A 288,358-nucleotide genomic window follows, 5' to 3' on the forward strand; every position below is an offset into this window, starting at 1 on the left:
GCTTTTGAAGAAGAGAAAACTAAAATGTTAATATGTACGCACCTATGAACTGACTCAACTATCTAAATCTGGCAGGTCAAGAATCAAACACAAATTACATTAATCATAAATAGCCTGAGTAATTTACTCCCACACAAACATAGCATGAATAAAAGTCATGATACAATAAATTCAGATAAATTTTGTGTGCTAATTAATTTCAGTTTGTTGAACAAATGTCTAGTAAGTGCTATCTTCCTAGAAGATTGGGAGGTTTGGAAAAAGAACAAAACAAAACCCAAATTAAAGAAACTGGAGTTTCATTTACGGTGATAGAAGTTTTCAGGGGATTTCTGAATTGTACACAGATATGTATGGTAATTAAGCACTGTCACACTCAGTATGGGTCATCCCAGAGATCATGATTTGATTGAGATATTCAAGGCATTGAATCCTAAAGCTATTGGCTCCTTGAAATATACTGGACAAATGTATTATCCACATTTTAGTGAAGGGAGTAGACTAGTTCACACATTGGTTCAGAAGTTGTCATCCATTGTGTGATAATTTTATGTCTCAATTTGGCTGACCCTGTGGTGCCCCCAATTTTTTTTGGCCCAAATTATACATTATTTCTGGGTGTGTCTGTGAATGTGTCCTTGGATAAGATTAGCATTTGAATCAGTAGACTGAGTAAAGCAGATTTCCTTCCTCAACTATGGCAGGCCTTATCCGATCCATTGAGGGCCTGAATATGGCAAAAGTTAGAAACAGGAGAAATTTGCCCCTTTTTTCTGCCTCTCTAATTGAGCTGGGACATCTCATTTCATCTCATCTTCTCCAGCTCTTGAACTGGGGTTTACACTATTGGCTGCCCTGATTCTCAGGTCTTCAGATTCAGATTGAAGTATACCATTGGCTTTCCTGGATCTCCTTCCTGCTCATAATAAATCAATTCCTCACTCATAATAAATTAATCATCTTCTCTCTTCTCTCTCTCTCTCCCCTCCTCTCTCCCTCTCTTTTCTCTCTCTCTATATAAAGATATATAGATTTAGATATAGTTAACATATATAGATGGAGATAGAGAACTTCCACAGGTTCTATTCCTCTCAAGAACACTAATATACATTGTTTATGCTGAACCATATCAGTTGAACCTGGGCTAAAAATTTCATGCTTTCTATCTTCTAAAAGTCCATATTGGACTGTCCTAAATGAACCCCACCTGTAAAGTATTGAAGCTAATATTCATTGTCTTTCCTAATTTACTTAGCTGCTTATTCTTATGGAAACTAAGTAGAATACTATATAGATTTTTTCCTGGGAAGTCCATAAGTGAGAAAAATTCTGTTCAGGCCTCAAACAGTACCTAGTCTAGGGGATCAATACATACATGTTGACTAGACCAATACTTTTTACTTCCCTATCCAAAGCAGGCTCATAGAGGAATTTTGTTAATAAGATTTGGGAATACAATTTCAAGGAATCAGGGTGATAATGATAATGTTACCTACATCCTTGTACTTGTGTCTAAACATTTATTTAATCATGATATGTGATTTCCTCCCTCCCTCCCTTTTTACCTTCTTTCTTCCTTTGTTCCATCCTTTCTGTTGGCTAGAGAGACACTTTCTTCCCTCCCTTGCTATTTTCCCTCCTTCTATCCTTCCTGGATGGGTAAACACTTCATGATTAGTTTTCTGTATAGAATAATAAAAAGGTAGGTCTATTGTAGATTTAAATTCTTGCTCAGTGCCTTGTCATCCTTAAAAATGGCTTGAAGTTTATCACCTCCAGGGTTTTTCTCTGTGAAACATTTTATTTTGGAACCATCACATAAATTACAACTTAAGTATATATTACAATACTCTTTACTTAGAGATGTCACTTCTTCCCTATTCAAAGCAAAATGAGAAAATGTTTGTGCTAGTACCTTGTAAACTGTAAAGTATTATGCTCTCGTCTAGTGAAATTATTTTGTTGTGATTATTTTTATAGCATAGATGCATTAATGGTGAATAAGATACCCCTCAACTAGGTGTTTAAAACAAGATAGACTCCTTATCATTGTTTGCTACACTTAACACCCTATTTTGGGGTGATGTTTTTCTTTGTTAGTTTCCTTGGAAAATAATTCTGGATCATTTGCATTAGGTTATTAAAATAGGGTTGCCAGGGTTTGACAGAGGTTTTGATTGACATGTGTTAGCTAGAGGATGAGGCAGCTACCTGTGTATGAACAAGCACATACCTGGGGTTGGTGTCAGTGTACTCTCACTGCTGAAATGGAACTTTTGTTGGTTCAGGATCACTCAAGGATGCTGTCTCTGAAGTTCTGAGGGAACACCACATACAGAGCCACATTTGTTTCTTGGCCTCACTCTAGCCTCACTGGATATGTTGGTCAAATTTGGGCTTGTGTCTATTCTTCAACTCAAAACAAAACATAGTTATCTAAACATTGATGACTAGGTATACTTGATGACCATTTTTAGATATTTAAGGAACTCAGTGAAGCCAATGCTATTTTAAGAAATATTGTAAAAATTAAATTAAAGGCTTTAAAAGCATTTATTTTTTCACTATGGAAATTTATAAGCACAAGCTGCAGTCCTTTTTGCAAGAAGAAAGATGTGCTCTAGCTGCTTCTTCCTGCTGACAAGAGATAGTTACATTTTCAGGAATTTTATGATCCAGTGGTAAAATAGTTCATAGCTTGAAATTTTTCATGAAAGTAGTATTTTTACCACAGAATCTGGCAAACACCACCAAGCAGGGCTTTCTTTTCTTTCCTTTTTGGTGGGGGAAGGGCTTCCTTTCTTTGGTTTTCTGTTTCCAGAGACTTGATTGTTAAACATTCACCAGAAAACTGCTGGGTTAAAGTCATGTGTTCAGTATTAGTTTCTTGAAATCTAAAATCAAGTTTCTACAAACAGTATTCATTGCATGTCTTCTAAATGGTTGGCCTGACCAATGGTCCTTGATCTCATTCCACTTCTGCATCTCTCTCTATATTTAAAAAGCAAACAAGATGACTTACTTTATAAAATACTTTAATAAAAGAAAAAGGTCAGCTTTCAGGGACAGGGAAAGATAGGAGAGACATTTGTAAGCAAAAGCTGCTGCTTTGAAAGCTGTGTCTCCATCCTGTGTACTGGGAGTAACAATTGCTTTCTGAATCACATGGCTTATATCCCCTATTTTTCAACTTTTAAGGATATTTTGTTATCCTTCTTTCTATTGTTCTTGGTTTTCTAGTTCAATTTATTTTGCCCACAGTAATAGAGAAAATACAACCTATTCCATGCCCCAAGTAAACTCATAATTTATTGGTGACAACAAATACACTCACTATTACATACTTACATGTAGAGATAATGTTTAAAGATATATATGAATGATTTCATGCATGATTATTCTGCCATGTTTTAAAAACTTAGTTAAGATTGCTTAAGGCAGCTTAAGGTATATATTTCACAGCTGAAATACAAATAAAATACTCTAAGGCATAAATTTGTTATTATTATTAGGATGATAAATCACAAAAAGGGCATAAACATTTGTTTCTGGCACTAGATCTATGGAACAGCTAAAGGTCCACGTTCCACAGAGATCCAGGCAACTTTTTTTTTTTCTACTCTATTCTTCCTGACATGTGGTCCTCATTTCATGGCTTACGATGGTTGCTTGAATTCTAAACTTTAGGTTTTTATTCTGCTCAGTTCAAAAGAGAAATGGAAAGGAAAGTGCACATCCCTTTCCTTTTAAGGAAACTTCTCACTAATTCCTCTGTGCACTAGGTCTGTCTAGAAAAAGTCCAGCCATTATCAATGTAATGGGAACAGCTGGCACTGCATCGATGTAACCTGGCAGCGAAGAACAGTGGACTGGAATGTGCATGCATGGACAATGATGACTTCACTCTACTAGTTAGTGGGGATGGTAGTGAGCCTGTGTATTGTATAGCCATCGCATTCAAAATGACTGAGCAAGTAGAGCAACGAATCTGCATCAGTTTATGAGTTGAGCTTCAACATTCCTCTGCAGAAACTATTTGGATGATTCAGAAGGTTATAGTTATGGGTGAATGGTGATTGGCAGCTTCATCACAACAATGTGTCCACTCATGCATCACATCTTGTTCAGAGTTTTTTGGCGATAAATCAAATCACCCAGGTGACTCAGCCCCTCTACAGCCCAGATTTGGCACCCTGCAACTTCTGGCTTTTCCCAAAACTCAAATCACCTTTGAAAGGGAAGAGATTTTAGGCCTCCTATGAGATTCAGGAAAATTTGATGGGACAGATGGTGACAATTCAGAGAACTGTGTTAGGTCCCAAGGTGCCTACTTTGGAGGGGACTAAGGTGTCATTGTCCTATGTACAATGTTTCTTGTATCTTGAATCTTCTTTAATAAATGTCTCTATTTTTTTTATATTACATTGCTGGATACCTTCTGGACAGACTACATATATCTCATTGATCAGAATGTAGTCACGTGCTCACTTAAAAGAAAGTCCAAGAAGTGCAGTACATTAGCTAGCAGCAATGTTTAAAGTGATTAAAAAGTTGTTTCTGTGATGGAAGGAGAAGAGAATGGATAGATAGTGGTTTCGGGGGATTGGCTATCTGTGGGAATGCTGCCATAGGGCCTGCAGGACTGGTTACATGAGGAAATCCAAATGCTGTACCACTTGAAACAGGGATATTTATTCACAGGGTAGGCTTCACCCAAAGGAAATACAAGAAAATATAAAAAATTCAGATCGTATCATTTATATTTTCATTGAATAAAGTGTTAAACAGATAATATGAACTCTAAAGAAGGAATCTGAAAGTTTCCTGATTTTTCCTCAAATAGAAAATCCTGTAAAAAAATCAAATGTCTGGTCTGAATATAAAATCAGTTTTCCATATACTACTGTACTGAAATTCAAAGCACAGGAGAATACACTATGATACTCTATCAGTGATGACCAACCTTTTGGCATCTCTGGGACACACTGAAAGAAGAAGCATTGTCTTGGGCTGGAAATTGAATATACAAACACTAACAAAAACTGATGAGCATAAAAAAAGGTTTTAAGTAAATTGACAATTTTGGGTTGGGCTGCATCCATAGCCACCCGGGCCGCATGCAGCCCCCCGGCTGCTGCGGGTCGGACACCCCTGCTGGGCTAAACAGATATACGTATGCCTAGTGGTTAGCTTTGAGGGGGCTCAGCCCTGAGTTTGAATGCCAACTTTTATATTCACTATCAGTATAATGAGAGACAAGTTGGCTTGTCTTTTCTGTTTCCATGTCTATAAATGATATCTATACTAGTAGTATAAGCATCTATCTGTTTGGTAAATTTGTACAGGGATTCATTCATTTGCTTATTCAGAAATATCTATTAGGGTCCTCCTATTTTCAAGACCCTTCTGGGTTCTGGAGATACCCTAGCAAACAACAGAATATCAAACACCTGCCTCAGTGGAGCCTATTATCTAGGTGGCTATTAGCTGATATAACATGTCTAAACCTCTTAGCATGTTTCCTGAAATATAGTAAACATTCTCTACAAAGAGTAGCTGCCATCTTTTCTGTTATTTATGAAATAATTAGATGACACAGAATGTCACATCTTTAGTCTTACAGTAGTCATAACATTATATTTGCCTTGGACTATTTTCCAGCCACCATAATACTCCTTAATGGAAACATGAGCTACATCTAACTTAATTCACTCAAAGTTCATTATTACTTGACTCTTATTTTTTTTTATTTTTGAGATAAATACATATATGTAGAACATATATTAATTTTTCAGCTGCATGTCATTTTGAAAGGCTTGAGTGACATGTACTTTCCCCATCAGAACTATTTTGTACTAATATTGAACTCGAGTGTCCTACTGCATGATATTGATTAAGGAGCTATTTTCTATTCATGTTTGTATTAGCAGAAATTATATATTTTATTACTTTTAGACTATATTTGTTCAGAATTAGATTGTAAATTATTAAATCAAGTAATTTTATGTCATCTCAATGATCTAAGTATGTAGAATATATTACAATTATACTATATCACATGAGTTACCTTGGATTCTTTGTTTAAAGCAAATATTGCCAATGTTTATTTAATTTCTCTCTTTTGAGACTATTTATTTGCTATGTATATGGTTCCTAAAGTAATATTTATTTGCTATGTATATTGTTCCTATTTTATTTTACATGTTAAAATGATACATCTGGTTTGTAACAGAGTCTTATATCTGGATAAAGCTTCTAGGAGTAAACAAAGAATCGACACAAATAATTTTTTTAAAGATTTTATTTATTTTTAGACAGAGAGGGAGGGAAACATTAATGTGTGGTTGCTCTCACGCACCCCCTACTGGGGATCGCAACCCAGGCATGTGCCCTGACTGAGAATCAAACCAGTGATCCTTTGGTTTACAGGCCGGAGCTCAATCCACTGAGTCACACCAGCCAGGGTATGGACACAGTAATATTTTATGTGCTTTATTTTCTGATGTTAAGGAAAATGTTTCATTAGGAAATAATTGATGATATCTTTGTGTGTAATCACACAAAACAGAATCATAGTAGATAGTTCTCTTGTGTGTGAAAAAGATATAGATGAACTTTCATTGCTTTATACATTGTGGAATTCCTCATAATTAGGATACATCTTACTTTAAATTGAATAGGTAGGTAGCAATAACATTTTATATTAAAAATTTCCAAAATGTTTTATTAAGAAAATTGAAATGAAACTGCCTTTTTCCTCTTAATGTAATAGGCAGCGGACTGGGCCAGTGGCTGGCCTAAAGTGATTAATGCAAGGAAAAGTCACCGCAGTCTGGGCATTGGTGGGTGGGCCCTTTTTTTGGTGGCAGGGGGGCTCTGAAATGCATTGTTTGGGGAGGTGTATGGGGGATAAGTGGTAATGGAAAAATATAAATTAATAAAAATAAAAATTAAAAATAAAATTAATCATTAAAAAGAATGTTTTCACTAAATACAACATGAATAAAATCTAAATTAATCACATACTACAAAATACTAAGTTTCAGTCTCATTTATCCACTATTACTCTTAACTACAGAAATGTTAATAGTTTATGAGCTATTAAATATCAATAGTGTATTGGAGAATCTATTTATTGGCATCCAACAGCATTTGCTATATTTTTTCTTTAGGTGATTTTACACTAAATCCACCTGATGAAATGTTTTATTAGGAAATTAGAAATGAAGGAATTAAATAAGGGAAAATATAGTATATAGTTTAAAGCACTTACTGGTGTATTAAACTTTTTGATAGATGCAAAACTGATTGTTTACAGTTATGTGAGGATATTGTCTAATCACCAATATTGTCTTATGAAGGGATTAGAAATTCATTAGAAACATCAGCAAAGAGAAAGAGAATCAAAGTCTTGGCCTTAGTCCCAAATAGCCTTCTTTAAAATAGTTTTCTACGTTTTATACTTGTCCTTTTCTGTTGAATCACCTTTTTTTCTAGGCAGTTAAATTTCTATGCTAGACAAAAGGATTTTGTTGAAGACTAGTGGCATTTACTTAAGTAATTTAATAATGTAAATGTTTTCTGAATTGTACTACTCTACAATTGTATTTCTGTTGCTCTTATGTCTTTGGCAGCAAATTTTTTCCTGTGTCTCACACGTTTATTCTAACTGCTTTTAGACATCATGACCCATGAATAACCCAAATTTTGGATTTGGGATCTTTGGGAGATTAAATTTGAACTTGGATTTTGTTTTACAATCTTTTAAATCTAGGTGTCTTCTTAAAACATAGTGTTAATAAGAAAATATACCTTAAGGGAAGAGCAATTGTAATACATCTGAGCCAAAGCACATTTTTTTGTTTTGAGTAAGAACAGAAGTCCAAAATCAGAACTTTAATGATAGTAGATGATACTTATAAATACAGGTCAAGAAGTAGCAAGACTTGCTATAGGGAATGCTTATAGCAGAATACTTATAGCAAACGCTAGAACCTTGGAGACAAGTATGCCTAATTTAATATCTCATGGCATAGTGCAGGAGGTTCATTTGGGTTTGCAAGAGATTATTATGCACATCTCTTTTTAACTCCCTGTTCAGTAACCTTACATTTGTTGCCTGAAATCAGCTGTGGTGAGAATATTTATACCACAGAAATCAGTAAATATCTCAAATCAGAACTTTCTTTTCTCTGGATAGCTACTTATTGAATGTATTAGATTTCTGATACTATAAGAAATGAAGATTAGAATGTATAACTTTTAAAGGCACAATTTAATGGAAGTACATAGTTCTTGGTAATATTCCAGTGACTCTGCTTCTGCTTTTATAGTGTTAAAACTGTGGCTGATGACCTTCCTGAGTCCTACTTCCAACTTGCCATCAGTTTGACATTTCCATCTTTTCCAGCCTGATTCCAGGAGGCCCTGGTCACCAGAGCAAGTAAATCCAAGTAATTATTAGCCAGTCAGTCCTATAAGGATCAAAACTCTTAGTAGTGGAAGTACATATTTTCCTGTAATTGCCTCAGATCCTTTTTATTTTTTAATTATATTTTATTGATGATGCTATTACAGTCATCCCAATTTTCCCCCTCTACCACTCCACTCAGTCTCCCCATCTCCCCCAGGCAATCCCCACATTGTTGTCCATGGGTCATGCATATATGTCCTTTGGCTACTCCATTTCCTATACTGTACTTTACATCCTCATGGGTATTCTGTAACTATCAATAATGTCTTCATATTTTTGCCCATCTCCCCGACCCACCTCCTACCAAAACTTTCTCAGTAGCCATTTTAGATAGTTGACTGGATGAGAATCTTAGGAAAATTAAAGGTCTGCTAAAGCATATCATCAAAACAAATCTCCTGGGCCCCTGAGAAGGTTGCCTTTTAACACTGACAATGATGTCAAGCAGATGCAGGCCAGAGATAACTCAGCAGGTTTGGAGTGCTCACTGCACACTGAAGGGTTGGAATTAGATTGTTCAAACACTGTATTCCAAAGAAATGCTTGGCCTTTGATTAGCTCCTGGGAGAGAATCTGTAAACCATTGGACTATCCTGCCTAATAACAGTGTCTTTGTGTACCTGGGCTGCGAGCTAGGCCAAAGAGTTTATATTAACTGTGTCATTTATTGTGGGGGCCTTTGGTTATGCTATATGAATATGATCTCTGGAGAGCCTAGAGATCCAGTAACTCAGGTCAGTCATGCTTCCGTTTCATGCCTACATGACTCATCTGTCCCATCCCTGTGAAAATCTTTCTACACCACAGCCTGGTGGCCTTCCCCCTTTGGCAGTACTCATGCAGGTAGTCACAGATCATTGCTGAAAGAATTAAGCACTGTTCATATGACTTATGTAGGAGAGGACCAGTGAAAACTCCTGGCTGGTCTCCCATGGACTGTGCCTTATTTTCCATTTTTCTTTCTGAATTTAATCTATACCTTTTTATTATAATAAACCATTAACTATGGTTATATGAGTTGTAAAGGTCCTTTTGGTGAATCACTGGATCTGAGGGTGGGCTTGGGGCCTCTGAGGGTGGTGATGTTCAGGAGAGGGCACTGACCTGCAAGTCAGGAGTCCTTGAGTCTACTCTTTCCTCTCCAGGGGTAGAACTCTATGACCTGAGACCATCTGCTCCTTTTGCTAGATTCTAGTTTCTTTATCTATATGTTTAATCTATGTGATTTCTATGTTCATGTCTGATATTCTGTGATTCTAAATATGCAACTCATATATTATGTTTCTGTCTAGGACTTCAAACACAGTAACATGCTCAAGTCCTGGATCTTTGATCAAAAGTATGTGAGAATACTTTAGTGCTAATGGTAGTTTGGTTGATTTGTTTGGTCTTCCTCCTATTGTCTGTTATTCAAAGGTGGCACTACTTAAGAAATCAACAAAATATTTGAAATTTCCTATAAGTAAAAGAATGTGTTAGGCACTGTGGGCAATGGAGATTGTTACATGAAATCATAACTCTATTCTTCATTGTAATTATTGGGAACCATACATTTTAAAATATTGAAGTATTTTCCCTAAACATGAAGATTATAAAACTTTTAAGGGAATGAAAACTATCTTCTAGCAAACTTTTAAAAATCTCAAGAACATATTTATGAGAGTATCTAATGGATACTCTATGACTACTATATGAATAGTAAATAATCTCCTTAAAATATGGTATCTATCCGTTTTCTAGGTTTCTTACAATCTACACTAACATAGGAGCAGGTATTTTCTCATTTAGCCATCATAAGTCTTATTGTTAATAATTATTAACTTTTCATCTACAGAGGCTTTGCAGATTCTAAAATGCAGAACCAGTTTCAATCCCAAGTAGGTAGAAACAATGTAACAACATAGAAGATTAAACAAACACAATTATCTAAATCCTTAAATATAATGTTTTGCAAACTGGTTGTGCTCAAAAAGATTTACTGATGGAGATATGGGGTAAAATACGTTTAGAAACTACTCATTTAAAGCAGATATAGTTACTTTTTAAGTTTTTTAAATTTTTATTGTTGTTCAATTACAGTTGTCCCATATTTTTCCCCCATTACTCTCCTCTTCCCTGCCCCTCCCCACCGACATTCAATCCTCCCACTCCATATTGTTCTTGCCTGTGGGTCCTTTATACATGTTCCTTGACTTGACCCTTTCCTTTCTTTCCCCTGTTATTCCCCTCCCCCCCTCTCTCCTCCCCTCTGGTACCTGTCAGTTTGTTATTTATTTCCATGTGTCTGGTTCTATTTTACTTGCTTATTTGATTTGTTGATTAGGTTCCACTTATAGGTGAGACATATGGAATTTGTCTTCTACTGCCTGACTTATTTCACTTAGCATAATACTCTCCAATTTCATCCATATTGTCATGAAAGGTAGGAGCTCCTTTCTTTCTGCTGCATAGCATTCCATTGTGTAAATGTACCATAGATTTTTGATCCACTCATTTACTGATGGGCACTTAGTTAAATTTTTGAAAAATATTTATATATAAATATAGAAGTTACACTAAGGCTTCCTCAAATCAAAAATACTAAAAATTTTGTAAGAGCAAAATTTAACAAAGTTCAGTTATATGGCTTTATATGCACTTAAAGTGAAATGTACTATATTAACCACATGTATTTCCAGAAGGTATCCTTGGATAGAAATATCAAAAAAATCCGATTTAACCCTAGATTATGATTAGAACTACTCAAAAATATAATGTCCCACTTTGAGATTTTATTTTTACTTTTATAATTTTTTTCTTTTGTTGCTTCATTGTGCATGTTTATGCCTAATCTCTGGGGATACTGTACATGAGCTTTCTCTTTTGTGTGATTCATTAAGCTAGAAAAATTCTGAAGTACCTCCTAAGTCAAATATTCTCTAGAATTAAAATCAGATATAAAATTAAAAATATCACACTAGAGTCAGTTTTGAATAAGCAAAATTTATTAATCTGACTATTTTAAATAGCTTATATAAGTAGAATCATGTAGTATTTGTCTTTCTGTTATTGGCTAATTTCTCTTAGCATGACATCATCAAGTTTTGCCCATGTGGTTGTATTTTGCAGAATTTCCTTTTCTTCCCAAAGTGCTGAATAGTAATCCATTGAATGTATGTGCCAATTTTTTAATCCATTCATCCTTCAATTGATATTTAAGTTGTTTTCACATATTAGATATTGTGAACAATGTTGCAGTGGACATGGGAGTGCAGATTTCTCTTCTAGATCCAAATTTCAATTCTTTTGGATAAATATCCAGAAGTGAGATTGCAGGATCATTTGGTATTTCTATTTTTAATTTATTAAGGAACATCTATACCATTTGCCATGGTGATTATACTACTTTTTATTTGTACCAATAGTGTGAAAGTGTTCCACTTTCTTCACATTCTCTCAACATTTGTTTCTTTTGTATTTTTTTAATAAAATCTATACTGACAGTTGTAATATAGTATCTCATTGTGGTCTTTATTTTCCTTTTCCTGATGATTAGTGATGCTGAGCTTTTTTTAATATATATATTAGTCATTTGTATGTCTTCTTTTGTCAAATATCTACATATGCTGTGAGGCTATTTCAGGTTATAAAATTATTTTTTGAACTACTAAGTTGTACAAATTCCTTATATGTTTGGATATTAACCCCTATTCCAATATGTGGTTAACAGATATTTCTCCTAATCTGTAGGGTGACTTTTCACTCTGCTAACTATTCTCTTTGCTGTGCACCATTTTAGTTTCATGTAGTCTCATTTGTCTATATTTGTTTTCATCACCTGTGCTTTTAGTGTCATATCCATCAAATCTCTAGAAGTTTTATAGTTACAGCTCTTATGTTTTAAGACTTTATCCATTTGACTTGTTTTTGTGTAAATTGTAAGGGTTGAATTTCTTTCTTTACATGTGGATATACAGTTTTCCCAGCACCATTTACTAAAGACTGTCGTTTCCCCATTATACTCTATTACACCCAGGCTGTTAGGAGTTTTATCATGAAAGGATGTTGAATTTTGTCAATGTGTTTTATGTATTTAATCAAATGATCATCTGATTCTTATCCTTCATTTTGTTAATGTGGTATATCACACTGATTTGCAGATGTTAAATCATTCTTGCATTCCTAGAATACGTCCATCCCATTTAACCATGATGCATAATCCATATCATGTACTGTTATAATCTGTTTTCTAATATATGATTGAGAATTTTTACATCATTGTTTATTTGAGATAGTGACATTAATTTTATTTTCTTATAGTACCCTTCTCTGGTTTTGGTACCAGGATAATGCTGGTCTTGTAAAATGGGTTTGAAAGTGTTCCCTCTTCTATTTCTTGAAAGAGTTTGAGAAGAATTAGTATTTATTCTTTAAATGTTGGTAGAATTCACCAATGAAGCCATGGGGTACTGCACCTTTCTCTGTGTCAAGTTTTTCATTACTGAGTCAACATCCTTACTAGTAATTGATCTTTCAGGGTCTCTATTTTTTCATGATTTAGTCTTGGTAGGATGAATATTTTTAGGAAATTTTCTATTTATTCTTGGTTGTCCAATTTGTTGGTATATAATTGTACATAGTGGTTTCATGATCCTTTGTTTATCTGTGGTATATGTTGCAATGTCTTTTGTTTATTATTTTATTTATTTGAGTTCTCTCTTTTTTTGGTGAGTCTGTATAAAGGTTTGGATATTCTGGTTTTTTTAAAAACTCTTAATTACATTAATCTTTTCTATTGTCTTTAGTCTCCATTTCATTTATTTCTGCTCTGATCTTTGTTATTTTCTTCCTTACACTAACTTTATGCTTAGTGTGTTCTTCTTTTTCTAGTTTCTTTTAGTGTCAAGTTAGGTTGGTTGAGATCACTTTTTAAAAAATTTTGTTATACTTGTTTCATTACCATTTATCCCCCTAATCCTCTTACCTTCTGCAATCACCACATTGTTGTCCATGACCATGAATCCTTTTTCTTTTTTGTTTGATCCCCTCACTCCTAAACTTACCCCCCCAGAGCTGTCAGCCTGCTCACAGCTCTGTCTTTGCTTTGCTTGCTGGCTCAGTTTGTTCATTAGATTCCACATATGAGTGAAAACATATGGTATTCATCTTTCTATGACTGGCTTATTTCACTTAGCATCATGTTCTCCAGGTCTGTCCATGCTGTCACAAATGGTAAAATTTTCTTTTTCACAGGCAAGTACTATTCCATTGTGTAAATGTCCCATAGTTGTTTTATTCACTCACCTACTGATGGAAACTTTGGCTGCTTCCATATCTTGGTGATTGCAAACAAGGCTGCAAAGGACATAGAGATATTTATTTTCTTTCAAAGTAGTGTTTCAGGTTTCTTCAAATAAATTCCCAAAAGTAGAATCACTGGGTCAAAAGGCAGTTCCATTTTTAGCTTTCTGAGGAAATTCCACACTGCTTTCCACAATGACTGCACCAGTCTCCATTCCCACCAACAATGCCAAAGTGTTCCCCTTTCTCCACATCCTCGCCAGCACTGTTGTTTGTTGATTTACTGAAGATAGCCATTCTGACTGGCTGTGCAGTGTTATCTTATTGTAGTTTGAATTTCTCTGGTGATTATTGACTTGAGCTTCTTTACATATGTCTATTGGCCATCTGTATGTCTTGTTTGGAGAAGTGTCAATTCAGGTCCTTTATCCATTTTTTAATTGGATTTTTTTGGTGTTGACTTTTAGAAGTTCTTTATAAATTTTGGATATTAACCCTTTATCAGATATATTGGCAAATATGTTCTCCCATTTCATGGGTTGTCTTCTTATTTTGCTGATGGTTTCCTTTCCTATACAAAAGATTTTTAGTTTGATGCAGTCCCAGTTGTTTATTTCTTCTGTATCACTTGCCTGAGGAGATATCAGAAAAAAAATAATGCTATGAGCAGGACCAAGATCTTACTGCCAATGTTTTCTTCTAGGAATTTTATGGTTTTGGGCCTAACTTTTAAGTCTTGAATCCACTTTGAATTTTTCTTGCGTGTAGTATAAGTTGGAGGTCTACTTTCATTTTTTTGCATGTATCTATGCAATTTTCCCATTTATTGAATAAACTATCCTTAAAACCATTTACTGAATAAACTATCCTTAGTCCATTGTATGTACCTGATACCTCTGTCAAATATTAATTGACCATAAAAGTATGGGTTTATTTCTGGGCTCTCTATTCTGTTCCATTAATGTATGTGTCTGTATTTATAGCAATACCAAGCAAGCTGTTTTGATTACTATGGCCTGAGAGTATAGTGTGATTTATTAGGTAGTGTGATCTATTCAAATTTATTCTTCTTTCTCAAGATCACAGTTCCTATTTGGGACCTTTTGTGGTTCCATATAAATTTTTAAATATTTGGGCTAGTTATGTGAAATGTCATTGGTATCTTGATAGAAATTTCATTGAACCTATAGACTGCTTTTGTTAGCATAGACATTTTAATGATGTTGATTCTTTCTATCCATGAACATGGTATGTGCCTCCATTTATTGTATTTGCTTCAGTTTCTTTCTTCAGTGTCTTATATTTTTCCAAGTATACGTCTTTTACATCCTTGGTTAGATTTATTCCAGGATATTTTATTTTTTTAAAACAATTGTGAATGGGATGGTTTTCTTAATTTTTTCTTTCTGATAGTTCATTATTGGCATATAAAAGTGAATTTGATTTCTGGATATTAATTTTACTTTACTAAATTCATTTATCAATTCTAGTAGTTTCTTGGTAGAATTTTTAGGGTTTTCTGTGGATAGTATCATGTCATCTGCAAATAAAGACTTTACTCCTTCCTTCCCAACTTGGATGCCTTTTATTTCTTCTCATCTGATTGCTATGGCTAGGACTTCCGGTAATATGCTGAATAAGAGAGGTGAAAGCATGCATTCCTATCTTGTTCCTGATCTTAAGGGGAACACTTATAGGTTTTTCCTGTTGAATATGATACTGGCAGTGGGTTTGTCATATATGGCCTTTATTATATTTAGGTATGTTCTATTTCCACTTTGCTGGGAGTTTTTATCATAAATGAGTGCTGGATTTTATCAAATGCTTTTTCTGCATCTATTGATGTGATCATGTAGTTTTTATCCTTCATTTTATGTGGTGAATCACATTTATTGGTTTGCAGATGTTGTACCAATCTTTCATTTCCAGAATAAATCTCACTTGATCATGATCTTTTCGATGCATTTCTGTATTCAGTTTGCTAATATTTTGTTGAGGATTTTAGCATCTATGTTCATCAGGGATATTGACCTATAATTTTCTTTTTTTGTAGTGCCTTCTTCTAGTTTTGGAATTAGGATAATGCTGGTCTCATAAAATGAGATTGAGAGTCTTCCCTCTTCTTGATTTTGTTTTTCTGAAATAGTTTGAGAAGGAGAGGTATTATTTCTTCTCAGAATGTCTTATACAATTCACATGTGAAGCCATCTGGTCCAGGGCTTTTATTTGTTGGGAGTTTTTGCTTCAATTTCACTAGGTGTACTCTGTCTGTTCAGATTCTCTGATTCTTCTGATTTAGTTTTGAAAGATTCTGTGTTTCCAGGAATTTATCCATTTCATCCTGTTTGTCCAGTTTGTTGGCATATAGTTGTTCATAATATTTTTTACTATACTTTGTTCAATGTTTTTTTGTTGTCAGTTGTCATTTCTCCTATTTCATTTCTGATTTTATTTATTCAGGTCCTCTCTCTTTTTTTCCTTATTGAGTCAGGTTAAAGGTTTGTCAATCTTGTTTATCTTTTCAAAGAACCTGCTCTTGAGTTCACTGATCTTTTGTGGGGTATTTTTTAGACCCTATTTTATTTATTTCTGCTCTGATCTTTATTATTTCATTCCTTCGACCTACTTTGAACTTTGTTGTTCTTTTTCAGTTTCCTGTAAGTGTATAATTAGATTGTTTATTTGAACTTTTTCTTGTTTCTTGAGATGGCCTGTAATATTATAAATGTCCCTGTTAGGATTGCTTTCCCTGTGTCTCACAGATTTGGGTTTGTTTTATTCTCATTTTCATTTGTTTCAAAGTATCTTTCGAGTTCTTCCTTGATTTCTTTGTCAACCCACTCATTGTTTAATACCATGTTATTTAGCCTTTATGTCTTTGTGTATTTTTCAGTTTTATTTTTGTGATTTATTTCTAGTTTCATATTGTTGCAGTCAAAGAAAATGCTTGATGTGATTTCAGTCTTCTTAGATTTATTGAGACTTGTATTTTGTCCTGATATGTGCTCTATTCAAGAAACATTCCATGTGCACTTGGAAAAACTTATAGTCTGAGCTTTAGGATGTAATGCTCTGTAGAGTCAATTAAATCCATTTGATCTAGTATGTCATTTAGGGCCTCTCTCTCTTTGCTGGTTTTCTGTCTGGAAGATCTATCCACTGAAGCCAATAGGGTGTTAAAATCTCCTACTAAGACTGTATTTCTGTCAATCTCTCCTTTTATGTCCATCAAGATTTGCTTTACATTTTTAGGTACACCTATGTTGGGTGCATAAATGTTTAATAAGGTTATGTCCTCTTAAGTTTGGTTTGGTTGATGTGAAGATGAAACAATACTTGGTTGATATATTCAAAGGTCATGTAAAACAAAAGTAATGCTTATTTGGGTGTGTGCATTAGAGTTACCCAAAGAAACAGTACTGCTCGTATGTATGTGTGTGTGTGTGTGTGTCTAGTGTGTAGTGTGTGGAGAGACAGAGACAGAGACAGAGACAGAGAGGCTGAGAGGGAAGGAGCACAAAGAGGTTGGAAGAAATTAATTGATTGACTTTAAGTATTAGCTGGCAGGCTGAAGACTCAGGGAAGGGCTTACGTTGCAGTTCCACTCCAAACACTGTCTGCTGCCAGAATTCCCTTTTGCTAAGAGAAAGTCAGTCTTCTTTCTCTCCAGCCCTTCAAGTATTTGGATGAGGCCCACTCACAGTATGAAGGACCATTTGCTTTACTCAAAGTCCACTAATTTAAATGTTAATCTTATTCAAAACATCCTTCCAGAAAGATCCAGAATAAAGTTTGAGCACACATCTGGACACTGTGGCCCTGCCAAGTTGACTTAATATTAACCATCAAGTGTGGTGCAGATGTTATGTTGTACTCTCTGCATCCTATTAAACTGAAATTTCAAAATGATTAACAGCAGTTAAGATTCATTTTACTACATCTAGATCTATATCCATCTCCTGTGCTCTGAATTTCATTGTGTAAAAAAGGCAAGATTTTAAATATTTTATGTAGTCCAAATTTTTACATTTAGAAGGAAAACTGGCTCAAATACTTACTGATAATATGTAATTAGAAGTGACAAAATTAGAATATGTCTTTAGAACTTAAGTTGTAATGTATATACAAAACATTACTGGTTAAATTTTTTTAAATGTACTCACACTATTTTGAAATACTTCAGTAATAGAGAATATATCTTAAAATTGTGTTTATATAGCATAGGGGAAATAAGAAAAAATTCTAAATGAATACCCAGCAAGTCCCATATCTTAATTACGGTATTCCCTATATCCATACCTCAGTATTTCAGTGTGTTGATTCAAATCAATACAAATCAAATGTAGATTGTAATATAAATTAGCTGAATATAATATATGTATAAAATATCCAACTAATATATATTATACATATTTATTATGTATACTTATATATATATGTTTATGTATTAATATGTATATAAAATGTTCATCCATACAGAAAGAGAAAGTCATGTGCTGCTTAATGATGGTGATATGTTCTGAGAAACACATCATCAGGTGATTTCATTGTTGTGCAAACATGGAGTGCACTTACAAAATCCTAGACGGTATAGCCTATTAGACACCTAAGCTATATGATGCAGCCTATTCTCATAGACTATAAACTAGTATATATGTTACTGTGATAAATACTGTAGGCAATTATAGCATAATGGTATTTATGTATCTGAACATACCTAAACATAGAATAGCTACAGCAAAAATATAGTATAAAATATAAAAATGGTACATCTGTATAGGGCACTTACTGTGTGAATGGAGCTTGCAGAGCTGGAAGTTGGTCTGGGTGAGTCAGCAAGTGAGTGGTGAATGAATATGAAGGCATGGGTAGTCTCCTACCTTCTTGGCACTGGGGACCAGTTTTGTGGAAGGCAATTCTTCTATGGACCTGGGTAGGGGATGGTTTTGGGATGACTCAAGTGCACCACATTCAAGCTCACTTCCTGCTCTGTGGCCTGGTTCCTAACAGGCCTGGACCGGTACTGATCCATGGCCTGGAGGTTGGGGACATCTGCTAGGGACTAGAGCATTATTGTACACTACTGTTGACTTCATAAACACTCTACACTTAGATTAAACTAAATTTGTAAAAGTTTTTTCTTTGTTCAATTATAAATTAACTTTGACTTACCGTATATAACATTTTTATTTGATAAACTTTTTACTTTTTTAAAACTTTTCAACTCTTGTAATTACATTTCACTTAAAACGCACATTGTATAACTCTACAAAATATTTTCTTTATATCCTTATTCTATCAACTTTTTTGTACTTTTAAATTTATTAACTTTTATTTTTTTTACTTTTTAAACTTTTTTTGTTAAAAACTAAGACACAAAACACAAGGTCAAGATCATCAATATCACTGTCTTCCCCTCCACTTCATGTCCCACTGGAAGAGGTCCAGAGGCAATAACACACATGGAGTTGTGATCACCTGGGATAGCAACTCCTTCTTCCAGAACACCTCCTGAAGGAGCTGCCTCAGGCTCTTTTTCAGAAGTTGTCACTCTTTTCAGAAATATGTCACTCTTTTCAGAAATATGTCCATGGTGGTTTGTTCAGTTTGTTTCCTTTTTTCATCTTAGATTTGGTTCTAATCAGATAATGCACCATGAACATTCCTCTCTATTAAAGAAAACTTTTTAGTATTAGCGATCCATGTTTCCAAACTTTTTAAGAAGTTTACTGAGGTCTGCAAAAGTTTCTACTAAATCATTCACTGTAAATTTGGTGGTGGGCAGTGGTTGTCTCCTTTTTTTCCTCCTGTTTCCTTTTCTCTTTCTTATTCTTCAACTATACATTCCTAATCCAAGTCCAACAACTCCTCATAAGTCAGTTCCTCAGAAACTGCCTCTAGGAGCTCTGCAAAGTCATCTTTTCCATGCCCATGTTAAATTTGTTTGCCTTCTCAACCACTGCTTTGTTAAGTTTTGCAACCTTTGCACTACAATGTTATGACATCTATGGGAACACCATCTTATATGCAGTCTATTGTTTACTCAAAATATTGTTATAAATACATATTCATTCCTTTAAAATAAATTCTGAAGTTCCAAAAAGATAACATTTTAGAACTATAAATATCAAGGTTTTTTTCTAATTTTCTTGGGAAATATTCAATATTTTTCTGAATTAATTTAACACAAAGATGAAACTATTTTAATGATTTGAAGAGTCAAATATTTGCCAGATGTGAGTGAGAACTAGCAAAGATTGTTCTTTGCTCACTCTATTCTCATGAAAACTGAATGGGAATTTGATATATCTCAGTTATAAAATATTGTTTTAACATGTTGTTATAGAATGAAGTAAGCATGAATTTAAAGTAAATTTTGCTAAGTGTGAAAAATTCACTGCAACGGGCCTATTTCTTTAATAGTTTTTCACAATAACCTCTCTCAAAATTATTATTTTTGCTTTTTGTTTGTTCTTCCCAAACCTCACTGGAAGAAGAGCCTCTTAGAGGTTCAAGATTCCATTATATTTTCCCAAAATATTACAAAAAAGAAAGAAAACTTTATAGCATTTTAAAGGGTAAAGAGGAAAAATTATATTTAAAATAAAAATTCATGCAGTTCACTTTATTTTTTGGAAGAAAAAAAGAACAATTGTTCATACAGAATACCATTTTAAAAATCTTTAATAGACTTTACTTATGTATATAGAGAGTTAGATACTGAGTGCCTTTGATTTTTTTCCTTTCAAGTTCTTTCTGGGTAGGAAGTTTGGGTGGGAAGAAACTACCTTCTCACTAGTATTACCCAATGGGAAATTAGAACACTAGCCATTTAATGGGACATGAACAGAGCAAGTAATTATATACTTGGTTCCTGCTTTTCATTAAAATCTCTCTCAAATGTGAAAAGCACAGAAGAGTCCATTTATGGCTATTATTTTCTGTACATAGAAGGCCTACATATAGAATAAGTTATAAAATTTAGAATGCAATTAGATTCAAAATACTTCTTCACCAAAATATAATGTATGCTGAGCATATAATTATGAGATTAAGGTAAATTTATAATATTGGCATATGGGTAAAATTCCTTCATTGAAGTGATAAATCCCATGTGACAGATAATTCAGAATTTTATTGTTGATTTTAATGAGTGTGTCTGATATTTTACATTTATCCTATACTTAACCATCTCCTTCCTTTCCTATCTACTTCCCTTTTATTAAAAAAAAATATTTTCCCCCAAATCATGGGACCTCTACTCAAGGGTTGCTATACAAAGTCTGATCATTTTTTCCTTTTGTGTGGAACAGATAAACATGGTTAGAAGCAATGTGGTTTTCAAACAGTGAATACCCAAGGTGGTAAATAATATTTCCAATGACATGGTAGATAACTCTTGAGAGAGGAAACAAAACAGAACAATAACCAGACAACAGTAACTGCTTTGCATGAATTTTATCTGCCTTACTCAACATAAATGAGGATATCCACATTTTTAGGTTTTCCATGAATGCTGGTTTATATTCTGCAAGAAAATTAATTTTGATTTTAGAGGAAAGTAAATAAAACAGGAGGAAATATTTAGAATGTTAGAAGTATTTCCCTAGTTAAATTTTACACATTAAATAAAAGAATCTACCACCTGAGTTAGGTTGCTGTAATATGCTACATTTTGTCATTGTTAAATTGACTACTGTTGTTGGCTATTGTTTGTTTTATATTTTTTTGCTACTTTTAGTCTATTACATGAATGATACAATCAAAAAGAATCATCTGTGCTTCTTAATTAGATCATGCCAATTGCTTTTTGAATTCTAGTTAAATATTTAAACAGTTAAGCATTATTATATAAAATGTTTGTAAAGACATGTTTATAAAGGCAAATTGGGTATTTTAAAAGAAAAACAAACTTTGATATAGGCAACTATTTTAGTCAGTTCATACTGCCATAATAAATTACCATAGACTGGGTCACTGAAACAGTAACTGTGCGGTAGGAAGTTCAAGGCTCTGGCATATCTGGTTTCTGGTGTGTACACTCTTCTTGATTTGTAGACAGCTCCCTTCTCATTGTATGCTCACATCAGAGAATGGGCAGGGGAAGAGAGAAAGAGAAAAAGAGAGATACACTTCTGGTCACTTCCCATTCATGAGGGCTCCAACCTCATAACCTAATTGCCTCCCAAAGGCCCCACCTCCCAATACAATGATACTGGCTGTTAGAATTGCAACATATGAATTTTAGGAAACACAAACTTTCGGTCTATATCAGGTACTATACTAATGGGTGGCTGAGACCAAATATAACTGACTGCAAATACAATTCAACCTCTAAAAGAAATCTGCCCATAGTTTGCATAACAAATATATCCCTATACTTAAAAATCTTAATAATCTATGTGTTATATATTATATTGATAAATTAATATACATTAGGTTTTAAATTCAAATAAAAATGTTTCTATTATATACCTATTGCTTCTCATGATTTGCCGCTTTTGCTTTTAAATGAACTGGCCAACAGAATTTATATTGTCTCTATATGTTTTACTTCATAACTAAGTATATAAATAATGCCTTCATGTATACAGAAGATAAATTTAATAAATGTAGCTAGAAGCCTATGTTTTATACAATATATTCCTATCATTTTTACTTTACTAAACTGCAAAACTCTCATAGGCATAATTTTTCAGACATTCATCAAATGGGTACTAGAATTACCAAAAAAATTCACTTTTCGACCACAGAAGTATATTCTAGCCTTCTTAATTAACTAAATAGTCTATTTCCCTTTTCATTATCAATTCAAATAATAATAATAACAAGAATAAACTGTTTTTATTTGGTCCATTTACCTAGAAATGTATTTTCAATTTTCTCAAATAGCATTAGCAGTCAACCTTCTTAGAGCATGTCCTCTAATAATATAGTTTATATCATTATTATTTCATTATAACATTGATGAGATGCCTTAGGAACTTGACTCTCATTTATATCAATTAGCCTATGTAGTAAAATTGGTTTTGTTATACATTTAATAGGACCTATTGACATTAAGTACTTATTATATAAGAAATTAAATTCAATGATAGGCAAGGGCTTTTCTCCTACAGTCATGTAGTACTAATCAGATGCTGGACCTTCGTCAGGTGAAATGAAAGTTTTGTCTACATTCTACCTGCAGTAGCAATGGAAATACTTCACCACGGTCAGGAATCAGGCTGCATGGCTTGTTCCCAGCAGAGGGGTGCTGGGCTGGGGGGGGCTGTTGCAGAACCGTGCCCTTGGTGCTGGGCTGAGCCTGCTCCAAGGAAGGAAAGTTTGAGTTTTTTATTTGTTTGTTTTTTTCATTTTCACAAAGTATTTTAATGCCAAAAAGGGGACTGATGAGTTAGCAGTGTCCTTACAGGAGGCAATGATTCCATTATTTCTTGGAGACTGGAAACCTATTTGGACTACTTATAATTATAATCATCTTAGTAGTATCATCGTCAGTGAAATGCGAGTCCTTGGGGTTCTTCTTCATCCATGTGCCTTCTGCAATATATTGTTCACATGCCCTTGTACAACAATATCTTTTAGAATTGTATTTCTCAAGTAAATGCAATTTTGAATTCTAGAAGAAAAATGCAATTGTTTATTTTTCATTTCATTTATTCTTCTAAGCTTTTATATTGAAGTCCTCTTTCAGTTAGAATTTGGATTAACGGCTTGCAAACAGGACCGCATCTCAGCATTTGCCCTCGCATTGTTCAATTGTCTAGAAAGATATCTTCTGGGTATGGCTATACTTAACCAACAGATCGTATAGTTAGTTATACTGTACAATATATAGTATATAGTATACTATACTAGTATAGTATAGTATATAGTATAGTATATTATATAGTAGTATATATACTAGTGTAAATATTTACAAGATCTAATTCTCAACTTTTTCTGAATTGGGAATACATCAGGTGAGCAGATTACTTTAGCAATCTTTTTCACCTTCTCAAAACCTATATCTTTTGTTTATTTGGATTCTTATTTATTGTTTTACTGTGTACAATTCTGATCTGTGCTCGAAACCCTTGGTTCCCAATTGCCTTTATTTTCAAGTCGCATACAAACAAAAAAATAACAATCGCACTAGAGTGGCAAAATTCTGCAAGGGTCATAAGGCAGAATATATTTCTCTCGAAAGGAAAGTGGAATATGTGTTCAGAAGATGCATTGCTGATGATTTGTTTGGCCAGGATCTGGTTTATTGTATGTTCCTCAGAAGGCCAGTTTCTCCTTCCTCTTTTACCTCTCTGATTTTCATTTTCACTTTGTAGTCCTTCAAAGTTTCCAAAATTTTTACTTTATGGCTCCTAATCTCTTGATATATCAACTGACCAGGTTTATAAAGAAAGATTAAAATCCACACATACACACAAATTCAAGCGACCCACTGGGAAGGTGTTGCTTGCACAATGTATATTTACCTTTGCTTCAGCAAGATTTTTTGTCAGAGTCCACACGGAATAACAGCACTGGCATCTCTATAGTCTTCCCACATCAGCCTAGATCGAAGCAGAGAATGTAACTGAGCAAGCAGCAAGTCTCTCAAATAATTATACCACTCATTGGTGCTAGAAGCTTTGAAATTCAGTTATCTTGTCACTGGGAGTATGAGGCCTATTATTAGTCCAGTAATAAGTAACATCTTCTTTTATATTGACTCTTTTAGACCTTTTTTATTATTGTTGTATTTTCTAATGACTTTCTATTGTGGAGTACTGTCTACTTTAAATCACTCTTCCACCAATGATTTTGTAAGACACTTGGTTTTCTGGTTGTCATTTTTTAAGGATTTTGTGGGCTTCCCTTTCTATATACAAAGTATACAAAGAATTTGGGTTCTGGTTCTAGAAAAGTATCAATTAGAAAACAGTGAACAAATAGACCTTTTGTTTTCAATAATCCTATGTAACAGTGATTCTGTTGAAGATGTTTGGTGTTTTTACCACCTTCAGAGTTATATATTCAATACACTGGAGGTTTAGTCTTCTTCAGAGAAGACAGAAAGTCTAAGAAACTTAATTCCTTTATCTAGTAAGTGTTTACTGAGTACCTACTCTGCATTTACTGTGAAAACACTGGAAAAACAATGGGGAGCAAACTCTGAGTTGTTCCCTTTATGAGGCTGCAATCCAGTGGGAGACTTACACGTTAATCAGCACTTGCAATGTCTAATCATTGACTTGATGAAGTAAATGATTTCCATGGAGAGGAGAATGCTGATTAGTCTAAGGTCAAGAAAGACTTTAAAAGGAATTAGGAGGAGAAGAAATGTACAGCTGTGGGATGAGAGGACCATTCTAGGCCAAGGGAAGAGCATATGCCAAGGTTCTAATATGAGAAGAATGTGACCTCTTGTGAGAAAGAAAAAAATAAAATAATATAATCCAAAAGTTACCCAAATAATATTTTTTTTCTGACTCCAACACCAAGTTGGAAGAAACTAAGTATTAAAAAAAGAGAGGAAAAACCTTGTTAATTTTCATACACTTTCAGTTTTATGATCAGATAGATATCCAATCTTTTTTTTAAATTTTTTCTCAAACTTTAATTCTTTTTAATTATCTTGGATTCAGTCTATTTCCACAGAACATTAAGATACTTGTGATACAGTATTTTTCAAAGAATCCACAAAAGAAATAAAATCCATTGGTATTGGGCTCTTTTTTACAGCTCTTTTGAAGTATAAATGCTATACAGCAAACTGGATATTTAAAGTGTACAGTTTAGCAAGTTTTAGCATATACATAGATATCCAATCTTAAAGAGCCTTGCAAATTTTGATTTGTTCAAATGCTGTATCATCTTGATTTAGTGAACTTTATTTCAACAGACTTTGTTGCTTTGACTTCCCTAATTGTTAAAGTGCATTTCAACTCCCACATTTAGTAATTTGAAATTGTCATTCTTAACAGCTTATACAATTCAGTCTATGACAAACTAAAAGCTAAATCAATTTATTTGTTCAAGAATTTATCATCAAAATAAAGTGGGAAATTTCTGTCTCCATATCCTCTCATGTTTTATTTCCTTCTCTTTCATTATCTTCTATTAAGTATTCTCATCTAAACTCTTAAACATTGCCTCCAGTGACATTTCTACTAGTGACTCTTTACTTTGTTGAGTCTGCTACTTACTTATGACTATGTTCTATTAGCATCTCACATCATCCTCTCACATCATCCTGGAGGAAAAGGATGTTTCTAACTCACTTTGTTGTCCCTGCTGCTTAGCACATTGCCTGGAAAATATTAGATGTTTAATAATACAAGTATTTTTTCCAGAAATGTTAATGAGAATTCTTCCTATTTTCTTTTGAAAGAGGTATTTAAAGGAGGCTCCATGAAGGCAGGGATGTTTTTGTTTATTTTAGTTCCTGCATTATACTTACTCAGACTAGTATGTGGCATATAGTAGGCATTAAATAAATATCCATTGGCTTAATTAATGATTTAATTAATTTAATGTTTATATTTTCTAAAACATTATACATACGTTCAAAACCTTGAATAGTGATAGTAAGGCAATAAACATATCAAAAATTTAAGGTAAAAGCTAAATGACATGCAGTTTACTTTCAAATACTTTCCTATAATTTAGCAAACTCTATATACTGTGTAACTTCCCAGTATTGCTATGCAAATCTTATATAATGGAAGTTACTTTTGAGTCATTAAAGTATACCTGAATGAATAATATTCTAATTCAAGATTAGGCTGGTATGAGATCTTTAAGTGACTACATTTACTGATGATGTGGGCTATGGTCCAAATGCAAAATATCAGAGTGATTAAATGTACTTAGCATTTAATCTGCTAATTATTGTTTAAAGAAAAAGTCCTTGACATTTCAAGAGCTATTTTCAATCATTGATGTCACCATGTGCTACACTTCTTTTCCTTGCCATAAATAAATAAATAAATAAATAAATAAATATATCACAATGTTATGACAGCAGAAATTGAATAAATATTATCATTTAAATGGAATGACTTCTTATGAAATAGCAGCCCATGCTGATAAAAAGGCAACTCAGAATCCTTGTGTCATGAGACTCACTATTACCTTGTATAAAGGGTTCTGCACTCTTAAAGGTATTGCAGTCAGGACAACCACCATGATCTATAAGGAACAGATTGATTAGTAAGAAGCTCTAGGCTATTCAAGCTCTCATTTACAAACCAGTGAAGAATGATTCCTTGCAGAACTCCTACTCTTATATCTTAATTTTCTAGCTTTAGAAATGTAACATGTAGCAACAAAAAAATACTCCTAAGACAATATTGGTCAACTGCAAATCCAAAGAATTTTATTTATTTTATCAAGTAAAAAATACTATAAAAATAAGACAACTGGGACAATGTAAATACTGAGTAGATTTGTATGATATTAAGAAAGTATTGTTTTCTTTAAATAAATGTGATAACATTCTTGCTATGTTTTCAAAATGGTTTATTTAGTAATTCACACTGACATATTAACAAATAAAATCATATGATATTTGAGATTTGTTTCACAATGATCCAGTAAGGGAATGGGGGGAGTATGTATTGGTATGAATGAAACACGATCAATGTTGAGGCAATAATCATTAAAATTAGGTGATGGGTCCATGAAGTTCATTATAGTATCTTTTCTTCTTTTGTATGTGTTTTACTTCTCTATAATAATGATTAAAAAAACAGAAGCAACATTCTCTTATGTATGAAAGAAAAGGCTAAGGAGAAAATTATGTCCTTCACTGTAAAGGTAAAGAAAAATTAAATGAACCTACATAGAGCTTTCTCTTCTTCTCAACCTATGTTACATGTAGTAAGAAAACTACCACTTTGTACCAAATATTTTTATATTTCTTATGTAATTTCTTTTGCCAAACTGTATTTTCTGTTCATTGAAAGAAACTACTTTCTCTTAAAATGCCTTCTACCCTCTACAATATGTAAAAGCCAAAACCACATACTTAGTATTGAAAATGTACTTTTAGTTTATTAATTTTTAACTAGATAAAGTGAAATAAAGAGTCCTGTCTTCTGTAACCATAGCATTCAAATTAAAACGCAGGACAATGTTAATGGATGAATACATTTAACAGACAATAACTCGGGAAGGATTTTAAAAAACTCCCCCAAATCAGAAAGTGGTAAACAGAACAGACATCTTAAAAAGAAGGGTAGTTGCTCCAAGAAAGAAATGTAAACAGAGTAAGAGAAAATTAAGTGGAAAACATGAAGAGATGATGACAAAATAAAATTGGAGAAATGGAGAAAGAATATTTATTTAAATCCTACCATATGCCAGGCATTATTATAAAAAATAGGTCTAAAGGAGCAAATAAAATAAAATTGTTGTCATCATGAAACCTCTTCTTTTTAGCTTTATTGAGACATAATTGACAAAGTTGTAAGATATTTTAAAAATACAACATGAAGATTTAATATGTGTATACATTGTAAAAGCTTCGAGCTATCGTGTTAACACACCCATCACATCACATATTTACCTATTTTGCCCCTTGATGGGAACAATTAAGTTCACTCTCTTAACAAGTTTCCATTATACAATATGATGTTATCAACCATGGTCACAATGTTATGCATTACATCCTCAGACCTCATTCACCTTATAACTGAAAGTCTGCACCCTTTTATAACCTCTCCCTATTTCCCCCACCCTCTGGTAACCATTATTCTACTTTCAGTTTCTGTAAGTTTGACTTTTTAAAATATTCCATATATAAGACAAAAAATGGAATTTATTTATTCAAAATTGTGTATTTATTCTTACATGTTTAAACTTTAGTCACCTTCAAAGTACTCTCCATTTGATGCAGTACACCTATCCAGATGTTTTTTTCCACTGCTCAAAAGTTCTAGTTTTAGAACTTGGTGATTTTGATGCCCTTTAGAGCTTCTGCTGTTTTTTGTTTCACCTCTTCCACATAGGCAAAATGTTTCTCTTTGAGGACTTCCTTCATCCAGGGAAACAAAAAAACATGTTGTTTGGGGGTCAGATCAAGTGAATAGGGATGATGGGCATGGGGGTCATGCCATTTTTTTTTGTAAAAAACTGCTGAACCCTCAGGGCGATGTGTGAAGGTGCCCTCCTAAATCACCCATCATGAAATAGGCAAACACATTGAAAGAGTCTTAAAAAAAATTCACTGAAGGCAAACGCAGTCTCTCACAACAATGCCAGCTGGTACACTTATACCGATGGGTTCCTAGAACCCTCACCTAGTGCAGGAAGCCTCTACTACAAGCAGCCGACCCTCCAGAAGATAATTCCAGGTGTTTTTTGAGTCCTTCCTCTTATGTGATACCATGCAGTTTCTGTCTTTGTCTGGCTTATTTTACTCAGCATAATACCCTCAAGTACATCCATGCTACTTCAAATGACAAAATTTACTTATTTTTAAGAGCTATATTATTTTTAATATTTCTCTGTGTATATGTGGATACACACATAAATAATCACATCTTCTGGATCCATTCAGCCATTGATGGACATTTTAGGTTGTTTCCTTGGCTATTATGAATAATGCTGCCATGAACATGGGAATACAGATCTCTCTTTGAGGTAATGTGTTCACTTCCTTTGATAAATACCAAGTGGTATTGATAGATCATATAATAGTTTTATTTTTAGTTTCTTAAACTCCCATATTGTTTTTCATAATGGCTGTATATTAGTTTGTATTCCAATCAACAGTGTCCAAATAGTTCCATTTTCCCCATATTCTCACTGGTATTTGTTATCCCTTGTCTTTTACTAAGAGCCATCCTAATAGGAATAAGGTGATATACCCTATAGTGATTTGGGCTTGCTTTTCTTTGATGATTAGTGGTGTGAAGCACCTTTACATGTATGTGTTGTCTATGTTTATGTCTTCTGTGGACAATTATCAATTCAGGTCCTTTAATATCTTTAATTGTTTTTTATTATTAAGCATATTAGTTCCTTATACATTTTAAATATTAACCCCTCATTGTATATGTACTCCAAAACTATTTTCTTCCATTCCATATGTTGTCTTTTCTTTTTATTAATGATTTCATCTCCTGAGGATATTGTCATACCTGTTTATTTTTATTTTTGCTTTTTTTTTTTTTGCCTTTGCTTTTGGTGTCAAGTCAAAAAAATAAAAAAATATTGCCAAGACCAATGTCAAGGAGCTTATCCATTTTCTTCTAGGACTTTTATAGTTTCAGGTCCTACATTTAAGTCTTTAATCTACTTGTAGTTAATTTGTATGTATAGTGTAAGATAAAAGTCAATTTTTATTCTCATGTGTCTGGCCAGATGGCCCACCATAATTTATCAAAAAGATGATTCTTAACCCATCATTTGGGGTCTGTCCAGAAAACATCCAGCCATGTACTATGAAAAATAGAGATATTGACTGAAAAAGATACAAGAAGCATTGTATATAGAACAATGACAACTCAGTCCCCTTCAAAGTAGACACCTTAGGACCTCACACAGCATTCCCAGTTACCATCAGGGACCCATCATATTTTCCTGAATCTCGTAGAAGGCCTGAAATCTCTTCCATTTCAAAGGCGATTTTAATTTGGGGAAAAGCCATAAGTCACAGGGCACCAAATCTGGCCTGTAGGGCACTGAGTCACCTTGGAGATTTTGCCAAAAAGCTCTGCATGAGATGTGATGCATGAATGGGTGTGTTGTCATGATGAAGCTACCAATCACTGATTTCCTATAGCTACAGCTTTCCGAATCATCCCAATAGTTTCCGTGGAAGAATGTTCAAGCTTAACACAAAATTAGATGCAGATTCATTGCTCTACTCACTCAATCATTTTGCATGCAGTGGCCATACAGTACACATGCTCACTCAATGGTATCTACTGCCCCCACTGACCAGTAGAGTGAAGGCATCATTGTTCAGGCATGTGCATTACAGACAGCTCTCCTTGGCTGCCAGGTTATATCAATGTCACGTAAACCATTCCTGTTACATTAGCAATGGTTGGACTCTTCCCAGACAGACCTCCTGTATCTTGGTCTTTGTCAAAAATTAATTTATGATATATGTGTGGGTAAATATCTGGACTCTCCATTGTGTTCCATTGAACTGTGTGTCTGTTTTTAAGTCAATACAGCACTATTTTGATTATTGTAGATTTGTATTACAGTTTAAAATCAGGAAGGATGAGGCCTCTAGGTTTTTGTTTTTTTTCTTTATTTCTCAAGATTGCTTACCTGTTAAATGTCATGTAACTAATAGGTGTAGGAGTGAGAATCAATATTGTATCCTTAATACCAGTGTTATTCTCTTTTCTCTTTTGAGATTTATTTTTTTTGAAGTTGCCTCATTTGTCCATCTGCTATGTGTTAACATGTGCAAATGGTTTGTCTTCCTTTCTTCTGTGTGAGCCTTCAGTAAGAGAGGCAAGAGAGGCAAAACTGAAAAGTAAATCCAGCCATAGAGGGCCACACAAGCAAAAACATTTGTCAATAATGGTGGTTCTACTTGGTACTTCATTATTGGTGGAAGCATTCTGATTCAGCTATAAAACCCTGGCCCATTCATTGTACCTTTCTGTTTGCTTATCCATAAGATGCATGACCTTCTAGCTTTAGATTTCATGAATCTGTACTCTTTCTCACAACCCCCTGTGTTAGACCTTTTCAGGTCATTTTTTAAAATTAATTTATTTATTTTTCCAAATACATTTGTCTCTGCCTTCCCCTCACCACTTTCCCCTGCCCCCTCCCCCCTCTCTCTCCCTGAATCCTTCCCCACTTTGGTTTTGTCCATGAGTCCTTTTAATATGTGTTTGTTCTATCAGATTTCGCAAAGTAGAGATAAGTCATAGAGTTGTGATAATGATAACTCCAACATATTACAAGATAAACTACATTGAGTTTCCTTCTGAAGATAGACCTCCTGATGGGAAGCATATACTAGTATATGAAATGGGGGTAAAAAGTAGTTCTTTGTGGTAATAGTATATATATACTTTCTCCTGGCCTGGCTAATACAAATTTGATAGCATGTGAAATCAGTGAGATACATCAGATAACCTCTTTGCCTCTCTTTGAGAAATAACTGGTATATCTCTGTAGTGCCTAAAGAAATTGGTCAACTTATTGGGGAGAAGGATGGTAATGAAAAAGAAAAAGAGGGTGAAAGACAAAATGATTTTTGAAACTGCAGAACTTGACTATACTTCAGAGTCAACTAAATAGCTTTAAAAACCTTGATGCCCTGGGACTACCCCACATCAATTATATGAGTTTCTTACTGTGGAACTCTGACATATTGCCCATTCAAGTCTGAGAACAAACAACATAGAGCAAATAGACCCATTCATTAACAGGTCTTTTTACTTCTCAGTAAGCTTTAAGTAGTGTGCATGGATCAACTAAAATACTACCCTTCTTATTTGTTCTCTTCCCACAACTTAGAGTCTATGTTAAGTTAGCCAATTTATCTCTCCATGCTGAGCATTAGTTTTCCAATCTAGAAGCTTGAGACGATGCCATATTTCCGCACGGTAGCTTTGAACATCAAATGAGTTAATGTGCACATTGTGCATATCATATTATCCAGAACATATTAATCACTAATAAGTAGAAACTAATGAATTAACTTCTATGCATGTAGAATTGTCCAAATTGTACCTTAGGAATATTGAGAAAATGGTCATTCTAATAATTTTTTTTGTATTTAATATTCAGCTAATGAATTCCTGTTGAGAAGTGCTACTGTTACAGATAATTTTTCCAGGCATTGAAATAAGAAAGTCCTAGATTTAAACTGACTCACCCATTTACTAGTTTTGTATCCTTGAAAGAGTTCTTTTATGTTTCTGAGCTTTAGTTAGTTCAACTATAAACTGGAGATAATAAGACTCGAGGGGTTGTTATAAGAAATAAATGTATGACAAATACATAACATAGTACATAACATGTAGCAATTTCTGATGAAATAACTGTTATTATTTTATAATTATTACTGTATATTGTTAGGATTTGGGGGCCAACCAATTAAGTTAGTGTTAAAGTATTGAAAGAAGGTTTGGCAAAAGCATAATAGGTATATAAGAAGAAGGAAATAGTACAAGTTGTGGCTTTGTCTTTATTTTTTAACACTCAATATCTTGCTTTTTCTATAATTTTAGTGTTTGAATTATGAGAGTAACAAAATAGACAAAAATATCTAACACTATTAGAAATATTGGGACATACACATCATTAAAGACATTACTACCCCATAATATCAGTGAGTACATAATCCCAAATACTAAATTTGTAGAACTGACATGTATATAGATATGAAAATATTCTTAGTAGATATAGAAATTGTTAATTTTTATAACTTACTGAGACATTTCCCTTTCTGAACACTAAAGCTTTGTCTCTTCCATTGAAGCTCAATCTAGTTATTTTGAACATAAAAGGGTTGATTGCAAGCTATTAAGGACTTCTCTGATTTTGTTATGGTTCATGTCTTATATATTATAATTTGTTATATTAAGGGGGAAGCAAAGGGGGAAAAGGCAGGGTAACTGTAACTGAACAATAATAAACTATGAAAAAGAAGCATTGCATTAACAATAACTAAAACAAAAATAAGAAGTTAGTAGATTTCATATTAAAATTTTATACTAGATTTTTATATTTTCAATATGTTGGCATGCATTTCTTTTTATTTTGGATGAATTATAGAGGAATTTATTTACATCTTGGAAAAAATATGCACATTTATGTGTACAATACATATACTTACAAGTATATAGAAAAAAATCTCAATTATTTAACCACTAGATACCAAGATTTTGTAAATTAGAATTTGAAAACCCCCAGAGTTGAAATCTATTTAGCAAAAAAAAAGAAATTATTATTATTATTAAGTCAGATGTTTTATTTCATGGTCTATAGACAACAATGTATTATGAATCTCAGTAAAAAGTAGGAACCTGTTTTCTTACATTGCATGTTCTCTAATAGCTTTCTTTGTAAAAATCTCTGTATGCAAGTAACATGTGAAATTAAAGAACAAAAATATGGGTTAAAAGAAAAAGAATGACTTACAATTTGTTTGATTTTAGAAAAAACAGATTTGCTGAATTTGCTAAGTATTTATTGCACAATACATTATTTCCAAATTTGTAAATCAAATATGATAATAAGTTCTAATTTATGGAAATTTATTTGCATCTTGATTTGTCACAAGATTGAGTAAAATGTTTCCTGATATAGAGTGCTAGGAGCTAAGAGTTATATTGTTCAGAAACATTCTATTAATTGTACTTTAAAATATTTTTTCCTTTAATTTTTCCATTACAGTGGACAAACAATATTAGATTTAGGTGTACAACATAGTGATTAGACATTTATATACTTTATGAAATGATCACCCTGGTAAGTCTAGTACCCACCTGACATCATGCATAATTATGATAGTATTACTGACTATGGTCCCTCTGCTGTTCCTTACACACCTATGACTATTATAATAACTGACAATTTGTACTTTTTAATCCCTTTCACCTTTTTCACCCATCCCTCCTTCCATCCAACCATTAATTTGTTCTCATTTCAGTTTTCTTTATTTTGTTTTTTAAATTTCATATTTAAGTAAATTCATATGGTGTTTGTCTTTCTTTCTGACCTATTTCATATCGTGTACCTTCAATGTCCATCCATGTTGTCACAAATGACAAGATGTCATTCTTTTTATGGCTAAGTAATATTCCATTATATGTATGTATCTTACAGCTGCCCCCAAATTTGTAGTTTTAAATGTTGCCAATCTAGATCAAGATGGCAGAGCAGTGAGTGAAAGTCACACTGACTTACTCCCAGGACCAATCTGGAATTACAACTAAATTGTGGAGAAATCACCTGGAACAAACAACTGAAAAATAGTGAAAGAGGAGCCTTATAACCTCAAAGACAGAAGAATCAACTTTAGCACAACCTAACTGGTAAGGAGTGAGGTAAAGACTAGAGAAGGCGGGCAGGGCGCCCACGGGAGGCAGCACCGGAAGCATATTGAAAGGGCCAGTTGGATCCCGCTGAGATGAGTGGGGTCTAAACCAAAAGCAGGGGTCTCCAGCCTACAGTACCAGAGCCCAAAAAGTACACAGAAAACAGCCAGCTGCAAATAGCGGCAGAGTATCTCTCTGCCAGAGACAGGTGGCTGGAGATGAAAGAGCCATATAAAGGGCCAATGCATAAATTTTTATTTGCAGCCACTTACCCTGGTTTTCACCAAAGACAGGAGAAGAGTGAGCTGGAGACGCCTGAGGAGAGACTGGGGAAGGAGGCTTTGGGGAGAGAACTGAGAGAGTGGCCAGCAGGATCTGGGTGCTGACTCATCACCCATACAGCAGCAGCCATCTTACTCAGGTAGACCACTCCCCTGAGCAGCAGCTGCATCAGAGGACTCAATTGCTCTGCCCCTAGATGGGATTCTGCCCTGCCCTGTGCTGTCTAAACTACCTGCTGAGTGCAGCGTGGTAGCCACAGATAGTAGGTCCCTGGCTAAATGGAACACAGAGTGGTCTGCAGACACTTGAAGAGAGACTGGAATGCTTATGGACACTTTAGGGAGAGAACAGAGAGAGTAGCTGGCAGGATCACAGTGCTGACTCCTCACATACAGCAGCGGCAATCTGGCTCAGGCAGAGACCACTCCCCTGAGCAGCAGCAGCATGAGAGAACCCAATAACTCTGCCCCAAGGAGGGAATCCACCCAGCCCTGAGCTGTCAAAGCCAACCTACTGAGTGCAGAGTGACTTGATTATCAGTTGAAAGACACAGCCACAGACAGTAGATTCCTGGAAGACTCAAACAGACTGCCTAAGGTCAGACAGGAGCAGCAAGTGCCATTATCAGAGGAAGATCCAGAAAGTAAAATCAGCAATCTCCTACCATAGAAGTTCACACTACAAAGTCAGGAAATCAAGACAGATCAATTTAAGAAACAGAAGCAAAAAAAAGTCTCACAAATAATGAGAAGACAAAGAAACAGCCCCCAGTTGAAGGGAAATGAGGAAGCCCCAGAAAGAGAAATAAATGAAAGAAAGGAAAGGAAACTATCAGATATTGAGTTCCAAACAATGGCTGTAAGGAAGCTCAATAGCTCAGTGAGCTTAGAGAGAATTACAAAAACTACAGAGAAATTATTAGGAACTTATTTCAAACTATATCAGCATGAAAAAGAACATAGAAACTATCCATAAGAAACAAGAGGAAATGAAGAATACAATTTCTGAATTGAAGAACACAGTAGAAGGAATCAAAAGCAGGTTAGGTGAAGCAGAGATTCAAATCAGTGAGCTGGAGGATAAGGTAGAAAAAAGCTCCCAGAAAGAGCAAGAAAATGAAAAAAGACTCAAAAAGAATGAAGAGGCATCTAGGGAAATGCAGGACAGCCTGAAATGTAATAATATCAGTTCATAGGGATATCAGGAGGAGAAAAAGAGGAGCAAAGGATAGAGAACCTGTTTGAAAAAGTAATGATGGAAAATTTCCCCAATTGGAGGAGGGAAAAAGTCACGCAAGTCCAGAAAGCACAGAGGATTCCATTCAAGATGAACCTGATGAGGCCAACTCCAAGACACATCAGCATTAAAATGGCAAATATCAAAGACAAACAGAGAATCCTAAAAGTAGCAAGGGAGAAACAGGTAGCAACATAGAAGGGAACCCTGATACGGCTAGCAGCTGACTTCTCAACAGAAACACTGCAAGCCAGAAGGGAATGACAAGAAATATTCCAAGTATTAAAAAGCAAAGGCCTGCAACCAAGACTGCTTGGCCCAGCAAGGCTCTCAATTAAAATGGAAGGCGAAATGAGTTTCCCAGACAAAAGAAGGCTAAAAGAATACACCTCCACTGAACCAACACTGCAAAATATGCTAAAGGGACTACTTTAAAATGAAGGAAAAGAGTCTATGAATACCCAATTCCTTTTACAGTTGCCAATACTTGATATTACCAATATTTTGTAATACATACTAATCTGATTGAGACAATGATGTGTTATTTTAATTGTTCCTTTATTATTTGTTGAAACTAAACCTGTTTTTGTATACTTTTTGCCTATTTCTATTATTTTTTTAAATCTTTAAATGACTTTTTGGTATTTTTATCCATTTATTGATTAAAGGTTTTTAGAATATTTTTCCCTAAAAAGACAAACAAAAAAAAATTTAACCCTTTTTTAGATGTATGGCAAATACTTTCCTATTCTATTATTTGTCCTTTTAACTATTTTTATATGTATATTACTGTATAGTCTTAAATGTTTAATGTAATCATATTGTCAATATTTTACTTTATAGCTTCTGGGCTTGAATATGTTACTTCAGGTTAGGAAAAAGATTAGTTTCTATTTTCTACTAAATCTCTATAGACTCTACACATTGATTTTTTTATTCACCTGAATATTTCTTGTATAATGTGTTAAATAGGGCTCTATATTTGTTTTAATTCAAGTAATAATGGTCCATACACCTTATTTGTTGACTAAGCCTTATTTTACTCATTCATTTGAGGTATCAACTTAATCATATGTTATACTGTTAAGCAGATATATACGTTTGCCTCTAGAATGCTCATATTTCATTGATCTACTTGATTATTTCTGTGCTAGTGCCATGTTTTAATTGCTGAAACTTTGTAATGGTTTTAAATTTTTTAATATTTTATAATTGACTTTGACATTTAAAAAAATAAATAAAATCAATCTGCATTTAAAAAAGAAAGAAAGAAAGATGGAACTTCTACCTTTTACAACAACACGGATGGAACTGGAGAATATTATGCTAAGTGAAATAAGCCTGTTGGTAAAAGACAAATATCATATGATCTCACCTACAAGTGGAATCTATTCAACAAAAGAAACTAATGAACAAAATAAACCACAGGCATGGAAACATGGAGCAGACTGAAATTGACCAGATGGGATGGGAAAAGAAGACAATGGTGGAAAGAAGGGGAAGGGACTAGACTAAGAACATGGATGAATGATCCACAGAGATGGACAACAAAGTGGGAACTGAATATAGGAGTTGAGGGTGGGGGTGGGATGGGTGGAGGAGTGTTAAGAGGAAATAAGTGAGACAATTGTAATAGAATGAACATGATTTAAAAATTAAAAAAAAAAGATTCACTCTTTAAATAAATTAATTAATGTTACCAATCTGATTAATGAAAGTAAAAAGAACACTTCTGTTAGGATAATCTCAAATTTTACTTCCCTAGTATAATATTACAGAAATTCAAACTATTTTCAGATATCAAATGTCTAAAATTTAATTTGATATTTAATGAGTGAAATATTTAAAAGCAATATATGCTCATTGTTATATTCTATCTACCCTCCACCTGGGTAGTATTTCATTTCCTCTATGTGGTTTCTTCTTTGGGTTTTGTAATATTGTTTTTACTGTGTGAACATTGTACTCTGTGTTAAACACTCTACCTGGAAATTCATTCTTTTTTTCCATAGAACACTATTAGTGCTATGCTGAGAAAGGCCACCACTTGCGTTTTTGATGTGTTCTTTGAATCATAAACAGCACGTTATCTTGGATCTTTTTTGAGTTTTAGAGTTAATAGGAGAATCAGGACTTTTTCTGCTTGTCACCTATACTCTTTTCTAAATTTTTAAATTACATTTAAAATATGTAATAGTTAACTTTTACTATTTCATTGCTAGTCATTCTGCTAAATTATGTTTATGATCTCATTTAAATCTTTACCATCATTTTATAAAATAATTTATATGTTCAAATATAAACTATTTTTTGAGGATCAGAAAACTTAACATACCCATCTAGGGTCACATAGCTATTAAGAGTCAGAACTGAGATTCCTGCAGAACTCTTTCTGACTTGGGAATGGTTAATGACTGACTATACCATTAAATAGTTTTGTAAATCTACATTTGTTGCTTGGGAGAAGTTAATCCGTTTACAACAGCAATGAACTTCAAGCTAGGTGAAGGCGTACCTTTGTTTTAAAATCACATTGTCAATGACAGTAAACTCTTCAGGGATAAAAAGTCAGTAAAGCTCCAGTTTTGCTTCTTTGAGTGATGGGGGCAAAATGAAATTATAGGAAGTAAAGCCCAAACTAAGAAAGACTCAAAATAATTTCCTAAAACAAAACTATATAATATAGTACTAGGTGAAACTCAAAACAGAGAATTCTTTCTTTTTTCCATACTATGTTATGTTAACCAAATATAATATGTATTTATATTAGGCTTCATATTTATAGACAGATCATTTAAAAATCATAGTGCAAGTATTGTAAGAGAAAAATTATAAACCTTAAGAATAATTTTATTAGGAAATAAATGGCATCTCTGTTACAATAAGATTGCAGTGAAATAAATGTGCCTCTGAATCATCCTCCATGATTAATCCTGCTACTCTTCAATGGAGCCGAAATCAGAGTGGGCTATTTTAATCTTTTACATGGCTATCTTCCCAGGCATGTCAAGTACTCTAAAATTTTAGATTCATCAGTCCAAATCTCTTCTGCAATAGTTGTTCATTTTAGGCCTTATAAGCTAACAGAGATGTGCCTGTCACAAAATATGAATGGATACTACTGTTATTTTTCTTCTATCTCTTTTTTTATTACAGCTGTTATTTCTGAAACCTTGATGCATTCTGGGTATCTATTGCACTGACACACTTCCTACATAAGCTGGTATCAAGCATGAAAAAGCAAAAGGCTTCGTTTAAAATATAAATGGAATGAACTTACAGTAAGTGCTAAATATTTTCTTTATAGATAAAGTATATATACCTGTCTTGAATCTGAAAAAGAAAATCCCTAACTTTCTCATTTTGTCTTTAAACAATACAAATTATCCATGAAACACAACCTCTGGGAGGAAGATGGAATCTCACTTCAATAGAATGAAATTTGAAAAAGAATATTTTATACTGAATTTTGTACCCATCTTGTCACCACAGCCACCTCTTTTGGGTATTTAATTTAAATTTTCATTGTCATTCTTTTAAGCCTCTTTATGTAGAAAATGATAACTTTCCAAATTCTATAATAAGCTATGTATTACTAACATTTATGAAAGAAAGTTCAGAGACTATTCATTCTCAAGTATAATTGAAATTCTGTTATCTAAATATTTAATAGCATAATGTTTATGTGGCCAAGAATCAAATAAATTTGAATTTTCTTAATATCAACAAATACTTACTGAAAATCTACTTATTATAAGGAATGGTAGCATAATGATTTATATATAGGGTGTGGCAAAAGTAAGTTTAAATTGTGAGTATATGGAACGTAGTTTATTCTTGTTTTATTACATACAAAGAACTATACACTTACTTTTTCCCAACCAGTGTTTACTATACACAAATTTATTTTATATAAGTATTGTTTCAGAAACACACACACTCTCCTTGAAGTAATACCTATCCCATTTTAGCCTAGGTAAGCAGAACATAGAGATTTCTGCTTCATAACTGAATAGCTGATGGGCATATTTCCATGAGGTTATGGCTTAGTTAGTGAGTAAAACATTTTATGAGAAGCCACAAGTTAGAAGAAAATATAAAATAAATAGAAGTTCTTATATTTTGTTTCTGTTAGGATACAAATGGAGCATTATTAGCCATTTTGTTGACTCATGCCTGCATTATTTTTAGTCATCTGCTCCTTTTGAGTTCCTATGGTTGTATGTTGTCATTCTTTAGGATTTAACAATGATCAATTTATTTTTCTTTTTTTCACAACAGCGTAAGACTTATTATCTTATGATTCTGGAGATCAGGAGTCTGAAACAGACCTCAATGGGCCAAAATCAAGGTGTCTGCAGGGCTGCATTCCCTCCTGGAGGTTCCAGGGGATTCCTTTGTCTTTTCAGTGCCTAGCGACCCCCTGTGCTATATGTGGGCCCTTCCTCTGTCTTCAAAGCCAGCCCTGCCAGTGAGTCCCTCTCACAAGGCGTAGTCTCTTTCTTGACTAATTTCGACACTTTCATGAAATGTCAGCTGCTAACAGAGAAAAACATGATTGTTTTCAACTCCCCACCCCATAGGCCTCATAGTCAATACCAAAACTGGACAATATTAGGTATTAGTTCACCTGCAGTTCCTTTTAGAAAGTAATTTTATCTAGTTCATTCTTTGAAGCAAATGAAACTTTAAATGGATATTGGTGACATTTTTACGTGTTTGACATTGACCAGTTCTATGAAACTCATTTATCAAAAGTTTATGTATCCCATATATAAAAATGGAATATGTCAATAAATATAAATACATACACATTTATATATAATAGGTACATTATAATATTAATTATAAATGCTTATAGTTTAAAATTTTCTCAATTATTCAACAAATATATAATTGATTCTCTATTGTTTCTAATCTATGATATGTCTTCAACCTTTAGAGTGAGATTAGGGACAAAAAGATAGTTCAAAATGGTAATCTTAATTATATTTTTGTGATAGAAATGCTTGGTTCTACAGTAGCTACACAAAAGATAAGGAAAAGGAATCTAAACATACAACTACAGAAAATCATTAAATCACAAAGAGAAGAAAAGAAGAATAAATAAGCAGAAAAGCTACAAAAAAAAAACCCAAATCACCATTAATAAATGGAAATAAGTATTTACATACCTATCCGTAGTTAATTTCCATGTAAATGTATGAAATTCTTCAATCAAAAGACATAGAGTGGCTGAATTGTTGTGTTTTAAAACACTCACCAAGAAAAAAAGAGACAGGACTCAAAATCACAAATGAAAAAAGACTTTACAATAGATACCAGAGATATACAAAGTACCATAAGAGACTACTAGGAATACTTACACACCACCAAATTGTAAAACTAGAAATGGATAAATTTGTAGAAACATACAACCTACCAAGGCTGAATCTTGAAGTAATAGGAAATCTAAACAGATTGATGACTAGCAAAGAGCTTGAATCAATATTCAAAAAAAACTCCCAACAAACAAAAGTTCAAGACCATATGGTTTTACTGTGACTTCTATTGGAAATTTAAAGGATAATTAATACCAATCCTTCTCAAACTCTTTCAAAAAATAAGAAGATGAAGGAATACATTCAGACCTATTTTACGAGACCAGCATTAGTCTGGTACCTAAACCAGACAAGGAAAACATAAGAAAAGAAAATTACAGGCCGATATTCCTGATAAAATAGGTGCAAAAATCCTCAACCAAATGTTAGGAGACCATGTTCAACAAGATGTTAACAGAAATAAACACCATGATCAGGTGTTATTTTTTTAATATCAAAAAATGGTTTGACATCTGCAAATCAGTCAATGTGATACATGACATTAAGAAAAATGAAGGTAAAATTATATGACCATCTCAATAGATTTATAAAAAGCATTTGGCAAAATTCAACATCCATTTATGATAAAACTGTCACAAATCAGGGTATAGAGGGAACATACCTAACCTAATACTCTTAAAATTAAGTTCTGAGCCTGCTCCTCACTTCTATCTTCCTCCAAACTGCTGGAAATAAAAGCCCTTTCTGTATATAACCCTTTGCTTTTGCAACTTGTATTTTATTTTATTTTTTCTAATATTTTTATTTTTTATACTTTCTGCATACGCAAGAGATAAATTTTTATATTTATAATTAGTTTAAATTTTAATTAATTAATTATTTTTTCCCAAAATATTTTTGTTTCTGCCTTCCCCCCACCACTTTCCCTTGACCCCTCCCTCCCTCCCTCAACCCTTCTCCTTTGGTTTTGTCCATGAGTCCTTGCTATATGTTCCTTGACTTTCCCCTTCCCTTCCTTGTCCCCTGCCCACCCCTCCCTCCTTCCCTCTTGTCTCTGTAAGTTTCCTTTCTTTTAATTGTTGCTGGTCTTATTTTCCTTACATCTTTGTATTGTTGGTTAGGTTCCACTTACCACTTATAGGTGATATCATATGGTATTTGTCTTTCACCCCCTGGCTTATGTCGCTTAGCATAACGCTCTCTAGTTCCATCCATGCTGTCACAAAGTTTAGTAGCTCTTTTTTTCTTTTTGCTGCACAGTATTCCAGGAGGTAAATGTACCATAATTTTTTGATCCAATCGTCTACTGATGGGCATTTAGGTTGCTTCCAACACTTGACTGTTGTAAATTGTGCTGCTATGAACATTGTGGTGCATAGGTTCTTCTGAATTGGCGTTTTGGGATTCTTAGGGTATAGTCCCAGCAGGGGAATCACTGGATCATAAGGCAGTTCCATTTTCAGCTTTTTGAGAAAATTCCACACTGCTTTCCATAGTGGCTGCACCAGTCTGCATCCCCACCAACAGTGCACTAGGGTTCCTTTTTCTTCACAGCCTCACCAGTACCTGTTGTTTGTGGATCTGTTTATGATGGCCATTCTGACTGGTGTGAGATGGTACCTCATGGTGGTTTTGATCTGCATTTCTCTGATGGCTAGTGATGCTGAGCATCCTTTCAAATGTCTCTGGGCCCTCTGCATGTCCTCCTTGGAAAAGCGTTTGCCCAGGTTCTTTGCCCATTTTTTGATTGGATCATTTGTCTTCTTAGAGTGGAGTCGAGTGAGTTCTTTATATATCTGGGAGATCAAACCTCTATCTGATGTATCATTAGCAAATATATTTTCCCATATGGTTGGCTCCCTTTTGATTGTGCTGATGTTTTCTTTACCTGTGCAGAAGCTTCTAATTTTGATGAGGTCCCACTTGTTTATTCTCTCCTTTATGGCCCTTGCTTTAGGAGACATATCGGTGAAAAAATTGCTGCGTGGGATATCTGAGAGTTTCCTGCCAATGTTCTCCTCTAGGACATTTATGGTGTTGTGACTTTTATTTAAGTCTTTTATCCATCTTGAGTTTATTTTCTGTATGATGTCAGCTGATGATCCAATTTCAATTTTTTGCATGTAGCCGTCCAGCTCTCCCAACACCGTTTGTTGAAGAGGCTATTATTGCTCCATTTTATGCTTCTGCCACCTTTGTCAAATATTAGATGCCCATAGAGACCTGGGCTTATTTCTGGGCTTTCTATTCTGTTCCACTGGTCTATGGGTCTGTTCTTGTGCCAGTACCAGATTGTTTGGAGTATAGTGGCTTTGTAGTAGAGTTTGATGTCCGGTATTGTGATCCCTCCTACTTTGTGTTTCTTTCTCAAAATTGCTGAGGCTATTCGGGGTCATTTATGGTTCCATATAAATTTTTTAAATGTCTGTTCTATTTCTGTGAAATATGTCATTGGTATCTTAATAAGGATTGCATTGAATCTATAAATTGCTTTGGGTATTATGGACATTGTGATGATATTAATTCTTCGAAACAAAGGCCCTAAAAGGAGACCCAGAGGGGCACTTCATAATACTTAAAGAAAGAATCTATCAAGAAGACATAAACATTGTAAACTTGTATGCTCCCAATACAGGAGCCCCCAAGTATATAAGGAAACTGTTGGATGACTTCAAAAAAGATATAGACAGCAATGCACTGATAGTAGGGGATTTCAACACCCCATTGTCAAAAATGGACAGATCTTCCAAACAAAACATCAATAAGGGTATTGTGGAGCTGAATGATGCACTGAATCAAATAGACTTCACTGACATATATAGAACCTTACATCCCAAAGAAGAAAAATGCACATTCTTTTCAAATGCTCAGGGAAGCTTTTCAAAGATAGACCACATGACAAGACACAAAGCAAACCTCAGCAAATTCAGGAAAATTGAAGTAATACCAAACATTTTCCTTGGACCACAAGGGCTTGAAACTGGAAATCAACGTCAAAGAGAAACTTCAAACACTTGCAAACTCATGGAGACGGAACAGTTGACTATTAAACAAAGAATGGGTCAATAATGAGATAAGAGAAGAAATCCAAAAATTTCTGGAAACAATTGAAAATGAACAGACAACAGTCCAAAACCTATGGGACACAACAAAGGCAGTCCTGAGAGGGAAGTTCATAGCAATACAGGCTTACCTTAAAAAGATAGAAACATTTCAAATAAAAGACCTAACACTACAACTGCAAGAATTGGAGAAACAACAACAAATAAATCCCAGAGCAAGTAGAAGGAAGGAAATAGTCAAGATTAGAGCAGAACTGAATGACATAGAGACGAAAAGAACAATTCAAAGGATCAACCAATCCAGGAGCTGGTTCTTTGAAAAGATAAATAAATTGACAAGCCTTAAGCAGACTCATCAAGAAAGAAGGGAGAGGACCCAAATTAATAATATCAGAAATGAAAGAGGAGAAATAACAACTGATACCACAGAAATACAAAGGATTGTCAGAAACTACTATGAACAATTATTTGCCAAGAAATTTGAAAACCTTGATGAAATGGACAAATTTTTAGAAAAGTATAATCTTCCAACACTGAAGGAGGAAGAAACAGAAAGCTTGAACAGACCGATAGCTGGGGAAATCGAAGCGGTAATCAAGAAACTCTCTGCACACAAAAGGCCAGGGCCAGATGGTTTCACAGGAGAATTTTACAAAACATTTAAGGAAGAGCTAACCCCTATCCTTCTCAGACTATTCCAAAAAATCCAAGAGGAGGGAAGACTCCCAGACTCTTTTTATGAGGCCAGCATCACGCTAATCCCAAAACCAGATAAAGACTCTACAAAGAAAGAAAACTACAGGCCAATTTCACTGATGAACATAGATGCTAAAATCCTCAAGAGATAATTTTTAATTGCTGTTAAGTTACAGTTGTCCCACATTTTTCCCCATTGCTCTTCCCTACACCGTCCCCCGACTCCCACAGTCAATCCCCCCACATAGTCCATGCCCATGAATTCTCTATTCATGCTCTTTTCTTGCCCCTTCCACTTCTTTCCCCTGTTATTTCCCTCCCCTGTCCCTCTGTAATTGTCAATTTGTTCTTTATTTCCAGGTCTCTGATTCTGTTTTGCTCATTTGTTTGTTTTGTTGCTTATGCTGCCCTTACAGGTGAGATTATATGGTATTTGTCTTTCACCACCTGGCTTCTTTCACTTAGCATAATGTTCTCCAGTTCCATCCATTTTGTCGTGAAGGATATGAGTTCCTTCTTTCTTCCTGCTGTGTAGTATTCCATCGTATAAATGTACCATAGTTTTTTGATCCATTCACTTACTGACGGGCACTTAGGCAGTTTCCAGCACTTGGTTATTTACTATAGAAACAAGAAAAATAAAATACTTATGAATAAACTTAACCAAGGTGGTAAATGATCTGTACTCAGAAAACTGCAACTTGTATTTTAACTGATAAATTAGTCCCAGCTTCCTAAAAAATATTTTTTTCAAAATATCAATTGTGTTTAACAGTAACCTCCTAATTTCATTTTTCTTATAGTTAAAAATTTTATCCATATCTCTTAAAGTTCAGATCTATTTTATCAGCAAAAACATTCTCTTCTACCAGAATACCACTGAAGTTCAACACCTGTGAAGTTTAACAAATGGACTGCTATCTTGTGGAATCCATTTGGCCTTCCCCTACCTCCTATACCAAGGATGGCAGTCCTCACTGTTAGATGGGTGGCAGAAGGTCCAGCTCCAAAATTCCATTGCCATGGCTACTTTCTTGGACCACTCCTGGCACTAACTTGTACAGGTTAGGTTCTTTGGAAACACATACTAAGCTGGAGATTACCATGTAGCAGATTTGTTGAGGAGTGCTCCTGGAATCAACTAAAACTGATCCCCAACCCCCACAAAAAAAGCCTGAGAAAGAAGTGGTCAGAGGAAAAGTATAAATTTAATGCATTCTAAGTATAGTAGCCTATACTTAGGAGAGTTCTGAAAAATGTGATTCTTTGAATCTTTTCCAAGTGGGTTTGAAGAAGCCAGGCATTTAAGTCCCTAAATGGATCTGTGGTTGAATGTACACATCTCCAGGAAGGTCTCTGAAGGAGGCTAGCAACGAAGAGGTACCTGCAGCCCTTTCAGCAGCTGTGGTACTGAATCCTCTTTTCTGAAGAGAAATTTGGGAGGCACATCACAGCATCTATTACAGTATTATATCAGAAACTGATAACACAAGCAATGAACATAATCAGTAAGGATATATATCATTGAAATAACAATTAATACTGTGGGTTTAATTGATATCAATAGATACTGCACCTAACAGCTTCAGAACAAACATTTTTTCCAATTGCTTTTCGAACATTTATCAGTTTTATTTAACTATATTGTTTAAATACTGGGCAATAAGGCACATTTCTACAAATTTTAAATGACTGAAATTATTAACTTTGTTCTCTTGTTACAGTGGAATCAGCTAGAAATTAACAAAACTAGGACCAAAAAAAATGTACATTTGCTAGGCTAATACACATCTAAATAATCCAAGGCTCAAAGAATAGGTTAGATAAAAAGTAAAAATGGATCATATTTTGTACTGAATATAGTGAAAATCTGACCTATCCCAAACACTACGATGCTGTTAAAAATCATTGCTATGGGGAAATATTCCATATCAAATGTAAATATTAGAAAAGCAGTCTGGCAAAAGGCCCAACTAAAGAAGTTTAAAAAAAACAAAACTAGACTTATATTTAGAAATGATAACATTGTGGTTATATTAAAAGTAGCCTTTGTCTTTTAGAGCTATGTATGTAAATATTTGTAAATAAAGAAATGTGATTCCTTGGATTTGCTTTAAAATAACTCTAAGCGACGGGTAGAGTAGTTTTATTAGAAATACACATAGGGAGATATAGATGATACAAGAGAGACCATATTTATTGAGTTGTTTGATAGGTACATGGGATTTATTACACTGTTCTCTATACTATGCTGTGTTTAATATTTTTCATATTATAAAGGTTAAAAATAATACAAATCCAATTATTAGATTTCAATAAGAGAAAGGTAAATATTTATAACCAACTGGCAAAGGGCACAAATATGTAGCTGAATTACAAGGAAGAGTAATGAGCAATAAAAATCATATTTAAGTCAAAATATTTTTACCAGGGCAGGTTATAAATTAAAGGTATTTTGTCAGAAACTAGCTATAAAACAATTTCACTGGAATCAACAGGAACTTGAATAAGTAGCTTATGGTAAACAATATTTTTGCTTTGATTATATGCTCATGGCCACTAAAAGTGATAATGTCAGTGCTTTTTATGGAAATGACATTCTGATGTCATTTTTTATTGTCAATGTTCATGCTTCCCAAGCATGGATTGAAGATCAGTATGTTATATTTGACTCAGGTGCATGCAGGTTTGAAACAAACTAGTCCACCTAATAAAATAGTGTATGTATAATGTCTTTAAATGCTGTACTAGTATTCATATTCAGAACAATAGGTAGAAAAAGTTTAAGAAGTTCCACAGAAGAAGTAAATACATCATTACAGTCATGTACTACATAATAATTTTTTGATCAACAATGGACCACATATATGGAAGTGGTCTCCTAAAATGATAACGGAGCTGAAAAATTTTTATTGCCTATTGATGTTGTAATGTCATAGTGCAACACATTATATGTTCATGATGATTCTGGTTTACAGTGTTTATAAAGTATATAGTAGTGCACAGTAACATCCTAGGCCTTCATGTTCACTCACCACTAACTCACTGACTCAGCCAGAGTGAGAGTCCTGCAAACTCTATTCATGATAAGTGCCCTGTACAGCTATACCATTTTTATCTTTTATATTATATTTTTATGGTACCTATTCCATGTTTCAATACACAAATACCATTGTTTTACAAATACCTACAGTATTTAGTAGAGTTACATGCTTGTAGCCTAGGAGGAACAGCCTACACCATGTAGCCTAGGTGTGTAGCAGGCCATACCATCTAGGTTTGTTTAAGTGCACTTCAGTATGTTCACACATAATAAAATCACCTAATGACACATTTCTCAGAATGTATTCATATCATTAAGTGATGCAAAACTGTGTTGACAAATGACATTTGTGTTCCTAGAGAATCAAAAATTCTTGATAAACTATTACTATTTATCAAGGTCAATGGGCACAGATCCGCATATAAAAGTCAACTGTATTTAAATACAACAAATGAAAATGACAAATTGAAAATTGAAATGAACAACCTTGTATGATATCTCAAAACAATGTTAAAAAATTAAATACCCAGGTAAAAGTCTAATATGACTTGATAGGCCTCTTAACAGAAATTATGAAATATTGAGAGAAATCAAAGCCCATGTGCAGGTTATTAATGAGGTGTAGCCTACAAAGAATGGCTTGGAGATCAGCAAGAGTGGGATTAGAGATACCAGTCATTTAAGTTTAAAGATTATGTGGATTTGGCCTAGTACAAAGATACTTGTGGAGATGGAAAGAAACTAGCCAATTTAAGACACAATTTAGGAAGAGAACATTCATGACCTATTAATGAATTAAATATGAGGGATGGATATGAAGGAAAAGGAGAAATGGGAAAACTAGTCAGCTTTTTAGGCTTAAGGAGATTGAATACTAGAACAATATTATGGTATATTACAAGATAGTTATCAAGATGCTAAATTTCTTTTCCCTGACTTTATTGCACAGATACTTTCCTGACAGTTTAGAGACAATAAAATACAATGTAACTAACAATCAATTATGAATCAGAGGACTTTGGTAATTTACTTGCTTTGCTATACAAGGATTTCTCTCAAACCAAAAAATATAAAAATAACTACCAAATGATTGTGAGAATTAAATAACATAGGCAAAAGTAATCAGTGTCATGTCTAGCACATAATATTTATTTAATAAACATTGGTTAAATGTTAATATAGATACATTCTGATCAAAATAATGAATGATGAAAGATACTCTGGTACCCTTGGGTTACTTTTTTTTATCTCTTTTTCAATCTCAGAGTTAGAGATGAGAAACACTCTATTCTGAAAAATCATATATTTATTTATTATTTTTTCAAGAGGATTTCTTCTTTACATGTCTATCTTGTCATGTTTAATATTGAGTGTATTTAGCTTTTCTTAAAGAGTTTGATTTATAGATGTTACAGTATATTTTAAAAATAAGTCACATACTAAACTATCTAAAGAGGGAAGGATATGAGGAAGGCATTGAATAATCTGACATTGAATTGTTTAAAGCTAAAATTCCATCTCAAGTCTTTATGATTTGTGCAAGTCAATTAAATCTCTCTAAATTGAGGTTTTAATAAGGGTAGCAGACTAGCAGAATTGAAATAGATGATTTTTAAAGCCCTATTTATATCAGACTTCTAGGATTAGATGGATATACTCTATTTCTTGCTAATACTAATTAATTGAATAACAAGTATATATACATAAAAATCTTTTGTCAATATTTAAGTTTTAATTAATATTTTCTGCAAATTTTAATAGAACATTTTTCAGTGTCCCTGACATAGTATTCTTTTATTCTTAAGAATTAACAGTCTAGTTGTAGGTGAACAATCAATAATTCAATCAATGAAGTTATAAATGAATAAAAATACAAGATAATCATTAAGGGCCAGAATGAAATAACAAGAAGATGCAAGAAATGGATAGTAACTTGGACTAAGTGGGTTTAGATGGAATAGGTCCTATTAAGTAAGAGAACATTATTTCAACTGTAAGTTGAAAGATGAAAGGAGTACATTCTTATAATCCAGTGAAAACATAGAATTCCAGGCCCTGTGCAAATAACTCAGTTGGTTAGAGCCTTGTTCCAATACACCAAGGTCATGGAATCCATCACTGGTCAGGACACATAAAACAATCAACCAATGAATGCAGAAATAGGTGAAACAACAAATTGATGTCTCCTTCCCTCTATCTCTTTCTCCCCCCATCCTCTCTCTCTTAAAGAAATAAGTAAAAAAAAAATCAAGGTCCAGAGACAACAGCAAATATCCAAGCTGGGAATAAGCTTAGATTTTTGAAGGAAAATGACAAAGTTAAAGTCGAGAGAGAAGAGGAAGCTAGTGTGAGAATAGGCAGAAGCCAGATCATTCATGACTGCATAGGCTATGGGAAATTTGGATCTTATTTTAGTATCATGGAAAAATGACTAGAAGTACTTAAGCAGTAGAGCTACATATTTCAAAATAAACAATTGGTACAGAGGCAAGGTTATAGACACATGGATTGTTTAGAAGGCTACTAATCATGGAGGTAGTCATCATGGAGAAGGTGAAAGGTAAAGCAATGGGTTGGCCAAAGTGGACATTTAGTTTTTTCCATAAAAAAAGAGACATATTTCTGTTTCTCCAATAACTTTATTGATTTGGGCATTTTGATTATGTTGGTTATCTCCCACATGGTATAATGTTGATTGTTCTCAGTTAATGTCTCAATTTGATCACTATCAACTTCAACTGGTTTACCCGACTATGGCTTTGTTTTTAACAAAGAACTAGGGTTTGTTTTGAAGGGAAAAATAGAAGTGACTAAATAGATTATAAAACAAACTAAGCTGACTATGAGAGAACTATGCTGTAGCTACAGAAGCCCACCAAATCTTTGAGTAGATCACCGACAAGGGATGCAATAACCCAGTGGGAAAAAATGGCTTCTCTGGACAAGAGTAGTTTCATTGATTCCAATAGGAAAAAAAAAAAAGAAGGTACATGACTACAGATACAGATATTCTGATATAATTGTCCAGCAAGAAATATCCAGCATGAAACTTCACAAACCACTTTTGATACACTTGATCAGTCACAACACCTTCCCTATGCACTGCACAAATCTTTTTTATTTTATTTCTTTGCATTTCAGTTGCATTTTTACCTTTCTTGAAATAATAAAGCATAATATGCCAAAAATGTTGTGTGTTTTCTTTCATCTTTAATATTAAAATGGCTATGTAAAATTCAGCAATTTTGGTGTTTTTTCTTAAATGCCTGCTGATAGGACAGCTGTCATAATACAATCTAACAAAATTGTTTTTAATGAAATTAAAGACAACTAAGTGCTACTAGAGCCATCTTACAGAAAAAGAAAATGAACTTCTTGGCCAACTGAATAGTTTGAAAAATATAGTATTGAAAGTAGGGTTCCCATGAATCACTGGTGGATTAGATGCACAGAAAGGGAAGTCAATAGTGACATACATCCAATTTTATAAAAATGCTGTATATATAGTTAGTAACTGGATGAATGATGACATCATTTACTGAAATGTAGAAGGCTGGGACAGGAGCAGTATCATGAGTAGTGAGAGATGGAGCCAACATTGAGAATTCTGTTTAAGATAGATGGAGTTCAGAATATCTTCTACATATCTATATGGAGTTGTTAAAAAGGTAAGATAGGTTAAGCTCCAGGTTAAAGCTGCATATATAAATATGACAGTCATGAAGATAAACAGTGTGAAAAGTCACAGGACTACAATATATAAGAAGAGGTCATGGACATGAAAATACTGCTGAAAATTTCTAAGTTGAGAAACAAGAATTGACTACTGCACTTACCATGATGGATGATAGTGGTTACTTTGTCAAAAGCAATTTCAGTACATTGATGAGCAAAATCTTCAACTGAAATGGATTGAAAAGTGAATATAAGGTGAGAAAAGTAAAAACTGTGACTAGAGCATATGTTTGAAAATGAGGAGAGAAATGGGGTGGGAGCTAGAGGAATATGTAAGAACTAGGGTTTGTTTCTAAGGGAAAAATAGAAGTGACTAAATAGATTATAAAACAAACTAAGCTGACTGTGAGAGAACTATGCTGTAGCTACAGAAGCCCACCAAATCTTTGAGTAGACCACAGACAAGGGATGCAATAATCCAGTGGGAAAAAATGGCTTCTCTGGGCAGAGTAGTTTCATTGATTTCAACAGGAAAAAAAAGAAGGTACATGAATACAGATACAGATAGTAAGTTGATCAATGTCAATTCACAAATATCTCTCTCAACTTACTCCCACTACAAAAATTAGATGAGTATAGTGTAAATGTGTAGGCTATGGAATCGTACTAACTTTGTTCAAACCTTAGCTCTTAGTGTGATCATGAAAAAAGCTGCTTATCTGAGTCTCAACTCCTCATCTGTACAATGCAGATAATAATAGTACCTACCTCATGAGTACTGTTGAGGTAACTCAGATGAATCTTTAAGACCCACAGCTGACAGAGAATACATCATAAAAGTTGTCCTTGTCAATATTTAATGACATTATTATCTTACTACATCCAACTGCCTATTCTAGATGTTTACTTTGATGTCTAGATATCTACCTACAAAGGCACATGGAACACAGCATTTCTAAAACTAAATATGTAATATCCCAATATTGCTGATATAAAGCCAAAAGTACTATAGAACCAGATCCTAGGTTATATTTGTCTGACTTTATTTCCTTTGTGTTTTCTCTTTAATCTTCTCTGAATTACATCAATAAAATATGTATAAAGGACCCATGGACAAAGTCAAGGGGGTCAGGATTGAGGGCAGGAGGTGGGAGTGGGTGGGGTGGGGAGGGTGGTGAGTAGAAAATGAAAACTAAACTTGAACAATAAAAAATAATAATAAATATTTTTACTTCTAAAATATGTTTTACAATTTAAGATATTATTTTTTAAATCTATAAGTTAATGTGTTATAAAAATATAAAGCAGTATCATTCAGAAAACATTTTTTTTCTCTCTTTATTCGCATCCCCATTCAATCCAAACATCATAATAGCTTCTCAACAAACTTGTAGTTATAATAAAACTATCTTTATATTTCATGACTTAGCATGGAAGTCAACTTATGAATTATAAACTTTAAGTTAAAACTTGTCAATGTCATATTCTAATTGATTTTATCAGAAAATTACATAAATATTTGTTGGGAAATGTTCTAAGTTTCTTTTAGCTGTCAGAACACAAATTATTTTTATTTTCCTGCTATTCAAGAAAATAAATTTAAAATGACAATATTCCCAATTGAGGGGGAAAAGACATTTAGTTAAAAAACAATCTACTTTATTAAATAAAAATTTAATTTCAAGTTTCATTGCATGCAGCTATATTAAAGCACTCTTCAGCGTTTATATCAGTTTTCAAGGTATGTACAGAAATACTTCAATTTGTCAGGGATGTCGCATTGTTTTTGTAAAAAGAGTATTCTTAGAAAAATAAATATACTACTAAAATTGTAAAATGTAATACTCCCTTTCAGCAATTAATGACCTAAAACCAAATGGGCATATAAAAGAATAAAACATTATAATGAAATATCCCTTATGGATAATATTAGGATAAAGTACTCATAGTTTACTGACGTCAGTATTTAATTGGGTAGATACTGCTGCACACAAATTTATACTCCTTTTAAAAAACTGCTGAAGAAGTAGTTTCCTGGATTTTAGTCTTTTAGTCAAGCAAGGAAATAGAATCCAACAATTTGTAAACAACAAATATGCTGTATATTGAATCAGTCATTACACATAACCCTAAAACAAAGATTTCACTAATGTTAATTACTAAGTATCATATTGAGTCTTGGAAATTGAAAGTACTTCAAATATGTTTAACCTAGATTATTTCATATATTCAAAACACTAGAAAGTAGCATAAATGTATTCTTTCTCTGATATTGATATAAATCCCCTTTTATATTTGTAATAATCTTTTCAGCAAAAAGCAAAAACAATTAAAAAATACTCATAGATCTAAATATATTTATTATACATATAAATAATATCTAATACCCTTTGTGCAATATGTAAAAAAGAAACCATGTCCTTCACAAAATAAGATTAAAAACAAATATACCAGGTTGAACTGTATGGAACTCCCAAGATTTGATCACTTTTTATTTGCAAAAGTATTTTATACAATTCAACTTCATCTAAGACAAATGATTAGCAAATATATTAATCAGTCTTATATCTTTCAGGTAACAAAAAGTTAATTTTCGAGGTGTGGTTAAGAAGTAGATAGATGAAAAAAACAATCTACTTTTATACCTAATGGATCTAGAAAAAGAAGAACAAACAAAGCCCAAAGTGAGTAGGAAGAAGGAAATAGATATTGAGTAGAAATAAACAACATAGAGGGTTGAAAAAACAATAGAAAAGATTAATGTAAGTAATAGCTGATTATTTGAAAAAATAACCAAAATTGACAAATCTTTTGCCAGACTCATCAACAAAAAAGAGAGAGGGACCAAATAAATAAAATTGGAAATGAAACAAGAGAAGGGACAATTGACACCACAGAATTACAAAGAATTTTAAGAAAATACTATGAACAAATATACATCAACAAACTGGACAACCTGGAAGAAATAGATAAATTCCTAGAGTCACATAATCTTCTAAGCCTGAATAAGACTGAATCAGGAAGAAACAGAAAATCTGAACAGACCAATAACTACTAATGAAATCAAATCAGTAATAAAATAAAACTCCCCAAAAATAAAAAGTCATGGGCCAGATGGCTTCACTGGTAAATTTACCAAACATTCAAAGAATTAATAACTATCCTCCTTAAACTATTCCAAAGAAATGAAGAGGAGGGAAGGCTCCCAAATTCATTTTATGAGATCAGTATTACCCTGATACCAAAACTAGACTAAGATGCTACCAAAAAAAGTCACAGGCCAATAGCTCTGATGAACATCGATGCAAAAATTCTGACAATATATTAGCAAACCAAATTCAACAATAAATTTAAAATATTATAAACTATGATCAGGTGGTATTTATTCTTGTGGTGCAAGGTTGATTTAATATCCACCAATCAATTAAATTGATATACCATATAAACAAAACTGAGACAAAAATTATACAATCTTATCAATAGATTCAGAAAAAGCATTTGCCAGAATCCAATATCAATATATGATGCATACTGTCACCAAAGTACCTCCACATAATAAAGGTAATATATAACAAACTTACAGCTAACATCATACTAAATGGTGAAAATCTGAAAGCTTTTTCTTTAAGATCAGGAACAAGAAAAGGGTGTTCACGTGCATAGTTTTATTCAACATGATATTTATTGGAAGTTCTAGTCACAGCAATCAGACAAAAAAATAAATAAAAGGCATCTATATTAGAAAGAAAGAAGTAAAACTGTCATTATTTACAGATAACATTATACTATAAAGAACCCAAAAGATTTCAACAAAAAAACTATTAGAATTTTTAAAAATATTAGTAAAGCAGCAGGTACAAATTAGTATTCAGAAATCAGGATTTTATACACCCATAACAAACTCTCAAAAGGAGAAAATAAGAACACAATTCTACTTACAATTTCACCACTAAGAATACAATGCCTAGGAATAAAATTTTAACCAGATAAGTAAAATACCTTACTTACTTAATATACTCAGAAAACTATAAGACATTGAAGAAAAAATTGAAGACATAAATAAATGGAAGTATGTAGTATGCTTATGAATAGGAATAATTAACCTTGTTAAAATGCCCACATGCCTATTAAAATTACATTCAATCTACAAATTCAGTGCAATCCTTATCAAAATACCAATGACAGTTTTCACAGTTCTAGAACAAATCACCCTAAAATTTTTATGGAACCACAAGAGACCCCAAATAGCCAAAGCATCTTGAGAAAAAAAGAACAAAACCCTGACTTATCACACTACCTCATATCAAACTATACTACATGGCAATATTAACCAAAACAGCATGGTACTGGCATAAAAATAGACACATAGATAAATGGACTAGAAAACCAAAAATAAACTCATGCTTATGTGGTTAATTAATCTATGACAAAGGAGGTAAGGATATAGAACGGATTAAAGATAGTCTCTTTGATAAATGGTGTTGGGAAAATTGAACAGACACATGCAAAAGAATGAGACTGGATCACTTTCTTAAACCATATACAAAAATAAACTCAGAATGGAATAATAACTTAAATGCTAGACCTGAAACTATAAAACTCCTAGAAGGAAACATAGGAAGTAAACTCTTCCATCTTACTCTTAGCAACATCTTTTTGGTTTTATCTCCTCAAGCATGGGAAACAAAAGAAACACATAAATAAATGGGACTATATCAAACTAAAACGTTTTTACATAATGAAGGAAACTGTCAATAAAATGAAAGGACGCCCTCCTGAATGATAGAAGATATACACCAATAAGGGGTTAATATCCAAAATATATGAACTCATACAAATCAACACCAAGAAACTGAACAATCTGTTTAAAAAATGGGCAGAAGACCTGAATAGCCATTTCTCTCAAAAAAAGCATTAGGGTGGCCAATATTCATATGAAAATATACTCAACATCACAAATCATCAGGAAATGCAAATTAAACCACAATGAAATGCCACCTTACACCTGTCAGAATGTCTATCAAAAAACAAGTGTTGGTGAGGACATGGAGAAAAAGAGAACCCTTGCGCACTGTTGGTGGGATTGCAAATTGGTGCTGCCACTATGGAAAACAGTATGGAGTATCCTCAAAAAATTAAAAATATAACTATCCTATGGCCCAGCAATTTCACTTTTGGATATTTATCTGAAGAAATCCAATATACTCATTCAAAAAGCATATGCTCTATTACATTTGTCCCAACATTACTTACAAAAGCCAAGACATGGAAGCAACCTCAGTGTCCACCCACAGATGAATTGATAAAAAAGATGTGGTGTGGTACATACATACAATGGAATATTAGCCATTAAAAAAGAATGAAATATTGACATTTACAATAACATGAACGGACCTAGAGGATATTATGCTAATTGAAATAAGTCAGACAGAGAAAGACAACTACCATATGATTTCACTTCTATGTGGAATCTAAACAACAAATAAACAAAGAAAACAGAAACAACCTCATAGATAACAGAAAACAAATTGATTTTTCCAGTTGGGAAGAAGGTTGATGGGATAGGTGGAAACAGCTAAAGGGATTAAAAAGTATAAATCACTAGTTGTAAAAAAAAGATTACAGCTATGTAAAGTACAGCATAGGGAGTATAATCAATAATATCATAATAACTATATATGGTGTTGAATGGGTACTAGGCTTACCAGGGTGGTCACTTTGTAAGTTATATAAGTGTCTAATCACTATGTTGTACACCTGAAACTAATGTAATATTGTATACCAACTGTCATTGGAAAATAAATTGTTTAAGTATATATAATAAAAGATTTGTAAATAAGCCTTAAACAGCCATAAATTCCAAATGCATCTAACTTTTAATTTTATAGTTCACTATTAGGAAATAATGTAGAAGAAAGAAATTTTTACGTTAAGATAAAGAAATTGAGATTCAATTTTTGTCTCCTTATTATGTAAGAAACAACAATTTATAACTAAATGTTTTTGTCTATTTTTAAAGGCATTGTTTTTCTACTTTTACCTAACCACATCTTCCGAACTTTCTAAAACCTATTTGTTACCTCAGAAGCTTTATATCCAATGTCAGATAATCTACTTCCTACTACATTGGGTTTTTAGTACAAGTTTGATTAACTTTGATTAGTGAGAACTTTATCTTACAGGAAATGAAATTGTGTGAAAGCTCAGTTCATTATTTTAGAACTACTTCCTAATAAGTCTTTAGTCTCAAGAAACTTATAAAGGAAGCTGTAATCCTACTCCTCGATCACATCTTCTAACCTTTCCCAGCACCCCATCTATGGGAAATGTGAACCTATGTAAAGTGAAACCAGCAATTGTGGATTCAACAAGAATCAGTAAATGGTCAGCAGCTTCAGTCTGACCTTTCTGCTTTTAGATTTGCATGAATTAAATATGGAAGTCTTTTTTTAATTTTTTTTATTGTTGTTCAATTACAGTTGTCCCCATTTGTTCCCAATTAACTCGCCCCTGCCCTCCCCTCCTCCACCCTGTTGCCTTTGTCCTTGGGTCCTTTATACACGTGCCCTGACTTGACGCTTCCCCTTATTTCCCCTGTTATCCTCCATCCCTCTCCCCTGTGGAAGTCTTCACAGATTCAATAATAAGGCTAAGCAGAAAGAAGAGAGTTGGGGACATACTTAGCAAGGCTACCTCCACATATTTCCTATGTGCACATTAGTAGTTTAGGTTGCAGGTCTAATCTATCCTTTACTTATTACACACGCATGGAAAATCCTTGACCTAAAACATATAAGAAACGTGGCAATTTATAAAGAAAGAGTTGTTGTTTGTTCACTATTATTAAATCAGAAAAATCTCTGAAAGTGTAATTCTATTACTAATGTATGTCTGACCTTAAGAGTTTATCATCATCTCAAAGGCAACACAGGGTCCCTTCACAAGCAGGTAATGATTTTCTGTTTATAAAATGTTTTACATGGGATTTTATTTTACCATTAGTAACATTAAGGTATACAAAGTTTCACTTTACTATTGAGGAAAAGGAAACCTAAATGAATTTGGGTAGCCCAAGTTGACATAGCAAGTTAAAGAAATAAAACCAAAATTCTTTTATCTGACTACACACATTTCTTTCATTTGTATTATGAAATATTTTTAAAAGGATATGCTGAAGATACTATGGGATATATAAAGAGATCCTCACTAAAGCTTACACATAATTTGCATTATACTGTCTTTATTGCTTGGCTTCCAAGTCATGGCCACAGTCAATTCCTGTCATTATTTGATGTTTTATCACTTATAGTCATGGTCACTGAAGAATCAATGACATCTCTGAAACTCAGAATATCAATCTAGTAACCCTTAGCTGTATTTAAGTCCTAAGAGAGGAAATGGGAAAGGGCTCTGAGTAGAACAAAACAAAATTAACCAACAAACAAACAAAATATAAAATAAAAATAAGAAAACAAAAAATGAAGCGAATAAAAATTAAAATAACCAGAAGAAAACAAAACAAAATTCTACTCAATTAATCCAGCTTTTGCATACCTATTTGTTTTATATATATATATATTATATATATAAAGATATATATAATATATATATAATAGATATAGAGAGAGATAATATAGATATAATCTCTCTCTCTCTACATCTCTCTTTCTCTCTCTCTCTCTCTCTCTCTATATATATAGAGAGAGAGAGAGAGAGAAATATCTGCATTCTTCTATGCTTCATGCTATTCAAATTAAAAGAGGACTGATTTGGAGGAAAAAATGTAATACCAAGTATAATTATTTTCTTTACATTGTTTTCTTCTACCAATGTAAGAGAATAATTATGTAGCTTTAAAAGTTGTTACAGACTGTGATGGTAATTTAAGAAAAATATATAAAGGTTAAAAATATAAAGACCTTGGATGTTTTGTATTTTCACATAACATTGCTTGCATTCTTGCATACGATGCATGGAAAACTAAGCACTGAAAACAAAATTTTTTGATGATTTCTTTACCAGTATCAGTACTTAATATTCTGTTTAAACATGTTTCAAGAAAACTATTACTATTGATGACTTAGCTAATTTTGCTAAATGTTTTTTGAGTTTTTTTTTAATAGCAATATAATGGTAGCACTAGGAATTCAACGCACTTTTAAATTTTCTTTGGGTAGGAGAAAACAGATGTAAACTACAGTCAAATTGTTGTTCCTCGGTGTGTGTGTGTGTGTGTGTGTGTGTGTGTGTGTGTGTGTGTGTGTATAACAATTATTACCAAATAAAGATATTGGTCTATGAATGGAATAAATCATAGAAGAAATTGGTCAGCTGTAAACTGCGAGGTCAATTAACAGTTTCCTCATTATGAAGACATTTGTAAGCAATTCCAAGAATATTAAAACTTTAGATCTCAGAAAAAAATGTGCTGTTAGAGATGTAAAAGTTGATACTATTGAAACAATGTACCATTTAGCCTCCATGGGGAAGACAAGAATATTGTTGTTCAGTGGGCTGGAGGGAACTTGAATTAGTTCAGTCAATTAAGTCATGATTAATTTATTTTAGATTCTGCTCTCCTGAGTCTATAAAAGCCAAGACTTTAGTTAACTGGCAGTATTTAGTTTAATAAAAGTAAAGTCTTTAAAAATGAATTCTAGAGAGAGGAAAAAAAAACCACAGACACAATCAATAGATAGCAAGATTCCCATTTTAATTTGTGTCAATGGAAGTTAAAATAAATTTGGAAACTAATAAGGAGAGTATCGTTCTCTTCAAATGGATAACCAAATTTCCCAGAAAGTTATTAGCATGGCTTATACAGATACTCTGCCTGGACGTGTGACAAATCGTAAGCTTGCGCAAGAGCAAAGGCTTTCATTGCAGCGATTGCTGCCACTAGTGTTAAGCTCAAGTTCTCCCTGGGTCTAATGAGAAACATTCAATTGCTAGTACCTTCAGTCACAAATGATTCTTCAGAGGCAGTGAGTAGATTTTGATTGTTCTAATTATCCATCTGAATATTATATATGAACTTAATGGGCCTTTGTGTATTTAGAGTATATTGAGAGAGCATGTGATTGTAGAACTAGCTGGGTTTATAAACCACAAAAAAAGTAAGAGACTTATTTGATCTGCTTAAGGGAAAAAGCAAACAAATCTTAAGGAAAATGCCTTAGCTTCATTCACACAGTGAGTGGTTCACGTAGTCTAAAGACAGGAGTAGCACTTGGGCTAAATCTTTCTTTAAAGAAACCAATCAAGGAGGTATGCACCTTTAAGAGTATCTTCTCTGCAGATGAGGAAAAAATATGTAGCTGATTTGATTCACCTTGTTTTTCTGAAATGTGAATAAATTGTGTAACCTGAGTTCTAGAAAAGTCATGAATAATGTCATCATATGGGACTGACTTTCATAGAGCAATTACAATGTATGATGCAGTTAATGTATTCTACAAGCTCAAAATTATGCTCCCAATAATGCTATGCATGGATATTGCTAGACCAAATGGCTAAATGATTAAGAACATAAGATCTGGAATCAGTTTCAGGATCTACCTGGGTTTCAATTCTGATTCTGTTATTTACTACTTGTGCAATCTTGAACAATGTATTTAACTTCTATGACTTCAATTTTTTCATATTATAATAGGGATCATAATAGTCTCTACTACATAGGTTATCATGAGGATAAAATGAAATATGTATAAAATATCCTTAGCACTTTGCCTGGCATGTAGTTAGTAAAAACTCGGGAAATATTAGCTCTAATTGTTATATTATGCTGCTTTAATGTTACTTAACACCTTACTTGCAGAGTTTATGAGGTGAAATCTAGGGGGCTATAATCAGCTACTAGGTTAGAACATACAGTTCCATGGTTCTAAGTCCTTTGTTTGGTTCTTGAAAAGAAAAAAGAGCAGAATGGAATGAATTTGAGCCATCTGTTTACCTAACAAAGAGGCATCTGGTGCTCTATCCTCTCATCCTCTGAGGCACAAGCGGGGGCAAACAACAGCATCTTATGGTGGGGGAATGTGGAGGGAAGTTTGTTAAACAGAGAGGTCTTTCCAATATGCTCATATTTCTCCTGAATTTAAACATTTTTAAATATATCAACATAATGCTATTATATTATATACAATTAAAATCACGGTGTGTTATACAAAATGTGATATTTAACATTTAATTTCCTTTTTTAGTTTTTAATTTTTATTAACATTTATCCCCCTTTTGATTTTTAAACATACGCTTACACAAGAAAAGATCATACTTGAGTTGTTTTTTTAACTAAATATTTTGGATGTGTTTTTAAGAATTCTGGCTAAGAGTATCTGTGTTAGATATGGAGAAGCTGTTCAAAACAATGACTATTTGACAGATTCACTCTCCTTGATTGTAAATACCTAAGTGCCCACATTATCCTTTGTGAACCACAAGCTTCAAGTAGTGATCAAGCACAGCCACCCGTCCTTCTCACAGTGTGGCACAAAGAAGAGTCCCATCTTTGTGACATGTTATGTTTCATTGCCAGCATGAAAGCTGCTTTTTATTGTGTGTGTGTGTGTGTGTGTTTTGCCAAAGTCATTCAGTAGATAATGATATAGTAGCTCAAATGTGTCATTTTTCAGCAGTAACTATCATGGTTTCTATTGGTCTAGAAATCAACAGAGGCTTGTTCATATTGACTGAAGCATTAACAGCACAATGGAATGAAGGCGTTTTGAAAACAATGGAACTTGTATTAAGGTTTTAAAAACAAAACCGAGGGGGAAGGGTATGAAAAGCGTTCTGTTTCTTTCAGTGAATGTGAAGATGCCCTTGTATAATGATAAACTGATGTTTCTGAAAAGGAAAATAAAAAGTGAAACGCTTTCTAGTTCTGATGAAGGATAGATCACTAGAATTAACTTGCACACAATGCAATATAAATATGATATATCATAGAATGGTACACTTACAGCCTATATAATCTTATTAACCAATGTAACACCAATCAATTTAATATTTAAAAAAATATATGACTAAAAAAATTATTACCTGTAACTTTTTCAAAAAGGTGAAGGATACGAGGGATCACACACACACAAAAGAATTGATTAGGCAAAAAATAAAAAATAAAAGGAACATAGATATCTCATATATCATTCAAATACCATATGATCTCACCTATAAGCGGAACCTAACCAACAATACAAAGATGCAAGGAAAATAAGACCAGTGACACTGAAAGGAAAAGAAACCAACAGAGACAAGAGGGAAGGAGGGAGGGGGGCAGGGAAAAGGAAGGGAAGGGGAAAGTCAAGGAACATATAGCAAGGACTCATGGACAAAACCAAAGGGGAAGAGCTGAGGGAGGGAAGAAGGGAGGGGGCAAGGGAAAGTGGTGGGGACAAATGTATTTGAAAAAATAAATTAAAATAAAATAAAATAAAATAAAAAGTTAGGCCCTTTTGAAGATTAGAGAAAATGGTAAAAACAATAATGATCCCATGTGCCTAATTAGCCAAAAACCTTCATTAAAAAATTAACAGATTAATATTCTTATAAAGGAATACCTGTTCATTGTAAGCAGCTTGGAAAATATAGATAAGAAAAAGAGGATCATTAAAATAATCCATTACCCCACTAACTACTTTCAGACCAGCACAGTCCATTCTCTACAGAGCAACTACTTTGATATTTCCTAATTGTCCATCTGCTCAGAGCCCTCTAATGGCTCCCTGCTACACCTAAAACAAAGTCTAAATTACTTTCCACACCTACACAGCCAAAATGACCTGGTCCCTGGCTCTCTCTGTTTCTCCGTAATTCCCCATTGCTCTCCTCCTAGCTCATTCTGGTCCAGCAGAGCATTGAGTTGGAATTTCCCAACCATGTCAAGCACATTCCTACCACAAGGAATACCTAGCTATCCCTTGAATGGAATGTTCTTCACCCAGATAACCACAGCTTCGCTGTGCACTTGGTTTAGTTCTCTGCTCAAATATCACCCCCTCAAAGAGGCCCTCCCTGACAATCCCCCCAATAATAACACCCCTCCCACAGTGCCCCTCCTCTACCCTGCCATTCTTAAAACATTTATCACTATGTAACTTTACATTGTGTTTTCATTTGTCATGTTCATGCCGTATAAACCTATTTCACCATCTTAACAATCAGAATAAGGAAGGCATTATCTTTTTTCCATCTTCTGAATGAGAAAATTGAGGCAAAGGGATGTTAAATAGCTTGCCCAAGAGAGAGTTAAAAAATGATGAAACCAGAATACCAACCCAAACAGTCTGGCCTCAGAGCCAAACTCTTAACCGCAAGTTCATTCCCTGTCCTCTCTTCTTTCTCTCACGCACGCATACACACTCACATGCATACACATTCACATGCATAAATATGTATACATAGTCACACCTAATATAGTGTTTGGGTATATTTTTCACATAATTAAATAATCTTTGACAACATCATTTTATGCCAGCATATTTTACTCTGTGAGTTTGCCAGAGAGATTTTTAAATCATTTTCATAGGATACCATTTATAGATGTTTTTTCTTTTACTTGTATTATAATTAATGTTCATTTTATTTATTTATTTGTTTTTCAAACTGAATTTATTTGAGTGCCACTGGTTAATAAAATTATATAGATTTCAAGTGTACAATTCTCTAATACATCATCTATGTGTTTATCACCTAAAGTCACATCTCCTTCCATCAACATATATCTGATCCACTTTATCCTTTAGTTCCTCCCCCTGCCACACACCTTTCCCTCTGGTAACCAACCTACTGTTGTCTGTGTCTATGAATTTTTGCTTGTTGATAAATAAGATGCATGTTCTCAAGGATCTTTTAAATTTATATTACCAAGTTCTCAAGAAAATTAATAGCTATTAATTTATATGCTTACAAACCTAGGTGTGTGTATGTATGTGTGTGTGTGTGTGTGTTTATTGTCATTTAAGTACAGTTGTCTCCATTTTCCCTCCACTGTTCTCCCCTGCCCCTCCCACCCCAACCTCCTTCCCTCAATGCTACCTCCCTTTGGCTTTGGCCATGGGTCCTTTATACATGTTCCTTGACAACGTTTCCCCTTCTTTCCCTTGTTATCCTTTTCCCCTTTTCCATCTGGTTACTGTTAGTTTGTTCTTTTTTCTTCTTTAAAGATTTTATTTATTTATTTTTAGAGAGAAGGAGAGGGAAGAATAGAGGGAGAGAAACATCAATGTGTGGTTGCATCTCGTGCACCCCCTACTGGGAACCTGGCCCACAACCCAGGCATGTGCCCTGACTGGAAGTCAAACCAGCAACCCTTTGGTTTGCAGGCCGTCATTCAGTCCACTGAACCACACACCAGCCAGGACTGGTTAATGTCAGTTTGTTCTTTATTTCATCATCACTGGTTGTATTTTGCTTGCGTGTTTTATTGATTAGTTTCCACTTACAGAAGAGATCATATGGTATTTGTCTTTCACAGTCTGGCTTATTTCATTTACCATAATATTCTCCAGTACCATCTATGCTGTTGTGAAGGGTAGTAGCTCTTTCCTTCTTTCTGCTGCATAGTATTCCATTATGTAAATGTACCATCGTTTTTGATCCACTCATTTACTGATGGGCACTTAGGTTGCTTCCAACACTTGACTATTGTAAATTGTGCTGCTATGAACATTGGAGTGCATAGGTTCTTTTGAATTGGTGTTTTGAGACTCTTTGGGTATAATCCAAGCAGTGGAATTACTGAGTCAAAAGGTAGTTCCATTTTTAGTTTATTGAGGAAATTTCATATTGTTTACCAAAGTGGCTGCATCAGTCTGCATTCCCACCAACAGAGCACTAGGATTCCCTTTTCTCCACAACTTTACCAGCACTTGTTTGTTGATTTGTTTATGCTGCCCATTATGAGGGGTGTGAGGTGGTATTTCATTGTGGTTTTAATTTGCATTTCTCTGATGTCTAGTGATGATGAACATCCTTTCATATGTCTCTGGGCCCTGTTTATGTCTTCCTTGGAGAAGTGTCTGTTCATGTCGTTTGCCCATTTTTAATTGGATCGGTTGTCTTCCTGGAGTAGGGTTGTGTGAGTTCTTTATGTATTTTGGAGATCAGACCCATGCCTGAGGTATCATTCGCAAATATACTTTCCCATACAGTTGTCTCTCTTTTCATTATGATGATGTTTTCTTTAGGTGCACAGAATCTTTATATTTTGATGAAGTGCCATTTGTTTATTCCTTCCTTTATATCCCTTGCTCTAGGTGATATATCAGTGTGAATGTTGCTATGTAGATATATATTTTTTAAATTTTTGTCATTTTAATAAAAAATTTTTATTTGAATTTTAATTATTATTTAATGTTCATTTTCTAGTGGGGTTGAACATTTTTTATAAAGTTATTCACAAGTTATCAAGTTTATAAAGTTTTTGAACTTCCCTTTTTATTGAATAAAATTAAAAATTTTGTATTAGATAATTCTAATATTCATGTAATAAGAATAGTAATATATTTTGAACTATTTTTCAAGTTATAATTTCCTTGAAATTTTTCTTATGTTGACTTATGCCAAAAACAAACTTTAGCTATACATTTTATGTATAATAATATGTGTATGTGTGTATCTTTTGTTCTCTGGTTGCCAACAAGTTTTATAGATTATTTAACAAATGCTCTAATGTCTACCATATACAAGCCAGTTACTTTCAAGGTATTGGTTTTATTTACATACTCTTTTTCAATAATTTTCATTGTTATTCTATTACTATTGTCCCAATTTTTTCTCCTTTACCCTCCCCTGCCCATCCCACCCCTGCTCCCACAGTCAATTCCCACTCTGTTGTCCATGTCCATGGGTCATTCATGCATGTTCTTTGTCTATTCTCTTGCCCTTCTTTCCTCCCTTTCTCCCTACTCCCCACCCCCCTGGTCACTTTCAGTCTGTTCCATGTTTTCATGCCTGTGGTTCTATTTTGTTCATTATATTCCTCTTACAGATATGATCATGTGGTATTTGTCTTTCATTATAGAATTGAAACCAGGTTTGCAAGTACTATGTTTTGACAAATGTTAATCTGTGATACTAAACCATTTATTGGGCACACCTGGTATTTTCTCCTAAAAGTGAAGAATTAGCCAGAAGGAGGGAAGTAAAAGAGATTAACATTTTGGTCTGCATTTCATTTACCTATTAATCCTTGTCTGTCTGGGGCTACCAGAGGGAAACAAAGATGTAGGTAAAGACATGAGTGTAAAAGACAAAAAATGCCAGTTGTTTTTATGATTTTCCATTTTACCTTTGCCTATTTGATAATTTATTGCAAAACTGTATCAAGTCCCAAAAGAAAAGACGGTTTGTTTTTTGTTTTTTGTTTTCGGTAGTGAGTTGATGGCCCAGTTAGAATTAATTTGTGCCAGGTTCTCTATGATAACTGTTTTTCACTCACACACACCCCACATACATATATTCTATATGTACACAGGTCTTTCATATATGTATATATAGGACATTTTATATATTTTATACATATATATGTGTGTGTGTGTGTGTGTGTGTGTGTATATATATATATATATATATATATCTCAGATATATTGATAGCTTAATTATCCAATTACAAAGCTCTTCTTTCCTTTCTCGTCTAATTTTACAAAGGTTTTCTATATAACCCCTTCCACCTCTGGCAGACACTTTGGTAAGAAGAGTGCACAGACTCTTTTTTTTTAAATGCATTTCACCTGCTAGTAAATAAGAAAACTTAGGAGCAGAAATTCAATTAAAATATTTACAATAGCCAAGGGCTGGTAAAAGCCTTAGCAATGTGGGAAAATTGGGACAACTGTAGTAGAACAGCAATAAAATAAAATATTCTGAAGACTGAACTTTGAGCAACTGTAAGAGCTGCAGAACTCTGCATCCACAGTAATATAATGAAGCCAGCAAGGTATGAATCAATGCAACATTGATTGTCATGGGTCACTAGAGCAGCCTGGAAAGAGACAGAAAATCAGATGACAAAAGAAGAGGATACCTAGACCAGATCAAGGACAGACTCTTCAAGAGCCTTTCCTGAAGATGGGTATCTCCAGTGTCCTAGACAAAAGGGATAGACAAACTAGACATATAATTATAGAAAATATACAGATATGCTGCACTGTGAATTAACATTTTAAAAATAACTTTTTGGTAAAATGCAGGCAATATGTTCCAAAGAGTATCTTTTCTCAATAAACAATAGTTTATTAAGTTCTATGTTAAAAAGAACCACTTTAGGTGCTGAAGCTACTCATCCCAACTGGCACTAGAATAAATCACATTAATTACAGGTTTGTCTAGCACAGCTAGGTTCTAGTCTTTCAGAATGTCTCTGTTACCCTAGCCCAAGCTACCACCATCTCTGACCTAGAACACTGCAGTGGCCTCCTTCCTAATGAGTTTCCCTGAGTCCATGCTTAGTGCTTCTATACTTTACATAGCAGCCAAAGCTTAAGAAGGGCTTCTTTCTATCAAAAAGTGTGATGCTGCTATTTATACAAGTGCCTTTGTAATGAATGATTCAGAAAACTTCAAGGGAAAGAATTCATTACTTTCACAACAAAGTCTAGAAAGAAACACCATCCCTCTTCATGTGTCTCCATGAACCTAGGATATAAGGTCCAGGTACTCAGATCTGCCCTCTGCTTCTGTGAGCAAAGCATTTTTTTCTGTGTCTCAGGAAGAGATTATTATGCCAACCAATGTTAATCACTTGATTTCAGGTTATAATTATTAAATTTGATTTTTCTTATCTCACTGACCAGTGCTAGATTTCATTGATCATTTTTACTTCTTTTCCAAAATTTGGAGTAGTTTTTTCCACCATTCTCTGCTGTTGCATTATGAATTTACATCACAGCTGAACTCACCTAGCCTCATGGCTCTATAGAGCATTTATACACTGTTGAACTGGAAAGGTGTATCTAGAATTGATTTCTTCACTTTATAAATGCAGCCACATTCACATCTCTTTAAATGTTGAATGGACAACTCAAACTTAACAAATCTAAAACAGAACTCTTGAATCACTCCTCTGATCCCTGAAATGTCCCTATTTCAGCAACTGGTGAGCAAAATCCACTCTGTTGCACTGCTCTAGAATGGTAAAGTCATTTTTAACTTGCCTTTCCCTCATCTACTCACCCAGCAACATATCTATTAGCAAATTCTATTCACAGTAAAAAAATAATATCAAAATATAACTCAGAACCCAATTACTTCTCATCACTGCAAGTACCCTGGGCCAAACATCAGCTTCTCTTTCTCCTAACTGGTGTTACCTTCTCCACCCTTGCTCCTCCCACCCTGTTTCACACTGCACCTAGGGTTGTGTGCTCACAGTGCAAATCTGACCACCCCACTCTCCTTCTCAAAGTCACCCCAAATGCATTTAGGATAAAATCAGTTTTACTCTTTTCTTCATGCCCGGGTCTTCACTCTGATCCTTGGCCTTAATCTTGCCACTCCTCTTCACTTGTTCTGCTTGGTTTCTCCAATAAACCAGGAACATTCTCAACTCATAGCTTTTTCTCCTTTTGTTACTATGACTCAGGGGCTCTTTCCCAACTCTCACCACCTTCCTACCCACCTGAAAACTTTCACATGACCTGTTCTCAGTTCATTCAGGCTCCACCAAACCATTAGAAATCTTCACTGTTCACAACCTTGTCCACACCATAGTTTGCAATTATCTCCCATTATTCTAGATTTTTGTATGCTGTTTATCTTCCAAGTCTATTGTATATTGTCTTTTTTTTTTGGCATATTGTCTTTTTTTATTCATTAGAATGTAAACTCCATGAAGTCATGGGTATTGTTGTTTTAGTTCACCACTATATCCCAGGTGTTTAGAATGGTACCCAGCATATAGTAAGTGTTCTATAAGTATTTTATGCTATTAGATAGCATTCAAAACTGTCATTTTACATAGCCTGATTTACAATGGACATGTAAGTGATTTAAATATATGGTAAAACTTATCAAAGCAATCATTTAAAATGAAATTGATAGATATGTAAAGATAGATCTTATACATGTATTTCACTTAAATGAGCTGAAGGAAATGGGAAGAAGTCACTAAATCAAAGTTTTAAACAGATAATATAGTTTGTTAATCCAATATCACCATTCCACCAAAAATATTTTTGTCTATAAAAAATAATTTTTATAGGTTTCTACCATGTTCATGTTATCTGCAAATAAGAATACAGACTACTTACTCCCAACATATTATTGCTTAAACTATATTTTAAATTTTATTTTTGTTTTTGAATTGATACTTTTTGTATTTATTTTTACCGTATAGTACACTGTATTGATTTTTCATACATACATATACCTTTAGCATGTGCTAGGAATTTGCTACTAACTAGCTTATGGTACAGATTTGATTGCAACAAGTCTCCCTCCCTTGGATAAACTTTCTTTATAACAAAGGAAAATTTTAAATATATGTATAGATATTGCATGTAACCTTTTATATATCGTAAATATTTTCTTCAAAAATAATGTTTTTGGGTCACACCAGCATCATGACAAAATGAGATGATCCTTTGGTCTCTTCCCTTCAATCTACTTCTATCAGGATATCCATAATCCAACAGAGGTTCCTCTCATCAGCTCACAGAGGTTCTGAGAGATCCATATATTGGTACATCTGAAGGCAGGCATATTGGAATGCATAAGGGAGACAGAATAAGGGGAAGGACAGGGATGGTCTCAGAAGCCACTGGACACAATAGCAACAGAGGAGTTGAGGGACAGGCCTATACCACAGTCCAGCAACAAGTAACAAGAGCAGCAGTAGTGTCAGAACCTGAGAATCCATCTCCCTCCCTTAGTTGTGGCAATATTTGTACCACTGGAGAAGGCAGAAGCAGCACTGAGCATTTATCTTGGTTGACACAGAACAGCAGTGCCAAGAAACAGTGAACCATGTAGCAGTCCAGCAGGCTCAAGGACCCAGCCCCCTCACCTGCCTCATTTCCCTGCCATGGTGGTGATGCCACACACTTACGTGACCCAGACACAGAGGGGACACTCAGACACCCAGGCAGCAACTTCCACAACCACAGAAGCATCTCCTCACAACAAGGACATCAACAATAACAGGGCATCAGTGACCACGGAGGCACAAATAACACAGGTAAGAGAAAACAAAAATTGTGCTATGCCACCATCTACTGGGAAAAAAGAAAGACTTCTAATTATCAACCTGTTGAATTATTAAACTCAAAGTGATACCTATATTTTTAAAAAGGGTTCACTGCTTCAAATGCACCAGGAAAAGAACACATTAAGTGTCAATGATAGATAACCAAGGTAACATGATATCACAGAAATAAGTAACCATTTTTCAGAAACAAAACTCAAAGTCATGGAAGAATGTGATATAAATGATAGAGAATTCAAAATACCAGTCACAAAGAAATTCAGAGATATAGAAAACTTAGGCAGTTCTGTGAGCTCTGGAATAAAATTAATGAACAGAAAGGGTAATATATCAAAGAGATTGAAAACAACCTAAACAAAATCCTGGAGTTGAATAACTGAATGAATGAGATGAAAAATTCATTTAAAAGCATTTGGAATAGAGCAAACCACATGGAAAAGATAACTGATGAGCTCAAAGATAGAAATCTAGAATTCAAGTAGTAGAGAGAAGTATATTTTTATTTGTAATTTACATATTTTATTGATTAGTTTTAGAGAGGGAAAGGGGGAAGAGAGAGAGAGAGAGAATTTGAGAGAGAGACATCTTTCATTGTTCCATATAGTTATCCATTCACTGTTTGATTCCTGCATGTAACTCAACCAGGGATCAAACCTGCAACCTTGGTGCATTAGCGTGATGCTCTAACCAACAGAGCTACTTGGCAAAGGCTAGAACTAGATTTTTTAAAATGACTTTATAAGAAGTTTCTACTCCATTAGAAAGGGCAACATAAGAATAATGTGTATCCCATAGGGAGAAGAGAGGGAGAAGGGAACAGAATGCCTTTTCAAAGAAATAATAAATGAAAATGGCCCAAACTTGGAGAAGGAACTTGACATACAAATACTAGAAGCTAAAATAACACCTAATTATGTTAATGCATAAAAGACCTTCAACAAGGCACATTATATTAAAACAGTCAAAACTCAATGATAAAGAGAGAATTCTTAAGACTGCTGGTAGAAAAAAAGACAGTAACCTACAAAGGAAACCTATTTAGGCTGTCATCAAATATCTCAGCAGAAACTCTACAGGCCAGGAGAGAATGGAATGATACATTCAGAGTATTGGAAGATGAAAACCACCATCCAAGAATATTCTATTCCACAAGTTAATTTTAGGTATAAAGGAGAAATAAATGTTGTTGTTTTTTTTCACACAAAGCTGAGGGAATTCACTACCGTAATATCTGCATTACAAGAAATGTTAAAAGGAGTTTTTCTCCCATAAACAAAAAACAAAAGTACACAAAAATTTGAGTAAATTGACAGAGAGACAAAAGCAGAAAATTGCAACTCCTTTTCATAATAGGGTGTTAAACCCTTAATTTCAGCATAAAGGTTGAACTGGGGGGAAAGGTGTTAAAAATAACTACTTCAATTTGGTAACAAACACACAACATAAAAAGGGATAACTTGTGACAACAAAAGCAAAAAAGGAGGAGAAAAAAAGGCAGAACCTATATAAGCAGGTGAAGATAAGATGCTATCCAAAAAAAATAAATAAAGACTGTTTTAGCTACCAAACATTATACAAACCTAATGGTACCTACAAAACAGAAATTCAGAGCTGAGACACAAAACATAAAAAAGAGGAAATGGAGAAAAACATCTTAGAGAAGCACCAAATCAAAATAGCAGACAGAAACACAAGAAAAAAGAAACATTGGCGATACAGAGCAATCAGAAAACAAAAGACAGAATGGCAATAGTAATTCCTGATATGTCAATAATCAGCCTAAATGTAAATAGACTGAATTCACCAATCAGTAGGCACTGAATGGATTATAAACAGAATCAACTATATGCTGTCTTCAGGGGACCCAACTCAGCTCCAAAGACAAACATAGGCTCAAAGTGAAGAGACAGAAGATGGTACTCCAAGCAAATGGTATAGAGAAGAAATCAGGGTTAGTTATATTTAGACAAAATAGACTTCAAGCCATAAAAGGTAATATAGCAGTCATTGGCTTATAGATGGTAATAGATATCAACACAATAATAATAGGGTAATTTAACATATCATTTACACAATCTTCCAGACAGAATATCAACAACAAAACATTGGCCTTAAATGACATACTAGAGCAGATGAACCTATAGATATTAATAGAACATTTCATCCAAAAGCAGAAGACTACACATTCTCAAGTGAACATGGAACATTCTCAAGAATAGACCATATGTTGGAACACAAAACAATTCTCAATAAATTTAAGAAGACTGGATTCATACCAAACATCTTTCTGACCACAGCATTATGGAACTAGAATTCAGCTACAAGAAATCTGGAAATGTCACAACATGCTTCTGAACAACTATTGGGTCAATGAAAAACTGGAAAAAAAGGAATTCAAAAGATAGAAACAAATGAAAATTTTTTTGAAATGACATCTTTGGGATGTAGTAAAAGCGGTACTAAGAGGGAAGTGTATAGCCATTCACCTCAAGAAACAACAAAAATCTAAAATAAACAATCTGACCTTACACCTTATGGAACTAGGAAAAAAAAAAAAAAAAAAAACAAAGCCCAAAGTCAGTAAAAGGAAGGAAATGATAAAAAAATCAGAAGAAATAAATAGAATAGAAACTAAAAGATAATAGAAAAGATCAATGAAATGAAGAACTGATTCTTTAAAAATATAAACAAAATTGACAAAACTTTAGTTAGATTTATCGAGGAGAAGAGAAACTAAAATAAAAAGAAATCAGAAATGAAAGAGAAGTAGTTACAACAGATAACACAGAAATACAAAAGATCACAAAAGAATAATTAAAGGCTATACACATCTAAACTGGACAATTTATAAGAAATACAAAATTTTTAGAATTATGCAACCTTCCTAGACTGAATTATGAAGAAAAAGATAATATGAATAGACTGATCAGTAAGAAGGAAATTGAAATAGTAATCAAAAACTTCATCCTCAAAAAAGTCTAGCAGATGGTCTCTAACCAACATTCAGAGATTTAATACTTGTCCTTCTCCCATTCTTCCAAAAACTGAAGGGGAGGGAATGTTTCCTAGTTGCTTTTATGAGGCAAAAATTACCATGATACTAAAAGAAGAAAGAGCAGCACACACATAAAAATTACAGGCCAATATCCCTAATGAACATAGATGCAAAAATCCAAAACAAAATATTAGCAAATGAAATACAACAACATATTACAGAATCATACACCATGATAAAGTGAAATTTATTTCAGAGATGCAAGAATGGTTCAACATCTGTTAATCAAGGTGCCACATACCACATTAACAAAATATAGGATAAAATCATGTTATCATCCCGATACAAAATCATTTGACAAAATTCACCATTATTTCATAATGAAAGCTCTCAACAGTCTATGCATAGAAGGAATCTACTGAAACCTAATAAAGACCATAGATGACTAGCCCACATCTAACATCATGCTCAATGGAGAAAACTAAAAGTTTTTTCCTCTAAAATGAGGAATAAGACAAGGATGCCACTTTCACAACTTTTACATAACGTACTCAAAGCCCTAGCCAGAGCATCCAGACACACGAAAGTAAAACAAGGTATCCAAATTAAAAAGAAATTAGTAAAACTGTCACTTTTGGTGAATGACATGATTTTATATGTATATAACACTTAAGAATCTACCCCAAAAAATTATTAGAAAGGATATACAAATACTGTAAAGTTGAAAGATACAAAATCAAAAACAAAAATATGTTGGCTTTATACTAACAATAAACTATCAGAAAGAGAGATGAAGAGAACAATCTAATTTACAATAGCAACAAATAGAACAAAATACCTACAAATAAACTTAGAGGAGGTGATAGACCTATACATTGAAAACTATAAGACCTGTAAGAAATTGAGGACGACACAAAGAAATGAAAAGATATTCTATGCTTATGGATTGAAAGAATGAAAAAGTATTCTATGCTTATGGATTGGTGGGATTGTAAATTGGCCCACCCACTATAAAAAACAGTATGGGTGTTCCTCAAAAAGAAATGGAAAAGGAAGGAAGGAAGGAAGGAAGGAAGGAAGGAAGGAAGGAAGGAAGGAAGGAAGGAAGGAAGGAAGGAAGGGAGGGAGAAAGAAAGAAAGAAAGAAGGAAAGAAAGAAAGAAAGAAAGAAAGAAAGAAAGAAAGAAAGAAAGAAAGAAAGAAAGAAAGAAAGAAAGAAAGAAGAAGGAGACGGAGAAGAAGGAGAAGAGGGAGGAAGGAAGGAAAGAAGGAAGGAAGGAAGGAAGGAAGGAAGGAAGGAAGGAAGGAAGGAAGGAAAGAAGGAAGGAAGAAAGGAGAAAGAGAAAGAAAGGAAGGAAGGAAGGAAGGAGGGAATGAAGGAAGGAAGGAAGAAAGGAAGAAAGAAAGAAAGGAGAGAAAGAAAAACGAAAAGAAAGAAGGAGAAGGAGATGGAGATGGAGAAGGAGAAGAGGAAAGAAGGAAGGAAGAAAGGAAGGAAGGAGAAGAAAGAAAGAAATGAAAGAGAGAAAGAAAGAAAGAAAGAAAGAAAGAAAGAAAGAAAAAAGAAAGAAAGAAAAAAAGAAAAGAAAGAAAGAAAGGAAGGAAGGAAGGAAGGAAGGAAGGAAGGAAGGAAGGAAGGAAGGAAGGAAGGAAGGAAGGAAGGAAGAAAGAAAAAGAAAGAGAAAGAAGAAAAGAGAAAGAAAGAGGGAGGGAAGAAGGAAGGAAAAGGGAGAGAGAAAGAAAGAACTGTTATATGATCCAGCAATTCTTTTCTGGGTATTTATTTGAAGAAATCCAAAATCTAATTCAAAAAGGGGTGCCCAAAAACGCAGGTATTATCTTCTGGAGGGTGGGCCCCCTGTAGTACAGGCTTCTACCACTAGGTGAGTGTTGTAGGAACACATCTGTATCAGTATATCAGCTGGCATTGTTGTGAGAGACTGTGCTTGGTTGGCTTCAGTGATTTTTTTATTTGAAGACTCAACACAGTATTTGCCCATTTCATGATAGATGATTTAGGAGCACACCTGCCCATACCACACTTAGAGTACCGCAGTTTTTAACCAAAAACAGCATGAACTCCATACCTCATCCTCTCTAGTCACCCAATCTCACCTCCAGTGACTACTTCTTTTTCTTTCTCTGGATGAGAAAAGTCTTCAAAGGAAAACATTTCGCCAGTGTGAAAGAGGTGAAACAAAAAATGTCAGAAGCAATAAAAGGCATCAAAACTGACAAGATTAAAAACTGTTTTGAATACTGGAAAAAAGTCTGAATGAGTGTATTGCATCAAATGGAGAGTACTTTGAAGGTGAATGAAGTTTATTTTTTTTAATTGTGTTAGTATTTTTCTTCCTCTCTCCCTCCCTCCCTTCCTCCCTCCCTTCCTTCCTTCTTTTCATTGTTATTCTATTACAGTTGTCCCAATTTTCCCCTACTGCTCTCCGTGCTCCACACACCCTACCCCTGTTCCCATAGTCAATCCCTACCCTGTTATCCATGTATATGGATCATTTATACTTGTTTTTTAACTGGGTCCTTCCCCTTCTTTCCTCCCTTATCCCCCTTCCCCTTCCACTTGGGTCCCTATCAGTCTGTTCCTTGTTTCCATGCCTCTGGTTCTATTTTGCTCATTTGTTTGTTTTGTTGATTAGTGGATCATATGGTATTTTATCTCACTTATAGGTGAGATCATAAGTTACTTGTCTTTTACTGCTTAGCATAATCCTCTCCAGTTCCATTCACGCTGTCATGAAAGGTAGGAGTTATTTCTTTCTTTCTGTATAGTATTCCATTGTGTAAATCTACCACAGTTTTTTGATCCACTCATTTATTGATGGGCACTTAGGCTGTCTCCAGCACATGGCTATTGTAAATAACACTGCTATGAACATTGGGGTGCATAGGTCTCTTTTGAATTGGTGTTTCAGGATTCTTAGGGTATAATTCCAGCAGTGGAATTGCTGTGTCAAAGGCAGTTCCATTTTTAGTTTTTTGAGGAAATTCCATACTGTTTTCCACAGTGGCTTCACCAGTATGAAGGTGACTAAAGTTTAAGCATGTAAGAATAAATACATGATTTGTTATAAATAAATTCTGGTTTGGGGGGCCCCTCTCATATATGTACCCATATGTTCATTGCAACATTATTTACAGTAGCCAAGATATGTAAACAAACTAAATGTTCATTGACAGATGAATGGATAAAGAAATATATATACAATATAATATACATATAATGGTATATGTACACAATGGACTGGTACTCAGCCATAAAAGAAACAAGATATTGCCATTTGCAACAATATGGATTGATCTTGAGTATATTATGCTAAGTGAAGTAAGTCAGATGGAAAAGGACAAAAACCATATGATTTCACTCATATTGAAATATTTTTTAAATAAACAAACAAAATGAAAGAAAAACAAACTCAGAGTTACATAGAACACTGGAGAAAGCCAAAATGGGTAAAGGCAGTCAAATATATGGTGACATATGGAAACTAGACTTTTGCCAGCAAGCACACTATAGTGTATACAGACATTGAATTACAATGTTGTACTCCTGAGACTTATATAATATTATTAACCAATGCTATAATACTTAAATAATATAAATGTTTTAAGTGTCTAAAAATATCTAAAATTTCATTAAAACTCTCAATATGTATTGATAGTAAATAAAAATGTTTCTTTATGCTTCTATTTAGTTTTGAGAATGTGTGAGAATTTAAAAAATAATTAAAATGGCTTAACTTCATTTAACATTTCAAATGTTTTTCCTACAACTTTATATGTACTTATTTTTTACTATCCATTAAGGGAAAGTCACCAGTATCAAAGATCATAATATTTGCAATTAATCACATATTTTCCAGAATCCCAGTTTCAAATTGCCAGAATGCTCTAAATAGACAAATTTAATTTCTTTATGCACAAGTTAAAAAAAACTACATTATTTTAATTCAAATTAAATATGTTATTAGGATTATTTATTTGGGATTGTATCTTTCAAATTTACTTTAACTTGATTTTTCTGTGACTTTCTGGGATCAAACTAGTGAATGACTACATTTCTTTCGACGCTGGAGCCTCTATCATAACACAGAGCCAATCTAAATGGCTTTTAAAAGTTTATGCCCAAGGGAAGTGTTTTCTAGTAGCTAGCAATGTATACAGTTACACTTAAAGCACAGTCACAGTGTTTTAATCAAGAAAGCTAAGAGTCATTTCTGTCCTGTAGGGTAATAAATGAAGGCAAAAGCAATTGAACATGCTTTCTGATGTTCTAAGTGATATATGGGCTCTCTTGAGAGACCAAATTGAAAGGGCCACATGCTTAGTTAATCAACACTGCAGAGTCATATTGGAGAAGAGGTGATAAATTAACAGATGTTACACTTGCAGGGGTCAGCGTAAAATGGTCTTGATCGACTACCTCAGTAATCAAAGGAATGTCTTTAAATGCGTATTATCAAAGGCCTGACTATAAAAAAGAATTAATTTTTAATTTTCATTCACTGTAAGTGGATTTAGTAATATTATCAACCACAATGGTTGAAGCTTGCCACTAACTATATATATAGACTATGTTGACAGGCTAGAGAATCAGATCATGGGAGACCAATTAATGTACTTTTTTCTAGGATTTTCAGGGCTGATTAGGACAAAACCACATTCAGAGATAACTATTAACACTACATCCACGTGATAAATTTGCTGTTACTGTAGGCTTTTTTCCTTCAAGGATAAACTTAGAAACATTGTTTCTTTTGCACACAATGTAAGTGCAAAGGACAAAAGGAATTTTTAGTCAAAATTTAGTAACCATCCATTTCAAGTATGAATTCTACAACTTATTGTGTTTGTATATCCATTAGAATGAGCAAGTGATATTTCTGGAATTAAAATTATGATACCCTAGTGGGATAGCTCTGTTGTTTAGAGTGTCATTGAAATACACAAAGGTTGTAGGTTAAATCCCCAGTCGGGGCACATACGAAAATCAACCAGTGAATGCATAAGTAAGTGGAACAACAAATTGACTTCTCTCCTTCTCTCTCTCACCCCCTCACCATTAAAATCAATAATTTTTTTTAAAGTCTGGTGTATTAGTGTGTGTGTGTGTGTGTGTATATATATATATATATATATATATACACTAATTTTTTTAAGTATGATGTCTGTTTTCTGATGATGTCTTTCCTGTTCTGAAACTCCAGTCACTGTTTTCAATGCAATGCCTATAAAAATTCTAATGGCATTTTTCACAGAAATAGAACAAAAACTTTAAAAGTTATCTTGAAAATGAAGAACAAAGCTGAAGGCATCATGCTTCCTGATTTCAAAATCTATTACAAAGCTGTAGTGACCCAAACAGTATAGTATCGCATAAAAGTTAACACATTGATCAATAAAAGATAATGGAGACCCCAGAAATAAATCCATGTATATAGGGTCAATTAATTCATGACAAAAGAGCCAAGAATATACAAGGAGAGGACAGTCTCTTCAATAAATGGTGTTGGGAAACGTAGACAGCAACAAGCAAAAAAATGAAACTGGACCACTGTCTTACACCACACACAAAAATTAACTCAGAATAGATTACAGATTTGAACTAAGGCCTGAAACTGTAGAACTAGAAGAATACATAAACATTAATTTCTTCATTTTAGTTAGTGATTATATTTTGATTTTGACACTGAAAACAAAGACAACAAAAGCAAAAAATGGGATGACATCATATTTAAAAGCTTCTGCACAGCAAAGGGAACCATCAATAAAGTGAAAATTAAATATACAAAGTAGGAGAAAGTGTTTTCAAGTTACTTATCTTATAAAAGGTTACTATGCAAAATATATGAAGAATTCAACTCAATAGCAAAAATAAAGACCCAATTAAAAAGGAATGAGCAGAGGATCTGAATAGATTTTTTTTCAAACAAAATGTACAAATGACCAACAGGTACAAGAAAAGGTGCTCAACATCACTAATCATCAGAGAATAGCAAATCAAAACCATGAGGAGATATCACCTCACACCTGATAGGATGGCTATCATCCAAAAGGACAAGAGATAACAAGTGCTGTATGTAGAGAATAAACAACTCTTCCTGGTGAGAATGTAATTGGTGCATTCACTATGGAAAACATGAAAGTTTCTGAAAATATTAAAAACAGAACTGCCATATGATTCATTAATTCTACTTCTGGGTAATTATCCAATTAAACCCAAAACCCTGACTCAGAAAAGATATATGAACCCCCCTGTTTGTTGCAGCATTATTAGTAACAGCCAATCATGGAAGCAACCTAAGTATCCATTGATGAATCAATGAATGAATGGATAAAAAAAGGTGTGATATATATACAAAATAAAATATTATTCAGCCATAAATAAAAAGGAAATATTGCCATTTGAATCAACACAGATAAACTTTGAAGGCATTATGCTAAGTCAGACAGAGAAACATATATATATAATCTCACTTACATGTGAACTCATCCAGCTGCCTGGTAACATGCAGCAAAAGCAGATGTGAGAATCCAGAGAGAGCAATCAAGTTGCCCAGGTTAGAATCTAGAACAAAACAAAACAAAACAAAACAAAACACTAAGCCCATACAGAGAATAGACTGGTGTTGCCAGAGGCGGGCATTGGGTGAGGGGTTGAGGAAGGAAGGGGTGTGAAATGAGTGAAGGAGGTCAGAAAGTATAAACTTCCATTTATTAAAAAAAATAAGTCATGGGATGTAATGTACAGTGTAATGTAACTACAGTTAATAATAGTGTACTGTATATTTGAAAGTTGTTCAGAGAGTAACTCATAGAAGTTCTCATTACAAAAAATATGAATAAATTGTAACTGTGGATGTTAACTAAATTAACCTGGTGATCATTTCAGAACATACAAAAATATCAAATCATATTGTATACCTGAAATTAATATAATGTTATATCTCAATTAGCTCAATAAAAATCAAATAATGATTAACCTGTTACCTTATATAATTAATTTTTGAATATTACATAAATGTTTGATTAATATATATAGGACATAACCAAATCTTCATTATTTTTAGTAAATCCCTTAGCCTTTTATCTTTTAATTGGTATGTTTATTCCATTTATATGTATATGATAGTGAACATACTTGTTCCTCAGTCTATACACTATGTTTTATTTTCAAATTTTACTCCTTTTATCTATCATTTGCAATGTTGACTGTATTTTTTCTCCTACTAGTAATTGTGATTATTTAAAATCTATTTTTTAATGTTTAACTGGTTTACTTTCATCATTTTAAATAATAGAAACCTTAAAATTTTTCAGCTATAAAGTTTAGAAAGTATTATTTCCACAGTTAAAAGATTATGTAGACACTTTCAATCACTCTAACAACTTTCCTCCCTAGTTTGTTTTGTTACTTTATAGTTTGATTTTTATTAATGTATAGGCTGATATACCAGTAAATATTTATTCATACTTCTATAGTTATATGAATTTAAAATATGCAGGCAGTCTTTACACTATTGCTTCCCCATTTCCTAGCATTGTTGTTTTGCTATGTTTGTAATTTTAACTATTCAGTTTTTGTGACAGATGGCAAAATTGTCCCTGGCACTTTTTAACTCCTTCCATAAGAAGTAGGTCTATGTGCTAATCCCTTCAGATGTGCTTTGGTAGGGGAATGTCCAGAGTGCCACCGTGGAGATTCTGAGCCAAGACCTCAGGGGCTTTGTAATTTCTGCTCTTGTGGTTCTTTTGCTTTTGGGACCCCTGACACCTGCACCTGCAAAAAAAAATCTGGGGTAATCCTGTGAGTGAAGAGAGGCATGTCACTCAGTTACTTTTTTTGTCCTAGCCAACAGCCGTTAGAACATCAGACATTAGAGTGAGGTTGTGTTGTATCATCTAACCGCCAGAGGTACATGCAGCCAAAAGCAGATGAACAGTAGCCCAGAGAGAAAGCCATCATGTTGCTCAGATTAGAAAAACTGCTCAGCTGACACACAGAATTATGAGCTATATAAGGGGTCATGGTTTTATCTTACAAAGTTTTGAAGCTAGCTGGTACAGATTGGGCGATAGAATTTCATAGTGAAGATGTTTTCATTCTATAATCTTTCATGGGTACTACCTTTCCTAAGTGTTTATTTGTTTAAGAATGGCTTCCTGTTGCTTTCATTCATGGATAAAATGTTAGCTAGTTATTAAATTTTGGGGTAACAAGTTTTAAACTCAGAATTCTGCAGAAATGCTCTGCTGTATCTTGACATGGCATGCTGCTTGCTTTGGAGACTCTGAGTTTAGCCTAATTTTTGCCTCTTGCTTTTTATGATAGATGGCCATAGTACTCTTATTTAATCCTGAATATTAATATTTATATCATACCATCCCTCAGTGTTGATCATTCTACTTTTTCTTGGAACATGGTCATGGTATTCAGCTTACATTTGTAAAGCTGGATGGAAAGTATTATTGCTTTTTTTGTATTTGTTTCAGTCTCTAATTCAAAGACAATAATTCTGCAAACATTGTATCCCACTCTCTAGTCTTTATAGCTAATTGCTTTCATGGTTTTGACTATGTCCTCAAACATGTCCTTGTTTCCATATTTTCTACCATTGAGGGTACAAAGCTAAAATGATTTTGCACGTATGTAATTCTGTAGAGTCTGGGGTCCTAATAAAGAGATGTAGCTGGGGCATGATGTGTGTATCTCCATTTCTTCATCTATAGACATAGATAATGATAACACCAATTAATGGATATCTTCTGAGTATCTGATAAGCCTAAAAGAATTAGACCTTTAGAGAAGACCCTGGTATGTAATAAGTAACTATTAGTTTTTATTAGCATTATAAATTATCTGTTTCTTTTTCATCACTTATTCTAATGCTTGTTTTCACTATGATTTTAATTTTTATAATGGTTTTATTCCCATTTTCAATTTCTTAGCTCACCCACCTCATTTTTTTCTCTTTTGAATTTTTTTTATTGTTGTTCAAGCACAGTTGTCTCAATTTTCCTCCCACCACTCTCCCCCATCCCACCCTCCCCCACCTCCCACCCTCAATCTTACCCTTCTTTGGCTTTGTCCTTGGGTCCTTTATACATGTACCTTGATGACCCTTCCCCTTGTTTCACCCATTATCCTCCTCCCCTCTCCCCTCTTGTTACTGTCAGTTTGTTCTTTATTTCAATGTCTCTGGTTACACTTTTCTTTGCTTGTTTGTTTTGTAGATTAGGTTCCACTTATAGGTGAGATCATATGGAATTTGTCTTTCACCACCTGGCTTATTTCACTTAGCATAATGCACTCCATGCTGTCGTGAAGGGTAGGAGCTCCTTCTTTCTGCCTGCTGTGTAGTATTCCATATTTTTTATTTCTTTTATTTTTCTAGTCTCTCTGAAGTTTTTTAAAACTTCTCTGGTACTTCTTTTTTTTTCCCTAGAGTCCATGTTCTCTCTTATTTCTATATGCTTTTAATTTTTGTTTATTTTTAATTGAATTTATCTGGGTAACAGCTTCAGATGTACAATTCTATAATATAACATCTACATATTGTATTGTGTGTTTGATACAGAGAGATCTGATCAGATCACCAGGGAGGAGTAGTGAGGGGCTGTAGGAGGAGGAAATGGTAGAGTCTAGGACAGGATTTGCTGAGAAGCTGAATGTCTCCAGAACACATGGAATTAGGGGCTAAAATATTTGAAATAAAAGAAGGGCTCTTGGTCTCCCTTCTGGTGGTCTCTGGTTCTCTCTCAGGCCCTTCTTCCTTGAGGATGCCTGGATGATCATGCTGCAGCTGTCTGCATTCCCCAACATACAGTATTTTGAATGGGAAGTAACTAATCATACAGTCTAGGATCAGGCTCGCCTGGCAGAGGGTGGCAGTGTTATTCTTCTTTGAGTGTTCTAGAGAGGATGACCTCTGAGGCAGACACCTGCCATTCTTCCAAAACGGTGTAGCTTTTGTATATTATGCAGTTTAATTTGTAAACTAACCCTACAGAAATAAGATAATTAAAACTAACAGGGGTAACGATAGGAGAACTCAGGTGTTAGTTTAGCCTTAATTGATAGGCTTAAGTGATTAAAGCCATAACCAAAGAGTTAAGCCTTAATTGATAGGCTTCAGTGACTAATGTATATGGAAAGCAGTTATTTCAAAATTGTGAAGCATTTGAATAAAGGCTCCTTTCCTTTACCACCAAACCTTTGCCTCTAGAATTTTGCCTGGAGGGTAGCAGCGGGCAGCAGGACCCTAAGTGCTGTTTGACAACATGTTCACCATTCAAAGTCAAGTCTTCTTCTGCCACCATTTATCTCTCTTTACCCTCTTATACTTCCCCCCAACCCCCTTCCTCTCTGGTAATCCATACTATTGTTTGTATCTCTGTTTTGTTTGTTTGCTAAACCCCTTCACCTTTTTTTCACCCAGCCCCCCAACCCCTAAAGTGAAATTCTATTTTCCTAATGTGAGCTAAATTGTCATCACTGTAAACCATTGCAACTTCCACTTCGGTGATCTGCTGCTGCAAAGAGGAATTCTAAAACATGAGGGAAGATTGCCACCAATTTAAAATTTATTGCTCAAAAGCTACAAATCTACTTTCTGCTTTCCATTTGTTCTCTCCTACCTCAACTGTTCCAACTTTTTTGTGTTAGAATTCCAGGCCGGACAAAAACCACATGATCATCTCGATAGATGCAGAAAAAGCATTCGATAAGGTACAGCACCCATTGATGATCAAAACACTCAGCAAAATGGGAATCAATGGGGCATTCCTCAACGTAATAAAGGCCATATATGAAAAACCTACAGCCAACATCATACTCAATGGGCAAAAACTAAAAGCTTTCCCATTAAGATCGGGAACACAACAAGGATGTCCGCTTTCACCGCTTCTTTTCAACATCGTATTGGAAGTCCTAGCCACAGTGGTCAGACAAGAGAAAGAGATAAAAGGCATCCAAATAGGAAAGGAGGAAGTAAAACTATCATTGTTTGCAGATGACATGATAGTGTACATAGAGAACCCTGTAGACTCTACCAAAAAACTCCTCAACCTAATAAGTGAATTTGGCAAAACAGCAGGATACAAAGTCAACATTCAGAAATCAAAGGCATTTCTGTACACCAGCAATGCAATAGAAGAAGAAGAAATCAGGAAAAAAATACCATTCTATATAGCAAGAAGAAAAATAGGGTACCTAGGCATAAATTTAACCAAAGACTTAAAAGACCTGTACACAGAAAATTATACAACATTGAAGAAAGAAATTAAGGAAGACAGAAATAAATGGAAGCATATACCGTGCTCATGTATTGGAAGAATTAATGTCATCAAAATGTCCATACTACCCAAAGCAATTTATAGATTCAATGCAATCCCTATTAAGATATCATTTTAGACCAGATGTTGCTGGTGCTGAAAGTCCCTCCTCTCCGGATTTCAGCACATCTCTAGTGGACAGTTCCATGTGGGCTCAGTCTCACTGCACACCAGCAGCGTCCAGTCTCAGGTGAGGACTGTTTATCACACTGCTTTCAGTCCCAGTTCCTTCCCAGATGCTCTAGGAGCCTATTTATCTTATAAGAGTGCTGCTAGAACCCCTGAGGCAAACTTCAACCAGTGAGATATAGGACCCTGCAGCCAAATGTTCTGCCTCCTGCCATTCAAGTGAAAAATTCTGAGAGGCATTCCGTACAAAGTCCCAGTGGAATCTAATGCTCATTTCTCACTAGCAACTTGATAATACACCTGCACGATGGTTTTCTATCCATCCTTGTTTCTCCTTCCCTGATTTCTCAATCCTGTCTCTAGAATTACTGTCTAAATAATCTCTGTACTAAAATCACTGGTGCAGGCTCTGCTATGAAGAAACTCAAAATTAGACAGGCATCTATATTATCTCCCATTAAGCCTCTCCCTGCCATTTCTCTGCAATATGAAAGTTAACCCCAAGTCATATCCCCAAACTTTCTGGTAGCCTATTTCTATATCAAGTTCTTATGATTTAGACTAAAGTATTGCTCTTTTGACATCTCAGTATCATATAAATTCAAATACTCAAATAAATATGTATCTGATTAAGATTTAAAGTTATATATGAACTTGCCTTGTGCAAACAGGGAATTTTATCCTTTTTTATTGTTTTTATTCACCTAGGAGGATTTTCTTGGGCAGATTTAGATAAACTGTAGATCCTTAGAGATAAGAAATTATTTTATCTATTATTATAGAACTTCCAAACATAAGATGCTATTCTGTCTCTAAGTTTTCTTCTGCAAAATGAAGGAGTAGAAGTTAACACTGAATTCCTTTTGAAATTTATAATTCTCTGCGGGATACTATAGTTTGATAGCATATCAATAAGAAAACACAAAAAAAATTTCTTATCTGGAGAGCTTGGAAACCTTTTGTAATTAGAACAATAGTAGATGGTCCAAATATTTGCCAATCAAAAGGAAAAAGGAATTTACACTTTGTTTCTTACTATCTTGAACTCTACAATCAAAGAGAAGAGTGATATGAGTAGCAGCAAATACAAATAGGAATAAAACAAATTTTAATAATTAGTTATGAACTTCATTTTCTTTTAATTTTAACTAGAATTATAAACAAACAAATACAGCTAGCTGCAAATTTACCTATAGTTTTTTTTAATATGTATCAACACTTTATTTTTTTTCTATATTTATTTTTTATTTTTTTAAATTAATTTATTTACTTTTTAAATACATTTGTCTCTGCCTTCCCCCCACCTCTTTCCCTTGCCCCCTCCCACCTTCCCTCCCTCAGCTCTTCCCCTTTGGTTTTGTCCATGAGTCCTTGCTATATGTTCCTTGACTTTCCCCTTCCCTTCCCTTTCCCTGCCCCCCGGCTCCCCTCTTGTCTCTGTTGATTTCTTTTCCTTTCAGTGTTGCTGGTCATATTTTCCTTGCTTCTTTGCATTGTTGGTTAGGTTCCGCTTATAGGTGAGATCATATGGTATTTGTCTTTCGCCCCCTGGCTTATTTCGCTTAGCATGATGCTCTCCAGTTCCATCCATGCTGTCGCAAAGTTTAGTACTTCTTTTTTTCTTTCTGCTGCGTAGTATTCCATTGTGTATATGTACCATAATTTTTTGATCCAATCATCTACTGATGGGCATTTAGGTTGCTTCCAACACTTGGCTATTGTAAATTGTGCTGCTATGAACATTGGGGTGCATAGGTTCTTTTGTATTGGCGTTTTGGTGTTCTCAGGGTATAGTCCCAGCAGGGGAATCGCTGGATCAAAAGGTAGTTCCATTTTCAGCTTTCGGAGGAAATTCCACACTGCTTTCCATAGTGGCTGCACCAGTCTGCATTCCCACCAACAGTGGACTAGAGTTCCCTTTTCTCCACAGCCTCGCCAGCACCTGTTGTTTGTGGATCTGTTTATGATGGCCATTCTGACCGGTGTGAGGTGATACCTCATGGTGGTTTTGATCTGCATTTCTCTGATGGCTAGTGATGCAGAGCATCCTTTCAAATGCCTCTGGGCCCTCTGTATCTCCTCCTTAGAAAAGCATCTGCCCAGGTCCTTTCCCCATTTTTTGATTGGATCGTTTGTCTTCTTGGAGTAAAGTCGAGTGAGTTCTTTGTATATCTTGGAGATCAAACCTCTATCTGATGTATCATTAGCAAATATATTTCCCCAAACGGTTGGCTCCCTTTTCATTTTGCTGATGTTTTCTTTAGCCATGCAGAAGCTTCTTATTTTGATGAGGTCCCACTTGTTTATTCTTTCCTTTATGTCCCTTGCTTTAGGAGACATATCAGTGAAAAAATTGCTGCGTGGGATATCTGAGAGTTTCCTGCCAATGTTCTCCTCTAGCACTTTGATGGTGTTGCGACTTCTATTTAAGTCTTTTATCCATCTTGACTTTATTTTTGTGTATGGTGTCAGCTGATGATCCAATTTCAATTTTTTGCATGTAGCCATCCAGCTCTCCCAACACCATTTGTTGAAGAGGCTGTTATTGCTCCATTTTATGCTTCTGCCCCCTTTGTCGAATATTGCATGTCCATAGAGACCTGGGTTTATTTCTGGGCTTTCTATTCTGTTCCACTGGTCTATGGGTCTGTTCTTGTGCCAGTACCAGATTGCTTTGAGTATAGTGGCTTTGTAGTAGAGTTTGATGTCCGGTATTGTGATCCTTCCTACTTTGTGTTTCTTTCTCAAAATTGCTGCGGCTATTCAAGGTCATTTATGGTTCCATATAAATTTTTGAAATGTCTGTTCTATTTCTGTGAAATACGTCATTGGTATCTTAATAGGGATTGCGTTGAATCTATAAATTGCTTTGGGTAGTATGGACATTTTGATGATATTAATTCTTCCAATCCATGTGCACGGTATATGCTTCCATTTATTTGTGTCTTCCTTAATTTCTTTTTTCAATGTTGCATAGTTTTCTGCATACAGGTCTTTTGTGTCTTTGGTTAAATTTATCCCTAGGTACTTTATCTTTTTTTTGTGCTATATCGAATGGTATATTTTTCCTGATTTCTTCTTCTTCTATTGCATTGCTGGTGTACAAAAACGCCTTTGATTTCTGAATGTTGACTTTGTATCCTGCTGTTTTGCCAAATTCACTTATTAGGTTGAGGAGTTTTTTGGTAGAGTCTACAGGGTTCTCTATGTACACTATCATGTCATCTGCAAACAACGATAGTTTTACTTCCTCCTTTCCTATTTGGATGCCTTTTATCTCTTTCTCTTGTCTGACCACTGTGGCTAGGACTTCCAATACGATGTTGAAAAGAAGCGGTGAGAGCGGACATCCTTGTCATGTTCCCGATCTTAGTGGGAAAGCTTTCAGTTTTTGCCCGTTGAGTATGATATTGGCTGTAGGTTTTTCATATATGGCCTTTATTACGTTGAGGAATGCCCCATTTATTCCCATTTTGCTGAGTGTTTTGATCATAAATGGGTGCTGTACCTTGTCAAATGCTTTTTCTGCATCTATCGAGATGATCATGTGATTTTTGTCTTTTCTTTGATTTATGTGGTATATCACGTTTACTAATTTGTGTATATTGAACCATCCCTGCATCCCTGGGATGAATCCCACTTGATCGTGATGGACAATCTTTTGAATGTATTGCTGGATGCGGTTTGCCAATATTTTGTTGAGGATTTTAGCACCCATGTTCATCAGCGAAATTGGCCTGTAGTTTTCTTTCTTTGTAGGGTCTTTATCTGGTTTTGGGATCAGGGTGATGCTGACCTCATAGAAGGAGCCTGGCAGTCTTCCCTCCTCTTGGATTTTTTGGAATAGTATGAGAAGGACAGGGGTTAGCTCTTCCTTAAATGTTTTGTAAAATTCTCCTGGGAAACCGTCTGACCCTGGGCTTTTGTGTGCTGGGAGTTTCTTGATTACTGCTTCAATTTCCCCAACTGTTATCGGTCTGTTCAAGCTTTCTGTTTCTTCCTCCTTCAGTGTTGGAAGATAATACTTTTCTAAAAATTTGTCCATTTCATCAAGATTTTCAAATTTCTTGGCATATAATTGTTCATAATAGTTTCTGATAATCATTTGTATTTCTGTGGTATCAGTTGTTATTTCTCCTCTTTCATTTCTGATATTATTAATTTGGGTCCTCTCCCTTTTTTTCTTGATGAATCTGCTTAAAGGTTTGTCCACTTTATGAATCTTTTCAAAGAACCAGCTTCTGGATTGGTTGATCCTCTGAATTGTTCTTTTTCTCTCTATGTCATTCAGTTCTGCTCTAATCTTGACTATTTCCTTCCTTCTACTTGCTCTGGGATTTATTTGTTGTTGTTTCTCCAGTTCTTCAAGTTGTAGTGTTAGGTCTTTTATTTGAAATGTTTCTATCTTTTTAACGTAAGCATGTATTGCTATGAACTTCCCTCTCAGGACCGCCTTTGCTGTGTCCCAAGGTTTTGGACAGTTGTCTGTTCATTTTCATTTGTTTCCAGAAATGTTTTGATTTCTTCTCTTATCTCATTATTGACCCATTCATTGTTTAAAAGTGTACTGTTCAGTCTCCATGAGTTTCCAAGTTTTTGAGTTTCTCTTTGAGTTTGATTTCGAGTTTCAAGGCCTTGTGGTCTGAGAAAAAGTTTGGTATTATTTCAATTTTCCTGAATTTACTGAGGCTTGCTTTGTGTCCTATCATGTGGTCTATCTTTGAAAAACTGCCATGAGCATTTGAAAAGAATGTGTATTTTTCTTCTTTGGGATGTAAGATTCTATATATGTCAGTTAAGTCTCTTTGATTCAGTGTGTCATTCAGCGCCACGATATGTTTATTAATGTTTTGTTTGGAAGATCTGTCCATTTTTGACAGTGGGGTGTTGAAATCCCCTACTATCAGTGTGTTGCTATCTATATCTTTTTTGAAGTCATCCAACAATTTCCTTATAAACTTGGGGGCTCCTATATTAGGAGCATATAAGTTTACAATGTTGATGTCTTCTTGATAGATTCTTCCTTTAAGTATGATAAAGTGCCCCTCTGGGTCTCTCTTTATGGCCTTTGTTTTGAAATCTACTTTGTCTGATACAAGTATGGCAACGCCAGCCTTTTTCTCATGCCCATTTGCTTGGACTATTTTTTTCCGTCCCTTTACTTTCAATCTGCGTAGGTCTCTTGATCTGAGGTGGGTCTCTTGTAGGCAGCATATGTGTGGGTCATGTTTTCTTATCCATTCAGCTACCCTGTGTCTTTTGATTGGAGCATTTAATCCATTCACATTGAGAGATATTACTGATAGAAACTTACTCATCTTTTCTCTTTGTACTTGTGTTCCTCTCTGTCTCATTCTTTTCCCTCATCTGCTTAAACCAGTCCCCTTAGCATATCTTGGAGTGCTGGTTTGGTAGAGATGTATTCTTTTAGCTTTCTTTTGTCTGGGAAACTCCATATTTCTCCTTCTATTTTAATGGAGAGCCTAGCTGGGTAGAGCAGCCTTGGCTGTAGGCCCTTGCTTTTCATGGCTTGGAATATTTGTTGCCATTCCCTTCTGGCTTGGAGTGTTTCTGTTGAGAAGTCAGCTCCTAGGCGTATCGGGGCCCCCTTGTATGTTACTTTCTCCTTCTCCCTTGCTGCCTTGAGGATTCTCTCTTGTCTTTGACATTTGCCATTTTAATGATGATGTGTCTTGGAGTGGACCTCCTTGGGTCCTTCTTGAGTGGGGTCCTCTGTGCCTCCTGGATCCATGAGAGCCTTTCTCTCCTCAAATTAGGGAAATTTTCCATCATTACTTTTTCGAGGAGGTTCTCTATTCCTTGCTCCTCTTCTTCTCCTTTTGGTATCCCTATTATACGGATATTATTGCGTTTCAGGTTGTCCTGCATTTCCCTAAATGCTTCTTCATTCTTTTTGAGCCGTTTTTCCATTTCTTGTTCTTTCTGGGAGCTTTTTTCCACCTTGTCCTCCATCTCACTGATTCGATCCTCAGCTTCATCCAGCCTGCTTTGGATTCCTTCTACTGTGTTCTTCAATTCTGAAATGGTATTCTTCATATCCTCTTGTGTCTTCTTGATAGTTTCTATGTCCTTTTCCAGGCTGATATAGTTTGCTGTAAGATCCTGATAGTTTCTCTGCAGTTTCTCATAGTTCTCTTTGAGCTGGCTGAGCTCATTGAGCTTCCTTAGAACCATTGTTTTAAATTCCATATCTGAGAGTTCCCTTGCCTCTATTTCATTTAGCTCTCTCTGTGGGGAGTCCCCTTTTCCACTCATTTTGGGGGAACTTCTTTTTCTTCCCATTTTTGTGAGAGTCTGTTAAGTATTTTTGTCCTTTACTTTTCTTTCTGGGCTTGCCTCTGATGATGTCAGTTGTTGACCCTATAGGGCCTTGGGTTGTTTGTTTGAGTCTTTCAGGAGTCTAATGCCTGTGTCTGACTCCTGCTTGGAGCAGCTCTGTGACCCCTTCGGTCAGGGCTGGGCTATTTTTTGGGATCTCTCTGCGCTCTCACGAGAGCTCCTTGAGCGCGTTCCCAGCGCGGCAGGGTCCCCCCACCTGCTGGGCTCGCATGTGTTTGCCCCAGACCAGGGGGCTTATTCGCGACCTCCCGTGCTCATCTGGCCTCCCTGGCACGCGAGCTTCGCGGCACTGGTCAGTTTAGAGTCTTCTATTGTGTGTTTTCCCCGCTTTTGGCTCTTTGGGTGCGTTGCTTGCCCTCGCCAAATGGGGACTACGGAAATGGGAGGAAATCAGCTCTAGGACTCTCCGGTTAATCCTGTTTCTGGTCTCTCCTCCAGGGACTCTGGGCAGCTCTACTTATTTTGTGGGCTGCTCCGCAATCGCGGCGGGTAGGTCAATTTACGCCTGTCCTTGCCCCTCTGTGCAATCCCTCGCAGGCCATATGGGTGCCAGTCTGTGGGAAGCCTTGCCGGCAGGTCCAAGCGTTCGCCAGCCCGCGTGGGTCACACACACGCTCGCCAACCCTCGCCAGTCACTCGGCGCAAGTGTGCGCGCCTGCTCTGGGTGTTTTGGGGGTTTCTATGTTTGCTTTTCTGCTTTTGGCTCTTTGGGGGTGTGGCCTCTTCCCGCGCAATGGAGGCTACAGCAAGGAGAAGGAGTCGGGACTCCCCGGTTCCTCCTCCCGTTCTTTCCCCAGTGCCTCCGGTTCTAGTCTCCCCTTAGGGGCCTCTGGGCAGTTCTGTGACCCCTTCGGCCGAGGATCCAACCCCTGTGCGGACTGCATTTCAATCGCAGGCAGTCTGGTTCATGCGCGCCCCGCTTCTGCCTCTTTGGGGTCGCACCTTTCCAGCCCACAATGGAGACTACCGAATGGGGAGGGAGTCGGGACTCCCCGGTTCCTCCTCCCATTCTTTCCCCAATGCCTCCGTCTCCAGTCTCTCCTCAAGGCTCTCCCAGCCAGTCTGCACTCAGCCCCATAGCTCACAGGCGTACCAAATTTACCTATAGTTGACCCTCAAATAACATGTTTGAACTGCGGGAGTCAACTTACATGTCCATTTTTGTCAATGTACTGTAAATGTATTTTCTCTTTCTTATGATTTTCTTAATAACATTTGCATTTCTCCAGCTTACTTTAACATAAGAATACAATATAAAATACAATAAAATATGTGTTAATTGACTTTATGTTATTGGTAAAGTCCAGTCAATAGTAGACAATTAGTAGTTAAGTTTGGGGAGTCAAAAGTTATACCTGGACTTTTGTCTGTGTGCAGGTCATCATCTGTAACCCCCACATTGTTCAAGGAGCAATTGTGCTTTCCCTTCCTTTGAAAATGCATTTATTATTGATATTGGCATACTTTGTAAAAACCATAATAAAAAGATATACTACAATAAAAATTTTGCAATATACTATCTAGAAATAGTGATTTAAGAAAGCAAAACATGCTTAACTATTACTCTGTTCACACGATGTTGAAAATATTTAATTTCTTGGCCAGTGAAAAAATATCTTAAATTTAAAAAAATACAGTTCAACTTGGGTTACCCACAAACTTATAATTCACTTCTATAATATTTAAATGTATACAAGGTAGGTCACTACAATTCTAAATGACTTACTGATTAGAACCTAGTTATCTAAAACTAAATTAAAAACAGCATGTTTTAAAGCAATTCATTCATTCAATAACAGCATTTTTTGAATACTTCTCTCTTTCACACTGTGATAGGAAGCAGGAATAAGAGATGAGACCCTGGACCACACAGAGCTGATAGTCCAGGGGACTGCCAATACATTTACAGGCAATCCCAACACAGAATGAGAATGCCGTGAAAAGAGGAACACAGAAAACCGTGAGAGCACACCACATGGCTGCTCTCTATTCCACACTCAGGGGATGAGAATGGCTTTTCAAAAGAAATCCCTATCTAATTGCCTAATAATTAAAATAAATTTTTTCTATTACACAGCTGATTCCTTAAAAGATATCAAAAGAAACTATTCTATGTAAATTAGAATTAGTTATTTTGCATTTTCACCTCTTTAATAGACAAGGAGAAAGAATGTTCTCAATATTAATCTGTCTTAGATGTCTTCTGAAAGTGATTTATTGTCTGTGATTAGTTATCTGTAAACATCCTAAAAGAGCAAAGTTTTAATACTTGAAATTACTCTGGAGAAAATAACCCAAACTCCTTCATTAAGTGCATTTTGAGAAAGGCAGACACTGTTGCTAATCCTAATTAAAGCTCTTTATAATGTTCCATAGGACAAAGAACAGAAAGCAGTGATCTGAAATGGAGATACTGTGATTGCCTCAATGCATTATTCTGCATCATTGTGTTTCCTTGGAAGATAAATGTTATATAAAGGTAAAACAATACTCAGAAAAAAGTTTTAGCCAACTTAACTGTACTAATATTTAATATTTATTGAACATTAACAATATATAGGGAACTGTTTAAAATTTCAAGTTTGTCATGGTCTCTGGCAAAAGATAGTTATTTTATTCCTAACTGCATCTAAGTCCCAGCCATAACTCTTATAACACTACACATTCTCTGTTAGGGATCTAAATGTTAATTGTTATAGATTGGTTAAATTCTTTATAGGTGACCTTAGATAAAGCAACTGCTAAGTGTTCATGGCCCCTAAATGTCAAGCCTAGTGATAGATGAAACTGTAAGTATGAAATTATTTAAATATATAGAAAACTCAATGTAATCTATTAAAAAACTGTTTATAAGGTTGCATGATACAAATCTATGTGCAAATATTAATTTCACTTTCATATCATATAACAATAGTTAGAACTTGAAATTATATAAGAAAATACCATTTACAGTAATCTCATATATGACCTACTGAGGTATATATCTGACAAAATATTGCAAGGTCAAAACACTACAATATACTGCTAAGAGAAATTTAAGACTAGATAAATGGAGAGCTATATCATGTTCATGATTTAGAGGAACTGTAGATGTCAATTTTCTCAAATTGACCTACAGACTTAAAACAATCTAAATATAAATCACAGTGGGCTTTTGGTAGAAATTGATTAAATGATTCTAAAATATTCATGAAAATGCAAATGACCTACAATAGCCAAAACAACTTAGAAAAGAACAAAGTTGGAGAACTAATACCATCTGATTTCAAGACTCTTATAAATCTAGAACAATTGAGACTGTGTGGTATTTGTCGTAAAGAGATCAAAGTAACTCAATAAAACAGAATGACAAGTTTAGAAATATACCCACATATATATAAACAACCGATTTTCAACAAAGTTACAAAGACAATTCAGTAGGGGAAAGACAGTCTTTTCAACAGCAGTGTTAGCAAGATTGGATGTCCATTTACAATAAGTAAACTTCAATATACACCTCATATGTTACACAAAAATTAACTCAAAAGGATAATAAACAAACTTGTGAAGTCTATAATATATAAAAAAATTAGAAGAAAATGCAGGAGTAGAATCTTCATGACCATGGGATAGGCAAATGTTTCTAGGTGTGACACCAAAAGGGCAATCCATAAAAGAAACACAGATAAATTGGACTTCATAAAAATTAAATGTGTTTAAAAAATGATAAGACAAGACACAAATGTGAGAAAACATTTACTAATCATATATCTGATAAAGAATATATTTCTAGATATAAAACATCTTAAAAACTGTACCACTTAAACATGTACTATCTACTGCATGTCAGTTACACATCAATAAACCTATTTATTACCATAATTTTTTTTAATTTTTAAATCATGTTTATTCCATTTCAGTTGTCTCAGTTTTTCCCCCTTTGATCCCCTCCACCCATCCCACCCCTCCACCCACAGTCAATTCGCACTCTGTTGTCCATGTCCATGAGTCATTCATACATGTTCTTTGTTTAGTTCCTTCTTTCTTCCACCATTGTCCTCTTTCCCCATCCCCTCTGGTCACTTTCAGTCAGCTCCATGTTTCCATGCCTGTGGTTTATTTTGTTCATCAGTTTATTTTGTTGAATAGATTCCACTTATCGGTGAGATCATATGGTATTTGCCTTCACCAACTGGCTTATTTCACTTAGCATAATATTTTCCAGTTCCATCCATGATGTTGCAAAAGGTAGGAGTTCCTTCTTTCTTTCTTTCTTTTTCTGAAATGCAGATTGATTCTATTTATTTACTTTCTTAAATGTCAAGATCCATTATAAAATATTATAAAATGTAAATGCATTATAAAATCTCAGCAATTAAAACCACATGACAGCAGCACAGAAATAATCAGGGAGATCAATGAAATAAAATGAGCATTTGAGAAACAAATTTATATATATATATATATATATAAAATCAGTCTAACAATGTAATATATGATTAAACTGATATTTCAAATCAATGGGGAAAATAAGGCTCATTCAACAAATAGGTACATAGACCACTATTACTTGAAATAAAACAAATATAGAGCTCTATTTCACACATTATACAAAAAATATTCAGGTGAGTTAAAAATAAAAATGTAGGATCTCAGGAAATTTAGGAGAAAACACAAACTAATATTTTTCTTACCCTGAAGTAAAAAATTCAAACCCGGAAGCTATAAAGTAAAATATTGATGCTATGACTATATTAAACACTTAAGACTGAATAGTACTATATCTATAAAAAAAGTTAAAGGACAAGTAATAGAATAAGAAAGTATTTGCAACACATCTAAAACAGGGTTAATAGAGTTTTTTTAAGGCAAAAATTCTACAAACCTTTAATCAAAAAATGGAAAAAGAATTCCAAAAAGTCATTTAAAGCTTTTTAAAAATAATAGAAATAGGCAAGAAATACATAAAAACAGATTTAGTTTCAAAAAAATGGTAAAGGAACAATTAAAATAACATCTTTGTCACAATCAGATTGATAAGTATTAAAAATATAGGTAATATCAAGTATTGGTGACTGTGAAAGGAACTGGGTATTCATAGACTCATTTTCTTCATCTTCTTAAAGTGGTCCCTTTAGCATATTTTGCAGCGCTGGTTTGGTGGAGGTGTATTCTTTTAGCCTTCTTTTGTCTGGGAAACTCCTTATTACACTTTCCACTTTCCATTTTAATTGAGAGCTTTGCTGGGTAGAGCAGTCTTGGCTGCAAGCCTTTGCTTTTCAATACTTGGAATATTTGTTGCCATTCCCTTCTGGCTTGTAGTGTTTCTGTTGAGAAGTCAACTGCTAGCTGTGTTGGGGCTCCCTTATATGTTACTACCTCTTTCTCCCTTCCTTGCTTTAGGATTCTCTGTTTATCTTTGATATTTGCCATTTTAATGCTGATGTATCTTGGAGTGGGCCTCATCGGGTTCCTCTTGAATGGGATTCTCTGTGCTTCCTGGATTTGTGGGACTTTCTCTTTCTTCCAATTAGGGAAATTTTCCATCGTGACTTTTTCAGACATATTTTCTATCCCTTGCTCCTCTTCTCTTTCTGGTATCCCTATTATATGGATATTATTACGTTTCAGGTTGTCTTGTATTTCCATTAACGCGTCTTCATTCTTTTTGAGTCTTTTTTCATTTTCTTGCTCTTTCTGGGAGCTTTTTTCTACCTTATCATCCAGCTCACTGATTTGATCCTCTGCTTCATCTAGCTTGCTTTTGATTTGTTCTACTGTGTCCTTCAATTCAAAGATCGTATTCTTCATTTCCTCTTGTCTCTTATGGATAGTTTCTGTCTTTTTTCATACTGATTTAGTTTGCAATAAGTTCCTCATAGTTTCCCTGTAATTTTTGGTAATTCTCTCTGAGCTCACTGAGCTTCCTTAGAACCATTGTTTTGTACTTAATATCTAATAGTTTATTTGCCTCTATTTAATTTCATTCTCCTTTTGAGGATTCCTCCTTTCTCTTCTACTGGGGAATGTTTCTTTGTCTTCCCATTATTCATGGGGCTCTTCTCTTTTGCTTCTGCTTCTTAAATTGATCTGCCTTGATTTCCTGACTTTGTGGTGTGAACTTCTATGGCAGGAGACCACTGTTTTGTTTATTTTTCCTCTCTAGTTCTGCCTCTGATGATGTCAGATGTTAACGCTGTCTGACCTTAGGCAATCTGTTCAAGACTTCCAGGAATCTACTGTCTGTGGCTGTCTCCTTCAGCTATTAATCTCATCCCTCTGCACTCAGCAGGCTGGTTTAGAGACACCACAGGGCGGGGCAGAGTCCCTTCTGGAGGTGGGATTATTTGGTCCTCTCATGCTGCTGCTGCTCAGGAGAGTGGTCACTCTGAGCCAGATGGCTGCTGCCTTATGGGGGAGGAGTCAGCACCGGAATTCCCCCAGCTATTCTCTCAGTTCTCTCCCCAAAGCTGCCTTCCCCAGTCTCTCTTCAGGCATCTCTAGCCCACTCTGCCCGGGCCTCTGTGAAAGCCCAGGGTAAGTGATTGCAAATAAAAATTTATGTGTTGGCCCTTTAAATGGCTCTTTGCGCCTCCAGCCACCTGTCTCTGGCAGAGAGCGACCCTGCTGCTTTTCACAGCTCGGCTGTTATCTCTGTACTTTTTGGGCTCTGGTGCTGTCGGCTAGAGATCCCTGCTTTTGGTTTAGACTCCACTCTTCTCAGGGGGATCCAATTGGCCATTTCAATATCCTACTGGTACTGCCGCCTGTGGGTGCCCCACCTGCCTTCTCAAGTCTCTACAGCACCCCTTACCAGTTAGGTTGTGCTAAAGCTGATTCTTCTGTCTGTCCATGGTTTAAGGCTCCTCTCTCACTATTATTCAGTTATTTGTTCCAGGTGATTTCTCCACAATTTTGTTGTAATCCCAGGTTGGTTCTGGGAGGAGGTCAGTGTGATTTCCACTCACTCCTCCGCCATCTTCATTCTCTCCTAATTTTTACTTATTTATTTTTAATTTATTGAATTTATTGGGGCAACATTGGTTAATAAAATTATATGGGTTTCAGGTATACACTTTTATAATATGTCATCTGTATATTGCGTTGTGTGTTCACCACTCCAAGTTAATTTTCCTTCCATTACCATTTATCCTCCCTTTACAGTCTCCTACCTCAGCCTAGCTCCCTTTTCCTCTTGTAATCACCATACTGTTGTCTGTGTCTATGAAGTTTTTTTGTTTGTTTGGTTTTTTTTTTTTTGCTCATTCCTTTCACCTTTTTCACTCAGGTGTTTTAAACCTTTGTGGAAATATTTCTACTTCCATAGTAGACAAGCATTCGAAGGTAAACAGCATTCTATAACGTTATCTTTTGTTTTTCTAATATAGACTGTTCACATTATTTCCTAGAATAAAATGGAAAAAAGCTTGCTAGATTCATTCTAAACCACTTTCAGGCAGTCTTCTTGAGTGTGAGAAACTTTTGCAAACAGAAATGAAAATGTGTGTTGTCTTTCATGAGTCCTTTCTGAGGAGCACATACCCTCAAATGATCATTAACCTACGAAAGCACAATAATCAGACCCAGTTTTTAACCAAGTTCCAGAACAGTTTTCCTTAACTCATTTTTTTCCCTCTCAATTTTACCACCATGCCCTTTAGTAGAAATAATTTCCACATATTCAGTCTTTCTCCTGTCAATACTACATTTTAAAGGTTAGGTTTTCATAGATTATTTGGGAAATTAACAGAGAATTTTGTTATTAAACATGTAAACTTCCCTTATGTCAGCAAAGATCTTATACAATATTAAATAAAGACTGTGTACTTCTAATCCATTGTCTTATCTGAACTTCTGAACCAGCGAAGATAAAATAGCATAATTGTGTACTCAAAACTCTCCTTTAGTCAACCACAAGAAAGAGTGCTGTGTCCACAGAGCACAAGGAATAATGGATCATGTATAATTACATGTAAATCATGGGTGCACTTGTAAATCTAACAAAACAAAGCAATAAATTATGCAATGAAATTGGGAGGTAACCAGGTAAGAATTGGCTTTGAATATGTATGGAGAAAAGAAATTATTGAAAGAATGTATGAGAGAGAGAGAGCAAGCACTTTATTTCAAGATGAATGTAACTGAACCATTCCACATAGCCAAGCATGGCATTTAAACTCTGAATGTGTTTACTCAGCACAACTTGCAATACATTTGTAATACCAGTATCGACACCCAGCTTTTGTATCCAGAAATGAGATCAAGGAAAAAGGATCAAGAAAGGGAAGTTCACCGAGTTTGGTTATCTAAATGTAGCTTAACTTCTATTTAAAATAAAAATACCAGTAGAATCTACACCTTACATCATAAAAAATAGATAAAAATACAATGGATTGTGTTGTGCTTTTATTTTTTTTAAAGCACATAAGTTTTTACTTTCATGCAATTTTAGGATCCTGTAGAACCATTCTTCATTAAATGTAACAAGACATTGTCTAATCTATTTAAAGTGACAAGTCATTTTCAGCATTAGACCAGAGGGTTAACATCATCTCAAGAAAAGCAGTAATAATTCAAGTACAATTTTTATGTGATACACTCAAAGAAATATTTGTAATGAATGAAACATCACCATAAGAACTCGGGGGCATTTTCAAATGAACTACGGCTTAACATGAAAACAGAATTAAATCCTAGACAAAAAGAGTGTCAAAAATAATTTAACAGCATTGCTAATATACAGCTAGTTCATTTGTTCATTCCATTTAATTTATCATAGTCCACATATTAAAAGTAAGTCTGATGCAATGGCAGCCTTATGATAAGCATAGCTATTCTGATCACCGTCAGTTCATTTTATCTTTTTCCATGGAGCCAGTAGCCCCACAGCACTTAAATCATCCCATTTATTGACTGCCACAAGGGCAAGGTACTATATATGAAAAAGGCATTAAATTGTAAAGCCCAGTCATAGATGTAACCGCAGACAAGTTAGAACTTTCCGAATTTCAGTTTTTCTTTATGTAAAATGAGAAAAATCATGGAGACTCTAAAATTCTTCATTGAGTAGATTACTTTCTTAAAGATAAATATTTAGAAGCCAAAATCTGAAACTTTCTCTTCATAACTAGCTTCTTTGCCAACTTGGGGACAGATCAATGTTAAGTTTTTTACCTATATAACAGTTTAAACCCTTGCTGATTTATAGTGCAAGCTGGAATTTAATAATATCCTTTATAAACAAAGGTAAGGTAGGTATACACAGTGTGGTTTTAATGGCTGAAATGTAAAACAATCAGTAAATCCCTGTATATTCCTAGTAACTATTGTCCTACAAAACATTGAGTATTTTATTAAACTATTCACTATTTCATGAAAATTTTCTTTTGGGTGAGGAAAGTATAGGATACAGGGTGTCAAAGTATCATGTCAAAAGTCAGAACACTGAGGTCAGTTTCCCCGGAAGAACTTTCCAATCTTCATCTTTATCAATTATCCTTTTAAAAATCTGAAGGTTGGATTAAGATTTGAAAAATCCTAATAAAATATTTATCCTAATGGATATTTGAAAAACAGTGCATGATCATATGCTAATGGACTAATTCTTTATCTTTTTAAAACAACTTTGTTTTAAATACCCTATCCTAGAGAGAATATTCTTGAGCACTAATTTTAATTGAGAAATAGACACTCACATTATCTTTAAATAGCTCTTTTGTTAAGTTACTATAAAAATTGTATATGGTGAAGGAATATTTAAAGCATAAATTGATTTCTATCTTTCCTCTTGCCCTTTTATACCCCATCATCCTTATGCAGCACTCACTGTCTTAGAACAGAGTTGTCACAGAAAAACCAGAGAATGAGTCAAATTATTGTTTTTAAAATTAATATACTAAAATCAAAGTATGACACAAATAAAACTGGAAGAATGCTTGCCTACCAGGTGTTTTCCCATTCAAGAGGCTATAGAATTGTCCTGGAAAGTGTGGAGGAAAAAAGCCATAGAGTCAAATATTAATACTGATTCCTAATGAAGAGAATTTATACCCTGGCCCTCTCCTGAGTCAAACATTTGGTGTGGGGGTTAGAGAAAAAGAGAGCTGTGAATGACAGACCATCAAAAGCTTGGAAGTTATGAGAACACAGAAAAAATTTTTATTTTTTCCCAGTAAAGCTCCAGGAATTTTTTCAGTCTTATAGAAAATTCACATACCCAGAAAATGAGGGAAAATGAATTGGAAATGACTGCAGGACTCCAGGAATCACATCCTGAGGGCAGCCTCGCAGAGACCCTGAGGCTCAGCACAGAGAAGCAGATTGTGAGAACACAGCTGATGGGCCTGCAGATACCAGCGTACATGGGACACTGATGAGCTGGCAGGACTGAGAACAGACAACAAAGCGTGTGGAAGATCTGCTGACTAGAGATAAGAGTGCGGAGTAGACAGTGATGCAGCAGTGGCTTTATAACTGGAACTATTGCAATTGAGTACCTGGCATTATGTCCTAACCTCTCTCCAGGCAAGACCTTGACACTGTGTTGACCTACAGAGCTTACATATAACCTCAAAAATAAGAGGATGTGCAAAGTTAACTACTGTTGTGTAGCATATTACTATGAATTTAGGGGACCTAACATCTGTCAATTTGCAGTTCTGTGGGTCAGAAGTCCAGAGCACCACACTGAGTTGTCTGATCATGGAATTAACAGAGCTGAAATGAAGGTGTTAGCCAAGCTGAGTTTTGTCAAGGCTCAGGAAAAATCTGCTTCCAAGTTAATTGGGGTTGTTGCCAGAATTCAGTATCTTGTGCCTATGGGACTGAGAGCCTGGTTCCTGGCCAGCTGTGAGCAAGGGCTGCTCTTAGTCCCCAGAGGAACTAAGGAAGCAAGCCACATAGCTCTTAGAGACTGCCAGCATTCCTTGCCACATGGTCCCTTCCATTTTTAATAAAATCCATGAAAATCTCCCTCATATCAATTCTAAACCTCCAAATCTCTATAACTTCTGTTTCTTACTTCTAGACCCAAATTTAAAGAGCTTGTGCAATTATGTCAGACACCCAGATATCTTTTTTCCTTTTTTTCTATTGTTGTTCAATTACAGTTGTCCCCATTCCTCCTCACCATTATTCTCCCATACCCTACCCAAACCTACGTCCCATATTCAACCTTCCCCTCCCCCCATTATGTTTGTCCATGGGTCCTTTATACATGTCCTTAGGTGACTCTTCCCCTTCTTTCCCCTATTATCTCCCTCTCCCCTCCCCTCTGGTTACTGTCAGTTTGTTCCTTATTTTAATGTTTCTGGTTCTATTTTGCTCGCTTGTTTCTTTTGTTGATTAGGTTCCACTGATAGATCAGATCACATGGTATTTGTCTTTCACCATCTGTCTTATTGCACTTAGCATAATGTTCTCCAGTTCCATCCATGCTGACATAAAGGGTAGGAATTCCTTGTTTCTTTCTGCTGCCTAGTATTCCATTGTGTGAATTCCATTGTGTACCATAGTTTTTTGATCCACTCCTTTACTGATGAGCACTTAGGCTGTTTCCAACACTTGGCTATCATAAATTTTGCTGCTGTGAACACTGGGATGCATAGGTTCTTTTGAATTTGTGTTTCAGGATTCTTGGGGTATAATCTGAGCAGTGGGATCACTGGATCACAAAGTAGTTTCATCTTTAGTTTTCTGAGGAAATTCCATACTGTTTTCCACAGTTGGCTTCACCAGCCTGCATTCTGACCAACAGTGCACTAGGGTTCCCTTCTCTCCACAATCTCAACAACACTTGTTGTTCGTTGATTTATTAATGATGGCCACTCTTACTGGTGTGAAGTGGTATCTCATTGTGGTTTTAATTTGCACTTCTTTGAAGGCTAGTGATGCCGAGCATCCTTTCATATTTCTCTGGGCCCTCTGTATGTCCTCCTTGGAGAAGTGTCTGTTCATGTCCTTTGCCCATTTCTTAACTGGATTGTTTATCTTCCTGGTGTGGTATTATGTGATACTCACCCAAATATCTTAAAGTCAACTATTTGGGAACCTAAATTATATCTTCTAAATTCATTTACAGAAGTTCATAGATTAAGGCTTGATTGAATACTTGAGAAAGCAAGGGAACTCTATAGAGGTCAAGAATCATGGCGTCTATCCTGGAATTCTGCCTCTCACAGAGGAGGAAAAAAGAATGGGCCTAGGAAATCTGGAAATAATTTAGAAAGCCCTAATTGAGTACATTTATGTGGAACTGACCAGGATAAAGTTTTTGCTACTGAGTAGAATATGGGTCAGGATAGAAATTAATCAATATGGGAAATTTTGTTTTAAAAAACATGCCAGACTGGGAGAGCCTTGAGGAGATACTGGAGATGGAGGCATTGGGGAAAGAACGGGAGAAGGAAATGGGGAGTCCCGACTCCTTCCCCATTCTGTAGTCTCCTTTCTGGGCAGGCAGGGTACACCCCCAAAGAGGCAGAAGCAGGACGTGCACAAAACAGACTGCCCATGATTGCAACGCAGCCCACACAGGTGGTGGATCCTTGGCCTAAGGGGTCACAGAACTGCACAGAGACCCCTGGGGAGGGACTGGAGACAGAGGTGTTGGGGAAAGAACAGGAGGAGGAACCGGGGAGTCCCGACTCCTTCTCCTTTTCCTAGTCGCCATTGTGCAGGAAAAGGATACACCCCCAAAGAGCCAAAAGCCGAAAAGCACACAATAGAGAGCCCAAAACCACCCAGTGCAGGCATGCACACTTGCACCGAGTGGCCGGCAGGGGTTGGTGAGTGTGTGTGTGGACCCACGCAGGCTGGCGAGGCATCCCACAGGTTGACACTGATGGAGCCTGTGAGGGAGTGCGCAGATGGGCAAGGGCAGGTGTAAATGGACTGGTGCGACCCACAAGTGCAGAGCAGTCCGCAGAAAGAGTGGATCCCAGGCCGAAGGGGTCACAGAGCTGCCCAGAGTCCCTGGAGGAGAGACTGGAGACAAGATTAACCTGAGAGTCCTGGAGCTGACTTCCTCCCATTTCTGTAGTCTCCATTTGGCGAGGGCAGGCAAAGCATCCAAAGAGCCAAAAGCAGGGAAAGCACACAAAAGAAGACCCTAAACAGACCAGTGCGGGGTACCTGCTGGCCTGGGGGGCCAGACGACTATGTGAGATCACGAAGAAGCCCCCTGGGCTGCGGCAAGCAAGGGCGAACCCAGGCTGGAGGGGGATCCTATGGGGCCAGGGAGCACGATCAAGGAGCCCGCGTGAGAATGCAGAGCGATCCACAGAAATAGTGGATCCCTGACCAAAGGGGTCACACAGCTGCCCAAAGCAGGAGTCAGACACAGATGGTAGACCCCTGGAAGGCTCAAACAAATGACCAAAGGTCATATAGGGTCAACAGCTAACATCATTAGGGGCAGACCCAGAAAGAGTAAAGGAAAATAAATAAATAAATAAATAAATAAATAAATAGACCCACCTACTACCATAGAAGTTTAATCCACAAAGTCAGGAAATCTAGACAGCCCAATTGAAGCAGAAGCAAAAATAAATAAATAAATAAATTGCTTAACACGCTCTCAAAAAAATGTGAAGAAAAAGAAGTTCTCCCCAAATGAGTGGAAAAGGGGACTCCCCACAGAGAGAGCTAAATGACATAGAGGCAAGGGAACTATCAGATATTGAATTCAAAACAATGGCTCTAAGGAAGCTCAATGAGCTCAACCAGCTCAAAGAGAACTATGAGAAGCTGCAGAGAAACTATCAGGATCTTACCACAAACTATATCCACCTGGAAAAGGACATAGAAACTATCAAGAAGACAAAATAGGATATGAAGAATACCATTTCTGAATTGAAGAACACAGTAGAAGGAATCCAAAGCAGGCTGGATGAAGCTGAGGATCGATTCAGTGAGATGGAGGATAAGGTAGAAAGAAGCTCCCAGAAAGAACAAGAAATGGAAAAACGACTCAAAGAGAATGAAGAGGCATTTAGGGAAATGTAGGATAGCCTGAAACTCAATACTATCAGTATAATAGCTATACTAGAAGGAGAAGAAGAGGAGCAAGAGATAGAGAACCTCCTTGAAATAGTAATGATAGAAAATTTCCCTAATTTAAGGAGAGAAAGGATCTCATGGATCCAGGAGGCACAGAGGACCACACTCAACAGGGACTCAAGGAGGTCCACTCCAAGACACATCATCATTAAAATGGCAAATGTCAAAGACAAAGAGAGAATCCTCAAGGCAGCAAGGGAGAAAGAGAAAGTAACATACAAGGGGGCCCCCATATGGCTAGGAGCTGACTTCTCAACAGAAACACTACAAGCCAGAAGGGAATGGCAACAAATATTCCAAGTCATGAAATGCAAGGGCCTACAGCCAAGGCTGCTCTACCCAGCAAGGCTCTCAATTAAAATACAAGGGGAAATATGGAGTTTCCCAGACAAAAGAAGGCTAAAAGAATACATCTTTACCAAACCAGCACTCCAAGATATGTTAAAGGGACTGGTTTAAGAAGATGAAGGAAAAGAATGAGAAAGAGAAAAACACAGGTACAAAGAGAAAAAATGAATAAGCTTCTATCAGTAAAAACTCTCAATGTAAATGGACTAAATGCTTCAATCAAAAGACACAGGGTAGCTGAATGGATAAGAAAACATGACCCACACATATGCTGCCTACAAGAAACCCACCTCAGAGCCAAAGACCTACACAGACTGAAAGTAAAGGGATGGAAAAAAATACTCCAAGCAAATGGGCATGAGAAAGAGGCCAGGGTTGCCATACTTGTATCAGACAAAATAGATTTCAAAACAAAGGCCATAAAAAGAGACCCAGAGGGGCACTTTATCATACTTAAAGAAAGAATCTATCAAGAAGACATAAACATTGTAAACTTGTATGCTCCCAATACAGGAGCCCCCAAGTATATAAGGAAATTGTTGGATGACTTCAAAAAAGATATAGACAGCAACGCACTGATAGTAGGGGATTTCAACACCCCACTGTCAAAAATGGACAGATATTCCAAACAGAACATCAATAAGGATCTTGTGGAGCTGAAAGATGCACTGAATAAAATAGACTTCACTGACCTTTATAGAACCTTACATCCCAAAGAAGAAAAATACACATTCTTTTCAAATGCTCAGGGAAGCTTTTCAAAGATTGACCACATGATAGGAAACAAAGCAAACCTCAGCAAATTCAGGAAAATTGAAGTAATACCAAACTTTTTCCTTGGAACACAAGGGCTTGAAACTGGAAATCAATCTCAAAGAGAACTTCAAAAAATTGTAAACTCATGGAGACTGAACAGTAGACTATTAAACAATGAATGGGTCAATAATGAGATAAGAGAAGAAATCAAAAAATTTCTGGAAACAATTGAAAATGAACAGACAACAGTCCAAAACCTATGAGACACAGCAAAGGCAGTCCTGAGAGGGAACTTCATAGCCATACAGGCTTACCTAAAAAGGATAGAAACATTTCAAATAAAAGACCTAACACTACAACTTCAAGAATTGGAGAAACAACAACAAATAAATCCCAGAGCAAGTAGAAGGAGGGAAATAGTCAAGATTAGAGTAGAACTGAATGACATAGAGATGAAGAGAACAATTCAAAGGATCAACCAATCCAGAAGCTGGTTCTTTGAAAAGATGAATAAATTCACAAGCCTTAAGAAGACTCATCAAGGAAGAAAAGGAAAGGACCCAAATTAATAATATCAGAAATGAAAGAGGGGAAATAACAACTGATACCACAGAAATACAAAGGATTGTAAGAAACTACTATGAACAATTATATGCCAAGAAATTTGAAAACCTTGATGAAATGGACAAAGTTTTAGAAAAGTATAATCTTCCAACACTGAAGGAGAAAGAAACAGAAACCTTGAACAGACGGATAACAGCTAGGGAAATTGAAGCAGTCATCAAGAAATTCCTGGCACACAAAAGCCCAGGACCGAACGGTTTCACAGGAGAACTTTACAGAACATTTAAGGAAGAGCTAACCCCTATCCTTCCCAGACTATTCCAAAAAATCCAAGAGGAGGGAAGACTCCCAGACTCTTTTTATGAGGCCAGCATCACCCTGATCCCAAAACCATATAAGGACCCTACAAAGAAAGAAAACTACAGGCCAATTTCGCTGATAAACATAAATGCTAAAATCCTCAACAAAATATTGGCAAACCGCATCCAGCAATACATTTGAAAGATTATCCACCATGATCAAGTGGGATTCATCCCAGGGATGCAGGGATGGTTCAATATACGCAAGTCAATAAACGTAATACATCACATAAATAAAAGAAAAGACAAAAACCACATGATCATCTCAATAGATTCAGAAAAAGCATTTCATAAGGTACAGCACTGTTTTATCATCAAAACACTCAGCAAAATGGGAATAAATGGGGCATTCCTCAACTTAATAAAGGCCATATATGAAAAACCTACAGCCAACTTCATACAAACGGGCAAAAACTAAAAGCTTTCCCACTAAGATCGGGAACACGACAAGGATATCCACTTTCACCGCTTCTTTTCAACATTGTATTGGAAGTCCTAGCCACAGCGGTCAGACAAGAAAAAGAAATAAAAGACATCCAAATAGGAAAGGAGGAAGTAAAGCTATCATTTTCGCAGATGACATGATAGTGTACATAGAGAACCCTGTAGACTCTACCAAAAAACTCCTCAACCGAAAAAGTGAGTTTGGCAAAACAGCAGGATACAAAGTCAATATTCAGAAATCAAAGGAATTTTTGTACATCAGCAATGAGAAAGAGGAAGAAGAAATCAGAAAAAAAAATACCATTCGATATAGCAAGAAGAAAAATAGGGTACCTAGGCATAAATTTAACCAAAGACGTAAAAGACCTGTACACAGAAAATTATACAACATTGAAGAAAGAAATTAAGGAAGACAGAAATAAATGGAAGCATATACCATGGTCATGAATTGGAAGAATTCATATCATTAAAATGTCCATACTACCCAAAGAAATTTATAGATCCAACGCAATCCCTATTAAGATACCAATGACTTATTTCACAGAAATAGAACAGACATTTCAAAAATTTATATGGAACCATAAACAACCTCCAATAGCTGCAGCAATTTTGAGAAAGAAAAACAAAGTAGGAGGGATCACAATACCGGACATCAAACTGTACTACAAAAACACTATACTCAAAACATTCTGGTACTGGCACAAGAACAGATCCATAGACCAGTGGAACAGAATAGAAAGCCCAGAAATAAACCCAGGTCTCTATGGGCATCTAATATTTGACAAAGGGAGCAGAAGCATAAAATGGAGCCATAATAGCCTCTTTACCAAATGGTGTTGGGAGAGCTGGACGGCTACATGCAAAAAATTGAAATTGGATCAGCAGCTGACACCATACACAGAAATAAACTCAAGATGGATAAAAGACTTAAATAGAAGTCGCAACACCATCAAAGTCCTAGAGGAGAACATTGGCAGGAAACTCTCAGATATCCCATGCAGCAATTTTTTCACCAATATGTCTCTTAAAGCAAGGGACATAAAGGAAAGAATAAACAAGTGGGACCTCATCAAAATAAGAAGCTTCTGCACGGCTAAAGAAAATATCAGCAAAATGAAAAAGGAGCCAACCCTACGGGAAAATATATTAGCTAATGATACATCAGATAGAGGTTTGATCTCCAAGATATATAAAGAACTCACTCAACTCCACTCCAAGAAGACAAGAGATCCAATCAAAAAATGGGCAAAGGACCTGGGCAGATGCTTTTTCAAGGAGGAGATACAGAGAACCCAGAGACATTTGAAAGGATGCTCGGCATCACTAGCCATCAGAGAAATGCAGATCAAAACCACCATGAGGTACCACCTCACACCGGTCAGAATGGCCATCATAAACAGATCAACAAATAACAGGTGCTGTGGAGAAAAGGGAACCCTAGTACCCTGTTGGTGGGAATGCACACTGGTGCAGCCATTGTGGAAGCATTTTGGAATTTCCTCAAAAAGCTGAAAATGGAACTGCCTTTTGATCCAGTGATTCCCCTGCTGGGCCTATACCCTAAGAATCCCAAAATGCCAATTCAAAAGAACCTATGTACCCCAATGTTCAAAGCAGCAGAATTTACAATAGCCAATTGCTGAAAGCAACCTAAATGCCCATCAGTTGATGTTTAGATCAAAAAGTATGGGACATTTACCCAATGGAATACTACACAGCAGAAAGAAAAAAAGAGCTACTAAACTTTGAGACAGCATGGATGGAACTCGGGAGCATTATGCTAAGTGAAATAAGCCAGGGGGGCAAAAGACAAATACCATATGATTTCACCTATAAGTGGAACCTAACTAACAATACAAAGAAACAAGGAAAATAAGACCAGCAACACTGAAAGGAAAAGAAACCAACAGATACAAGAGGGAAGGATGGAGAGGCTGCGGGGGAAAAGGAAGGAAAAATGCAAGTCAAGGAACATATAGCAAGGACTCATGGACAAAACCAAAGGGGAAGAGTTGAGGGAAGGAGGGATAGAGGGAGGGAGGGGGCAAGGGAAAGTGGTGGGTGGTAGGCAGAGACAAATGTATTTGAAAACATCAATTAATTAATTTAAAAATATAGAATCATTTTAACAACCCCCATTAAAAAAAAATGCCAGTGTTTGTACCCCATGGAAACTATACCTATACATGTTATGATTCAAGCAGAATATAATGTCACATTAAATAATAGTTAAGTTTATGTGTAAATTTGTCATCACATTAGCAAGCAAACATAGGTAGTTAAAATTATAATGCTTGGCCAACAGCCTTCTAGCCTCTTCTATCTCTAGCTAATTCTATTCTTAACTCTCTCTGGAATCATTTACATCTTATAACTTCTTTCACCCAAATCTGGAACTATCCAATTTAATTTATTTTCTTTAGCTCATGCCTAAGAATGTTGAGTGGCAGGCTGGAACATCAGGAAAAATCCTAGAACATAAATTAGAGTCAGAGAGTGTCTGGGATATTAGTTTTCTTTTTCTAACCAACTTCTTTACCACCTGGGTGATCAAACCTAGGTGAGACCCAAGTCTCAGGGTCAAAAGTGCACCCAGGGAAAATTCAAAGAAGCAGCAGGGTCCTTAATATTCTTCAAAAGCTAAGGAGGGATAAGAAAGACAAGAAGGTGCTTTGAAGAGTACTCTTGATTCCACTTCCTGTGAGAGTACTCTGATCCTTATAGACTGAAAGGGTTTCACTGTGAAATTGCTCCTTGAAAGAACCCTCCATTTTGACAGGCTGCTGAGAGCCAGAGTTACCTGAGAATTACCATTATCCCCACCTCCTGTGAAAATAAAGCAGAAAAGTGTTGAAGAACTCTACAGAGACTAGTTTACTTAGAAACCCAAACACATTTAAATTATACTAGAGTAGAATTTGTTAACATGAAAATGCTAAATTACAAATATAATTCGCCTGTTATAGGGCTACTGCTTTTACCTTACAAAACAAAGAATAAATCAGATTTTCAGTTATGTCTTTACTCAATGATAGTTATGCTCAACTATTCCTTGTAATTATCTGGCTCTGTGCATGATGCCAAGAGCCAGTTCCATGAATGAGCTGAGACAAATAACCAATCACCTTAGGAATAAAAGGGGGCTAAATAATTTAAAGAAAGACAATCTTTTATTAGTATCAGATGCACCAAGCTTCTAAATATATTCAATTTGCACTTTGTTTTTAAAGAAGACTTAGCTATTTATTCCTGCCCTATGGGCAAACTTGGAATATAATGGACAAAATGTCAGGGAGAATGAAGAAAAATGATGATATTCCCCAGCAGAATAAATACACCTTTTGCAAAAAAGAAAGTTACCACAGTCACTCTACGCCCCAAGTGATCAGCTGCTGTGAGACATAGAACTGAGCTGAAAGCATTGTTCAGAGAACTTGGGTAAATGAGGATTTATGTTTATAATGAAGCAGCATCAGTAAAGACTGATAATCTTTCAAAAGCAGAGGTTCTATCTAGCTCTCAAATCCCTAGATGTTACCTCAGTTTTCCTAAAGGTGTTTGTGTCTTTGGGCCACATTCCACCCTTGGGGATCTCAGAGACTCCTTATTAATGGTGCAGATGTGAGCGCTAAGGTAGGGAGATAAATGGCCTTCTCAAAGTGCTCATGGGGGAACGTTTGAAATTACTCAACTGCTGCTTCGACATCTGCCAGAGAATGTGGGCATTTTTTGTTTGTTTGTTTATTTTTTAGAATGCTGCCTCACATTTAAAACCATGCACAGGCAATATAAAAAATAATTATTTTATATTAGTCACTTAACAATAGATGAATATTGACTGTCCTAAGTAACATTTACAAAATCCTGCCCACAGACATCCTCATTGTCCCAAAATTTTTCTTGGACATTCACAGCTCCAGAGTTCTGTTGGCACTTTCTCCACATAATCTTTTAGAGTCTTCCTAATGCACATCAGATCCTATTTCATGAAACTTTCTCCCAAACCTTAGTCCAAATGAGTCCCTTTCTTCTCAATTCCAATAGCAGTTTTGTCTGCATGTTTGGAATGATGTGTTCCTGCTTCCCCCGCAAGGCCTGCGGCTCCCTTGTGATGAATCTCTGTGGTTTGTTGAATATGGCCTAAGATATCAAGTACTAGTCCCAGGAATTTGTAAATGTTACCTATTTAGATAAAAGGTCTTTGCAGAGGTAATGAGGTTAAGGATTTTGAAATGAGGGGATTTCCCTGGATTATCCAGGAGGACTCTGAATGCCATCACAAGTGTCTTCATAAAAAAAGAAGCAAAGGGAGATTGCACACGCACACAGCAAAGAAGGTAATGTGAAGACAGAGGCACAGACTACTGTGATGTGGCCACAAACCAAGGAATGCTGATGGTGGAGAGTCATTGAAGGGAGCATAGCCCTGCTGACCATGACTTCAGCCTCAGGCCTCCAGGGCTTTTGCTTTAAGCTCTTTAGTTTGTGGCAACTTGTTACAGCCCATTTGTACTTGGAATATACTTCATTTTATTTCTTCCATCTACTTTATGTTGATTTCTTATTTAGCATCATTATTTGCCCTATATGTTTATTTTTTAAATATTTTTATTATTTTTAAAGTACCCTTATATTCTTCCACTGTTTACTTTTAAATTCAACTATTAATTTTCACCTGCTATATTAGTTAGGGTAATGTCAGCTGCCAACATAAATAAAATATTTCAGTAACTTATGCTACAAGAACTTATCTCTAACCCACATTAACATTCTCGTGTAATTCCAGGCAGTAGGGTTCTGTTCTACTCAATTATTTTGGAACTCCTGGTGGCAGAAATCTGCTCCTAACTTTATACCTTCAACTGGATGTCCATCCACATCAACTTAAAAAGCAAAGAACATAGAGTGTCATGCCTGGCAGTGGCACAAATTTCTACTCACAGTCAGTCACATGGAAAGAAAGCTGGGAAACGCCCTCTAACCATGCACTAGCCATAGCCAGACATGTATGACTCCTATCACTGAAGAAGATACCAAATATATACACCATCAGGTTTCCCATGTTTCTGTCATAATGCTGCTCATCAGACATACATACATTACTATCAGATATTCAAAAATGCATGCAGAAGGAAAAATAAAATGGAATTTATAAACACACTAGTTTTCTTACCTGTTTTTGTCATATGTGTAATTTTATTTTCTGAAAGCAATTTTAAGTGTAATTCCAAAGGTTTTCCAATCTGGCCCATGTCTCTCAGAGACTATCCATTTTTTTTTCTGATTAGTTCTGAAAGCTTTCTCATGTATCCCATGAAACAGGATGAGGCTAAGAAGGCTTAACTGGTTCCCACAACAGTGCTGAGCTTTCACACAGCATTAGTTGATGTGATCTTAAAAATGCCTCTCAAATATTCCATGTAATCCTCTCTAAAAAGTTTTCATAAAAATAATGATAAATCAAATTGAATTTTCTGGTAGATATCCACAAATAATGTGCATGATTTTATCTGGGGAAATAAAATTATTCAAGGAGAGAAGTAAAAGCTAAAATATACAATGCATCAGGATCACTGAATTTCTTCATGATTCACTTTGTACCATAGTCCCAGAACAGAGAAAAGGCTGGAATTAACAAACCTGCATCATTTAATTCATTGACCCACTGCTGACCAGGATCAGAATTCTGTAGCAACTCAACCGTGGTTGAGGATTAAGCTGAGAAGTAGGTTACGAAGGTTAATTAAAGCAACCAAAAAGGATTCAAAGGACAATTAGAATGCATCACAAAGTATCAGCACTACCTTGGGCTTTATGAGATGTATTTATAGCTGATCATTACTAAATGGTAGGTATTTCAATGTCACTATAATTTAAATTTAATTGAAGTATTTGTTGCATCATTTACTACATTGTTGTCTTAAAATTTCTAACTTAGCTCTATTTTATAGAACATGTCTGCTCTGTCCTTTTCTCTTTGATTAGCATTGTATGCCCATTCTTTTTTCCCCAGTGTTCCTCATATTGTCTATGGAGATTTTATTTTTATTTCTAGAATTCTATGGTCCTTGATAAGAGTCTACTTCAACTTGCACCTGTCTCACATTTAAACCTAAGATTGTTCATGGTATAGTCAGTGAATCCTACATTAGTGCAACATATAGACTTTTAGAATAAGCACTCATCTTAGAAAACCTATTATTATAACTTAAAATACTCTATGGCCTTACTTCAACAGAGCTCCTTTTTGAGTGAGAGAGTATGAGGCAGGTTTATTCTGAGTCCCATCTAAAAAGTGAAATGTTAAAAGTGCTGGAAGAAACTTGGGATAAGAGCTCCATCTGAGCACTTCCATGGAATGAGTCAAAGCTGCAATGTCATTGTCAGCACCAGAGACATTACATTTTATCTACATGACATTCAGGTAAACATTAGTATCTGCTGTTAAACAAGAAGTAACATAAGTATGTTTTAACATTTTTAAGATAACCTGAATAAGATTAGAATAATACACTTCATAGGGGGAAATCAAAACACACAAAATGCTTTTTAGTTACTTTGCCGTGTGATAAGTGAATCTGTGTTAGGCTATTAGCGATTAGCTCTTAGTGATTTTTATATTTGTCATTAAGGGTTGTTAGCAGAATATCAAAATGTTGGCTGTAGGGAATATGCAGCCCAGATTAAAAATTTCATTCCTGTTGATTTGGTTGGAATATTTTTTTCTAACCCTTCACTTTCAGTCTGTGTAGGTCTTTTCTCTTGTAGGCAGTATATGTGGGGGTCATGTTTTCTTATCCATTCAAGTGCCTATGTATTTTTGATTGGAGCATTTAATCTATTAAAACAGTATGGAATTTCCTTGGAAAACTAAAAATGGAACTGTCTTTTGACCTAGCAATTCCACTTCTGGGATTATACCCTAAGAATCCCAAAACACCAATTCAAAAGAGCCTATGCACCCCAATGTTCATAGCAGCATAATTTATAATAGCCAAGTGCTGGAAACAGCCTAAGTGCCCATCAGTAAATGAGTGGATCAAAAAACTGTGGTACATTTACACAGTGGAATACTATGCAGCAAAAAGAAGGAAGGAGCTCCTACCCACCATGACAGCATGGTTAGATGTGGAGAGCCATTATGCTAAGTGAAATAGGCCAGACAGTGAAAGACAAATACCGTATGATCTCACCTATAAGTGGAACCTAATCAACAAAACAAACAAGCAAGCAAAATATAACCAGAGATATTGAAATAAAGAAGAAACTGACAGTAACCAGTGGAGAGGGAAGAAGGGGATAATGGAGGAAAGAAGGGGAAGGGTGGTCAAGGAACATGTGTAAAAGACACATGGACAAAGCCAAAGGGGGGTAGGATCGAGGGAAGGAGATGGAGTTGGGTGGGGAGAGGGGGAGTGATGAGGGGAAAATGGAGATAACTGTACTTGAAAAATATTTTAAAATTGTGCTTTAAAAAATTGTAGTAAAAGAATAAACTGTTTTCATTCTATTAAAGAACATATCAATCACTAAGGATTGACTAGAGAAAAGAGTCCAAGGAAATCAACTATTTTTTAAAACTGTGTTCAAATAATTTAAGACACAGAAAATTTACAAAAATAATACAAAAACTTCTCATACACCTTACTAAAGTCCTCAAATGTTAGCATTTTAACACTTACTTTCTCTCTCCCTTCCTATTTCCCTGTCCACTTCTGTCTCAGTTCCCTCCAAAGTAGGCATCTTGGGACCTCACACAGTTCTCCCAGAGTCATTAGCAACTGCAGCATGATGTTCATTCTGCTCTGATAGCAGAAGCCATGGAATGAATTTTGCCACAACACATTTCAGAGCAGGATCCTGCATCGAAATCTCAGACACAGTAGCTTTTGGAATCCCCAGATCAGCTTCTAGTTCTCACATTGTCAGTCGCCTATCTGTTGATTACAACAAATACATGTTCAGCATTCTCAAGTGTTCTGCTTGTTGCAGACCTTGAACATAGATCACTTTCAACAGATTTTTGATCATCTTTGAAGCATTTGTGCCACACTTTTATTTGTGTTGCACTTACTGCATCATCCCCAAAAGCCTTCTGAATCATCCCAATAGTTTCTGTGGAAGAATGTTCAAACTTAATGCAAAATTTGATGCAGATTTGTTGCTCCACTTACTCAGTCATTTTGAATGTGATGGCCACACAGTACACATGCTCACTCAATGGCATCTACTACTCCCACTGACCAGGACAGTGAAGTCATCATTATTCATGCATGAGTATTCCAGTCCACTCTCCTTGGCTACCAGGTTACACTGATGTCATGCAAACTGTTCTCATTATATTAACAATGGCTAAACTTTTTCTGGGCAGGTATTGTATATGTAAGCATACAATGTTTGCATACATATTATTTATCTTTTTCTGAACAATTGGAGAGTAAGTTGAAGACACAATATGCCTTATCTTTAAATGATTTGGTATGTATTTTCTAAAAAGAAGTACATTCTTTTACACAATCATAGTTACAATTATCAATCAGAAAATGAACTACAATCTATTCTAGACTCTGTATTCAAATTTGCCTTATCTCTCTTGGGTCATTTATAGAAAAATAAACTTTTTTTTTCTGATCCAAGATCTAATTCAGGATCAAATGTGACATTTAGTTGTTATGTATTGTAGGTGGAACCTAGAAGTTTCCTCAGTTTTTGTATGTCTTCTAGGACTCTGATATCTTTGAAGAGTACAAGTCAATATAATGTCTCTAAATTTGGGTTGCGTGATGTTTCCTCATGCTTAGATGCAGTTTATGCCTGTGGGTTTAAACTGCCTAAAGTGCGTGTGTAGGTTTTCTCAGTGCACCATATCAGGAGACACATTAATATGTATATTTGTCGTATTACTGGTGATGTTAACTTTAATTGTTTGGTTTAGATAGAGTCAATAACTTTCTCCACTTTAAAATTAATCATTTTACCTTTGTAATTATAAGTATCTGTGGGAGATATTTTGAGACTCTGTATGCATCCTGTTTCTCATCACACTTTTGCTCTCTAGTTTTAGCAATCATTAATGATTCTGCCTAAAACAGTCATTAATGGGTATTACTAAGTGTGTTTTTCTTGTACCGTCATTCCTGCAAATCTTTCTGTGTCAAAAGTAAAAATGTGCTGATCACTTCAGCCAAGACGGAGGCATAGATAGAAATGCTTCACTTCCTTGCACAGTCAAAAGAAGAACAACAACCAATTTAAAAACAAAAAAACAAGAACTTCCATAAAATCAAACTGTACGGAAGTACAATAACCAAGGAATTAAAGAAACATTCATCCAGACTGACAGCGTCTCAACTGCAGCAAAGAGGTTTGCCCCACCCTAGTGAATACCTAAGTCTCTGTCCCTTACAATGTAGAGGTGCACCAAGGCAAAGAAATATGGCCCAAATAAAAGAATACATCAAAACTCCAGAAAAACAACTAAGCAATGAGTAGATAGACAACCTATCAGATGCAGAGCTCAAAACACTGGTAATCAGGATGCTCACAAAATTGATTGAGGTTGGCCACAAAATGAAGGAAGAAATGAAGTCTATATAAAGTGAAATAAAAGAAAATATACAGGGGACCAACAGTGAAGGAAAGTAAACTGGAACTCAGATCAACAATTTGGAATAAGAGGAAGAAATAAACATTCAGCTGGAACAGAATGAAGAAACAAGAATTCAAAAAAATGAGGAGAGTCTGAGGAACCTCTGGGACAACTGTAAACACTGTAACATCTGAATATTAGGGGTGCCAGAAGGAGAAGAGGAAGAACAAGAAATTGAAAACTTACTTGAACAGATAATGAAGGAAAACTCCCCCAATCTGGTGAAGGAAATAGATTTTCAGGAAATCCAGGAAGCTCAGAGAGTCCCAAAGAAATTGGATCCAAGAAGAAACACACCAAGACACATCATAATTAAGTTACCCAAGATTAAAGATAAGGAGAGACTCTTAAAAGCAGTAAGAGGAGCCCTGGCTGGTGTGGCTCAGTGGATTGAGTGCCAGCCTGCAAACCAAAGGGTCGCTGGCTGGATTCCCAATCAGGGCACATGCCTGGGTTGCAGGCCAGATCCCCAGTAGGGGGCACACAAGAGGCAACCACACATTAACGTTTCTCTCCTTCTCTTTCTCCTTCCTTTCCTCTCTCTCTCTCTCTCTCTCTAAGAATAAATAAAGTCTTTTTTTAAAAAACAGCAAAAGGAAAGGAAAGAGTTACCTACAAAGGAGTTCCCATAAGACTATAAGATTTCTCAAAAGAAGTCTTCTAGACAAGAAGGGTCTAGAAAGAAGTATTCAAAGTCATGAAAGGCAAGGACCTACATCCAAGATGACTCTATCTAGCAGAGTTATCATTTAGAATGAAAGGGCAGATAAAGTGCTTCCCAGATAAGGCAAAGTTAAAGGAATTCATCATCACCAAGCCCTTATTATACAAAATGTTAAAGGGACTTATGTAAGAAAAAGAAGAAGATCAAAACTATGAATGGTAAAATGACAACAAATTCACAACTATCAACAATTGAACCTAAAAAACAAAAACTAAGCAAACAACTAGAACAGGAACAGAATCACAGAAATGGAGAACACATGGAGGGTTATCAGTGGGGAGAGGGAGGGAGGAGAATGGGAGAAAAGGTACAGGGACTAAGAAACATAAATGGTAGGCACAAAATAAGGGAGGTTAAGAATTGTAGAGAAAATGAAGAAGCCAAAGACCTTATACGTGCAACCCATGGACATGAACTAAAGGGGTGAATGCAATGCAGGAGGGTGGGATAATATAGGGCAGAAGGGGAGAAAAGGGAGAAAAAATTGGGACATCTGTAATAGCATAATCAATAAAATGTTTAAAAAAAAATAAAAATGTGCTTTTAAAAGGGTAGAAAATATGAACATAACAGAGGGGCCAGAATGAAAGGGGCTTCACTGGTCAATCTAGGACAACTTAATGACAGGAAGTGACTATAACCCATAGGAAAAAAATTCTTTTAAATGCCCTAAGCCTAGGCAGAAATGGATAGATAGATACATGGATAGATAGATAGGTTGATAGATGATAGAAAGTAGATAGAGAGATAGATAGATGATAGATAGATACATAGATACATAGATAGATGATAGATACATAGATACATAGATAGATGATAGATACATAGATACATAGATAGATGATAAATGGATGATAGACTCTTCCTTACAAGGCGATTCTTTTCTAGACATTTCATAAAATGAGTATTAAATATTTGAATGAATGTATTTTTTTAAAACTTAATTTATAACAAAAAATACAAATTTAGGTAATAACATGCTACCTCACCACTTTTTATTAAGCAGCTTTCAAAAATTAGCAAGACTGGTAATACCACATGATGGTAAGAAAGTGGAAAAAATGGGGACTCATGTAAGTACTGGTTTGAGTGAACATTGCTAAAAATCTTTCTAGTCAGCAATTTTACAGTATGTATAAAAATTTAAATAAATGCCTCCCTCTGACCTAACAATTCCACTTCAAATGATAAAAACAGATAACATAATAATTATAAATGTGTATTTTTATTGCAGCATCATTAATTATAGAAAAAATTATCAATCTGAATATTTTACAGTAGAACTAGAAAGTTAGGCAGCTACAAAGGTGATGATTTATCTTCACTGATTTAGAAAGATTTTTTTAACATGCTGCTATGTGAATAACTCAAATTTTAAAATATGCCAGTGTGATCATTTCATTGTGTGCATGCATATAAATGTTCCTATATGCATATATTCATAAATACACACTATCTGGCTCTGATATTCTGTGAACTGGGGGTAATAATAGAAACTACCTCACAGTTCATAGAGCTGTTAAGAGAATAAATTAATATTTCAATATGAGCAGTGTCTGACACATATAAAATTTAACTGTTATTTTAATAACATTGATATTATATTATTTCAATTAATTTAACTTAATTATATTTTTAATATTGAGCATTGTTCTTTGAAAAATTTTTCATTGTGATTATTTTTCTTCTAAACTGGAAAGTAATTTGGGACATCACATTGTAACTTGTCTCCTCTTTAAGCAAGAACCACCTATTAATTATCTTAAACCAAATGTAAAATTGACCTTTGTTTAAAATCTTTAATAAACAAATTGAGGGATAATAAATTCTAATATTTTCTTTGAAAATCATCCTCAATATTGAGCATCTATCCTTTCTAAGATATAAATAGGCATAGAAATACAGAAAAAGGTAATTAGAAAGATTGTTTAATGAACAGCTTTGTCATCTGGTCTAAAACTATTAATTTTTAATATTTATATATATCAAAGTTTTCTAAAAGATCTACTTATGTTTTCACTAATAACACATGCCCTTAAAAAGCTGCATCAGAATATACTCATTATACTATTATCATCTTATCATACTATTATTGATAGACTATATCAATAATAGTATACTATATACTATTATTATTATGTCTGTTTGACTAGTTTTAACATTCATGTAATTGTGATTTAACATTCTTATGATCGCCACAAATCAACAGCAATCACATCAGCCAAATTCTACAGATACAGAACAAATCAAAGTATGTATTTGAGTCATCCTAAAATTTAATTTGGAAGTGTATCTTATAACCTTTTTGTCGGTGAAGTGCTGAATGATTTTTCTTCACAAATGTTCCCAGGTAAGAAATAATTATAATAACTTTTGATAAAGAGTCACTAAGGTACATAGCAATTAGGTTATTTATCCACTAACAACATATCTCACTGTTCGATATCATGCAATTTTTTTATCATTGTGGAAATTTAACTTGCACATTTTATTTCTTTGTGCTTTTCTTTAACTCAGTTTAGCTGTTATGTTCTCTTCATCACAATAATTATAGCTCTGATTTACACCTCTTTTCTAGACAGACAAAATGGTCATGAAGATATCTGCCATTAAATGATCTGAAGAACACAGTGCAGTTGAAGGTTTCCTTAGTACTCACAGGCAATTTAGTTGTGCTTACAATTGCAGCAACAGTAAGTTGCAGGAACTTGGCTCTGTATTCAGCTTATGTGCATTCTTAGAGGTAGTAGCAACTGTTCAGACATTCTCATTCTTCATTCTAATCATCTGACCATTCTTTAAGTTTAATAGCACATGTAAATCATCAGCTTATTCTTTGGCCAAACCATAAAACCAAGAACTAGTAGGTACGTTAATCAAATTTTAATTTAGGATCCGGGCCAGCAATGTACTAGGGTGATTCTCTGAATTGCCCTACAGTTTCAGTGACATAGTTTGTTCTCATCCATTTTCTGATATGAACTGTTGAATACCTTTATGAATTGCTTTTACATCCTCCACTACCTCACTACTGAGATGCCTAAATTCTTAAATTAAAATCACTCTACAACTAAGGTGTCAAAACCTGATGACTTAGTAAAAGAATATAAAAAATTCTGGATAGTGTCTTATAAAATGAAAAATACAATAGAAAAGATGAGCCTTTGAAATGCTTGGTGTTGGCAAGCCTCAAAGCCACAGGCTGTGGTCACCTTTCAACTGAAACCCTGGGTTGGAGGCTGGTGATAGACCATGCTAGTCATCGCAGCAACCCATGCCTGACCACATGTTCTACTGGAAGTGCCATTCTGAATCTGGTTTGATCTCACAGATCAGGTAATCTTATACATGTCCAAAATTTTCCAACCTAATCTTTGGGGGACATATAAATAAAAACAGATGAATTCAATTCAATAAGTATTTATTAAAGGCCTATATCCTAAGTCAATTTTAAGGACTGTGGTAAATAATCAAAAAATAGTTTACATCCCCAAGAAACTGTCAACTTAGTAGGAGTTTGGTGCATACAAAAAATATCCATGATACAAGGCAAAAGAGGGTAAATTCTGTCAGAAGAGCACAGAGTAGAATGTGAAACCAGTGAAGGAAGATAACTGTATTAAGAATATCAGTAGTGGAGTCTGATATAATTCTCAGTGTAGACCAATGTAAAATAATACAGAACTCCTAAATGTGTTTGAGGTCATTACTTTAAGTCTCTTAACTTACAAAGAGAGAAATAGCTACTAAAGAATGTGATTCTCCAATGTCACAAGTACCTAAAATGGGCAGTGTTAACAATTGACTTTTTTTGTCTATATACGAAGACTTAAATTTTCCTGTCATTTTTTTCTGATAATTCGGTACCAATTTTACCCCAAATCAACTCCAGCTAGTAATTATTTAAGAATGCATCTTTATGTGCTTGAACATTTCAGGTTGAGAACATTTTAAATATTTTAATATAGAGCTCTTTTAAAGATTTGTGGTTCTTGCTGAAAGGACTTCATTGCATAAGAGCATGCTATATAACTTAGCTTCCAAAGACATAAGAACGTAAACAGTGATTGTTCACTGCCTTTCAATCCCAAAGTAGAAACATTACATGGGGTCTACCGTCAGGTCTGAATTATTTCAGCCACTCAAGCAACAAAGAGTAAATAATTGCCCCCACTCCAAAAGCATTCTTCATGAGAATAACTTGAGAAATTGAACATTTTACAAAAGGTTTGAAGGTAAAATACTTGTCAAAATGAAAGAATTATTAGACTTCTCCAAATCTAAAATAAGCAATGATAAGCATAGAGTTAATATAAAACAGAATCATCTTTGTTGCTTTATGACAGTGCGTTGAAAAAAATGACAGGCTTTTCCTAATATTTGCTCCCAGCAATATTTATTTAATAACAATAAGCAAAAATACATAATATATGCTGAGTACTTTGAAAAGCAGGAAAAAAACTTTTATAGGAAAGTTTATTATTTCTTAGAAAATATTAAGAATTTGAATATGTAGGTGCACAAACTGAAGAATACTCAGGCAGAGGGAAAAAAACAGCCTAAGCAAAGGCCTGCAAGTCTTCCTGAATTTAAATATTTTGTATTGTCATTCTTACAGATCTAATCACGTATTTTTTCTTAAATCACTGCCAAATATATAGCCCATCTATCCCAGTAGTTTAGTTAATATTTTATATATGACTTTTGTCACATAATATCACCCTGTTGCCACATGTATAATAAATACTAATTTCTAAGACAACTTTTCTTTATATTTGCACATAAACTTTCTGACCTTCTCCTGGGCATATTTCCCAATAAAAATTTCTACATTACCTTACAGGAGTGACTAGACTTATTAGTTTCTATGAAGAAAAACAGTGTTAGAAGGCAGCCTACTCTGCTGGCCAAAGTCATATTTGAGATAATCCTTAACTCAGGAATTTTAGGTTATACAGTATGATAAAATATGCTGGAAGATTGGAAAGGACACCTAAAATCTAAAGTATTTGATAAGTTTAAAGTTACAAAATCACATTCTTAATCTGTTTTTAAGTATGATGTGAGAATCACACTCTTTAAAAAAACTAAAATAACTCATCACATAGTTATGTTGCATTAAATTGCACTGGACATTGCTCAGTTCCAAAATATAGCAAGGTATCATCTCCAGGGGGAATTTGACATTGTCAACAATCTAGACTGGGAAAAAAATATTATCTTCTTTTCAGCCACCTTCAAATCAGGAAAGAGCTTCTAAACAAAAAAAAAATTTATTTAGAGTAACATGATGTAACATGCTTTCTCATTTTGGACTGCTGTTGTTTACATTCTAGCTTAAAAAAGATAAAATTTTGACTTTTTCAGAAAACTAAAAATAGTCTTTAAAGCACATTTGGCTAATCAAAATGAAGTGTCCAAAGAATGGGGGAGAATGAGCAATAAAACTGATATATTTGAATTATGAATTAAAATCCAACAATAAACTTACACTCCTGAAAAAAAAATTTAAAAAGAAAAGAGCCACATTTTTTTCTAGTTCTCTACAACATCACAACAAATGCTAACTTGTATTTGGAAGAAATATCACCAGAGATTATATGCAATCTAGAAAAAGCAGAATTAGAAAAGCCATGAATTGAATTTTAAAGTATTTCTTACTCCCAAGTTCACACTAAATCCACTAGGAAATACCTTAGCCTAAATACAGCACCATTTAAAATATGAAGACACCAAAATGGAGAAATAAATTCTAATTGAAATTTTATTTTTATTTCATAAGTATATTTTCACACTGCAGGCCAGCCCTCAACAATAACCCCAACTAGGTTCAGAAAACTAGATATATGGTAGAGAATTATTTTTGAAATGCTGAGTAAACCTAAATATGTAGGAAACTTTATTTATTATTTACATATCAGAAAATAACAAATGTAGGTAAATTCTCAGCTAATTCTTACATAATAATTAAGAGAGCTGATTATTTGGTAGTCAATTTATATTTAATAAAAATTAGTTCTATAAATTAAATAATGTGCTATTATCTTTATTTATAGAAAAAATATTGACATTGTCAAACACCACTGAAAAAAAGTCCTTACATTCTATGTAACATTTAATGAACATATGAAAATCTGGCTTATAAAGTAATTAACTACACAGACATTTTTCAAGTTTTAGAAGAAAAGTAGACTAATGCAAGGAAACAAGAAGAGGCATTAAAAATAATGTTTTTATATTCAAAATCATTTATATCAATCCTTATTATCGTTTTAAGTCATAAAACCACAGACCTTGAAGTATAATTCATAGTTCAATAAAAATAAACCAAAGCATTCTGAAAATATAGAAGTATTTTGATGCACTATGCCTTAATTTGTATAATAAATAAGGAAAGAAATCACTGTCTTTTGCCACAAAAATAGACATTATATTGATAATTCACTTGCCCTGTGAATTTTAATAGAAATATGTAAAAGGCAGACAGCATTATGATGTTATATATGGTGCCTTTAACTTAGCTATTTTTAGACAACTGTTTTTGACATTACCTACCTGTAGCCCACATTGTTTCTTTACTAAGATTAGAGTCATCTTTAATTTTATTTTAATTAATTAATCATGTAACCTCTTTAAAAGAGAAGTAATTGTGTCTTTTATCTAACATCATATTCCCTGCTTCTCACATAATGTCTGGTGTGTAGAAATATTTGCTAAATTAATGAATTCATTTAAAAGTTGAATCACAGTAAGAAAGTACATTATAAGCAATGAAAGTAACCATGTACAGCAATATCTAGGTAATAGAAAACAAATTTCACTATTTAGCTGTGAACTTAAGTACACATATTTAATTTAGAAAATTAAAAATTTTCTTAATATATAGCATACTAAACCTATGCGACTAACCATTAAAGAAATTCAAAAGGAGCATTCATGGTCATTAATAATGACCTTGTACTCTCCTTATGAGTATTTATGACACTACCTTGGTTTCTGCATTAAAGCAAAATTTGTTTTAATTATAATTCCATTGAGATGATATTGCATAAACATTAAATTATGGTATAGACTGTGTCTAATGTAAAATGTTTTGTGATATCAAGATGCAATGATCAACACATCACAAAAGTCATACTTTGGAGATCATTGCAACATTTTGCTCCACAAGAGTTCAATGTCATTTTTTGTAGCATGCATCACAGTGATTCTAGAAAGTGAACTCCTCAAAACTGTACCTTAATGAAGAGTTCTGTTAACACGACTGACAAGAAAGGACATGGGCAAATACACATAATCTATCATTAACCATTCTGTTGCTGCAGCACAATTGTCCTGACCACATTGTTCTCAAATCAGCTTTAATGTTGCTATAGCACCTTAATGAGGCACAACATATTCCTCTTTATAATGCAGATCTGTACACATCTTAATAGGAGAATAATATTTGAAACATGGCATATGCCAGCATTCTTAGTCTAACTCTGCTTATTTTAACAAAAACTTCATATATTTATTAAATACAGGATTTAATTTAATGTACTATTGACAGCATTGTATCAATGGCCATTCTGTACATTTGACAATATAACCATTATATATAATATTATGTTATAATAATATTATAACATTATTATAATATTATTAATATTATATTATATTATATAATCTGTTTTATATTATTATAATACAATATTAATTATTATAACATTATAATAATTAATAATATTAATTATTAAAATATATTGATAATTAATATTACATATATTTATAATTAATATTATATATAATATATAACCATATATAATGGTTATATTGTCAAATGTACAGAAATAACATGAATAAAAATACATTGTATTTATTTTTTATTATGAAATGCTTCACCAAGCATTTTTCTTACCTTTTCTCATTTAATTCTCCTAGAAATATAGTAAGATAGATTCTGTAATCATTACCTCCACTTTATAGATGAGGGAAACCTAAGTTCCAGGAAACTAAACATATTGGCCAAGGTTGCACAGCTTGTGGTGACAAAATTTAGTCACAGTTCTGTTTGAAATATCATGCTGAGAAACACTACACCTCCTAAGAATTTGTGAATTGAGGCAGGGAGAAGAAGGGCATATTGTGAAGGGTCCATACATGATTTGCATAGGTATGAGAAGGGCATAAATAGAAGACCTTGAACAGTGGCCTAAGAAGTCAGATTGGCAAACATAAGATACGGAAGACTAACATATAAGTACTAGAAAAGAAATGTGATATAAAAATGATTTTAGAATACTATCCTGATAATTATATTGAGCCAGATGATAAATTTAAAATGTTGAAAGAGATTTATGGAACTCAAAGGACTAAAGAGTAATGAGTGAGTAAGATCAGAATAATCATTGTGGAAATGGACGAAAAAATAAAAAAAAATGAGCCTGTAAGTATTATTAGACAAAGTTCAGGAGGATTTACTGCCAGGTTAAATATGAGTTCCTAGGAAGACAAATGATAACAAAAACAAAAATAATGTATAGGATTTTCACAAATAAAAAGCATTATGCCAATAGAGTAAACTCCAAAGGGAAAAATAGAAGGAGCTCAAGGCATAGTTATGAAGATAATTCTATCTTCTAGAAATCACTAGAAAAAAAAGAACTTTCTAGAAGAGCTTTCAAATGGGAAATGGGAAATTTAGTAGGTATAGAATTGCAGTTTTACAAGATGAAAAAAAAAGTTCTTGCAAAGTTTTTTGAAATTGGTGCTACAACAACTGAATATACTTAACACTACATAAGTATACTTAACTATACATCTAAAATGGCTAAAATAGAAAATGTATGTTATATGCACTAATCACAATTAAAAAATAGAAATAAAAAAGTGTTTCAGTGGAATGCACTATCCTCTGACCACTAATATTCTAGTACTCTAATGGGAAACATGATACAGCTTATGTTTTGCAGAGAAGCGCTGTATTCAAAGGAAGGTTGAATCAGAGTCCTTGGAAAGTCCTTTCCAAGTTCAAGAATTTAGAATTTCATCACTGAATTTTTTTTCAAGAGAGTTTGCATGTCTTTTTATCAAATTCTCATAGGAGTAAGTGACTCAAGGGGATTGGTAACTTCAGAGAAACAATTTCTCTGAAGAGACAATAACTTAACCCCAAAAAATACTAAACCTCTATTGTATCAGTTTCCTAGGATTGCAATAACAAAGGACCACAAACTGGATGGATTAAACAATAGAAATATATTGTGTCACAGTTCTGGAAGCTATCAGTCTGAAATCAAGTTGTCCTTGGTATCATGCAAGAAGTAGTCCTTCTCTGTCCCTTCCCAGCTTCTGGTGGCTTGCTGGAAATCTTTAGTGCTCTTTGGCTGGCAGCTGCGTAACTATAACCTCTGCCTTTGTCTTCACAGGTGGTTGCCTTGTGTCGGTGTCTACTCATGGTCTTCTTTTTACAAGAACAACAGTTATGTTGGATTAGAGGTCCACCCTAATCCTATACAACCTTATCTTTTTTTCTTGTTCTTCAATTAAAGTTGTCCAAATTTTTCCCCATTGCTCTCCCCTGCCTCAACCACCCTCACAGTCCCTCAAACAGTCCCCACCCTGTTGTCCATTTTCATAGGTCCTTTATAAATGTACCTTGATGTGTCCCTTCCCTTTCTTTCCCTCTCCCCTCTCCCTTCTAGTCACTGTCAGTCTGTTCTTTATTTCCGTGTCTCTGGTTTTATTTTGCTCATTTGTTTTTGTTCATTAGGCTCTACTTATAGGTGAGATCATATGGTATTTGTCTTTAACCCCGTGGTTTATTTCACTTAGCATAATACTCTCCAGTTCCATTCATGCTGTCACAAAGGGCAGTGGTTCTTTCTTTCTGCTTTGTAGTATTCCATGGTGTAACTGTACCACAACTTTTTCATCCACACATTTATTGATGGGCACTTAGGTTGCTTCCAACACTTGGCTGTTGTAAATTGTGCTGCCATGAACATAGGAGTACTTGAGTTCTTTTGAATTGTGAATTGTGTTTCAGGATTCTTAGGGTATAATCCCAGCAGTAGGATCACTGGATGAAAAGGCAGTTTCATCTTTAGTTTTTTAAGGAAATTCCATACTGTTTTCTGCAGTGGCTGCACCAGTCTGCGTTCCCAACCGTGTACTAGAGTTCCCTTTTCTCCTCAACTTTTTCAGCACTTGTTTGTTGATTTCTTAATGATGGCCATTCTGACTGGTGTGAAGTACTATATCACTGTGGTTTTAATTTGCATCTCTCTGATGGCTAGTGATGAGCATCCTTTCATATGGCTATAGGCTCTCTGTATGTCTTTCTTGGAGAAGTGTCTGTTTAGGTCCTTTGCTCGTTTTTTAAATTGTATTGTTTGTCTTCCTCTTGTTGAGTTGTATAAGTTCTTTATATATTTTGGAGATCAAACCCTTGCGCAAAATATCATTGGCAAATACATTTTCCCATTCAGTTGGTTCCCTTTTCATTTTGATGATGTTTTCCCTAGCTGTGCAGAAGCTTTTTAATTTAATGTAGTCCCATTTGTTTATTCTTTCCTTTATATCCCTTGCCCTAAGAGAGATACTGGCAAAGATATTCCTACATGGGATATCTGATATTTTACTGCCTATGTTTTCCTTTAGGACTTTAATGTTGTCACAGTTTATATTCAAGTCTTTTATCCAATTTGAGTTTACTTTGATGCATGGCATAAGTTAATCATCTAGGGGTTTTTTGTTGTTTTTTGTTTGTTTGGTCTTTTTTGAATGTACCTGTCCAGCTCTCCCAGTACCATTTATTGAAGAGGGTATTTTTACTCCATATTATGCTCCTGCCCTCTTTGTTAAATATTAATTGACCATGGAGATGGGATTATTTCTGGGCTCTCTATTCTTTTCCATTGATCCCTGTGTTTGTTCTTATGCCAGTATCAGACTGTTTTGATTACAGTGAACTTGTAATATAATTTTGTATCAGGTGTTGTGATACCTCCTACTTTATTCTTTCTCAAAATTGCTGAACCTGTTTGGGGTTGTTTATTCCACATAAGTTTTTGAAATACTTGTTCTATATCTATGAAATATTGATTATATTTGTAATAACTCTCAAATAAGGTCACATTCTGAGGTATTGGGGGTTAAGACTCTAATATATATCTTTGGAAGAATACAACTCAACTCATATCCTGTATGTATGTTATTGTCCACACTAAAATTATTACCAGATCGTGACCCAATGATCAATGATATTTTTGTATTATCTCCACTGAAGCCCTGGTACCTGGCTCAAAAAAGTAATTAAGAATTATTTGTTGAATAAATGAATAATTAAGTATTGTGTGCAAGCTCATATTGAAATCATAAAGCTGATATGTAATTTGGAAGTCTAATGCCATAGCCCCAACAAAAAGCTTCAGAACTAATTTAGTCTGTGACTTGCCAGCACCTCTCATCTTTTTATCCAGCTGTGAAACCTGGACCTACCACCAACAACATTTTCAGAATCTTGAGCATTCTTCTGATATCACTTTCTATGAAAAGATAAGTGAGTTATAATGTGTTCCTGGAAAGCAGCCCAGCCCAGCAATGAAGAGTACAGATCATAACATGCAGCTATCTTAAGACATGACTGAGAATTTCAAAGAAAAATAACAGCAGGCATCTAAGAGCTACTGTGTAAGTGCACCAAAGTAAGGTCATCACAAACAAGAGAGGTTGAAGAATGGCTTTCTATGAGCCATTGATTTACATTTTCAAACGACTTGGCATAATTGTGGAAAATAGCGATAGAGAAGTCAGGATGGCATGTAGCTCTAAAGAAAATTCTTTAGCCACCGCTCAGAATAAACTGTAGCAAGATTGTCAAATTGCAGCTACCAGAAGGAAGAAAATGACAAATGTCAGGTGTATACAGTGTAGAGGTGTTCTGTATTGTCTTTTCAGCTTCTTCCTCACAGACAAATACTATTGTCTCCATTAGTAGGTTGTCTAGACAAGAATAATAACATGGCCAGAAAAGTTTTCCTGAGACATTTCTACAATGTGCAAATCTTAAAGATTTTTATTCCCACATGTGCCTAACAAATTGTGGGCATTTACTCAATCTCACAGAAGCTAATAACTCAGTTTCTCAAAAGAAGATTCATACTCTATGTAAGTTTATGTTATTCTTTGATTCAAATAAAGTTAAAGTGACAGAAAAAAGATCATATTTTGCTCAACCATCAAGGTGGAGTGGAACAGAACCTAAGCTGATGTCTCAGGAATAGCCAAGAGATGCACTTCATAACCATCTAGCTACGTGACCTGGCACAGAGGATTGAGACTTTTGATCCTGTTCTTTATGTCAGAAGCAAGAGATAGCTGCAGGCCAGTCAGTGCCTCATCTTGGATGTGTGAAGAACTGAAGAGATTGTCCTAGGTTTGTCAGTTTGTGAATCATCCCTCATAAGAAATACTCTACCTTTCTCTGGGTATTGTGAATAGACAACAAATATCCCTCATACATGACAACAAGGAGCTTGAGACATTTTGCCGCCTCTCACATAGTACACATTCACCAAGCACAAGGATAGTCCAGGAATAACTGCATAATACATGTAAGCTTAATGATTTGCAAACACTTGTCTAGGACATGTTCACGTTTAAGACATTTTTAAATTCCAAAAGAAAGAAATCTCAATTTAAAGCACAAATAGCAATGAGACATCTAAAAGACAAGTATGTCCTTGCATCATTTTATTGATTCTATCATTATTTATTCATTATATCTGAAGACAGATTGGAGCTGTCTTTAATTTTGTTTGTTTTAGAAATATTTTGGTTTAGTGTTTGTTAGAAAAAGATGTAAGACCGCAATAATAGATAGTACCTTACACAATTGACTCAGCATAAGGTCATATACAAATGATAATTACTGGCTACTGATTAAAATAAATCCCCAGAGGAAATACTCAGATAAAAATTAGAAAACAATAAATATGCAAAAAAGAAAACAATTCCTTTTTTTAGTATTTTTATTGAAGTATAATTGATATGTTGATAAAAATTGACACATACTCAAAGTGTACCATCTTAGAAGCTTTCATATATTTATATATTCATAAACCATCACTGTAATCAAGGTAATGAATCCCAAACTTGCTTCACACTCTTTTGCAATCCCTCCCTTATGCATGCCTCCTTCCTTGCCTAGGCAAACACTGATTTGCTTTTCACCACAATAGATTAGACCAATTTTTAAAGAATATTATATAAATGGAATTTTGAGGATCATCTACTTTGTTGCATTTTACATATACATGTAAATGTCTGTGTACAATGATAATAGTTCACTTTTTTTTTATTACTGAGTAGTGTTCCATGGTGCATATATACCACAATTTGTTCATCCACTTCACTGTTTTTGGCTATTACAAATAAAACTGCTATGAATATTTGTATACAAGTAGTTGTATAGGTATGTGGCTTCTATTCTTTTGGGTAAAAACTAAAGTAGAATGACTGAATCATATGTAGGTATATTTTTAAACCTTTAAGATTAACTACCAAACTGTTGTCCAAATTAGCTGTACCATTTTACATTCCCACTAATTGTGTATGCAAGTTCCTCAGCATCCTCATCAATGCTTGGTATGACCAGTCTCTTTAATTTCAGCCATTCTAATCCATGTTTAATGGTATCTCATTGCATTTCAATTTGCATTTACCTAGTGGCTAATACTGTTGAGCATCTCTTCATGTGCTTAATAGCCATTGAATTACATATTATGTAAAGGGTATACTCATCTTTGATCATTTTAATTGAGATTTTGTTTATAATGGAGTTTTGAGAGTTCTTTATATAGTCTTCCTAAAAATTATTTTTCAAATATATGGATATTTGCAAATATTTTCTCCCAGTCTTGTTTTTTTTTAAATTCCTTTAACAATGTAAGTCAAAAGGCAGAAGTTTTTAATTTTAAAAGTCTAACATGTGAATTTTTTTTTATGAATCATGATTTTGGTGTCATATTGAATAAGTGTTTGCTTAACCCAAGATGACAGAGTATATTCTTGTGATTTACTTTAGGAATTTTATAGTTTTGGGGTATATATTTAAATTTATGATTTGTTTACATTCAGATATGGAATTTTCCAGCATTATTTGTTGAAAATATTAACTTCTCTCCACTGAATTACCTTTGCACTTTTGTTAAAAATCAGTTTTGTCAAAAAAAAAAAACAGTTTCCTCTTAAGTATTCCCTTTTCTTTAGTTTTCTAGAAGAGTACAAGTAGAATTGGTAATGTTTATTTCTTAAATGTTTAGTAAAATTCACTAACGAAGTCATCTGTGCCTAGAGTTTTCTTTGTGAGTTGACTTTGAAGTACAAATTCAATTCCTTTAATAGGGCTATTCTAATTATTTCTTTTTGTGTGAACTTTGGTAGTTCATACTGTTGTGAACAAAATAGGAGTTGAATATATATGACTTACAAAGCTAGACAAGGAATTGGCAGGTGAGTCTAATATAATTGGATAGTATGTTATTTTTTAATTGTCAAATGTTATCACTTGTTAATACTAATTTTAGTTAGTATCTTTTTTTCTGGAACCTAATGTATGCATATGTTTAATACAAAATTGCATTTCTAAGATTACAGTTAAGGAAATGATAATGGACATACAAACATTTTTTCAGTGATATGTCCTTCAAAATAGTATTTTCAACAACAAAGAGATTATGGAGAAATTAAATTTCAAAAGTAGAGAATTAATTAAAAATATTATACTGTATCCATAAAAGAGAATACACTATACAGCAGATAAATTAATAAATATTTAATGTCATGGGAAAGTATTTACAAAACTACTAACTAAATGCAAATTGTAATTCAAAACTGTCGGCATAATTTCTTTTTTAAAATATGTGCAGTAATGAGAGTTCTGAAATACATATAACAAATGAAATGAAATAGATGTATTAACATGTTAAAAATGGTTATTTTGATATTAAAATTATAAATGCTTATTATTTCTTTCTATATACATATTATATCTTTACTCTCAAAAATTTTTACAATAAATATGTATTTCTTTTATAACCAGATAAAAAATATCATTCACAATTTATAAAATAAATTCAAGACTTTCGTTGTTATTGATCAAATATTTATTGAGAGATGACTTGATGTGCATCATGTATTGCACAGGTGTGAAAAACACATGGCCCCCTACCTTCATGACACTTAATAGATATCAATCCTTATATGTTGTGATTCAGGAAAAACAAACATAAATTTTAAACACAGGTAAAATAAGTAAAAACTAAAATCATACTTCCTCTGTGGTTAATTTACTTGATATTGCACCCATCTGATCTGGAAATATCAAAGATAGTTCATCAATTAGAAGTTAATTCAAAAAGCAAATGCTGTAACTTAAATTATGCCTTTTAAATTTTATAATCTTTCTCTAGTTTTTGATAAGTGATAAACATGATTATATATGCATGCATATGTGTATATGTATATGTATATGTATACATATGTGTGTATATATACACACATACACACATATGTATAATGAGGTCTGTCCAGAAAAAGTCCAGCCATTGTTAATATAACAAGAACAATTTGTGTGATATCAACGTAACCTGGAAGCCAAGGAAAATGGGCTGGAATGAGCATGTGTGAACAATAACAACTTCACTATACTAGTCAGTAGGGACTACAGATGCCATTAAGCAAGCATGTGTACTGTGAGTCCATTGCATTCAAAATGTCTGAGTGAGTAGAACAATGAATCTGCATCAAAGTTTGTATTTAGCTTCAACATTCCTCTATGGAAACTATTCTGATGATTCAGAAGGTCGCAGCTATGGGCAATGGGTGATTAGCAGCTTCATCACAACAATGTGCCCATTCACGTGTCACATCTTATGCTGTTTTTTGGGAAACATCAAATCACACAGGTGACTCAGACCCCCTAAAGACCAGATTTGGCATCCTTCAACTTCTGGCTTTTCCCAAAACTAAAGTCACCTTTGAAAGGGAAGAGATTTCACTCTTCTTGGATTTTTTGGAATAGTCTGAGAAGGACAGGGGTTAGCTCTTCCTTAAATGTTCTGTAAAATTCTCCTGTGAAACCGTCCAGCACTGGGCTTTTGTGTGTGGGGAGTTTCTTGATTACTGTTTCAATTTCCCCAGCTGTTATCGGTCTGTTCAAGCTTTCTGTTTCTTCCTCCTTCAGTGTTGGAAGATTATATTTTTCTAGAAATTTGTCCATTTCATCAAGGTTTTCAAATTTCTTGGCATATAATTGTTCATAGTAGTTTCTTACCCTCCTTTGTATTTCTGTGGTATCAGTTGTTATTTCCCCTCTTACATTTCTGATATTATTAATTTGGGTCCTCTCCCTTTTTTTCTTGATGAGCCTGCTTAAAAGCTTGTCAATTTTATTTATCTTTTCAAAGAACCAGCTCTTGGATTGGTTGATCCTTTGAATTGTTCTTTTCATCTCTATGTCATTCAGTTCTGCTCTAATATTAACTATTTTCTTCTGTCTACTTGCTCTGGGATTTATTTGATGTTGTTTCTCCAGTTCTTGAAGTTGTGGTGTTAGGTCTATTAAGATACCAATGATGTATTTCACAGAAATAGAACAGACATTTCAAAAATTTATATGGAACCATAAATGACCCCAAATAGCCGCAGCAATTTTGAGAAAGAAAAACAAAGTAGGAGGGATCACATTACCGGACAACAAACTCTACTACAAAGCCACTCTACTCAAAACAATCTGGTACTGGTACAAGAATAGTCCCATAGACCAGTGGGAACAGAATAGAAAGCCCAGAAATAAGCCCAGGTCTTTATGAGCATTTAATATTTGACAAAGGGGGCAGAAGCATAAAACGGAGCAGTAACAGCCTCTTCAACAAATGGTGTTGGGAGAGCTGGACGGCTACATGCAAAAAATTGAAATTGGATTAGCAGCTGACACCATACACAAAAATAAACTCAAGATGGATAAAAGACTTCAATATAAGTTGCAACACCATAGAAGTTCTAGAGGAGAACATTGGCAGGAAACTCTCAGATATCCCGCGCAGCCATTTTTTCACCGATATGTCTCCTAAAGCAAGGGACATAAAGGAAAGAATAAACAAGTGGGACCTCGTCAAATAAGAAGCTTCTGCACGGCTAAAGAAAACATCAGCAAAATGAAAAGGGAGCCAACCGTATGGGGAAATATATTTGCTAATGATACATCAGATAGAGGTTTGATCTCCAAGATATATAAAGAACTCTCTCGACTCCACTCCAAGAAGACAAACGATCCAATCAAAAAATGGGCAAAGGACCTGGGCAGATGCTTCTCCAAGGAAGAGATACAGAGAACCCAGAGACATTTGAAAGGATGCTCGGCATCACTAGCCATCAGAGAAATGCAGATCAAAACCACCATGAGGTACCACCTCACACCGGTCAGAATGGCCATCATAAACAGACCAACAAACAACAGGTGCTGGCGAGGCTGTGGAGAAAAGGGAACCCTAGTACACTGTTGGTGGGAATGCAGACTGGTGCAGCCACTGTGGAAGGCGGTGTAGAGTTTCCTCAAAAAGCTGAAAATGGAACTGCCTTTTGATCCAGTGATTCCCCTGCTGGGACTATACCCTAAGAATCCCAAAACACCAAATCAAAAGAACCTATGCACCCCAATGTTCATAGCAGCACAATTTACAATAGCCAATTGCTGGAAGCAACCTAAATGCCCATCAGTAGATGACTGGATCAAAAAGTTATGGTACATTTACACAATGGACTACTACCCAGCAGAAAGAAAAAAAGAGCTACTAAACTTTGCGACAGCATGGATGGAACTCGAGAGCATTATGCTAAGTGAAATAAGCCAGGGGGCGAAAGACAAATACCATATGATCTCACCTATAAGTGGAACCTAACCAACAATACAAAGATGCAAGGAAAATAAAACCAGCAACACTGAAAGGAAAAGAAACCAACAGAGACAAGAGGGAAGGAGGGAGGGGGGCAGTTGAAAAGGAAGGGAAGGGGAAAGTCAACGAATATATAGCAAGGTCTCATGGACAAAACCAAAGGGGAAGGATTGGAGGGGGAGGGGCAAGGGAAAGTGGTGGGGGGAAGGCAGACAAATGTATTTTAAAATATAAATTTTTAAGAAAAAAAAGAAAAGGAAAGGGAAGAGATTTCAGACCATCAATGGGATTCAGGAAAATTTGATGAGGCAGCTGATGGTGGTTGAGAGAACTGTGTGACGTCTCAAGGTGCATACTTTGTTGGGGACTGAGGCATCATTGCCCTCCATACAATGTTTCTTGTTTCTTATATCTTTTATCTTCTTCCATAAATGTCTATTTTTTCACATCGCATAGCTGGATACTTTTTGGACAGACCTTGTGCATGTACATATACTTGTATTTGCAGAGAGAGAAGGGGGGAGAAAGAATGGGAATTCGAATATTTGATATTTGCCTTGACTAAGGAATTGTGTGAACTGTTGCTGGCTGTTGCTTTGATTTCAAATATGAGTAAGACATGATGAAAACGCCAACAAATTTTAAATGTAGGGAGCATGACAAAGATTTACATAATATAAATTAGAAGTCACCTGCTGCAAACTATAGTACATAGCAATACATTATGAGTTCTGAAACTTTAGATTCACAAACAGAATGCAGCAGATATTCTTAGAAGCAATAAATATTTCTTACTTGGTCAATCTAGAAAGGTTTTCTGGTTGAAGTGTCATCTGAGCTGCAATTGTGATAAACATTTACTCCCTATAAAGTCAGCAGAAACCATACAAAACAAAGAAATATTAAATAATATATATTTTCCTATGGAGAAACAATACAGTGTCTACTGCCTTATGCCTGCCTCCCATCCACAAAAGTGACATACAACTAACAAATTTTTTCCCCACATGGCCTTTGAACTGTGACAAAGATTTGGTTTGACGAGCTTTGGTTAGGTTCCCCTAAACTCTCTTTTGAAATAGGCCTCATCTCTTGCTCCAATCTTTGACCCATTTGCCTCAGTCTTAGTAAGAATCCCAATATGTCAGTTTAGTGAGAATTCCCCTACCCTCGATATCTGATCAAATCTTTCATCATTTAACCTTGGTTTGCCTTCTGCAAGAATCCTTTAAAGTGAATTTTGAAAGTATTCCCATATCTTTATGTCTTAGTAATTTTTCATCTACCAGCCCCCTAACTCTGTTCACTGACTACAAATACCAAGCTGTTTTTGCTATGTTTGGAGCTGAGCCTAATCTCTTTCCCCTATTGCAATATCACTATTGAAAAAGTCTTAAATAAAGCTTTCCTTACCATTTTAAAAGTGTCAGAGTGATTTTTCTTATTCAATTCTGAGGGGCAATTCTTAATCCAATTAATATAGATATACCTTGCTATCCAGTCTACCCACTTTTAAAATTGTAATTCAACCTTATATAAATCAAGTTGTATTTTTCATTTTACTAGGAAAACTGTTAAGTTATTCAACAGGTGCTTATTGAGCACCTATATATAATAACTGTGAAGGTTCTGACTTCACTGTACTCATAAACTCACTAGTTAACCTGCCAGTTTCATGGATGCTGGGAGAAGACATGAGACTCCTAGATCAGAAAAAAAAAAGACTTTGATTATTTATGGTATAGCAAACAGCACAACCATCATTATATTTGCAGCAGTTCCCCTTCCCACCAAGTTCCAGTGAAGGTGATACAGACAGGCTCAGATGAATGCCTGCACACACAGGCATTCATCAGAGTTTCACTGCAAGAGAGAAACACTGAGCTTAGAAAAACTGACTCTTTTATAGTGTGCAGGGGGACTACCTCTATTTTTCAAGTCTGTTCACTATTCAGACACCATTGAAGAGACAGTCTAGAATAAAGATCCATTATTGCTTCACCCACAAAATGTTTAGAAATGTGACAGACTCAGGAAATTCACTCTCAGCACTATCTTGAGTCTACCATATACAAATCTTGTTAAGCATGTAAAAATATGATAATTTATCAAATGTGCATTTTTATACATGATTTTTGCAAAGCCTGAGAGTCACTTATACATAACACTAATTTTGTTATTTAACCAAAGAATGTCAGATATTAGTCCATTTTTGGTGTAAATTCTTGATGGTTGGTTTGTGGGATAGAGAAAGACAAGTAAAAGCATATTTTATTTCTTTTGTCAGCTTTAATTCTGTTCTTCATCATATGTGATTGCTTCTTCAGAACTGTCCCCCTCTTCTCTTACTACTTAAGGGGTGGGGAGGAGAGAAAGAAACTTTTGGGTATCACCTTCTGTTCCAGGCATTGCAATAGGTGTTCTCTCCTGTTGTAGCTGGAGAGAGAGCATAACCACTGTCTCCAGCTACAAATCCCATATTTAATGTATAACCTTGGATGTTATATAGAACCCTAGACTTAGGAAAGGCAAAACATTACACTAAATTTCTGACTCAAGTAGATTTGAATTTGACACAAAATCTGTGACTAAAGTATATTTTAATTTTATTAGATAGATATTAAGGAAAACCAAAGTTTAGCCAACGTTTACCTTTCTGGTTTGCAAACATTTTCACAAATGAGATCCAAAAAGAAAAAATGGAAGTAATTCATATTACTTCTCTCCCCCTCCTTCTCTCTCTCTAACCTTTATAGTATAATAAGTACACCAATGGAAACTCTCAAAATCCATGTTTTTATTTTCTTGAGATAACAGACACAAACCCCTCTAAATACAGGTTAAACTGTACAGTTTAAATCTAAGAAATTTCAAAAATCAGCTTAATGTATTGACAAGAACATGAACTCTACCAATAGGAATAACTTCTTATTGTTGAAGCCTTGCAAACTTTTTGCACTCTATTCCTTTTACTCTACTTTCCAAGGCTAGGATAAAATATATTTTTCACTAACCAAACTTAAATAAATCTGTCTAACAATATGGAAATAAATACTTAAAAAGAAAACTAGTTACCCAAACCCCTACTTAATTTTTTATTCAAATCGAACAACTTTATTTGTGGTTTTAGCATTGTTTAGCTTTATCCATGTCTCTCATAATATTTATTAAACACTTGAGATGTCATGTAAATCTTTTTCTTCAAATATATGTGTTCTTCTTTGTCTGCTTCTAGTCCATGTAAAGGGATTATGTTTTTGTAAAACATGCCTGATATTTTTAATGTTTTTTCTTGATGTTGCTCCCTGAAAATCATACCAAAGTTGGATGTCATGTTTAGAAGATTTTAACAATCACACATGTACCTCATGGTAAACAAAAAGAAAAAAATACCTATATTTTCCATCTCAAATATTAATGATGATGTTTTATTTTTTTCCTATTTTAATTTTTGTGCAATTATAGTTGTATTCATTTTCCCCCATTACTCTCCCCTGCCCTACTCATCTCCACCTCTCACATTCAATCCTCCCAATTGTCTTTAGTAATGAGAGGGGAGCAGAGAGGGAGATAATGGGGCAAAGAAGAGGAAGGATCATAAAGGAACATGTATAAAGGGCCCATGAACAATGATGTTTTAAAATAATTATTAACTACCTAATTTCTGGGTAAGTCCTATAATAATAGAGTGAAAGGGTGTATCAGGAAGCATCAGAAACATAACAAATGAGTAAGGTTTGCCATGGTCTACTCTTCTTGAATGTGTGCACTCTCCAGTATCCTGAAACATCCTACCAGGGTTCAGGTATTTAATGGGAAGTTAGCACCATTCTGAAAGTTGAAACAAAACTTTGTGGTGGAATAAACATGGAGGAAGGTGCCTAATTAAGAGAGATTATAATTGATTCAGCTATGAATAAGTTTGAGAATATTGGATTTATCTGAAAATTTGGAGGGGTCTTAGGACATACTGGATAAAAGCCTGTGCTCTAAAGTCAGGTAGCCCTATGCTTGACCTTCAACAATTCGTTCTGCCATTAACTGTGAGGTGTTGGAAACTTAACTTTTTTAGACTACTTTTTCCCATCCCAAATGGACATGGTTTTACCTTCTACATAGTGCTACAGAAAATGTCTATTAAAATAACACAAAAAAGTACATATTATAGCATTTCATGAATGTTAGCAGTTGTAATAATGGTGATGACAATAATGAAAAAATAGTATTTTCTGCCCAGATTGGGGTTCAAAGAAATGAAGGCATTGTATATGAAACACTAAAACAAGAAGTCTGGTATTTGGTTTTCATATAACATAAATCTATTGACTATTTACTTATAATCTTATTTTTCACTGAATTTAGTCAAAGTAGTCTCTATGGGAAATGCATTAACCAGTGACACCCCAATAAATTAAATAAAAAGGAAAAAAATATTAAAAATGCATCTCAAGACAGATTTCTTGGATTTTTCTTCTTACATATTAATCACCTGAAAGTAAGGTTCATGTGGTCTATAAATAAATCAAACTTGCCCTGGCTGGTGTGGTTCAGTGGATTGAGTGCCAGCCTGTGAACCAGAGTCGCTGGTTTGATTCCCAGTCAGGGCACATGCCTGTGTTGCAGGCCAGGTTCCCTTTAGGGGGCACAAAGAAGCAACCACACATTGATGTCTTACTCCCTGTTTCTTCCTCCTTTCCCTTCTCTATAAAAATAAAGAAATAAAATCTTTTTTTAAAAAGTCAAACTTTAAGGAATTCATGAAAAGAATCAGAAACATTTGCAAAGAAGTATATTCAAGAATATTTGAGATTCAAGATGGCAGAATGAGTGGAAGTCACACTAACCTCCTCCCAGGACCAATCTGGAATTACAACTAAATTGTGGAGATACCACCTAGAAAACAATGGAATAAAAACAAGAGAATAGCCTTAAAACCTCAGACAGACAAAGGAATTGGCTTTATCACAACTTAACTGGTAAGGAGTGCGGAAGAGGCTTGAGAATGTGGGCTAAGGGTCCATGGTTGGCAGTGCCAGAGTGATATTGAAACAGCCAATTGGAACCCCCTGAGAAGAGCAGGGTGTAAACCGTAAGTGGGGATCTCCAGCCTACAGCACAAGAGCCCAAAAAGCATATAGATAACAACCAGCTGCGAAAAGCATAGGGATGTTCTCTGCCAGAGACAGTCAGCTAGAGACACAAAGAGCCGCTTAAAGGGCCAGCACAAAAATTTGTAGTGGCAGCCACTTACCTTGGGCTCCAGCAGAGATGGGAGCAGAGTGGGCTGGAGCCACCTGTGGAGAGACTGGAGAAGGAGGCTTTGGGGAGAGTACTGAGAAAGGGGCTGACAGGGCCCCAGTGCTGACTCAACCCCCATTCCACAAATGCCATCTTGCTTAGGTGGGCCACTCCCCTGAGCAGCAGTAGCATGAAAGGACACAATGGCCCCTCCCCAAGGAGGCTCTGCCCCTGCCCAGCGTTGCACAGGGCGGGGTGCTGAGTAAAGAGAAACAGTCACAGATAGTAGATCCCTGGCTGAAAAGGATGAAGAGTGGTCAAGAGTCACTTGAGGACAGTCCGGATACAGAGGCATTGGGGAGAGAACTGAGGAAGTAGCCAGAGAGATCTTGGTGCTGACTCCACCCCCACATGGCATCAGCCATCTTGCTCAGGCAGACTACTCCCCTTATTGGCAGCAGTATGAAAGGACACAATAACCCTGGCCCCAGAAGGCTCAGCCCTGGTCCGGTGTTGGGCAAGCCTGACTGCTGAATACAGAGCAGCAGTCACAAATAGTAGATACTGGCTAAATGGGACATGGATTGGTCTGGAGATGCTTGAAGAAAGATGGGAGAAAGAGGCACTAGGGAGAGAACTGAAGGAGTATCTAGGGGGATGGGATCCTGACTCTTCCCCATACTGCAGCAGCCATCTTGCTCAGGCAGACTACTCCCCTGAGTGGCAGCAGCATTAAAGGACATATCAGCCCTGCCCACAGGAGTGACTCTGCCCTGCATTGACTGCTGAGGGTAGAGTGATGAGAATAACAACTGAAGGAGAGAGACACAAAGTCGATTCCTGGTAGTCTCTTAAAGACTGCTGGGAATCAGAGGGGGTGAGCAGCTGACATCATCAGAGGCAGATCCAGAAAGAAAGGGGAAATAAAAGTGGTCTCCAATCATAGAAGTTCACACCACAAAGTCAGGTAGTCAAGACAGATCAATTTAAAAAGCAGAAGCAATAAAGAAGAGTCTAACAAATAATGGGAAGATAAAGAAACACCTACCAATTGAAGGGAAAGGAGCAATCACCACAAAGAGAACTAAATGAAAGAAAGGCAGGTAAACTATCAGATATTGAGTTCAAAACAATGGTTCTAAGGAAGCTCAGTGAGCTGAGCGAGCTCAAAGAGAATTACAAAAAGCTACAGGGAAACTATGAGAAACTTACTACAAACTATATCAGCATGACAAAAGACATAGGAACTATCAATAACAGGCAAAAGGAAATGAAGAACACAATTTCTGAATTGAAGAACACAGTACAAGGAAACAAAAGCAGGCTCAATGAGGCAGAAGATTAAATCAATGAGCTGACAGACACGGTAGAAATAAAGCTCCCAGAAAGATAAAGAAAATGAAAAAAATTATCAAAAAGAATAAAGAGGAGTTAAGGGAAATGCAGGACAGCCGGAAACGTAATAATATACGTATGACAGGGATACCAGAAGGAGAAGAGAAACAAGGGATGGAGAATGTGTTTGAAAAAGTAATGATGAAAAACTTCCCTCACTGGAGGAGAGAAAAAAAATCACACAAGTCCAGGAAGCACAGATGGTCCATTCAAGAGTAATCCAGTGAGGCCCACTCCAAGACACATCATCATTAATATGGCAAATATCAAAGAAAAAGAAAGAACCCTTAAGGCAGCAAGGGAGAAACAAGTAGTAACATACAAGGGGGCCCTGATATGGCTAGCAGCTGAGTTTTCAACAGAAACATTACAAGCCAGAAGGGAATGGAAAGAAATATTCCAAATCATGAAAAACAAGGGCCTATGGCCAAGACTACTCTACCCAGCAAGGCTCTCAGTTAAAATGGAAGGTGAAGTAAAGTGTTTCCCAGACAAAAGAAGGCTAAAAGAACACATCTCCACCAAACCAGCACAATAAGATATGCTAAAGCGGCTGCATTAAGAAGATGAAGAAAAAGAGTGAGAGAGGAGCACAGATACAAAATGAAAGAAATGAATATGTATCTATCAATAATAACTTCAAATGTAAATGGATTAAATGCCCCAAAGACACAGGATAGCTGAATGGATAAGAAAATATGACCCACATATATGCTGCCTACAAGACACCCACCTCAGAACAAAAGACATACACAGACTGAAAGTAAAGGAATGGAAGAAAATATTCCAAGCAAATGGACAGGAAAAAAAGCAAGAGAAGCAATACTAATATCAGACAAAATAGATTTCAAAACAAAGGACATAAACATTGTAAACCTTTATGCACCCAACATAGGAGCATCCCAATATATACAAGGAAAATCTTGGAGGACTTCAAGAAAGATACAGAAAACCACACACTGATAGTAGGGGATTTTAACACCCCACTGTCAGAAATGGATAGATCTTTCAAACAAAACATCAATGAGGATATCATGGAAGTGAATGATGCATTAGATTAAATGGACATAACTGACATATATAGAACTTTTCACCTCAAAGAAGGAAAATACACATTTTTTTTTCAAAAGCACATGGAACATTTTCAAAGACAGACCACATGATAGGATACAAAACAAGCCTCAACAAATTCAGGAAATTTTAATAATAATAAGCATTTTTTCAGACCCACAAAGGCTTAAAACTAGAAAACAACCTCAAGGGAAAAGCTCAAAAACATTCAAACTGATGGAGACTAAATAGTACACTATTAAACAATGAATGGGTCAATAATGAGATAAGAGAAGAAATTAAAAAGTTTCTGGAAACAAATGAAAAAGAACACACAACAGTCCAAAATCTGTGGGACACAGCGAAGGCAGTCCTGAGAGGGAAGCTCATAGCAACAAAGGCTTACCTAAAAAAGATAAAAATATTTCAATTAAACAACCTCACCTTCCAGCTTCAAGAACTGGAGAAACAACAAACAAAGCTCAGAGCAAGTAGAAGAAAGGAATTAATTAAGATCAGAGCAGAAATGAATGACAGGGATGACAGAGAGACTAAAAGAACAATTTAAAGGATCAACTAATTCAGGAGCTGATTCTTCAAAAATAAAATCAACAAGGCTTTAAGCAGACTCATCAAGAAAAAAGGGAGAGGACCTGAACAAATAATATTAGAAATCAAAGAGGATAAATAACAACTGATACCACAGAAATACAAAGGATTGTAAGATATTACTATGAAAAATTATATGCAAGAAATTTGAAAACCTCGATGAAATGGACAAATTTCTAGAAAACTATAACCTTCCAATACTAAATGAGGAAGAAGCAGAAAGCCTGAAGAGACTGATAACAGCTGGTGAAATTGAAACAGTAATCAAGAAACTCCTGACACACAAAAGCCCAGGGCCGGATGGTTTCACAGGAGAATTTTACAAAACATTTAAGGAAGAGCTGACTCCTGTCTTTCTCAGACTTCCAAAAAAACCCAAGAAGAGGGAACACTACCAAATGCATTTTATGAGGTCAGCATCATCCTAATCCCAAAACCAGATAAAGACACAACCAGGAAAGAAAACTACAGGCTAATATCGTTGATGAACATAGATGCTAAAATCCTCAACAAAATATTGGCAAACTGCATCCAGCAATACATTACAAAAATCATCCACAATGACCAAGTGGGATTCATCCCAGGGTTGCAAGGATGGTTCAATATACACAAATCAATAAATGTAATACATCACATAAACAAAAGTAAATTCAAAAAACACATGGTTGATATCAAGAGATGCAGAAGAAGCATTTGTAAGGTACAACATACATTTATGATAAAAACACTCAGCAAAATGGGAATAGAGGGATCATACCTCAACATAATATAGGCCATATATGAAAAACCTACAGCCAACATCAAACTCAAAGGGCTAAATTTAAAAGCTTTCCCACTAAGATCGGTAACAAGACAAGGTTGTCCGCTTTCACCACTTCTATTCAACAAGGTATTGGAAGTATTAGCCACAGCGATCAGAGAAGAAAATGAAATAAAAGGCATCCAAAATGGAAAGGATGAAGTAAAACTATCCTTGTTTGCAGATGACATGATAGCGTACATAGAAAACCCTGTAGACCCCACCAAAAAGCTACTCAACATAATAAGTGAATTTGGCAAAACAGCAGGATACAAAGTCAATATTCAGAAATCAAAGGTGTTTTTTTACACCAAAAATGAAATATCAAAAGCATAAATCAGGAAAAAATACCATTTGCTATAGCAACTAGAAAAATAAAGTACCTAGGAATAAATGTAACCAAGGAGGGAAAAGACCTGTATACAGAAAACAATATAATACTGAAGAAAGAAAATAAGGAAGACACAAATAAATGGAAGCATATACCACGTTCATGGATTAGAAGAATTAACATCATCAAAATATCTATACTACCCCAAGCAATGTATAGATTCAATGCAATCCCTATTAAAATACCAATGATGTATTTCACAGACATAAAAAAAATTAAAAAAATTTATATGGAACCATAAATGACCCTGAATAGCTGCAGAAATTTTGAGAGAAAAAAACAAAGTAGGATACCCGACAATACCTGACATCAAACTACATTACAAGGCCACTGTAATCAAAACAGTCTGGTACTAGCATAAGAACAGAAACATAGATCAGTGGAACAGAATAGAAAGCCCAGAAATAAACCCATGTCTCTATGGTCAATTATTATTGGACAAAGGGTGCAGAAGCATAAATTGGAGCAAAAATACCCTCTTCAACAAATGGTGTTGGGAGAGCTGGATAGCTACATGCAAAAAATTGTAATTCAACCACCAACTTACACCATACACAGAAATAAACTCAAGATGGACAAGAGACTTAAATGTAATTCACAACACCATAAAAGTCCTAGAGGAGAACATAGGCAAGAAACTCTCAGATATCCCACGCAGCAATATTTTCACTGAAAGGTCCCCCAGGACAAAGGACATAAAGTAAAGAATAAACAATTGGGACCTCATCAAAATAAGAAGTTTCGGCATGCCCAAAGAAAACATCAGCAAAATGAAGAGGGAACCAACTGTGTGGGAAAATATATTTGCCAATGATACTTCCGACAGGGTTTTGATCCCTAAAATATATAAAGAACTCACTCATCTCCACTCCAGGAAGACAAACAATTCAATTAATAAATTGGCAAAGGACCTGGACAGACACTTCCCCAAGGAGGACATATACAGGGTCCAGAGACATATTAGAGGATGCTCATCATCTCTAGCCATCACAGAAATTCAGATGAAAACCACAATGAGATATCACTTCACTCTGGTCAAAATGGCCATCATAAATAAATCAACAAACAATGGGGGCTGGTGAGGCTGTGGAGAAAAGGGAACCCTAGTCCACTGTTGGTGGGAATGCAGACTGGTGCTGCCACTGTGGAAAACAGTTTGGAATTTCCTCAAAAAGTTAAAAATGGAACTGTCTTTTGACCTAGCAATTCCACTTCTGGGATTATACCCTACGAATCCCAAAACACCAATTCAAAAGAACCTATACACCCCAATGTTCATAGCAGCACAAGTTACATTAGCTAATTGCTGGAAGCAACCTAAGTGCTCATTAGTAAATGAGTGGGTCAAAAAACTATGGTATATTTACACAATGGAATACTACACAGCAGAAAGAAAGAAAGAGCTACTACCCTCACAACAGCATGGATGTAACTGGAGAGCATTATGCTAAATGAAGTAAGCCAGACGGTGAAAGACAAATACCATACAATATCACCTATACGTGGATCCTAACCAGGAAAGCAAGCAGGCAAAGAAGATCTGACCAGAAACACTGAAAGAAAGAAGAAACCGACAGGGATGTGAGAAAGGGAGAGAGGGGGATAGCAGGGAGGGGAAGTGGAAGGGTCAGATCAAGGAACAGGTGTGAAGGACACATGGAGGAACTCAAAGTGTGGAAGGACTGAAGGGTGGAGGTGAGAGTGGATGGGCCAGGGGAAAGTGGTGGCGGGTAAATGGAGACAAAAATATTGGAACAATAAAAAAAAAAAGAATATTCAATTCACACCATAGGTTTTAATGCTGTAAACAAGGTCAATCTATAAAATGAGATTGGTTATCATATTATGAAATATACAAATATATGGACACATATTTGAAGTAATTGTCTCATATTATCAACAAAGAATAAACATATACACGTTCATTATATAAACATTTAAGAAAAATTATAAAAACAATTTAACAGAATAAGCCATTTTTATCCATTTTTATTCAAACACAGACATGTATATATGCTATGTATAGATTATATAACACACATACACTTATATGGATATACATCAAGAAATTAATGGGTTTTTTGAGTTTATAGCTATTGTGGTAAAGAGTGATTTTTATTTTCTTCTTTATACTTTCTAAATTTCTCTAAGAAAAATCACATTCCTTATCAAAAAATAATGTATTTGAGTAGACTGTTGCCCCACTGTATTAGTTTACATACACAAAGTAAAATGTCCTGGGACACAAAGAAAAAGATTTTATGAGTACATCTTTCTAGGCTCGAAATGTTTTATTCGGTGAACCTGCTCTCTAAAATGAATCAGTGCTCCATTAAACTGTAGACAAATTAAAGTATTTATTTAAAAGTGAAATCACTGTATTTACAAAACTATAAATTCTACCAACAAATTTCCTAGTGAAGCTCAGAATGATACATCCATAACTATTTTCTAGCCCTCAAACCACGTAGTTTGCAAGATTCTCATGTCTAGCAAAAGGGAGGAAAAGCAGTAATAAAACTAGTTTCACTTTCTTTCTGTATGGGAATTATAGGCTTAACACTAATTGAGGAATAGTAATAATAATAATAAATACCAATGAGAGTTTTCATTTGTTGAATACTTCCATAGGGCATAGCACTATAGTATTTTGTTTTCTCTTCAGCTATATGAGGTAGACATTTATTATCGTGACTACTTACCAGAACACCCAGACTCAGAGATTAATGTCTTGTAGATGACACAGCAGAGATGTACTTTTGAACCAGATCTTTCTAATGCTAAAACCCATTTTCCACACACAATACTATTTTCCTAAGCATTAACTTACTTTCCAATTACCCTTCTACTTCCAAAACATTTCTGGGCAATGGAACCTATCTGTTAATGTCTACGCAATAATAATCTAGAACTTAATCAAGAATGTTGGAGCTGGAGAAAAGATGGCAGAGGAGTGAGTGGGAGTCATGCAGACCTCCTACTAAGACCAAAGTGTGACTAAATAGTGGAGAAATCACCTGGAAATCAATGGAACGACAGAGAGAAAGGAGCCCTGCAGCTGCGGCCAGACGGTGGGATCAACTTTCACACATCCCAACGTGTGAGAAGTGCGGTGGAGGTTCAAAGGGTAGGCTGGGAGCCCACGGGCACCAGCACCAGAGAGACATTTAAACAGCCAGTTGGATCCCCCTGAGAAGAACAGGGTCTGAATCATAAAAAGGGACCCCTAGACTACAGCAGCTGAAACCAGAAAACACACAGACAAAACGCAACCCCAAAAAGCTTAGAGGTGCTCTCTGCCAGAGACAGGCAGCTGGAGATGCAAAGAGACATTTAAAGTCCAACGCAAAAGTCTGTAGTGGCAGCCGCCTTCCTTGATCTCTAGGTAGAGATGGCAGTAGAGTGGGCTGGTACCTGAGAAAAGATTGGTGAGGAAAACTTTGTGAAGAGAACTGAGACGGTGGCCAGTGGAGCCCCGGTGATAACTCACCTCCCACTCTGCAGCTACTATCTCACTCAGGCATAAGTGAATTAAGAAACCTGCCTTTTGTTTGCTCTACACACAGCTTCTGCACGTGTGAGCTGGGGGCTGAGTGCAGACTGGCTGGAAGAAATAGAGGGTACCAGGCCAAGGGGGACACACAGCTGCATAGAGACCCTCGAGGAGAGACTGGAGACAGAATCGTTGGGGAAAGAATGGGAGGAGGAACCGGGGAGTCCCGACTACCTCTCCATTCCCAGTCTCCATTTTGAACAGGCAGGCCACACCCCCAAAGAGGCAGAAGCAGGTGCACCAGCCAGAAGGCCCAAGATTACGACACAGTCTGCAGAAATAGTGGATCCCTGGCCAAAGGGGTGACAGAACTGCCCAGAGACCCTTGAGGAGAGACTGGACACAGAGAGTCCCAGTGCTAACTCTTCCCTAGTCCACGATCTCCATCTTGCTCATGTAGACTACGCACCTGAGTGACAGCAACTTATAAAGGGATAATAGTCCCACCATCAGGAGGCACTACTCTGCCCTCTGGTGACTAAGCCTGACAGATGAGGACAGAGTGACCAGATTGACAATCACAGGAGACAGACACAGAGAGTAGATTCCTGGAAGGCTCAAAAAAATGACCCAAGGTCAAACAGGGTCAAAAACTGACACAATCAGAGGCAGACCCCGAAAGAAAAGTAAAGAAAAAACAAATTAAAAAAAAGACCCAACTACTACCATGGAAGTTTAATCCACAAAGTCAGGAAATCTAGATGGATCAATTGAATCAGAGGCTAAATAAATAAACAAATAAATAAATATAAATAAAATAGACTCTCACAAAAATGGGAAGAAAAGAAGTTTCCCCCAACTGAGGGGAAAGAAGGAATCCCCACAGGGAGAGCTAAATGAAATAGAGGCAAGGGAACTATGGGATATGAATTTAAAACAATGGCTCTAAGGAAGCTCAATGAGCTCAGCCAGCTGAAAGATAACTATGAGAAACAGCACAGAAACTATCAGGATCTTACAGAAAACTATATCAACCTGGAAAAGGACATAGAAACTATCAAGAAGACACAAGAGGATATGAAGAATACCATTTCTGAATTGAAGAACACAGTAGAAGGAATCCAAAGCAGGCTGGATGAAGTAGAGGATTGAATCAGTGAGATGGAGGACAAGGTAGAAAAAAGCTCCCAGAAAAAAACAAGAAATGGAAAAAAGACTCAAAAAGAATGAAGACGCATTTAGGGAAATGCAGGACAACCTGAAACGCAATAGTATCCACATAATAGGGATACCAGAAGGAGAAGAAGAGGAGCAAAGATTAGAGAACCTCTTTGAAAAAGTAATGATGGAAAATTTCCCCAATTTCAGGAGAGAAAAGGTCTCATGGATCCAGAAGACACAGAGGGCCCGATTCATGAGGGACCCAAGAAGACCCACTCCAAGACACATCATCATTAAAATGGGAAATATCAAAGACAAAGGTAGAATCCTCAAGGCAGCAAGGGAGAAATGGAGTAACATACAAAGGTGCCCCGATATGGCTAGGAGCTGACTTCTCAACAGAAACACTACAAGCCAGAAGGGAATGGCAACAAATATTCCAAGCCATGAAAAGCAAGGGCCTACAGCCAAGGCTGCTCTCCATTAAAATAGAAGGAGAAATACGGAATTTCCCAGACAAAAGAAAGCTAAAAGAATACATCTCGACCAAACCAGCACTCCAAGATATGCTAAGGGGACTGGTTTAAGCAGATGAAGGAAAAGAATGAGACAGAGAGGAACACAAGTACAAAGAGAGGAGAGGAGTAAGTTTCTATCAGTAATATCTCTCAATGTGAACGGACTAAATGCCCCAATCAAAACACACAGGGTAGCTGAATGGATAAGAAAACATGACCCACACATATGCTGCCTACAAGAGACCCACCTCAGAGCAAAAGACCTACATGGATTGAAAGTAAAGGGATGGAAAAAAATACTCCAAGCAAATGGGCAAGAGAAGAAAGCAGGGGTTGCAATACTTATATCAGACAAAATAGATTTCAAAACATAGGCCATAAAAAGAGACCCAGAGGGACACTTTATAATACTTAAAGGAAGAATCTATCAAGAAGACAGAAACATTATAAACTTATATGCACACAATATAGGAGCACCCAAATATATAATGAAAATCTTGGATGACTTCAAAAAAGATATAGACAGCAACACTCTGATAATAGGGGATTTTAACACCCCACTGTCAAAAATGGACAGATCTTCCAAACAAAACATCAGCAAGGATATTGTGGAGATGAATGACACACTGAATCAAATGGGCTTAACTGACATATATAGAACCTTACACCCCAAAGAAGAAAAATCCACATTCTTTTCAAATGCACATGGAAGTTTTTCAAAGATAAACCACATGATGGGACACAAAGCAAGCCTCAGCAAATTCAAGAAAAGTAAAATAATACCAAGCTTTTTCTTGGACCACAAGGCCTTAAGGCAGGAAATCAACTTCAAAGAGAAACGTCAAAAACTTGCAAACTCATGGAGACTGAACAGTAGACTATTAAACGATGAATGGGTCAATAATGAGATAAGAGAAGAAATCAAAAAGTTTCTGAAAACAAATGAAAGTGAACATACAACAGTTCAAAACCTATGGGACACAGTAAAGTCAGTCCTGAGAAGAAAGTTCATAGCAACACAGGCTTACCTAAAAAAAATAGAAATATTTCAAATAAAAGTCCTAACACTACAACTTCAAGAACTGGAGAAACAACAACAAATAAATCCCAGAGCAAGGAGAAGGAAGGAAATAGTCAAGATTAGAGCAGAACTGATGACATAGAGACGAAAACAACAATTCAAAGGATCAACCAATTCAAAAGCTGGTTCTTTGAAAAGATAAATAAAAATGACAAGTCTTTAAGCAGACTCATCAAGGAAAAAAAGGGAAAGGACTCAAATGAATAATATCAGAAATGAAAGAGGAGAAATAACAACTGATACCACAGAAATACAAAGGATTGTAAGAAACCACTATGAAAAATTATATGTCAAGAAATTTGAAAACCTTGATGAAATGGACAAATTTCTAGAAAAGTATAATCTTCCAACACTGAAGGAGGAAGAAACAGAAAGCTTGAACAGACCAATAACAGCTGGGGAAATTCACGCAGTAATCAAGAATCTTGTGGCACACAAAAGCCCTCGGCCAGAGGTTTCACAGGAGAATTTTACAAATCATTTAAGGAAGAGCTAACCGCTGTCCTTCTCAGACTATTCCAAAAAATCCAAGAGGAGGGAAGACTCCCAGACTCTTTCTATGAGGCCAGCATCACCCTAATTCCAAAACCAGATAAAGACTCTACAAAGAAAGAAAACTACAGGCTAATTTCGCTGATGAACATAGATGCTAAAATCCTCAACAAAATATTGGCAAACAACATCCAGCAATACATTACAAAGATTATGCACCGTGATCAAGTGGGATTCATCCCAGGGATGCAGGGATGGTACAACATACGCGTCAATAAACGTAATACATCACGTAAATAAAAGAAAAGACAAAAACCACATAATCATCTCGATAGATGCAGAAAAAGCTTTTGATAAGGTACAGCACCCATTTATGATCAAAACACTCAGCAAAATGGGAATAAATGGGGGCATTCCTCAACGTAATAAAGGCCATATATGAAAAACCTACAGCCAACATCATACAAACGGGCAAAAACTAAAAGCTTTCCCACTAACATCGGGAACACAACAAGGATGTCTGCTTTCACCACTTCTTTTCAACATCGTATTGGAAGTCCTAGCCACAGCGGTCAGACAAGAAAAAGAAATAAAAGGCATCCAAATGGGAAAGTAGGAAGTAAAACTATCATTTTTGCAGATGACCTGATAGTGTACATAGAAAACCCTGTAGACTCTACCCAAAAACTCTTCAACCTAATAAGTAAATTTCGCAAAACAGCAGGATACAAAGTCAATATTCAGAAATCAAAGGCATTTTTGTACAGCAGCAATGAAATAGAAAAAGAAGAAATCAGAAAAAAAATACCATTCGATATAGCAAGAAGAAAAATAAAGTACCTAGGAATAAATTTAACCAAAGAGGTAAAAGACCTGTATGCAGAAAACTATACAACATTAAAGAAAGAAATTAAGGAGGACACAAATAAATGGAAGTATATACCGTGCTAATGGATTGGAAGAATTATTTTTATTTTATTTTATTTTTTTTAATTTATTTACTTTTCAAATACATTTGTCTCTGCCTTCCCCCCACCACTTTCCCTTGCCCCATCCCTCCCCCTCAACCCTTCCCATTTGGTTTTGTCCATGAATCCTTGCTATATGTTCCTTGACTTTCCCCTTCCCTTCCCTTTCTCTGCCCCCCACTTCCCTCTTGTCTCTGTTGATTTCTTAATATCATCAAAATATCCATACTACCCAAAGCAATTTATAGATCCAACACAATCCCTATTAAGATACCAATGATGTATTTCACAGAAATAGAACAGACATTTTAAAAATTTATATGGAATCATTAATGACCCCGATTAGTCATAGCAATTTTGAGATAGAAAAACAAGCTAGAAGGGATCACAGTACCGGACATCAAACTGTACTACAAAGCCACTATACTCAAAACAATCTGGTACTGGCACAAGAACAGACCCATAGACCAGTGGAACATAAATAAGCCCAGGTCTATATGGGTAACCAATAATTGACAAAGGGGGCAGGAGCATAAAATGGAGCCATAATAGCCTCTTCAACAAATAGTGTTGGGAGAGCTGGACGACTACATGCAAAAAATTGAAATTGGATCAGCTGCTGCCATCATACACAAAAATAAACTCAAGATGGGTAAAAGACTTAAATATAAGTTGCAACACCATAGAAGTTCTAGAGAAGAACATTGGCAGGAAACTCTCAGAAATCCCGCGCAGCCTTTTTTTCACCGATATGTCTCCTAAAGCAAGGGCCATAAAGGAAAGAATAAACAAGTGGGACCTCATCAAAATAAGAAGCTTCTGCACGGTGAAAGAAAACATCAGCACAATGAAAAGGGGGCCAACCGTATGGGAAAATATATTTGCTAATGATACATCAGATAGAGGTTTGATCTCCAAGATATGTAAAGAACTCACTCGACTCCATTCCAAGAAGACAAATGATCCAATCAAAAAATGGGCAAAGGACCTGGACAGACGCTTCTCCAAAGAACAGATACAGAGGGCCCAGACACATTTGAAAGGATGCTCAGCATCACTAGCCATCAGAGAAATGCAGATCAAAACCACCATGAGGTACCACCTCACACCAGTCAGAATGGCCATCATAAACAGACCAACAAACAACAGGTGCTGGCGAGGCTGTGGAAAAAAGGGAACCCTAGTACACTGTTGGGAATGCAGACTGGTGCAGCCACTGTGGAAGGCGGTGTGGAGTTTCCTCAAAAAGCTGAAAATGGAACTGCCTTTTGATCCAGTGATTCCCCTGCTGGGACTATACCCTAAGAATCCCAAAACACCAAATCAAAAGAACCTATGCACCCAATGTTCATAGCAGCAGCACAATTTAGAATAGCCAATTGCTGGAAACAACCTAAATGCCCATCAGTAGATGATTAGATCAAAAAATTATGGTACATTTACATAATAGACTACTACACAGCAGAAAGAAAAAAAAGAATTACTAAACTTTGCGACAGCATGGATGAAACTAGAGAGCATTATGCTAAGCGAAATAAGCCAGCGGGTGGAAGTCAAATACCATATGATATCACCTATAAGCGGAACCTAACCAACAAAACAAAGATGCAAGGAAAATAAGACTAACAACACTGAAAGGAAACGAAACCAACAGAGGAAACAAGAGGAAAGGAGGGAGGGGTGAGTGGGGGAAAGTAAGGGAAGGGGCAAGTCAAGGAATATATAGCAAGGACTCATGGACAAAACCAAAGAGGAAGGATTAAGGGGGGAGGGGGCAAGGGAAAGTGGTGGGGGGAAGGCAGAGACAAATGTATTTGGAAAAATAAATTAGTTAATTTAAAAAAGTGTTGGAAAATTTTATCTTCCTTCCCCACTGTGTTAGTTTGCTAAGTCTGATATAACAAGGTACCACAATCTAAATGGCTTATACAACAGCAATTTATTGTCTCTCTGTTCTTTAAACTAGAAGTTGGAGATCAAGGTAGCAGCAGAGCCATGCTCTCTCCAACAGTTCTAGTGAAGAATCTGGCCAGGCCTCTAGGTAGTTCCTTAGTTTGTCTTAACATAATTCCAACCTTAATATGGTGTTCTCCCTATGTGTGTTTCCCTTTTTATAAAGATTTTAGTCATGTTGAACAGAAGTCCATTCTACTTGAGTATGAACTCATATTTTTAACTAATGACATCTAAAGCAACCCTATTTCCAAATAAGATCACATTCTAAGGTACCGGGAGTTAGGGCTTCAAAATATGAATCTTAGGGGAACACAGTTCAATTTATAAAACTCACTCTGCTATGTCTCATTTCCATTCTGAATATCTTAGTAACATGTCTATAACAGCCTTAGTTGACTGTCAAAGGAATGGATTCTCCAAATTAAAAACTCTCTTGAATAATGTGATGCATAACAACATAAAAAAGTTCAAGGTTAATGATTTCATAGTTCTCATATTTTAGTGAACCTAAAATTCACCTGGGAAACTATATTTCACTCTACAAAGTACTTCATGGGGGTATGGTTACTCAATGCTATACTTTTCGGGACCTATTAAGCCTTGTCTATGTTATCAATACCGTCATTCTGGTCTTACGGTAAAATTTCAGCAACACCCTAAAGTACCTTTTATCATTCATACTTCAAATGCCATTTTTAATAGGAATCATAAAAAAGGGGTCTTATTTTATATTTTATATATTTCAGTGTTTAATGTTGGAACTTATAGATGTTCTGGGCTAAATAGTTTAGGGAATATTTATTGGATTAATGAATTAATGTATTAATGAACATGTGTTTGGAGATGGCCCATTTGATTCCATCTGTAATGTCTGCCAGCTTTGTGTGTAGGTTTCCTTCTTGAAAGTGTGAAACCTGATTCCCCATTCCACAGAATCTCTGGTTGTTTTTACTAAGTTTGCCATGTTCCATTTCATAGGTTAGTCTCCTATACTCAGATGAGTTGTTCTACTTCAAAGTGAAAAATTCCTCTCAGTAACCTATTAATGGAAATATTTATGATTAACCTCATAATGCTAATAGCATAGTAGTTAAGTGCTCAGTCTGTGAAGCCAGTCTACGTGGGCACAAATTCCAAATCCATGATTTACCAACTATGTTGTAAGTTATCTAATCCCTCTGGAATTTATTTTCCTTACTTGTAAAATAAGTTATAACAATATGCTTACTTCATAGGGTTTTTGTGATAATCATATGAGGTAACCCATGAAACACACAAGTCAGCATCTTACAGCACATAGTAAAACTTTATAAGATTTGCAATTCTTTGTAATTAAAATACCTGTAATGAGAATAGGCTTAGTGTATTAAAGTAGTTCTCAATGCCTGAATCACCTCTCTTTTTCTAAATGACTTAGAAAATATTACCCCAATTTGTAAGAGTACAATTGATATATATATGCACGTGTGTGTGCGTGTGTGTGTGTGTGTGTGTATGTGGCTATTAAGACTAAAAATTTAGCCCTGGCTGGTGTGGCTCAGTGAATTGAGTGCCAGCCTGTGAACCAAAGGGTCACTGATTTGATTCCCAGTCAGAACACATGCCTGGGTTGCCGGCCAGGTCCCCAGTAGAGGGTGCTTGAGAGGCAACCACACATTAATATTTCTCTTCCTCTCTTTCACCCTTCCTTCCCCTCTCTAAAAGTAAATAAACAAAATCTTTTTAAAAAAGACTAAAAATTTAAAGATGAATTCTTTTAAAACATTTTCATATGAAGGAACTTAAAAATGGTTGTTAGAATTAGTTCCTCATAGAATAACACATTGCTGGATGTATATGCCAATATCTTTGCTTCAGTCGTATGATATCTATTGGTCAAATCAAAGTAGGCCTTTTAATAATAATAATAATAATAATAAATACATTGCTTGGTTAAAACCCTTTGTTGGAGGAGAAAAAAAGCATCTGGAATACATGAAGAATTAATTAAGACCTTATATTTTTAAATATCTAGTTCTTACACATTCTCTACTATCAAGTATTTTTAAAACAATGCAATAGCATTGCTAAAGGAGGGTGGTATGTCTGTCCTCTGAGGTTTAAAGAAAACTGTTGCCTGGGGCAGTTAAGGTTCACACTGGAAACACACAAATAGACTTGACAAATCTTAAAAGCTTCTATGATTGATCAACCTAATCATATAGGAAAGAGGAGAAAGAAACATCCACCAGTTGCCTCCCTACATGCACTGACTGAGGATCGGACATGCAACCTAGTCATGTGTCCTGCTTGGGAATCAAACCTGCAACTTTTCAGTGTATGGGATGATGCTCCAACCAACTAAGCCACCTGGCCAGGGCAACCTAGAAAATACTAAAAAATACTAATCTTAGAGGGTGTTTTAATTCAACAAACCAATTTGTCACATACTCATTAACATCTCATTATACACCAAACACAAGGTTACACACTGAGTCTACAGTAGGCTCTGTCCTATGGAATGTTCAGTCTATATTGGCATATAGTAAAGTAAACAGAGAATTAAAATGATGAGGAGTGTCATGACTGCAGTAAACACAGAGGACCTAGGTGAATGACACTCATGCCAGGTGTTAGTGGTCTAAGAACTGCTTTCTGCCACTTGAGTAACTAGGAGTTAATAAAGTGAAAGGTGGGGTGGGAGGCATGAGATGAGAGAATATTCCAGCAGGATGTGTTTGCTGGACCAAGCCTGTAGACAAGAGAAAGTGTGGTTTGAAAACAAAATTAAGTTTAATAATACAAAAGGAGTTAAATTGAGGGAAGAAGTGTAATAGATGAGCCTAGGTAGATAAGCAGGGACAGGTTCAAGAATGGCTTGAATTGCCTTTTAATCTATACTATACATTTTGACCTTTATTCCAAGGGTAAATATGAAACTTTTGATAGGTTTAACTAAAATAAGTACTATATGGTAAGACTAGAACTAGAGAAAGAACATTTTATTCCTCTCTCAACTTCTTTAAGCTACTACAATAAAGAGGGGAAAGGTTGCTGATTATCTTCTTCATACCATTTTTATCCAATGGAAAATGGTTATAAAGTAGGGAGGTCATATAATTGTCATTCACAAATAATTATAGTGGAACAATAAGTATAAACTGGGATGTATAGTGACCCCAAATTTAAATCTCTTCACAAGTTTTATAAGTCCTCACTTAACCTTTTGTCTAGCCCACCATTTTCTTTTTTTAATTAATTTATTTATTTTTTCAAAAACATTTGTCTCTGCCTTCCCCCACCACTTTCCCTTGCCCCCTCCCTCCCTCCCACCCTCCCTCAACTCTACCCCTTTGGTTTTGTCCATAAGTCCTTGCTATATGTTCCTTGACTTTCCCCCTTCCCTTTCTTTCCACCCCCCCGCCCCCGCTCCCTCCTTCCCTCTTGTCTCTGTTGGTTACTTTTCCTTTCAGTGTTGTTGGTCTTATTTTCCTTGCACCTTTGTATTGTTGGTTAGGTTCCACTTATAGGTGACATCATATGGCATCTGTCCCTTGCTCCCTGGCTTATTTCACTTAGCATAATGCTCTCCAGTTCCATCCATGCTGTTGTCAAGTTTAGTAGTTCTTTTTTTCTTTCTGCTGCGTAGCATTCCATTATGTAAATGTACCATAATTTTTTGATCTAATCATCTACTGATGGGCATTTAGATTGCTTCCAACACTTAGCTATTGTCAATTGTGCTGCTATGAACATTGGGGTGCATAGGTTCTTTTGAATTGGCATTTTGGGATTCTCAGGGTATAGTCCCAGCAGGGGAATCGCTGGATGAAAAGGAAGTTCCATTTTCAGCACCAGTCTGCATTCCTACCAGCAGTGTACTAGTGTTCCCTTTTCTCCACAGCCTTGCCAGTCTCTGATGGCTAGTGATGCCGAGCATCCTTTCAAATGTCTCTGGGCCATCTGTATCTCTTCTTTGGAAAAGCGTCTGCCCAGGTCCTTTTCCCATTTTTTCATTGGATAGTAGAGTCGAGTGAGTTCTTTATATATGTTGGAGATCAGACCTCTATCTGATGTATCATTAGCAAATATATTTTCCCATACAGTTGGCTCCTTTTTCATTTAGCTGATGTTTTCTTTAGCCGTGCAGAAGCTTCTTATTTTGATGAGGTCTCACTTGCTTATTCTTTCCTTTATGGCCCTTGCTTTAGGAGACATATCAGTGAAGAAATTGCAGCGCGGGATATCTGAGAGTTTCCTGCCAATGTTCTCCTCTAGGACTTTTATGGTGTTGCGCCTTATATTTAAGTCTTTTATCCATCTTGAGTTTATTTTTGTGTATTGTGTCCATGTGGGTAAATTCTCAAATTGGCAAAGCTGCCATTGTTGTTTATGTAGGTTGCTAAATAGCCATGGTCCTGCCAGATATGCACCGACTCGGTCATTCCCTGCTCCTGGAAGATGGACTGGAGGTCTTTTAGAATGGTCTCGCTATTAGCTTTGTTGCTGAGCATGAAGTCAAGCGTGCTGTGCCGTTTTGCCATAGTGAGGCGAGGCCCTGGGCCATGGCTGGGGGAGGCGGCCATGGGAAAACGGGGGACCATGCGGCAGGTCAGCCTACAGCCAGCGGGGACTGCCCATTTTCTTAAAAGTCCTATTTAAAATGCAGAAATCAAATCCAGACTTTTTAATAGTCAGAAAAAACGTGTTCACTCACAAGGCTAAAAGATTATCATTCTCTTCATAATTAATTGAATCCTCTTTGCTTTCCTAGATACAACCTCCTGTTGATGGCTCATGTATAATTTGTATCTCATTACAATTCCTAAGTATTTTTTTTATACTTGAGCTTAGAAAGTCTTTACTTACTTTGTAGTTGTTCTGTCTCATATTTTTTCTACCATAATGTATCTTGGTTTCAATGGATCATTTCTCTAATGTATAAAGATCACTTTCAATTATTCCCATCTTTGAGCTGTTAGTCACAGAATCATCGGCTATCAGGTCATAAAAGACAGGAACTATGACTCCCTAGATGGAATAAGGTACATATCTGAGTACTCTCTAGATGAAGGAACGAAATTATATTATTTTTCTTATTTTTTTTCAATTCTATAACATGTATACATATTATCACCACATTAATGAAGAAGAAAATGAGGAATTAATTGGATGTTGGTAGAAAGACTAGAATTTTTATTCATTCCCAAATTGTCCTTATTTATCATTAGCTAACAAATGAATTTGCTGATTAGAAATTATTTCTTTTTCATAATGAAAATAGCATTATAATAAAAAAGGGACATTTGTGGCAAAAAAATGATTTAAATAATTTTTTTTAAGTTAACTGAAGTTTCTAAAGCGAGACAGTGATTTATTTATGAATTAAAATGTTACATTGGAAGTTAGAAGTTAGGTCAGCAAGGAAAGAGCTTCGGTCTTGCAAAAAGTATAGATTCAGAGCACAAACTGTATAAACAATATTTGAAATTAAACAAATGAACACCATTCTTAATATTATTTTTATTCCCAAACAGATAATTATTTAAATAATCACTTAAAACATAACTGACGTACTTGTATGTATTGATCCTAAAAATCCTTTTTTAAAACTTTCCTTCCTTGATGAATTTCTGGATTATATTAGTTGCATTTCCCTTACATTTCTTTTAAGATTGATACATGAGAAATGTCCTTTACCTGGATTTAAGGACATACTCTATGTACATATCTAATTATATGTGATTAAAATTTGGTTTCTATTTTAAATTTTTTTCTTACATATAAAACCATACTGAGTCCCTCTGCTTCCTCAGAAACCCATTACTTCCACTCTACTCTGCTTCAGACATTTGTGTCTATGCTCCCATTCTAAATTTGAGTGTCCCTTGACACTGAAATAATAAATGCAAACATTTGTCTAAGTTCAGTTTTTTCTCCTCTCAGCTCTTGTACTAAGTTACTTATACTTTACTCAGTATTCAACCTCCTAGAAACCACTGAGTCTTATTCTGCTGATTGCTTTATCACTTAAAAATGGTTTGAGTTGCTTTTATTTTCCTTTCCTTGTGTGTATGTGTGCATGTGTGTGCATGTATGTATATGGAGTGTGCATCTTTCTTATAACTTTCTATTATGTTCTGTGGGGAGAGTTTAAAGAGCAGTTGCATCGACATAAGAAGCATCCATCGCTCATCCAGCCCAGCTGTGGACTCTCACAGTGCTACAGACTGACATCTGCACTACAGCTCCAGTCCAGGAGTCAGCAATGGACTGTCACTAGCCCTGAGCTTTAGAACCATGGTGTCCAATATGAGGTTGAGTCACCCCAAGTCAGCATCATTCTAATGTCCCAATCTCACATGACCCCAAAAAATAAATATAGCCCAGACCAGCAGAAGTGAATTGCTCGTCAAGCTGCCCCATTAGAAACTGGGCCCAGCCATAGAGCTCCTGGATAACACCATAGGCACTAGTCCTCCAGTTTTCTGGTCAACCCCATGTGTAGCATAGAGGAGTAGAGAGACCAGTATGAGGGTTCACATAGGATTTAGTCTAGCCTAAAATATCCTGTCCAGATAGCATTGGCAGCCTCAACCAGCCCCAGGCACCAGAGGGGCCCTAGAAAATTTTACGGAAGACATTACAAAGTGCAACAAATACCCTGAGACGCAAGGCTTAGAGAAACCTCACTTGCTCAGGTCAGAGGGAAGTAAAGGATACTGGGCTCAAAGAAGGAACATTCTAAGAGGGAGCATCCAGAAAACAAAAGATCCAGGAATCCAAGGCAGAAGCTGTCACATTTCTGACCTCAGGAATCTTGCAACATTACTTCCTGTCTCATTTTATTGGATATGAGCTTGTTACTGTGGTCAGATTCAAAGGAAGGAGGTACAGACTCCACCTCTTGATGGGGGAGGCCAAAGTCACATGCTAAAAAAGCATGCAAGATGGATGATATTGGCGTTGTGATTTTTGGAAAATACAACTAACTGTAATTCTGTTCTATAGCACTTAGAATGTTTTACTATAACTACTTATTCACCTTTCTATATTTTCCACCAGACTGTCAAATAATTGAATAACTAAATACCAGTTGTGTCCTTGACTCCCCTTGATCCTGTTGATAGAGGCAGTTATTGGAGAAAATGAAAACAAAGGAGAAACAATAAACAGACTCTCCTGAGTAACAATTGCTTATTTATTAAACGATTAAAAAGTACATAGAAAAACTGTTTTTTACTCTTTTATGAGAAAAGTCAACTTTTGTGGAGAACTTGTCAAATTCATCACATAATGATTCAGCTCTTTGTCATAAAGCTTTTGCATCATATGTAAAACTCTTTTATGTTTAGTTCAACACAATACAATAAGGACAAGAGGAAAATGTGGGATATAAACCTTTGAGCAAAGCAATATGCATGCTCAGGATCCTATTATTTCCAACTGCCCATGGAAGGGATGTGAAAGCACCCTGGAAATAAAGAATTCAGCTGCTTTAATAACAAAGATGAAATTAATAGCTTCAATCTGTGTATCTATGCCCATCCCAGATGGCTCCAGCTTACGTCAGGGAGTGTTCACCCTCAGCAACAGTGCAGTGTTTGATGAGTCTGTCATCGTTTGCTAATCTTCAGATGTTGAAAATCATCTTAAATCTATTCTTGTCATTTTGTATTTGCATAAGTGTCTTAAAATAAAAGTCTAAAGGCAAAGGCTGATTTACTGTGAATGAACATGCCATAAAACATTTCAAACCTTTTATCATTCATGTAAGTCTTTCATGATTTAAAATTTTTCAGCTCACAATAACAAGTATTCTAGTATTGGCATGGATGCAATCACTAAGGCTGAGAAGATGCTTTTATTAAAAATCCTCCCTCCTGAGATACGTAAGTTTGAGGGAGGGTAGAATTTGCAATCATAGTCTAAACACATGATATATTAGTTGAAAGAGGATAATTCTACAGGGTTTCATTAAGATACCCAAGGGCAAATCTATTATTCACAAGTGATAGGGGGGATGTCTTTGATATTCAAAATCTGTCTATATCCAAAGCAGTTGGTTAATAAATTGTTTAAGTTAGTTAAGTAATTGATTAAAAATCACATATATTTGAAATTTGGTTTTACCAAATCAATCTTATTGTTTTTCAAAGTGAGCACTTTTGTAGATAATCACTTAGTAGGTTTCACTTATGAAATAGAGATTTAACAGATCTCTAACTGGCTTGTCGATCCATGACACAATAGCAGTTTTGCCCCTAAATACCAATTTTTATCAAACACAGTCACCTAGTCATAAAATAATCTAATTCAAACTGTACCAAAATATTCACTTTAATTTGTTCCATAAAATACAGGCCTTATGATTTTAATGACACATTTCAAAATCCTAAATATTTAGTGGCTTAAAGGCATCATCCTGTGACTGTTCCATTATATTGATCAAACCCATTTGTTTTTCCAACACTTAAAAAGAGAAATTCTATGAAAAAAAAATTTAAACTGATAGATACTAAGGAGCAACTAATCACTCAAATATATATGAAAATAATCTTAAATTCCTACTAAAAACATATAAACTAGTATTATGATGAAGGGTGAGAGTCTGATTTTTAATGCTTGTGACTTAAAACAGCATTACACTGTGCTTTCAGAGTTCTTATTGATGAAAGTTGTTCAGTTCCATTTAGTGAGGAGGACATTAGCTAATGCCTTACACCTGTCTACAGAGACCATGGTTAGCACTTGAGACACTGAACCTAGCAAGGTCCATTTTCACTTTTTGATGATATAAAAAGCAGTCTTCTACACAGTTTATATTAAGGATTGCAAGAAGGAAAGTATCCAAAGCAGCTTCTTGCCTGAGAGCCACAAAGACTACCATTAGAAGTATATTGTTTTGGATGAATCATTCTTTTATAATATGTCAAATGTAAATAGCACACATACACAGCAAATACACTGCACTGAGTGAGGATTCATCTTGCAAATTTGGAACAATAATATGTGTCTTCTGTCCCTACTCTCAGACCCACCTGATACAATTGTTCCAGAAAGATTATGAACGTTACTATTGAAAGTGATGAGACTACATAATATCTAACTTCACCATCTGTAATATTTAGGAATTAGTCTAATCCTTTTTTTAAAAAAAAATATTTATTTATTTTTGAGAGCAGGAATGAGAGAGAGAAAGAGAGGGAGAAAAACCTGGATACGAGAGAAAACAGATCTATTGGTTGCCTCCCATGTGTGCCCTGACTGGGGATGGAATCCACAACTCAGGCATGTGCCCTGACTGGGAATCAAAGTGGTGACTTTTTGTTTTGCAGGATGATGCTCCAACCAACTAAACCACACTGGTCAGGACTAGTCTAATCCTTTTAATCTGTCTCTTATTTACTGTCCCACATAATTGAGTTCACTATAGCACTTGCCTCAAACCTCTTCTGGGTAATATTGATAGTTACAAAACTTTGTAAATAAACTAAAAACCACTGAAAATGCACACACTTTATAAAATTGTGAATTTTATGGTATGCCAATTTTATCTTAATTTTTAAAAAGGGAAAGAGGTAGGACTTCAAGGTATAGATCAACAAATAGATCAGTAATATTTTAGGAAACCTAAAAATATTTCCATGCGTATTCCACAATATGTAATACAATACGCCCCCAGAGTCTCTGATACGCAGTCCTGGCAGGTGCCCATTATGCATGTTAGCAAGTGCCAAAGGTGATCCTGATGTAGGTCATCCACTCAAGCCTAAGAACTGGAGTGGAAAGAGGGAAAGACTAAGCATGGAATTCTAAGAGACACCATTCTCATTTGTAAACAAATCTCTGCTTTTGAATTTGTTGATGCTTGTTGATTAATAGGATTTAACTATCAGGATAGAATGTTTATACTTTAAGAGAGTCTATTATGAGGGGTATTTTTTTTCAAAATGGGTGAGGTTAATGAGAAATTTTAGACATCACCAGCTTAGGTTAATGGAGAAGATATGTGTTGGCATATAGACCCTTCTTTTTTTCCTCCAAACGTATCCATTAGGCAACTTCCCACTTTCCCATGCCTAGGGTCAGCCTCATTCTCATACATTAGCCTTTCGAGCTCTCAAGGACACATATCTGACATTCAGAGTTCCGTAAAATATTGATTCTAAAGCTTTCACCAAGTAACTAAAAAGTTATTACATGCGTCCAAAACTCCAGTGTGCTCTTCATACCCTGAAGAAAGAATAAAGTAATTTATACAGATTAATGTACACCAGACCTGGAATATTTGAGCCAGTAAGAAGAATTTCATTGAAGATTTGGTTTGGCTAAATGGGGTTATTTGAGTTATATGTTATGGAAATTTTTCTTAAGAGACATTTAAATCGAACTGCTTTCTTCTTATTCTTCTGCCATGTGGGTGAATTTTAATTTGGTCATTTAATATCATCACAAAACTAAGTAAGAACAATACATATCCCTGCTAATGGTAATGTTAGGGTCATTAACTTATTAAGTACATATCTGTAGCATATTTAAAGTGTTGCTAGCTTGTTTATGTACAGGAAATACATAATTCTGTATAAAATATGTAATAGTACTTGATATAAAGCTGGAAAATAATCTGAATTCACCCACAATATATTACCTTTATAAAACACAGCCCATCCATCAGGGTTGTTTGCCCTTTGATGTTTTGATTATACAAGTAAAAAGAAACAGTAGCCAATTTCAGGAAGAAAACGCTTATACCTTCTGAAAAGTACTGGATCCTAACTCTGAACCAGAAAGACCATGATTTTAGTATAAAGTTTGTTAATCATAAGTTAATTTTACTTACTACTTTATAAGAACTGCATAATTATTTATTAAAATTCATTTGGGATAGAAATTTTTAATATTATCTACTCAAATTCTTTCTTTTTAATTTTATTTTTTATTGTACAAATACATTTGTCTCCACTTTCCAGCAACCACATTCCCACGCACCCCTCCTCCACCTCCTTCCCTCAACCCTTTCCTACCTAGGCTTTGTCCATGGGTCCTTTATACATGTTCCTTGACTTGACACTTCCCTTCCCTTTCCCTGCTCCACTGTCTTGTTCCCTCTTGATTCTGTTGATTTCTTTTTTTCTTTCAATGTTACTGACTATATTTCCTTGCTTGTTGTTTTGTTAATTTGGTTCCACTTATAGGTGAGATCATATGGTATGTGTCTTTCACCCCCTGACTTACTTCACTTAGCATAATGCTCTCCAGTTACATCCATGCTGTCACGAAGGGTAGTAGCTGTTTCTGTTGCGTAGTATTCCATTGTACCATAGAATTTATGGTACATTTACCATAAGTCACTTACTGATGGGCACTTATGTTGCTTCCAGCAATTGGCTATTGTAAATTGTGCTGCTATGAACATTGGGGTGCATAGGTTCTTTCGAATTGGTGTTTTGGAATTCATAGGGTATAATCCCAGCAGTGGAATCTCTGGGTCAAAAGACAGTTCCATTTTTAACTTCTTGAGGAAATTTCAAACTGTTTTCCACAGTGGTTGTACCAGTCTGCATTCCTACCAACAGTGTACCATGGTTCCCTTTTCTCCACAACCTCGCCAGGCCCCATTGTTTGTTGATTTATTTATGATGGCCATTTTGACCAGAGTGAAGTGGTATCTCATTGTGGTTTTCATCTGAATTTCTCTGATGGTTAGTGATGCTCAGGATGCTTTCATATGTCTCCGGGCCCTATGTCTGTCCTCCTTGGAGAAGTGTCTGACCAGGTCCTTTGCCCATTTTTTAATTGGATTAATTAAATTTAAATTGGATTGTCGGAAGTATCATTGGCAAATATACTTTCCCACACAGTTGGTTCCATTTTCATTTTGCTGATGTTTTCTTTAGCCATGCAGAAGCTTCTTATTCTGAAGAGGTCCCACTTGTTTATTCTTTCCTTTATATCCCTTATTCTAGGGGACATATTGGTGAAAATATTGCTGCATGGGATAGCTGAGAGTTTCCTGACAATGTTCTCCTCTAGGACTTTTATGGTGTTGCAACTTATATTTGTCTTTTATCTTTCTTGAGTTTATTTTTCTCTGTGGTTTCCGCTGATGGTTGAATTTCAATTTTTTGCATGTAGCTGTCCAGCTCTCCCAACACCATTTGTTAAAGAGGCTATTTTTACTCCACTTTATGCTTCTGTCCCCTTTGTCAAATATTAATTGACCATAGAGACATGGGTTTATTTCTGGGAACTCTATTCTGTTCCATTGATCTATGGATCTGTTGTTGTGCCAGCACCAGATTGTTTTGATTGCAGTGGCTTTGTAATATAGTATGATTTCAGGTACTGTGCTCCCTCCAACTTTGTTTTTCTTTCTCAAAATTTCTGCAGCTATTCAGGGTCGTTTATGGTTCCATATAAATTTCTGAATGTCTGTTCTATGTCTGTGAAATACGTCATTGGTATTTTAATAGGGATTTCACTGAATCTATACATTGCTTTGGGTAGTATGGACATTTTGATGATGTTAATTCTTCCCATCCATGAACATGGTATATGCTTTCATTTATTAGTGTCTTCCATAATTTATTTCTTTGATGTTGTATAGTTTTCTGCATACAGGTCTTTTCCCTCCTTGGTTAAGTTTATTCCTACGTACTTTATTTTTCTTGTTACTATAGCAAATGGGATACTTATCCTGATTTCTGATTCTGATATTTCATTTTTGATATACAAAATGACTTCGATTCTGAATATTGACTTTGTATCCTGCTGTTTTGCCAAATTCACTTATTTGGTTGAGTAGTTTTTTGGTGGAGTATATGGGGTTTTCCATGTACACTATCATGTCATCTGGAAAAAGTGATAGTTTTACTTCATCTTTTTCAATTTGGATGCCTTTTATTTCTTTTGCTTGTCTGATCACTGTGGCTAGGACTTTCAATACTATGTTGAATAGAAGTGGTGGAAGCAGATATCCTTCTCTTGTTCTTGATCTTAATGGGAAATCTTTGAGGTTTTGCCCATTGATTATGAGGTTGACTGTAGGTTTTTAATAAATGGCCTTTATTATGTTGAAGTATGCCCCCTTTATTCCCATTTGCTGAGTGTTTTTTATCATAAATGTGTACTGTACCTTATAAATGCTTCTTCTGCATCTAATTATAAGACCATGTTCTTTTGCTGTTTACTTTTGTTTATGTGATGTATTATGTTTATTGACCTGAGAATATTGAACCATCCTGGCATCCCTGGGATGAATCCCACTTGATCATGGTGGATGATCTTTTTAATGTATTTATGCAGTTTGCCAATATTTTGTTGAGGATTTTAGCATCTATGTTCATCAGTGATATTGGCCTGTAGTTTTCTTTCCTGGTTGTGTCTTTATCTGGTTTTGGGATTAGGATGATGCTGGCCTCATAAAGAGTCTGGGAGTCTTCCCCTTTCTTGAATTTTCTGGAACAGTCTGAGAAGGACAGGAGTCAGTTCTTCCTTAAATGTTTTGTAAAATTCTCCTGTGAAACTGTCCAGTCCAGGACTTCTGTGTGCCAGGAGTTTTTTGATTACTGCGTGAATTTCCCCAGCTGTTATTGGTCTGTTCAGGCTTTCTGCTTCTTCTTCATTCAGTGTTGGAAGATTATACTTTCCTAGAAATTTGTCCATTTCATCAAAGTTTTCAAATTTCTTGGCATATAACTGTTCATAGTAATTTCTTACAATCCTTTGTACTTCTGTGGTATCAGTTGTTATTTCTCCACTTTCATTTCTGATATTATTTATTTGGGTCTTCTTTTTTTTTTTTTTTTTTTTGTGAGTCTGCTTAAAGGCTTGTTGATTTTGTTTATATTTTCAAACAACTATCTCCTGGATTGGTTGATCTTTTGAATTTTTATTTTAGTCTCCATGTCATTCAATTCTGCTCTGATCTTGATTATTTCCTTCCTTCTAGTTGCTCTTGGATTTGTTTGTTGTTGCTTCTCCAGTTCTTGAAGTTGTAGTGTTAGGTCATTTATGTGAAATGCTTCTATCTTTTTTAGGTAAGCCTGTGTTGCTATGAACTTCCCTCTCAGAACTGCCTTTGCTGTGTCCCATAGGCTTTGGACTGTTGTATGTTTATTTTCATTTCTTTCCAGAAACTTTTTGATTTCTTCTCTTTACTCATTGTTGACCCATTCATTATTTAATAGTGTGCTATGCAGTCTCCATGAGTTTTGATGTTTTTGAGGTTTTTCCCTGAGGTTCGTTTACAGTTTCAAGACCTTGTGGTCCAAGAAAATGCTTTTTATAATTTCAATTTTCCTGAATTTGTTCAGTCCTTTTTTTGTGTTTTATCATGTGGGCTATCTTTAAAAATATACCATGTGCATTTGAAAAGAATGTGTATTTTGCATCTTTGGGATGAAAGGTTCTATATATGTCAGTTATGTCCATTTGATGTAATGTGTCATTCAGTTCCACAATATCCTTGTTGATGTTTTGTTTGGAAGATCTATCCATATCTACAGTGGGGTGTTAAAATCCCCTACTAATAGTGTGTTGCTGGCTGTGTCTTTCTTGAAGTCCTCCAAGATTTTCCTTATATATTTGGGTGCTCCTATGTTAGGTGCATATGTGTTTACAATGTTTATGTCTTCTTGATGGATTCTTCCTTTGAGTATTATAAAGTGTCCTTCTGGGTCTCTTTTAATGCCCTTTGTTTTGAAATCAATTTTGTCTGCTACCCCTGCTTTTTTTCCCTGTTCATTTGCTTGGAATATATTTTTCCATCCCTTTGCCTTCAGTCTGTGTGTGTCCTTTGTTCTGAGGTGGGTGTCTTGTAGGCACCATATGTGTGGGTCATGTTTTCTTATCCATTCAGCTATTCTGTGTCTTTTGATTTGGGCAATTAGTCCATTTACATTTAAAGTTATTACTGATAGGTACTTATTAATTTTTTCCCTTTGTACCTGTGTTCTTCTCTTTCTCACTCTTTTTTTTTCACCTTCTTAAAGCAGTCCCTTTAGCATATCTTGTAGTGTTGGTTTGGTGGAGGTGTATTCTTTTCACTTTCTTTTGTCTGAGAAATTCCTTATTTCACCTTCCATTTTAATTCAGAACCTTGCTGGGTAGAGCAGTCTTGGCTATATGCCTTTCCTTTCATTACTTGGAATATTTCTTGCCATTCCCTTCTGGCTTACAATGTTTCTGTTAAGAAGCCAGCTGCTAGTCTTATCCAGGATCCCTTGTATGTTACTACGTGTTTCTCCCTTGCTGCCTTTAAGATTCTTTCTTTGTCTTTGATATTTTCCATTTTAATGATGTGTCTTGGAGTGGACCTCATTGGGTTCCTCTTGAAAGTGGCCTTATGTGCTTCCTGGACTTGCATGACTTTTTCTCTCCTCCAGTTATGGGAGTTTTCCATCATCACTTTTTCAAACAGGTTCTCTATCCCTTTCCCCTCTTCTTCTCCTTCCGATGTCACTATTACACAGATATTATTACATTTCAGGTTGTCCCGCATTTCCCTAAATGTCTCTTCATTCTTTTTTAGGCTTTTTTCCCCATTTCTTCCTCTTTCTGTGAGCGTTTTTCTACCTTGTCCTCCAGCTTGCTGATTTAATCCTCTGCTTCATCTAGCCTGATTTTGATTCCTTCTACTGTGTTTTTCAATTCGGAAATTGTATTCTTCATTTCCTCTTGCTTCTTATTGATAGTTTCTATGTCTTTTTTCATACTGATATAGTTTGCAATAAGTTCCTCATATATTCCCAGTAGTTTTTCATAATTTTCTTTGAGCTCACTGAGCTCATTGAGCTTCCTTAGAACCATTGTTTTGAATTCAATATCTGATACTTTACTTGCCTCTATTTCATTTAGTTCTCTCTGTGGGGATTCCTTCTTTCCCCTCATTTGGGGGATGTTTCTTTGTCTTTCCATTATTTGTGAGACTCTTCTTTTTTGCTTCTGCTTCTTAAAGTGATCTGCCTTGATTTTCTGAATTTGTGGATTGAACTTCTATGGTAGTAGATGGGTCTTTTTTTTTCTTTTTTTCTTTCTGTGTCTGCCTCTGATGATGTCAGACGTTGACCCTGTCTGATCTTAGGCAATCTATTTGAGACTTCTGGGAATCTACTGTCTGTGTCTGTCTCATGTAATTGTTAATCTAGTAATTCAGCCATCAGGCTTAGGCCCCACAAGTCAGGGCAATGTCTCCTGAGGAAGGGGCTATTGTGTTCTTACAGGCTGCTGCAATTCAATGGAGTGTCTACCTGAGCAAGATGGAAGCTGAATAGTGGGGGAGGAGTCAGCACTGGGATCCCCCTGAATACCCCCTCAGTTCTCTCCCCAACGCCTCCATCTCCAGTCTCTCCTCGAGCATCTACAGGCAGCTATGTGTCCCCTTTAGCCAGAGATCTACTATCTGTACTGGCCACTCTTCAGTCAGCTCCCAGGCCTACAAGCAATCCTGGAGCAGAGCCTCTTGAGGGCAAGACTATTGTTTCCTTTATGCCTGAGCAAGATGGAAGCTGCAGAGTGAGAGGTGAGTCAGCACCAGGGCCCCATTGGCCACTGTCTCAGTTCTCTCCCCAAAGCTTTCCTCACCGCTTTCTCCTCAGGTGGCTCCATTCCACTCTGCCCCTGCCTTTGCCCAGAGACCAAGGTCAGTGGCTACCACTGCAAATTTTTGTGTTGGCCCTTTAAATGGCTCTTTGTATCTCCAGCCGCCTGTTTCTGACAGAGAGCACCACTATGCTTTTTGCAGCTGCCTTTTGTCTGTGTGTTTTGGGGGGCACTAATGCTGTAGGCTCAAGATCCCCACTTATGATTCAGACCCTGCTCTTCTTAGGGAGATTCAACTGGCCATTTCACTATCCCTCTGGCTTTGCTCCCTGTGGGCACCGAGCCCATCTTCTTGAGCCTCCAGTGCACTTCTTACCTGTTAGGTTGTGCAAAAGCTGATTCCACTGTACGAGGTTTTAAAGCTCCTCTCTGGCTATCGTTCCTTTTTTTTTTTTTCCTGGTGACTTCTCCACAATTTAGTTGCAATTCCAGTTTGGTCCTGGGAGGAGATCAGTGTGACTTCCACTCACTCCTCTACGATATTGCATCTAGTTCTTCTCTACTCAAATTCTTTACTGTGTTGTTTCCCTACTCACCTTCATCCTCACTGTCAACTGTCCCACTGAATATTGATCCCACAGTTTGAAATCACATAGTTAACCTGGCCTGCTTCCTTTGCTCTCCTTAGATAGACCACAGCATTGAGTCATGCCAATTATCACCTTTTCAAAATAAGTGCTAATCCATTAAAATTCCCTACATCAGCATTGTGAGCCTGGATTTGAGCTCTTGGCAATCATGATAAAAATACAGACTCCTAGAATGCATATCATATTTGATACTCTTCAGAGTTATTCAACCATTGATGGCTAAGTGGTCTCTAAGATATCAGTGTTGTATGTAACATTATAGACCCCAAGACAAATAAAACACAAGCCCTTTCCTCAAGGACATAGTCTAATAAAAAGTATTGATACTTTAGTCCCAAGACATAATAAAGTATTTTAAGTGCTGTGATATAGATGATAGATAAATAGATAGATGATAGATAGATGATAGAAAGACAGATGATAGATAGATAGATGATAGATAGATAGATAGATAGATAGATAGATAGATAATTAGATAGATGAAGCATGGAACCAACAAAGGAAATAGTAGTTGTTCCTACAATGGAAAGATGGGTTCCTGAAACATTATACCAGAAAAAACAATGCTGAGTGTTAAAAAAAACTAAGCAATCTTTTGTCTGACACAACTTGTAATAAGAATAAGTGATAAGAAAGAACCTAACATGCAGGACTAAGAGAGGAACATTTCAGACAGAGGAAGGGTCAAAACCAGATACTGCAAGACAAGTTTTTCATATTCAAGAAATAGACAGAAAACTTCAGTGAGAGCTCATGGAATAAACAAGGGAGTCCCCGGGAGTAGGGGTGCCATCAGGTGAGGTCTAAGGGGCTAGCAAAAGCCTGGTCATAAAGGTTAATCTTTCCTTGGTAATCAGGATGCAAACATGTGTCTTTTATTTCTTAGATATATGAACCTAGTGGAGGAAATATATATGATAAGGATGCACACAATCCTATGTGGAATTGCTAAGTAGGGGTATGTTCTACATCATTTCTCCTCAAATTCTTACTAAGGTAAGATCCCAAAATTATTCAGCTCAATTGGTTAAGATAGTTCTCATTTTACCCCTTACAAATGTTTCTCTCCTCTGTAATGTTCCCCACACAGGACTATGACAGCTGATTCTGTGTAATCAAGACAGCATAAATAAGTGAACAAAAAGCTATAACTCTAACAGAAACATCTAGGCCCCAAAATGGTGTACCTTCAGGGGTCCTGATTAAAAATGCTTAGATCTTTAAATCTCTTCTTGTATTTTCCAGAAGCATATATTTGATTTTGAAAACAATTGATTTAAAATGATATAAAATAAAATGCTTTAAAATAAGAATGAAAATAAGTATGTGGGCAAGACTTTGTATTATGACTTTCAGAACTTTAGGAATCTTCACGAAACACTCTTTACTGCTAACATGTAATGAAAGGGCACTTCTTCAAAGTCTTTCAAACCCCATTCTGAGGAGGGCCCTGGTCACTTTTTAGAAATCTCCAGACAGACTCATCAGCCTTCTTAGATTAAGTCAGACATCACCTGGGATCTTCAGTCTATTACTCACAAACAACTTTTACCAAACATACTTGAAGTCAAATATGTGTAATTCACCTACACCCCTAATGTTCTTAGTCAAATTTCCTAACTGCTCTGTACTTCCTCTTCACCTATTTTTCTTTAACACAATTTTATTATGAAAAAATAATATGTATTTACTGCAGACAACTTAGAAAATATTTTTAAAGTAAAGAAAATAAAAATAAGAAACCCACAGGAATACCAACATTCAAGCACACCTATGTTACACATATGGGACATTCGTTGCCTTCCTCATCCAGAATTCTGTCTTCTAGAAACTTATCCTGTCTACAACCCCAGGCCATGAAACAGAACCATAGACCTTGCTTTAACACAAGATTCCATGTTCCAAGGCATGTATGATTATATTAGGAAAGCCAATTCTTGATTGGTCAAAAAATCAATTCCATTCTCTTTACACACTGTTTCAAAAGTTTGAGTTAAGATTCAAGGAGATTTATGATCATGAGAGTACTTACCACTAATATTTATGTTTTATCTGAGCAAATAAGGAGGAGTGAGAGAGACAGAACGGAGCACAGAAACCAGCAGTAAGAAAGACCATAGAGTCTCTGAGAGACAGAGAGATTAGGACACCAACTCCTAGTGGCTTCTTGGCATTGATTCCCATGACATATGGCAATAATTCGGTTCCTGAATGTGCAAAACTTTTCTTTAAAATTCCTCGTCCCCACCTTTTACTGAGTGAATTTTTATTCTGTCATTGTTACTGTTTATTGTGCAACCAGAATTATGCATATAAATTTCTTAGTTATAAAATGGTACCATAGTATTTTGTTTTGTGGACAGTTTTTTCAGTGAATACCTCCTGAGCACCTCATGTCATTAAATATTCTATAGTTTTATGAATGCAGAATTTTCTCATAGGATTACATCATGGGGCATATAACCAATATCTTGCTGGAAGACATTTAGATTATAACCAATGTTTCACGGTTGAAATTCCACCCTTTCTTTCCTAGCTTTTCCAGAATTCCTTCTCTGTTATAAATAAACACCTTTAGGTACTCTGCCTTTACAGAGAATAGTCCCCACTGCTGCAATAAACTCTCTAGCAGGGGCTAAACAAATTCCAGAGTGCTGATGGTGGATTCTTCCATCACCATTTCCAAACCATTCATTACTCCTCCATTCTTATAAAGGTGAAATGACAAAGTGTTAGGAGACCAGGCTTTGGAGCAAGATTACATACCTTTGTCCCTGCTCCACGATACACTACATGTTTAATCTTAAACAAGTTTTATAACCTCTCTAGGACTTGGTTTTCTCATCTGAATAAACAGAAATAGTAATGTGTCTGCTTTATAGGGCTGTCAACAATTAAATGAGTTAACTTATATCAAGCACTTAGGGTACTGTATAGCACACTCTACTGTTAGCTACTATTATCATAAAAATGTTTATTCAACTCTGAGATTTATTCATCTGTTATAAACAGAACTGCCCCCTTTACTTATTGAGTTCTTTAGATTCTTTGAGGGTTTTCTTTCCCACCTGATATTTATTATAATCTCAGGAAAATTTAACTTCCATGAAAGTAATTTGTCATTAAAGTTAAAACAAATATAATTCCCCAAAATCTAATTTTTCAGCCTATGTTTATTATAATCCTAGGAAAAATTGACTTCTATGAAACCTCCCACAACCTCATCTTGTAATATTTGAACTACCTTAACTCCAATGATTCTTACCCCCGTTCACCTCAGTCACTTCCTCTCAAAACTACATCAAGGATCTCATGATCACCAAAAATCACTCCACCTAGGAATGATAAATAAGGCCACATCCCTTCCCACAACAGTCAACTTTCTTATTTAGGCAAAAAAAAGTTGAAGGCACTACACAAAATCACATTCAACAGGAACCCTCCTTATTTATATCCACAGCCATTCTTGCTTCTTTTATTCTATTCTCAGAGTATTAAATAGTCTTCTTCCTGCTCAAGACCAAATTCTTTAACTAAATTTCGTCTCTTCTCCTCCTTCAGTATTTTTGCTCCCTTTATCATCATTCAGACTTCTTTTTATGCAACCTCTCTCTCCTCTCTCTACACCTTTCCTCTCATCTGAAAACAACTTTTTCCCAGAAAAACTCTTCTTTGAGCCTTTTCCCCAGATACTCAAGATACTGCCCAGATATTTTTTCCATGTCTTATCCAACCTTGTAAAAAATATATACCATACAATGTGATTCCACTTCATTACCTCCCATTCACTAATTCAATATACATTTACTCAGCAAAATTCATCCCATGCTCCTTAAGTGCCTGGCTGTTACCCCAAACCTGTTTACCCAGGAACTCTTAATTGTCAAATCCTTTAATATCTCTCAGCCTCTCTTTCTGGACTTTCTCTGCATTTTTGACAGTGCTGATCATGTCATAAATCTCCACTCCACTGGATCTCTAGAAACACCCAGGTTCGCGGTTGTTCTCTTTTCAAAGAAAAATTGCACTGGTTGGAGTTAAAGAGGCAAGGAAGATTGTATTAAAATTACTTCAATAGGGGAGAGAGACTGAACCCAACCCCACTGAAAAGGTAGAAAGATTTCTGTGTACTATGTGAGCTGGTAGTAAAATACTGGAGCACTTTAGTGTGGAGGTTGGCCAACATAATTAGGTCACCTGTGTTTGTTAATTGGTGCTTAGGGAAGTTAGACTCCTATCCTCCCACAAAGACTGGGAGAGAGGTGCATTATCTTTCTTGATAATTACATTTCAAAGGGATGGCTCCCAGGTCCTCAAGAAAAACAAACCTGGGTTGTAAATCTGGAGAAGATTTACATCTCAAAGAGACAAAAGAAAAATGTACAATTGCAAATGTTGTGACTGAAAGAAAAGGAAGGACATGAGGAAGAAATTTATCTAAAGTTTAGCCAAACTAGGGACAAAGTTAAGGCCCTATTGTTTTTCCCTTTTCTCTTGCTTTTCTGTTACATCTTTGATGCATGTAGTTCTATACCTCAGGGCCATATAGAACCCATCCAGTCCTGCCACCCACCAGAGGGTCTCCTGGAGACCTGGGGATGATGAACATGCCTCTCAAGGCATATTCTCCAAGAGGATCATCCTTGGAACACTTCTGGGAAGACAGATCCAGGTGGCTGAATCTCAGAATCAGAGGCCACAAAACCACAAGGTCACAAGGTTGGCTCCAGAGTTAGAGGTCACTGAGGCCCTGCTCAGGAAACCAAGCCAAGAACTCCCAAGATGTGAAGTAGCCAGACCTCCCTGGGTGGGGAGGCAGACATAGGGGTTGTGGTGAGGCCTTCTGCTGGTCTGACTGGGGCTGAGCATCTAGGACAGGGTCCTGCTACCCTCACCTGTCTTGTGTATTAGGAGGGTGACATGCACATTGCCAGAGTCCTTGATAATATTATGTTACCCACTGCTCATTTTATTCAACACTTCTGCCTGGGAAACCTTGACCATCTCATGGTTTCAGTTACCACTTGCCATATATCCTCAGCAACTCATCTTCCTTTACTACATCTATATATATCACTCCCCCTCCTGTTAATCCCCACTATAATTTCTTGCTTCAATCATTACAGTTTCCCTTCACACAGCTGTCAGATATCTAAGATGCTAATCTAACATGTGATTCCATAGCTTAGAACTTTTCAGATGCTCCATAGAGTTGAAAGGTAAAGTGTAGCCTCACTGAACAGAGAGCACACAGGCCTCCATGACCCATCTCTCCAGCCTTATCTGTTAAAATTTGTCAATGGGCCCACCATCTAGCCTCTCATCTCCAAACTTTGACTTGCAATTTTTTTTCTACCTATTTTATTCCCATTCCTTCAATAAACCAATTCAACCCGTCCAGAATGATCAGCTTGTCATCTTCCCCTGGAGTTCCTGGTTCCCTTTAATTGGGTAAAGTGTCTTTTATAATGCTCCATAGGTGACAGTCTGTACCTATCCATAGGCATCTGTGGGTTTGTATATTTCCCAGCAAACATGAACTCCTCAAAAGGAATTCATCTCTTTCATTTTTATGTCCCCAAGTAAAAAAGCACAATGCCTGGTACATAGTAGATATTTAATAACTGTTTGTTGAAGTAGTAATTAAGTGAATGAATATGTGAACAGGTAAATTTGTAAATGGAAGGATGGGTGGCTTCAACATCATTTTTACACTTGCAGCCAGACAATAAAGAAAGCAAATGCTTCCATACTTAGACATAGACACATTTATTATTAAACAGGCATAAAATGATCATAAAACCTACACTATAAGTTTAATAAACTCCCAGCTCCCTGACTTTAAGTGTTTTAATCATACATTGAATAAAACCTTTCTTGGATAGCGGGACATGTACGAACCTATTCTGGAGGCAGAATTCAGTTAGCCTGATACTGGGCTTCAGGCAATCAGAATCCTCCCAAGTCATAGCAGCACACCAGGCCATTTCGACAGTCAGCCTCAGGTGCCATTCCTCAACATGAAGGGCAGCGAGATCACTGCAATGATATCTCCTGTTTAGGGAAGATGAGCAATGCCTCTAAAATATTTTTGCCAGTCTAATATTTTTAAATTACTGTTTTAACCCCCATAACTCATCTATGTCATCTGTTATGGTAATAAACAAGCCATTACTTCTGCCAAAGAAAACCCATTGTTAATGTGCTGATTAGCTAATCTTTGGTGCTAGGGATAAAGAAAGCTAAAGCACTTGTAACGGGGCTTCTGGTGAGTAGCCTTGCTCATTACATGCTAGTTGACCACCCCTCGAGTGTGAATACTGGATTAAGGCAACTGACTGACAATGGTGGTGATTAAAGCTAACTAATGCACACTTTCATTGGACTGCTTACTGTGGTATTATAAATAGATTATAAATAGATTATAGTCATCATAACAGCCACTGTCTAACATGAGTATAAACCCTATGAATAAAAGAACTTCCAAACTCTGGGTTAGCTCTTCTACAGAATAAGAAAACTGTGGTTCTACATTTATTTTCTAACTGATTCTGTATGCACTATACAAATAGGGTCTCTATGATCAATATTTAAGAAGAGAGAAAAGAAAATATATTTGAGGTACCTGTCTGAATGTTTATCACTATACCTCAGAGGAAAATGTTTCTTCGTGTTTTTATTATGTCATCAGTTTATGACCTGAGGTATAAAGATAAATTTCTCCAAAGTGCTTCTTTTTATTAACAAGAGAAAATAAATAGGCACTTTCAGCATTCCAAGATAAAATGGTTTCTTCTTTAGTGTTATCATATTAATCTTTATCTGCACAATGGTGATGAAAAACACATGGCATTAATGTTGTTTAGTCTTGAATATGACATATTGACCAAGTTAATCCAGAGGAGATATACTAGATCATATATCTGAAACCTGCAGTATTAATACAGTTCTCAAACCTGTAGGATAAAGATATAATTTTCTTTGGAAAGTCAAAACATCATAGATCAACACATGGTGCAGCTTACTGAAATACATTTTGATGTATTTTTCTCCCATTTTATCTGGGATAGGAAGACTAGTTAATTTCATACCTCAACTATGGTTTTTTGTTAATATGCTTGAAACGTTAACTATTAAATCTTTGCTTAATTCATAAAAAGGTAAAGTGACAAAAAACGAACTCAAGAACCAGGGAAAATGTTGATATATTGAAGTAGTTTTAATTCTCTGTGCCAGTATAATGGGGAACAGTACACAGACACACCCATTAACATATAGAATAGTTGTTACATATTATAAATTATTTCATCTCACTTTGCATAACTTAAATAGAGTGGGTTCAAAAACACTTCATTCTATTTTCATGTTGCCTAAGGCCCTCTTTACTATGTGGAGTTTATTTGCTCTGGAATGAAAATTTTATAGCACTCTAACCTCATCAGGTTGGTAAACAGGGTTTTTCAAGCTTGTGCTGTCATGACTGCGCTGTCCACAAATGCCACTAATCTATTCAGAGAAACATTATGATAAAAACAGTATTTTACAAAGGATTTATCCCAAGCAGCCTTGCGACAAAAGCCTAGATTTGTTTCACAAATGCTATAAACTTCTGCTTTTAGCACTACCTCTCTTGTTCTGCTCCCCCTTGGCCAGATTCTACAGCTATCCATGAGCCACTCGTGGTTTCTCACAAGTGAAAACATGACAACAAAAAGGTACCACCTAGGAAGTGGGCTGTCACTAAACACCAAATCTGCCATCACCGTGATCTTAAACTTTCCGGCCTCCAGAACTGTGAGAAAGAAATTGCTGTTGTTTGAAGCCACCCAATCTTTGACATTTTGCTATAGCAGCCTAAACATACTAGGACACTATTAACATAAGATAATAGCTTAATAGGGAATTCCCTAAGAAACACATTTGAATATAATGCATTAATAATTCAACAAATATTCATTGAGTGTCTCCAGTGCTCTAAACGTTGTTCTATTCTATATTATTAGGGATATAGCAGTGAAAGTTGTCAGTGAAGAAAGTAGGCAATGATCATAGTTCTCATAAAAGTTTAAATTCTAGAAAGATGAGAGTGATAATACACAACAGACAGAAGTATATTCATATATTAAAAGGTAATTAGTGCTGGCCCTGGTCAGGTAGCTCAGTTGGTTACAGTGTCAACCCCATACCCCAAGGTTGCAGAGTCGATCCCCAGATAGTGCACATACAAGAATAAACCAGTGTATGCATAAATATGTGGAATAACAAATTGATGGCTCTCTCTCATCAATCAATAAATAATTTTTAAAAAGGAAATAAGTGCTATAAAAAAGAGAAAACAAAACAGTACCTGATCAGTAGTACAGGGAGGAAGAAAGGATTGTAATTATTGAGGAGGTGACATATGCCCACAGCCTGGAAAGAGGTAAGGAACAACCCATTCAGAGGGGAGGAAACTGCATCCGGGTATGCTTGGGGAACAGCAAAAAAGACAATAAGACTGAGCAGTGATCAAAAGGAGGTCAGAATGAAAAGAGGGAAGGGGAAGCAGAGAGGAAATACCAGATTATTTAGAGTTTTGTTAATAAAAATCTTATGGACTTAATCTCTTGTGGTCAAACACACTGTAGGAATTCCAGTTACAACTGAATATTTTTTTCTTTTACTCATTCAATAATTTTTAGAAGGGCTGGGGATTAAAAAATATGGCAAAACTGCCTTTGGTGAGTTATAATTTAGCAGGAATTACAGCATAAGGTGAAAATTTCTGTAATGGGAATATTTATAAGACACTCAGAAAGCAGGAGAAGTGGCTCAACATGGAGTGCAGCAGAGAAAACGGGAAGCGGGGAGTCAGGAAAGGGCAGCGGTACTTAAGCCGAGATGAGCTAAGCAGCAATTTTGGTATTGCATACAAGGGAAGGGCATTCTAGACAAGTGAATATATAAGCAGAGTCAGAAAGTAATAAAAAAGCATAATGTTTTCCAAGAATTATCAATAGTTCAGTAGGTTCACAGCAAGAGAATGTATTGTCTTGTAAGCATCATAACAGAATGCACTGTGTGTCCTGTCACAGTGCCTGCCTGGAAGGGTAAACTGGTTGGGGGTCCTTAACAGGAGGAACAGCAGAACACTGATTTGTTTTGTTTTGTTTCGTTTGTTTTTTTTTTCATTCCAGTTCAAGACATTGCTATATGGTCACTGTTGGGGTTCTAGCAACTACAATGGCATCTCTATGAAATGAAGACAACTGTGCAGGCAAGTCTGAGCCTCACCTGACCCTGCAGTCACAGGAAGTGGCCATTCATTACCTGATGACAGAGCAGCAGAGCAGCAGCCCCATTTTCATTTGTATCCTCCTCCTCAAGCCCCTGGTACTCATGTAAACTTTAATCCTAACAGTTCTGCTAGACAGGTATTATCTTCTCCCACCGAAAGTAACATTAGTGGGGAAATGCTTTTAAGTTATCTCAACAGCTTGTTTCTGTGTTTCAGGCGATCCCTGACATTCATCTCTGGAGTAGATAGAGATTTAGTTTAAGAAAGTTCAGGAGTGGGTCATTTTTAGTATTCATAAGAGCCATCAGAGCCTAGTCTAGGATGGGAGCTGTTAAGTCAAAAAAGAGCCCTTGGAAATGTCAGCAGAGTGGGGCCTCTGGGAAGGGCACAGCCCAGCAGCCCTCATGACCAAATAACCACAGGCCTCTGACAATTGTGATGTCTCATATTCAATTTTAGGCAGTTTCTTTAAAATTACAGTAATCCCTTCCCTCCCCACATTTATTAAGCTCCAAAAAAAAAAAAAAAAAAGACAGAGTACTATCCATTTATAGAGCAACACTGTGGGAAGACAGCAAAGTTGACAGAGAAGGCAAAACAATTAGGGTTTCAAGAATAGAGAAAAACAAAAAATTTCATGAATGTGTCTGCTACTCTTTTTCCCCACTGTCATCATCCTGGTCCAAGGAACTGTCATGCTTGGCCTACACTATTAACAAAGCTCCCCCCAAAATTTGACATTCATGCTTTCCCTGGCTCCAATGTTCAATCCACCCAGTCATCTTCTTAAAATGTTAGTCATCGCCTCTCTGCAGTCATCTGCGAAAACCTTCCCATTGCCTTTTGACTGAAATCCCAAGTTCTTCCCATGGCCTCCACTGCTTGCCCTGACTTAATGCCTGTTTCCTTCTCCAATTACATCGCACACCTCTCTGAAGACACTCTTACCCTCCTTGTCTTTGAACAGAATCTGGAGTCTAAGAGCAGGCTGTTTTATTTCCTGGTGTGCAAATCCCATCCTTTTGCCTAGGACCTAATCATTCTTCGGGTAGCTGCTGAAGCTCTACCTTTTAGAATGGTTCTCCCTGACTCGGCCTTTCACCCACATTGTTACCTGTAGATAAAATGCATCATGATTCACAATCTTATGACTGTTTATCTTGTTTGTTGTCCTCATAGCCCACTAGGCTATACACTCTATGAAGGCAATAGCTGTGCCTCTTTCCTACAGTAGTCTGAGTTAGTGGAAGGTCTACTGCAACAGGAAGTGACATAGCTACAAAATTGTCTATACCTCCCTTCAAAGTAAAAAACAAAACAAAACAGGTCCTTAATTTTGCTCTAAGTAGCCTTCTTTTCTTCACTATTCTCCACAGCAGGGTATACTAAGAAAAAAAGAAAAGAAAAACAAGTAAAAAAAAAGCACTAAATGGCCACTTTGATAAACTCAATCTGATGTGATGCTGAAGTATCCTCCTGAAGGTAATGCTCTGACTTTTAAGGCAAAACTGCTTGGTTTCACATTTCTATCCCCATGCCCTTGTAATTTTTAAGGTTCCTACAGGGTATTTTTAAGATTCCTTCAGGGTATAGTCATGGTCTATGTCAGGAGTCCCCAAACTGCGGGGTGCAGAACTGGACTGGTACCTGTCCGTGGCCTCTTAGGAACCAGCCACACAGCAAGAGGTGAGTGACTGGTGAGCGTCACTCTGGTGAGTGAGAAACTTCGCTGGCATTATTGTCTGAGCTCCGCCTCCTGTCCTCCTCCTTCCTCCATCCATGGAAAACTTGTCTTCCACAAAACCAGGCCCTGGTGCCCAAAGGTTGGGGATCACTGGTCTGTGCGATCTAGAGGCAAAATAGACATGGGGGAGGGGGTGCTCAGGCTCCTTAGATATCTGGGGTGATGGCTCCAGCTTCATGGATTGCTGCCTCGCACACTATCCTCACAGCTCCTGGTCCTAAGTTCAGAAGTTGGGAGATCTCATCACTGACCTCTCTGGTCTTAGTCTGGATTCTATAGTGCTCCCTGGCTTTTCTCAACTCTGGATACCCCAGCTGGTCCATCTGAACCCCCACCACATTGAGTTAGCTACTAGTCTGAATTTGCCTCCCTCTATGCCTCTTTCCTGGACAGAAAAGACGCCCAGGCAGACATCTCAGCACTGAATCCTCCATACAAATCCTATATGACCCTAGTGGATGAGAAAAAATTTAGAAAACTCTCTTTCAAAACTGTTTGAATTTCAGGCAATTACCATGCTTTAAAATCCTTTTCACCTATCAGAAGCTGTCAGTTAACCATTTTCTCATTTTAATCTTTTAGGGGGTACGCTATGGAGTTAATGTACAAACAAAAGATGAAAAAATATTAAATATTTTTGTACATTATGCCTCTTAGTTAATGAGATATCATTCAATAAATATTTGCTGTATAAAGAAGTATTTATTTTAATTGACACAGATCAAATATTGAAAATGGCAACAAACCTAGACCTAACTATCCACACTCTTGGTAATAAAACACTGCAAATAAAAATAGTAATAAGTGTCTGGTATAGTTTTTCTTTGCCTTACTATAATTTTATCTTGCATAAATAAATACTGGATCTACAAATGTAATTTTAATGAGCAAAATATTACTGCTATAGGAGTTCATGGTTGAAGTTTATAGTAGAAGTTGAAATGTATAATCCTAGACTGTAGGCTTTAAACAAAACAAAGAAAAGTATCTATTTTGCTCCTCTGTTCCCCAAGGAAAATAATCTTCAGTAGATAAAGTAAAAATAACGGAAGGATACTAAAAACCTACATAACTTAAATGAAAATAATTTCTTCTTTTAATGCATTTGTTATTGTTGTTCAATTACAGCTGTCCCCATTCCCCCACCATTACTTTCCCCCGCCCTACCCACCCCGTGAAAATAACTTCTAAGACAAAAAAATTCTACCCCAGGATATGGAAAGACATCACATTTTAATTTGATCGTGCTGCCCATAATTCTCAGAAATTTTGATTAATTGGAGAGGTCCTAGAAAAACTCTAAGAATAGGATTATTTTGGAGCTGCTCCTTTAAAGATAAAAGTAAGTAAAAAATGGTCTTCAAAGGAAAAGAAGCCAAAGCTCAGAGTTGGGGGGAAAAATAAACTTTAGGATAATGTTGGTAAAGGAGGCAGTTAAAAAGAAGCTTGGAAAGGGTCGACATCAAGTCCCAGGGAACCATGAATGCCAGGAAAAAGGATATAGTAGTTTTTATTTATGCTCCAATCTGAGGACACAACTTATATCCCTCTCATTGTTATTTATTTCATCAAAGAAATACTACTTACCATAAGGACACATTTGGAGATTTCATGCCTATGTGTGTAGTCAGCTGTGATTACTTCAGTTGCTTCAACTATGTATATGATTATTTTTATCACTTATTTTTTATTTTAATTGTATTTTTTGCTATTAACATTTTATCCTCCTTACACTCTCTTTTACCTTCAACCCATCCTCTCTCTTCCCACAATCACCACACTGTTGTCCATATCTGTGAGTCCTTTTTGTTTTTGGGGGGGCTTTTTTGCTCAGTCCCTCCAAACCCCAATCCCCACCTGGGATTGTCAGCCTGCTCTCTATCTATGACTCTGTCTCTATTTTTCTGGTTAGTTCACTTTGTTCATTAGATTCCACATATGAGTGAAATAATATAGCATTTGTCTTTCTTGAACCAGATTATTTCACTTAGTATAATGTTCTCCAGGTCCATCCATGCTATTGCAAATGGTAAAATTTTCTTCTTCTTTTTTTTTTTAATACAGCAGTAGTGTTCTATTGTGTAAATACACCAAAATTGTTTCATCCACTCATCTACTGATGGACATCTGGGCTGCTTCCAAATCTATGCTATTGTAAATAGCACTGCAGTGAACATAGGGGTGCTTATATCCTCTCAAATTAATGTTTCAGGTTTATTCAGATAAATTCCCAGAAGCAGAAACTCTGGGTCATAGGACATGTGTTAGACTTGAAACCATAAAAATCCTAGAAGAGAACATAAGTAGTAAAATATTGGATACTTCTCATAGCAATATTTTTTGATACATATTCTCAGGGAAGGGAAACCAAAGAAAAAAAATAAACAAATGGGACTATATAAAACTAAAAAGTTTTTGTACAGCAAAGAAAAATGGGGAGACAGAAAAAAAAGACCCAGATTAAAGAACAAGAGAATTCTCCAGAAGGAGAACTAAATGAAATGGAGGTAAACAATTTATCAGGTAAAGAGTTTAGAGTATGATTATAAGGATTCTCAACAGCACTAAAAAAGACATAGGAACCATTAAAAAAAAAGTCCAGTCAGAAAAAATTAAGGCAATATCTGTATTAAATAACACACTGGAAAAAATAAACAGTTGATTAAATGAAGGAGAAGACTGAATCAGCAATTTGGAAGACAAGGTAGAAACAGACACACAGACGCAGAGCAGCAGAGAGAAAAAAAGAATTTAACAGTGGGATAGAAAGTCAATATTCAGAAATCAAAGGCATTTTTGTACACAGTAATGAAATAGAAGAAGAAGAAATCAGAAAAAAATACTATTTGATATAGCAACAAGAAAAATAAAGTACCTAGGCATAAATTTAACCAAGGAGGTAAAAGACCTGTACGCAGAAAACTATACAACATTAAAGAAAGAAATTAAGGATGACACAAATAAATGGAAGCATATACCGTGCTCATGGATTGGAAGAATTAATATCATCAAAAGGTCCATACTACCCAAAGCAATTTATAGATTCAACACAATCCTTATTAAGATACCAATGACGTATTTCACAGAAATAGAACAGACATTTCAAAAATGTATATGGAACTATAAACAACCTTGAATAGCTACAGCAATTTTGAGAAAGAAAAACAAACTAGGAGGGATCACATTACTGGACATCAAACTCTACTACAAAGCCACTATACTCAAAACAACCTGGTACTGGCACAAGAACAGACCCATAGACCAGTGGAACAGAATAGAAAGCCCAGAAATAAGCCCAGGTCTCTATGGGCATCTAATATTTGACAAAGAAGCATAAAATGGAGCGATAATAGCCTCTTCTACAAATGGTGTTGGGAGAGCTGGACGGCTACATGCAAAAAATTGAAATTGGATCATCAGCTGACACCATACACAAAAATAAACTCAAGATGGATAAAAGACTTAAACAGAAGTCGCAACACCATAGAAGTCCTAGAGGAGAACATTAGCAGGAAAGTCTCAGATATCCCACACAGTAATTTTTTCACTGATATGTCTCCTAAAACAAGGGCCATAAAGGAAAGAATAAACAAGTGGGATCTCATCAAAATAAGAAGCTTCTGCACGGTGAAAGAAAACATCAGCACAATGAAAAGGGGGCCAACCGTATGGGAAAATATATTTGCTAATGATACATCAGATAGTGGCTTGATCTCCAAGATATATAAAGAACTCACTCGACTCCACTCCAAGAAGACAAATGATCCAATCAAAAAATGGGGAAAGGACCTGGGCAGACGCTTCTCCAAGGAAGAGATACAGAGGGCCCAGACACATTTGAAAGGATGCTCAGCATCACTAGCCATCAGAGAAATGCAGATCAAAACCACCATGAGGTACCACCTCACACCTGTCAGAATGACCACCATAAACAGATCCACAAACAACAGGTGCTGGCGAGGCTGTGGAGAAAAGGGAACCCTAGTACACTGTTGGTGGGAATGCAGACTGGTGCAGCCACTGTGGAAGGCGGTGTGGAATTTCCTCAAAAAGCTGAAAATGGAACTGCCTTTTGATCCAGGGATTCCCCTGCTGGGACTATAGCCTAAGAATCCCAAAACGTCAAATCAAAAGAACCTATGCACCCCAATGTTCATAGAAGCACAATTTACAATAGCCAAGTGTTGGAAGCAACCTAAATGCCCATCAGTAGATGATTGGATCAAAAAATGATGGTACATATACACAATGGACTACTACCCAGCAGAAAGAAAAAAAGAACTACTAAACTTCATGACAGCATGAATGGAACTCGAGAGCATTATGCTAAGCGAAATAAGCAAGGGGGTGAAAGACAAATACCATATGATCTTACCTATAAGCGGAACCTAACCAACAATACAAAGATGCAAGGAAAATAAGACCAGCAACACTGAAAGGAAAGGAAACCTACAGAGACAAGAGAGAAGGAGGGTGGAGGAGTTGGGGGGAAAGTAAGAGAAGGGGCAAGTCAAGGAACATATAGCAAGGACTCATGGACAAAACCAAAGGGGAAGGGTTGAGGGAGGGAGGGGGAGGGACAAGGGAAAGTTGCGGGGGAAGGGAGAAAAAAGAATTTATAAAAATAAGGAGAGCTTAAGAAACCTTTGGGATATACATGAAGCATAACATCTGCATTATGGTGATTAAAAAAAAGGAGAATGAACAAGGAATAAAGAACCTATTTGAAGAAATAATGACAAAAAACTTCCCTAATCTTGTAAATGAAAAAAACACACAAGTCCAGGAAACACAGAGTCCCAAACAAGATGAACCCAAAGAGGCCCACACCGAAACCATCACAGTTAAAAGGACAAAGCTTAAAGACAAGGAGAGAATCTTAAAAGCTGCAAGAGAAAAGCAGTGTTACCTATAAGGGAGCTCCAATGATAATATCATCTGCTTTCCCAGCAGAAATAAGTCAGGCCAGAAAGGATTGGTGTGAAATATTTAATGTGATGAAAAGCAAAGACCTACAACCAAGACCACTTTACCTAACAAGTCTGTAATTTAAAACTGAAGTAGAAATAAAGAGCTTCCCAGACAAGAAAAAGCTAGAGGAGATTGTTAACAGCAAACCAATACTGCAACAAATGTTAAAAGGCTTGCTTTAAAAAGATGGAGAAGGAAAAGAAAAAAAAAACTAAGAAAATAGTTAAAAAATAATATGGCAATAAATACATATCAATCAGTAATCACTTTAAATGTAAATGGCTTAAATGCTCCAACCAAAAGACATAGGGTAGCTGAATGGATAAGAAAATAACAGCTATATATGCTGTCTACAAGATACCCACCTCAGAACAAAAGATACACACAGACTAAAAGTTCTGGTATGAAAAAAGATATTTCATGCAAATGTAAAGTTAAAAAAAGCTGAAGTAGCAATACTTATATCCAACAAAATAGACTTTAAAACAAAGGCTACAGTAAGAGACAAAGAAGGGTACTACATAACGACAAAGGAAACAATCAAACAAGATTATATAACCCTAGTAAACATTTATGCATCCAACATAGAAGCACCTAAAAATGTAAAGCAAACCTTGATGCACATAAAGGGAGAGATCAAAAGAAATACAGTCATAGTAAGGAATTTTAATGCCCCATTGACTTCAATGGATAGATCTTCCAGACAGAAAATCAACAAGGTAACAGTGGCCTTAAATGACACACCAGATCAAATGGATTTAATTGATAACTGCAGAGTATTGCATCCAAAAAAAAAAAAAAACAGAATACATAGTCTTGTCAAGTGCATATGGAATATTTTGGGTTTTGTTTTGTTTTTTTTTTGATAAATCACATATTAGGACACAAAACAAGCCTCAATAATTTTTAAAGGATTGAAATCATATCAAGCATCTTCTCTGAACACAGTGCAATGAAACTACACATCAATCTCAAGAAAAAAACTGAAAAATACACTAAGACATAAAAGATAATGTTATTAAGTAATGAATGGGTGAAAACAATGAGATCAATAAAGAAATCAAAAGACACCTCGAAAAAAATGTAAATAAGAACACAAATACCCAAAATCTGTGAGACACTGGGATAGCAGTCCTAAGAGGGAAATTAATAGCATCACAGGCTAATTTTAAGAACAAGAAAAAGTTCAAATAAACAATCTAACTTTAGACTTAAAGGAATTTTTAAAAGAACAACAAAGTTCAAAGTAAAAAGAAGGAAGGAAATAATAAAGATGAGAGCAGAAATAAACAAAATAAACTCTAAAAACATACAAAAGATTAATGAGTCTAAGAGCTAGTTCTCTGAAAGGATAAACAAGATGGACAACCTTTAACCAGACTCATCAAGAAAAAAGAGAGAGGACTCAAAGAAAAAAAGTCAGAAATTGAAAGAGGAGAAATAATAATTGACAGCAAAGAAATACAAAAGATTGTAAGAAAATATTAACAACTATATGCTAACAAATTGGATAATCTGGATGAAATGGATAAATTCCTAGAAACATACAATCTTCCAAAACTAAATCAGGAAGAAACAGATAATCAGAATAGACAGATTATACCTCATGAAACTGTAGAAATAATCAAAAAACTCCCAAAAAACAAAAGCTCCGGACCAGATTGCCTCAAATGTGAATTTTACCAAACATTCTGAGAAGAATGAACACTTCTCCTTTTCAAACTATTTTAAAAAATTCGAGAGGAGGGAAGACTTCCAAGCTCATTTAAGGAGGCCAGCATTATCCTAATTCCAAAACCAGATAAACACACTACAAAAAAAAAGAAAATTATAGGCCAATATCCCTGATGAACATAGATGCTAAAATCCTCAACAAAATATTATCAAACCAAATACAGCAATACATCAAAAAGATCACACACCATGAACAAGTGGGATTTACTGTGGGAATGCAAGTTTGGTTCAACATCCACAAATCAATAAATGTGATTCACCACATAAACAAAATGAAGGATAAAAACCACATGGTCATATCAATAGATGCAGATAAAACATTTGATAAAACCCAGCACTGATTTATGATAAAAAAACTCTCAGCAAAGTGGGAATAGAGGGAACATACCTAAACACATTAAAAGCCATACATGGCAAACCCACTGGCAGCATCATACTCAATGGGCAAAAACTACAAGCATTCCCCTTAAGGTCAGGAACAAGACAGGGATGTTTGCTCTCACCTCTCTTATTCAAGATAGTACTGGAAGTCCTAGCCATAGAAATCAGACAAGAAGAAGAAAGAAAAGGCATCCAAATGGGAAAGAAAGAAGTAAAACTGTCTTTATTTGCAGTTGACATGGCACAGTACATAGAGAACCCTAAAGATTCCACCAAGAAACTCCTAGAACTAGTAAATGAATTCAGTAAAGTAACAGGATACAGAATAAATATCCAGAAACCAGTTGCATTTTTATATTTCAATAATGAATTATCAGAAAGGGAAATGAAGAAAACAATCCCCAAAAAAATTTGAAGCAAATTTTTTTTTCAGAAGTGCTTTAAAAAAATAAAATACCTAAAAATAAATCTAACCAAAGATGTAAGAGGCCTGGAAAATTATAAGGCACTGAAGAAAAAAATTGAAGAAGATATGAATAAGTGGAAACACTTACTGTTTTCTTGGATAGGAAGAGTTAACATCATTAAAATGTCCATACTACCCTAAGTAATCTATAGATTCAGTGCAGTTCCTATCAAGACATCAATGATGTATCCCACAGAACTGAAACAAATATTTCCAAAAGTTATGTTGAACCACAAAAGGTACCAAGTAGTAACAGAGATCTTGAGAAAGAAGAACAAAATTGAAGGACTCAAACTACCTAATATCAAACTATACTATAAGGCCATAATATTCAAAACAGCACTTACTGGCATAAAATAGATTCATAGTTCAATAAAACATAATAGAGAGCCCATAAATAAACCCATACCTTTATAGTCAGTTAATATTAAACAAAGGAAGCAAGCACAAACAATGAACTAAATATAGTTTATTCAATAAATGGCGTTGTATGTGCAGAAAAATGAAATTAGACCACCTCCTTAAACCACACACAAGGACAAATTCAAAGTGGATTAAAGATTTAAATGTTTGACTCAAAACCATAATATTTATAGAAAACAACATAAGCAGTAAAATCTTGGAAATTGCTTGTAGCAGTATTTTTCCTGGTTTATCTCCTCAGGCAAAGGAAACAGAAGTAAAACTAAACAAATGGGATTATATTAAACTAAAAAGTTTTGACAGAAAAAGAAACCGTCATCAAAATAAAAATACAGCCCAAAGAACGAGAGAATATATTCACCAATACATCTGATAAGTGGTTAATATCCACAATTTATAAAGAACTTATAAAAGTCAACACCAATAAAGCATACAATCTAATTAAAAAATTGCCAAAGTTACTAAATAGAGGCTTCTCCAAAAAGGACATACAGATGGCCAATAGACATATAAAAGATACATCAGAAATGCAAATTAAAACCACAATGAGATATCACCTCACACTGGTCAGAATGGCTACCAACAATAAATCAACAAACCACAAGTGCTGCTGAGGTTGTGGAGAAAGGGGAACCTTTGTGCACTGTTGGTGGGAATGCAGATTGTTGCAGACAATGTGAAAAGCAGTAGGGCAATACCTTAAAATTTCAGAATGGAACTGCTTTATGACTCAGTGATTCCACTTCTTAGAATTTATTGGAAGAAACCGAAAATGCTAATTCTAAAGAACATAAGCAACCTTATTTTCATTGCAGTGTTATTTATAATTGCCAAGATATGGCAACAGTCCAAGTATCCATCAGTAGATGAGTGGATAAAACAACTACAGAACATTTATACAACAGAATACTACTCAGCTATAAAAAACAAGAAAATTCTATCCTTTGTGACAGTGTAGATGGACCTGGGGGTCATTAAGCTAAGTGAAATAAGCCAGTCAGAGAAAGACAAATACCATATGATTTCACTTATATGTGGAATAATGAACAAAGTGAACTAACAAGCAAAATAAAGACTCACAGAGTGCAGGTGGACAGCTCTGGGTGGGGGATTAAGGGGTGGAGGGATCAAGCAAAAAAAGAAAAGGATTCATGGACCTGGACAACAGTGTGGTGATTGCCAGGGGAGTTGGGGATAAGGGGGATTAATAATAACAGAAAAACAGAGAGGACATACAGATGACTAATAGACATGTAAAAAGATGCCTCACATTACTAATCATCCAAGAAATGCAAATTAAAACCACAATTAGATACCATCTCACACCTGTCAGAATGACTATCATCAACACATCAAAAAACAAGTGCTAGTGAGGATGGGGGGGGCAGGAGGAACCCTCATGCACTGTTGGTAGGAAAGCATATTGGTGCAGCCACTGTGGAAAGCAGTATGGATTTACCTCAAAAAATTAAAAATGTAATGGTCACTTATCTTAACTGGAGGCCCTAAGTCAAGGGAAATACAGTCATGTAGACTTGGCCTAGGAAGCCTTTTAGAAGAGATATGGACTTAAACTAACTTTGAATAAGGGTAAACAAACTTTGTCAGAGAAGAAGAAAAAATAATTTTCAAAGATGAAATATAGTGAAATGGCTAAAAAGCAAAAAGGCCAATTAACAGAATATATTTGTTAGGTTAATAAGGAGCAGTATGTGAAGAAATATTATAGAAGAAAGAGGTATCTTTTTCATTACTTACTTCTATTTACTACAAAGTGCCCCAGGACAGAAAGCTTGACTCAATACCTATGAAAATAAAGTTTTATTTTTAAAGATTTAATAGAGTTTCCTGTCATGGCCAGTCACAACCAGTACTCTTTCCTTCCTTTTTGTTACTGTGGATTCTCTCTCTTTTTTTCCAAGGGAAGATATCACAATGTGTCTGACAATATATCTTTTCTATTGCCTTCCGAACTTTACAATTGTAAGTGGAAATAGATTTCTTCACAGGTTATGTCCCCTTTTCCAAAGATAGAAACCCACACTCTATGAGCACCCTTGCTTTTTTTTCCCCCTTCAAAGGACAAGAGTGATGTTCCTTGTGTATAAAACAAGAATGAATAAGATGGCAATATCAAAGTTTACAATTTTTACAGAAAAATAAATCTCAGCTTCAGATCTGCTCTCTAAAGAGTGCTCATAATATTCCTTAGAAAACATTATGAATAAATACTATGCTGCTCAAACCCAATGGAGATTGCACTGGGCATACTCCAGGCACTGAATAAGTATTTATTAAATAACTTATGGATGAAGGCAGGCACTGAAAAAGAAGTAGGTGAGAACTAACCACTGCATTGCTTTGTGTTTTCAACAGGAACCAACAATTCAGGGACTGTTTACAGTCTATAATTAAGTGTAAACATATAATAAAGATAATTTGCTTCACAGTATTTATAACTAAAGACATATGTTAGTTTCTCATTCCAATTACGATGATATAAAAGGGATGGGGTTTACAACTGCAAAACTGAACAATATGCAATAGTACATAGCTTAGATCCTTGAAACAAAGGAGAAAAGCAGTGGGCACCTTCTGATGGTAACAGTCTACTTACTGCCTGCAGTCAGTTTCTAGGCCACAAGGCAAAGAAGGAGAACCAAACCAAAATTCAGAGTTCCACTAAGTTTAAGAAAGAGAGATTGGAGTGTGACAAGGCCAAGGCATCTAGAATTTACCAACTATGATACTGGAAGAGGATGGAACTGCACAGAGAGAGCTCTGGAAAATCTTTAGATAACTACTGATCTGCTCATGTATGAGAGGAAACTAAGACCAGGGAAATACCACTAAAAAGTGGTAGGCAGAGTAGACACAGGACTAGAAAAAGTTCATACTTTTATCTGGCAAAGTAAAAGCACTCCATAATACAAATGTAAAATTCTGACAAAGCGATCTCCTTAGTAGTAGGATTAAACTAGCCCTAGATTAAAGGTTTATCTGGACTCGCCCTAACAAATTGTAAAATAAAGATTCAAATAATATAGTTGATTTTAAATAATATAACTTTATGCTAGGGTAAAACTCAAAACAATTTAAATAATACAATAGAAGACAGCAACCAAGAACATATAATTTACAATTAGTATAATGCAATAAAAACATCATCCAGTATATGGAGAGAAAGTAACATGACTCGACTATGAGAAATATTAATCAATATAATCAGCCACAGAAATACAAATGATACAATTAGCATTAAAGTATGTTTAAATGGCTTTTATTAATACTCTTCATTGTTCAAGAAGGGAGAAAAAAGTCTAACATGATGTGGAAAGAAATGGGTGATATATAAAATGCATATTGAACTTCTAGAGACAAAAATCTCAACTAGTATTTTATTCAGGAAATGACATTAGATTAAATACTTCACAAAAAGATGGCTGGCCTTGAAGATAATGACAAACTATTCAAAATAAAGTACAGAGATAACAAATACTAAGGAAAAGTGAACAGAGGATCAATTAATTTGTGAGATAATATCAAATAATCTAACATACTTGTAACTAGAGTCCCAGAAAGGGAGAAAGGAGAAGAAAAAAAAGTATTTGAAGAAATATGTCTTTAAAAAAAACCCTCTAAACCTCATTAAAATATAAAGCCTCATATAGAAGAATATCAGTAAACCCAATTAAAATAATAAAAAAGAAAAGGGGTCAAATCATAATAAAATTGCTGAACACTAGCAGTAAGTGAAAAACCTTAAAAGCAACCTAAGAAAGAGATAAATTATGAAAGATAATGGGAGGCTGCCAAATGTTTAACAACATGCTCTCTGGGTAAAAATCATGACTTGGAGTATTTGCTGATTCCTATGGTATAAATATTCCCCCTTGGCCTATTTCAATCTATCAATCTGATGTTGCTAAATGCTGAGTTTGGAGTTAAGGCACACAATCACCTGTTCCTATATAGTACATGCTGGACCTGGCACAACACTCACACAGAAGGACAAACAAGAATGGTAGCAACTTCTCTTTAGAAGCAGGAGGACAAAAGTAAAGATAAAGTAGTTGTAGAAAAAAAGTCAACTTGGAATTTTTTACCAAGCAAAATATCTTTCACAAAATAAACCCACAAACTTAAGACTCATTTACTTAAACAGAATCTTAACTCAAATAAACAACAAAAGTGACTACCAACTGAACTTTAGTACAATAAAAATTAAAATAAGTTCTTAAGGCAGAAGGAAAATGACGGCAGATGAAAATTTGAAGAGTGACAGAAATGGTGAACATGTCACCAGTTAAGGCATATATTTTTCATTTTATTTTTATTTTATTTCTTTTTGTATTTCTCATTTTAAAATTTTAAATGATAATTGTTCAAAACTGAAAGAATAATGCATTTTCACATTACTTCATAAGGAAAAGTAAAATCAATGCCAACAATAGTGCAAAGAGCAGGAAAAGACACAAAGCTCTATAGTTTTAAGGTTCTTCCATTCCATGTGAAGTGGCTTATTATTTCAAGATAAACTGTAATAACCTAAAAATTTATATTGTAAAATATAGAAAACAAATAAAATAAAATGGTATGGATTTTAACCCAAGAATAGAAATAAAAATGGAATAATAAAAAATGAATCGAAAATATCAGGGAAAAGAAGAAAAGAACAAAAAATGGGACTAATGAAAAAACATCAAGATAATAAATTAAACCCACATTTATGGATGATGTATCATTATTTTTTTAATTTATTTACTTTTTAAATACATTTGTCTCTGCCTCCCCCCCACCTCTTTCCCTTGCCCCCTCCCACCTTCCCTCCCTCAGCTCTTCCCCTTTGGTTTTGTCCATGAGTCCTTGCTATATGTTCCTTGACTTTCCCCTTCCCTTCCCTTTCCCTGCCCCCCCCCTTCCCTCTTGTCTCTGTTGATTTCTTTTCCTTTCAGTGTTGCTGGTCATATTTTCCTTGCATCTTTGCATTGTTGGTTAGGTTCCGCTTATAGGTGAGATCATATGGTATTTGTTTTTCGCCCCCTGGCTTATTTCGCTTAGCATGATGCTCTCCAGTTCCATCCATGCTGTCGCAAAGTTTAGTTCTTCTTTTTTTCTTTCTGCTGCGTAGTATTCTATTGTGTATATGTACCATCATTTTTTGATCCAATCATCTACTGATGGGCATTTAGGTTGCTTCCAAGACTTGGCTATTGTAAATTGTGCTGCTATGAACATTGGGGTGCATAGGTTCTTTTGTATTGGCATTTTGGTGTTCTCAGGGTATAGTCCCAGCAGGGGAATCGCTGGATCAAAAGGCAGTTCCATTTTCAGCTTTCTGAGGAAATTCCACACTGCTTTCCATAGTGGCTGCACCAGTCTGCATTACCACCAACAGTATACTAGGGTTCCCTTTTTTCCACAGCCTCGCCAGCACCTGTTGTTTGTGGATCTGTTTATGATGCCACCCTCGCCCAACCCCCTCTCCCCCTGAAAAGCATCTACCCAGGTTCTCCCCATTTTATTGATCTTTGTCTTCTTAAGTAGAGTCGTAGTTCTTTTATTCTTGAGATCAAACCTCTATCTGATGTATCATTGACAAATATATTTTCCCATACAGTTGCCTCTCTTTTCATTTTGCTGATGTTTTCTTTAGCCATGCAGAAGCTTCTTATTTTTATGAGGTCCCACTGGTTCATTGTTTCCTTTATGTCCCTTGCTTTAGGAGACATATCAGTGAAAAAAATGCTGTGTGGGATATCTGAGAGTTTCCTGCCAATGTTCTCCTCTAGGACTTTGATGGTGTTGCGACTTATATTTAAGTCTTTTATCCATCTTGAGTTTATTTTTGTGTATGGTGTCAGCTGATGATCCAATTTCAATTTTTTGCATGTAGCCGTCCAGCTCTCCCAACACCATTTGTTGAAGAGGCTGTTATGGCTCCATTTTATGCTTCTGCCCCCTTTGTCAAATATTAGATGCCCATAGAGACCTGGGCTTATTTCTGGGCTTTCTATTCTGTTCCACTGGTCTATGGGTTTGTTCTTGTGCCAGTACCAGATTGTTTTGAGTATGGTGGCTTTGTAGTAGAGTTTGATGTCCGGTATTGTGATCTCTCCTACTCTGTGTTTCTTTCTCAAAATTGCTGCGGCTATTCGCGGTCGTTTATGGTTCCATATAAATTTTTGAAATGTCTGTTCTACTTCTGTGAAATACGTCATTGGTATCTTAATAGGGATTGCATTGAATCTGTAAATTGCTTTGGGTAGTATGGACATTTTGAGGATATTAATTCTTCCAATCCATGAGCATGGTATATGCTTCCATTTATTTGTATCTTCCTTAGTTTCTTTTTTCAATGTTGTATAGTTTTCTGCATACAGGTCTTTTGTGTCTTTGGTTAAATTTATCGCTAGGTACTTTATCTTTTTTCGTGCTATATCGAATGGTATATTTTCTCTGATTTCTATTGCATTGATGGTGTACAAAAACGCCTTTGATTTCTGAATGTTGACTTTGTATCCTGCTGTTTTGCCAAATTCACTTATTAGGTTGAGGAGTTTTTGGGTAGAGTCTACAGGGTTCTCTATGTACACTATCATGTCATCTGCAAACAATGATAGTTTTACTTCCTCCTTTCCTATTTGGATGCCTTTTATCTCTTTCTCTTGTCTGACCGCTGTGGCTAGGACTTCCAATACGATGTTGAAAAGAAGCGGTGAGAGCGGACATCTTTGTCGTGTTCCCGATCTTAGTGGGAAAGCTTTCAGTTTTTGCCCGTTGAGTATGATAGTGGCTGTAGGTTTTTCATATATGGCCTTTATTACGTTGAGGAATGCCCCATTGATTCCCATTTTGCTGAGTGTTTTGATCATAAATGGGTGCTGTACCTTGTCAAATGCTTTTTCTGCATCTATAGAGATGATCATGTGGTTTTTGTCTCTTCTTTCATTTATGTGATGTATCACGTTTACTGATTTGCTTATATTGAACCATCCCTGCATCCCTGGGATGAATCCCACTTGATCGTGATGGATAATCTTTTGAATGTATTGCTGGATGCAGTTTGCCAATATTTTGTTGAGGACTTGAGCATCTATATTCATCAGTCAAATTGGCCTATAGTTTTCCTTCTTTGTAGGGTCTTTATCTGGTTTTGGGATCAGGGTGATGCTGGCCTCATAGAAGGAGCCTGGGAGTCTTCCCGCCTCTTGGATTTTTTGGAATAGTCTGAGAAGGACAGGGGTTAGCTCTTCCTTAAATGTTTTGTAAAATTCTCCTGGGAAACCGTCCGGCCCTGGGCTTTTGTGTGCTGGGAGTTTCTTGATGACTGCTTCAATTTCCCCAACTGTTATCGGTCTGTTCAAGCTTTCTGTTTCTTCCTCCTTCAGCGTTGGAAGATTATACTTTTCTGGAAATTTGTCCATTTCATCAAGATTTTCAAATTTCTTGGCATATAATTGTTCATAATAGTTTCTGATGATCATTTCTATTTCTGTGGTATCTGTTGTTATTTCCCCTCTTTCATTTCTGATATTATTAATTTGGGTCCTCTCCCTTTTTTTCTTGATGAGTCTGCTCAAAGGTTTGTCCACTTTATGAATCTTTTCAAAGAACCAGCTTCTGGATTGGTTGATCCTCTGAATTGTTCTTTTTGTCTCTATGTCATTCAGTTCTGCTCTAATCTTGACTATTTCCTTCCTTCTACTTGCTCTGGGATTTATTTGTTGTTGTTTCTCCAGTTCTTCAAGTTGTAGTGTTAGGTCTTTTATTTGAAATGTTTCTATCTTTTTAACGTAAGCATGTATTGCTATGAACTTCCCTCTCAGGAGCGCCTTTGCTGTGTCCCATTGGTTTTGGACAGTTGTCTGTTCATTTTCATTTGTTTCCAGAAATTTTTTGATTTCTTCTCTTCTCTCATTATTGACCCATTCATTGTTTAAAAGTGTACTGTTCAGTCTCCATGAGTTTCCAAGTTTTTGAAGTTTCTCTTTGAGGTTGATTTCGAGTTTCAAGGCCTTGTGGTCTGAGAAAAAGTTTGGTATTATTTCAATTTTCCTGAATTTGCTGAGGCTTGCTTTGTGTCCTATCATGTGGTCTATCTTTGAAAAACTGCCATGAGCATTTGAAAAGAATGTGTATTTTTCTTCTTTGGGATGTAAGATTCTATATATGTCAGTTAAGTCTCTTTGATTCAGTGTGTCATTCAGCTCCACGATATGTTTATTAATGTTTTGTTTGGAAGATCTGTCCATTTTTGACAGTGGGGTGTTGAAATCCCCTACTATCAGTGTGTTGCTATCTATATCTTTTTTGAAGTCATCCAACAATTTCCTTATAAACTCGGGGGCTCCTATATTGGGAGCATATAAGTTTACAATGTTGATGTCTTCTTGATAGATTATTCCTTTAAGTATGATAAAGTGCCCCTCTGGGTCTCTCTTTATGGCCTTTGCTTTGAAATCGACTTTGTCTGATACAAGCATGGCAACGCCAGCCTTTTTCTCATGTCCATTTGCTTGGAATATTATTTTCCATCCCTTTACTTTCAATCTGTGTAGGTCTTTTGCTCTGAGGTGGGTCTCTTGTAGGCAGCATATGTGTGGGTCATGTTTTCTTTTCCATTCAGCTACCCTGTGTCTTTTGATTGGGGCATTTAGTCCATTCACATTGAGAGATATTACTGATAGAAGTTTACTCATCTTTTCTCTTTGTACTTGTGTTCCTCTCTGTCTCATTCTTTTCCTTCATCTGCTTAAACCAGTCCCCTTAGCAGATCTTGGAGTGCTGGTTTGGTCGAGATGTATTCTTTTAGCTTTCTTTTGTCTGGGAAACTCCGTATTTCTCCTTCTATTTTAATGGAGAGCCTAGCTGGGTAGAGCAGCCTTGGCTGTAGGCCCTTGCTTTTCATGGCTTGGAATATTTGTTGCCATTCCCTTCTGGCTTGCAGTGTTTCTGTTGAGAAGTCAGCTCCTAGGCGTATCGGGGCCCCCTTGTATGTTACTTTCTCCTTCTCCCTTGCTGCCTTGAGGATTCTCTCTTTGTCTTTGACATTTGCCATTTTAATGATGATGTGTCTTGGAGTGGACCTCCTTGGGTCCCTCCTGAGTGGGGTCCTCTGTGCCTCCTGGATCCATGAGAGCCTTTCTCTCCTCAAATTAGGGAAATTTTCCATCATTACTTTTTCGAGGAGGTTCTCTATTCCTTGCTCCTCTTCTTCTCCTTCTGGTATCCCTATTATACGGATATTATTGCGTTTCAGGTTGTCCTGCATTTCCCTAAATGCTTCTTCATTCTTTTTGAGCCGTTTTTCCATTTCTTGCTCTTTCTGGGAGCTTTTTTCTACCTTGTCCTCCATCTCACTGATTCGATCCTCAGCTTCATCCAGCCTGCTTTGGATTCCTTCTACTGTGTTCTTGAATTCAGAAATGGTATTCTTCATATCCTCTTGTGTCTTCTTGATAGTTTCTATGTCCTTTTCCAGGCTGATATAGTGTGCTGTAAGATCCTGATAGTTTCTCTGCAGTTTCTCATAGTTCTCTTTGAGCTGGCTGAGCTCATAGAGCTTCCTTAGAACCATTGTTTTAAATTCCATATCTGATAGTTCCCTTGCCTCTATTTCATTGAGCTCTCTCTGTGGGGAGTCCCCTTTTCCACTCATTTGGGGAGAACTTCTTTTTCTTCCCATTTTTGTGAGAGTCTGTTAAGTATTTTTGTCCTTTACTTTTCTTTCTGGGCCTGCCTCTGATGATGTCAGTTGTTGACCCTATAGGGCCTTGGGTTGTTTGTTTGAGACTTTCAGGAGTCTAATGCCTGTGTCTGACTCCTGCTTGGAGCAGCTCTGTGACCCCTTCGGTCAGGGGTGGGCTATTTTTTGGGATCTCTCTGCGCTCTCACGAGAGCTCCTTGAGCGCGTTCCCAGCGCGGCAGGGTCCCCCACCTGCCTGGGCTCGCATGTGTTCGTCCCAGACCGGGGGGCTTATTCGCGACCTCCCATGCTCATCTGGCCTCCCTGGCACGCGAGCTTCGCGGCACTGGTCAGTTTAGAGTCTTCTATTGTGTGTTTTCCCCGCTTTTGGCTCTTTGGGTGCGTTGCTTGCCCTCGCCAAATGGGGACTACAGAAATGGGAGGAAATCAGCTCTCAGGTTAATCCTGTTTCTGGTCTCTCCTCCAGGGACTCTGGGCAGCTCTACTTATTTTGTGGGCTGCTCCGCAATCGCGGCGGGTAGATCAATTTATGCCTGCCCTTGCCCCTCTGTGCAATCCCTCGCAGGCCGTATGGGTGCCAGTCTGTGTGAGGCCTTGCCGGCAGGTGCAAGCGTTCGCCAGCCCGCTTGGGTCACACACACGCTCGCCAACCTTCGCCAGTCACTTGGCGCAAGTGTGCGCGCCTGCTCTGGGTGTTTTGGGGGTGTCTATGTTTGCTTTTCGGCTTTTGGCTCTTTGGGGGTGTGGCCTCTTCCCGCGCAATGGAGACTTCGGCAAGGAGAAGGAGTCAGGACTCCCAGGTTCCTCCTCCCATTCTTTCCCCAATGCCTCCGTTTCTAGTCTCCCCTCAGGGGCCTCTGGGCAGTTCTGTGACCCCTTCGGCTGAGGACCCAACCCCTGTGCGGACTGCGTTTCAATCGCAGGCAGTCTGGTTCATGCGCGCCCCACTTCTGCCTCTTTGGGGTCGCGCCTTTCCAGCCCACAATGGAGACTACCGAACGGGGAGGGAGTCGGGACTCCCCGGTTCCTCCTCCCGTTCTTTCCCCAACGCCACTGTCTCCAGTCTCTCCTCAAGGCTCTCCCAGCCAGTCTGCACTCAGCCCCGCAGCTCACACGCGTACAAGCTGTGTGCGGAGTGCACAAAAGGCAGGTTAATTGATTCCCTTATGCCTGAGCGAGATGGTAGCTGCAGAGTGGGAAGTGCGTTATCACCCGGGCTCCACCGGCCGCAGAGTCAGTTCTCTTCACAAAGTTTTCCTCACCAGTCTTTTCCCAGGCACCAGCCCACCCTCCTGCCGCCTGTACCCAGCGATCAAGGAGGGTGGCTGCCGCTGCAACTTTTGCGTTTGCCCTTTAAATGTCTTTTTGCATCCCCAGCCACCTGTCTCTGGCAGAGAGTGCCCCTAAGCTTTTTGGGGTTGTGTTTTGTCTGTATTTTCTCAGCTTTAGCGGCTGTAGTTTAGGGGTTCCTGTTTATGATTCAGACCCCGTTCTTCCCGGGGGGACGCTAACTGGCCGTTTCAATGTCCCTCTGGTGCCAGTGCCCGTGCGCACCCAGCCCACCCTCTCGAGCCTCCACCGCAATTCTCACCCATTGGGATGTGTGAGAGTCGAATCCGCTGTCCGCGGCACCAAGGCTCCTCTCCCACTATCGCTCCACTGCTTTCCAGGTGATTACTCCATTATTTAGTTGCAATTCCAGTTTGGTTTTGGGAGGAGGTCAGCGTGACTCCCTTTCACTCCTCCGCCATCTTTTTCTCCTCTATATCTTTTTTGAAGTCATCCAACAATTTCCTTATAAACTTTGGGGCTCCTATATTGGGAGCATATAAGTTTACAATGTTGATGTCTTCTTGATAGATTCTTCCTTTAAGTATGATAAAGTGCCCCTCTGGGTCTCTCTTTATGGCCTTTGCTTTGAAATCGACTTTGTCTGATATAAGCATGGCAACGCCAGCCTTTTTCTCATGTCCATTTGCTTGGAATATTATTTTCCATCCCTTTACTTTCAATCTGTGTAGGTCTTTTGCTCTGAGGTGGGTCTCTTGTAGGCAGCATATGTGTGGGTCATGTTTTCTTTTCCATTCAGCTACCCTGTGTCTTTTGATTGGGGCATTTAGTCCATTCACATTGAGAGATATTACTGATAGAAACTTACTCATCTTTTCTCTTTGTACTTGTGTTCCTCTCTGTCTCATTCTTTTCCTTCATCTGCTTAAACCAGTCCCCTTAGCATATCTTGGAGTGCTGGTTTGGTCGAGATGTATTCTTTTAGCTTTCTTTTGTCTGGGAAATTCCGTATTTCTCCTTCTATTTTAATGGAGAGCCTAGCTGGGTAGAGCAGCCTTGGCTGTAGGCCCTTGCTTTTCATGGCTTGGAATATTTGTTGCCATTCCCTTCTGGCTTGCAGTGTTTCTGTTGAGAAGTCAGCTCCTAGGCGTATCGGGGCCCCCTTGTATGTTACTTTCTCCTTCTCCCTTGCTGCCTTGAGGATTCTCTCTTTGTCTTTGACATTTGCCATTTTAATGATGATGTGTCTTGGAGTGGACCTCCTTGGGTCCCTCCTGAGTGGGGTCCTCTGTGCCTCCTGGATCCATGAGAGCCTTTCTCTCCTCAAATTAGGGAAATTTTCCATCATTACTTTTTCGAGGAGGTTCTCTATTCCTTGCTCCTCTTCTTCTCCCTCTGGTATTCCTATTATACGGATATTATTGCGTTTCAGGTTGTCCTGCATTTCCCTAAATGCTTCTTCATTCTTTTTGAGCCGTTTTTCCATTTCTTGTTCTTTCTGGGAGCTTTTTTCTACCTTGTCCTCCATCTCACTGATTCGATCCTCAGCTTCATCCAGCCTGCTTTGGATTCCTTCTACTGTGTTCTTGAATTCAGAAATGGTATTCTTCATATCCTCTTGTGTCTTCTTGATAGTTTCTATGTCCTTTTCCAGGCTGATATAGTGTGCTGTAAGATCCTGATAGTTTCTCTGCAGTCTCATAGTTATCTTTGAGCTGGCTGAGCTCATAGAGCTTCCTTAGAACCATTGTTTTGAATTCCATATCTGATAGTTTCCTTGCCTCTATTTCATTTAGCTCTCTCTGTGGGGAGTCCCCTTTTCCACTCATTTGGGGGGAACTTCTTTTTCTTCCCATTTTTGTGAGAGTCTGTTAAGTATTTTTGTCCTTTACTTTTCTTTCTGGGCTTGCCTCTGATGATGTCCGTTGTTGACCCTATAGGATCTTGGGTTGTTTGTTTGAGCCTTTCAGGAGTCTAATGCCTGTGTCTGACTCCTGCTTGGAGCAGCTCTGTGACCCCTTCGGTCAGGGGTGGGCTAATTTTGGGATCTCTCTGCGCTCTCACGCGGGCTCCTTGAGCGTGTTCCCAGCACGGCAGGGCCCCCCACCTGCCTGGGCTCGCATGTGATCGCCTTAGACCGGGGGGCTTATTCGCTACCTCCCATACTCATCTGGCCTCCCTGGCACGCGAGCTCCGTGACACTGGTCAGTTTAGGGTCTTCTATTGTGTGTTTTCCCCGCTTTTGACTATTTGGGTGCATTGCTTGCCCTCGCCAAATGGGGACTACGGAAATGGGAGGAAATCAGCACTAGGACTCTCCGGTTAATCCTGTTTCTGGTCTCTCCTCCAGGCACTCTGGGCAGCTCTACTTATTTTGTGGGCCGCTCCGCAAACGCAGCGGGTAGGTCAATTTACGCCTGCCCTTGCCCCTCTGTGCACTCCTTCGCAGGCCGTATGGGTGCCAGTCTGTGTGAGGCCTTGCCGGCAGGTGGAAGCATTCGCCAGCCCAGGTGGGTCACTCACACGTTCGCCAACCCTTGCCGGTCACTCGGCGCAAGTGTGCGCGCCTGCTCTGGGTGTTTTGTGGGTGTCTATGTTTGATTTTCAGCTTTTGGCTCTTTGGGGGTGTGGCCTCTTCCCGCGCAATGGAGACTATGGCAAGGAGAAGGAGTCGGGACTCCCCGGTTCCTCCTCCAGTTCTCTCCCCAATGCCTCCGTTTCTAGTCTCCCCTCGGGGGCCTCTGGGCAGTTCTGTGACCCCTTCGGCCAAGGATCCAACCCCTATACGGACTGCATTTCAATCGCAGGCAGTCTGGTTCATGCGCACCCCGCTTCTGCCTCTTTGGGGTCGCGCCTTTCCAGCCCACAATGGAGACTACAGAACGGGGAGGGAGTTGGGACTCCCCGGTTCCTCCTCCCGTTCTTTCCCCAACGCCTCCGTCTCCAGTCTCTCCTCAAGGCTCTCCCAGCCAGTCTGCACTCAGCCCCGCAGCTCACACGTGTACAAGCTGTGTGCGGAGTGCACAAAAGGCAGGTTAATTGATTCCCTTATGCCTGAGCGAGATGGTAGCTGCAGAGTGGGAAGTGCGTTATCACCCGGGCTCCACCGGCCGCAGAGTCAGTTCTCTTCACAAAGTTTTCCTCACCAGTCTTTTCCCAGGCACCAGCCCACCCTGCGGCCACCTCTACCCAGCGATCAAGGAGGGTGGCTGCCGCTGCAACTTTTGCGTTTGCCCTTTAAATGTCTCTTTGCATCCCCAGCCACCTGTCTCTGGCAGAGAGCACCCCTAAGCTTTTTTGGGCTTGTGTTTTGTCTGTATTTTCTCAGCTTTAGCTGCTGTAGTTTAGGGGTTCCTGTTTATGATTCAGACCCCGTTCTTCTCGGGGGGACGCTAACTGGCCGTTTCAATGTCCCTCTGGTGCCAGTGCCCGTGCGCACCCAGCCCACCCTCTCGAGCCTCCACTGCAATTCTCACCCATTGGGATGTGTGAGAGTAGAATCCACTGTCCGCGGCACCAAGGCTCCTCTCCCACTATCGCTCCACTGCTTTCCAGGTGATTACTCCCTTATTTAGTTGCAATTCCAGTTTGGTTTTGGGAGGAGGTCAGGGTGATTCCCTTTCACTCCTCCGCCATCTTTCCTTCTCCTCTGGATGATGTATTAAATGTAAAAGATTTACACACTCCAATTAAAGGCAGATAGAAAGACTGAATAAAAAGCAAGACCCTAATATATAAAGTCTATCTGGAGAAAATCCAGCCATTGTTAATATCAGAACAGTTTATGTGAAATCGATGTATCCTGACAGCCAAAGAAAGTGGACTGGATGCACATGCATGAGCAATGACAACGTCACTGTGCTCGTCAGTTGGGGCTGTAGACTCCATTGACTGAGCATGTATACTGTGTGGCTGTTGCATTCAAAATGACTGAGCAAGTAGAGCAACGAATCTACATCAAATTTTGCATTAAGCTTTGAACATTCCTCCATGGAAACTATTGTAATGATTCAGAAGACGAGAGTTATGGACAACAGGTGATTGGCAGCTTCATCGCAACAGCATGCATCACATCTTGTGCAGAGTTTTTTGGCAAAACATCAAATCACCCCGGTGATTCAGACCCCCCGACAGCCCAGATTTGGAGCCTTGAGACTTGTGGCTTTTCCCAAAGCTAAAATCACCTTTGAAAGGGAAGAGATTTCAGGCCATCAATGAGATTCAGGAAAATACAAAGGGGCAGCTGATGGTGATTGGGAGAGCTCTGTGAGATCCCAAAGTGCCTACTTTGAAGGGGACTGAGGCATCATTGTCTTATGTACAATGTTTCTTGTCTCTATTTTTCAATAAATGTCTCTATTTTTCATATTACACAGCCGGATACTTTCTGGACAGGCTTCATATGCACTCAACAAAAAACCCACTTAAATATAAAAACAGATAATTTAAAAATGAATGGATAAAAATATTCTATATAAACTATATATTTTTAAAAATCTCCAGTGGCTATATTTATATCATATGAACTAAATTTCAGGACACTAAAAACATGAATTGTTAAAGAAAAAAATCAACATATTGAACTTTATCAAAATTTAAAGTTTTGCTCTTCAGAAACTTAAAATGAAAAGTAAGACATGACTGTAAGAATATATTAATAAAATAAATATTAGATAAAAGATTTATAACAAAGATATAAATTTTTAAAAATCCATTTTTTTCATGGTTTTCTATTATGGATTCCAGAGAGAAGGCAAGGGAGGGAGAAAGATAAGGAGAAACATTGATGTGAGAAACAACAATAGGTTGCCTCTTGCATGTGCCCCAAATAGGAACCAAACCCACAACCCGGGCACATGCCCTGACCAGGACTTTAACCCACAACTTTTCACCACTTTAAAATTAAAAATACTGAAAGTAATCAAGTGTTGGTAAAATAATGAAGCAACCTAATGCTCACATATTTCTGGAGGGAATGCATAATGGCACAGCAACTTTGGAATGCAGTTTGGCAGTGTCTTATCATTTTTAACATTTACTTATATACAACCTAGACAACCCACTCCAAGGTACATACTTACCCAAGAGAAATTAAAATATTTGTTCACACAAATTTGTACTTGAATATACAAAGGAGTTTTATTCATATTAGGCAAAATACTGGAAACTATCCAAATGTCTGTTGTTTGATGACTAGATAAGCAAATTGTGTTAGAGCCATATGATGTAACACCATTCAGTAATAAAAAGAAATAAACTACTGAGGTATTCAATGGAAATGAATGTTTAAAATATTATGTTAAGTAAAAGAAGCCAGACACAAATGGTTACCTTCTTTGTTATTCTTTTTAAATTAAATTCTAGAAAAGGCAAAGCTATAGTTACAGAAAACAAATTCAGGGCTGCTCAGGCCAGGAGCAGCATTGGAGACTGACTACAGAGTCACACAGAGAAACCAATGGGGTGACAGAAACATTCTCAATAATTTTGATAGACAGCTACATAGTTATGGTAAAGCTAATTTGAAATTGCTTAATTTTATTATATTTAAATTATACATCAATAAAGCTGGTTATTAAAACAACAACAAAAACCATTTTAGTTCAATTTTCATCAAAGACCCTAACTCAGTTGAAACTTCGGCTCACTGAAACTTACAATCAAGATATAATTTTTAACTGAAGAGATTAAAGTCTTATAAGTGAGAAAACTAAGGCCCAGGGAAGTCAATTAACTTGTCCTATATTGAGGGTGACCACACGTCCTAATCTGCCTGGGCAGACCTGGTTTATACCTATTGTCCTGATGGCATAATTATTGATAGCACCCTCTTTCACTTTCAGAAATGTCCCAGTTTGTATGATGAATTTTATGGTCCCCCTGCCTATATCATTCATCAAATTGGTAGCATTGCAAAGTCACAAGCTCATCCTTGCTCCCAACCACTGCTTCTCATCAAATCATGCTGTCATCAGTCTGATATAGGAGAAGAAGGAACATTGCCATCTGTAAGTCATCTTGTCACACAGGTTTAATGAATAGGTAAACACAATCTCCATCAATACACATTTTCTCATACACTTTCACTCACACTTACCTACATGTGTGATATACACTTATTTATACACAGAAGTTTCCAGCTAGAGTCTCCCATTTACCAAAATTCAATGGATATCAACACACATTGAGTCCCAAGGGAAAACGCAACTATCTCTGAGCATCTTTATCTGCCTGTAAGGTGTTACCCGGCCTTGGCTGTCTGTTTTAGTTATCTATCTCAATTCAATCTTTGTAAAAGTTAGATTACCTCTATTAAGTTGAGATAATTAAAAACCTGTAACCCTGTATTTGAGTACCAACTTAGTACCTGTTATAAATTGAACTGTATCCCCCCAAAAGATATGAAATGCTAACCCCAAATACCTCAAAATGTGACCAAATATAATTAGTTAAGATGATGTCATATTGAGTAGGTTAAGCTCTTAGCCCAATGTGATTGGTGTCATTACAAAAAAAAAGAAGAGACTCAGAGACAGACACACAGTGAGAAGACAGCCATGTGGTAAAGCCAGAGATTGGGGTAATGTACCAAAGCCAAGGAAGGCAAAGAATTGTCAGCAAACTCCAGGAGCTTAAAAAAGCAAAGGATTCTCCCCTACAGGTTTCATAGAGGGAGTCTGGCCCGGCTTACTCCCCGATTTTGGGCTTCTCGCATCCAGAACTGTGAGACAATAATGTCTGTTTTTTTTTAAGCCACCTACTTTGTGCTAATTTGTTACCACAGCCCTAAGAAACTAATACTAATACAAAAGGTGACCCACTTAGTGAATTCTAAAACACCACAATTGTAGAATTTTAGTAAAATCTATATGTTTACTCCCTAATTAGGGCTGGCTCAATCTTAGGATGTTTAATTAATTTCCTGTCTCTCACCAAGATTACCAATTTAGGTAAAGTCATATCTCACGTCTAGCTTTTATAGAAACCTATGTAGCTCAAAACACTGCCTATATTACTAATCCTTTTCATTAGCTTGCCCATCACTATGACAACCTATGCCTCCCAAATCTGCATTTGCAACAATAAGGGAGACTCTGTAATTTATGCTCTAGGTGTGTAGATGTCGCCGTCCATTCAGACTGCTATAACAAAATACAATAAACTGGGTGACTTACCAGCAATAAATATTTGTTTCTCATAGCTCTGTACAAGGTCATGGAATCAGCAGATTCAGTACCTGGTGAGAGCTTTCTTCCTGGTTCATAGAGATCATTTGTCGTTTTGTTATATCTTCACATTGTAAAAGGGCTAAGAAGCTCTGCCTGGTCCATTTGTCAGGTCTGTCCAGAAAGTATCCATCCATGTACTATGAAAAATGGAAACATTTACTGAAGAAGATACAATATACAAGAAACATTGTACATAGGACAATGATACCTCAGACCCCTTCAAAGTAGGCACCTTGAGACTTCACATAGCTGTCCCAACTGCAGCACAATGTTCCTTCTGCTCTGGCAGCAGAAGCCATGGAATAAATTTTGCCATGACACGTTTTATGCCAAGATAGTGTGTCAAAATCTCAGACACAATAGTTTTTGGAATCCCCAGGTTAGCTTCTGTTCTCACATTGTCAGTCCCTGATTTTTGTTGATTGCAGCCCATACATGCTCAACATTCTCAGGTCTTCTGCTTGTTGCAGGCCTTCCAGAACATGGATCATTTTCAACAGATTCTCAAAAACCTTTGAAGCATTTGTGTCAGACTTTTATTTGCACTGCATTCATTGCATCATCCTTGAAAGCCTTCTGAATTAGCTGAATAGTTTCCATGAAAGAATGTTCAAGCTTAATACAAAATTTGATGCAGATTTGTTGTTGTTCTACTCACTCAGTCACTTTGAATGCAACAGCACACAGTACACATGCTCACTGAATGGCATATCACCACCTCTGCTGACTAGTACAGTGAGATCACCATTGTTCATGCATGCTCATTCCAGTCCACTCTCCTTGGATGCCAGGTTACATCAATGTTGCACAAACTGTTCTTGTTATATTAACAATGGCTGGACTTTTTCCAGACAGGTCTAGGATAAAGGGCACTAATCCCAATCGTGAGGACTCTTATCTCTGTGATCTAATCATCTCCCAAAAGTCCCACTTTCTAATCCCATCACCTTGGGGATCAGGGTTTCAACATAAACTTGGTGAGTCGGGGTGGGGGGTTGGTGAGCAGGGAGGAGAGACACAAACATCCAGGCAGTGGACCAGGCAAAATAAGAGTCAGGGGTATATCAGAATAGATAGAGAATCCTGAGTTCTTTCCCCTTGGCCTTCGTACATCTTTCCATGAGAAAGACTTTCAAAGTTCTATCTTGGTGCTGTTTCTTGCATTTTCCTGGCATTTGATGGTATGTAGCACCAGCCAAATAGCATTAAATATCTTTTACATGGAACAGTGGACCCTCAACTACAGAGTATCAATAATCACTTAAAATACTGTTTCCCCCAAAGTCCAGGAAAATTCCCAAATAGGGACATGGCAATCATCAAAATAATGTGTTCTATACTGTGAAATGTCATAGTTAAGTGATTCACAGTTAAGAAAGTCCTAACTCTTAGTACAATATATCAGAATAATTGATGCAGCTCTAGCAATACTATCCACCTTCTCCTCACCATATGAAAACCATTACTTAAAGGAAGCTCTTCATAGAGGTGCTTCAAAATCCTCAAGTATATTAGAGGATTGAAAAAAGAAAGTGGGAATGATCATTATAAATATTCATCTATATGTCCATTTGTTGAGCTTGAAATAGTTTTAAAATGTTAGTGTTTTACAATACATAAATTTCCAAATACTTTGTATGGTATGGTCCTAGACATAAAGTTTGTACTTATTAAATAACAACTCCCTATTCCTCTCTTCCACAATGATCCCATTTTTTCAATAATAAAAACTTGGAAGCAAATACATCAACAGTTTTAAAATGTTGATCTTATTTGATCAACATTGACTAAAATTTGTTCAGCTCCTATTTTGTGCCTTCTAAGAAAATGGGAAACTGGATTAAAGATTTTTAAAAACTACTTTGGACATAATAGAGTAAATGAGTTAGAATATGTGTAGTCTTAGAAGTAGCACCTGGCATCATAGTAAGCAACATATTGATGTTTTTACTATTACATATTTTGTTAATCTTTTATTTAATATTTTAATGCTCTATGTTTCTAGAGTGAGTTATTATTTTTATACTCAGAATAAAGGTCACGGTAAAATTTTTAATAACAGAAGGCTCATATAGTCACTACATAATATGTACAGAATTTCTATCCAAATCATGAAATATATTTTAAAATGCAAAAAAAAATGAAGGTATATAATCATACATGTAAGCAAATCTATTAATGAAACTATCCCAAAATACAACACTAAATGGGGATCTATCCAAGGAAATAGAGCACAGACCAAACCAGGAGTGGAAGGACTGATGTGCCTGGGTGCAGATTTCACAACAGGCAATGGTCTCTCATGGGTCTACCCATTATGGTCTTGCATCATCTGGGGCCTAATTTCTCGTAACTGTGACTCATTTCATTTCAATCCTGGGGCCAATCCTAGGCACAAATCCTGATTAGGAACTTCCAAAAATGCAGAATTTCCTTTGTGCACAGGCCAACAGGGTTTAGTTCTGCCAGGAACACAAGCGTGTATCTTATTTCTTTTGTTCTCCAAACGTTTTCTGTCTCAATACCATCTAGAACTATGCACATTACTCTTATTTATTGCTGCTCTGAATGTGAGGGTTTGATAGTCAGTGGTGCAAAGCTTATATCCTCAATAGATTCCTCTCCAATACGTGTAAATGACTCCAACTCTTCAAAATGTAGCTCTTTACACAGAAAGGTGTTGAATACAGCCATTTGTATCACATTTGTGTGCTAGTCATACAGGCTCAGCTTTATCACTAAATTTCAAGACTACTCAGAAAGTCACTAAATTATGTGTTCTGCTTACTAGAGGAAAAGGATATGTCATAAGGGTCTGATGCTTTAACACTTTAGGGGCCTAATGTCTTATTCAGTCCTTTTAGTGACTAATCCAGACCACATTTGCATTAATAGCCTTAACCCTAGTGACAAGTTTAATTTGTTTAAAACTATATTTAGGCTTTTGGGAGCCTCTATAATGAATTTCATTAAATAGAAAGATTATATAATGTACTCTTTTTATGATTAATTAACTCCATATAAAGATAATAATTACAATTAAACTCATAATTTGACTCATGTGTCATTATCGTAATAATTGATCAAGTCATTTTACCCCACAAGCATTCAAAAACTGCAATATATATGAAACAGAGACAATCCTAAATTATAAAAAAATGGAATTTTCACATATATTTCAGAACATCTACAATGTTTTTTCAGTCCTGTTAGCTAATAGCCACTTCCATGATGCCCCACCAAACACTTTTATTACTACTTAAGAGATGACAATACTTTCATCTAAAACATTCTTATTTCATATCAGAGTGATTATACTATAAGTCATTCTGTTTTTTAGGTCATATGTTTATAGGATGTTTTTGCTTTTAAAATACAGGTTTGCTATGTCCTTTGGGTTACTGGTATGTATGGACTTTGGCCAAAGTATTAAATGGGGAGCACTATTCAGAAACCCCTGAAACACACTTTCGAAATATGACCTGGGTAACCTGGTGAAAACACTGGCACTAGACAGCATAGAGTATTCCCATTTCAAAAATGAAAAGGAAGGTGGGCTTATCTCTGTGACCTAATCATCTCCCAAAAGTCCCACTTTCTAATCCCCCTCACAGAAGGCAGGAAGACCCACACAAATGCTCACCAGGAATTCTAATTAGCCTAAGTGAACTTCCACATTCTAGGTTTTCAAAGGGTTAATTCTGAAACATCACTGATCTTCATAGTGTACCCTGTATCTGGAGAAGCATACAATAATAACAGCTGTGAGGAAATGCCGCAGGCAAAACAAACAGCATCATCATTAGGACTATTTTTAGCCTGAAGGATGGAGTCAGCCCAGGGCTGCTGGCTGGGCTCAGAGCCATGTACTCAAGCGTCAGCATTCCTTAGAGCATAGAGCATGATCATTTAAGTAGCAAATCAGAATCCTTCAGGAAAATCCTGACTGAGCATAGAATTCTTTCTGAAATTGATATACTCAGATAAATGTCTAAAGGAAACTACAAGACACGTGTGAATTGGGTTCTTGCATTCAAAACCATATTCCTTGGGGTAAGTAGAGTAAAATAAATACACATAATGGCATTTTGGCTTTTCTTTTTCCATTTTCTAGTCTTACCTACCTTTCAAATTTTTACCTAGCTTTCAAATTTTAGCTCAAGCATTATCTTCCATAAGAAGCTTTTCATGCTCACCTCTATCAAGCATTTATCATGCTGTGGCACAATCCATTATTGTAAATGACTTTTAAGTAAGAAACCACCTTTTATTCATCTCTGTAGCCCCAATACCTAGCATAATGCCCAACAGTAGCATCTAAAAATAATTGTTCATGAAGGAGTGAAAGGGTGAGTGCCCTTTTGAACTCTGACATCCACTAAGATTGAGACAGGCTAGTCAGATACCCAGCACAGCCTTCACAAGTGTTGCAAACGGCAGCTAACTCTGGGGGAGGTAGGTGGGAAGGCTTTGGAAAACCAGAGAGAGGGATTCACTTGGCTCCATACAACATGCCAGGCATGAGCACCCATTAATAAAAAGGAAAGAGCAAAAGAATATTTCACTTACCAGTTCCACCTAGGACTAACCTGGGGCTTTGTATACTAAGTGGAATAAACAAGCAGAATGATCTAACAGCGATCAAGATTTCTACCGTGTCTCATACATATGCTGGGAAGCAGCAGAGGGGGCACCAAATCTCTAAGACATTTTAAAAAGACCTACATTTACACTTCCCCACAGTCACATGGTGTTTCAGTGTCCTTTATGGAGCATGACTGTCCCACCTTAGGAGTAATTTGGAAACTTGTGGGCTTTTCTTCAATTTTTTTGAAACTTTTTATACCTGTGGACCATTTACATACTGAAATATACTTTATAGTATAACTTACTTGCCTTTTATATTTTCCTTAAATTACAAGTTATTCTCTTTTTATAAATTGTGTTCATTTGTTTTATTATCTATAATTTTGTTCAAGGAAAGTAAAGAGGACATTACATGATAGTTCCTACTAAAAAGCTCTGTATCACCTTCAGGAATCCGTAAAAATAGACCAAGAAAATGGGGAAACAAATTTATCAACTAGAGTACAGAGCTAATGTACATTTCCATTTGTCATTAGTCTTACAGTCTCCACACATTTCCAAAGTTACTGTGGTCAGCAGCTTCTCCTTTCACCTGAATGAGAAGGTTATTTCATACATCTTAACACAATTAGATTCTTTCATCACACCATGCATTCCACTCTTGGATTCTGCAACTTTAAATAATTTTTTAATTTGCATAAAGTAAAGCTCACTCTTTGTTCTGTAAAGTCTATGGGTCTTGATAAATGCATAGTCTCATGTAGCCACCATTACAATATCATATAGAATAGTTACATCATCCTAAGAAATTCTCTGTACTTCACCGACTTATTTCTCCTCCTCTTCCCAAACTCCTAACAACCACTGATCTGTATCCAAAATTTTGCTTCTCCAGAATGTCATTGAAATGGAACATAAAGCCTTTATACACGATATAAAGCCTGTTCATACTGGCTTCTTTTATCTACCAAAATACAGTTAAAATTCACCCATGTTTTTGCATCTTGGTAGTTATTTCTTTTTATTACTGAATACTACATCATATTATAAATGTATCACAGTTTGTTCATCCACTCACCTATTGAAAAACGTCCTGATTGCTTCTGGTTTTTGGTGGTTATGAATAAAGCTGCTACAAATACTCATATGCAAGTTTTCATATGGACATAAATTTTCAAATCAGTTGGATAAATACCTAGGAGCACAATTGCTGGATGGCATGGCAGGACTATGCTTGACTTTGGAAGAAAATAAAAATCCACATTCCAATGTGGCTACACAATTTTGTGTTATCACCAGCAATGAATGAGAGTTGCTGTTGTTCTGCATCTTTGCTAGCAATTGGTTTTGTCAGTTTTATTAGATTTAAGTATATATGTGTGGTATCTCATTGTTCTTTCAATCCACAAATACTCTTGAGTATCTTTCCACATGTTTATTTGCCAATTATATATATATATATAAAAAATTTTCTTTGGTGAGGGTCTGCCGAGATATTTTGTCACTTGTTTAATTGCATTTTGTGGGGGGGGGGTTAAATTTTAGGAGTTTTGTATATTTTGGATACACGGCTTTTATTCGATATGTGATTTGTAAATATTTTGTAGTCAGTGATTTGTCTTGTTATTGTCTTAACAGTCAAATTTATCATTTTTTCTGTCATAGAGCATGCCCAAATGCAAGGTCACATAGATTTGTCTCTTATATTTACTACTGGGAGTTTTATAGTTTTGTATTTTATATTTAAGTCAGTTATCCATTTTGGTTAAATTTTGTGTGGCTAGGTCTTAGAGTCTTGGGCTTTTGTTTTGTTTTGTTTTTGCCTATGAATGCCCAATCGTTCCATATTCCATGTGGCTTTAAGTGTGTAGGTTGAGGGCTGGAATAGAGTGAGGTGGTGGGGGGAGTGGCCGTAGAAGTAAGAAACTAAAGCCAGTATCTGAATTGAACAACATATGTGACCCTACTGGGTTCACTGTGAGGATGTATTATTTTCCTCTTTGCAGAGCTGCTCCAGGGAAGCAGCGTGGTAAACAAGCTTCAGAAGGCTGACTTTGGTGTTTCACAGTTCCCGTTTGCCTCTGGAAAAAAAAAATGCCTGCCTGAACTACTTCTCAGGGTTGGTTTAGAGGACAAAAGAGATTATGAAAAATTAAGGTACTTTGAAAATCCAAAGGCCAGTACAAATGTAATTTAACAAGCACCACTTTATAATGAACAGTCTTCCTTTAAGCTTTCTTTCTCCGCTGTGCCTGGGAGGAAGAATCATTCACTTACTTATTGGAGAACTTTTCATCATATAAATATTCAATCTGGAAAGCATTTCCATGCCATGTGCTGAAGCCTCACACGCTTTCATTAGCATTCTCTCAAAGCAATTGGATGTGATCAAGTATCCCCCAAACCCATGGCTCCTTCCCTTTACCTCCCACTTCCTTCTCCTGCAAAGGGCTGTGTGGAGCCATGGGAGAATGATATATTTGTTACAAGAGAAACTGAGGCATATTAAAAATTTTAAGTTAGTTGAGCAAAAATCAATTCAAGTAAGGCAGCACCAAACTGGAAATTGTTGGGAGCATTCCACAAACAGGAGCTAGGGAAAAGACTTTGATAAAGGAAAGGCAGGAGGAAAGCAAGAAAATTTTTTGATTGACTATAGTTTATTGCTTGTCCTTAGGTTTTGACTTCTTAATCTTGAGGCATTTACTGGCTATTCGGTCTGCTTATGTAGGATGAGGTATTAGAAACACCTCAGTCTAATAGTCTCCTTGTTAAATTAGTTTAATGATTTACATACCTATTTAGCAAATAGCCTGCTGCCTGCACTTGGGAATGAACAAGATCCCGCTTTGAGCCCTCTTCCATACATCGTGCTCCACCCTGGAGGAAGCTGAAACCATCCTTTGCTTCTACCTCCCAGCCACAACGCCAGCTGCAGAGCTACCTATCAAGTAGACATCAGCCCTGTGCCCTCCAAATTACATGCCAAGATATGCCTCAGGAGACTGGCGGCATGAAGCAGCAGCATCAGTCCCCAGGAGTTTGGCAATGATAAACTAACCATTAAGTCAAAAGCTAGTCAGTTCTTGAGTTTTTCTTCTTTCAAAGTTCCCCTCAGCCCCACATATCCTTTCAAAAAAAAGGAGAAAGTTGAGTTCCTGGTCCAGCTGTGTCCTCAGTGGATTGCCAAATCATTCTAGCTTTGAAATGAATTACCTAATGCCCCCAAGGTGTGAAATCTTTCCATGCCTTCTCAAATTGAAATGGAAAGCAAATTAGTTCTAATTGAAGATTTCAAATGCAAGATCTGAATAATTACTCAGTTCTCTTCCTTTTTTTTCAGCAAACCACAAGTTTTCAAGTATAAAATATCCCTTAATTAGCAAAAGAAATGATTTTTTAAAAAATAAAAAAGCAGGTGGATAGTGATATAGTCAATATTAGTATTTTCATTAGCCAGAAATCCCATGGCAGACATTTGTAATTAAATGCAAATATATTTTGAACACAGGAAATTTAACAAGAATACCATGTTCACGTTACATTCTAATTCTGTTGATCTGGGTCTTTCTGTCTCTGGAAACAACTTATGTAATGAATACCTAACCTTTGCTATGTGAAATGAGGGGCTACATGAAGCTCACATTTAAATGTAACTGAAAATGTGTCAAATTAGTTGTAAGTGAATAAAGTATGTCAGAATGATTATTTTCTAAAGGTGACAGACATTTAACTGTATTTCCAGGTATGTGGAGAAGCTATTAAAATTCTAGGAAGGCCTATCAGGTTCAGAGAATGACACTAGAAATTTATTACAGGTGCCAATTCAATCATATTCTGAAGCATGTTAATGTTCTCTACTGCAGATGCCTATAAAATTCATTTCAAGACCTATGGAGAAAAAAATGTGCTTATAAAAATCACATAGCCTCCAAATGGGAAACAGAGGAATCGGGGCAGGGGGAGAGAGTTAATTAACAAAAAAGATAAACTGAAAATTTGAAAATTCCAAAATAGCCTTTTCTATGTTACTGGCCTTCCAAAGGGTCATGTATGCAATTCCTTCAATAAACCTTCCACAAACTACTGTAACATTAGTCTTTCTTACTTTTATATATGCTATTGCCATGGCCTTATCTGCTCCCAAAGTAACCAGACTTCCAAACAAGCTGTTTCTTAATTAACTGTGTTCCAAATACCCCCTAACCATACAAACCCTCCACCATAAAACAATGCTGAACCAAAAAGAATCATGGGTGACATTAATTTCTCCTTGTTACTTCCTCTAGTTTATTTCCCTCTTCCCAACTTTATGTTGCTTGTTGGTTGGTTGATTTGGTTGGTTAGGTGGCTGGATGGTTGTTTGCTTATGCCAAGTCAGGACATTTATCTTCATGGCTTGAAGTGTTACATTTTAAGTTGTGTTTAAAGTCATTAATGCTATCTATAGTTAGTACAATTTAAGTAATATTCTGCACATATCACACTGTTTCCTTAAATAGAAGTAACTGTTTTAGCACTAACTTAGCAGAAATACACTGAGACAATAACATTGAAATTGCATTCATTTTGTCAAAGATTATCTTCACAATAGGGAGGTGAACTCTGATGGGGAAAAGCCATGGGACGGGTATGGAGGTAACACAGAAGTCTTTGCAGTGCGTGGAGCATGGCTACACACCTGGCTCACAGTGTGCTGCAACAGCCAGTGAAGAGCGAAAACCCTTCACTAGAGCGGCTGCTTTGTCTAAACTATGTTGTCACAACTTATTGATTGCAACACCTCATTGATTTCACCAATTATTTGACAGGACATAACTGACATACAGAAGGATGTGTCACTCTGAGTAGAACAAAGAACAGTGACAAGGTCCATCTGACCTCTAAAACTGAGAGTAAGAGTGAAAGACCAAAAATTATAGTTCAGGTCTTGACTCAACCCCAATCTTGCAAGATATCCAGGCCATTTTCCACAGTCCACTTATGCAGATAAACTGTGGGCAAACCAGACAGTTACCAAGACCCAGCTAGTACACCACTTTGAATCCATCTCAGGAGTAGAGGCTGAAGGTACATTTCTGAACTGCACCATTATGCTCCTAGTCTGGAGGAACTTTGGAAAAATGTGTGGACTCATGTTCTTATCATGAGTATCAGATTTTTTTTCATTGCTAACAGTGGCTAAGAGTACCAATTATCCTAAAACAAGTAAGAAGGCAGATGCAAAGGCTTCCATATATGATTATATTTCTCAAGTCAACATTTTTTTTTGCCACATATCACTGATCGTGAGCTCACAGTTTTGGCTGAGATCTCTCCATTGCCTACCCACCATCCCAGAAGGAAAAACTTCTACCCTTCTTACTGCACCTTACCCCTAATCCCAGGGCTACTTTCTCCTCTAGGGCTTTCAAGAAAAAGTAATCAAATATATGTGTTTTTCCACTGATGCAAGATTATGTCATTAGAAACAACTATGCCACCTACTGCACAGAATGTGTCCCCTTAAGAACCAGAAGAGGATAGAATAGGGAAAGGCGAACAGTTCTCTTAAACCCTGGGAAGTTTCCCTCCTAGTTTGCTAGGTAATTTCCAATTCAAAAGGTAGTAATAGTTGGTAATTTGTTCATAACAGCCATGTGAATGTGCTTGTATCTGAGTAGCTGCCCCACACACTGCCATATCCTAGTTTCTCTGTCCTTGACATATGAACTATATCAAGAATACACGAACATACCCCTCTATCATTTACCCCAAGATGTCTTTCATGTACTCCCTATATAGTATTGCTTCTGTTGCCCTTTCCTTCTTAGCTTCACTCATATAATTCTTAGTGTGTTACCTACAAATATAAATTTTCCCAAATAAAGAAACCTATCAGAAAGGAGTGCACCTGCTGTTTAAAGTTGATGGTGTATTGCTGATAGATGACAAAAAGAAAACTGAACTCCTCAACTCTTTATTTTGCTTTCATACTGACTGTCAAGGAAAGACATGTTGAACTAAAATGAGTAGAACAACATTGGTTACCTGGGAACTGAAACTCAAAATGAGAGAAGAGTTTGTAAGGGAACATCTATAGACCATAAACAAGTTCAAACCTCTTGACCTGATAATTATATTTTAGGTTACTGAACAGACTTTCACTTGAGGATGATGAACTGCTATAGGTAATATTTAGAGAACTGTGGAAAAAGAGGGGAGTTGCAAGAACACTGGAGACAGTAAATGTGATTCTAATTTTGAAAAGGAACAAGGTATATTTACCATGAACTTAAATTCCAGGCAGGACCCAATTATGAAAGGAAGGTGTGAGCACCTCTAGCTCAGAGGGTGGTGATGGAGAACTGAAGTAAGGGATGGATATTTATCCTCCCAAAATCAATACATGCATACAAACATAATTTTGTATATAGTTTTAAGAAGTTTATAAACCCCTTTAATTTCATCGATTACTTGACTAATGAGCTTATTAAGATCATGCCCAATTAAAATAATGTCTTCCTTAGCAAGGATTCTAACTAATAGATATATAAAAGGAGTCAATAATACATATATGGATTTAAACAAGACATTTTGATAAACATTATATTCCTGTGGACAAGATGGCATTAAAAAAAGTTACTTTTTCTTCTGTATCTAATAGCACTCCATTTATGTTTCTAATGTATTTCAAATTCTTTTGAAAACGATGTAGATAATGCTCTCCAGGTCAATTGTAAATAATGCTGCAATGAACACAGAGGTGCATATATTCTTTCAAATTAGTATGCTAAATGAAATAAGCCAGCCAGAGAAAAACAAGTACTATATGATTTCATTCATATGTGGAATCTAATGAGCAAACTGAACTAACAAGTAAATGGAGCAAGACTCAGAGAGAGAGAGCAGGCTGACAGCTTGAGGGAGGGGTCAGGAGAGGTGAAAGGGTTAAGCAAAAGAAACAGAGAAAACTCATGGACACAGACAATGGTGTGGTGACTGTGGGGGGAGTGGGTGGGTGGAGGTGGAAGCTGGTATAGGGGGATAAATGGTGATGGAAAAGAGAAATAAAATAAATAAATAGAGAAATAAAACAATGTCTATAGATGATGGATGGATATAAAGTTAAGCAGGTAGGTGTTCCCTCCACTAGCTTTTGAGCACCGTAAGGGCAATGCATAAGTCATCCATTATTGAATATTTCTTTAATAATTTAGTACTCACACTGTTTCTTTTACCACTCACAATGTCTTGGTCACTATGCTGAGCACTTTACCTTTAACCAAGAGAGAAACTGCATGATCCCCATTTACAGATGAAGAAACTGAATCTTAATGTGCTCAGCTTACTTGCCCAATATACCAGCTATTATTCTTAACCATCATATTGTATTTCCTCCCAGAAATTTGTAAGGAGGAGAGAAGAGGGGAAACAGAATGGGGTGAAATAAGTAAAATGAAACTAGAAATGTAAACACAGTCTCTAAGATTCCTTCACCAACAGTTGTGCTTCTTTTGTCTATTTCTAGCCTCCGATACATTTTTTAAGCAATAGCTAAAAGCTGAAAGTTATTAAGATGAGAACAAGAGGTAAGAATTTATTCTGTTGCTTATTCAACTATCAGACTTTTCTTGGTTTACCTAATTCTGTAACTTTTCCAGACCATTGTTATTTCAGGAAGAAATAGCAGAGAAAACTCCAGTCACAGTCATAGTTTTAGAAATGTTAAAAGTGGCTTTATAAAGGAGACTACAAACATTTATAAATATAAACAAAACTGAGTATACTAAATAACGCAACTTTCTTTTATTGTATTAAGTCTTTCAGAATTTAGAAAAGTTTGCCTCTTGCTCTATCTAAACAAATAGTATCAGGTGAGATTAGAAAGACAGGGAGAAAAAAGGGAGCCAGAATACATAACTTAAAAGAGCACAAAGGTAGAACTAGGAAGAGACATAGAAGTAGCAAAGCAGAGAGAGAGTAATATGAAGGAATTTATTCAACTATTCTAAACTAATAACAATATTTTAATTTTTTGTCTTCAACAACATTGACATTGAAACTACCAGACTCACACAATATGACTGAAAATTAAAAAGGGCATGGCTTCTAACAGGTAAAAGACTGAAAACAATTTAAATGTGCACCTATAGAAAAATGTTTAAAGAAATTCTATAATAATTATACAATGAAATATAATGCAAATGATACAAATAATATTGGCACAAAAACTTTAATATATTCATGGAATAAAGCAAGCTGAAATAAAAATATATAGTGCATAATTCAGCTTTTTGTACTACATGTTATATAATCTGTAAATGCATATATTGCTAGATAAATGGTATAAAAAGAATCAGTATTTTCATCTCTGGTCATTTCTAGAAGACAAGAAATAGGATGGAACGAGGAGGTGGAGAGCTGAATTTCCATGTTAAAAATTGTATTTGAATTTTTTTACAAAATGCATATATTATCTTTATATATATGTATAGATAATTGAGTAATTCTAAAATATAATATTCAGTAAAGACAACTTCTAATTAATAATGAATTTTTTTACAATTTATATTTGTTCTTAGTTACAATTAGTAAGCTTAAACCAAAATTCTAAAATAACACCTGTCAGAATGGCTATCATCAATAAATCAACAAACAACAAGTGCTGGCAAAGATGTAGAGAAAGGGGAACCCCTGTATAGTGTTGGTGGCAATGCAGACTGGTGCAGCCACTGTGGAAAGCAGTATAGAGATATCTCAAAAAATTAAAAATGGAACTGCCTTAGGAGCCAACGATTCCACTTCTGATAACTTATCTGAAGAAAACCAAAACACTAATTTGAAAGAATATATGCTTCCCATTGTTCACTGCAGTGTTATTTACAACTGCCAAGATTTGGAAGCAGACTTAATGTCCATCAGTAGATAAGTGGATAAAACAACTATGGTACATTTACACAATGGAATACTACTTTGCCATAAAAAGAAGAAAATTTTACCATTTGTGACAGCAAAGGTAGACCTAGAGAACATTGTACTATGTAAAATAAGCCTGTCAGAGAAAGACAAATACCATTTGATTTCCCTCATATTTGGAATCTAATGAACAAACTGAACTGACAAGCAAAATCAAGACAGACTCATAGATAGAGAGCAGGCTGACAGTTCTTGTGGGCCAGTGGTGTTGGGATGCGGCGGGATCGAGCTAAAAAGTAAAATAGATCAACACACAACGGGTGCTGGTGAGGTCATGGAGAAGAGGGAACCGTAGTGCACTGTTGGTGGGAATGCAGACTGGTGCAGCCACTGTATAAAACAGTTTGGAATTTCCTCAAAAAGCTAAAAATGGAACTGCTTTTTGACCCAGCAATTCCACTGCTGGGACTATACCCTAAGAATCCCAAAACACCAATTCAAAAGAACCTATGCACCCCAATGTTTATAGGAGCACAATTTACAATAGGTAAGTGCTGGAAACAACCTAAGTGCTCATCAGTAAATGAGTGGATCAAAAAACTGTGGTACATTTACACAGTGGAATACTACACAGCAGAAAGAAAGAGCTACTACCCTTCACAATAGCATAGATGGAACTGGAGAGCATTATGCTAAGAGAAGTAAGCCAGAGGGTGAAAGAAAAATACCATATGATCTCACCTTTAAGTGGAACCTAATCAACAAAACAAACAAGCAAGGATAATATAACCAGCAACATTGAAAGAAAAAAGAAACTGACAAAAATGAGGGGGAAGGAGAGAGGAGCGTAGCAGGGAAAGGAAGGGGAAGGGTCAAATCAAGAAATATGTATGAAGGAAGGACACATGGACAGAGGGATTGAGGGAGAGAGGTGTGGGTGGGAGGGGCAGGGGAAAGTGGTGGCAGATAAATGGAGACAAATGTATTTGAACAATTAAAAAAAGAAAAGAAAAACACAAAAAAATAAAATAAAAATGTTTCATGACACTATTTTTTGTAGAAATACTCATTAAAATAAATAATATAAATTTTTTAAAAAAGAGCTCATGGGGATGGACAACAGTGTGGTGATTGGGGGGCAAGGGAATGGATGGAGGTGGAGAGGATATAGGAGGGATAAATGGCAATGGGAAAAATACACTATAAATAAACTATTTAACTTAAAAATATGAATGAAATATATTTGTTTACCTCGCAATTTTTTTCACATAGCAGAAACTCAATTAATGTTACTTTCTCCTCATTTCTTCTACTATCCTAATCACTACATTTTTGGGTATTTTGGTTTAAATCATCAAACAAATCATTGTTTAAAACAAATAAAATACAAATCTAGATATGTGTGTGTTTGTAGTTTATATATAGTTAGTATATACAAAATGTATCTGGTCCAGTTTCTTTTTTTAGGTGAAAGTAATAACCCTAAAGGGGTAAAGTGTCTTACCCAAAGTCTCATAGATATTAAGCATTAGGTTAGAAGGAATTAATGAATTGGTGAGTAAAACAGCAGTTTCTCATTTAAGTTAACCAATGAACAGGTGTAAAATCTGTGATCATAAGGTGCCTGTATGCACAGGAACCATGAAGACAGAAGCTTTTTGCTCTCTTACCCCAAAGAAATGGTTTCTGAGTCTGAGCACCACATTGCTTCAGGTAAGGAGCCAGAGAAACCTCAAGGGCTGCAGCAATCTTAGAAAAATGAAGCATCTGATTCCAACAGAGAAGTCAAAAGAGTGATTCATTTCCAACAATATTGCTTTTACAGTGTGCAGGCTGAACACATCTGATAGTATTAACAGGAACAAGTAGAACAAACAAAGGATCTGCAAGGCCACATGATACCTTCAGGCATAACACAAACATCCAAATCAAACTATAAATAGATAACATCGATTGTAGCACTCAGCAAAAATAACTTGAGCACACCTTAAAAAATGAAAACCAAAATACTTTAACTGGACAACTAATGCTATGGTATGTAAACTATTCCTTGAAAATTATCAAAGTCTGATTGTTCTTTATCCTTCTTCACTGAAGTTTAGTTTAATGAATTTAAAAAATGTTATTAGAATTTTGGCTGCTGCTCAGGATCAGATCGGGGGAGCCTTGCTTGCAGTCCAATCTGATTGATGATTGCCAGTGAACTATTTGAGGTTACCACATGCTACATATGCAGCTTCTTTTAGGACATCAAATATTAGTTTGTGCTTTTTGCCATTTTAGATGAGATTTTTATTTTTAGGTTTAAAAGCTCTAGATCTAGACCATCTAAAGAATTACAATAAAATAATAAAAGTTGTCTAAGGAAATCTCCATATGTGTCTAACAGGTGGAATCTGAATAAGCTCTATAATTTGCACCACAGCCAGTTTCTTAGCTTTGATATTTTACTACGTTTGTGCACGATGTTAGTATATGGGGGAGAAGGGGGAAGCACACGAGACTCCCCTGTATATTTCTTTGAAAACTCCTGTGATTCATAATTATTTCATAATAAAAAGTTTTAAAAATCTCCAAGGCTCACTTCTTCTAACTAAAGTTAAAAATGGGACTAACATAAATAAAGTAGTGAATGCATTGGTTTAAAGACTATGAATTGTGTTACTTCCATGGTTCATTTCCATACACTGCCAATTGTACTGACTTCCTTCCAGAGAGTTTTGAGTTTAACAAGCATTGAAACGCTATTGCAAGAGCTAAGAAAAATTGCGCTGTTGGCAGCTGTTAGACAGCTGGGACACACTTCATCTTGTTAATGGAGTCTCAGTGCATATTTGTCTATGTTCTTATTTCACTGTAGCACTCATTTTCTTTCATTTGTTCTCATAAAACGTTTCGTCATCAGAAAAGTGATTTTATAATAGGTACTAAACATTTCCTCAAATATTTTCTTGATCTCATCTCTTTATCTTTCTGATAAAATATTAATTTTCTTTTGTATCGCAATAGCTGATCTAGTATGCTCTAAATTTGGAATGGAAAAATGTAACCCCTTTCTTTACATGGTGTCTTCAAATTACAAGGTAGTTTTTTCTTACAAAGTCATTATTTACTCTTTATAAATAGGGACAACTTGGAGTAACATCTTTGAATATGCTGGAGCATGATTACTAACCTACATAATTTAAACACGCTCTGGATATTACTATCCAGATAGTAGGAACCTAAGAACCCCCATCTTTAGTTTGCCAATCAACACTGAAAAAATGAAAGCAGCAAGATTACAAGTACTACAGATTGAACATCTGAATCACCTCAGAATGTAGATGCTAAATCTTAGACTCCCAAAATGATGGTGTTGAGAGACGGGGCTTTTGGGAGGTGTTTGGGTCATGAGGTTAGCGCCCTTGTGAATTGAATTAGTGCCCTTAAAGAAGGGACTCCAGAGAGCTCCATTGCACCTTCTGCCATGTGAGAACATAGCAAAAAGAGACAATCTGTGAACCAGGAAATGGTCCCTCATGAGACATCAAATCAACAGAACCTTGATTTTGGACTTCCCAACCTCCAGAACCATGACAAATAAATTTCTATTGTTTAGAAGCCACTCAGTCTATGGTACATCATTATAGCTGCCCAACAGACTAAGACAAAAAGATAAATAGAAGGAGTTATGGAGGCAATTGATCACTGTGAATCAGAATGAGAATTTTTATATATGGAAGGGCGGAGCTCAATTAAAGATGTACTTTCTTAAAGACTGTCAAGAGGTATAGGACAAATATTTTCAGTGGCTGACTTATAAAAAAATAAAGTGAAGCCCATGGTCTTGATAAACTTCAAAGGGGCAATGCGCTAGACCTAAACTAAGCCTCCTTATTGATGGTAGGATGTGATCTGCTCATAAAGATTCATTTTGCTGTGTACTTTCACATAACAGGATGACTAACCAAGATGTTGGACATGACTTGATTGTGTGTAATGTTAATTAGAGAGATTTACTTTATCTTGGAAATTTTTAGCTATTCACATCCATCAAGTGGTGAATGGAAGGCACACTGCTAAAATGGGAAACCAGAGGTGTTACTGTGTGTGCTTTTTCTTGGAGGCAAACGGCAGCACCAGATGTTACCCCTCTCTCTGAGATTAGAGAGAAAAATGGATGGCTGTTTTTTGTAATTGCAATGCACTTAAATCTGTTTGCAAGAGATTTATTTATATCCTACAGTCAATACATTTAGTAAACTAAGAAAACACCACTTGCAATGCCAACTTCTTAAACGGTATTAAGCAGCTTTGCTTCCAGCTCTAGTCAATAGAGGGACAACATGCAACTCCTCTGTGATTTCTGGACTATTTACCTTTCCCAATTAGTGGACTTTGAAAGAAGTTCTTCCCTTTCTTGAACTTCCTTGTTGTGTATATAAAGTAACAAGAAGATGTTACAGCTGAGAGAGACATTAGCTACAGTCTTCTGACCTAATCTCTACCCAACAATGATATCCTCCGCAGAAATTTGCTCCAATTTAACAAATAAGCAGAAAAATGACCTTCCACAGATCTTGCAGAATAATTCACTCCTGATAAACTAACTCTTATTAAGGAAAATTAAATACACAATGCCAAAATGGTGAGAAAATACCAGGCCTCATAGGGCCAGTCTGAGCAGTTTAACATAAAGGTTTTCCCCTTTTTTTTTTAATTGGGGGGTGGTCAAGGTCCAAATATCACCTTGGTGTCACAAACTTCACTTTCCCACCTTATAAGAAAGATGAATGCCACCGGCAACAAGAGCAGACAACTTTATATCAGGGCTATATCAAACTTTGTTTTTTGTTTTTGTTTTTGTTTCACTTTTTTATTTATTTTTAATTTTTATTTTTTGTTCAAATACATTTGTCTCCACTCCCAGCCACCACTTTCCCCTGACCCTCTCCCCCACCTCCCTCCCTCAAACCTTCCGCACTTTGGTTTTGTACATGGGTTTATTGACTTGACCCTTCCCTTCCCTTTCTTCCCCCTCCTTCCTTCTTGACTGTGATGGCTCCTTTTTTCTTTCAATGTTGTTGGTTATATTTTCCTTGTTTGTTTGTTTTGTTGGTTAGGGTCCACCTCTAGGTGAGATCATATGGTATCTGTCTTTCGTCCCCTGGCTTATTTTACTAAGCATAAAGCTCTCTAGTTCCATGCTTGCTGTCGCGAAGGATAGTAGTTCTTTCTTTCTTTCTGCTGCATAGTATTCAATTGTGTAAATGGACCATAGTTTTTTGATCCACTCATCTACTGATGGGCATTTAGGTTGCTTCCAAAATTTGGCTATTGTTAATTGTGCTGCTATGAACATTGGGGTGCATAGGTTCTTTTGAATTGGCATTTTGAGATTCTTAGAGTATAGTCCCAGCAGTGGCATTAATGGGTCAAAAGGCAGTTCCATTTTTAGCTTTTTCAGGAAATTCCAAACTGTTTTCCACAGAAGTTGCACCAGTCTGCATTCCCACCGAAAATGTCCTAGGGTTCCCTTTTCTCCACAGCCTAACCAGCACTCGTTGTTTGTTGATCTATTTATGATAGCTTTCTAACCAGTGTGAAGTGATGTCTCACTGTAGTTTTAATTTGTATTTCTCTGATAACTACTGATGCTGAGTATCCTTTCCTATGTCTCTGGACGCTCTGTATCTCTTCCTTGGAGAAGTGTCTGCCCAGGGCATTTGCCATTTTTTAATAGGGTTGTATGTCTTCGTGGAGTGGAGAAGTGTGAGTTCTTTAATGTTTTGGAGATCAAACCTCTATCTGATGTATCATTGACAAATATATTTTCCCATACAGTTGCATCTCTTTTCATTTTGCTGATGTTTTCTTTAGCCATGCAGAAGCTTCCTATTTTGATGAGATCCCACTTGTTTATTCTTTCCTTTATGGCCCTTGCTTTAAGAGACATATCGGTGAAAAAATTGCTGCGTGGGATATCTGAGAGTTTCCTGCCAATGTTCTCCTCTAGGACTTTTATGGTGTTGCGACTTATATTTAAGTCTTTTATCCATCTTGAGTTTATTTTTGTGTATGGTGTCAGCTGATGTTCCAATTTCAATTTTTTGCATGTTGCCGTCCAGCTCTCCCAACACCATTTGTAGAAGAGGTTATTATTGCTCCATTTTATGCTTCTGCCCCCTTTGTCAAATATTAGTTTCCCATATAGACATGAGCTTATTTCTGGCCTTTCTATTCTGTTCCAATGGTCTATGGGTCTGTTCTTATGCCAGTACCAGATTGTTTTGAGTATGGTGGCTTTGTAGCAGAGTTTGATGTCCGGTATTGTGATCCTTCCTACTTTGTGGTTCTTTCTCAAAATTGCTTGCGGCTATTCAGGGTCGATTATGGTTCCATATAAATTTTTGAAATGTCTGTTCTATTTCTGTGAAATACATCATTGGTATCTTAATAAGGATTGTGTTGAATCTATAAATTGCTTTGGGTAGTATGGACATTTTGATGATATTAATTATTCCAATCCATGAGCACGGTATATGCTTCCATTTATTTGTGTCTTCCTTAATTTCTTTCTTCAATGTTATATAGTTTTCTGTGTACAGGTCTTTTACGTCTTTGGTTAAATTTATGCCTAGGTACTTTATTTTTCTTCTTGCTTATATCAAATGGTATTCTTTCTCTGATTTCTTCTTCTTCTATTGCATTGCTGGTGTACAAAAATGCCTTTGATTTCTGAATGTTGACTTCGAAACCTGCTGTTTTGCCAAATTCACTTATTAGGTTGAGGAGTTTTTTGGTAGAGTCTACAGGGTTCTCTATGTACACTATCATGTCATCTGCAAACAACGATAGCTTTACTTCCTCCTTTCCTATTTGGATGCCTTTTATCTCTTTCTCTTGTCTGACCGCTGTGGCTAGGACTTCCAATTCGATGTTGAAAAGAAGCAGTAAGAGCGGACATCCTTGTCGTGTTCCCGATCTTAGTGGGAAAGCTTTCAGTTTTTGCCCGTTGAGTATATTAGCTGTAGGTTTTTCATATATGGCCTTTATTACGTTGAGGAATGTCCCATTTATTCCCATTTTGCTGAGTGTTTTGATCGTAAATGGGAACTGTACCTTATCAAATGCTTTTTCTGCATCTATAGAGATGATCATGTGGTTTTTGTCTTTTCTTTTATTTATGTGATGTATCACGTTTACTGATTTGCGTATATTGAACCATCCCTGCATCCCAGGGATGAATCCCACTTGATCGTGCTGGATAATCTTTTGAATGTATTGCTAGATGCGGTGTGCCAATATTTTGTTGAGGATTTTAGCATCTATGTTCATCCGCGAAATTGGCCTGTAGTTTTCTTTCTTTGTAGGGTCTTTATCTGGTTTTGGGATCAGGGTGATGCTGGCCTCATAGAAGGAGCCTGGGAGTCTTCCCTCCTCTTGGATTTTTTGGAATAGTCTGAGAAGGATAGGGGTTAGCTCTTCCTTAAATGTTTTGTAAAATTCTCCTGGGAAACCGTCTGGCCCTGTGCTTTTGTGTGCAGGGAGTTTCTTGATTACCGCTTCGATTTCCCCAGATATCGGTCTGTTCAAGCTTTCTGTTTCTTCCTCCTTCAGTGTTGGAAGATTATACTTTTCTAAAACTTTGTCCATTTCATCAAGGTTTTCAAATTTCTTGGCAAATAATTGTTCATAGTAGTTTCTGACAATCCTTTGTATTTCTGTGGTATCAGTTGTTATTTCTCCTCTTTCATTTCTGATATTATTAATTTGGGTCCTCTCCCTTCTTTCTTGATGAGTCTGCTTAAGGCTTGTCAATTTATTTATCTTTTCAAAGAACCAGCTTCTGGATTGGTTGATCCTTTGAATTGTTCTTTTTGTCTCTATGTCATTCAGTTCTGCTCTAATCTTGACTATTTTCTTCCTTCTACTTGCTCTTGGATTTATTTGTGGTTGTTTCTCCAGTTCTTGAAGTTGTAGTGTTAGGTCTTTTATTTGAAATGTTTCTATCTTTTTAAGGTAAGCCTGTATTGCTATGAACTTCCCTCTCAGGACTGCCTTTGCTGTGTCCCATAGGTTTTGGACAGTTGTCTGTTCATTTTCATTTGTTTCCAGAAATTTTTTGATTTCTTCTCTTATCTCATTATTGACCCATTCATTGTTTAATAGTGTACTGTTCAGTCTCCATGAGTTTGCAAGTTTTTGAAGTTTCTCTTTGAGGTTGATTTCAAGTTTCAAGGCCTTGTGGTCTGAGAAAGAGTTTGGCATTATTTCAGTTTTCCTGAATTTGCTGAGGTTTGCTTTGTGTCCTATTATGTGGTCTATCTTTGAAAAACTTCCATGAGCATTTGAAAAGAATGTGTATTTTTCTTCTTTGGGATGTAAGGTTCTATACATGTCAGTTGAGTCTCTTTGATTCAGTGTGTCATTCAGCGCCACAATATATTTATTAACGTTTTGTTTGGAAGATCTGTCCATTTTTGACAGTAGGTTGTTGAAATCCCCTACTATCAGAGTGTTGCTGTCTATATCTTTTTTGAAGTCATCCAACAATTTCCTTATAAACTTGGGGGCTCCTATATTGGGAGCATATAAGTTTACAATGTTGATGTCTTCTTGATAGATTCTTCCTTTAAGTATGATAAAGTGCCCCTCTGGGTCTCTCTTTATGGCCTTTGTTTTGAAATCTACTTTGTCTGATACAAGTATGGCAACCCTGGCCTTTTTCTCATGCCCATTTGCTTGGAATATTTTTTTCCATCCCTTTACTTTCAATCTGTGTAAGTCTCTTGATCTGAGGTGGGTCTCTTGTAGGCAGCATATGTGTGGGTCATGTTTTCTTATCCATTCAGCTACCCTGTCTTTTGATTGGGGCATTTAGTCCATTCACATTGAGAGATATTACTGATAGAAACTTACTCATCTTTTCTCTTTGTACTTGTGTTCCTCTCTGTCTCATTCTTTTCCTTCATCTGCTTAAACCAGTCCCCTTAGCATATCTTGGAGTGCTGGTTTGGTAGAGATGTATTCTTTTAGCTTTCTTTTGTCTGGGAAACTCCGTATTTCTCCTTCTATTTTAATGGAGAGCCTAGCTGGGTAGAGCAGCCTTGGCTGTAGGCCCTTGCTTTTCATGGCTTGGAATATTTGTTGCCATTCCCTTCTGGCTTGGAGTGTTTCTGTTGAGAAGTGAGCTCCTAGGCGTATCGGGGCCCCCTTGTATGTTACTTTCTCCTTCTCCCTTGCTGCCTTGAGGATTCTCTCTTTGTCTTTGACATTTGCCATTTTAATGATGATGTGTCTTGGAGTGGACCTCCTTGGGTCCCTCTTGAGTGGGGTCCTCTGTGCCTCCTGGATCCATGAGAGCCTTTCTCTCCTCAAATTAGGGAAATTTTCCATCATTACTTTTTCGAGGAGGTTCTCTATCCCTTGCGACTCTTCTTCTCCTTCTGGGATCCCTATTATATGGATATTATTGCATTTCAGGTTGTCCTGCATTTCCCTAAATGCTTCTTCATTCATTTTGAGTCTTTTTTTCCATTTCTTGTTCTTTCTGGGAGCTTCTTTCTATCTTGTCCTCCATCTCACTGATTCGATCCTCAGCTTCATCCAGCCTGCTTTGGATTCCTTCTACTGTGTTCTTCAATTCAGAAATGGTATTCTTCATATCCTCTTGTGTCTTCTTGATAGTTTCTATGTCCTTTTCCAGGCTGATATAGTTTGCTGTAAGATCCTGATAGTTTCTCTGCAGTCTCATAGTTCTCTTTGAGCTTGCTGAGCTCATTGAGCTTCCTTAGAACCATTGTTTTGAATTCAGTATCTGATAGTTCCCTTGCCTCTATTTCATTTAGCTCTCTCTGTGGGGAGTCCCCTTTTCCACTCATTTGTGGGGAACTTCTTTTTCTTCCCATATTTGTGAAAGTCTGTTAAGTATTTTTGTCCTTTTCTTTCTGGGCCTGCCTCTGATGATGTCAGTTGTTGACCCTATAGGATCTTGGGTTGTTCGTTTGATCCTTCCAGGAGTCTAATACCTGTGTCTGACTCCTGCTTGGAGCAGCTCTGTGACCCCTTCGGTCAGGGGTGGGCTATTTTTTGGGATCGCTCTGCACTCTCATGCAGGCTCCTTGAGCGCGCTCCCAGCGCGGCAGGATCCCCTGCCTGCCTGGGCTCGCATGTGCTTGCCCCAGACCAGGGGGCTTATGCGCGACCTCGCGTACTCATCTGGCCCCCTGGCCAGCCAGCTCCGCGGCACTGGTCAGTTTAGGGTCTTCTATTGTTTATTTTCCCCACTTTTGGCTCTTTGGGTGCGTTGCTTGCCCTCGCCAAATGGGGACTAGAGAAATGGGAGGAAGTCAGCTCCAGGACTCTCCGGTTAATCCTGTCTCTGTTCTCTCCTCCAGGGACTCTGGGCAGCTCTACTAATTTTGTGGGCCGCTCCGCAATTGCGGGTGGGCGGGTCTATTTACACCTGCATTTGCTGCTCTGCGCACTCCCTTGCAGGCCGTATTGGTGCCAATCTGTGGGAGGCCTTGCTGGCAGGTGCAAGCATTCACCAGCCCACGCGGGTTAGACACACCCTTGCCGGTCACTCAGCGCAAGTGTGCGTGCCTGCACTGTGTGTTTTGGGGGTGTCTATGTGTGCTTTTCGGCTTTTGGCTCTTTGGGGGTGTGGCCTCTTCCCGCGCAATGGAGACTATGGCAAGGAGAAGGAGTCGGGACTCCCCGGTTCCTCCTCCCGTTCTTTCCCCAATGCCTCTGTTTCCAGACTCTCCTCAGGGGCCTCTGGGCAGTTCCCTGACCCCTTCAGCCAAGGATCCACCCCCTGTGCAGACTGCATTTCAATTGCAGGCAGTCTGGTTCCTGCGCGCCCTGCTTCTGCCTCTTTGGGTTGCGCCTTTCCAGCCCACAATGGAGACTACAGAACAGGGAGGGAGTCGAGACTCCCTGTTCCTTGTCCCGTTCTTTCCCCAATGCCTCCATCTCCAGTCTCTCCTCAAGGCTCTCCCAGCCAGTCTGCACTCAGCCCCGCAGCTCATACGCGTACAAGCTGTGTGTGGAGCACACAAAAAGCAGGTTAATTGATTCCCTTATGCCTGAGCGAGATGGTAGCTGCAGAGTGGGAAGTGCGTTATCACCCGGGCTCCACCGGCCGCCGAGTCAGTTCTCTTCAAAAAGTTTTCCTCACCAGTCTTTTCCCAGGCACCAGCCCACCCTGCGGCCGCCTCTACCCAGCGATCAAGGAGGGTGGCTGCCGCTGCAACTTTTGTGTTTGCCCTTTAAATGTCTTTTTGCATCCCCAGCCACCTGTCTCTGGCAGAGAGCACCCCTAAGCTTTTTGGGGTTGCGTTTTGTCTGTATTTTCTCGGCTTTAGCTGCTGTAGTTTAGGGGTTCCTGTTTATGATTCAGACCCCGTTCTTCTCGGGGGGGAAGGTAACTGGCCGTTTCAATGTCCCTCTGGTGCCAGTGCCCGTGCGCACCCAGCCCACCCGCTCGAGCCTCCACCGCATTTCTCACCCGTTGGGATGTGTGAGAGTAGAATCCACTGTCCGCGACACCAAGGCTCCTCTCCCACTATCGCTCCACTGCTTTCCAGGTGATTACTCCCTTATTTAGTTGCAATTCCAGTTTGGTTTTGGGAGGAGGTCAGGGTGATTCCCATTCACTCCTCCGCCATATTCTCTCTCTCATTATTTTCTTAAGTAGATTTCCAATTTCTTCTTCTTTCTCTTTCCCATACAAATATGAATATGGTCATATTTCCCATATTTCATTTATTTTTCAGCCCTAGTACTTTTGAAATTTGGTATAAAGAAGGCAGTCAATAAATACTCAAAGAACTGAATGTGCTTATTCATTCTCTGTTATACTCTTGTTGAGTCAAAAATTTCACTTTCACATCTGTATTAATCTTGGCAAAAATGTTAGTTGCCTGGATAATATGCATATCAGTTGAAGGAACAAGAATTAGAAGAAAGAGACCCTAAGGCAGAAAGACTTTGCCCAGGCAAAGATTTCTATATAAATCTAAAGACTTGTGTGGCCCCCTTCTACACCAGTATAACATAAATAAGAGCAAAAATGAGGGCCATTCCCATCACATACTCTAGATATAACCATGATGTAAGGAGTACAGTGACTTTATAGAGAGAGTGGGAGGAATAAAGCAATACCCAGTAACAGATAAGGCAGAAATACTGTAAATAAACACTTGGAACACTTAAAATCTCCTCAGTCCTTCTTCCAACAAAATGCCTGATGAAGATTTTCAATGAAAGTGTAGTCAGTAGATCATCAGTATCACCATCACCTAGGAAAATGCTTGAAATGTTGAACCTCAGGCCTTACCCAAAACTTAATGATTCAGTCTACATTTTAATATACTCACACAGTAAAGTCTAAGAAACACTGTACCCCATCTTTTATAAGGTATCACAATGCAACAGTAATGAATAACGGTGAAGACCTAAGATTGGGCCATCCTTAATGAATATTAAGCAAGCCAACACTAACCTAAATATACCAGTACTAATAACAGGATACTCAATTCCTTCTTTGGTTCATATTTAATTCCATTCTGAACATAGCAAAGAACAGTGATATATTAGGTGTTTGCTCATCCCCAAAACAATTTTTCAGTGAATACTTCAACTCTCAGCATTCAGTAATGCATGAAGGTCTCCATATTAGTGTTCAAAATGCATGAAAGAGCACACAGGAGTCAGCAAACGCAATGCTATCACTCACTTAAGTTCTACGTAAGAAAAATATCATCATCAATAGTCAATGAATGAGCACATCAAAGTCTTTGAGACACTGTATATGGATGGGAAAAACCCAAACTAATTCAAAAAATTAATTTTAGTCTGTTAGAAAAACAGAAAGTAAAGATGTGTCCTTTCAGAATTAGGTTTTCATTGTTGACTAATGTTCCCGCCCCTCAGTGACACCAGCAGCCATGCAAGTCTCATGAGCTAATTCACTTAGACCCCTCCATAGATGTTATAGAAATGTGGCCCCTAATCCGGCCGCCTCCACAGCTCCGATGGAGCACATGGGATATAAAAAGTCATAAAGGTACCTGACCAGGTGCCATATGCCAGATGAATGACACCTCATCAGAAAGGAACTCTCTGAAGACGTTGTTCAGATTAACTTAAACCAAGGCCCCATTGGAAATATGTATTGAAAACAGCTGTGGCTTTATCTTCTTGGTACAGAATCAGAGGTCTGTGTTGGACTAAATGGGGAGGAGCATTGCTGGTATTTAAATTGCATACTTAGCTAAATAGTGAAACATGGCTCTTGTGGACTCAGCACCTTCCTCAGCCTGGTCCCCTCTTTGCTTGTGAGACACTGTCATGGTCACCAAGGAGCTGCCGTTATTCATTATGGATTATGTGTACACATTTCAGCAGGGTATTATCCATCTCTGTCCTCCCTATCAGACATCACAAGGTTAATGTGGAAAATGCTATCTGAGTGTTAATCATGTACGAAAACTGCTGCTGAGCGGAAGAGGATTGGAGGACCATGAGTAACTAATAAAATGCATTTCCTTGCTATAATATGAACATGTTGGGGATTGATATGCATAGTTTTGCAACTGAGATGAAAATGGGTGACAACTTGCTTCCTTTCTAAGACAGGACCAGTAGCCTTCCTACTCGCATCACATCCATTGTGGTGCTTCAGGTGCATTTCATTGCTGCCAGCCTGGAAGCTTTTTGTTTGTTTTTAATGACATTGTAAGGAGGTAAGTTGTTCTATAAAAATGAATCCTTATAAATGATGTTTAGTCTCTTTTAAATATTAAAACCCTTTTTTTCCATTTTAAACATTTTAAATGAATAGCATTTTAAAATTTTTAGGTTACATACTTGTATATGCAAAAATTGTAATATTTTTATTTCACAATAACTAAATGTTCTTCCCTATGAGCTACTGCTTCTTCACTTTTGCCAATTAAAGGTAACTCAGTTTTTCTAGTTCTAAATTCAGTCTCTTCAGAGAAACTACTCAGCCTAGTCCACTCGGGATTCTCTCCCTTCATATTCTTTCCTTCCTTCTCTCTGGGTGTCTGTTGGGCTCAGGACAAAGAGGAGGTTCAGTAGAGAATCACAAACCATCAGCTGTACTTGCTGCTCTTTCTTGAGTTAGCCTCATGCTCTGGCTTCCTCTTCATACCAGGCAGAACAAGGCCTGCAGGCTCATCTCAATATTTCAGGTGCTGGGGAGGGCCACAGAAATTTTTTTCTCTGAAACACTATGTCCTAGGAAACCCACTGATACAGTGCTATTTTATGATCCTGGTCTGATATTGGAAACATGACTTACCTAAGAGTCTCACAAGTTCGTATTCTACACTGTCGGGCAAAAGACCCTACTCTCAAACCCCCTAAGTCTACATGAGATTTTAATCAGTACCCCTTCCCCCAAGACTCACCATCGCAGCAGGGGAAAGTGGGACCTTCCCAGGGCCTGGTGAGGTATCTAATTTCTAGTCACAGCCTCTTCTGATTCTTTTATCCTTTCTGGAGAGGAATATGGTAGGGACCTCATCAGGCATGCTTCCCACTCATGGGGGTTACAGCCCAAACTCCATACACTGGGTATTCCAGGCTGCAGGCCTTATTATTTAAAGCCAAGTTTTTGGAATTCATGAAATTTATTTTTCTGACCTGAGTCACTGGCTCTTTCCATTGAAAGCTGCATCTTTTAAGACTTTTCTCTCTGCAGTAGATATATAAAAGTATGCACAAGAGCCAATAAGCCAAGAATTTGACTCTCTTCTTTCTGTACTTTCTCTACCTTGCAAAACACAGTGATATAGATAAATTCCATGCTGCTTCAATGATAAGAAGTGAAGTGGTAGAAGGAATTGAAAAATACACAGTTTTAATATAAAAGTATCACTGCTACACATAATTTCCCTACTTCTTAAACAGGGAATGTTGAACATAACGGTGCTTGTTCTGGGTAATGTAGGATCCTTTTTGGCCAGGGTGGCAATTCTCTCCTGCATCTGCCCTTAGTTTCACTGTCTGCCCCTCCTGCAAGACTGAGTTGTCCCGCTATTTTGATGGCTGCCTCCTACAATTTCGTCTCTACCTCTTTCCTAGTTTGTAGTTTCTTGTCGGCTGTGAGCTGAAAGACCAAGTAAACAAGTTTGTTAAAAATTCTGTGTTAAGGGGAAGTCAATAAAGCCCTGACCCTATGAGTTAAGCACATGCCTTTGTACCCACTATGTGAGCCTTCCAGGCTGTTTTTTCTTACTTCTAAGTTGAGGCTGAGTTCCCAAGGGTAGAGGTTGTTAGAAATTTTACCTCTGAATAAACAGGTTGTTACTATAATTTAAAGCATAGCATGTATCATTTTTTCTCCTTTATAAAAATGACTTAATAAAAGCCTTCAAATTTATACCATGGGCATCATGTTTGAACTTAAAATGGGAGTCAAAGTCCAATAGGTTATTTTTAGACACCTCTACAAAAGGCAAGCACTCCATCAGGGAGCTATGGGTTTTTCTTTCCTTCTGTTTTCATTGACTAAAGTATGTTTCCATTTTCCTTTGCCATGAGAACACTGACTTCAGTTACTCAGAGTTCAGATTTTTGGCCCAGCTGCCACTGTGAAGGTTTCCTCCTGACACCTTAAATTGTGAAAGGTCAGTACACACATTGGGCTATAAAACCAAGACATTTTCTTACAGATGCCTGAAAATACCTTAGATTAGGACCTAAGACAAAGATAAAAATATAAGACACTTAGGGTAAGTCTTAAGAAATTCTAAATTAGCAAAATAAAATATATTATACAACATATATACAGAATATATTTTTTATGCAGAATTCTGACCTTTCGAGGGGAAAACTTCCTAACTTGAAAGCTGAGGTCTTTCAGCTTTGGGGCTAGCTAACATGGGCCCCGGGGAATAGGGACCAAGGATTCAGCCATACAAAAACAATTGCACAACCCTCATGAAACCCCAGAAACATGTAAAGAGGTTTCCTGCTCCTGCTTTCTACAGCTAAAGAAATTCAGTGCCAGCTCACTGTAACCAGAGCCCTCTGTCTGGCTGGGTTTTGTCTCCCTTTTTCTCACTTGCTGATAGAAGGAATGTGTTTCACTAGCAAGTAAAACATCTAAACCTATCCTGTTTTAGAATAAATATCTAATCAGTTTCAATCTTTCCACCCCCGGAATAGTGCAGCACTCGTATATGGCTACACACTCCTAGCAGCAGCTCCACAGCCAGTGCCCTGTACTTCCTGGTATAATAGAAATTTTGTCTCTTGTCTTTGCTCATGTCAGACACTCTTAAAATAATTCTATTTACTTAGTGGCTACCTAGTAAACATTGCAGAAATTTGTTCATTGATTGAGGAAATATTTATTTGAACAGTAAGGGCTAGATGAAACAAATTAACACAGTCCCTGAGTTATTCATTGATGCAGAAAAATATGACCACAAACTTAGCAGCATAAAATAACATGCATTTGTTAACATGCAAAGTTCCTGTGGGTCATGGAGCCAAGCACTGGCCTCATAGGCTTTATAATCTAGTGAGGGATACAAATAAATTCTGTTCTATCATGTTGTGGTAAGCAGCATCTGGCCCTTTTGGCCCAGGCAGTGGGGAGGATGACAGGAAGGGGCTTAGATGAGGGGGCGACAGGGCTCACACGCGTGCCTAGGAGGCCACTTAGGGTGCGGGGATGAGAAGAGAAATGGGGCTGACAAAAGACAGCTCTCTCCCTGGGCTGCCATGTTCCAGCTGGAAACTCAGAGAAACCCGAGAATTCTAAATTTGGATGAGCTTTCCAGGTTATTATAAACATGCATTTGTCAGCTACTAATATGACATGTGGGCTTCCATCTATACCAGGTTCCTCAAACTTCAGGGGTGGACATGGTGATAAGACAATGATAAATGTAGTTCAGGAGATGGAGTTGAGTGAAGAGCTACCTAACCCAGACTAGGAATATGGAGGGGCAGGATGGGAGATGTTGGGGTAAGGCAGCCAGGAAAACAAGACACTTACACTCTGAGTGCTAGGAATGCGAGCGAGCGACGCCCCATCCCCACATTCACACAGGATCCGCTCTTCCTACGGTTTCTCCCAGCCAGTGACTGAACATGGCTGGGATATTCCGGCAGGCTCGTTCTTAGGACATGAGGCTTGATGACTCCCCAAAGGCCTTGCTACCCTCTTCTTCAGCTTGCTCTGCAGTCTAGTACACTTGCACCAATTCTCCCCTCTTTCCCTCTCGCCTTCATTTAGGGTCAGAACATGGCTGTCTGCCAGCTCTCTTAATCTCTCCCAGCTTCCTCCTCATTTTCTCTCACAGGCATTCTCTCTAATAAATGTATTACATGTTTAATCCTGTCTTGGCATCAACTTCTCAGAGGATCTGGACTAACATAGGGGAGATAAGAAGGCTTCATCTGAAGTAATTTACTGAAAGAAGGTATTGTACAAGGTTTTCCAGAAAAGAGTCCTTATCAGAATAGAGGATTTATTGGTTACATGATCATTTAATCCATGTTGATGGCTCTTTGCCTTTTCTACCCCAAACCCTTAATATAATAACAGGACATGAGAGAATATTTTTATTTAATTGGCATCTACATGTATGTCCATAATGACATTAATTATAAAGAAAAGGATTGGAAACAATTTATATATATAACAATAGGGAAAATCTATATAATACCAGAATAAAATATTGGTGTATTATAACAAATTAGTGTATGGTCATTAAAAAGATATGATGTAAGTATATTTATTGACATGACAAGCTATATCAATATATTAAGAATGTTAGTATTAGAGGATTTGGTAAGATTCCTTAGTTTGGCTTCTCTTCATATTCTAATTTGTTTCCAATGAGCATGTATCACTTAGATAATAAAGAAAAATTAGATACGTAATTGGTGTCAGTAGATGCTGAGAACAGAGATACTTTGTGGCCTGACCAACAGAGTCAGGAAGGAAAGAGATTGGTTCTTACAGCCCCTGGTGAGAATTTATAAGCAACATCAGCAGCAGCAACAGAGAAAGGTCCACGTGGTTGATAAGAGGAATGTGAGAACATGGCTAGGACTCTAATTTAGAATGGGAAGGACAGAGCCAGGGATCCATGAGTTCACTGTTGGAAGTCTAAGTGCCCTAGTTACCTAGTAAGTTCCCTAGTCTTAGTGCCACCACTTGGCCAGTGACTGGAGATGCAGAGGGAATGGATGCAAACTTTTAGGCAAGAGGACTATGTTTCAAATATACAAAACACCTCTCTTCCTGGGAGGAACTAGAATTAGGACCAGGATCCCCATAATATTCACCATGGGGTCTGTGCTAGAGAGCCCATATGTGTTTTGTTTCCACTTAAACTCACAAATGCCTACATACTATGTCCTACCTAAAAGATTGTCTTATTTTCTGAAACACATTTTTTTATAAATGTGCAAATATCATTGTCTGTTTGCTCTCAGATATGTTCCCAGCCTTTTCCCTATTAATTCTAGTCTCAGTTTCTCTTATCACTGATTTTGAGGTAGACTGGAAAGTCAGAGGGAGGGAGAAGACAGGTATTTCTCTCCCTCTCTTTCTGCCTTGGAAGCATCACCTGGAATGGGCACTTATCCATAACCCCATTTCTTGCAGAAACAGCTCTGGCTTGGCAGTGCTGGCCTTAGTTTTAGCTCCCTCCAAATAACCCAGCCCTAGGGGTATGAAACTGTTCAGTATTCAAGTCCTTAGAGTGGTTTCTGCTTTTATAAGTCAACCCAAACTAATAAACTAATCTCATCTGATCTGTCAACATAAGAGAATTTCAGAACTGACTACTAGGTTTTATTATAATGTCATTATATTTATGGGGTGTTACATGGTAACCTGAAAGTCAATTATCCATATTAAAACAAATAACTGTTTTTCAGCAGCTAATAAAAAGCTCAGGAGCACTTCAAGTTTAGCCAACCAGAAGATTAATCTTTCTTTTATCTAATATGGGAGCTAGCCATACTTATACAATAGTAAGAGTAATATTTCATTTGCAGTCATTCAAAGTTTAATCACTGAATCTGTTTTAGTTCCTTTCGATGCACAAAGTAATCTTGAATGTTTGAAGAAAGTTTGTTTCAGACCTTCTGTACCTTAAAGATACGCATGTCCTCTCCTTCCATTCCTCATCCCATTGTCTCCACATGAAGCTTTCCCTCGTAGCGGATTCTCTCTGCTTATTGCCGAAGCTGGCTTTTCACTTTCAGGTTTATCTTCTGTATTTCCTATATGCCTGGTATCTCATGGATTAGCCTCCATTCCTTTATCTTTCCTCCTTCCCCATAAACTTTCTCATCAATTTTATACAAGATTACACCCGATAACTTGGCAGAATAAACAATGGCATGTGTAGTTTGGAGTGACCACTCATCACAAGCAGCCATGATCACCTCCCCAACACCTCACAGAGCAGAGTCAGAAAGAAAGAGAATCAGTGTTTCTCAATGGGAGGCGGCACTGCTAGGGAGACGGCAGGGGTTCCAATGCCACCTCCTCACAGGCAAGCAATGTAACATTGGGCAAATTATTTAAATTGTACCTCAATTTTCCCAACTGCAAAATGAAGGTAATTGCATGATGTACCTCATAAGGTTGTAGAGAGAATTAAATGAGTTTATTCCTATAAACCTTTAAGAATAACACATAGCTCTGTAGGAAGCACTTAATACATATATGGTAATAAGGGGAAAAATAAAAACCTCTAGAATCATAAATTCTCCTAAAAATCTTGAAATTTTTAGAACCTAACACAAAACTGTATTTACTTTGAATTTTTTACAGAGAAGCATCACAGAAATGTGTATAAATGACTATATATTTTATATAAATACACAATACACTGGGATTTACAAAAAGCAATGTACATTTCAGAGAGACCATGATTCTGTGTATGCATATGAAAATGCAGCTAAAATAATGCCACTTCAGAAAAGTTATTATATCATATTTTAGAGGCGGGGTTTGGTAGAAAAATTGCCCTTGAGGCAAAGGCATCTGCAGATCTCTTGTTAAATGACAAAATGCTATGGGAATCATGTTATTATAAAGTAGAAAAGACAGTGTCAGGAGCACTTGTTTTCACAAGCGCTTGCTTAATCTACCTCAATAACCTTTATAAAGATTAAGATGAAAGCTGGTATTTTAGTGTAAGTCCAAGTGTTAGGGCATTTAGACAATTTAGAAAGAACATATCATTCTGTTAAAGGTTAAATTCCACCAAACATAGAAAAAATTATCATCACAGCCTAGTAAACATCTGTGTTCAAAATCAGGCCTTTTGACTCCTAAAATATTGAATTTTTTTCTTTTGAAATATAGCATTCAGGACTGTAATTTTTCTGAAACATATTTTCTGATGAAGAAAGGTACTTTAAAAGTACTATATGCCAAATAATATCTATCTTTGTGGACAGTCACCTGGTGTAATAGAAAATCTCACTTACAAGTTTTGAAGTTTGCTTTAAAAATAAGCATCCAAAACTTAACCACTTTCAAAGTTCACCACAGCTCTTGCATTTAGAAAGAGAGCCAGAATTACACAGAGAGCATTCTTTAAATGAGTCTAGCAATTTTTTTTATAATTTTCAGTTACAACCATGTTTATGATTACTTTAATAATTGTTTATAGAAACATGTGTCTTTGAGACTGCCAGAAGGGAATCACTATAAAAATAACATATTATTTTTAAAAATTTTGTTGTTAATTTTATTTAAAGGTGATGTGACATAGCGTTTTGGAAACTGACAGTTCTGGTTTCAAAATATGGGTCACCCTTTATGAGCTGTGTGACTATAAATAAATTACCCAATATTTCTGAGCCTCAGCCTCCTCATCTGCCAAAGTAGAGTATTGTCAGGAGAATTACATGAAATACAGTATGCAAAACTTTTAGAAGAATGTCAGACTCATAGTGTCTGTTATCAGATATCAGTTCCCTTCTACTTCTCTTCATAAAAAACAAACTTGAAATGGGAAGACTTCTGATTGGGTAATATGTCTCATCCACATACACTAACAAATGAACATTATCTTGTCTTAAAAGCACCAATTTGTGACTTTGGTTATCTTTCCTTCAGAGACATTCATTTCTCTCCTCATATGATTGCAACCAAGAAAAACACTACTGTGATAAAATAAATCACCTAATAAAATGCCATGTGCTGTAATTATCTTCTGGAAGGATCAATCCATAAATTAATCTACTTGGAATAGTCCCAGGTATTAGTACATACTCAAAGCTAGAAAAACTCTGGTTTTTTGTGGCCCAAAAGGAGGGATCAGTATGTAAAATAATACATTAAGTGCAATTTTGTCACAAAAAAATAGTAGTTTTAAGCCTCCAATCATCATATTTGAGGATCACAAGAAGTCTTCACCATCCTGCTATTTCCTTGTTGGTTTAACACTAGTTCAGGTCAGTCCCAAGATGGATATCTGCCAAAATCTATGGCCCTGTCTAAAACTACTGAGGATGCTGAGTCCCTTTAAAATGCACCTCTCTCCCCTCATCCCTAGCCTCAGGGCAACCTCTTTGAAACTCACTGAGGTTTGAGCTGAGGCAAAAATTAACCAAATATTAGGTTTTCAGAGCTTAAGAGAACCTCCTTGAAGAGATGCACAGATGTCTCCATACCTCTCGCTCATCATTGAGAGGCTTTTTGACAACCAGATCACAACTTAGAAATAGAAGCCCATTCTTGATCACTACATTTACACAGAATGAGGCATCTTATCATTAGGCTAATTTTTATAATGAAGTTATTTCAAAATGCTACAGGAGCTTAAAATGCAGCAAGAATGACAAAATGTAAGCATAGGGGATGGGAATCAAGAAGCTTCTCAGATGACACGTCAGATAACTATTAAAAGATAAAAATGTCATCAAGTTCACCAAGTTGAAAGAATTTTTACAAGATGTATCCCAAATAAAGAAAGCAACTTGGGAAAAAGCATGGACACATGAAAGAAAAAAGAAGAAAAAGCATGTGTGAGAGTATCACGTATATAGAGAATCTACAAACAGCTTAGTGATGGTCCTATTTAGTGATGGTCCTTCAAGTACTGATTTTTTTTTAAACTATTTGTCTCTGGGTATTCTCTGTTAAAGAGGGGAAGAGCATATGCATATATGTATATGTACACCTACATGATCTTGCTATACACATAGGCATGTATACATATATATATATACATATATATATATTCACATTCTCAGAGCACTCTAATATTCTCTTCCAGTGAGAGTGCCACCATACTGTGCTTTACCCTCTCAGCAAGGGTCAGCTTATCATCAGGCAACAACTCTCAGCCAGTAAATTCTCTACTGAATAATCCAGGGCTCTCTGTGTCTGCAAATAAATTGTTTACTTTCCTGTGGCCTCTCTTTCTGCAATTATTACTATATTCTTATGAACAATTTTGACCCTCATGACTGCCAAGAGATGGTATTGCCGGACCTCCATCTAACAATAAAGGAAGAGGATGACACAGTTATTGAAATGCTAGAGACTGAAGCCTTGGAGACAATGATCAAGAAAATGGGATAAAAAATCACCAGTTAATATGAAGCACAGAGTAAACAACACTGAGAAATAAATAATTGACCAAGAAATGTAAAAAGATTTAGTGAAAGAAATGTCAGCAATATAACATGGAGGTAAGGGTATTTGAACTCCAAGGATAAGGGCAGCCGTCAGCATGTGATATTGGAGAGAAAGTTTGGCTCTGATTTACTTAGCACAAAACTCAACTCTAAAAGAGGTATGTGTACAGATCATTGTATATGAAGCAGAGAGTAATGTCGGAAGATGTGAGAAAAAGGAGGTTAAGAAGGTAAGTTAAGGCCTGATCATAAGAGTTCTCATGCTAGGACCAAAAGAACTTGAACTAATTCTCTAGGGCAGGAAATAGAAAATGCTAAGTGCTTTTAATCAATGAAATGACCAAAAATATATGTTTTGGAAACAAAATTGGTGATGGAAAACTGACACATTTTTATCAGGGAAAAAATTTATTCTGCCACAGAACAGATTAAGAAAAACAAAAACAATGCAAATAAAAATCAAGAACCCCAAACTCCCAAGCCAGGTTGGTCAAATCCAGGAGAAATAAGATAGCAGGTAAAAGGAAGGCTTCCTGGCCTGGCATCAGCCACCACTTGACCCATGCACTCTTAGTATCTCTTCCCATCCATTGCTGCTCTTCATATCTTTCTATCAGATTCTATCTCTACTCGGAAAATACAGATAGTAATAGGGATTCTTCTCTGGGGAGAGGATAGAACAGAGACACTTAAAATGTCAGGTCACAGGTAAAGGCTCCTCAGTAGGGACATATCTTACTCCAGCATGCCCAACTAGCTTGACAGAGGAATTGAAAAGCTTGTCAATGCCTATTAGACAATCTTACTGCAAAGAAAAGATCCTTTGATTTCTTTTAACCAGGGGATCACAGTTAACTGAAAGCCAGGCTTTTCAAAAGAAGATGAAGGTCTACTTCATCCTGAATTTCAAACACAGAAGATCATAGCACCACAACAGGAACATGAGAATCTCAGAACAAAGAAAACTATCATACTTCCTACCAGGAATCTTCTGAGCATAATTGCTAGTTTTGCAATCCTGGACATCTTGCGATGCTCACTCATATTTTCCTTGGGGCACTTTTCCTTGAAGATGCAACCCCTAGTCCTTTATCATTTAAGGACAGGAGTACTTAACACATTTATGTAGTCAAAAACAGTGGCATTCAGAAATATCCTGTTAGTATTACAGATAAAATTGGTTGAACTTTCTGCAGTAATAGAGATCAGCCATCATGATTATGACACTACGCTGTAAAGATGGCAAAACTTATGAGATTCTGTTACAGCAAATGCCCTCAGAAAGGGCTCCTTGTCATCCATTTTCAACATCCTTGCAAGAAGAGTGACTTCAGTGGTCCTCTGAATGTGACTGCTGTACTAATGACACCAGCAAGCCTGCCCATTCAGATAGCCAGTATATTCATCAAGTTTATCCCTCTCTAAGTTTTTAGGATCCATTGTCACAATCCTGAATAATGGCTGTGGTATTTATAAATGAAAATGGTCTTTTACATGAAGAATCACTTTAGGAAACAAAGAATGGTTGCGAGGGGCAGTCAAAGATTGCATTTCAGTGTGGAATTATCCATAATTTTTACTTCTCTAATTAATACAGCAGAAGAATTTTACAACTTTTTTGTACTGCGGGAACTAGGGGGATGATATCCAATAGGATTTATGGCAGAAAAATTAAAGAATTTTCTAAATACCTTTTTAGAATGGATAATCATAATAAATATTTGCTTTTCATCACTTTAAAATTAATGACACTAAAAATCACAGATAAAAATAATTAGAAAATTTTTCTAGAAATCAAATCTAAAGAAATTAAGATGTCCACATAGGTGTTTGCCTTTTAAAGTATATTTTAGAAACCTTAAAGCATAACTAGAATAAAGAAATCGAATAGGGGAAGACATCGTTTATGTAAACTGTAGTATGTTTCATAGCAAATAGTTCCATTTGTCATATGAGCCTCTGTGAGTCTGTAAATAAGTGTCAGCTTCCACACAGAAATTAATTAACCTCATAAATAGCATTTGTCTTATAATGGAGTGCTCTAAGCTACATAAACAGTTTATGTATAGATGGTGAATTGCAACTGATACTAAATTATTTCTTAAATGTGTCCCATGAAGGGAGATATGCAAAAGACTTGTGAAAAAAAAAGCCTCATTACAGATTGATTTGTGTCATAGCTCCAGTGAATTCAGAATTAGCCAGTATGGCTGATCACATCCAAAGCATTCACAGTCATGAGAGCAGCGGATCAGAAAGTGCCCCTACAATAAGAAAACGATTTGAACATATTGTTTACAAAAAGAAGTACTAAACTTTGCGACAGCATGGATGGAACTGGAGAGCATCATGCTAAGCGAAATAAGCCAGGGGGCGAAAAACAAATACCATATGATCTCACCTATAAGCGGAACCTAACCAACAATGCAAAGAAGCAAGGAAAATATGACCAGCAACACTGAAAGGAAAAGAAATCAACAGAGACAAGAGGGAAGGGGGGGGGCAGGGAAAGGGAAGGGAAGGGGAAAGTCAAGGAACATATAGCAAGGACTCATGGACAAAACCAAAAGGGAAGAGCTGAGGGAGGGAAGGTGGGAGGGGGCAAGGGAAAGAGGTGGGGGGAAGGCAGAGACAAATGTATTTAAAAAGTAAATAAATTAATTAAAAAAAAAAAAAGAAAGAAAAAATGAATACCAAAGCTTTTGCAAATTAAGCAAAGTAATTGGCCCCTACATTTTGTGCTTTTATTTGAGTGATATACTGAACCAACTGAATCTTGAAATCTAAAGTATGCCTTTTGTGAGCATTATCCATTCTTCAAGAGAAAAATATTTTCACATACCATCAAGATACAATTTTTTTCTTAGCACAAATACATACTAACTTTTTTGTTGAATTAATTGGGGTGACATTGGTTAATAAAGTTACATAGGTTTCAGGTGTACAACTTTAGAATAAACTATCTCTATATTGCATTGTGTGTTCACCACCCAAAGTCAAATACCCTTCTGTCACCATTTATCCCCCTTTACTTTGTTCTACTGGCCCCGTCCTCCTTTTTTCTTTTGCTGAAGTACTTTACCTTTTTCATTCAGACTCCAACACCCCTCCCCTGTGACAGCTGTCAGTCTGTTCTATGTATCCGAGTCTCTTTCTATTTTGTTTGTTTTCTTATTTTATTCATTAGATTCCACATATAAGTGAGATCATATGGTACTCATCTTTCTCTGACTGGTTCATTTCACTTAGCATAATACTCTCCAGGTCTATCCATGCTGTCACAAAAGGTAAGGTTTCCTTATTTTATATAGCCAAATAGTATCTTATTGTGCAATGGTACCACAGCTTTTTTACCCATTACTCTATTGATGGGCATTTGGACTACTTCCCAATCTTGGCTATTGTAAATAATATTACAGTGAACATAAGGGTGCATATATTCTTTAAAATCAGTGTTTTGGGATTCTTAGGATATATTCCCAGAAATGGAATCACTGGGTCATAGTCAATTCCATCTTTAATTTTGTGAGGAAACTCCATATTGTTTTCCATAGTGGTTGCCCCAGTCAGCATTCCCACCAACAGTGCACAAGGGCTCTCTTTTCTCCCTACCCTTGCCAGCACTTGTTTTTTGTTGATTTATTAATGATAGCCATTCTGAGAGGTATGCAGTGATATCTCATTGTGGTTTTAATTTGCATTTCTCCAATGATTCGTGACATTGAGCATCTTTTCATTTGTCTATTGGCCATCTGTATGTCCTCTTCAGAGAAGTATCTATTCAGGCCCTTTGCCCATTTTTTAACTAGATTGTTTGATTTTGGGGTATTGAGTTGTATAAGTGCTTTATAAATTTTGGATATTAACCCCTTATCAGATTTATCATTGGTGAATATGTTCTCCCACTTAGTGGGTTGCCTATTCATTTTGTTGATGGTTTCCTTTGCTGTGCAAAACTTTTTAGTTTGATGTAGTCCCATTTGTTTATCTTCTGTTTCCCTTCACCAAGAAGACATGCTAGAAAAAATATTTCTATGATAAATATCTGAGATTTTACTGCCTCTATTTTCTTCTAGGATTCTTATGGTTTCAAGTCTTATATTTAAGTCTTTAATCCATTTTGAGTTTTTTATTGTATATGGTGTAAAAATGAGGTGTAATTTCATTTTTTGAACATATCTGTCTAATTTTCCAGCACTGTTTATTAAACAGACTATGTTTATACAATTCTATGTTCTTGCCTCCTTTGTCAAATATTAATTGACCAAAAAGGCATAGGTTTATTTCTTGGCTCTCTAATGTGTTCCACCAATCTATAAACATGATACACCGCATAAACAAAATGAAGGATCAAATCACATGATTGAATCAACAGATTCAGGAAAAACATTTGATAAAAACCCAGCATCCACTTATGATGAAAACTCTTAGCAAAGTGCGAATAGAGGGAACATACCTCAACTTAATCAAGACTATATATGACAAACCCACAGCAACATCATACTCAGTGGGCAAAAACTGAAAGCATTTTCCTTAGAATCAGGAAAAAGACAAAGGTGTCCACTTTCACCACTCTTATTCAACATAGTATTGGAAGTCCTAACCACAGCAATCAGACAAGAAAAAGAAATAAAAGACACAAATTGGAAAGGGGAATGTAAAGCTGTCTTTATTCACAGATAACATGATATAATATATAGGAAACCCAAAGATTCATTAAAAAATACTACAACTGATAAATAAATTCAGCAAAGCATCAGAATACAAAATAAGTATTCAGGAATTATTCATGTTTTTATACACCAATAATGAACTATCAGAATGGGAAACTAAGAAAACAATCTCATTTACAAATATATCAAAAAAAAAATTACCTTGGAAAACATTTAACCAATTATGTAAAAGACCTGTACTTGGAAATTATAAGATGCTGAAAAAAAATTGAAAGATACAAATAAGTGGAAGCATATACCATGATCATGGATAGGAAGAATTAACATCATTAAAATGTCCATACCCAAAGCAACCTACAGATTCAATGCAATTCTTCTCAAGATATCTAATCCATATTTCATAGAACTAAAACAAATATTTCAAAAAGTTACATGGAACCATGAAAGGCCCCACATAGCAACAGCAATCCTGATAAACAAGAACAAAGTTGTAGGAATCATGTTACCTGACATCAAACTATACTACAAAGTCATAGTAATCAAAACAGCATGGTGCTGGTATAGTAACTTCTTGATAAGTGTCTTATTCTACTTCAAGTAAGATATGCCCTCCACTTTCCATAGCTCTATATATGTACCCACGTAAGTATAATTAAACTGTGAGTTTTTAAATGTTAAATTCTCCAGTCTATGATGAAATAATTAGTACCAAACTTACCCTCCTAATAACTCACAATTCAACCAGAATTACCCTCTCAACAACTAGAAAACTGAACTGGACAACAAACAGTGGAGGAGTGATTTTTCCCTGGAGAATAAAGACAAGCAAAAAGAGCCCTCTAATCATCATGGCTTTTTATTAGATCCACTTACTGTTCTACAGTGCAAGAAGGGAAATCCTAAGCTGAGCACAACAATTTTACTGAGTTGACATACTAGAGATAAGAGTTCAGAAATGAACTCTGGTGGCTCAGATTGTTCCCATTTGAAACTCTGGTCAAATACATGGCTACACATATATATAGTAAAGTTCCCTGATACTTGGCAAAGTACAGTTACCAGGGAAAGAACATATATTATAAAGATATAAAATCATAGATCACAGAAACTCAACAAACCCCAACCATGATAAACATAAGGAAAACACCATCAAGGCATGTTAAAATCAAATTGCTAATAAGACCACGTGAAGAAGGGACAAAAATTTGAAGGAGCCAGAGATAAAGACAAATTACAAATAAAGGAACAAAAATGAAAGTTATTACTGACTTCTCATCCAAAACAATGCAAGCCAGAAGATAAAGAAGCAACATTTTAAAGTGGTATAAAAAAATGCATTAATCTAGCATTCTATGTCCAGTGAAAATATCCTTTCAATATCAATGCAAAATAAAATCATTCTCAGTCAAAAAGAGGCTGACTGATTGTCACCAGCAGGTATGCACTCGAAAAATTTAAAGGAATTACTTCAAGCTAAAGCAACATTATATAAGATGAAAAATTCGGTCTAAAGCAAACAAAAGGTTACAGAAATGGTCAATATGTGGTAAGTAGTAAAGGAAACATTTCATTTTATTTTATTTAAAGATAATTGACTGATTGAAGTAAAAATATTAGCAATGTAGGAGGCAGAATAATGGTCACCGAAGTTGTACAGGTCTGGAGTTCCATAACCTGTGAATTTATTTCACTGCATGACAAAAGGGACTTTGCAAGTCTCTGATTCTTGAGATGGGCGAGTATTATCCAGGTGGGTTCAATGTAATCCCATAACTACTTAACAGCAGAGAGCCTTTCCCAGCTGTGGTTAGTAAGATGCAATAATGGCAATGGGTCAGAGAGACTTGACATACCACACTCCGTCATGAACCAGCATTCTTAGAATAAGCCCAAACTGGGTGATTGATTATTATTTAATATTCTGCTGAAATTAAATTACCAAATTTTTAATTTAGAAATTTTTCATTTAGATTAGTAAGTAAAGTTTTGCTCATAAATTGCCTTTTCACATTATTCTTGTATACTTATGGTATTGTCATAAAAAATCACTTTTATACTTTGTAAGATAAGAAATCTACTAAAACTATAAATTTATTAACTTCCATGTATATTCAGAGGTAGAAAAGACAGACAAAAAATTCCTGAACATATGTGCAGAGAATAGATTTAGATACCCTAGATTGGATGTCATCTTCAGTGAGAAACAATTGGTTTGCAAGGATTTAAGATTAAAGATTACATTCTTCAAAGATAACATTATACTTTTGAAAATAGGATGTTTCACAAAGAACTTTCTACAGATAAGGACACACGAACAACTTCAATGGTTGTAAGATCTTAACAGGATGGCTGCAAATACAAATTCTTATATGTGGGCCTATTCCAAACAAGTAGTAAATACATATATTTGTGTGTGTGATCTTACCTTTCATTTTTATCTAATAGTCTCCTTGAAAATATCTTTAAAGTAAGAATAGTCTCCTTGTACTTCATAAAGAGCCCTTCTTATTTGTCTGGAAATCCTTTTTCTACCAGTGGATAATTAGAACAGCAGGAAGTACTAAGACTACATACAGAATTTCAGAGCCTAAATATGATAAAGTTAACTAGAAAATCATATTTAGTATGATATACATTTTTTAAAAGATGAAATTAACAATGACCATCTTCCTTAGCATTAGATTAAGAGCATTTGTTTCTTAACTGTTTGCCAGAACTGACCTGTAAAAGCATGTGGCCAAGTGTCTGGTATTTGGGTTTAGAGAGGGATGAGTAAATTTTTATTTTTAATACGTCTAGTCAGGTTTTCCTTTCTTCTTGAGACAGGTTGGTATGTTTCACTATGAACTAGAGTATCCCACCTAAGTTTTCAAAATTATTGGCATAAGATTTTTCATAAAATTCTAACCTTTTTCTCTATGTTAACTATACTTATGTTGTCTTTATCATTTCCAATATTGTTTATTGTGCCTTCTTTATTCTTAATCAAGCATGTCAATAATTTGACTATTTTATTCAGAATACCAGCTCTTATTAATTTTGTTGAAATTCTCCATTTTATTTTATTTTTTTTGGCCTTCTAGTCTAATAATTTCTCCTGTTGTATCATTATTCATTAGAGCTTTTCTTCTACATTATTTCCAGAGTTAGATGCTTAGCTGACTAATTTGCAGCCTTAATTGTTCCTAAGATATACATTTTCATTATATCCTATTCTTGCTATAGCCCACAAATTTAATTTATAGTCCTTTCATTATCTGATATCAACCAACTATCAAATATTTCTAGTATTTATTATTTGCTACTATTTATTAAAAATAAATGTCATTCCATAAATTATTTAGGACATGTTAAACTCTAGACATCTGGTGTTTTTTAGTTACCTCCTATACTATTGTTAGCTGCACTTTAATCACAAAGCATAGCTTATATGACACCTGCTTTTTGGCATTTTTTAGATGTGATTTATGCCAAAAAAACTTTATAAATCTTATGTTTTTGATATAAATAATTTAATTTCTTATTGTTTTATACATTGTTACAGATTAATTTTGTTACTTGTACTATACATCCCAAATATTTGGCCTGTTTCATTTACTAATTATTGATAGTAGTGTATTAAACTCTCCCTCCATGATTGTTGACTTCTTGCCTCTCCACATATTGTCATCATATTTTCTCTATATTTTGGGTTTATAATATTAGAAGCATGAGGCATAAATTTATATCTTCCTGAGAATTTTTCTTTTTATTATTATATACCACCTCCCTTTATTCTTAAAGTGTATTTTTTATAAAAGTAATATGAGATCTGTCCAGAAGGTATCCAGCCATATACTATGAAAAATAGAGACGTTTATTGAAGAAGATAGGATACCAAAAACAATATACCTAGGACAGTGACGCCTCAGTTCCCTTCAAAGTAGGCACTTTAGGACCTCACATAGTCCTCCCAGTTGCCATCAGCTGCTTTGTCGTATTTCCCTAAATCTTACTAACAGTCTGAAATCTTTTCCCTTTCAAAGGTGATTTTAATTTTGGGAAAAAACCAAAAGTCACAGGGTGCCAAATCCAGGCTGTAGGGAGGCTGAGTCACCTGGGTGACTTGATGTTTCACAAAAAAAACTCAGCGCAAAACGTAATGCATCAGTGGGTGCATTAACGTGGTGAGGTTGCCAATCACTAGACCGTGGCTATCACGGCCTTCTGAATCATCCTAATAGTTTCCACAGAGAAATGTTCAAGCTTAACACAAGATTTGAAGCAGATTCATTGCTCTACTGGCTCAGTCATTTTGAATTCAATGGCCACACACTACACAGGTTCACTCAATGGCATCTACTTCCCCTGCTGACTAGTGTAGTGAAGTCGTCATTGTTCACACATGTGCATTCCGTCCACTCTCCTTGGCTGCCAGGTTACATCAATGTCACCTACACTGTCCTCGTTATATTAACAATGGCTGGATTTTTCCAGACAGACCTCATGTAGCCTCACTGATCTTCTTTAAGTTAATATTTATCTAGTATAATTTTATCATATTTTTATGTTCCCTCTCTATCTTATGTTTCAGGGATCTCTTAATAACTTACAGCAGTTTTATTTTTTCCAAATTGAAAATCTCTGTCTCATTACTTTTAGTCCATTTGGATATAGAGTTGTTTTTACCATCATGTTCTGTGTCTTCATTTACTGCTTTTTCTGATTCTTTACATTTTCTTCCCTATGTTTCATTAAACTTTTTGAGGATTTTTAAATTAACTTTATTGAAAGTTATATAGACTCCACTATCTTGAAGCATAATATTGCCAATATTTCTTACTTAGAAATTTGGTAATATATGATTTAGTAGTGACACTTAACAGAGGCAGCACACACTTCATTTACCATCTAAAATTCATCAGTCCCTCTACCTTCTCTGAACAATATGCAGACCTGAGAACAATTCACACCCGCCATGTCTTCCCTAGATTATTGCAATAGTGTCCTAACCTTTCTTTCCTCTTTTCAGCAATTAATTGCCAACACAGGATCCAGACTAATCTTTGTAAAACATGTCTGTCCTGTCACTCATCTGCTTTAACCCTTCAATAGCTTCTCATCTTAGAATAAAACCTGAGCATTCTATGAATCCCCACATCATCTAGCCCCAGTTCACCTCCCATTCCTAGTTTACTCTTACTCTGCTCTGCCTCAAACATGTTTCTGCCTACTAGATGCCATCGGCACACTTCTTGCCCTCCATCCCCATCCCCAAGCTCTCATAACCCAAAATATCTCCTGTTACTGCCAAAGGTCCCCTAGAGGGCAACTCACTTGGAAAATACTGTTTTAAGCCAACTCCTATATAAGACTTCTTCATTTGTAAAAGTATTTGCCATGCGTATTGTGCATTTTCTTGCCCAAATTTTTGAGGGAAAAATAAGGATTGGCATTGTACATAGGTAGTACCTTGTATCTGTTCTTGTGTTTTGTAATTATTTGTTACATAAAATTTCTTGTGCCATAATATGTTCAAAAATAAATGCCAAAATTCCTTTATAATACAAAAAAACAAGTATCTAAACATAAATAAATAAATAACTGAATTTAAAAAATTAAAACAAAAGATTTTTTCCTGAAAGTTTGGGCCAAAAATGTGGATACATGTTGTACATGGCAAAATACAGTAGTGTCATATATATGTTGTTATTTTTTAAATATCACAGAACAATTCAGAACAATTCTGTGAGGTATGTATTACTATTATATCCAAATTACAGATGAGGAAACTAGGATCTGGAAGGTTAAGGAACTTGCCCAAACCACATAGTTAACATTTGACAAGCTAGGACTCACTATTCTGCTCAACAGACTGCTCAGCCAGATTCTTCCTTCAACATCATCCTGAAAAGAGTATTAGGTCAATGAGACAGGATGCAGGTCATCTCTGATTTTTTTTGTCTGTCTGTTTTTAGGTAAACCATGCACTTTGGAACATGTATGAAATAATCCAGCACACATAGCAGATGATTGCTTATGAAACCCTCTCCTCTCTGTGCCTAAGCCATAAGCCAGTCATAGGCATGCCAAATAGAATAATGCATTTTTGTACCTCTAAGCGTTGCTAGGCAATGATTCTTGTAGGAAAGAAAAACAGCCACGTAAGCTGGTTTTAATAAGCTTGTGACAGAAATCACTTTGTAGTTTCTTACTAATAATCTCCAACTATAAAATCACTCAAGTAATTCCAAATGTATATTTTAAAATGAAATATTACAATTAAGTGTAATAATAACAATCCAGAAAAATTAGCATTAAACCCAGGAAATCAGTTCCCAATACTTCCAGCTGTTTAAAATTCAGTTTAGAGACAGGTAGGATCATATTGCCTTAAATGCATAATAGGAATGCATTTTCAATTGCACACTTATCTCAAAGGCTTTAAATCTTCATGAAGTTTATTTGACACTGTGCCTGATAAGGAGCAACACAGCTACTGAAGCGAGTACACAACCAGTCCAAGCTCTTTTCCAAATCATTATTGACAATTCCAGTGGAACCTGGGGAAGTCACCACATTATTAATGGCATTGCATTCTCAAATGTCACATTTGTGTCAGATTGTTTTTTCCCAAGAGATTTTGCAATTCCCAGTTCAGAGGCATAATTTTCTTATCTATCATACTAAAATAATTAAGCAGTATTTTGTATGGCCATTGTATTCTATATTGTTATTCTTATTAGCCCACTCCCCAGCATTCTAATATTTCAAATTATAGCAGTTGTTAAAAATAAAAAGGTTAGTTGATTGGATCCTCTATCTGCCATATATAAATTCTTAACTGAGAAATAACTTTTCACCTATTTAAATTTGAATATATATAATGTCAATATAAAAATGCAAGTGAATAACTTAAAACAGTTTTACTGGGCACCCAGGAATCTGACATTTCCTACATTCTGGGTTTGTTTTGTTTTTTTAATAAGTCTTTATTTTTTTAGAGCTCTTTCATACTTACAACAAAACTGAGAGGAAGGTATAGCCCACACATACACACACACAGCTCCCCCATTCTCCACCCACATTCCCCACCAAAGAGGCACATTTGCTATGACTGATGAAGCTACATCAATACTTGTGATTACCCAAAGTCCATATTTTATCTTATTATTCACTCTTGGTTTTGTATGTTCCATGGATTTGGGCAAATGAATAAGGGCACATATTGATCATTAAGGTATTACACAGTTTTCACTGCACTAAAAATTTCTGTGTTCAATGCATTTATTCTTAGCCTCAACACCCCTAGAAACTATTGACCTTTTAACTGCCTTCGTAGTTTTTTGCCTTTTCCAGAATGACATACAGTTGAAACCACAATATATAGCCTTTTTGGATTGGCTTCTTTCACTTAGTAATATACATTTAAGTTGTCTTCATGTCTTTTCATGGCTTGCTAGCTTATTTGTTTTTAGGGGTGAATAATATTCCACTGTCTAGATATAACACAGGTTACAGGGGTTGGCAAATTGGTTTACAGTTGCAAGTACATGAATAAAGCTATTGTAATAAACATAACCTGCATGTCTTTTTCCACATTTTATCAAGTGCTTTTTTGTGCATCTATAGATATATGATTTTTTTTTTACTCTGTTGATGGATTACATTGACTGATTTTCAATGAACCAGCTTTGCTCCTGACTAAATCCTGTTATACTTGACCATGGGGTCAAGTATACATTGTTGTAAATTCTTGTTATACATTGTTAGACTCAACTTGCTAAAATTTTGTTGAGGATTTTGCGTTTATGGTCATCAAAGATATTGGTCTGTAGTTTTATTTTATTGTAATGTCTTTGTCTGGTTTCTGTAACCTAGCCTCATGGAATGAGTTAAAAAAGTATTCCATTTGCTTCATTCTCTGCAGGAGATTTTAGACAATTGGTATATTTTTTTTTAATGTTTGATATAATTCACCAGTGAATGCATCTGGGCCTGGTGTTTTCTGATTTGGAAGGTTATTAATTATTGATTCAATTTCTTTAATAGATATAGGTGTATTCAGATTGCCTATTTTTTCCTGTGTGAGTTTTGGCAATTGTGTCTTTCAAGAAATTGGTGCATTTTATCCAGGTTGTCAAAAATATGGGTGCAGAGTTGTTCATAATATCCCTTTATCATTTATTTAATGTCCATTTAATCTGTAGTGTTGTCCCTCTTTCTGATATTAGTAACTTATGTCTTCTTTTTCTCAGTTTATCCCAGCTAAAGATTTATCCATTTTACTGATTTTTTTTCACTGTTCAAGGTTTATTTGGTGTTTTAGTTGGTATGACACTTGGATAGTTGGCTGCATTATTTATATGTAGACTTTCTTTTTACATTCTATGGCAATGTATAGTAATCTGATTCATAGAGTACACAAAATAAGATCCTTAGGAACGGTTATGCACAAGTCATGCAATACTGGATTTGTACATTGGATCCCAGGATGTGATTGACTGGAGAGAAAAAGTTGGACTAGGCACGTTGAGTAGAGGAACCACAAGTTATATAACACACAGTGAACACACATCTAGTTTGAAGGGCTTCTGTGTGTGCGCTGCATTGGCAGCGGTGCCTTTGAGGAGGTGGAACTGTTTCACACTAACCAGTTCAGGACCACACAGGGTGAGAACCATCCAGCATCAAGATAGAGATGCAGGGGTTTATGAACCATTACTATTTCTATCTTTAGGAAATTGATGTTTTTAGTCAGATAAAAGGGGCAATATGCACAATCTCCAACTAATGTCCTGTTGTAGCCTAGATAGTGAGGTGCTACAGTAGGAGACTTTAAAACTGCAGCTCCTTCTGGATCCCCCAAAGTGCATCTGCACTCTTCTTCAAACGGGCCTCTTCCTCAGGTGTCAGAGTCACCTTCACGACTTCTGAGAGACCATTCTGCCCCAAGGTGCAAGGAACATTAAGGAAGACGTCTTCTTTTATTCCATAGAGACCCTTGATCATGGTGGAAACTGGATGCACCCGCCTCAGATCCTTCATCATACTTCGCTAAATCTGCCACAGATAGTCCAATGGCCCAGGGTGTGTAGTTTTTCAGTTTGGTCACCTCTTAAGCACTCTGAACCACCTGTTTGTGAACTTCTTTCCACTGTTCCTTGTCTGCGTCAGTGCCCAGATCAGGGTGCAGAGTCTTCAGGGAGACACCGGCAACGTTCACTCCACTCCACACAGGCACACTCGAGTCTCCATGCTCCCCAAGGACCCAGCCATGACAGCTTAATGGGTGAACTCCCAGCCTTTCCCCCATTAGGTAACGGAACCGGGCTGAATCCAGATTGCAACCACTTCCAATAACACGGTTTTTGGGAAAGCCACTTATCTTCCAAGCCACGTAGGTCAAGACATCCACTGGATTGGAAACAATAAGCAACTTGCAGTTGGGACTGTATTTTACAACATTAGGAATGATGAATTTAAAGATGTTCACGTTATGCTGGACCAAATTAAGGCGGCTTTCTCCCTCTTGTTGACGCACCCCAGCTGTGACAATAACCAGCTTGGAGTTTGCAGTCACATTATAGTCCTTGCTAGAGACAATTTTTGGTGTTCTAAGGAAAAGGCTGTCATGTTGGAGATCCACCATCTTTCCTTTTAATTTGTCTTCCATGACATCAACAAGAGCAAGTTCATCTGCCAAGTCCTTCATTAAGATACTGATGGTACAGGCCATGCCAACAGCACCAACCCCAACGACTGTAATCTTATTCTGGGGGGTTTGTTCTTCCTTTAGGAGATTCACAATCAGCTGATCCTTGAGAGTTGCCATTTTGGACTTAGAGCCAAAAGGAATCGGGTGTTCACGGCGGAGGGGTCTCGGTGGTGCGCAGCGCTGGATCCGGACTTGGTGGCAGCGGCTCTGGTACCTATTTTACTGATCTTATCAAAGAAACACATTTTCATTTTATTGACTTTCTCTATTGATTTTCTGTTTTCAATTTTATTGATTTCTGTTCTAATTTTTCTTTCTTCTCTTCTGCCTTATTCTCATTGGATTTAAGAGAAATCCAATGCCTCTTGGATTTAACTTGCTCTTCTTTTTCTAGTATTATAAGGTACAAACCATGATTATTGATTTTAGGTCTTTCTTTTTTTATGTATGCATTCAATGCTGTAAATAATTGTTTTGGTTGTATGCCAAGATGAGGAAGACAGAAGCCCGTTGTCTGGAAAGCCCCTCAGAAAAGTTGGGGTGCTGAACATGTGAATCAACTCTTTGCCCACACTGGGAGGAGCTGGGGGGCTGAGTGTATGATGCTGTGCCAGGGACAGGAACTCTAGTGAGAGGGTATCCCAAAACCCTGTACTGACTTGAATTTGACCTTACATTTATCTAGAGTGTAGAAGCCTTTCCATTAGTGTCTGGATTTCTCAAAAAGGTAATTTGTCCATGAATTATTGCTGAATTAGTGTGTTTGTTGGGGAAAAGGAGGGTCTAGGGCTCTGTACTCCATCTTCCTGTGGATGTCACTCCTCCCTAATCATTTTTATAATATAATTTATAGTAATATTTCAGAGTCAAGAACCTTGGCACATATATTTCTTTCCCAGCTTAAGGGAACACTACAACTATTAAATGACTTACTTCATCTACTTTTATTGTTTCTTCACAATTATAGCAATTTCACTTTACAAGATTTGGGGCTTATAAATTCCAAGTAGAAGATCTAACTAACCCAATGTATTACTGTTCTGGTAAGCTTGTCAGAATCTATTATCATATATCTTCCTCAAATAATTTCCCCTACACTATTGCTTATGCATTTGGAATAGAGGAGCAAAACTGAACTGAGTGTGCAGAGATGACTCATTCATCCTGACCCCACCTTTAGAGTTACAGAGGGTAACTGAGCCAGTGTCTTAATTTGGGAAAAAAAATTAAAATTTGGACTGCTTTTTTCACACAGGTGTCATAGAGAAGATTTAATTAAAATACCACTTCTGAAACACTTGGGAAGATATATATACACACTTACACACACACAAATGTAATTTCTTTTTACCTAATATTTTTTCTTTATTTTCCAAAGTGGATGATTTTGTATCTCCTCCTATCATGGTTTTGAATCACATCCAAAATAACAATATTTCCCAAGAAACTACGTTTAAAAAATGATATCCTAACATTTTTCTAATTCTGTCTAAATTGTAAGTTCTTAGGGAGGATGTATAATTTTCATTGTATTTAGTAATAATAGTAAAGTGAAGTATATCAATTCTTATACAACTTGTGTCACAATGGTCCCCTCTCCTATTTACATAACTCCCAGCCAACAGCAATTGAAAACTATATGGTTGAAGCTTACCCATATCTCTCATATGAAATAACTGTTCACCTTCCTCAAATAACTCATGCCCCAAAAAGTAAAATCTCATATTTTCTCAATGTAAATCTTCACGAATAGAGATAACCCTTCAACTGTTGTTTTTGTACTGATCAAAGTGCCAGGCCAATTGATAAATAAAAGAAAACAACAGAAGTTAAAAATAACAGTCTTTGCTCATTACCATACTCTATGAGCTTTAGAGGCAGACAGTGTCACTTACAAGCTCTATTGTAAATTATGTTTTACATATTGGTAAAAACACTGCCAATCTTTTAAAAATAATGTCATATAAGCAAGTTTCTTGAAGGTAAAACTTGTATTTTATTTCCAGGGACTATCACAGTACACATAGGATTGGGAAATATTTAACAGCTCTATTGCAATGACTAACAGGCACTAAAAATGTAGCATGTCCAAAACTAAACTTGTGTTTTCTCTCATATTCGATCCATATTCCCTTTACCATTGCAGTGCTTTATAACTGCAAATGTTACCAACAATCATTCAACTATGTAAATTAAAATTAGAATCATTTGTAACACCTTCTTTTCCCTCAAATCTAGTAAATTTCTCGTTACCATTATTCCTTTTTCTAAGCCTTTCAGATTTACCCACCTTTATATCACACAAGCCATACAGAGAGGCCATAATGACTGAAATAGCTTGACATTTCACTGATGTGGATTCTTTAAGATTTATGGGAAATGCAGCCTGTTGAAAACAAAACCCCAAATTGCTTGACACAGTCATCTAAATCTGCAACTGTATTTCTCTTGGCTCTCTATATCAAAAGTCCCTGAAGAATACTGCTTTAAACTTTAAGAATTCACCTGGGAAAATAAAATATGTAGAAATATGTAATGATCTCTCAGTTTATTTCACTTAGAATATTAAAATTATTTTCTACAATAGGAAGATCAGATTCTATTTCTAAAGATACATATAATTCCTAGCTTTGGCAATACCCTCAACATTTCTCCTTTCAAGGTAACTAAAGACACATGGCCCAACAGAGTGAAATTAACATTGTAATACATCCTTCTCCTGTCATTTTAAGCAATAAAGCTGTCCAATCAGTTTCAGTGGCATAGTTTACATGTAACTGGTAAGAGCTTGGAAAGCAAAATAGAAAAATCTATAAAATCTAATGTTTCAAATAAATGTTTCCTGGAAGTCAATAAAATTATTTTAAACATGCCAGTTCTCAAATTTCAAAATATATAATTCTCCTGAATACGTTTATGTAACCTTAATTTTTTTCTAATTCCTCATGACTGTCTGCATTCTGCTTAATTTTTTTAAAAAAATTATTTTCCATAATAAACTTTTTTGATGTTCTCTAGTACCTTTGTTCCTCATTCCACTTTTAAGAATTCTGATTTATCACACTCTGCTCCTCCTCTGTATACCACTGGAGTCCAGTCTATCACTAAAACCAAACACTGAGACTTCCAGTTAAGAGCACCCGCCCCCACCTCATTTCTGAGCGCTTCCTTCTGCTGCCCTCCTCCCCAGCAGAGGAAGAGAGCTCTCAATGCTTAATTGTGCTGCAATATATTTCAGCTATTGTCTGTATTGTGCTCAGCCTCTGGACCAAATTAACTTGTTTTAGTTTTAGGGTCAATTAGTTTTTCTTACACTTAAAACTTGTTTCAATAGAATGTTGTAAACTTTAGTTCCTAAATGAAAAGATTTTCTAGAACATTTTAAATCACTGTAAATTAATAATATTTAACAATGTAAACAAAAAGACAGTGCTCTTTTCTCCATTTACCATGATTTTCATCTTTGACATGAGACCACACCTGAAATATCTTTATAAGTGTATTCTTGTAAGTATAAGAAATAAAGTTCCCATTAAATGTGCATCATAATATATCCAGACCTATACTTATAATCAAGTTTTTCAATACTCACTAGTGTTTTCACTAAACATGAGTTTTCTGCAATGCCTATAACAAAAAACCTATTTAGAAATAGATGGGCTAAATTTGTATATCTTTATGTGAACAGAGAATCTTACAATACAGAAATTCTAAAAATTCATATATCACTTAGAAAAGATGACAAATGCAATTCAGTCAGTGCAGAAAAAAACTGAACAGTTCTTTTAAGTCTTCACCTTTCCTCCAATTAACCCAGTAAGTAATTTACACACTGATAGTAGACTAATATACAAAGAATATTTTCAAACTAAGAACTAAGCAAGGTGAGGTAAAGGTTCCTTGGGACATGCATACATCCCCAGAGGTAGTAGAATAAAGATCTGTAACTTGAGACCTAGGTTCAGACTCCTGCTTTGTCTTAGAGTCTCATGACCTTTGACTAATCACTAAATCTTCCTGAGGCTCAGTTCCCAAAGCTGTATAATAAAGATAAGAATGTCTAACTTCACTGCAGACATAAGAAATAAGTTAAATTTATGTAACAACCTAGGCACATAATACATCTGAAAAAGTGTTAGTGTTCTTCAACTACAATAAAGAATTTTCCAAGGTGCACCCTGAAGGTACTAACATACTTTGTTTTTTAAAAGATAAATAAATAAATAAATATTACTTGAAAATTTTTATTTTCTTTCAATCAATTAATCAGACCAAGCATATTAAATTGATAGGTCCTACTCTAACACACACACAAAAACAAAAAACAAAAAACAACCACTCAACACTTTTTAACTAAAATGGCAACATTCCTAATAATAAATTAGATGAAAAACCCGATTGAGATATTTAACAACTTAAGCACTTTTTAATTTCACCACTGAGGTTCTGATCCTTCCCAGCATTTGAAAAGTGTTCTGTCTTGCCAAAACAGACCTTTGGGCTTTTCTGGTGAAAAAAAAAAAAAAGGAGAAAGAGAACGAGAAAGAAAAAAAGGTAAAAGGAGGTGAGTCAATCAGGCTCAGGCTGGGGAAACGTGTCAGAAAAGACAGATGTATGGACAGACTGAGGAATGTGAGGAAAATGAATTGGGGAGAAAATGGGGAATTAATAAGTAATTCTGTGCTTATTTGTATCTAGCATAGAGTTCAGGAAAAACAAGTAAAGTTCACAAATTGGAGCTACTTTGAAGTTTAAGACTGCTTTTTCAAAATGGCTTTGAAATAGATAGATAGATAGATAGATAGATAGATAGATAGATAGATAGATAATGAGATATATATATATATATATATATATATGTGTGTGTATGTGTGTTATGAAGTATAAATGGAGTAATCAGAATTTACCAGAATGGACTTAGAGACTTATTCTGCTGTGGGTGAGCCTGAGAGGACCTCCCTGAGGGAGGTGAAAAGCTCTAAAGGTGAGTAGGATGTGAGAATTCACGTTTTTGTTCTTAATAACAGCAGGCAAGTAAGGCTTACCATGCCCCAGGCTCTGCTCTGAGCAGTTTTTTTCTTGAGTTGATTCTTTTAGTCCTCCCAGTCATCCTACAAAGCAGGAAAGAGAGTTTATGCACTTTACAAATGAGGAAACTAAATCACAAAATGATTAAATAAATTATACAAGATCACAGAACCAAGAAGGGCTAGTGCTAAAATTCAAATCCAGCCAGTTTTGGCTCTTTATTTTGGATTAGTGTTCATTAACTGAAGTTGAGCAAATTAAACTCTCCTAACCAATCTGTCCCTAGTTTAACTTAAATTGCTTTCAATATTTTAAACTGGATTTATATATTTGATATATTTGATTTGTAGATACTTCACCTACCTGATAACTGTTTTTTAAACAGTTAATCCTTGTAAATCTAATAAATTAAATACTATGTACTCTATATACTTAGATATTGTATTTCTTCACATTTTACAAACATTTTAAATAAAAAACAATAATGATCATCCTGAACCGAACACAAAATATTCACATTACTGGTTTGTTCTGTTTTTGTACTCATTTTTTTAATTTTCCTAATTAGTCAGCCTAAGGTTTCTAGGTCAAAAATTCAGTCAAACTGTATTATTGCTCAGTGGTTAAAGGTTTAACACTAAACAAAGTTCCTAAGAGATAGCAGCTTCCAACATGATTCCACCTAAATCCCTATGCATAGTTGCTCTATTAATAGAAAACTCAGGTCTATGTTTATCAAAGATTGTTTTTTATTTCCAAAATTCTCTGAATTAAGTAGTTATACACAATGTTTTTTAACTTCTTTCTATTTTTATTGTCTAATTAATATAGGCAGAATTTTTATCCCCACACATGTTGTTTCTAATTTCCTTCTTGTCTACACTCCTTTTGTATTCTTTTACTTTAGAGATTTCAACCACAACTCTAAGGGCAATCATTATTACACTGGCATTTTTGCTAAAGTTTTCATTTTTCATTCCCTTATAAATAGATTGGGCCTGGACGTGCCTCTATGTGGTATCAAGACCAAAGGGCCTGATGTTGGCTCCCAGATCACAGCCATTCCTTCCTAGGTGGACCCCAAAGATGTTTGCGTAATAATGACAAGTAAATGGAGGTGAAGTCCGACTTTATTTATTAGCTGCAAAGCACTCTTAGTCCATCTCCTATTTAAGGGCTTAGAAACAAAAAGTGAGGAAATGTGTAAACCATGCCCACATGTCACACTTTTAACCCCTTTGAAAGCCCTTTCACCTAGAAATTGAGATAAATCAGTAAACTGAACTATAATGAAACACTGTTTCTCATCTTAGGAAAGAACCAGAAGGAGGTGGAAAAGATCAGAGACCTGAAACTACTCCTCCTGTGGCCTCCACTGTCCTTACTTGTATTCTTCTTAAAGTTCAAGACGTAAAGTAATATTGGGCTGGACAAAAAGTCTAGTTAGCTTTTTCTGTAAAATAAAAGACACGTTTTTCATTTTTACCAATAACTTTATTGAGTTGGATATTTTGAGTTTGTCAGCTATCTCCGACTATTGGCTTCTTGTGGGTAGAGGCTGGGGTGCTGCTAAATAAACATCTTCCAATGCATAAGACAGCCTCACAGAAAAAAATTATTTGGCCAAAATGTCAATAGGACCAAGAAACTTCACAAACCCACTTTTCACACGTTTGATCAGTCACAGCATTTTCTCCATACACTGCACAAATTTTTTTTGCATTTCAGTTGTTTACCTTTCTTGAAACAATAAAGCATAATATGCTAAAAATGGTGCATATTCTCTTCCATCTTCAATATTAACATGGCTGAACAAAAATTCACCAATTTTGATGTTTTTTTTAAATACTCATTGACATGACAGCTCTCACAATACAATCTAAATAGAGAGAGAGAGAGAGAGATATATAGATAGATAGAATGAAGTTAAAGAAAACTAAGCACTCCTAGAGCCATCATATGAAAAATAAATAAATAAATGAGCTTTTTGGCCAATGCAATAAAATGAGCATTATGCTCTTTTTCACAAACAATCTCTCCAGAATTTATTAGTCCGGAAAGGCACCAACACTTTGAGAGGTTAACAGACTGGCATTTCAACCCCTCTTTTAACTATGTCCTAACTTTCTGAACTCGAGCAAATTACTTAAGCTTTCTGAGCCTCAAGTGCGATTATTTGTAAAATGAGTTCAATTCTATCTTTCCTCCTGAAACTATGATGATGATAAAGTGAGATCACAAATTTTAAAATATTAGACAATAATATTCACTAAGAGACATTAGTTCCCCAATTCAGTAAGTACCTCATCTCTTCAACTTAAATGCTTTACTCTCATCTTAAACAACATGAAGTATACAACTCAGTATAGTTGACTTCTCTGGTTTATAATATGAAATAATACAACTAACTCCTGCCTATGAACAGTCATAAGTCTCTATCTGTTCTACCTATAATAATGATTGTGTCTCTATCACTTGCTTCTCTGAATTTCAAAGTTATATCATTAACTGAAGGTTGTTCATTATTTAATTTTAAAATAAAGGCCACTTATGTTTGAAAAGAACTGATATAAGCCACTGAAATCAGAATATGAGATATAATTAATGTCGTCTATGCTATGTCCTTGACTAATCACAACTCCGTGATGCACGTATCATGATGTCCTTCTGTAGCCACGTGCAGACCTACCTGCAAATAGCATTTTTGTTTCTTTTCTTGTTTTTATCAAAGTTAGAAAAAAGGCTTCATTCTCATGAGAAAATAAAAAGATTTATATTCATTGCTTTTATGCTACAAGGGTTTTTAAAAAACAAAATTATATCAGACCAAAAGAAGGCTTATTTATGACAGAATCATTGGAAGTAGGGCATGAATTTTTCATAATTTTAAAATACAGTCCCATCTTAATTTACGCCCATGTCTTACCGCAGGAATACTCAATTACCATTGAGTAGGACAGATTTCTCACTGCTTTTGCCACAATTTCCTGCAAATAATATACTTTCATGGCTTTACTTCTTGGCTGGATGCCTTCAAAGAGGAACAAAACTTACAATGTTGCCCTCATCTTTTAAACTAAAAGCCAATTGCTGCTGCAGAGCAAAAGCATCAATACAGATAAAAAAGAAATGTTCTACTTTATTTTAAGGACTCTCAAATTCACAGTTCCTCTCTCACCTCCCACATATAGTTAATAATTATTCTTAAATGCAAATTTCCAGAATGGTCATTCCATATTTCTTAACTGCCTTACTTTGTTGTTATAAATGGTGAGCATGGGTACAGTTCATTCTACTTGGAAAGAAAGAGAAAAGCAAGCATGCAATTAGCTGCAGCAGCCCAAGTTGCCATGGTGACATGGCAAGGATAAAATGATCCTTCCAACTATCTCAACACCACGTGTCAAAGGAAAGTTTGAGCTCTTTCATCCTGCTGCCTGGGATAGAAAATGTACACTTTGTTTTCATCCAAAGGGAGCACCTAGTCCTTTATGATCCCCTCCTAGTGACTCGTAGCTGCAAAAATGAAGGCACATCAGGGAGAGTAAGGACTAAAAGGAGTGGAATGTTCAGGTTACCTAGGACACCAAGCTCACCTCTTAAACAGCCTATCCTGACCCAGACTCAACCAGACTGACCTTCCCACCCCATTTGCCTCAAAATCCTGTTGTGACACACCACAGTCATAAATGGAATTGGGACAGAAAATGGCAGGGCTTTATGAACTTTTTCACAGGATGGAATATATACCACTAACAAATGTTTATGAAATTAGCATAACAGTTTAAGAAAAATAAAGAACACTAGGCCTATCTCGCTTATTGAATATAGATGTAACGTACTATTAAAATGCTTGCAAACCAATCTTAACATGTTTAAAAAATAACACATAAACTGGCAAAGTCAATACTTGCATAATATCATGAATTGAAGACTAGAAATCACAAATGTGGCTCAAAGTAGAAGTTGTTAGAGACTTTGACCTACAGTCAAAAATTATTCAAATTTTAATATGGTGATCATCTCAGTAGGTCCTGAAATATTATTTGAAAATTCGGTACCATATCTGCATATAAAAGTAACTCTGAAACCAGGAAGGGAAGAGCTACTTTGTAAACACAATGTTAGGTAGAAATTTGCTGCAGTTTCATAGCTCTTGCTGAAGTTCAAATCTGAAAATAAAGAATGTTAAATCCTATGTACCCTCCAAACTCATGCGAAATGAGTGTTGGAGGGCTTCAGAAAGTGTGAGCTTTGTCAGGAGAGATTAACTGTTCACCCCAAATTGGTGGTTTTCCGAACTGCAGAAATTTGTGCTTCTCTTTCCCCCAGAACTTTGTTGTCAAAGACTCAGAGTAAAATGCAGAGCTCTGCCTTGTGTTCCTCAAAAAAAAAAAAAAAAAATGAGCCAGAATTTCAATACTTGTCATACCAAGAGGCTTTCCAAACTAGATCATCATTGTACTGAGCAAGTGAGACCCCACCTGTTTTTATGTGTTCTCTCTCCCTATCCCCACCTCAGGTCATGATGAGGCGAGAAAGGTAGGTGAGTAAGGAGGGTTTTGGTAAAGAAGTGGCCATATCTGAGCAATTTTTCAAAGTCTAGACTTTGTTAGACCTCTTGGTCTTTGGGAACTCTGGATGGATTTGAAAGTTAATCTCTCTTAGATAGCAACAGGGCTCTCCCCGTGTTGAGTCTGACAGGATAGGTGCATAGTGGGGCTCAGAAAAATGAATTTTTAAAAACATCCCACGATCAAAGCATAGGAAGTATTATACTATGGAAACATAAAAATAATGGGTTTCAGAATTCTATCCGTCATTTCTGAGTAATAAAAAGGGAGATGCATGTTGGAAGGTATAACAGTGATAGTCAAGAAAGATTATCAAACCCCAAATGCTTAGGTCTGGAGCTCAGAGGGCTCCCCAAGGCCAATGCCTAACAGTAGTGAGCAAAAGCACATAATTATCCATCACATAAGTTCTGCCACTGTATTAGTGTATCACACTGTGTAGAGCAAGTTACATCAGAATAGCTTTTAGAAACAAAAATCATGACCACCATCTCAAATCAAGGTCAGCTTGTAGTAGAAATCTCACCCATAACCAAATGGATTTTTAAATAAATTCAGATAAGCAGTACTTGTGATCTTATACACCTAGTCCATCTCTGAGCCTATTCCAGGTGGTACATCCAGAGTGATTAAACAGCAAGAACTGGTTGAAATATGTTTATACTTGTAAAGTTACAATGTGTGTGTCCACACCTGACAGAAATCCATGACTCGCTTCATTAATTCTAAAAAAAGTTCAACATTGTACAAATGCCTAAAATTTCAACCATAAAAACAAAAGAGAAAGCATAAATTTTCTTTGCCCATGAATTTTCTACATTTTCAACAAAAAACTAATGTCACTTTGATGTCCACATATGGCCATCAAAACTTTCTGACCAGCATGCCCTAAGGCAAGATGTTCCCATATATACTACATTTCTTTAAAAAACAAAAACAAAAAGTCCGCCAAACACTATTGCCCTCAGTTTGTTTAATACAAATTGAAAATAACAACGGGGAACAAATAAAACCCTGCTTTCTCACAGTAAATCAACCACATTTTAGAGGAAGCAAAGAGCCTAGAATAAAAGAATAAAACTGTCTTCATCATTACTCTTCTTATTAAGGAAATATAATTGGAAAGAGTGCAGTTTTGGGCCACAATTTCTGGTAGTTTTTTGGGGGTTTTTTTTTCAAGAGTTCTTTTGTTCTAAACATCCAAATAGACTTTCTGATTAAAGAGCAAGAACTCAGTAGATCTAGGAGCTAAGACAAAGTACACTGTTTTACAAAAAATAGTAAGAGTTTGGAATTACCTGTGCTAGAGACAAAAGGAGATGGGAGAAGGGAAGGAAAGAGTCAAAGAGAGAAGCAGAAAAGATGGCATGTGGCCAGAATCTGTAAGAGCAGAGGCCACTAACGAAAACTCTCAGATTACAAAGGATTGAGAAATAAAACTTTCTAATATAATTTGAAACTGCATTGCAGTATGACTAATCTGTTCACGTCCCTCTCCCATGTTGTCAACGTAGTCTACTGTATACATCTGCCCTGTAAGAATAGTTTTTAATGGAGTTTGGGTAAGGGCTCAAGGTTCATATTTGGGATTCCATGTAGTAGAACAAGGCAGCAAGCAAAGAGGGGTAATTTAATCCCTGATTAAATAAATTCTGAGGAAATAGGAGTATACAGTCAGACATGAGCACAAGCATATAAAACCGCCAAGAGATCTTTAGAAAACCACATTGTATGGAATGGGATGCTTTAAGCAATATCTAGATCTAGAAGACACATGCTAAATACTCAGTTTCCAGGAAATACAATATAATAGGGAATAAAAAATTTTAATCACTCAGCCATAAGATGACACCCAGAGAAAAAACAGTTTACATCTGGATATCCACCTTTAGAGTTATATTTTCCCTTTTGTCTATATCTCAATATACAATCAAACACACACAAATTTTATTTAAATAGACTCATGCAATTTTGTGAACGCAAAATTTGGAATTCCCAATGTCCACATTAATCTTCCCCAGTTTCTCTCCAAATACCACAGAATTTTACAAAAGAAGATTAAAACAATTACTGCAATGTCAGAAACAAAAATTGACACTGTCATATCACAGTCTGGGAGAAATTACAATAACTGGGGCTTTATGGAGCCAGATTTAACTATTTGGGTTTCAACACACTATATGGTCTAAATTTGCCTCATCAGTGACTACCTAAAAGATACAAGGAAATTTATCTTCTCCCACCAACTGCCCTCAACACAGAACAAGAGCATAGACCAGTCAGAGAACAGGGTAGCCAATACTCTGTAAACCTTCAGTTCTAATCTTTTAAGTTTTTTCACCTCCTTTATTAAGGTATAATTCACAAAATTGTAATATATTTAAAGAATACCATGTGGTAAGTTGATATAGTATGCATTATGAAAGGTTTTCTACCATCCAATTAATTAACATATCCATCACATCACAATAGTGAATCTTTTGGGGTGGAGGTGAGTTGAGAACACTTGAGATCTACTCTCTCAGCAAATTTCAATTATACAATACGGTAATATCAACTACAGTCACCATGCCATGTATTAGATCCTCAGAACATATCCATCTTACAATGCAAACTTTGTATCCTTTTACCAACATCCTTCTACTTCTCCCATGTCCCAGGCCCTGACAATCACCATTCTGTTCTGTTTCTATGAGTTCATTTTTTTTTAATTCCACATATACTATAAAATATTTGTTTTTCTGGGCCTGACTTACTTCGTTTAGCATAATGTCATCAAAATTCATCCATGTTGTTTCAAATGGCAGCATTTCCTTCTTTCTCATGGCTGAATATTTCACTGTATATAAATACACCATATCTTCTTCATGTATTTATCCGCTGATGAACACTTAGGTTATTTCCATAACTTGGCCATTATGAATAATGCTGCAATAAATATGAAAGTGATGATTTCTCTTCAATATCCTACATTCATTTCCTTTAGATATATATCCTGAAGTAGGATTGCTGGATCATATGGTAGCTCTATTTTTAATTTCTTAAGGAACCACATACTTTTTTCCCATAACAGCCATACCAGTTTACAGTCCTGCCAGCATGCACAATGATTCACAGTTCTCCACACCCTCACCAGCATTTGTCTTCTCTTGTATTTTTGGTAATAGACATCTGGCAAGTGTGAGTTGATATCTCACTGTGGTTTTGATTTGCATTTTTCTTGGTGATTAGTGACTTTGGGTACCTTTTCATGTACCTGCTAGCTATTCGTATATCTTCTTTGGAAAAACATCTATTCAGGTCATCAGCTCATTTTTAATTGGGTTATTTGGCTTTATTTGCTATTGAGTTATATGCAATTCTTATATATTTTGGATAATAACCCTTTATCAAATATATGATTTTGAAATATTTCCTTTCATTCCATAGGTTACCTTTTCATTTTGTTGTTGATTTCATTTGGTATGAAGAAGACTTTTAGTCTGATGTAGTCCCATTTGTTCTTTTTTGTGCATGTGCCAAATCAAAAAAATCATTGTGAGACCAATGTCAAGGAACGTAACTCTATTTTTTTCCTAGAAGTTTTGCAGTTTCAGGTCTTACTTTCAAGTCATTAATGCATTTTGAGTTGACTTTTGTGTACGGTGTAAGATAGGGGTCAAAAAATTTATTCTTTCATACGTGGCTGTCCAGTTTTCCCAACATCCTTTATTAAGGAGACTATCCTTTCTCCATTATGTATTTCTGGTGCCTTTGTCTGCAACTATTGGTCATATATGTGGGGGTTATTTCTGGGTTCTTTGGTCTATTCCGTTAATCTATGTGTCTTTATGCCAATATCGTAATGTTTGATTCTGCCATTTGGAACCAGAAATTGAATTTCCCCCCATCACCTGGTGTTTTGGCATGGACTCCTGCTGACATTCATGACTTCAGAGTGTCACTTTCTGCCCCAAATTTCTTAAAGAACCATGTTCTCAAACAGAAACATTTCTCTCCTCAAGAGGAAACTGGTCTCAGATGTAAGGATAATAAATTGTCCATTGTATTATCAAAATCTAAGAGTGAGAACTTTCCTTTAAGAAGAGAAATGAGAAGAGTTCTGAGATGATAAACATGAAAAAATATTTTCTGAAGTATAAGTTCTTCTAAATAATCTACAAGTGGAAGATTATTAGTATTGGAAAAGATGTCTAGCCTGTTAATAAATTTAAATAGCACAAATATGTAAGTATTTTGGAAAATAAAATCCTTTTGAAGCAGTTCATAACTTGCCTTTTAGAACAAAAATGGAAAGAATCAGATATGAGTAGGAAATTAAAAAACACAAAGATTCATTAAATGTGTAACAAGTATTTTCAATGGGATTCCCTAAGAATTTAGAATGAGCAAAACATATCTATTGACTTTTTAAATTTTCTTTTCTTTTTTTGGAGAAAAATCTTTCCCTCTCTCTCTCTCCTTTTTTTATTTTTCAGTCATCTTTATTCTATTACAGTTGTCTCAATTTTTACCCTTTCCCCCCTCCACCCATCCCACTCCCACCCCCACTCCCACAGTCAATTCCCACTCTGTTGTCCATGTCTATGGGGCATTCACACGTTCTTTGTTTAGTCCCTTCTCCTTCTTTCCACCATTGTCCTCCTTCCCCATTCCCTCTGGTTATTTTCAATCTGCTCCATGTTTCCATGCCTGTAGTTTAATTTGTTCATTAGCTTATTATGTTGAATAGATTCGACTTTTAGGTGAGATCATATGGTATTTGTCTATTACCAAATGACTTATTTCACTTAGCATAATATTCTCCAGTTCCATTCATATTGTCGCAAAAGGTAGGAGTTCCTTCTTCCTTTGTTTTTATTTTAAATGTAAACTTTATTTATTTATTTCTTTATTTTAATGTCAAAATCCATTATAAAATATTTAAAAAATTAAATGAATTACAGAGACATCAAGATGGCAGAGGAGTGAGTGGAAGACACACTGACCTCCTCCAAGGAACAATCTGGAACTACAACTACATTGTGGAGAAATTATGTGGAAAACAACTGAACAATAACAAGAGAGGAGCCTTATAACCTCAGACAGACAAAGGAAACAGCTTTGGCACAACCTAACTGGTAAGCAGTGCAGTAGAGACTTGAGAAGGCACCCACGGGTGGCAGCACCAGAGGGATATTGAAACAGCCAGTGAGATCCTCCTGAGAAGAGCAGACTCTCAACCATGAGCAGGGATCTCCAGCCTAAAGTACCAGAGCCCCAAAAAGTACACAGATAACAGCCAGCTGTGAAATGCGGCAGGGTGCTCTCTGATAGAGACAGGCAGCTGAAGACACAAAGAGCCATTTAAAGGGTCACAAAAATTTGTAGTGGCAGCCACTTACTCTGGGCTCCGGCAGAGGCGGGAGCACAGTAACATGGAGCCACCTGAGGAGACACATCTCCTCAGGGGTAGGCTATGGGGAAAGAACTCAAAAAGTGGATGGTGGGGTCCCGATGCTGACTCCTCGCCCAAATGGCAGCAGCCATCTTGCTCAGGCAAATGTTGCCTGAGTGGCAACAGCATGAAAAGACACAATAGCCCCACCACAAGAGGGACTCTGACCCGCCCTGACTGTTGAGGGCAGAGTGACTAGATTAACAGCTGGAGGAGACAGACACAGACAGTAGATTCCTGGAAGTCTCCAACAGACTGCATAAGGTCAGACAGTGTCAACAGCTACACCATCAGAGGCAGATCCAGAAAGAAAGAAAAAAACAAAAGCTGTCTCCTACCATAGAAGTTCACTCCACAAAGTCAGGAAGTCAAGACAGATAAATTTAAGAAGCAAAATCAAAAAAAGGAACGTCTCACAAATAATGGAAAGACAAAGACACACCCCACAATTGAAAGGAAAGGAGGAATGCCCAGAAAGAGAAATAAATGAAATTGAGGCAAGTCAACTATCAGATATTGAGTTCAACACAATGATTCTAAGGAAGCTCAGTGAGCTCAATGAGCTCAAAGAGAAGTACCAAAAACTACAGGGAAACTAAGAGGAACTTATGCAAACTATATCAGCATGATAAAAGACATGGAAACTATCAATAAGAGGCATGAAGAAATGAAGAATACAATTTCTGAGTCGAAGGACACAGCAGAAGGAATCAAAAGCAGGTTAGATGAAGCAGAGGAATGAATCAGCAAGCTGGAGGATAAGGTAGAAAAAAGCTCCCAGGAAGAACAAGAAAGTGAAAAAAGACTCAAAAAGAATGAAGAGGCATTTAGGGAAATGCAGGACAACCTGAAATGTAATAATATACGTATAATAGGGAAACCAGAAGGAGAAGAAGAGGAACAAGGGATAAAAAACCTGTTTGCAAAAGTCATGATGGAAAACTTCCCTAATTGAAGGAGAGAAAATGTCATCCAAGTCCAGGAAGCACAGAGGGTCCCATTCAAGAGGAACCCAATGAGGCCCACTCCAAGACACATCAGCAGTAAAATGGCAAATATCAAAGACAAACAGAGAATCCTAAAGGCAGCAAGGGAGAAATAGGTAGTAACATATAAGGGAGAGCCCTGATACGACTAGCAACTGACTTCTCAACAGAAACACTTCAAGCCAGAAGGGAATGGCAAGAATTATTCCAAGTAATGAAAAGTAAGGGCCTGTAGCCAAGACTGCTCTTCCCAGCAAGGCTCTGAATTAAAATGGAAGGCGAAGTAAGGAGTTTCCCAGATTAAAGAAGGCTAAAAGAATATACCTCCATCAAACCAGCACTACAAGATATGCTAAAGGGCATGCTTTAAGAAGCTGAAGAAAAAGAGTCTATGAATACCCAGTTCCTTTCACAGTCACCAATACTTGAAATTACCAATTTTTTAATATTTATTAATCTGATTGTATTAAGGAGTGGTCTCTGCCTGAGCAAGACGGTTACTGCTGCACGGGGAATGAGTCAACACTGGGATCCCGCAGGCTACTCTCAGTTCTCTCCACAAAGCTTCCTTCCCTGGTCTCTCCTCAGGCCCACTCTGCCCCTGCCTTTGCTGGAGACCAGGGTAAGTGGCTGCAAATAAAAATTTATGAGCTGGCCCTTTAAAAGGTTCTTTGCATCTCTAGCAGTCTGTCTCTGGCAGAGAGCAACCCTGCTGCTTTCCACAGCTAGCTGCTGTTTGTGTCATTTTTGGGCTCTGGTGATGTAGCCCGGATATCACCACTTATAGTTTAAACCTCACTCCCCTCAAGAGTATCCACGTGGCCATTTCAATATCCTTCTGGTGCCGCTGTCCGTGGGCACCCCACCCGCTTTATCGAGTCTCTACCACACTCCTTACCAGTTAGGTTGTACTAAAGTTGAGTCTTCTGTCTGTCCAAGGTTAAAGGTCTTCTCTCTAACTATTGTTCAGTTGTTTGTTCCAGGTGATTTCTCTACAATTTGGTTTGTAATTCCAGATTGGTCTTACAAGGAGTTCAGTGTGACTTCCATTCACTTCTCCACCATCTTGATTTTTCTAAATTTTATTTTCAAAAGGGACATTTGGAAACATAGATATATCAGCTTATAGTTAGAAGTCAAAAATATTACATACATATATAAAAATTAATCAAAGGAAAAGTTAAGTAGAAGTTAAAGGAGCAGACTAAAGTTCAGTAACAATCAACATCAGATAACTAAACTATGAAGAACACTATCAAAACAAGCCTCTATCATTTGATATTCTTGTTTCCTTGGAAGAACAAGTGACATATGACTTTATTAACTTTGGATCAAACCTGGAGTGTCATACTTCAGGATTATCATAAACTTATCCTCCTTTTTCTTTTTCTCTTCACTTACATTCAAAATGGGTTTAAAGATAGTGTATAAAAATTAGACACAAAAATTAGGAACAACCATTAACATGCAGAATCTGAAGCTAAACACAATTTTTAGTACCTCACTGAATCTTTGTGAAATATTTTAATACAAATTACACCTCAAGGGCATGAGTTTAACTGCCACAGAAATCCATCCATATATTTTCATTTATATGAATTGTATTGGTTTTTTTAAAGATATTTCTTCTAGAAGCAGAGGTATATGTATTATGTTACTGCCCAATAAAAATAAACTGGTATCACATTTTCCATTTTTAATACTTGCATACATTTTCACAGCATTTCCTTCTCATATCACTCTAAGTTGTTTTGTTAATTACACATACTTAGTCATTGTGACTACAAATCATATGTACATCTAAGTGATTTAACAATTCCACATTCCTATTATGAGAGTGTGAATTCTGAGCTTGTTTTCTGAACTATTACCTATCATTAGATATGAGAAAATGCAGTCAATTTTCATTATATTATCCAATGTATCACTCAAGGATTTAACAAATTCTTAGAAATGTGCTTATATCATAATCTGAATAGCAATTTCTTGATGAAATTTCATTATATCAAAACAAATACAAGCCTGTGTGCAAAACATTTGTTTCTAAGTTTGTAAGCTTTGGATGCTATAATTAAAGTCTCTCATCACATATTTAAAACACAATTTGTGTTCATGAAGAGTTAAGATGTTGCAAAAAATTGCTGCTTTATTCACTAAGAAAAAAAAATGACAGCCAATTAGTGATGTTAAATCATTTTTATATTTCTTTTATAAAAATATAAAAATATGTTTATTTCTTGGTAAATCCAAAGCCAGAAAAATAGGTAAAACATGCTTCAGTTTACTAAAGCTTCTTTTACATATGAAGTTTTGATCAAAGTATCAAAAGTTTATATCATATACTATTATAGCCTTCATTTAAAAATATACAAATATTTACCAAAAATTAGGTGTGGCAAATAGCATTTTAAAGACATTCTTCCTTTTCTAATAGATTGTACTATGACATTGTTATAAAATAAATAGACTAGGAAAGCAAAATGTAATATCTGTATTCTTTGATAAAAGAATTCAAGTCAAATTTTAAGTATAATGAACACTTTTTTCAAATAAAAACTCTCGTAGATGTCAAATATTTCTAAGATTTGGAAGGCAAGTTGGTTGGTTGAATTAATGGTGGTCAAAATAACTTACTTTGCTTTTCCTTTTTTACTCTCTTCCTTGAATTCAGTCCAAGAAAGTTCTCAACAGAACATTTAAAAGATTCTACTAAAGAGCACTTAATATTTTAAATCAGTATTAAGGTGGGGGCTGTCACAGAGCATTTCAATAGCACACTTGTTAACTGAGAAGAGAGCATGCTTCTGATGATGCAGATCCAGTGTGAGTCTCAGGATCCGAGCACGCAGCTGCCATTTCTTTTTTGTCTGGACAGGTAACAGTGCTATTCCAGAGCATGCTTTAATATTTCCAGTGAATCTCTAAGTGTTGAATTAGTAATAGAGAGCAACTAAGAAATTACCTGTTGTTCCCCTCCTGGCAGCATGTGAATATTAATAGCAGCTTACCAGTTTACTTACTGGGGTACAATAGTCACCCCTTAACCACAGCAGGATACATTCCAAGATCCTACTGGGTGCCTGAAACTGTGGAGAGTACCAAACCCTCTATATATTTTTTTCCTATACATACAGACCTTTAATAAAGTTTAATTTATAAATCAGGCACAGTAAGAGATTAACAACTATTAATAGAACAATTTTTAACAACAAATGATAATAAAAGTTATGTGAATTTGGTTTCACCCTCTCCCAAAATATCTAATTATACTGTACACACCTTTTCACTTAAAAGAAGCACTTTAGAGCTTCTCCTTGTAATATCTGAATTGCCAGGATCACTATTCTTGTGCTTTGGGCCAATAAAGGTAAAATAAAGGTAACGAACACAAGCACTGTGATAACTCAACAGTTAATTTGATAATCAAGAAAGCAACTGAGTGACCAGCAGGTGGGTAACATGCACAGTGTGGACACACTGGGCAAAGGGATGATTGACATCCTGGGAAGGACTGAGCAAGGTTTCATCGTGCTACTCAGAATGTGAACAATTAAGAACTTATGAATTGTTTTTTTCTAGAATTTTCCATTTAATATTTTCAGACCATGGTTGACCATAGGTACAGAAACTGTGGTAAGAGAAATCAGGGATAAAAAGAGCTACTATAGTTTTGTTTTGTGTTAGATGTCACACTTGAAAAACATTGAATCAATGCATTTCCATCATTTTTAAGACTAAGTATGTTAATTTCAAATTCAAAATGAAACTGCTTTATTGCCCTCTGACACCTTATAAACTTAGTAGACAAAAAGACCACAATACAGCTATTCATTATGGGATATACAATAAAAGAACCTTATATCAACTTAAAGCTATACCATATCACTAGACTTATAGAGTCAAATAAAGTTATTTTAGTTGGTAGAAACAAAATTAGTCCAAGTACTTGTTTTCAAGTGGATCAGATATTGGTCTTATGGTCCTGGAAGCAGACCTCCTTCTGCCTTCACACAGATGTGTCCTCACCTCCCAGAGACTGTTAGTGCCAGCTGGCACATCCAAGGACTCACTTAGATTTCAGATCATACAGGACATAACTCAAATCTCAGAACTATGAAGAGAAACTATAAACCATCCTTTATTCAACGAATAAGTATTGAATCCCTAATATAGTGCCAGGAATGAGTTATAACAAGGAACAAGGCAGATATTCCTTCCCTGGCAGAGTTTGCATTCTGTCTGGGATGAGAGAACAATAGATATAAATAATGACATTCTGCGTTAAAAAGGAGGTGTTAAACTACAGGAACAAAAATCAAAACAGGGTAAAGGGAATTGAGAGTGTGTGAGGGAATTATGGGGCTACACATTTTTAAAATCTTGCTCTCATTTAGAAGGTTGTATTGAGCAAAGACTTGGAAGAAGATTGAGTAACAGGCAGACATCTAGGGGAAGAGCATTCTAGAGGGAAGGAACAGCCAATACAAACACCCTAAAAACATCAATTGCCTGTTCATAGAGCAGCAAGGAGGCCCATGTGGCAGAAGAAGTAGGAATGACAAGAGAATAGCAGGAAATAATGTTTGAGACCTGGCTTTACCTCCCAACCAGCTTCCTACCCCTAGTAGAGCTGTCTTTCTCCACAGTTTCCTCCACTCACCAAGGTCTGGAAGCTCTAGATGCCCCTTAGACACACTCAGGAGATGAATTAGTTTTTCTTTATTTCAAAAATGCACATTCTCAATTCTTTACTGCGCATGTAGTATTTTCCCTTAGGAACATGACATTATATAGAAGTTTTGTTTGTTTGCTTGCTCATTTGTTTTTAAAGTATTTCAAGTATGTTAGATGTTTTGTAACCAGATAGTTTTAGAAACTCAGGTCTACCAATGTGCCAAAAATATTAAGCTAAACTATATGAAATTGTCATATTTGTAGTTTGAAATGGTCAAATATCAGTCCTGCAAATGATTTGACCTAATAGAAGTATTTTCGAATTACTTTAGTAATAAGAAGTATAAGTGGTATATATTTCAAAATATGCATGACAGAGACTGCTGGTTGCCTATGTAGTGGCCACTCACTCCTCCTTTAGCAATACAACACTGATTTTATTCAAGATAGCACTGGGTCCAAATAAAAGAACATATTCCCAACCTCCTTTGCAGCCAGGCATGGTCTTTCACAACAATCTGTTCAATGACATAAGTGGAAGTGTTATGCAGGACTTTCAAAAATATTCCTTATAAAGGGACTCAATTGACTGAGAGGTTTTTCATGTATTTCTCTTCTCCTCCATTATCCCTCTTCCTGGAATGTTAGTGTGATGGCAGGAGCTTCAGTAATCATATTAAATTGTGAGCTATCATTGAAGATAGAACCAACTGGCAAAGAAGACACAGAAAAAAAATATTAGGGCCCCTAAGGCCCTGCTGACCTTATGGATCTTTCACAAATAGCCCTGGACTAAAAACTATAACCAGGTATCTTTCATGGAATTAATTAACCATTATGTTTAGGCCACTTATGATTCTGGGTTTTTCAGGGGTTTTTATGTGGTTAAATCTAATTTTTTTTTATTTTTTTATTTTTAATTTTTTTTACCATTCTCATGTACTTTTTTTAAAATCATTTTTTATTGTTATTCTATCACAGTTGTCCAATTTATTCCTCTTTGCCCTCCTCCACCCATCCTACCCTCCCCCTTACACAGTCCATGTCCATGGGTCATTCATACATGTTTGCTGTCTAGTCCCTTCCCCTTCTTTCCACCATTATCGCCCTCCCCTGCCCCACCCGGATATTTTCAGCCCATTCCATGTTTCCATGCTGGTGGTTCTATTTTTTTTATTAGATTCCTTTTATAGGTAATATGATATGGTATTTGTCTTTCACCACCTGGCTTATTTCCCTTAGTTTAATATTCTCCAGTTCCATCCATGTTGTTGCAAAAAGTAGTTCTTAGGATTTCTCTTTCTTCCTTTTTCTTTCTTTCTTTCCTCCTTCCTTCCTTCTTTCCTTCCTTCCTTCCTCCTTTCTTCCTTCCTTCCTTCCTTCCTTCCTTCCTTCCTTCCTTCCTTCCTTTCTTTCTTTCTTTCTGTCTCTTTCTTTCTTTCTTTCTTCCTTTCTTCCTTTCTTCCTTTCTTCCTTTCTTCCTTTCTTTTTACTGCATAGTATTCCATTGTGTAAATGTTCCACAGTTTTTTGATCCATTCATTTACTGATGTGCACTTAGGCTGTTTCTAGCACTAGGCTATTGTAAATAGCACTGCTATGAACAAGGAGAGCATAAATTCTTTTGAATTGGTAACTCAGGATTCTTAGGGTATAATTACCAGCAGCAGAATAACTGGGTCAAAAGGCAGTCCCATTTTTAATTTTTTTAGGAAACTCCATATTGTTTTTCACAGTGGCAGCACCAGTCTGCATTCCCATCAACAGTGCACTACGGTTCCCTTTTCTCTGCATCCTCACCAGCACTTGTCTGTTGATTTATTAACGATGGTCATTCTGACCAGTGTAAGATGATCAGACAAGGGTTTGATCTACAAAATATATAAAGAACTCATGACTCAACACCAGGAAGACAAACAATCCAATTTCAAAAAGGACAAAGGATCTGAATAGACACTTCTCTAAAGAGGACAGAGAGATGGCCCTTAGACATGTGAAAAGATGCTCAACATCACTAGCCACCAGAGAAATTAAAATTAAATCTAACTTTAAATAAATAAATAAAAATCATTTTAAACACTTTTATCTAAAAGTGGTAAAAGACATTATTTTAGATTTTTCCATTGATTGTTCCAACAATGAGTTATTTATAAAAAGAAAATATTATCATTATGTAGAAAAGATATACATCTAGAAATGTGCAGACCAAATTAGTTTTTGAATATTCATTTTTCCTTGGAAAACATTTTGTATTAATGATATAATAAGTTTGTGATTATATTGTTGGTCATCATCTTAACAACTTTCAAGCAGGCATGACATAGTTTATGAACTATATAGCTATAAAGATTTAATATTTCAGTTTAATCCACATAAAAATATTCAAATGTAATTTTTCTCTCTGAAAAATGAATCTGCAATTTTTATTTGCTCTTTCAAATTTAATTTTAATTAAGGTTGTATGCCATTATAATTTAGTACCTGTTTCTGAGTGGAATTAATATAAAGCATGGAGCTCCTAAGAATAAAGAAAATATTATAACAAAACAAACATTTTGAGAACTGTACTATAAGATATCCTAATATTTATTTAGACTAGTCTTATGTATAAGCCACTGTGGAGAAAGTTAATGTACATTTTACTACTTCTAATGAATATTGTGAAAGTCAGTAAAGGACTAATAAAATTACAGATGTTTAAATACAAATCAACACTTATACTTTTATAAGCCAAATAATAATTATAAAATTTGAAATAGTTTTGAAATATTTAATAAGCTTGCAAGTTTTAAAATATAAAATACTTCTCATAAATTAAAATAATGAAACTTTAAAATATCACATTAAGTCAGTCATTGTCTGACTATTTTAATCAGTGGTTCTCAATTCCATTCTAGGAAATGATGACATGCATTATAATTTTTATGGGCCAATAGTGAAATAAGAAGACTAAGGGCAATATAGTGAGTTTTTAAAAAAGCTAACCTACTTCAACTTAAAATAATGTGTTTTGGAGCTTTGGCAGGGTGAGAAGTGATATATTCATGGGTCCTTTAATTTGTACAGAACACAAACTTATTTTTCTCTATAAATTATTTAATACATTGAACACTTAATTAAATTTTCCAAGAGAAAAGTGTTCCCTAAAGCAATACTCCTAATGTTAAAATATAATCATTAAAAGACCTATTGTGATGAAAAAAAAGAAAGCTTTTTATTCTAAAATGATGTTCTATGTTTTCTGATATGCTATCAATCACAGATAGTTTCTTGTTGTTGCTGCTGCTTTTTCTTAATGCCCTTACTTAGATTTATGGTCCCAAAAGTTTGTTTAAAATTTTCTGGTCTCTTAAATCAAAATGTGAGAGAATCCATAATTTATGTGATTTTTTTCCATTCTTTTTTATTTAGTGCATGTTGTACATTTCCTGTTTCATATTTGCCTTAGAAATTATATCAGAACTGTAACTTAAAATATATTTCTTTATACTTATCACCAAATCTTTTTAAAATGGTCATTACTGTGAAACTAACTCCCAAATAAATTCCATCATAGTCTTCGTTAGTATCCTATAATAGTAACATCCAGGCTTATGACTATTATGCACATGTGTTAAGGAGAACCTATTGTCCATCAAATGTTCAGATAAATTTTTTCACTGATCCAGCCAGAAATGCAATCTAGAAATAATTTGGAAAATTTTTAAAAACATTATTTGTAAATATTTTCTGCAGAAGAAAATGCAGACGGTATGGAAGAAAAATTACTTCTTGAAATATCAGACTATTGATTATAGACAAAGCATGAAGATTTCCCTTTTACCTGTAAAGTACTGTCATCCATGTAACAAGCACATTATTGTTACAGAGATCAGGTGTAGTGTTAGATATTTTCCTTTTCTATAGAGATCTAAAATTTGCCCTATATTCTATAAATGAAAAGAGTAAAACAGAACTGCCCAGCACAAATATAATGTGAGCCACACATAAATTTTTAAAATTTTATAATTGCCTCTTTAAAAAAGTAAAAAAATTGAAATTAGTTCAAGTAATATATTTAATTTAACCCAATATATCCCAATTACATTTTCATATGTAATCAATGTAAAAAAATTATTATGCTGTTTTATATTTTTGATACTAAGTCTTCAAAATTCAGAGTGTATTTTACACTTAAAGTCTATCTCTGTTCAGACTAGGTGCGGTTCATTTGCTCAGTAGCCATACGTAGCTAGTGACTGCCGTAATGGACTGCACAGGCTTAGCAGAATATTATTCTTAACACTGACATAACTGGGTTATAAACTGCAGGTCTGTGACTGTGTAATGTAAGGTTACATAAGGTAATGACAGTGAATTGAAACCCTGAGTTTTTCATGTGAATGTAGTTATTTCCATCCAGATGGACTGTTCATAGCCTATAAGATGTGATTAATCCCAATGATAGGAGTGTTCCATTCCCTTTAATAGCCTAACTAGAACCAGTTTACAAGCAATTAAAATTCAATTTACATATTATTCTTAACATAAATAGAGGGAGATAAACTAGGCAAGGTCAATAAGTCTGGTATGGGTTTGAAGACTAGTAAGAATAAAGTTGTTGTTTTGGTCTACTTCCAACCCGCCAATAATCAGAGATCAAGGATACAGGTGTGTGGACATGACTCGAGTTCCTTAGGTTGACATACTTATGTGTGAATTGCACAACCAAGCTTGATCATTTATATAATTTTACTTGGACTGAGGCCTCAGAAGTTAGTAAGGACCAATCCTTTCCAAACACAAGGAAATCCTTGTCATTCAACAGACATGGGTTTTGCTATAGAGTATTTGGGCTGACCCAAAGCTCAGTGCTGCAGACTACCGATGCCATCCACAGGAGATACTATTTTAACTCAACAGCTCTCAAAGATAAGACACAATCTCCACACAGACTGCTTATTAATTGCAATAGGAAAATAAATAGCTATGCAATGAAGAAGCCAGACAAAACTTTGTCCTGGTAAGCAAATTAATATCTCACCATGAGGAACAGAAAAAATACCATGTGCCTCCGAATGTGATACCCTGAGAAGGGACACATCATCACTGTTGTGGTATTCTGGGTGAGAACATATAACTTCACTCTAGTCACGAGGAAATATTAGACAAACACAAATTAAGGAACATACTATAACGTGATAACTGCATTCTTCAAAAATATCAATGTCATGAAGGACAAAACACAGTTAAGGAACTGTCCTAGACAAAAGAAAACTGGATGTAATGTGTACTCTTGGACTGGATCCAATATTGGAGGGGAAAAATTCTAGGAAGGACATTATTAGAACAAGTGACAGAATTGGAATGTGACTGGAAAATTAAATGAGTATTGTGTAAATAAGAGTAATAGAGACTGACTACTGTTCTTTGGTAATTATTCTTATTCTTAGTAACAGAAATCCCAGGACTACTGCTAGGCTTTTGACTTCCTAGCTATGGATTCTTTTTCTGAGATGTCTAGGTAGTTCTAAGAGCTGAATACGGGTCAATAAGATGTGAATGAAGTGTTGTGTGTGACTTCCAGACTGTCTTCTTAGAAACACTTGTCCTAGACATGGTCTGCTCCCAACCCTTTGCATTAAGCAGGATGTGGCAGTGACTAATGCAACCTTAGAGGCCATAGATGTTGAGTATGGTACAGATGTCCCACTAACCCTAGACCACTCTCCTCTAACCTGTTATGTGAGGAAAACATACTTCTGTCTTATTTATGCCACCATATTTTGGGGTCCCTATAGTGTAACCTGTCACTCTAATGAATATATAAATTAGCACAGAGAGTAGATTTGTATAACAAAAACATCATATGCAATGCCAAGAAAAGCACACTCTCCAAAATCTTTTTTTCAGATTTGACAAAAGATGACAGAAGAGCATCCTAGAGGGCAAATCCAATGGTCAAGGAAATGACTGTGGGAGTAGATCCAGCAATATGGAACCATGAAGCAACTCACCTCCCATCCAGGGCAGAAAGGTCTCATGGAAATGGACAAAGATGTGGGGATTGATGATGGAAGTTGGAGTTGGGCGAAGTGGAAGGGGATGAAGGGGGAACAATTTGGACAACTGTAACAGCATAAACAATAAAACATTATTAAAAATAATTCCACCCAGTAGAATTTCATAACTGCTCTCAGCCTATATTGATGTATATTCCCATGTTCCTTCTTCAGTATAGAAGTTTTATTATCCTATTGCTTCTCTATCATGTATTGGGTTGGCCAAAAAGTCCATTTGGTTTTTTCCTGTAAGATGGCTCTAGTAAGACTTAATTGTCTCTAGCTTCATTTGAAACAATTTTGTTAGATTCATTGTGACAGCTGTCATATCAGCATGCATTTAAAAAAGAAAGTCAAGGAACATATAACAAGGACTCATGGACAAAACCAAAGGGGAAGAGTTGAGGGAGGGAGGGAGGGGGCAAGGGAAAGTGGTGGGGGGTAGGCAGAGACAAATGTATTTGAAAAAACAAATTAATTAATTAATTATAAAAAATAAAAATCATATTTAACCCACATAAAAAAATAAAAAATTAAAATTAAAAAAATAAATAAATCAAAATTGTGTAGCCATTTTAATATTGATGGGAGAAAATATGCAACATTTTGGCACATTATACTTTATTATTTCAAGA

The 288,358-nt window shown here is 36.1% G+C and overlaps 1 pseudogene; it reads right to left on the bottom strand.

The window, feature by feature from the left end:
* Window positions 1-260,103: 260,103 nt before the first annotated feature.
* On the bottom strand, window positions 260,104-261,148 carry LOC129077971 (L-lactate dehydrogenase A chain-like; annotated as a pseudogene).
* Window positions 261,149-288,358: the final 27,210 nt, after the last annotated feature.

This window comes from Pteronotus mesoamericanus, unplaced genomic scaffold (assembly GCF_021234165.1).
Source record: "Pteronotus mesoamericanus isolate MK-2021 breed Mesoamerican mustached bat unplaced genomic scaffold, CSHL_Meso_final contig_100, whole genome shotgun sequence".
Taxonomy (NCBI): domain Eukaryota; kingdom Metazoa; phylum Chordata; class Mammalia; order Chiroptera; family Mormoopidae; genus Pteronotus; species Pteronotus mesoamericanus.